The 288,358-nt window shown below is 38.4% G+C and overlaps 2 protein-coding genes across 3 annotated transcripts; one reads left to right on the top strand and one right to left on the bottom strand.

Annotated features, from left to right (window-relative positions):
• The first annotated feature begins 45,248 nt into the window (after positions 1 to 45,248).
• LOC129236168 (microfibril-associated glycoprotein 4-like) lies at positions 45,249 to 63,066 on the top strand. 2 transcript variants are annotated; one of them, XM_054870400.1, is made up of 6 exons: positions 45,249 to 45,507; positions 45,671 to 45,783; positions 45,853 to 45,932; positions 46,020 to 46,074; positions 62,288 to 62,824; positions 62,902 to 63,066. In XM_054870400.1, exons 1-6 carry the CDS (start codon positions 45,406 to 45,408, stop codon positions 63,035 to 63,037), a joined length of 1,023 nt encoding a protein of 340 aa, XP_054726375.1. In that variant the 5' UTR covers positions 45,249 to 45,405; the 3' UTR covers positions 63,038 to 63,066. The 2 variants fall into 2 exon arrangements, with proteins under 2 accessions (XP_054726375.1, XP_054726374.1); XM_054870399.1 differs by having other exon boundaries at positions 45,987 to 46,074.
• A 22,088-nt stretch (positions 63,067 to 85,154) lies between these two features.
• On the bottom strand, positions 85,155 to 197,647 carry LOC129237278 (uncharacterized). Its single transcript, XM_054871929.1, has 2 exons — positions 197,498 to 197,647; positions 85,155 to 85,574 (listed from the first exon to the last, which is right to left on the bottom strand). The coding sequence occupies exons 1-2, from the start codon at positions 197,645 to 197,647 to the stop codon at positions 85,155 to 85,157; spliced, it is 570 nt and encodes a 189-aa protein (XP_054727904.1).
• Positions 197,648 to 288,358: the final 90,711 nt, after the last annotated feature.

The following is a 288,358-nucleotide window of genomic DNA, read 5'->3' as shown; positions in this document are numbered from 1 at the left end:
CTACACAGAGGAGGCCTTCCTCTTCCTCTGTTACCACCAGCTGGTCCGGCATCGAACACTTTCAGAGCCGGAGTTTTTGCTTCCATTCGGACGGCATGACCCAGCATGTCTATGTTGTCGTAAAGCTCATACAGCTCATCGTTCCATCGCCTGTGATATTTGCCATTGACAACCTGCGAAGGGCCAAAAATCTTCCGCAGAATCTTTCTCTTAAGCAATTGAAGGGACGCCTAAACGTTATTATCGTCCACGCTTCTGCGCCACACGTGGTGATAACTACGCTTGGTAAGCCACCCTAGTGGCCTCTTATAGATCAATATCGACTGTTACCAGTAAAGTCGAAGCTTTTCGAAAAAATACTTTTAAAACGTCTACAGTCAGTCATTGAAAATAAACTTTTGATTCTCATTCATCAATTTGGTTTCAGAAACCATCATTCAACGCTTGTTCAAATACACAGAGTCGTAAGCACCATAGAGCGCTGTGGAAAACCAAAAGTGTGTTCAATCGTTTTTCTTGATAGATTTATTTATTACGTATTTTATTTTTGTAGATAGAAGGTAACAGATATTTGTTTTTGTTTACAGTATTTTTATGTTTTATGTCACGAGACGAGATAAATATAGCGCATCTCGCATCTGGCATCACTTTCGGCGTTCTCCAGCATTCAGGTCTGAATCCATACCTGATAATTCACATCTGATTTCAGCTATCACAATGCAGCGATCACTAACTCGGCTTTGTTAGCAAGTTGATGGCCTCTATAGCAGAGTGGGCCGATTTTCAAGACGATCATAGAACATTCCAAATTTGTTTCTGACAGCAGTTGCCCATGAGCTGATGGCCTAGCGCAATAGGTGCTCATTCAATTTTTTTTTAATTCAGTTATATTCCTTTATAACACGGACTTGTTTAGCTGTTGGCGAGATTTTTGTTCATTGAGAATGACGATGTCAGACGTCCTTCGCTCAAGTGCGCCATGTTTGGCTGTATTAGTATTAAGGAGTTATGTTAGATCATTGTAGTGGATGAGAAAGTTCGTAAAATATTTCTTTATTGGTTGTGTTATGTACTACAATACATAAAATAATTTTTTTATGTAAACAAAACGTCTGCTGGTGAGCTTTTCTTTGACCCAGCCTTTCTTAGAGGGCCCTGAACCAACTGCATCTGGAATTATTTCATTCCAGTGAACAAAAAATTTATTTTCGGTCATGCAGTCGATGTAGTTTGCTTGCTATGTTTCAAAATAATAAATAAAAAATAAATAAATAATAAAAAATTGTATTGAAATAAAACTTGTTAAAAAATTATTAATAAAAAACTATAAATAAAACATTTTCGTGTTGCAAATAAACAAGAAAAAAAGCACAAATAATGGAACTTCCAAAACGCACAATAGCTTAAAAATTATTGAGAAAATTTATATATATATTATAATATTTTCGTGCTGTAAGCCCCACAAAGAAAAGTTTAAATATAAAAAATTATGAATAAAAAAACTTTAATAAAACATGTTTGTATTTTTCAAAAACAAATTAAAACCAATAATTCAAATATTAAATATAATAATAAAATCTATTTTCGTGCTTGAAAACCCCCAAAAAAATTCTTTGTATTAAAAAAAAAACTTAAAAAAATATTAATAAAAACTATAAATAACATATTTTCGTATATCCCAAAAAAACAAATTTCAAAAATTGTTAATAAGATCTATAATAGTTATTCCGCCAAAAATCGCCTGAACTGGTGTCAAAGAAGTTGTCAGGCCAGTTTTAAGGACCTCTTTGTTATCGAAGGTAATGCCCTCGATATGGTTTGACAGGGAGCGGAAAAGCTGGTAATCGGTCGGTGAAAGGTCCGACAAATACTGAAAAACCACCAATTCGAGCTCTTTGCGGTTTTGATGACTTGTGCAACTGGGTCCTAGCGTTGTCGTGAAGAAGTATGGTTTGACCATGTCGATCAGGTCTTTTCAGTCGAATGGCCTCATTCATGCGATGTAGCTGGGCAATGTAGAGCTCCGTGTTGACCGTGACATTCTTTGCGAGCATTGCCCAGAGCACCATTCTCTCCCTGTCCCACCAAACATATATCATAATCTTCTTTGGATGAAGATCCGTGACGACTCGGTACAAAAAGCTCTGCTTATGACCGCGTATTGCACGACGGCGGGCGAAATGCTGATAAGCAATTTGAAGGCGACTTTCTTTATTGTTTTCCTTGAGCTCGTGAGACTTCAAGCAATAGCAACTTTTCGCTACTGTTCTCTTTCAAAAATGATTTGAGACGTTCTTCATCGAATTCAGAATGTCTTCCGCTGCGGGATGTGTCATCGAAGTCAAATTCGGCATTGTTGAATGCATTGCAAACCACTTCCGTGCTGTAGACTCGCCTATGATATCTTATCCATACACGTCGTAAATATCCCCGACTGCTTCGGCAGCTTTTTGACCTCGAGCGGGTGTCGTAAACGTTGATTTTTGCCTCCTGGGTATTCCACTTATAAGCCTCAAAAGTATTTATGTAATAAACAACTAAGTAACTCAAAGACACAATTAACATAGTTTAGCGGAGCAGAAAGAGTTCTCTTGAATGAATACTTACCCTTTGCCAAATAATAAATAATAAATAAATTTGCCAAAAAATAAAATAAAATAAAAGAAAATATAACCTAACCCAATATTTCGCCTCACAATCTCTCTTAATAACGAGGAAGCTTTCGAAATAACATGGAAATTTTTACTGTGGCCCAACCTATTAAACTTGCTGTATTTTCGTAACACAAATATTACCCATAAATGCCAATAAGTGTACAAATAGCAAAAGAGTGACTACAACTGGGTTTGCGGAAATTTCATGCACATATTTCTTTCTGATTTGTTCCTGGCTCTAAGAAAGCGTCGTATAAAGTTTCCTTCCTCTTCAATTATTCAATTAAACTTTATTGCATAAATTTCTTTAGTCTTAGCATAATTGAAGATATGCGCATATAAATTTCAAGAAATTACTATTTTTCACCACACTTAATTGCCACTTCGCATTTCAAATCAAATCCAAGCTGATAAAGTGCTTTTCATTTCCCATCAAATATGTGGAGATTCTGCCACATAAGAATACATTATGAACTCATTTTCTTATGCTCGCCGCCTTGGCATTTTGCATATCCACAAATAGCGCCATAAAAGCGCAGCTCAACGCCACCACAAATGAATGCAAATTTATCTGCAAAAGCCATTTAAATGTTTGCAAGCGATCGACCGCGCCAACGAAGAGGCGAGTGTATGTCTACTTTATAACGAAACTGCTGTGCAAACTGTGTGGCAAGCAAACATGCATAGAAAGTTTGCCATATTTATAGGCGTGAACGCACACTCTACTATAACAAGGAGCGCGCAAACAGAATTGTAAACACACACAAAAAAATAGAATTGAAATTAAAAACAAATCAATACATGTAACTTGCGCTCGCCAATGTATGCAGCGCATATGTTCGACTGAATTGCGGGGCATACTCGTATAATACGCGCCCTCGCCTTCTGTTAGCACTACCTGCTGCTGGAACCACAGCAGCCGCGGCGGCAATGCCTGCAAATGGAAAACCACTTGAGATTGCAGTGGTGCAATGAGCCGCGGCGGGAACGACAGTAACAGCTCCAGTAACTAGCATCCATACAATTGGGACTCCCTTGCTTGCAGGCGCATTGGCCAGGCACATAGATTCTGGCTATGGTTGCGGCGGCGTTAAATATGCGTTCGACTCTTTTTCAAAATCAAATTGCAAACGATTCGATTGCACAAATTCCAATTTGCAAGTTTGTTGATATGGAAAACGGAATTATGCTACTGGCAATAAAATGCACAAAAACTCAAGTACACACACACTCACATACATATGTACACATGGGCATGCGCGCCTACTGTGTAATGGGCTTACAAGCGTACAGGCGTACCCACGCGTGTGTTAGCAAGCTTTGCGTGCCCTTCAGTTATTCCTTCCTTGCTCTGCCTTTTAGACAACACTTAACTCAACCTAACAGAAAAAATCCGGCACACATACGTATGCACCAGGGAGGCCAATGGAAGTGGAAAATGTTGATCCCGGAATTTCCGGATATTTTTAAAATAGCTGCGGGATTTCGTGCTTCACCTTCAAGTATGTATAACTACAACAGAGGGGATTTTGCTACACTGTCAGAAGATCCGATGTTACCAGAAATATAGGGGACATCATTTGGGGCTCCTGCTCGCTGGAGATGGCTCCCGATTTCGCTGCTGGGACACCTCCGATCGGTACCAGCTTTACAATTATCCAGCCTTATGCTAGGCAACAACGGCTATGGTGTTCGTTGGCGATAACCGCTAGTAGCAGTTGTTCTTCATAGAGGATCTCCTCACTTTACTAACTTTGATGCTGAGTCTGTGCTGACTAACCCAATCTGTCTCTAAGCAGTTAGGGCTGGTTTGTGGTACCCCCACCGCTGATAGATGGTTCATCATCCTCAGGGGCGTGTTCCTCAAAGAACGACACTTCTGCCTCTGAGAGCCCTTCGAGGTGATCTTTGCCCAGCTTTTTACTGCTGCCCGTTTTGTTGTTGTTGTTTTTTATTATTTGTATTCATCTTTTTCTTACGACTGCCTGCTCGACAAAGCAAGATCGGCAGTCTTCAATTTTTATGGCAATGCCAATGGGTCTGCCGAGTCAGCGCCCCTTTTCGCGGTATCGCCACAGTTACTTCTCATTTCGGTCCGGTGTTGAGGAGGAGCCATTATACAGCAGAATTTACCTGCTGGCTGCAAGTCATCCAATGGGCACGGTGACGGTGAGCGGTACCAGATATCGTCTTAATAACAATACCTCCCGCTGCCTGGATCCGTTTTGAGATTCGATGAAACCCCTGCACCGCGTCAAGGTGTCTGCCGTAGCAGAGAGACGTGAAAGTATGTGTGGGACAAGATTTCGGCAGCAATCAGCAATGCCCAAGATACCCGACGATACTTCACAAAGAAACGGACTCTTAAGAGATGTATGTTGGGAGAAGGAGGACAGATTGAACTGGGGTGAAAACTGTGGGAGGATTAAAGTACATGCAAATTTTGGCGGACTACATGAAAAGACTAACTCAGGCAGAGCGTAGTGCTCTACCGCCTCCCGACGACTTAATTAATGGCACTATCGTTTAGGTTTAGTTTGGGTTAAAGTTCAACACCGACGGGTTAAAGGCTTTTTCTTCGTACAAAAAAAAAGAGCATTTTTAAGGTAATTCCTAAATAAATACAGTGGCGAGCACAACTGCGTGTCTAATGGGTTTTTTTTAATATTATTAAAATTTGCCGAATTTTAAACATTTTGTACAAAGTTTGAAACTTTGCTTTTAAGGGTTTTTATTGTAGTATAAGCTTTGTTTTTATAAAAGAATAATTGAATTTAAAATGTAAATAAATAGATTGTGAAAACTTGTCAGTATATGGTCAACACATTCTTTTGACGTTTACTGTATTTATATTTATATTAAATCAGGGACCCAACCGGTTATGACTCTTACAATTCAAAGAAACTTTGACTTTACTCGTTTTGAAAAAAAAAAAAAAAATACTGGTAAATGTTGACCTTAATTTTTTCAGTCAAATAATAAACGGTTGCAACGAGACTTAAATAAAACAAATAAATAATTGGCATATAAACTTTTGTTAGGTTTCACTTTAATTTAAGTGCATTTAGCTCTAAACGCTTCGTTTTGACTTCTAGATTTCATTCTAACGCAGCAAGCGAGACTAGGCTTGGCCGGATCAACTACTTGACCTCATTGAAAATCTTCCACAAATATCAGCCAGAAGACTGTAAGAAAGGCGTAGAAAACCGTTCCTATCGAGAAGTGTAAGTATTTGGTGGACTCTGTGCTTCGTGGATGTGCAGCAATATTAAAATTTTAGGCTTTTTTTCGTGCTATCTGTATAAAAAAAACAATAATTTTTTTAAGTTTTATTTTTGACAGCACTTTTGCAAGCCAAACGTTGCCGTGTTAGGGCGTATGCATACAGGATACAAGTAGGCAAGTTCGCTCTCTAAACTGGGAATATTCAGCTCATGCGGGAAGTCCGTATTGTTGTACGGAATTGAAACTTGGCTGGCCTCCAACACCGTTACACAGAAGCGCTGAGGAGATTAATGAAAAGTTTTTTGTTATTTTTGTTATTTTTTTTTCATTCTTTAACAAAAATCCTATTAGCAAAACTTTTAAACTTAATGCAAATTGAAGAAAAATTCAATAAATTTTCAATTAGATTTTAAACTTTTTTATCTGAGTCTACACATACATAAATCTCTAGTACTCAGTTTTACGAGTATAGCCTATGGACTTTTGGTACACAAAAGTGCAACTTTTAAGCGGCTAAAAAATTTTGTTGATTTAACCAGTTAACTGTGGCGCTCCCATTTAAAAGAGCGCACAGATTTGTGTCGCCAGAATTGAGCTATGACGAGTATATTCGTCAATCACAAAGTAAGTTGCGCTGGTAAGATATTTGATAAAAATTAAAAATTTTATTTTCTTTGCTTCTTTGGTTAACATAAGCATACCATATATTACATACATATTAAACTAAAAACGCAATAAATTCAATTAAATATTATACATATAAAAGTAAGAATTCAAATTCTTGCTGTGGAGTGATACTCAGTGAAACAGGGTATTATACATAATGGGGCTTTGCAAATCGAACACCAGTACCGGGATTCCTTCCTGATTTTTGACTTTTGCCTTTGCCCCTTTTAGGTTAACATCTAAAAAACGTTATCATCGCACATAAATAAATTCATTATGCGAACTGGTGAACTTTTTCAACCAGTGCATACGGGGAAGCATGACATCATCTCAAACTGTTTATATTTTCTATTTGTTGGTTTTATTCCGGCATAGCCTCAAAATATTCTAAACATCTTGAAATTTGAGAATATGTGCTGTTTTTCTCAAAAATTGTAATTTAAATAGCCAATGGTCACTAATTTATACGCATGACGAGTATACTCGTCAATACACAAAATTTTGCCACTTATCCATGACGAGTATACTCGTCAATCACAGTTAACTGGTTAAATTTTTTGTTCTTTTTTTTTGTAATTCAGACCACTATTTACTGCCATAAAAGAGGGACTTAAGGTAAAAAAAACGAGAGTATTATCCAGTCTTCTTATACTCAGACAGTCAAGCATCAATAAAAGCGGTAGAACCCAAACACACACTCGTCAAAAACAGTCTTAGAATGTTATAAACTTCTAAATAACGTATCAAAATACTACATACAAAGTACACCTTATTTGGATGCCAGGTCACAGGAATGTAGCAGGGTACTGCAAGGTAGATGAACTTGCTCGAACCGGTACAACACTCGACCTCCAAGTGGATAAGGCCTATGATACCTATGCCTATAGCCACTTGTAAACTATTTATAAATAAAGAATATGGAGAAACCATCATAAAGATAGATAGAGAAACCATCAATAAAATAAATACAAGTTGGCAAAACCTCACAACATGCGAACTAAGCAGACAGACATGGTGGAAATCGAACAGCGGTCGATCAAAAAGCTTGCTAAGATTAAACAGAGAAACTATAAGAAAAATGATAGGGATATTAACTGGTTATTGTCTGATAGGCAGCCACGCAAGAAGGTTAGGACTCCCACACTTTAATTTCTGCAGAAGTTGCCTTAATACAGAAGAAGGGGAAACAGTCAGTCACCTTTTATGTGAGTGTGAAAGCTTAGCGTCAAGGACGCTCCGCACTCTTGACATGGCATTTTTAATTGATATTAGCGGACATAGCTCATCTAAATCTAAGAAAGCTCTGCTCGTTTATTAAAGCAACCGGATGGTTTGAAAAGGAACCAATAGAGTAACGAAAAGTTCCAGTGGTATCACAATGAACCTATGAAAGGTCTACGGGTGTCATTGCGACAGCCACCCCACCTACCTACCTAAATTTGTTTTTTTTTTTTTTTGCTGACGGTTCTTGCAGTTGCTTTCACTAGCAAGTGCAATGTATAAAAATTAGAGTTGATTCTTGTTAATTTTTTTCTGCAGCTGTCTTTCGCATTTCACATTCATATTAATATGGATTTTTTTATTTTTATTTTTAATTTTTTAATTTTTTTTTTATTTTTTTCTATTTTTTTATTATTTATTTTTTATTTTTTGTTTTTTATTTTTTTATTTTTTTTTGTATATTTTTTATTTGTTATTATTTTTTTTTATTAACTATACTTCTCCATTCTTTAGATGCGTTCTAAAATGCATCTGGGCTTTATGGGAAAGAAGACAGAAAACAAAGTTACTAAAAATCCAAGCGATTTTTGAGTTGCTTAAAACTTGCACTTTATTGTAAAATACTAAAATAGAATGGGTTATGAAGCTGCATACTCGAAATTTTCTCAGAAAAATTCATTCAAATTCAGTCAAAATTTGGCTGAAAATTTGTTGAAATTTAGATAAAAGTTTAATTTTTATGAATTTTGTATAAGGTTGCAATCACACATTACAAGGTTTTAGTTAAATACTGAACAATGTTAAAAAAAAGAATCAAAACATTTTACTCAAAAAAATATTTTTTTAATTTATGCTCGCCACTGTACATATGATTCAACACACTGCTTATACATTAATAAATGCCTTTGTGATTGTGATGTGAAAAATTTATAAACAACAAAAGCTTACCTTCGACTCAATGAGATGATTTATTTGCACATCCCAATGACACATTGTTCAACTCAAATCATTTTACACCATTGAGTATAAATTCCAGTTTGTCAAGGATGAGTTTTGACATCTACTATTCTAACGAAATTCAGACATATATTTCATATATTTTTTTGGTTTTAATTTTCTAATAAAAATGATGCATATACCCATTTTAACAATAAAATCTTTAGCCTCGGGGCATTTTGTGCCATTCGTTGCAAATAATATCTTTGTGTACTGCTCGACTTTTTTAATGCATTTTTGCAGCTTTACCTTTAAGTAGGCCCACAAATTTTCTATTGCATTAAATTAAATTAAATTAAACTGAGGTTTGTTGTCAACAATGAATCAATATTTTGTTGCACTGTTTATCAAATGGCATTGCAGAATATTTAAATATTCTCGTGAATTCAACTTAATTTATATAAACACCAAATCACCTATTCCCTTGATGGAAATGCGTCCCCACACCATGACTGAATGTTTGCCAATTTTCACTGTCGGTATACTATTCCGCCTTTCCAGTGCTTTGAATGGGTGCCTCCACACTCTAGTGCGTTTATCGATGTAGTAGAGTATGATATTAATCTCATTATAGAATACCACGACATTTCAGTAGCTATGTATTTGGTTGAGCGATGTATGTTCTAGCGAAAGATAACCGTTTTTCAATGTGCTGTGCAGAGAGCAAATGCTTTTTTCGAGCAACTTGGGAAGTATAACTGTACTTTTGCAAAACTTGGAGGTCTATTTTATGAGAAGCCTCGACTCTGCACTCATTTTTATGCTCACTAGCAAGATTTCTTGGTGAAATCTGGGGGTTTGAGGCTACTTTGCTCAACAAAATACGTTCGGCGTGGTGAGATATTTTCCGTGGTCTTCCATTTGCAGATTTTGGCTCAAGTCTATTTTCGTTTTTTGCACGATTTATTATATTACAAGTCCTTGATAGTCTAGCGTAAGTGCACTAACCTGCCATCCCAGAGGTTGTGGGTTCGAACCCCACGTAAAGCACGGCCCTCGCACTTTTCCAAACTTTGTCGCTGCTAAAACAAGGAAAAAGATATAGCTACACATTGCATCAGTTGCGCCAGAAAAAGGAAGCGGGCAATCGCGGTAATAGCGCCGAAGACCTCAACCAACTGTGTGATCCTTCTGGCAGAAAAATGTGAAACACAGATGGAGCTCCAAGCAGTAAGAATTCGTTGTTTCTAAGCAACGACGGGTGGGTATTCCAAGTATAGCGTTTTTCAATAGGTGCGCTTCAACTTTTTTCCGATAGGCAGGGCGAACGACATAATATTTTTTATTTTTCGCTTGTCATTTGTAAACTTCATTAGTATACATTTCATCATGGAACGCTACACACTTGAGCAACGATTGCAAATCGTGCAAATTTTTTATGAAAATAATCGTTCTGTTGCTGCTACTTTAAATCCAAATAATTCCAAAAAATCATCTTCAGTGATGAAGCTCACTTTTGGCTCAATGGCTTTGTCAACAAGCAAAATATGCGTTACTGGGCAGAAAGCAATCCACACGTGATTCATGAGGCACCGCTGCATCCCGAAAAAATCACTGTTTGGTGCGATTTACATGCCGGCGACGTAATTGGCCAAATTTTTTCGTTGACGAGAACGATCGCCACGTTACTGTGAATGGAAATCGATACTGCGACATGATAAACGATTATTTTTGGCCGCAATTGAATGGTATGGACTTAGACGACATGTGGTTTCAACAGGACGGAGCCACAAGCCACACAGCACACGCTACAATTGATTTGTTGAAGAGTAAGTTCGATGAGCGCATTATTTCCAGAAATGGACCGGTCGAATGGCCGCCGCGCTCGTTTGATTTGACGCCTCTAGACTATTTTCTTTGGGGTTATGTGAAGTCATTGGTCTACAGTAACAAGCCGGCGACGATTTGTGAGCTCAGAGCCAATATTGAACGCGAAATTGCTGGAATTTCGGCCGATTTATGCAAAAGAGTGGTCGAAAATTGGGTTCAATGATTGGACTTCGTAAAACGTGCACGCGGTGGTCATGCAAAAGAAATCGAATTTCATACTTAAATGTATATGTGCGAACTCGATAATAAAAAAAATTAGTTAAAAAAGTCAAACTGTTTATGTTTTATTCAAAAAAAAAAGTTGAAGCGCTCTTACTGAAAAACGCTTTACTTGGGACTGGTAGCGGTAGTAGCCAGGCTAATCGCCTACCCTGTCAGAAATTAAATATATTAACGAAACCAACGTAAGACAACAGTCTTGTCGAGATCCTATGCTCCCGAGTGGAGTGAACAAAGAAAATAATAATAATAATAATAATATTATAATAGCTTGTCGGGCTAAATAAAACATTTCTGATAACTGTTGCATACTTTTTCACGTTGTATAATTTTAAAAGACCAGCTAAGTCACTTCGAACTATATCCGTTTTTCAGGCGTTTCCGCGTTCATTATAATTTATTTATTTGAATCAACAAGTCACTCTTACGATCACTTTACTGTATGTGAACAACTCAGTGAGATAACGGTATATCAAACCATCTTATCAAAGAATACCGAGAATAGATATGTAAAACTGCTTTCTTGACAGCTGAGATAAGCATTCGTTTTGTTTTTGTGTGCTTAGATGGGTTCCAAAACTTTATCATTACAAGGCACTGGTAACTATGAATGTTAAAAAGAAGCGCTGGTTTAACTAAAACCAAAAGTGAAAATGACTTGAATACTTTAGTATCTCAAAGCATTTTCTTGAAAAAATGTATGGAAGCAAATTAAAACAAAGTTTCTTCGAAATAGAAAAGTTTGACAGTTGTTAAAGGGGAACTGCACAACTTATTTCTCATGAAAGCGCAGAAAAGATGGAGCTTCATTTCTTCATGTGCTATTCCGAAAACCCTTTGGTCCCAGTGCAATATGCGAAGGACTCAGAAAGTCCTTTGGACTCTTCGCCATTCAATTTCCAAGCTCATGGCTGTGTGTACCGGTCACTGGACGATCGGCACACACGCGGAAAAGCTGGGGTTACCCTTTAACCCCCATTTGAGAAGCTGTGGGGATCTTTCAGAGAAGGACACTGTTGATCATTTTCTCTGTGTATGTCCGGGTTTGGCAGCTGGACGATTATGGTCATTGGTTGGACCTTTTTTCGACAGCCTGGGGCAGTGCGCCAACTTGAATCCCATCAATCTTCTCCGTTACTTCATCAGCAGCTCTGGCTGGCTATAGATATCTGCCGGTTGGAGATCTCATAATGGTATCAAAACGGCGCTTTAGTGCTACTTGAGGAGTACCAGACTGGCGCTTCAAACATTTCACCTACCTATTTACCTAGAAAAGCTTTTGTCATAATTAAACTTTATAAAAAAGGTTTTACCTTCTTCAATTCGATATTCAAAATCCTTCAGTATTCCGCTATTCCGGGATCGCAGCACTGGCATCTCTAATACACAACTACGTACGTGTCCACATATGCATGCATATATTTTAATACATACATATGCATATAAATACAGTACTTTGCTTCTGCCCTTTCGCCGTTATGCCAATATTCTCTTCTAGCCATGCTCCTTAACAAGTTTTGGTATCCTACGTCTCGGCATTCTACTGCGCCAGAGCCTGCTACTCGCATGTATTTGAAGAGTATTGTGCCAGCCTTCGAATACGAGCCGGCTCACATCCTTATAGGTTTATACATATAGATGAATACCTATGTATATGCTCACACACACACATACGTACGTACATGCCATTACAAACTGTTGATTTTCTTCGCTTAACTGTTGTTTTTATCGTTATTTGCATTTAATAGTTGTTTTTGCTGCTGTTGTTAGTGTAATGCTCGGCAACGCCTGCATTTGAAGCTTTTGTGTTGACTTGTAAAACTCAATCGAACGAATGTTTTATTTGGCTTTTGCATTTAAAAGCAAATAAATACAAAAGCGTCCCAAAGGAGCCATTCCACAATACGCTCACAGTAACGAATGCAAGCCACAATTGTGCATATATTAACCCAGTAAGCATCTGGAGTCGATCGGGTGTGTGAGATGAGAAAGATTTTTGCGAAGTGAAACTTATTGCGAAACTTTTTCTTCTTCTCCACATTTGCTATTTTATTTGCTTTGCTTTATTTATCAGTTATCAAACACCACAACAATTGGTTATATTTCTTGCGTTTGATGGTATGATTACGCATATAAATAGGTTAGGAATATAGAATCAAAATGAGAAGAAAAATATGAATGGGTATAAGCAACCAAAATTTAAAACGGATGGATAAGTGGTTTATTTCGTTTTTAGAACGAAACAGATGAATATATATTTAAATAAAATTTGAAAACAAAAAAGAAATAATTGGGGCATATACTTCAGTTCGGTGTTTGGCTGATCTCCTCTTCCTATTTGTGGCGCATGGCTTGATGTTGTTTCAATGGAGCGACCTACAGTTTTAAGCCGATTCCGAATGGCAAAGGGTTTTTTATGAAAAGCTTTTTCATGACAGAAGTACATTCGGAGTTTTGCCATTGCCTGCCGAGGGACGACCGCAATAAGAACAAAGTTTTGCTATCATTTTGCTGTTTCATGCACGGAGCTTCCAAACTACGCACTTCCGAATGGTATTCACGCACCTACCCCCATTCGGCTGCTGCTGCCGCGTTGTACCACTAGAAAAACTTAAAACAGTCAGTTCTGAGTGGTGGACAATCATCTCTTTGCCAGATTTTTTTTATGGAGGGTTAAAGAAAATTAACCGCCGATGACGAATAATCCTCCACCAACACAATACAAGCTCTGATCTATAGACTCATATAAGAGAGTTTTTGCGCATGCAAATGATAGAATTAAAGGGTTATCCGCCTTAAAGTTCTGATTTCGTTTTGATCTCGAACATCAAAAATCAAATGCGAGGTCAACGTTTTTCAACAGCTGAAGTAGCTGTTGAAGCCTTTCAGCGACTTGTTCTGAAATGTGATTCAAGTGAATGCAGAACTTTACGAATATTAACCGCAAACTAGAATATCTTAAAAAACAAAACACCTATTTTTATTATAATTTCGTGTTTTCGTTGTTGAGCGCCAAATATAAATGCCAACCTTCGTACATCATCATCGTCAGCATCATAGCGTTTGCAACTCGGGGTGATCCAGTGCTTTCTCTACGATCGCACTCCATACGACTCGGTTCATTGCGTCGCTTCTTTTAGCATTTGTAAAGGCTTAAATCTGTATCAACATCGTCTGCCCATTTTCTTGGTGGTCTTCCATTCCTTTTTTTGCCCATAATAAGAGGTCTTTGAGGTCTTCTTCGTCCTGCTGCTGTCGTCCATCCTGAGTAGGTGTCCAAACCATCTCAGCCGCTTTGTTTTAGCAAAACGCATAATCTTTTGATTTGACATCAGCTGTTCGATGTTTTCGTTGTACTTTATTCTGCAAGATCCATCAGGTTCTCTTAGTGGTCCAAATATCTTTCTTAGTTTTTTACGCTGAATTCGGAGAAGGTAGTTCTTTATGTTACATGCCGGTAGCCATGTTTCCCAGCATTTGCTGCTCCTGGTCTTAATAGCGTCCTGTAGCTTAGACGATCTCGATAGTAACTTATTTTTGAAGCGGAGGTGTATGCTATTCAAGAAGCCATGAAATTTGTTGTGTAAAACATGTGGAGGGTAAGTTCTGTATGTGTCTACAGCGACAGCTCTTCTATCACTTCAAGGGTGGTTGAGTCCTGTAAATCCAGGCAGAACTATGTCTTGTAGACATAATATCCTGATGTTAACACGTGAGTATCGCGAGTAACGAGACCTCCGACTCATTAGCTAGGATGGGCTTCCTTCTGTAGCTATCAAGGCCACGGTTAGCAAACGGGTTACTGGCTGAGAAAGGCTGCAGATGGACAAAACTGATGTTACCTGTCATGCCCGACCGACCGTCGCAGATTCTTCTGCCATTAAGCAGAAGGGACTGTAGGCACCTGGTTGGAATGATGACGGGCCACTTTCTAAGAGCAAAGCACATGGAAAAGTTGTTCATCTCAGACTGTGGACTCTGCGCACGATGTGGAGGGAAGGATGAGACGGCGTACCACATTCTATGCGTCTGCCTAGCCTTTGCTCGAATTAGGCTTGAGGTCTTTGGCACTGATGCAGCCACCTTGGCTCCTTTGCACCACAAGATCTGCTCAGATTTCTTCAGAGGTCGGATACATTTAAACAAACTTAAAGAGGGAAGCCGAGTGCAGTACAATGGACTTAATGTGGACTGAGTGCTGTGCTGCTAGTTGTCCCGACAAAAAAATATATATTTTTGAGAAGTTTCAGTTGAGCAAAATAACTTCTATTAGCAGCTTGTGATCTATCATTCACGCCAACTAGCCGGTTTACAGCACTGCTGGGGCTTACACCCAGGTATTTAAAACTCTACGTTTTGTAAAAGTATATGGGCCGAGTTCCAGGTTGCCACAGCGTGTAATGCTTAAGGCCTTTCGAGGTACAAAGTAGCTAAAAAGTTGAATGGAAGAATATTTGACTTCTTTGGTCGACGCGGAAATAATTCTTAATTAATTTACATTCTCTTTCAGCACCCTGTATATCTAACCAATCTCTTATTCACTACATACATACACACATACATACATATGTACATATGTATGCTTTTATAGCTTCCAAGCACTCTTAGCTATGGCGATGCAAGTACAAGCTGTTCGGTTGCTTCCCATTTGTCGTGGCACGCCTATGTTGCTTTCATTTCGATTGCGATTCAATTTACTTTTATTTCCATTTGTATGCGCCTACTTATATTTTATGTGCGCCTTTTATTCCGCACAAGTGCCTTTACAATGGAAAAATATGCGCACATCCACGGTACAGATATTTGCAAGCACCGGCATGCATTTGCGGTTCACAACACATGTATGTATGGACGCTTATCCATGAGAGCATGTGTATGGGTGTGTGTGTGTGTGCACGAGGATATGCGATTAAATATGCATGTCTGGTTGCTCGCTTACTTGCTTGCTCGCTTGCATGTTTGCAGAAGTCATATTTTAAGCGGCTGATAATGCTTGCTAGTGTGCATCCGCATATACACGCACACATGTGCACATACATACTTAGGAATTTATTTTTATTGCGCTGCTTTGTTTGTTGATGCGCGCTCTTTCGACAAGTTGAAAATAATATTTGTAAAAGAATTTAAAGTAAGTTTCTTATGGCAGAATTCGTAAGCAATTCTGAAGTAGATATCACTTAGCTAACAAAACAGCTGAGAAAGTTACAGTTGTGCGTCTGCGCTAGCTGAAATCTATTAAAAGGAATTGAAGTGTATTTTGCAATAAAGTGTCTAGATAACTATTCATAAGGAGATTGTGTTACATAGTTTCCACTGCAGCATTTAAGATATGTTTCTATTTTGTGTAGAATGACGGTTGACGGTTGAAGAATTTGAGATGATCTGATGTGAAAAATCAACCACTTGGACAGCAATCCTCATCACGTGCTTTCTGTATGAGGACGGGATCCCAGTCTATATAGAAGGCACAGAAATTGATATTGTAACAAAAGGTGTAGTCAGAATTAAACAAAAAAATTGGATTTTTTTTCATTTTTTTTTTAAGTATAATATCTTAAAAAAATTGTGTAAAAATTTGAAGCGAATCTGATAAATACTTTTCGAGTTATTAACAACAATTAACAAAGGCGCTCGGGCGCTCCGGAGCAGATAGCAAAACTTTAAATGCGTTTTTCTCAGAACAATGTTTTTTGAACAGGTGATCACTGTAACTTAAAAACCGTTTGGTACATTTCAATAAAATTTAGACTGCTTTTGAAAAAACAAAACTCATAAAAAACTCGTGCCTTATCAAAGGATTTTTTTTTAATTTCGACTTTTTTTAACAATTAATTGTCGGTTGTTTTCTCGAAAATCTGAGAAATATTTCCGGAGGCTGCCATATTGTAAATTTAAAAAGCTTCGATCAGGCACAAGATTATCTATTCATAAAACTAATTTCTCTTGTCCGATTGACTTATGATGAATCTCCAAGAACTTGTGATGATCACCACAAGGGATTTATGGAGAAACCGGCTCCTTACAAATAGCGATAACTTTTACAATCATAATTTTTTCGGGCCTAACCCCTTATAGCACCTTTAAACTGAAAATTTTTTTAAAAGTCTTTAGAGGTTGTAGGATGAGATGAGGTGCTACGAATGGGTACTACACTGCGCTAAATAACTACAACACAGGGACTTATTCACAATGCATTTGTGCCTCATTAAATTTTAATCATTTTTTACGAACAAATAGTTCACTTCACTTTGATAAATAAAAAAAAAAAAAAAAAAAATTTAACTAAAATATTTAAAAAAATTTCGATTAAAACAATTTTGTAATATTTTAGTAAAAAATATTTATTTACTTATTTTAAATATTTTTTTTTTCAATATTTGTAAATAATAATGAAAATTCAAAAAAAGGAAAACATTTTAATATTTTAATTTAAGTTAAGTTTTTATTAATTTTCATTTTTTTTTCCAAATATTTTCATTGAACAAATATTTAAATATTTTAATTTTGATTTAAGTTACAGATTTAAGTTGTAAATTTAAATTAAAATATTGTATATTTTTTTAATTTTTATAATTTTTTCCTAATATTTTAATTTAAAAAATATTTAAAAATTCTAATTAAAAAATATATTTTTAAATTTTCATAATTTTTCCCAAATATTTGAATTGAAAAAATATTTTAATTTGCCGCTTAAATTTATATGAAGATTTTAAATTTTTTCTTAGTTTTCATTATTTTTTTCAAGCACCGAACAAAACATTTTAAATTGAAGTATGCATTTTTTTTAATATTCATAATTTTTTTGCATAAAACGTAAATTTAAATTAAAACTTAAATTTAAATGAATATATAAAATTGTTTTTTAATTTTAATATTTTTTTCTATATTACATATTTTAACTTCAAAAATATTTAATAATTCTAATTTTTGTTAGGTTAGGTTAGGTTAGCCTGGTTGGCAATAAGCCACGCATAGACCTTTTGGTCCCTAGAGATACCAGATAAAGACCGACCTCTATGCATACTGAAAATAGACATCATGTAGGATGTCAGTGCTTTTGGCGAATCTAAGACGTCCTCCAGACCCTCAAACAGTGGGCGCCCAGGCATTTAAACGCACAGAAGGTCTTCTAAAGTTTCCTCAACATCGTCTCTGCATTTCCTGCATCTGTTCGTGTTAGCAATCCCTATCTTGTTCCCATGTGCAGCCAATAGATTATGACCTGTTAGCATACCTAGGATAGTTCTGCAGTCCTTTCGTAAGAGCGTAAGTACGAATTGGGTCAGTTTTTTGTCGTTAGTTCTACACATGACTTTTGCTGTTTTGCATGTGGTCAGATTAGTCCACCTAGCTTCCACTTGCCTCTTCATGTAGTTGTCCATTTCGTTGTACGCTGTATATAGCGGTTTTAGTATGTCGTTCTCTTGTTCAAATGGTAGTCTAACAGCACTTTTTGCAATCTCATCTACTATTTCGTTTCCCTTTGCGACCAAGTACCCAATAGATATGAAGCCTTCTGTTTGCTGCTAGACTTTCTATGGTCTCCCTGCTCCATCGAACATTTTTGGACTTAATACAATATGAGCTTATTCCTTTTATTGCTGCTTGACTGTCCACGTATATATTAATTGTTGAGTTCTTTCTTCTTCTGGTGTAAGCTAGCTCCGCGGCTTTCCCCACAGCAAAACCTTCCGCTTGGAAAATATTGCTGTGGTCTGGCAGCTTGATATGCTGCTTTATCCCTAGTTTTGAGCAGTAAATACCCGCTCCTATTCCGTCTAAAGTTTTAGAGCCGTCTGTATAGATGTGAAAAGTTCTATGGCCAGGCTTCATGCCTTCGTGCCATCCCTTCTCTTCAATTGTAGTGCGAAACCGTCTCTCCCAATTAAAGTACGGAGTCATGTAGTCTGTGCAACCTGAGCACCACTTTCCTATTGAGCTGTGACCTAAGGTTCTGCAGGTGAATACCCCAGCAGCCACTAGTCTCCTCGCGGATTTCGCTGCCAGCTTTTCCGCCATAAGGTCAATAGGTGGCATGCTGAATATCATACCCAGCGCCGTTGTTGGAGTGGTTTTCATCGCTCCTCTTATGCATTAAGTATATCAGTTTTCTTGTCGCAGTCCACCATACTAGGGCCCCATACAGCAATATCGGTTTAACTACTGCAGTGTGGCACCAATACATCAGAGAGGATGATATACCTCAAGTAATGCCCAGTATTTTTTTACATGCGTACAACGCGTTACTGGCCTTTTACACCCTTTCCTCAACATTGTGCTTCCACAGCAATTTACTGTCTAGTATTACTCCGAGGTGCCTTGCATGATCTTTGGGAAGTAGTTCGTTGTTGCCTAGCTTCGGGAAGTGCCTTGTCGCGAAGTTCCTTGTCGGGACCTTGTACTTCCAGGTAAAAAGTACCATGCCCGTTTTTTCGGCTCGTATGTGTCTAGAATCTTCTCTAACCTTTTCAGGAGAAATGAGGTCAGACTAATGGGCCTGTATTCCTTCGAGTAGAGAGGGTTGCTTTTTCCAGCTTTTGGAATAAACACAACTCTCGCTTTTCTCCACAATACAGGACCATAGCTGAACCTTAAGAATCCCCTGAATATCGTTCTTAACCATGGTACCAAAAGATGGCTTACTTTTTGGAGCATGGCTGGGAAGATTCCATCCAGTCCTGGCGATTTATATGGGTCGAAACTTTGTATAACCCATTCTATCTTGTTGGTGTAATTATGTTCGTCGGGATGTCGTGCACAATATCTCCTTTATAGTGTCCACACACCCTGGAAAATGTGTGCTGACTAGGTCTTCTAGAGAGTTCTCACATCTGTTAGTAGATCCTTATATTCCTTCCAACAGAACTCATTGTCAGCAACTTTGTCTAACCTATAGAATTCATGTTCCCTATGCTTTTGTGCTCCTAATTCCTTGTTCCACCAAGGAGGCTTCACCTTGCGTCTATTACGTGTTGGGGGGCATCATCTTTCGGAGGCTTTGACGAGAGTAATTGCAAACAATTCAACCCCTTTCTCAAGTGCGACGTGTGACCAGTATTTCCGGGGTATCATTGGTGTTTTTGATAGTATATCCCGATACAAGTCCCAGTTCGTATTCTCAGGATTTCTGTTAATGTTTTGTTAAATTCATACTCCTGCTCAAATATGAACGAGACGTTATCAATAAAACGGTCCGCGGGTGACATATGGCAAAAATAAATTTTTTGTTTTTTGGTAGGACTGTTATAAGCTTACATGGTAAATTTCAGCGTGATATGTCACATAGTTTGTTTTCTGTGCTACTCTAAACAAGTCAAGTCAAAATTGATTTTTGCCATATGTCATCCGCGGATCGTTTTATTGATAACGTCTCGTTCATATTTGAGTAGAAGGTATAATGTTTTCCAAATATTTGACTTAGGAAAACATTGTAATTTAAAACTTAAATGTAAATTAAAATATACATTTTTTTTTTTAATTTTCATCGTTTTTCCAAATATCGAAAAAAAATTTTATTAAGTATTGTTTTTTTCTTCAATATTCATAATTTTTTCCAAATATCAAATTTTTGCAAATATTTTAATTTAAAACTTAAATTTAAGCTTAAATCTAAATGAAAATTCATTTTCATCATTTTTTCCCAAGATTAAAAAAATATTTTAAATACTCTAATTTAAAATATGGTTTTTTTGATTTTATTTAATTAAAGAATATTTTAATTATAATATTTAAAAAATACAATAATTAAATATTCTGACATAACAATTTTTTCCAATAATCGAAAAAAAGTTTAATTAATGTATTAAATGTTTTTTGTTTTTTAAATTGTTATCACTTTTTCCAAGTATTAAAAATTCAATGGGCCATAGAACTGCATAACCGAACTCGTTCTAAAAATATACCCAATTCAAAATATAACCAATTTAAAAAATTAATTTATTTTTCATTTTTTTTATTGCATTTGATTTTATTATTTTATTTATAAAAAATCAAATTGGCTTAAATATTATAAGCTACTTTGTAAGATTTTTGTATAATTTTATTTGTTTCCATTACAATTAATTTAATTGATGAACCAAAAAACTCACTAGCAATTCTTGCGGTCAAACGAAAATACCATTAACCCATGTGAAAAGGCTGGAAAGTGTTAAACAAAAAAGATAACGGGGAAGGCCATTTGTTTGTTATTCAACAAAGTTTCTGCGGGCGAGTTCTTTCTTAGACGTTGTAAGTGCTGAATGCGGTTCGGACCGATTTTATTTTAAGTATATAAAAAGTTGACGATCTCAATAATATTTCTGCCAGATCTAAGTGAGTGGGAAGCAATCCGTTTACCAAGTTTAGATGGGGTTAATGAGTCCTTGTCGCAGAAAGAGTATGTGATGCCGTCCATTTTTCAAAACTTTACTTGCATCGTCTGAATTGCAATACTTTTTCTGCTTGATACTATTAAGTTAACAAGTTAACTTTTTCTTAAGTTTCTGATAGTAAAGTTAAGCTAACTACTCAGAAGGGTATAGAAACGCACTCGGTGGTTGTAAAAAAGTGTGACAAAAAATGTGAAAAATTAAAGGCTGAAAAAATAAATTGTTTTTAAAGGAAATGCAACAGAAACCGCAGATATGTAAAAAAGCCAAAAACAAAAAAAAAAAAAAAAACAACGACAACTACACGTCCCTTGCAGCAACAACATTCTGAGCAAAAATGCGAAAAAACCGATCGGACATTAAATTGAAAGCACAAAGAGCAACAAAACATTCACAAATGAACACGAAAACGCAGTTCATCTGGTAAAAGGACAAAAAATAGAGCAGCAACAAACACACACAAAAAAAAGGACAAAAAACACTAAAATCAATAGCAATGATGCGACAATATGTTGACCTATTGGTGTGAAAAAAACAAGCCACACGTTGCACGTACACACAAACACACATGCACATATACACATATGAAGGTTTATGCCCATATACGAAGGTGCCTGGCGGACAGCAAACATTGACCGCCATCACCTTGGGCAATGCGGTCAGATGCAATGAAAACTAAGGCTGTGTTTACACGACATACTCCATTTCGTTATTCGCTCTTTCAATTACGAGAGACAAAAATTATACTAAATTGTATTGATTTATGCTTTTTAACTTCCAGTGATTAGAAATAGTGGGAGCAGTTTAAAAAAGGGGCACTAAAACGCAATAGGGCTGGAGCTTTGGGCCGAGAAAATTGCGAACTTGCGTGGCTGCCACAAAAACACCCGCATTCTTATAGAAATGGTGCATAAATTGCTGAAGCAGAGATTCACTCAAATTTACTTTTTGGTAGAGCTGAAGACAAAAACCAATTATTCGAGTGCACGGAGCCGGTTAGTATTTATGGGCAGTGCTATTGTACAAGCTGTCAAATCCACAAAGGACAATGATTCGCCAGGTCCCGATGGAATTCCCGTGGATATTTTGAAACTTATTGATGAAAACAATTTGGAACTACTTTTACAGATCTTGAATTATACGAGTATTTATGATTCTGGACCGGTTAAAATTCACCTTCATTACATTACCAAAGAAAAGCTTCACAACAAATTTTCGTAAAAATAATTCATAGCAGAATTTATAAAAACTGTGAAGAAATCATGGAAAGTTTAGAATTCGGTTTCAAATATGGTAGCTCGTTAAGCTCTGCTTGCTTCAAATGGCCTTGTTCAGAATGGCAAAGAAGTGCAAAAAGATGTATTCATTTTATTTATTTCTTGGACAATGAAAAGGCTTTCGATAATGTGCGGCACTTGATCCAATGAGATTCCAATTTATGAACTCCACAATTATTATGACCTCATCATTTTATGAAAGACGCTTTCCACGCATGCATTTTTTTAGGTCTGGAAACAGGTGGGGCATGTCAAGATATCTACAACGGGACTAAGCTTGAGAGCAATGGACTACATTGTAAAATAACTCTTTCCAAGCCTCGAATTCAGAGAAGGCGTTGAGCGTCAAATAAACGTAATAGAAGATCCTTCAATATTCACCAGTGAGGAACTCCAGTAAGCTGCGAGTAGGCTCAAAAACAACCCGGCACCAGGACCGGATGCTGTACCCACAGAAGACCTCAAGGAGATCGCAAAAATGCGGCCACAAGTCTTATTAGATATGTACAACGCCTGTCTAAGAGCGGGAACTTTCCCAGTAATCTGGAAAAAGGAGTAGCTCGTACTAATTAGCAAGGGAAAAAGCAACCCGAACCTCCCATCAGCATTTCTGCTATTATGCATGCTCGACATAACAGGCAAGCTTCCTGAAAGATTGGCCAAGCCTCGACTGGCCGCAACTATAGATAACGCTGGAGAACTATTATCAAGACAACACAGCTTTAGACGCGGAACCCCTACAATAGGGGGCAATCGAAACGATCATAGATATTGTAGGAGCAGGACAACAGGGCAGTATACAATCTAGAAGCATAACCACCGTAGATGTATGTAAGGAACGCTTTCAATAGCGTAGAGGTAAGGTTGACAATTTCGGCTTACCTGCAGCGCATAATGAAGATTTACTTACGAGACTGCAAACTCGTCTATCGAACCCCAGCGGGTTCTCGTTGTATAGACGTGACATCCGGAGCGGCACAAGGATCAATTCTCGGTCCGGACGAGATATATTAGTAATAACAAGGTATTCCATATAGAAATGAGCGATAGTACCTTTCCAATCGGATACGCAGACGATATTGCAGCAGTCATCACAGCACGAAATCTTGAAGAAGCGAAAGAACACAAACGTGGCTAGATTCACGTGGCTCAAATTAGCCACAGAGAAAACGGAGCTAATACTTCTCAAATATGCTAACCACAAAAAAGTTCTAAAGTACCTAGGCATAGGAGTGGACTCAAAACTAACCTTCTGAACCCAAATAAAGCACTCAGCAGAGAAAGCCGCTAACATGACATCCCTACTCAGTAGACTGATGGAAAAGATACTGGGATACTTAATACAGAAGAAGAGGAAACAGTCAGACACCTTTTATGTGAGTGTGAAAGCCTAGCTATGAGAAGGCTGCGCACTCTTGATACAGCATTTCTTGATACCGATGTAGCGGACATAGCCCATCTAAAACTAACGAAGCTCTGCTCGTTTATTAAAGCTACCGGATGGTTTGAAAAGGAACACGTAGAGTAAGGATAAGCTTCAGTGGTATCACAATGGGCCTGCGAAAGGTCTAAGTGTGTCTTATGACAACCACTCTATCTACCTACCTACTGGGAACCGACCCAAATGAAATGAAATGAAATAATAATGACTACCACGCTCTCCCCTCTCTTAAACGGAGCTGAACTGTGGGCAAATACGCTAAAGATAAATCACCAATGCAAGCTCTTAGCATCGGTACATCGAACGGCAAACCTGAGAGTTGTATCCGCCTACTGCACAGTAACAGGGCCAGCTGTTGGAGTAATAAGCGATTCAATACCGATAGACTTTCCAGCTTATGATAGGAAAAAGTTATGGTCATTAAACAAAACGGAATGGAAGAAAGAGTTAGCAAACCTGCAGCGCGGAATAAAAAGCGCAACCTGCATATAAGGAATAAAACGCTAAGGCTATGGCAAAATCGCTGGATTAAGAAACACGCGACAAACGGACAGCTAGACTCATAAAACAGGAACAGCAGGAACTTCTCGTGAAATCAATTTTTATCCAACCCAAATGCTTTTGCAGAAATACCTGTTGAAAATAAGAAAATTCAAACACCCCATATGCATATACGGGGATGCCGCCGAAGATGATGCTGAACTCACGTTTTACTCATGCATTCGTTGGAAACAGGAACGTCGAACGCTGGAGAATGCATCCGGTCACATAACCGATGAAAATGTAATCGAAAATATAATCGTCTATACGCAGGCACACTGGCATAAACCTTGTATTGAGGAAGATGGAATGTCACTCTGAAGTAATGCGAAAGCGGTTCGTCTGTCTACTGGGCGACGGTTCCCAAAAAGGGCCATTTTTTTAGTCCCCGGACATATCAGTACTGCAACGGCAGCTTCAACGATGCAATAGGCATTTTGTCTGCAAAAAAAAAAAAAAAATATAAAACAAAGTTAGATTGTATTTAATAAATGGACTTTAAAAAAATGTTATACAATATTTTTACAAAAATTTTAATGAAAAGATTTGTATACAAATTTTTATTAAGAATTTATATTTTTATTATTAAATTTATATTTTTATTAAATATTTTGTATTAAAAAATCATTTATTAAATACAGTTTGTCATAAATTGCTCAATATCAATCATCAATTCTAAAAAGAAAGGTAGTCAAAACTTTTTTGTAAAAAGTTTTTTATAAAAGTATTAGAATTTTTTATTTTTATTAAAATATGAACAACGAGACACCCGCAAAGTTGGATCTCTAGGTAGGTAGGTAGGTAGGGTGGTTGTCATAAGACACACTTAGACCTTTCATAGGTCCATTGTGATACCACTGGAACTTTTCCTTACTCTATTGGTTCATTTTCAAACCATCCGGCAGCTTTAATAAACGAACAAAGCTTTGTTTGTTTTAGATGCGCTATGTCCGCTAATATCAATTAAAAATGCCATGTCAAGAGTGCGGAGCCTCCTTGACGCTAAGCTTTCACACTCACATAAAAGGTGTCTGACTGTTTCCTCTTCTTCTGTATTAAGACAGCTTCTACAGAAATCGAAGTATGGGAGTCCTAACCTTCTAGCGTGGCTGCCTATTAAACAATGACCAGTTAATACACCTATCATTTTTCTTATAGATTTTCTGTTGAATCTTAGCAAGATCTTCGATCGACCGCTGTTCCAGTTCGGCCACGTCTGTCTGCTTAGTTCGCATCTTGTGAGGTTTTGCCAGCTTGTATTTACCTTTTTGATGGTTTTCCTGTCTATAAGTAATTTACAAGTGGCTATGGGCATGGGTATCAGCGCCTTATCCGGTTCGAGATCGAGCGTTGTACCGGTTCGTGCAAGTTCATCCGCCTTACAGACTTCATTTGTGGATAATACTCTCGTTTTTATTTCTTTAAGTCCCTCTTTTATGGCAGTGACTTCCGCCTGAAATACACTGCAATGATTAGGTAAGCGAAATGATTGGCATACTCCGAGTTTATCGGAGTATACCCCTCCACCTACTTTGTTGTCCAGTTTTGAGCCATCTGTGTAGATGTTTAAGTCATTTTTCTTAACAGTAAGCCCGTTATCCCATTCCTCTTTGGAAGGAAATGCTGTGACAAAGCATTTATTAAAATTGATGCCCTTGGTCTTACAGAAATCCGTTGTGCTGGGAATGCAGGGGAATTGTTCTAAAATTGAAGAGTGTCCTCTTTGGTTCGTTCTGAGAGGCCGATTTCTCTTAGTCTGAGAGTTCCTTTGGCAGCTGTTTGCTTACCGTATTGCTCTATTGGTAAAATGTTAAGCATAATATTAAGTGCATCTGTGGGTATGATTCTGAGGGACCCGCAGATGCAAAGACTGGCCATTCTTTGTACGTGTGCCATGTTTCTTTTAATGCACAATTTATCTAGAGCTGGCCACCATACTAATATGCCATATGTTAAGATTGGTCTGACAATTGCCGTGTAACGCCAGTAAACGATAGATGGGGAGAGACCCCAACTTTATCTTTACTGGATGTTTACAAGGATATTGAAAATTTATTGTCGATGATCCCGAAGCCAGGAAAAATTCAAGTCAAGGTAGCTTCATACAGACCTCTAAGTCTGCTACCATCTCTCTCTAAACCATTTGAAAAGTTACTAAAACGAAAACTGATGCCGCATCTGCAGCAAAACAAGATTGTTTCAGCTCATCAGTTTGGTTTTCGTGGGAAACGCGGCACCATTGAGCAAGTCAATCGTATCAGCTCCGAAATAAGGAATGCTTTTGAATGACGGGAATATTGCTCAGCCATATTTCTTCATGTAGCTCAAGCGTTCGACAGAGTCTGGCACGAGGTATTTGTCCACAAAATCCAATGCATACTGCCACAAAGCTCACACAAAATATTAGAGTCTTATCCTACAAATCGGGTGCTTATGGTAGGATATAAAAACTACCTAACTCATGGAGTCGATATTAATGCCGGCGTACGACAAGGCAGTGTACTGGGTCCACTTTTATATGTAATATACACGGCAGACCTTTCAACAAACCCGCAAATATTTACATCCTCGTTTGCCTACGACACTGCAATTCTTTGTCGCTCGGAGTTTCCAATAAGAACGTCGGGTAAACTCATCAGTCATCTGAAACACATACTAAAGTGGTTGGCAGGCTGGCGCAACAAAGTGAATGAGGAAAAGTGTAAGTACATATTTGACTTTTACGCTAAATAGAAGCGTCGACCTGTATATCTATACTCCTCATACCTCATTCTAAAGAAGTTACATACCTTGGTGCTCGTATGGACAGGCGCCTGACATGGAAAAGGCACATTGAGGCCAAAAGTGAACAGATGAAGCTAAAGTCAAAAATTTTTAAATGGTTAATCAATTCCCGTTCCGGGCTTAGCCCTGATCTCAGAGCCTTTCTCTACAATACAATCATCAAGCCAATCTGGACATATGCGTCACAACTGTGGGGTTATGCAAGTGCGAACAATATTGCAATTATAAAGGGTGGTTAAGTCTCAAGGGCCGGTGTTGATTTTGAATAAAGTACAATTTTTTAGGAAATTTTTATCATTTCTCTTTATCATGATAATATTAGTAGGGCTCAATTACGTATGAAACAAAATGTCGGCCAAATGACAGCCGCGGCCTCGGCGGCACACCTCCATCCGATGGTCCAAATTTTCGATGACGCTGAGGCATAATTGAGGTTCTATGCCGTTAGTGTGACGAATTATCTCATCTTTTAGCTCTTGAATTGTTACTGGCTTATCGATGTACACCTTTTCTTTCAAATAATCTCAAAGAAAGAAGTCCAACGGTGTCAAATCACACGATCTTGGCGGCCAATTGACATCGCCGCGACGTGAGATTATTCTGCCATCAAATTTTTCGCGCAAACGAGCGATTGTTTTGTTAGCTATGTGACAACTGGCACCGTCCTGTTGAAACCACATATCGTCCACATCCATATCTTCCAATTCGGGCCATAAAAAGTTCGTTATCATCTCATGATAGCGAACACTATTCACAGTAACTGCCTGACCAGCCTCATTTTGGAAATAAACCGCACCATACAGTCACTCTTGGTGGGTGCTTTGGTGTTTCGGCAATCACTCTTCGATTACCATTCGCCCAAATGCGGCAATTCTGCTTATTGACAAATCCACTGAGGTGAAAATGTGTCTCATCACTGAAGATGATTTTCTTCACGAAGTGCGCGATATGCATTTTGATTTGAACGTCCGTTTTCATAATAAGCCTGAATAACTTTAACGCATTGCTCTATTATTTATCTTTCGATGGTTCAAATTGAGTTAGTCTTTAATTGAAAAATGTTAAACGAAATACAGAAAAAACTTGACGTTTAGGTGTGGTTTACATTCAATATCGGCCCTTGAAATTCAACCACCCCTTACAACGAGGCTAATCTAAAATATGTATTAGGAATGGTCACAGAAGCGCCGTGGTACATAACCAATGAAAATATCCATCGAGACCTAAATATTCCATTAGTGACACATTAGTGGGTGGCTGAGACACCACCCAATCGTTCCCATGACAGTCGGTTCTACCTAACCGGAACGACCCGGATTTATATCCGGCCAAGGACTTTCACTTCAGCAACATTCCTCGTATATGCACGGGGAATGTATATGCTGCTACAACAACAACAACAACAACACCCAAATTCATTGGTTCGGTCGCTGTTGCATACCGTCAATTCGTCACGTGTCAGATGAATTGACCCTCCAACCCTGTGACGGTTGAGGCCCCTATAACAACCTTAACCTTCTACAAGAAGCAGAAGGTACTATAATTCAGGGTGAGAGTCGAAACTATTGTTAGTATTAAGATTAATTAATAGATTCAATAAGTAACAATAACAGTACGAAACAGAAAAAAAAATTTTAAGAATAGAAAATGTATATATGTATATGTATGTAAAATAAAATGTCATCGCATTTGCCTTCAATAACAATTTGATGGGCAATGCCGCCGCACAGTGAATACGCAAGCTAATGCAATCCAATTTATCCATTTACAAAGTCGAAGTAATTCGCTCTAAAATTTGAATTACGAATGAGAGAGCGTACTGCGAACTAATTGCGAATAGAGCTGGCGTGTAAACTCGACATAAGACACTGGCACGCCCATACAAGCATGCAGTCAAATTTTCACTGCCTACAAATATGGGCAGTTGCTGAGCTGTCCAGTTGTTGTGACACACGCCACACAAATACACACGCACAGTCAGAGTGTGGCTGTTAACTGTACAGCCTGAGGAGGTTTGGTATAAAAAGCACAAAACGCACTCACACGTAAGGGAGACTGTGGTAATAGCCAGTGTCAATGTGCCAGTGAGAGGTCAAACATCAAAACATGAGTCGCATGTCAAGTGCAAAAGCATGTTATGTACGCTATGTGTGTGTGTGTATGTGCGTTTGCGCATGTGTCAGGCAGTGCGTGTAAATTCGTTGTTGCATACATAATTAATTGCAATTTAAAGGCCACAACAGTAGATAGGCCGACCGATTGTACCAAGGCAAGGTGCTGTAGAGCAGCAATAAATAGCTCGGCAGCAAAGCAGTTAGTGAATATTGCCAGTCGTGATCATATAACTGTGGTGCACACATACACAAGTATCTATGTATGCATGTAGGAATATTTTGTTATTTTGGCACATTGACCAAAATCGAATAGTGTTGCATGCAACTATGCCATCGATGCGTTGGCCAATCATTGCGAGTTGCGACTTAAGGATGCAATCATTTTTGTCGCAAGGAAATTCACAATTTCCAGCCGCTACAGGAGCAACAGCAGCAGTCAAGTGAAATGTGTCATAACGTCCGCATGCTGGTTTGTTGGTATGTTGGTTTGTGGCAATGCTTGCTACCAAATCAGAGATGACACAAATGCCATCCGGCAACTGTCGACGCAGAACTTACTATGCTGCAAGCGTTTGTCTGCCTATCAGCCTAGGTGCCACATTCATTGATTTGCTCACATGCGAGGGCGTGTGTGGTGTGTGTGTTTGCCTACGTTTGAGTGTGCTAGTTTATTTCGGTAGTAGTTGGTGTTTTTCTCCTTTTTTTGCAAATTGCTATTTTGTCACATACTCACTTACGTATCTAACACGTTGAGGTGTAAAGCTTTGTTGTAGTTTATCACTTACCTCCACGCCCATGAGTATTGCCGCATTGATTGTTAGCTGCCAACCGTACCATTGCTGCATCATTCGATTTGCCCGTTGCTTGTAGTTGTTCAAGCTCAGTTGAATTGCTTTTGGCGATAGTTGGCTCACTTTGATAGGGGAATATTAGCCTTTTAACTGATATGCGAGGATCTGTGATGATAAGAGAAACAAACTTTTAAGATGTGGAAGCGGAACATTTTTAGTTGCAGTTCTTAAAGTTACGAAAGGGTTTTCCAATAACATGTGTTATTTTGAATAGCCCGCCATTTCGGTAGATGCCACTTTTGAAGCTGTCATTTTTTGATATTTGACAAGTAGAAACTACGCCATTAATAAAAATGGAACGATACATGCTCAAGCAACGCATTGAAATGATTAAAATTCACTATAAAAATGGTGAAAATTTGGCAGAGACGGTTCGTAAAACTCGAACATCTTTGGGTCATCGTGAAGTACCTTGTCGGACTGCAATGGAGTCAAATTCGAGCTGACAAGTTAGTGATGTGAAGAATAAAACCCGTGCACGTCGCACAGTGCGGCCGATTCCCGAAAAGCTGGCCAAAACTCAAAAAATTAAGTAATTGATTCAAAATTTCTTACTCGGGGGTTGTCGGGGTCGCTATTGGCCACCCCCTCACGTGAAATAGCGTATATTCTAGAACATAATCAAGATGCATGTAAATTTATATGTTTTCGGGGTCGCAAGGTAGCAAGTGGTAGCAGCTGAATCTTGTTTTATTCAGTAACCATTACTTTTTTGAGTAACCTTTAATAGGTTTCAAAGCAGCATATGACGGCATTGTATTACTATACAGTTTGAAAACTCAAATTTTATAAAAAAAATTGCAAAAAATGTATCTACGTATTGCTGCAGCTAAAGATTTCTCGTATTTTACTAACCTTCCGAAGATGATTCCATTTGGTTTTGTTCAATTTACTCCATTACAAAATCTTTCAATTGTGTACAACTTTCACTATTCATCGACAGTAATACGATGCTCAAACGAAGACCACGTTGCGACTGAAAATACAGAGGATACTTAGGGTAAAGGACGTTGCTATGAACGGTTTTCACTACTCAAGGCATTACTGTAGCCGACCCAAAGACAAAAAAACTCTATCTAGAAACTTTTTTTTTCGACTTTTGGCCAGTCTTAAGGCTTATAACCAACCAACCAACCAAGGCTTATAAGGTCCAGTTAACACAAGAACTCAAGCAGGCCGATCATCAACAACGACGTGTCTTTGATTCTGATTGGGTCGTTGAAATGCATGAAAATGATCCGGAATTCAATCGAAAACTCATCTTGAGTGACGAGGCCCATTTCCACCTCGGTGGCCTCGTCAACAAGCAAAGTTGTCGGATCTGAGACTCAGCAAATCCAAGAGTTATTATTGAAAAGCCTCTCTATTTTCAACGTGTGACTGTTTGGTGCGGTTTATGGTCCGGCGGAGTCATTGAACCTTACTTTTTCGAAAATGAAGCTGGAGCAACAGTTACGGTGAATGGATTGCGCTATTGGGGGATGATTAATGATTTTTTATGGCCGGAATTGGATCGTATTGATCTGGACAACCTTTATTTTCAACAAGACGGCGCTACGAGCCAGACAAGAAACAAAACCATTAATTTTTTACGGGAAGAACACCTCTTATTGGAAAACCCTTTAGTTATTGTGTGGCATGAATGCGTAAAATTGCTTTTTCGTTTTCGAACAAAAGCCATCAACGATTTATCATAGTTAATAGCAAATTTTTTACATATATTGACAGACGAAACTGTTATTAATTGGAGTGAATGAATTCAAACCAGCTCCAGTGCAGTTATAAGCTTTATTGCGAAAGATCACATTTAGTACTCAGGTCTGAATTTTATCTTTATCTCAATAAATAACACTTATTTTTAGTTTTATTATTTAAGTAGTTAGAATGAGTTTTATTTTTCTTTCATCAAATAAGATTTCGAGCTGAGTAGATATGTTGTTTCATGCGCTGCAGTTATTGCTTATTTACTCAAATCTATCGCCTTTTTATTTTTATTTTTAGTGAATTCAGGTGCCTTTAAACACTCATTCAACTTTCTACTGCTGCAACCGAGTGAATATTAAGTTGGAGACCTCTTTAAGGGCCTCTTTGTCGTCGAAGATAATGCCCTTCATATGGTTTCACAGGAAGTGGAAAAAGGGTAATCGGTCGGTGCAAGGTCCGGAGAATACGACGGATGCTGAAGAACTTCCCATTCGAGCTCTTGGGGTGCGGCTTTGACGGCTTGTGCTACATAGTGTCTGGTGTTGTCCTGAAGGAGTATGGTTTGATCGGCTCTTTTCAGCCGAATTGTCTCGATCACGCGGTGTAGCTGGGCAATGTAGAGCTTCTTGTTGACCGTGGTATTTTTTCGAGCATTTCTCAGTGCCCCATGCCCTCCCAGTCCCACCAAACACATGATCTTTTATGGCTGAAGATCTGGCTTTGGCGTATCTCTTGGATCCATCCATTCCTTTCTTTGCTTCCATTTTAATAATAATTAATAATTATTATTTATATTAGGAAGGAGTTGCTATTGACAAAGTTATAAAATAAGGGTGGCGTTAAGATAGTAGCATACGCCGATGATTTGGTTCTAATGGTATCGGAACCGTTTACTTCAGTCATGGCTGAGATTTTGAAAAGATTGTACTCAGTCGTTGGGCTGCCAGATTTGGCCTCAGAGTCAACTCTGACAAAATGGAGCTGGTACTATTTACCGAAAAATGTAATCCTCCACACATTAGATTTCGCAAACTAAACACCCATGTTCTTCCGTTTTCATCGGAATTTAGCTATTTTGGAATGATACTTGACTCCAAACTCCATTGCAAGCTACACATTGAAAATCAGGTAAAGGAAGCCAGTACAGCTTTTTACTTCTGCAAATCTATGTTCTGCAAAAAATGGGGACTCAAGCCACGAGTCGTGCTGTGGATGTACAATTAGTGGTTCTGCCAATTGTAACATATGGATGCCTGGTTTCGTGGGAAGCACTTCGGAAGGGCTATAATATCATTAAACTGGGGAGGGCGCAAAGGACTGCATACATTGGCATCATCGGAATATGTAGAACTTGCCTCAGTGCTGCACTGAATGTCGTTTTGTAGTTATTTCCCAGCAACGTTTTTCCCATCCCTGCCCAGGTTAAAGGAGGTTGCCCTCTGGAGGGAATCTCTTGAGCGGCATGGTAGCATTTTTTGGCAGTTAACACCGTATATCTTGGAACTTCGAACAGATCTCTGTATTCGCAAACTGGAGTTTAAGGGTCGTACCAGGGTAATCATTCCAAGTAGGCAGGACTGGAATGAGGGGGAAATCTGCACCTTAACTGGTTGTTACAATAACAATTCGTTGAAATTGTCGAATATCAGTTGTACAGTATGACCGACGTATGCAACTATTCACAGAAATAGAAGATTCATCCGTGAATATTATTATACGTTTGCCCAAATCTTAGCCCATCCTAGTTTTATTTCAATGTGTGATAATTAGATAGCGATTTTTTCAATCTGCTCCGGAATTTGAGGTCTTCTCCCCATAAATGTGCTCGAATAGTGTCTTTGGATAATTTAAAATCACTTTTCCTTAAAACTGCTTCAGCTTCCTCCAACGGTAAGTTCGGCTTTGTCACAAACAAATCAATGATCTTCTGATCTTGATTTGGAGAGGTAATTTTTTGGGTCTCGTCTGGGAAAGTTGTCAACGTTTTTAACTTCGGAATAACTTTGAATCTTGGTGAAACACCAAAATTAAGAAAAACATTTTTCTAATAGCGGTCGCCCCTCGGCACTCAATGGCAAACCTCCGAGTGTATTTCTGCCATGAAAAATCTCCTCATAAAAAATATCTGCCGTTCGGAGTCGGCTTGAAACTGTAGGTCCCTCCATTTGTGGAACAACATCAAGACGCACACCACAAATAGGAGGAGGAGCTCGGCCAAATACCTAACAGAAGTGTACGCGCCAATTATTTATATATACCGTTGCACCCATTTATTTATGAACGTCTTATAATGTAGATCTTCAGGGGATGTTGTATGATTTCGAGAAAACTGCTTCTGCATTTAAAATGCAGAAATCGGTGGATAAAAAGTAAGAGCATGGCAATATCTAAACAGCCGTTCAGGTGTAAGCTCGCAGTATATGGAAAGAGTATCGAAGAGGTTATGGAATTCTGCTAGTTGGGTACCATAAATGCATCATTGCATAAAGTAAACAACCACATAAATAAAGTAGCACGAATCACTGGATGCTTCGTCATCATCGTTTGGCGCTACAGCTTCTTCTGAGCCTTGGCCTGCTGAACAGCACACCTCCATGCTGCTCTATGCGTTGCCGTTTCCTTCCACTGCTTTCGATTAAGCTTTTCCAAATCTTCTTTCACTTCATCTATCCACCTCGATCTTGGTCTTCCTTTTGCTTTATTTGAGTATGCGTTTGCTTCCACAATTTTCCTTTCTCTTGAACTGCCCATTCTCATAACGGAGACTAGCCATCGTATTCGTTGCGCTTTGATGTAACGTACTACGTTTTCGCCATTAATAAGTTCGTCCAGTTCGTCATTTCATCGTATGCGTCATTCGTCTTGTGCAATTCTGACTGCACCAAATATTTTTCTGAGAACTTTCCTTTTAAATGTTTCCAGTATTTTTTATATCTTTCACTCATCACCCATGTTTCAGCTCCATAGCACAGCACCGGTCGAATCACGGTTTTATATAGTGCCAGCTTGCAGGTTCTGTTAAGCTGTTTTGATTTAAAAAGTTTTGTAAGTGATGCGCCCGCTCTATTAGCTGCTTCAATTCGTTCTTCTATGATAAGACTCAACGAATTATCTGTCGTCAGTTTGCAGCTTAGATATGTGAACGTGCTTACTACTTGAAATTCGTGTTTTCTAATTTCAATCTCTTTTGATGGATGTTTGCTCTGCAGTTTGCAGAGCAGTTTGCATTTGGTTATTTCGTTGTTTATCTTTGTCCGATTTTTGCCCTAGCTGCTTCAATTTCGGAGAGGGTTGATACTAGTGCACCATTCGGACAACATGACCCAGCCAGCGTGGCCGCTGGATCCTTATTCGCTGCGCTATGTCTATGTCGTCGTAAAGCTCATACAGCTCATCGTTCCATAGTCTGCGATATTCGCCGTTGCCAACGTGCAAAGGTCCAAAAATCTTCCGCAGAATCTTTCTCTCAAACACTCCAAGCGATGCTTCATCGGATGTTGTGATCGTCCACGCTTCTACGCCATACTTTGGGACGGGCATGATGAGAGTCTTGTAGAGTGTTACTTTTGTTCGTCGAGAGAGGACTTTACTACTCAATTGCCTACTTAGTTCAAAGTAGCACTTGTTGGCAAGAGAGATTCTACGTTGGATTTCAAGGCTGACATTGTTATCGGTGTTAATGCTGGTTCCTAAATAAACGAAGTCTTTTACAACCTATCAACTATCAACAGTGACGTGGGTGCCGATACGCAAGTGCGCCGACTGTTTGTTTGAAGACAGGAGGTACTTCGTTTTGTCCTCGTTCACCACCAGACCTTTTTATTCAGTTTGGAGAAGGTAGAACTAACAGCGCGGTTATTAAGGCCGATGATGTCAATATGTCTATGGCTATTACACATCACAGGTTAAAAATTGTTGATGAAAGTGTGTCGCCCTGTCTTACACCACTCTGTATGTGAAAGGCTTCAGATTTATTATCCTGTATCATGATTTTGGATTCAGTGTTTCGTAGCTCATCATTATTAACCTGATTAGTTTTTCTGGGGTTTTGAATTTCTTGAAGATCAGTGGAATTGTCATTCGGTTGATGGTGCCAAATGCTTGTTTGAAGTCAATGAAAAGCATTTGAAGTATATTTTGGGAGAAAATTTAAAAGCGTACTTTATTTTTACAAAACGAGTTCCACGTTTGAACTGTGAAGATGTGTTCAAAAGGTGTGTTCAAAAAGTATCACAAATTTTGAATTTTCGCAGCTTACGAATACTCGAATTTCGATTTTTTTGTGGCGATATGTTGGTATCCGTGTCTCTCACTCATGCCGACGAGCTCGACCATTTTGAATGTTCGAATCATAACTGGTGACGAATCGTGGGTTTACGGTTATGACGTGAAAACCAAAAACTCAGTCATCTCAATGGCAGCTGCCGCACGAACCAAGACCGAAAAAAGCGCAACAAGTTCGGTCGAATGTAAAAGTTTTGCTTACCGTTTTCTTCGATTGCTGGGGCGTTGTGCAGCATGAGTTCTTGCCACCTGCAAGTTATGCGCAATTTGCGCGAAGTAGTACGCCAGAAACGCCCGAATTTGTGGAAGAACAAAAATTGGCTCTTGCATCAGGATAACGCCCCTGCTCACACATCGGAGCATGTGCGCGAAGTGCTTCGACGATTGGAAAGAATCTTGGCACAAGTGCATAATATCTCATGGGGATTACTTTGAAGGGGACAAAAGAGATATTAATGAATAAATAAATAATTTAAAAAAAAATATTTGAAATTCGCCATACTTTTTGAGCACACCTCTTATTTAGCAACACTTATATATTTTTGTAACGGAACTGTAAGTGTGAATTTTGCCGGTCACGCTTCCATTAGTTGGTTGGTTGGTTTAGAGGTGGAAGCTGCAACTAGAGGTGTACTCTTCTTAGTACTTTCCGGTGCTTTAGTTGTAGATAGGTTTGGTTTTGGGTTTGCTTACGATTCAGGCGTACTAATAGAGGTACTTTGACTGGAGGCGAAAAGTATATCTTCGTCCGTCTCGATGGAGATTCCCCCCAGAGTCCGATTTTAATCCAGCGTCCATTTTCGTAGCAATGCCGTCAACTGTTTTGGGTCGGTTTGTGTGTTTTTATTTGTTTGTTGTTTCTGGGTCGTTCATTTTTGGAACTACGAGTATGCTCGGAAGGGTTTGGGCACTCGTCCACAGAGCTGGCATACGGAGAGAAGGTACTTAGTACAACGGAGCTTGCCTGGGCGTTGCAGCGCACCGTAAGCGACTGATGTTTTAGGCACTACCAGACATAGAGCTCTCGGCACGGGTGCCTCAACACTTTAACTTAAAGTGCTGTGGTAATCTTAGTCTGGCAACTCAGAGTTAGGCTGTCCGATATGGGTGACCCTGCCTGAAGGAACGCTGTCCATTCCGTCGGCATAGCCCAACTCCTCATTGATGCACGCAAGTCCTTCTACCATGGTAACGTTTTTGGTACCCAGGAGGGCACGCTCCCATTAGACGTGTACGTATGCAGTAGATTTTTCTTAGTCACATCCACTTTCCACGTCATGAATATTTAAACGTTTGATTTTTTTCTAATCCAGAAGACCCACTTCTGCCTGCTTTAGGAGCGTAAAATTCCTCATATTGTCTTGTTGAATTTTTATTAATGCTAATGGGAATATTATAAAACATATACGCATTTGTGTTAATGTGCAAGTCAAAGCTAAAAAGTGCATATTAATGAAAACGTTAAGACTTGTCTAAGTTAGGTGCTGCTGTCGCAAGCTGGCACGGGTGGAAGGCAACGAGGAGTGAGCATTAGAAATGTTGCAGTGCATAGCCTAGAATCCAACGTTTATGGCTGAGAACGAGTAGTGGAGAGTGCTCGTAAAATACATAAAGGTAAAATGTATAGAGCCGCACACACACGCATACACACACACATACAACAAAGCGATTGCATTAGATGTAGTTGAATATTTATGCGATATCGCCTGTGTGCGGCTGCAAATGGCAAAGCGAAAAGCAAGAGCAGTCATATGTACGTATTGGTACATATGTAGCTGTGGAGCAGCTGAGCAGCTGTGGCGCAGCTGTGTGGTGCTTACTTCTTTGCAACCCAGAGTGCTTGTCTTTGTCGTTTCGACGACTCGTGCGCTGCGTGAGTGTTGTCTAAATCGAAAGTTGCAGCAAGGCCACATGCATACGAGCATCTCACACGACGTGTGCGTGTTGCCACAGATGATGCACCCTACTGTCGCCGTCGCTGCTGTTGCCGTTGTTATCTTTTGTAACATGTTGTTGGTGCTGCCGCTGCGCGTTGTCACACGCTTCTGTGCGCGCTTTGTGCTTTGCGAAGCAATTGCAATATCCTGACAAATTTCCAACGTTAAGCAGCGCCATAAATCACAGCAGTAATGCAAAGCTGTACGGCTACGGAGGGTCGTTGCTAGTATGCGGGGCAGCGGCGTGTTCAGCTGCGATAAGTGTGCAGCCACGCGTGACTCAAACACACTTGAAAACATTTGCAGCACTTTGCCTGCATGTGTATGTGTGTGTGTGTGTGTGTATATGTGCTGTTGCTATGCTTCGTCCTCATTTTCCTTTTTCTTCCTTCAGAGATGCGCATATCCTGCGCATTGTTAGTAGGTTCTCTACTTCCTTTGATTTTGCCTCGTCGTACTCTACATACGCAGCTGCAAGGCTCTTTTTCCATTTTTCTTCTTTTTTTCGTGTTTATGTGCAACACGTAATATGTTGCATGCCTCATGCTTTCTCATACATTCATGCTTCGATGCTTTACGCATCACTCTTCGGCTGCTATTATTCCTGTTATGCGACATCTGCATTTTCCATTGTTACAACATTTACCATTTAGATTTGAAACAAAAGAACTTACAAGGTTAGAAGTGAGATGCTTAGCCATCTACGAATATGGAACATTTTTTCGGGCATGCTCTGATATGGACGAAGGGACACAGCTTCCATGTGTTGAGTAAAACGTTTAGCACTTTTCTTTTAGTAAAGGACAGGATTAGTAGAGACTCCTCAATTGCGATAAAGTTTGTATCGTTCTAAAACCCGAATCCATTATGAAGGCAATTTAATTATTTTACGCCTAAAGTACTCACCGTCTTTTATGCGTCAGAAGCTTTTTCTAGAGATCTTCATTATCTTTTGGCATTACAGCTCTTTGTGAGCTTCGGTCTGTTGCACTTCCGACCTTTATACATCTCGATAGCTTGCAACTTTTTTCAAATTTCTTATGCCAAGTTTATTGATGTCCTCCTCCTGTTCGTCGACCCTTCTTGTTCTTGGTATTTCTCTTGCTTTAGTGGTGAGCGCTCAGCCTTCTACAATTTTCTTCTGCGCTCTCGTATCGCTCAAGCGTTTTATATGCCCTAGCCATCTTAACGGGCTGCGCTTTGATGAAACTTAAACATTTTCGGCATTTATAAGCAGGTCGAAGAACGAGCAGGTGGAATGCCAACCGCCGTGATCTTGAAATACTCCTAACAATTTTCTGAGTATTTTTCGTTCGAAGGTTTGCAGTTTTGCTTTACTCGTATCTGCTTCAATTTAGGTCCACGATTCAGTTCCATAGCATAAGACTGATCTAGTGATGATTTCGTACAGAATCAATTTGCGTTGTTTAGTAGCTTCAATTTGAAGAGCTTCGTTAGTGACGAGTACGATCTGTTTAGCTGCTTGAATATTGTTATCGATGATGAATCTTGTTGAATTGTCTGTACTTAGTTTGTAGCCTAAGCAGGTAAAGGATTCCACGATTTCAAAAGAAAAATCATCAATTTTCAGTTTGCCTGATGTTGACTTATTTTGGCTAGACATCATCATACCTTCTTTATCGTCTTATCTTCGTTGATTTTAAGGCCAATTCTACCAGCGGTAATTTCAATATCCGCAAAGGTTTCGGAATGGGGCATGGATATTTCTGCTGGCAGTTGCTATATCATCCGCGTATGCGAGTAATTGGGTAATTCAGATTAATATAAAGAAGGTCCAGCCCCTTTTGTGTCCGTTACTTCATCGAGGGTACAGTATAGTATAGAAAGTATCCCCTTGTTTTACTTCAGTTTTAATTCAGAAGGGTTCAGATTTATTGCCTTGTATCATCACTTTTGATGCAGTTTCTTTGAAAAGTCATCATCAGTATTCTGGTTAGTTTAGCTGGGATTTTATATTTATGAAAAATTGTGCTTGATGCTATCGAAAGTTTGCTTAAGATCAATAATCAGAATATGCAGCCCAATGTTGTGCTCAAAACATTTCTCCATGGACTTTTTGCGAGAAAAAAATTTGGTCTATTGTTGACCTTCCAGGTCGGAATCCACAATCCACAATCTCTTACTTCTGGAATCTCTTTCTACGTGGTCTATATCTAAGTCTTTTGTTAACAAAATTTGTCAAGATTGTATACTTTGTGTTAAGAAGGGAAGCCCCGCGAAAGTTTTGCAGTTTGTTGTATCGCCTTTATTGTGAATGGGGAGTATTATTGCTGTGTTCCAGTCGCCTAGCAGTGTTGTATTGTTCCAAATCAATGTTGTCAGATGATGCGTCCTTTCAATGTACCCGGTATTTGCGTTTTTTTTTAAAGCTCAGCTTTTATTATGTCCTCTTCCGCGATTTGAAGTTTTTTATATACGACGAGAAAGATACTCCTCGACTCTATGAACAATTTTTTTTTGTCAAAAAGTACTTCCGTTTTACTCTGTTAGGAGTAATCAACCACTACAACAACAACTCTGTTATCGTTTTTTGAAGATTACTCTCTCGCAATTCAATTCTGCTTTTTCACCCACTTGCACAAAAATGGGGTTATTTCGAAATGCTATGAAATCAAAGACATTGTTTTTTGAGTTTTATTATCGCAAAATATATATCTCATTGATTAAAATAGTTTGAATCGTTTTATAATATCGTACTTATTCCGTCTCGTTTAAGCTTTCGAAATATAGTAGTGCCTTTCAAGCAGACGTCTTCACGATCCTGCAGATATGCAAAATGCTTAGGGGATGCTGTTGAGAGGGAGTCAAACTGCGATCAAGGCCCTGGCGATGGCCAGGTTGCAGCTCTCATCTGGTCAACTTCTGTAAGGAGGTGATCAAACGTCTCGAACGTGCGAGACACATGTTTCTTATAAGGGTTCCTTGACATATGATTATAGAGCGATATGAAATATCCGATGAGCTTGTCAGAAAGGTGTAGACAGAACCGGTTTCAGATGCCCCCTTTTCAGACATCGTTCTCCCCTTAACCGTTGTTAAGCACAGTTCCTTTCGTAAAAAAGCGAAAGACAGATGGAGTTCCATCCTTTACGTGGGCTATCTTAAAAACACTTTGGCCTCAGTACGAAAAAAACAGAGTGCTTAAAGTGCTAGGAATCCCCCACCATTAAATTTCCAAACTCAAAGCGATGTGCACCGGTCACTGGGTGATCGGAACTCATGCAGAGAAGCTTGGATTTCCCTACAAACTCTATTGCAGAAGCTGTGGGGATCCTGCAGAGAAAGATGTTGAACACTTTCGCTCGACATATCCTGATTTAGTTGCTAGGCGCTTGAGATTCCTTAGTGCGCCTTTTGGGAATAGCCTGAGGCAGTTCTACAGCCTAGATCCCTCTTCTCTTCTCCTCTACATCAGAAGCTCTTGTATGATTTTTCTTCCTTTAAGTTTTGTAACTTTTCGCAGGCAGTGGTCTACAATATGGTGTCAAAACGGCACTTTATTGCTACTATTAGTGTAGCCGTGGTACTCTTGCCATCGAACCTACCTACCTGTTTCCGAAATAGGGTAATGCGGTAAAGGTTAAGGAGTCCTGGTGGTCTTGCATTTTTTCTGCAATAAAAAAATTTAAAACGATATTTAAATTTTCGAGGCCTTTTATTTAACTTCTTTTACATATAAAAATCAATTTTCTTTTTAATTTTAATAATTTTAAACATTGCGCTGAAGTTGACCCTCCCGAAAAATTGGACCTGGACGGTGTTGGCCATCTTGGTTCTTCTATTTATCTGAAACACAAAAAAAAAAAAAAAAAAATATTATTAAGTATGACTGCAGCTATGTCCCGTACTAGAATAAATAAAAAAAAAATGACAAAATGGCGCGGTTTTGAATTTGACACTATAAAAATCAGTTTCTTTTCAGTTGTTTAATCGAAAAAATACGAAATATATTATATATTTGAAAAAAAGAAAGTGTGTGGTAGTTCACGGAACCCGCACGATTGAAGTGAAACTTCTTTTATCAACAAATCAATAATTTAACTATTATTTCAATATAATGCATGCAGAAGTCATGGAAAGCATGGAATGGAATTTTATTAAACAGAATTATTTATTTATTTTAATATAAAAAGAAATGAATTTATTGTACTCAATTACATTTGGTTCTCGGCATTGTCATTATCATTATTGGATTCGTTTTCCAAAAATGAAACAAGGGCTTTATGGTAACTGAAATACGTAAAAAATGATCTACATTCTAATCTATCAAGGTATCGATGAAATACTGCATCAATGGTAGTTCCGCATCTTGTTCTTGGTATTTCACAATCATTAACCATATTTAAATTTAATTTTTCTTTGAGGAAACTTATTAGAGTCTTTGATCGCTCTTCTGCAAAATTGACATTAAAGTCGCCACTTAAAATCATCGGAATTTGATGATCATGTTGTCCTAGCAACTCAGACCCTGCCATAGTATATGGTAACAATATTTTATGAATAAAATATATTATATCGTCTATTTTCTTATTTACATGAATATAAAGAGAGACAAGTAAAATTACTTGTCCATTTTCAAGTTGGCACTCTGCAGCACATAGTTCTCCAATCGTTCCCAAATTGACGGATACATTCTGTACAGAATGCATGTCGATATCCATATGAGGAGTTAATATCCTTGAAGTGTCAGTGGAGTTGTGATATATCGCGACACCTCCCCCTCGAGAGCCTGGATTTTTATATTTCACGATACAGTTGAAATTAGGAATGCTTTGTTCTTGTTCGTTATCTATCCAAGTTTCACTTCACGACGACACGCCACGCCAGTCTTTTAACAGATGGCGCTGGCATAGCGTGAGTTTTACTTAGTTTAGCGTAGTTTTACTCCTCACAGCGTTTCATCCACGCCACGCTTTTAACAGATGGCGCTGGCGTAGCGTCACATGTCGATGAAACGCTATGGTTTTACTCCTCACAGCGTTTCATCCTTCGAGGCAAAAGAAGTTTCACTTCAATAATATAATAATATAATATATGATTCTAGTACAGGCGATAGCCATTGTGTCGCGAACAACATATTAATATATTTCAGGCAATTCGGTTGAATATTTTTTTTAGCTTTTTGACAACACCAGGTCGAAAAAAGTCATTTCGAGATAAATGAATTTAAATTTTGAGGTACAGGAGCGTGGGCACCGCTCTCTACCTAATTATTGGGCTGTAGAAGCTATAATATTGGGAGTTTCCGCATGAAAATTTCACAGTATATTCTTGAGATACTATACTTTCAACATATCGAAAAAAAAATCGATTTTTTTGTAATTTCTGGTTCGCCGGGTCTCCTTAGAAACTAATGAAAACCTAGAGCCTGTTAATAAGAAACTCTAAATCGTAACTTAGCTAGACAGATACTCGTGAACAGTGTGGAATTAAGGAATTTCGATAGAATGTGAGATAGACAATTTTAGTTAATATTTTTTGAGCGCCGAATATAAAAAAATTTATCCGAAAAGAATATTAATATTTTTCTATATATACAGATACAATTTTTGTGTAAAGTAAAATTGCAGTGTTGAAAGTCCTGCAAAATCACCGGACTTTGAGCTTCATCGAAAATTTATGGTCGGTTTTGAAGACAAATATGAGAAAACATGGCATCCATAACAAATCTGATTTTAAAAAGGCGATGCGTGCAGAGTGGAATCAACTAAGACCAGAATAGACATAGAAATTTGTTGACTCCATGCCACGTAGGCTTCAAGCAGTGATTGATAATAAAGGAAACTTAACAAATTACTTTTTCTTCTTCTTTCACAGCGTTACAACGCGGGATACGTCAAAGCTTCCTTCAAAATGTTCCCTCAAACCGGTCTATCTTGAGTTGTTGCTTTACGTATTCTCAACTTCTTAAGATCGTGTTCCACTGCGTCTATCCAACGCTTCCTCGGTCTGCTTCTGGCCTTCACGCCCATTAGCTTTCCTGTCAGGACTTTCTTCTTTTCACGGTACAGTCAGCAGGTATACGTATGACATAGCTTATCCGCTGCGCTTTAATAAAACGTACAGTTGTCTCGTTCTGAGTTAGATCCTTCAGGTCAACCGACTATTCCTTAAAGTTTTCCTTTCCATGCGAGCAATCAGCGCTCTGTCATCAACCTTAAGAGTCCATACCTCACAATCATACGTTAGGATTAGTCGAATAAGGGTCTTGTACATACTACTAAGTACCAAGAAAGTACTAAATACCTTAAATTTAAAAAAATTAGAAATAAAGAGTTGCTTTTTTTACTGTATCATTTAAGCTGCGGCGTGAATTCTCTGTATGTTGTTTATTTTTTTTTTTGCATTGCAATAAAATGAGTGGACACTATTTTGTATTTTGTGTTGAGAAATGAAATAGAACAAAAAAACTAAAATATCTGCATACTCTGTTTTTCCATTTTCGCATTATTATTATGAAATATAGGACACTTTACAAAGAAATCGTATCAAATAAGCTGTGCGTGACTGTATCTACACTTAATTTAACTATTTGAGCATATTTAAATATTCACTCGGATAACTTTTATTAAAACAATTAACGGATTCAATTAAATAAAACAGTTAAAACTGAAAAATTATAGGCGTCCATATCCCCATGAGCGCCACTGTAGGCATTTGTTGAGTAACATTGCAATTTCAGAACCAGTTTGAAAGCTTTCAGCTGATAATAACAAGAAAATCATAAGGTAAATAGGTGTGTACGTTTATAACTAGCAAATACCAGTTAGAAAGCTATCAACTTGCAATCAAGAGGAAAGCAATTACAAGCATTACGCAAAATGACGCTTGCACCCAAGTGCATATTTGTATATATTTTATATTTATATGTAGTGCATAGAGGTATGTGACGTATATTTCCATGTAATACACAATAAATTAAATTTGTTTAATCTACAGCGGGAGGAATTTCTTTGCAGTCATGGGGAATTTACATTGGACACTTTTTTTCCTAATATAACAAACGATTAAATGAAAATTTTTTCTGCAAAACAAGCTTGAATTTAATGAATTCCCGTCACTTCGGTGGCTGCTTGAGAATCTATAAAGCAGTGCTCAACTGCGCAGTGTTGTTCGACTGCTAAAGCGGAAAACAACGAGCCGGTCACCTACAAAAAACAAAAAAAAAAAAAAATACATTGCTTTATAAACGTTGTTGCATTTATTTATGCTGTGAAGTCTCGCTCAGAGTACCAGTGCGGAGCTTTGCAAATTACTTTTGTTTTTGTAATAAAATGAATCGCTGCTCTTTGTTACTTTGCTTATCAGCTTTGCTGCGTGTTGGGGTAGCAGTGAGCACAGCGGCGTCGGTGTGTTCGTGTGATGCTGATAATATGGTGAGAAGTAAAATTTATACAAATTAATGATAGGTATATCAAAGCAAGTGCAGCTAGTAAAAAAAATAAAAATTATTTTTAAAAAATTTATATATTTTTATATTTATATTTTTAAATTTATATATATTTTTTAATTCCATTTTGCTTCTACTTCTCTTTACAGACCGATGTTTACAATTTTTATGCAAATGTCGTACGCAAAGTGCAACATGATGTGGATTTGTTGAGTGCTGCCAATTCGGAGTTGCGCGTGCGCTTGGAAGATCTCAATGAGCGGTAAGTGCTTTCAAAGTTCAACCTTCAAACAGCTCTTCGCAAGCACAATTTCCATTATTTGTCTTAAAGTTTGAATGATCAGCGCGATGTGATGTCGGAGTTGCGTGCAAAAATTAACAACACGCCTTCGCGCGTCATCTATGAGAAAGGTGAGCGAGTATGTGTGCGTGAAGTATTGAATTATTACTGAAATTTAATAAAAGATGAAATTCATTTCCCCTCAACACCCAAAATAGATGTGCGTAACATTTTTAAAATACCTGAAACCACAGACGGAACAGTGGATACATGGTGAGTATTTCGCTTTTCTATAGTCGTAAAAATGACTCTAACCTCTAATTTCTAATTTTTCATTTCAAGTTATTCTTGATCGAACTTTCATCTAATTTTTAGTCTGTATTGGTACTAAAAATGATTTTCTTATAAAATTTTCTTGGCTATGAGATCAAGGATAACAAAACTAGAACATGAATTCTTATTTATTAATTATTTATAAATAAATTTATTTGTATTTCGTTTACATTTTTCGTTTAATTTTATTTGTGGGTTTTTTGTATTTATTAGTTTAAAACAATTTTATTTTAATTAAATTGTTTGTTCCATTTGATTTATTGTTTTTTTTTTATATTAGTTTAAAGTAATTTTGTTTTAATTCAATTAAGTTTTATTTAGTTATTATTTGTTTGATTACATTTCATTTTGTTTTGCACTTATTTTAATGTAATTTGTTTTATTTATTTTTAATTCATTTTTATTATTTATTGCATTAATTATTATTTTATAAATTAACTCTGTTTACTCTCTTTATCGTATTCGTTTTCTTTTATTTATATTTAGTTTATTCATTAACCATTTAATTTTACTCTATCTAATTTGATTTTATTTATTTTTCGTCTAATTTAACTGATTTTATTTGTTATGTTATTTCATTTTTTTATTTAATTTTGCTCTCTAATACTTTTTTATATTATTTTATTTTTTTATTTTATTTTATTTTATTTTATTTTATTTTATTTTATTTTATTTTATTTTATTTTATTTTATTTTATTTTATTTTATTTTATTTTATTTTATTTTATTTTATTTTATTTTATTTTATTTTATTTTATTTTATTTTATTTTATTTTATTTTATTTTATTTTATTTTTTTTTATTTGAGCTTAATCCATCTCGGCTATTGCCGGAGATTACACATCCCGGATAAAATTTTCAAGGGATTGTGCTCTGGTGGAGCGTAGTCCAAGTTCTACGCCCATGCGATTGCTATTGCTTAAATATTTAAAAATCTACGAACTATTGCACATGTGTCCAGTATGGTCGACTTCTGCATGTCTTCTAAAAGGTGTTGGCAGTAATACTTCTTCAAGTTTTTTATTAAATGCTTAGGCACTAGTCCAGTGAACGATATAATTATTAGAATTATATTCACCTTCCTCGCTTTGTACATCCGTTTCAGTTCTATGGCCAAAGCTGCATACTTCGATATTTTGGTGGATGTTGCGATTAAGGGGCACCGCTATATCGATTACTTCGATTGTTTTATTTATCTTGTCGAATAAGATGATGTCAAGTTTGTTGGCAGCTGCGGTTTGATCTGTGGAAATAAATCTGTCCCAGTACAGTTTAAAATTTGCATTTTCCAATATTGCCTTTGGTTCATATTTAAAATACAAGACTTTCACGGGGGGCAAGTACACTACATCCAGCAATTATATGGTCGATTGTTTCGCCGTAAATGCCGCACCTTCGGCATCTATCTTCTATTGCCTCGCCATGTATCGATCTTCGGAAATTCCTTGTTGGAATAACTCGGTCTTGGATAGCGATTGCGAAACCTTCTGTTTCATAGCTTTCCTTTTTTCAACCATAAATTGGATGATTATGCGTCTATCCATTCCATATTGAGATCATGTGGATGGACACCGTGTATTGTTTTTGCCTTCCATGCTGCGATCATTTCTGCTGGGGATTTAACACCCTCAGGTACTGGGAAATTCTGCTCCATCAAACTGAGCGGGGTAAAGCCATTGTCTGCCCTAGCGATAGCTTTAAATAGATGAGACTCGCTGCTTAGAAAATATGTACGTAGCTTTAAAGTTTGCGAAAAGTGTAGACGCGTTATATTGATGATTCCACTCCCAGCAGCGTTTTGAGGAAGCGATATTCTTTCCATAGCGCTTTGAGGGTAATGGCTTTGAAACTTTGTAGAAGTGGTGCGTATCAGCCTTTCAATCCGAAGGGTATCTGCCTGAGACCATTTTATTACTCCAAACGAGTATGTCAAAAGAGGTATGGCCCAGGTATTAGTTGCTTTGCTTTATTTCCACTGTTTAGATTAGTTTTTAATACAGCTTTCAGTTGCTGCTCAAATTTGTTAATGAGGTTTTGCTTTACTAGCGTGTGGTTGATTCCTTTAAGTTGCAGAAATCCTAAATATTTATAAGATTCGCTGCTATGCAAGTTGTCTAAGTTAACACCACAGTTAACTCGCTCACCTGCAGCAGAAGCACACCTGTGTATTGAAATATGCTGACAGTGCGTCTGCTTAATGCAACGTGATCCACACGCGCATCCGGCAGACAGCAACTTCACCCGAAATACACAACATCGTGGGAACCGCTGTGTCAGCAGAGTTAGGGTAGGAATAAGGCTAGTTTAGTATAAAAGGTTCTGAGTGTGCCGCCGCGCGGGCAGTCTTGAACCAGTGGGCATTAACCGGTAATCTTCAACCAGCTAATATACAATAAAGTAACTGTAAAACACTAAGAACAGACAATTAATTCCAGGATCCCGAAAGTAAGTATAACTTAACGGGCCAAGTGGTTGGCCCGCAACTTTAATTTTTTCAACGATGTCCTGCGGGACACGTTAACTGGCGCCCGAGCAGGGACCCCTCTTTTTTCAAAAAGATGGGGTACCTAACAAGGATCTCCACAAAGGAGTCCTTGTAAGTGTAAAGGATCCGCAAGGAGTCCTTGTAAGTGTAAAGGATCTCCCCCAAGGAATCCTTGTAAGTGTAAAGGATCCGCAAGGAGTCCTTGTAAGTGTAAAGGATCTCCCCCAAGGAATCCTTGTAGTGTAAAGGATCCGCAAAGGAATCCTTATGGTGTAGTGGAAAGGGAAAAAAAGTGAAAATAAAAAAGTGAGTGCGCCGTGTCATAAAAGAAAAAAATGTAAAATAAAATTTAACTTGATGAAATAAAATAAAGCAAATTGTAACTAAAATTAAAATAAAATTAGACAAGAAACCAAAATTGAAATCATAGCAAAATTTTTTAATATAAATTAACACAAAATAAATTAAGTTCAAATGAAATTAAATTTAATAAATATATTAAAAATCGGAGTTAACGAAATAAACTAAAATTAAAAGTGAATTTGAAATAAATTCAAACTAAATCAAATTAAGTGTTTGAAAAGATTCACGGCGCAAAACGAAAAATCACTTGAAAATTCCCTTCCACAATGTGAAGCCGCACTTGTGCAAAGTAACAGCCGCAGTGCGAGCTTCACAAAGGATTCCCTTGTTCAGTAAGGGAATACCCGGCAAAATGGAGCGGAGTGCGACGATAGTTTTGTGAGGTGCAGTGAAAAGTGAATGCTTAAATAAAAAATTAATTGTAAAACGAATATGAATCTCGAAGTAAATTGCTCAGCGATTCACCACCTACGGGGGGACCCTCGTGGCAATTTACTTACGATGATGAAAGGTTTGTGAGGTGCAGTGAAGGGTGAATGCCCAAATAAAAAATTTATTAATTATAAAATAAATATGAATCTCGAAGTAAATTGCTCAGCGATTCACCACCTACGGGGGGACCCTCCTGGCAATTTACTCACGAGGATGAAAGGATATTTCTAAAATTTGTGAACTAAATAAACTGCACTACTGCAATAAATAAATATGGAACTCGGGGTATATTGCTCAGCGATTCACTACCTACGGGGGGACCCTCCTGGCAATTCACTCACGAGGATAAAAGCAGATGGCTAAAATTTGTCAAAGAAATAAAACAAAATGTTACTTGTTACTGCACCACAGCAATTTTTCGTCCGCGCTCGGTGACATCAGAATTGCCACAGGAGGCCGTATGCCTACGCCTACGAGGACGGTCTCCTACGACTATAATGTCGGTCGGTTACAAGTCTTGTGTGCCCGCAATAGTAGTCACGCTACACCTTCCACATTGGAGATTGCATGGGACCAAGTACTTGTTAATTAACTAAATGCCTTATTTAATAAAAAAAGGCTGCAAAAATAAAAAAAAATTTTTAAAGATAATAACGCAGAAAATTGTATTAAAATCCCTGACAAATTGGTGGGCACTGTGAAACATTCATAGTGCAAGGTTCGACTCCTCGTCAGAAGGAAATAATATAAAAAGAATAAAAAAGAATACAAAAAAAAGATGCTCGAGAAATATTACATATTTTAAATCTGTGGCGAATTGGTGGGTGCCATTGGCACAAGGTTCGACTCCTTGCCCGGATTCGCAAATATCAAAAGAAAAACAAAAAAAAGAAGAAAAATGTTAATTGGCTAGTGTAATTACAGCCATGTTAGAATATAAAAAGAATAAAAAAGAATACAAAAAGATTCTTGAGAAAAATTACATATTTTAAATCTGTGGCGAATTGGTGGGTGCCATTGGCACAAGGTTCGACTCCTTGCCCGGATTCGCAAATATTAAAAGAAAAACAAAAAAAAAAGAGGAAAAATGTTAATTGGCTAGTGTAATTACAGCCATGTTTATAAGTAAATTGGGTAACGTCAACGATCTCGGCATGATAAAGCAGCTGCAGCCAGTGGACTAGATACGCCCTATCTGGGTGCACGTTGTCGTTCACATGGGAACACGCCAACTATTTCTGGCCTCTGGCAGCTAAATTAAAAGTTGTTTAGGCTTTCGAGAATCGTGTGAAGGAAGCGTCCTAAGTAGGTTGCCTACAATCTGATTGTAGGACGACTAAAAAGGGTTCCCGCGTCCCTTCCGTGACCTTAACCAATAAAATAAAATAAAAAATTAAAAAATATTTTACAAAATACTAATACTTTCGCATTTCTAGCTCAACATTTTGGATATCTCGATGCAATCAATCAGCCTGTGAGTTGAATTAAGTAAAACAACAAGTGCGATAAAAATAAGCAGAAGAGAATAAAGTGACAGAAGCAGCGAAGGAAGAGGAAAAGGTTTGAAAAGGAGTAAAAATAAAAGTCGGTGAGTCAATTTACTTAATTATGGATTCCTTAACCCAATCTGTTACTGAATTAAATGGCTCTGTGGGCGCGCTCATGGCTGAGCTGAAAAAAGCCGAATATCGCATTCGTCAGCTTGAGGCAGCGTCCGTGGGGGGACCCGTGGCAGCACCAATTGAAATTCCTCTACAGGGGCCGGTGAATGAGGACGACTTAAGGGAGATTGGTAGATTACCGGATTCAGTTAGGGATCTTCAGGTGTTCGAGGGAAACCCTTCCCAATACGTGTCCTGGGTGACATCAGTGGAGGGAATCCTTGATGATTATAAAATCATCAAGGCAAGACCTCTATATAGGGCCATCCTTAAAAGTATTAGGGGGAAAGTTAGGGGAAATGCTGACTCTGCTCTAATTTCACACAATATTTCCGAGGTCGACTGGCCAGGGATTAAAAACTGCCTGTCGCTACATTATGCAGATAAAAGGGACATACGCACCTTGGAGCACCAGTTGGGCCAGTTGACGCAAGGTGGTCTCAGGTTAGACGAATTTTATGCACGCGTAAACCATCAGTTTTCTCTAATAATTAACAAATTAAAAACCGAGAATTACTCTGCCGAAACTGTGGGTGCTTTAATGGAAACGTACCGGAATCGAGCGCTGGATGTCTTCATAAGAGGGTTAAATGGCGACCTTTCTCGTATGATAATAGTCCAAAAACCGCGATCGCTGCCTGAAGCGTACACGGCTTGTTTGGACATACAAAATCTGAATTTCAGGAATCAACCTGTGCATGGAGCGGTAATTAGAAATACGGTGACTGTTCCCATGAATACCATGACTGGGAATTCTAAGCCTCACCCATCTGTTTCGAAGTTTAGCGGTAACTTTCGACCCACAGGAAATAGTAATAAGTTCGGATTTAGGCCGCAGAGTGGTTCCTTCCAGAACCGCACATTTACCCGAAAACCGGAAATATATCGACCAGTGGAAAAAATGGAAGTGGATCCTTCTGCACAAACTCGTCGGAGTTTCCCGAATAAACCTCAGCAAGGATTCTCGTTAAAAAGGAAATTCGGCTCAGATAATTACCCCCAGAAGCAGCAGAGGATGTTCCATATGGAGGCAATTGATGAAGAGTATGCTCAAGTAGCAGAGGATAATGTGGAAGACCAGGTGAATTTTATGACAGGAGCCTATCCAGCTTACCTTACATAGAGTACGTGAGTAACGTCGGTACTCCCTTGAAATTTCTTGTAGACACTGGCGCAAATAAAAATTTCATTAATTCAACCCTTTCCCTAAATAGTAAGACACTTAGGAAGCCTTTTTTCGTATGTTCAGCCGGAGGGCGCATAAAAATCACTGAGGAAGTTACTGGCAGATTTTTCCAACGCGCGGGAAACGATACCTTTATAACATTTTACGTACTGCCGGGTCTCGTTTCCTTTGATGGTATTATTGGCGATGATACCCTAAAGGAACTGGAGGCTATAATAGACCGCAAGGAAAATGTGCTAATTTTGAAACCTAATACTAGAATTCCACTTTTAGAAAAACCTTCCGGACAAATTAACCAAATTTACGATAACAACATTTCAACTAGGGCGCAGGAAAAACTGCAACAGATCATTAAAAATCACGAAAAACTTTTTGATCCAATAAGTGACAGGGAAATTGTGGATACTACAGTGAGGGCGGAGATTAGAACGACAACGGCAGAGGCAATTTACACCAAGAGTTACCCATATCCTGCCTGCATGAGAGAGGAGGTTGAAAGGCAGGTCGAGGAATTGCTTGAGGAAGGCATTATTCGTCCTTCGAAAAGTCCATACAATTCCCCAATCTGGATTGTCCCCAAAAAGCCAAAACCTTCGGGAGAAAGGCAATACAGAATGGTGGTTGACTTCAAGCGCCTAAACGCCGTAACAATTGCCGACACATACCCCATACCGGATATAAATGCAACTCTTGCCAGCTTAGGTGCTGCAAAATACTTTACAACGATTGATCTAACTTCCGGGTTCCACCAGGTTCCGATGAAAGAGTGTGACGTACCAAAAACTGCGTTCTCAACGATGAATGGAAAATTTGAATTTCTTAGGCTTCCATTCGGACTAAAGAACGCCCCTGCCATTTTTCAACGCATGATAGACGATGTTCTCAAAGAATATATTGGGAAGATCTGCTACGTGTATATTGACGACATCATAGTTTTTGGAAAAAGTGAAGAGGAGCACCTAGAAAATGTTAGCACGATCTTTGCAAGGCTGCTGAGTGCAAACCTAAAAGTTAATCTGGAAAAAACCCATTTCATGAAGACTAGCGTAGAATTCCTTGGTTATGTCATCACTCCTGACGGGATTAAGCCCGATGCAAAAAAAGTAAGAGCCATTCAGGAATTGGATCCTCCCGAAACGCTTAAGGATCTGAAGCGTTTCCTAGGAATGACGTCGTACTACCGAAAATTCATTCGGGACTATGCAAAGGTGGCTAAGCCATTGACAAGTCTAACCCGAGGAGAAAACGCCCAAATAAAGGCTAACCAGTCGAGAAAGGTAAAAATCAAGCTCGAATCCGCTGCGTTGAAGGCGTTTGCTGATCTAAAGGAGCTACTCGTTTCGGCTGATATTTTGGTTTTCCCGGACTTTCAGAAACCTTTTAATTTGACTACGGATGCTTCTAACTTTGCAATAGGCGCTGTCTTGTCCCAAGGTGAGGTTGGAAAGGACAGGCCAATCGCGTACATCTCTCGCTCGCTAAGCAAGACAGAAGAAAACTATGCTACAAATGAGAAGGAAATGCTGGCCATTGTATGGGCACTGGACAACCTGCGTTCCTACTTATATGGCGCAAAGAACATTAAAATTTATACCGATCATCAGCCGCTGACCTTCGCTCTAGGAAACCGAAACCATAACGCGAAGTTAAAAAGATGGAAGGCCCGGATAGAGGAATACAACCACGAGTTAATTTACACACCCGGTAAATCAAACTATGTGGCAGATGCCCTATCCAGGATCAAAGGTCGGAAACAGGACACAACAGGACTTCACGTGTTGGCTAGTGGCTCCGATACAGAAACGGCTAGTGAAGGAGCAACAGATACATCCAGAACAATGACCGCCGCTAGGGGCTCTACCACCGCGACCGCAAGTGAAATAGAAACTGTCCACAGCGCTGAACAAGACGCCTCCGATCTAATAATTCACGTCGAGGCACCCTTGAATGTTTTTAAGAATCAGCTCGTGATAAGAGAGGGACGGGAACTCCTTAGTGTTGAGAACCCACACGAGGGTTACACTCGCCATTATGTGACTCTAGCCGATATTAATCGGGACACTTTAGTAAGGATATTGAAAGAAAGGCTACGTCCAAATATAATCAACGGTGTCAAAATTCCCGAGAACCGGCTACAGCTTCTCCAAGAGGTGTACCTCGAACACTTCCTTTATTACAAAATTAGGGTAACGCAAAGATTGGTAGAAGATGTGGCGAATGAGGAAAGAATTTGTAGAATAATAGAGGAAGAGCACAGGCGGGCTCATAGAAACCCGGTGGAAAATAAAGGACAAATTCTGGAAAGGTACTACTTCCCTAAAATGGCGAGCCTGATAAGAAACTTCACTAAAGCTTGCGAAATATGCCGGGTAAATAAATATGACAGACATCCTTTCGTCCCAAAATTAAAAGATACACCAATACCCAAACATCCGTGCGATATCCTGCACATTGATATTTTCGAAATTAGCGGGGAGAAATTTTTAAGTTGTCTAGATAAATTCTCCAAATTTGCGAAGTTTTTCCACATTAAGGACAGGTCAGCCGTACTTTTGCGAAAAAAATTTTGCAAAAGTAATTCACTATTTTACGGTCCCGCGGATGATAGTTACAGACAACGAACGAGGATTCGTCACCCCTCTAGTATCCAATTATGTAAGAAGTTTGGGAATCAGGCTCTACCAGACCCCCATTCAAAAAAGTGAAGTAAATGGACAGGTCGAGAGGCTTCATTCCACTATTATTGAAATATACCGCTGTTTGCAAAAGGAACTACCCAATACCAGCCCCAAGGAGTTACTATACATAGCCGCTGATCGGTACAACAATTCAATTCATTCCATTACAAAGCATAAACCGAGCGACATATTTTTTAACAGGGTGCAAAGAATAAACTACCAGGGGATAAGAAATTTTCAGGAAAAGGTTTTCAATGAGGTAAGGGGTCAAATAAGGAAAAATCAGGAATCAAGAAATTCGCGAATTAATAGAAAAAGGGACCACCCTAGGGAATATTCGCAGGGCGACGTGGTGTACGTAAGGAATAAGCAAATAAAAGCAAAACAACGGCCACTGTACAAAAAGGAAGTCGTAGGAAAAGATAATAGGGTCACGGTAACAACGAACAATGGGAAAAGGATCCATAAGACTCAGGTGAAAAATATATGAAACCGATCTTTCCTTTCCTTTTTTGACGTATTTTTTCCTTCGCTGGCTCGTACAAAAATGGGGTGATAATTAAAACCCTCTAGAAAAAAAAAAAAAACGAAAAACAAATATTTTTATATGAAACAATTTTTTATATTTAAGAAAAAAAAAAAAAAAAGAGAGGAAGAAACTGTTAATAAAAAAAAAAGACAGAAAAGAGAAAAAAAAAAAAAACGCCAAATATATTCAAATAATGTAAGGCGTTGTAAATTGTACAAAAAAAAATATTTTTTTGCCAATATTCAAATAATTTAAGGCGTTGTAAATTGTAAAAAAAAAAAAAAAAAAAAAAAAAAAAAAAAAAAACAAAAAAAAATATTTTTTTGCCAATATTCAAATAATTTAATGCGTTGTAAATTGTACAAAAAAAAATATTTTTTGCCATATATGTAACGCTCCTCTTTTCCCGAAAGCCACTTGTTTTAATATAAACGATGAAATGCTTTTTCTCCCTTTTCCTTTCAAAGGATATTCTGATTAGGAACAGGTTGCTTTCAAGAAAAGAACACGCGCAACTGGCAATATTAGCTTAAGGCTGAAACAAGAAGTTACCGATTTTTGTTATGTTATTTTATTGCCACACTAAGAAAAATTTGTAAATTCTTATTGAAAATTTTATCAAGCTAGATTACTCGTAATTCCCTGCGTTTGCGGATTCAACATCTTCGGCTACGATGCCCCATTGGTAGCGATAAATCAGGGTCAAGGCTGGATAGTAAATGGCCATTTTAAATTGATACATAAGATTGATTTGAATCTCTTCAGCGAAGCATTGGAGAAATTCGAAACGGCTGCAAAGGGCATGAGGAATGATGTCGCAAAATCCTTTGCGGCATACAACTTGAACCACATTAGCCAACGCCTCGCCGAACTTCGGGCCACTAAACCCCGTAAAATCCGGTCAATCAATTGGCTTGGATCGGCCTGGAAATGGGTTGCCGGCTCGCCTGACGCAACAGACTGGGACACAATCCTCAGAAGTCAGGATGATGTAATCGCAAACAGCAACCACCAATTTAAAATAAATGAGGAACTCTTCAATGCCACTCGGGAATCTATGAACCAGATCAATCAGATGACACGTTACGTGAACACCATTGGGAAAGAGGTTGGCACTACGGCTGCTGAAACCGTACTGCTTAACCGCATACAGATCCTCAAGGAAGAAATAAGTGAGGTAGTACGCGCATGTCAAATGGCAAAGTCGGGCATAGTCAACACCAACCTCTTAAACCCGGTTGAGTTACATCAGCTAATTTCTGAAGAAGAGGCTTTACCCTATCAAAATGCCATTGAGGCAATTGAATATGCGAAGCCTTCCTTATTTTCAAATGGCTCTCTGCTGCTTTATGTACTCGCAATCCCTAAGGTCAGAACAGATGAATTCCGCTTTCTGATGACAAGAGCTGCGGTTCATGCAGGTATGAGGGTAGTGGTAAACTACACTAAAATGTTGGTCAGCAAGGAAGAAACGTACGGCATAATAAGTGAATGTCCTTCGATCAAAAATTCAACGATCTGCGAGATGAGCCATCTGCAAAGATTACCCGAAGATGGATGCCTGGCACGTTTAATTAAGGGGGGTGATGCTGAATGCCACTTCGAACCTGAAAATGGAGAAACTATCGAATTAATTAGTGAAGGTACATTATTTCTAACCAACTTTCAGGGGACTGTTCGTAATGATAATCGCAAGAGCGTCCTTAACGGCACGTTCCTCATCCAGTTTAGCAATGAGACAATTTGGGTAAAGAACGAAACCTTTTCTAACAGAGCATCGCAGAGCTCGCAGGTATTGCCAGCAGCGGTTACCAACGTGAAAAGCCAAGGATTTAAACCAAGTCTAGAATACGTTCACGAGTTGAGCATGACGAATATCAACCATCTGGGCAAACTGGGCCAGAGATTCCATGTCTCTTTGGCTGTTGACGCTTTTTTTATTTGCATATTGGCCGTGGTCTCCTACTGGATTTGGAGAAAGATAACAGCAAGCCTTGACCTCCCTCCGATACGCCAACCTACCATTCCGATGCCTGTTGCTACCTACGCAAAGGAGACACCCGACGATTCCCGGAATACGCATGTCAATCTGCGGGACGCAGATATTTAGAGGGGGGGCAGTTAACACCACAGTTAACTCGCTCACCTGCAGCAGAAGCACACCTGTGTATTGAAATATGCTGACAGTGCGTCTGCTTAATGCAACGTGATCCACACGCGCATCCGGCAGACAGCAACTTCACCCGAAATACACAACATCGTGGGAACCGCTGTGTCAGCAGAGTTAGGGTAGGAATAAGGCTAGTTTAGTATAAAAGGTTCTGAGTGTGCCGCCGCGCGGGCAGTCTTGAACCAGTGGGCATTAACCGGTAATCTTCAACCAGCTAATATACAATAAAGTAACTGTAAAACACTAAGAACAGACAATTAATTCCAGGATCCCGAAAGTAAGTATAACTTAACGGGCCAAGTGGTTGGCCCGCAACTTTAATTTTTTCAACGATGTCCTGCGGGACACGTTAACTTCTATAATAATATTTTGATCTACTGCGTAGTTTTCTTCGGGTTCATCAAGCTGATCTCTAATCAAGTGTATTATTTTGCACTTATATGTTCCAAATTCCATTCCCACGTCATCGCTAAAAGCTTTAGTGGCATCTATCAGCTCATAAAGCTTATGCTTTTTGTTTGCGTACAGTTTCAAGTCGTCAACAAACAGAAGATGGTTGAACGTGTGCTCTTTTACTTCCGTTTTGAGTATAAAGCCATTTTGTTGAAGTGTGAGAAGCCTGCTAAGTGGATACCAATGCAGAACCGTAGGGGGCTTAAGGCATCCCCTTGGAATATACCACGTTTGATTGAGATTAGTTTTGAAACAGTTCCATTTAATACCAGTTTAGTATTCCACTTGCTCATTATGCGACCCAAGATGGCAACAGTGGCAGCATCGATTTTGTAAATTCTTAATATTTCTAATAGGTAATCATGCGGCATTGAATCAAAAGCTTTTTTGTAGTCAATAAAAGCAACGCTTAAGTTCCGCCTTTTTCTCAGAGCTACTCCTGTGATTACAGTGTCTATAATAAGCTGATCTTTACAGCCCATTGTGCGCTTCCTGCAACCTTTCTGTTCTTTACATAAAATGCCGTTAATTTCACAATGTTCGTATATTCGATTAGCAATAATTTTTGTCAAGAGTTTGTATGTGGTACTTAAGCAAGTAATTGGGCGATATTTTGCTGGATCAGCAGATGGTGTGTCCTTTGGGAGGAGATAGGTCACTCCGGCTGTAAGGAATTCTGGGATGACAGCTGTATTTTTCAACAGCTCGTTGTAGCATCTTGCGAGTGATTCATGCCTTACTGAAAGCTTTTTAAGCCAGATGTTGTGTAGCTGATCTAGGCCAGGGGATTTCCAGTTAGCTGAAGTACATATATTATTCTTTATTTCTTCTGCTGTAATGTCGCAGCAGTGCATTGGTGCTACGTTGTCCGATTTTTCTTTTTCATTGGCTAACCAATTCGCATCAGCATTGAAGTGTTCTGCTTGTGCCCATATTTTCTCCCAAAACTGCTCTATATCTTGTTGTTGTGGATACGATGTCTGAGACTCCGCATTGCTTTTTTGTTCCAGATTTCTATAAAAGCTCTTTTGATTTTTGTGAAAAAGCTGGTTTTCCCTCCGTCTCTGATTACTTTTGAGGTATCTTCTTAAACGTTTTGAGTAAGCGGCGAGTTGCTGCACTTTCCTATCAATTATCTCCGATAGTTGGTCAATTTCTAATATACAGTCTGAGATTTAAGCGGCGTGATGATTTTAGATATATGCCTACACAACCTTTTAGATCTAGCACCATTTTTAAATGAAGTAAGCCTTCCTAAAGATTCTCTTAGACCGGCAATTCGTGTTTCGAGTCTTCTTTGCCACTTGGGAACTACTAGTGTTTTTTGCGTTGTTGTATTTTTAAATGTCTGTACCTTTGGGTGCTTCCCCAGTAATCGTACAGTGGTGAGGGCAGAAACATAAATAAGAGTGTTAACATATTCCAAGTTGGTGCTATTGGCATATGCTGGCAGAATTTTCGAGTTAAGTATTTTTACCACTTCGTTTAATTTCTCCGATTCGCCTAATCGGGGTATCCTTGGTCTTAGCAAAGGATCCATACCTTCATAATTCGCCAGATAATTAAGGAAAATATCTTTCACCTCCCGTTCTTCATTAGTTTCTGGACCATCGCTTTCAATACTTTCATAGATCAAGTTAATTTCAGGTTGTACGTTGGTAAATTCCGCTAAATTTTTAGGCTGTGGGTTGCGTGCCTCGGTTATCTCTGGTGTTATTTCCTCTTCGCTTCCTTCCACTCCTCGTAGCTCGTTGCGTATTGCACTTTTAATTTCCTCTTGCTTTTCTTTTCTTACATATTCGTGTTGGAAGATTGCTTTTTTTCTTGTAGCAAGACTATTTTCCGTTAGCTTCCCATTCAAATGTCTGTATGTTCTTAGAAACAGGTCTAGCATTCTCTCACGATAGGTCGTCATGTGCTCCGGTTCTTCACAATTTGTGGAAATGTAGAAGCAGCGCAGGACATATTCATTCATTTCCGTTGTCCATTGAATACGCTGTCTAACACGGCCTGCTCTTGTGGTCCCAAGATTAACTTGAGAAACACTTGTCGAAGTGCTGGGGTTTTCGTGCTGTTGTTGTTGTACCACTGGCGACTCCGCTATCTGATGCCGATGAGCAGAGCCCTCGCCGGCAGCCGTGGTTTCTGCCGACACTTGAGCGAATATCCTCCCTCGGCTGCAATCATTAGATTCCTCTATAATGCGGCTCTCCGTTTTTCGAAACGGGTAATTGCATTTTAAACCTTCTGCCAGGTGGTTTACAGATTTCCTTCTGGGTTAACTGTGTCCTTCAGACATGCATTCACACAGCCGGCATGTTAGGCATTTTAGCGGACTGTTTTTTTCTTCGCTGAAACTTCGGAGCCGTGGAGTCGTTACTTCCAGAACCCCTCGGTGAGGGATGTCCGTGCGGGGTCGTGACTAGGGGCCGCGGGGTTGTCATGCCCGTCAACTCTCTAATGAGAGATGCCCTTGCGGGGCTTTTATTTTATTTTATTTATTTTTTATTTTATTTTATTTTGCTTTATTTGATTTTACTTTATTTATTTTTTTGTAATTTATTGTAATTTTTTATATGTTCTTTCTTTTACTTCATATACTTTTTATTTTGTTGTATTTCGCTTTAATTTATTTATTTAAAAATGTTTTTAATTAAAAATAATTTTATTTTATTATTGTATATTTTGTTATCGCTTGTTTAATTTTATCTATTATTTAATTATTTTAAATTAATTTATTTTTATGTTGTTTTAGTTAAATTTATTTACTTAAATTTATTACGTACTTCGATAAACTTTTATTCATGTTAAACTAATTTCACTTCCATTTTTGAATTTGAATTCAATTTAGTTTTCGATGAATTTTATTTTGATTTTTATTTTTTTTTTAATCTTATTTTTTTTTTTAATTTGCTTTACTTTATTTGATTTTTTCGTTTAGGTTCAATGTTATTTTATTTCTTTTTATTTACTTTACTTTATAATTATATAATTTGATTTTATATTTAATATAATTAATAATTTTAAATTAAATCTAATCTATAATATTTTCCTGTTTTATTCTTTTTTTTTTTTTAATTTTTTAATTAAATTTTGTTTAATAAGCTAATATACCTTCTATAGGGCTTTTTTCAATTTGAATTTATTTATTTATTATTTTTTGTTAATTTTTTTTAATTAAATAAAATCTTTTTATGTTTTCTTTGTTTTGATTTACTGAATTTAAATATTTTGTAATTTAACTTAAATTAATTTTTTTTGTGCGCAACTATGATCTCCCTGTTTTTTTGAAGAAAATACAATTTTATTCTGAAAAAATGGTTTCAAGTGAATCATTGAAAGTATTTCCCGTCGCTGGCTATTACTTTTTCCCATCTTTCTGGTAGATGTCTAATACCGTCGCTGTAAAACTGTTCATTTATTGACGCTATGCACGGATCAAGCCTTTTTTTGATGTCTTCATATGAAGGGAACTGCTGGTCAGTTAGACTATGTGCCATCGATCGGTGCAAGTAATAATCGGACGTCCCTATATTCCTTCACGCGGACGGTCGTCAACATTAACATCACCGTCTTTGAAGCGACGGAGCGAATCTCGGCACGTTGTTTCACTTAAAGCAGCATCTCCATAAACTTTTTGTAGCTCTCGATGCGCTTCAGCCGCTGTTTTTTTCGAATGAAAGAGGAAAATCAACACTTCCCGCAAATGACGATTATTCGGCACAAAATCAGACATTTTCACAAAACCAAAAGTTTGGAATATGACACAAAAACAAAATCGCTAATGTGTCGAAGCAGTTAGCTTACCATATGTCTAAGCTTGGTTTATGACGTTTAGGTTATATTAGAATCGATTAGCACACACTGCTGGCGGCATCTGTTTATCAATAGCGAGAACTTAGTTGCGCACCTAATAATATTAATTAGTTTTATTTAGCCGTATTTTTTATTTATTTATTTATTTTTTTGTTTTAGTTGAATCAAATAACTTAACACTTTATTTAATAGATAAGTTTGATTTAATTTATAATTTAATTAATTTAACTTTATTTTACTTTATTTTATTTTCCTATTTATTTATTTGATTTTTTGGTTTTTATTTAATTTAATCTGTTTTAACTATAATATATTTCATTTTATTTTATTTCATTCCATTTCCGCTATTATTTTCTAAAATCTTCTTCAATAACTTCCAGCTCCGGTGGTCAACGTTTGCCTCAAAGTTGTGCCGAGGCCACAGCCAATAGCCGTACAAGCGGTCGCTATACCATTCAAGATGATTTGGCAGGACCAACACCCTTCTGGGCATCTTGTGATGAGGAGCTTTACGGTGGCGCTTGGACTGTTATACAACGTCGCGTTGATGGCAAAATCGACTTCTACCGCAATTGGTCCGAGTATAAGGAGGGTTTTGGTAAAATCGATGGCGAGTTTTGGATTGGCCTCGATCGCCTCTATGCCATGACGACGCGTAATGCGCAAGAACTCCTTATTATTATGGAGGATTTTGACAATGTGCGGCGTCATGCCAGTTACGACGAATTCGCTATAGGCGATGAGAGCGAGGCGTATGTACTGAAGGTTTTGGGAAACTTTAGTGGTGATGCAGGTGATTCGCTGACTGCACACGTAGCCAACAAGTGGAGCACACCCGATCGAGATAATGATCGCGACAAGGATAATTGTGCGCAGCTGTACAAGGGCGGTTGGTGGTTTGAAAATTGCCACTTGAGGTGAGCTGCTGCGTGAAATATTCGTATCTGTGTATATGCGCATTGTTGTTGTTTACATTGATTTTTTTTTTTTTCAGTAACTTGAATGGTCTATACTTGCGTGGTGCTTATCCGCAAGAAAAATTTGCTCAAGGTATTGTTTGGCATGCATTTCGTGGTTACAATTACGCATTGAAATTTACGCAGATGATGATAAGACCGCGGAGAAAGTGAAAACTGGCATCATTGGTGTACTTAAACAAAAAAAAAAAATAAAAACTTTTCACTTTACTTTCCTTAAACTTGACAGTTGTTTTTCTTATATTGATAAATAAGCCTTACTTAGTACTTTTAGATGATTGTTAACCCGGTGTATGTGTGAGGGAAAGAGTTTGTTTATGTGGTGACCTCGAGTGTGAATAATAAAACTACTTATTATATATACAATTTTAATTTCTCGTACTATTTCGGGCATTTTTCTCTTGGAAAGCGAACGTTTCCGATCCTGAGTAATGAACGCTGAAAATAAACAAGTTACGTATGAGAAATATTGCCAAGTCAAGCTTTCCCAGTGAAATGTGACATTTCAGTGAACTTGGAAATATTGATATTTGAAATTTCAATTATCTTTTATGTAATGCTAAAGAAAGCTATTGGAAGCAATAAAATGATATCTGCATTACGTAATTATATATACGTAGAATACCCCACTGTGCCAGCACTGAGTTAATTAATAATTTAGGCTACTTTAAAGTAAGATTCACTTTCGAAAATTGATTATATTGTCATTGTTCAATAAATTAGTGCTAAATGTGTGACACCTGAGGAAGTTCGCGCAGAATATAACAGGGAATTCTTCGTTATTTGTATACAATCACTAAAAATTGCGGGTTCGTTTCCTGGAGCAGCATTCATTGGGCGAGCGAGAATTAATTAATTAAATTTGATTGCACCGTTTCGAAAAATTTTAGCTTTTACAGTTAACTCCAATAATCGTTCAGATATGTTTGCATATCTCTTAGTTGGCTAATTTTCGCCGAATCATCAGTTCGGGTATTAGGGAGGTATCTAATAGGGACGCAATTATTAGTGGACAATTTTGATCCTGGCAGTTAGTTTATGGCAAATTTTTTTTGTTTACGATGTTAGGTGCTTTCTTCAGTTTACAAAATAAAAAAAAAATTTTTTTTCATATTTGAAGAGGAAACTTGCACTTTATTCTATAAAAATTTAATGAGCTAAGAAACTATATACACGAATTTTATCTAAGGATTCTGTGCAAAATGTTTGAAATGAAAGTTTGCAAAATTTTTGTGAATTTTGTGCACAATTTTAAACATTGCGTTATATGGTTTTGTTTTAATATGAATTATAGGGTCCGGCCCTCGCAGTGCAACCAATTAAAAAGGCCATTAAATTAGTTTGGAAAAACACCTTTATTCAATTCAAAGCAAAAGTGACGTCAAGTTTGAAAATAATACAAAATTAAGTATGAATTTACTTTTGCTCGATATGACCACCTTTCGCCTCGACTATGGCCGTGAGGCGGCTCAGAAACGAATCGCAAGCTGCCCGAATATGACTTGCAGGTATTTTAGCCCACTCGCGGGCAATGCTTTTTTCAGGGTGAATATTTTAGCTCGGACTTTACTTTCCAAAATGGCCCAGAGAAAATAATCCATCGGACTCACGTCTGGTGAATTTCAAATTCATTGTGTGGATATTGTGAAGTTCGGAACGTTGTTTTTTAGCCATTTTTGGTTCACTCGTTCTTTTTTGAGACGGTGCCGAGTCCTGTTGAAACGTCCATGGTCTGCCACCGAAATGTTTGTGTGTGTGAACGGCTTCAAAGCAACCTCCAGAATACTTTCCCGATAATATTACGCATTTACAGCGCTCCAAACCATTAGCTGTGACGGCTGCTGCTTCATGGTGGCCAATCGATGACTCATATTCTCCTATGAATGGTCGGTCAAATAAGTCCTGTCGTTTTTGGGGATTTACGAATTGCTTAATTTGCTCAAAAATCAGAATGTTCGGAAATTGACCGCCTTTGGACAAGTGAAGCAACTTCTCGCTCTTTCAAGTCTGAATTCTTGCTGCTTTGGTGTGAGATCATGCGCCTTTTGGATCTTGTAAAGCTTGACTTTGTCATCATTTTTCAGTATGCAGCGGATCAGATATTTTCAGTTCTTTCGCCATTTGATTGACACTTCGCCGGGGATTTCGGGGATTTTTGGACCATTTCACGTGACGTTGCAGTCTTTTGATGACCACCTCCATGACATTTCGCGATGCTACCAGTATCATTGGAACGAGTATTGGTGCGAGAAACAAAACCTTCATTTACTATTACGTTTGAAATCCATTACTGACTTTCATTTTTCGCGTTTACTCTCGGCAAAGTGCTACTGCGCGCTTGTAAGCAATACTCTGGACTATCATTTAGCCTACTAACAGACAACTGATGCACGGGCGAGTGCCGGACCTTGCATATTTTACAGAAACTGTTGATGCCGTTTTTTTCGGAATTTATATTTAGTCATAAATTTAGGAAAACTTAATTAATAATTAATAAGCGGTATGACAAAAGTCTACATACAGTTCAGTAAGCTTAAAAAACAAATGTCTTTATTTTAAAATTAGGTTCTTTAAATACTAGTATTCAGCTCCAGCTCCACTACCGTTATCAGTCACTGCTTGAAGGTGTCGTGGCAGTGACGTCCAACTAGCTGGGTAAGCTATTCCTGCATTCCATGCCCCCATCAGCTATATCTTTAGTGATTTCACGTCAGTTACTATATTTTGTCGAAGTTTTCTCTTTAAAAGCTCCTAAGTATGCTCTATAGGATTTAAATCCGGACTCTGCGGCGGTGTATTTAGTTTTTTGGGTGCGTAATATAAGAGGCATTCCTATACAATTAATATCGAATGCCTTGTTAGAAACCCCAACCTTGCTCATGACCCAATCACTCTACTGAGGTCCTCAAATGTTGTTCCAATATGTTTTCATATTTATATCGGCCCATAGTACCTTGAATAAAGATCACCCTTCCAACGCCACATACAGCTATAGTTCCCAAAACCATTACGCTACCAATGCAGTAGTTGACAGTAGATATCCAATTTTTCATTTCCATATCCGTATTTCTTTAGTTCCCTATTTTAGCCCAGCCATCACTTTCAAATATATTGAGCTTGGATTCGTCAGTAAATAAAACTTTAGACCAGAAATCCATTCACTTGCCAATATGTGCCCGTGTAAATTCAAGCCGAAGGCGATGTTTTTTTCTGAAATTGGCAGCTTTTCGAGTGGTGACCTGCTGAAGTATCCTTTATTATTAATATAGCTTTTAATAGTTCTTGAATGAACACTTTTTTCGGATGTATCGATGATATGTTGGACCAATTTTGGTGCACTTATTCTCGAAGTGTTGGTCGATTTCCCTTAAAATGGAGCTTACATATCCTCTGGAGGCTGCGTTGGGTGCCCGGTTGGCTTTTTATTTTCATACAAATTCATATGAATTATCACATGCACAGCTGCGGTGAAAATAATAGCACCATAGTATGTTTAAAAAAGTTATTAAAGAACTAAATTTTTCGAACATAAATAATTTTACTTAATTAATTAATCTATCAACATATTTTTTATAAGAAGATACCTCATATTTCTTGCATAATTCAAAATATATTCACTTAATAAGTTATTTCATTCAAAATAAGGCGGACAGAAAATTAACTTAAACATGTAAAACAAATGTACTTTTAGCCCATAACTATGCTATATAGGTGCAAAGTCTTCTGCAACAACGACAATCGTTAACCACTCGGCTCAATTTGTTAAAACCTGATACAATCCATCTGGACTAACTTTCGCTCAAAGATTTAGAGCCAAGGCTAGCACTATTAGAGCGTGACTACAACGCCTTGGATGAACTGCAGCCGCAAATAGAATTTTTAGACGAGACTCTATTTGAAGGTGACATTCGCTCCGTGGTGGATGATACTTACTGTGAAGTCAAGGCGGCATATGCAAAGAGGCTCGCCTTATTGCGGACATGTGCCGACGAAGTACCGCTAAGCAGTACAGTTGCCCAATAGTCAGTGCCATCATCGCAGACGCAGTCAAATTTGCTTAAATTGCAGCTGCCATCCTTCAACGGATCACATCGAGAATGGAATCGAGCCATGTTATAGTATATTCTCCGTGATGGTGGACAAAAACCCAGCTCTGTCAGATGTCGAAAAGCTCCAATCGCTAGAAGTTACTAGCTTGAACTACAAAAGGGCAATGGAACTACTTCAAGCTCACTACGACCACAAAAGATACATTTACCAGTCTCATTTTCACCATATTTTTGAGATTTAGCGCATCACCACCCCTAGCATTAGAGCTCTTCGCGACTTCGTTGACGTCATTAATGCAAATATACGAGCATTACAGTCAATGGCAACACCAGAACAAATTGGAATTCTCTCCCAACTTTCATTTACAACCATCCAAAGGACTACATTACCAGTTGGATTGCAAGTGTAAACTGCTTTTTTAACATCAGTCCACAAATTCTCAATGGGTTTGAGATCTGGAGACTGTGGGAGCCATTCCATGACGTTGATGACAATACCACCATGTTTTAGACGTTTTTACTCGTGTGCTTGGGGTCATTGTGCTGCTGAAATACTCGTTTTAATGGCATTTCATCCTCTGCCTATGGTAGCATTACATTTTGCGGGGTATCGACGTAGACGTGCTGATCCATGATCGTTCTAATCTAATGAATGGGACCTACTCCATAATAGGAAAGGCGCGCTCATATCATAATGCTGGAAGCCCATTGTTTAATGGTTTTTTTCGTGTACATCTGTCTATATTCTTCATTTGGTGGTCTCCTAACGTACATAACTACGAAAACCAGTCCCTCTTTACAACACGATTTTGCTCTTATCTTGTCCCCTGGCGAATTGTAGTGTTGCTTAGCAAATTCCATGCATTTAGTTGCGTGTTGAATGATCAAAAGCGGAACTTTGATCAGACTTTAAGCGTTCAAATTATTTTCTCTCAGTCGAGTGAATGGTTTCAACAGGTGCAGCAATATTTAGGTCCTTTTAAGCTCCGTTGCTGGCTTGAATGGCTCTGTCTAACTAATCGTTTGACGAGTACTGGGGACATAATAAGTTTTCGGCCACGAGACTCTACTTTTTCGAAAAATTTCTTGGCACTAGATTAGATAAGATTAGATTTGTTGGGGGCTGGACCAGTCCAAGCACTCAGTCAGTAGACGATTGTACTACCCCCGGACAGATATCAGTAGAAAGAATAGAGGTAGGAAAGAGAAAAAGGTGGATGTTACAAACGGATAGATTAGTTTGAAGAATTTTAAGAGATCCGGAAGAGGGCGAGTATGTCCATACTCAGTGTATCGCAACCCAATATCCTGAGTCTGATTCTGGAAAATGCAGGACAGCTACAAAGAAAATGCTCTGCAGTGTCGTCATTCTCAAGACAGGATAGGCATATCGGGCTGTCCACGACCCCCATGGCAGCCATATGCTGACCACAGACGTTGTGCCCTGTAATAACACCCACCAGTACTCTCAGGTCCTCTCTGCTGAGTTTTAGGAGAAAGGTCGCTGCTTTCCTGTTTGGTTCTTTCACAAAGCACTTGGCTACTCTGCACGAGTTTAACCCAGACCAACGTTCTCTATGGGTCGACCTCATGAAGTCGTCAATCCGTAGATGCGAAATTAACACCTCGAAAGGGTTCGGGGCCTAGTGGCATATTTGGCGAGCCTTTATTAGCCAGTTTATCAGCTATCCCATTACCTGTAATACCACAATGTCCAGGTACCCAAATAAGACTAACTTTGTTGTGTTTTGTAATACTGTTCAGTTTTGTCTTACATTCACCGACTAACTTCGAAGAGCAGCGTGGATTAGCAAGGGCTTTTTCAGTGCAGCTTGAATATCACTACAAATTCCAATACTGTTTCTTGGCACTACAAATCATTTTGTTTGAGCAGCCCAGTAATCGACCGGCGAAAGTTTTGCTCTCCTCAAGCACTTTTTTTTAATTATCCTTTTTCTTCACTGCAGTGTTTTCCGCGGCCTATATTTGAAAAATAGATATTATATATACATATAAATACATAATTGGCGGTCCACTCATTTTGGGTGTTTGGCCGAGCTTCTCCTCCTAATTGTGGTGTGCGTTTTGATGTTGGTTCACAAATGGAAAATAGATATTAATTAGATATTTTATCTGCTTTGTCTTTTAAAAAATTACCTTTTCTAACAAAAACGTGTTTTTCCCCAATGATAATTTCCGCGCAAATGCTTCTTTTCGACAAAAACCTGTGCTTGGTGCTATTATTTTTACCGCGCTATTTTGCATTTTCCTTTCAATTTTGCATCTTTTGAGAAGAAGCGTTATCATTTGAGTTTGGTTTTTTGTTCTCCCAAATCAGAGAGGCAGAGGCAATAGCACAAGAGAAAAGTAACTGCAAACCAAATTCCTTTTAGTCAAGTTTTACTGTGAAATAAAGTGAGCTGCTTGTTTGGTGCTATTATTTTCATCGGCACTGTATGTATGTATGCAGTAGCAGCGACGACTTATCAATTGAAATTTTAGTTTTCGAATAACGGTACTTTACAGCTATTTTTTCAATGTTTGCTTTGCTTGAGGGAACTAAAGTAGATGTATTAGACCGCTTTTTTGCTGATTTGATAATTTTTTTGTTATAAAGCAAGTGAAATAATTTATGTTTTGTAAATTTATGAATAAATTTGAGTTCCGAAAAAAACTGCATTAATAGTTTTGTGTTTTTTTTCGTTATTGTGTACTTTCTGGGAAATCAAAAAATATGCTGTTGTATGTGGACTTAATCCCTTACTGTAATTCCGATTGCAAAATGTGTGGGAATTTTATTTGAAATGCCTGTATAAGTAAATCAATCGAATTACAAAAAAAAAAAAGAAAGAAGTGGTTAATTAAATTAATAAATTCAAATTAAACCCATTCAATTATTCAATTAAATATTACTTTTTCACCAAATTAATGCGGGAAAACCTTTTTTGACAAAAAATCATATTTAGGACTTTATTAAAGGTCGGATTACCAAAATGCGATGGAGTAACTTCTAATTAGCTGTGCATGAATATAAATGTGTCCTTTTTATCAAAAATTGAAATAATGGAACTAAAAATAATTGAAATGATTATAACTTTCCATATACATATGGGTATGCCCATATGTACACACACACACACACACACATGTATTTTCTTACAAAGTAATTTTATACTCCTAATTAAAATTGTGCTAATTATTGTTCTTCTACTTCCTATCATTACACTCAAGCCAGTGCATCCAAAAGTGAAAGCGGTAAAGGCAGATGAAAGATGGCAAAGGCGAGGAAATTGTGTGTCAGCACCAGAGCTCCTGAGAAAAACTGAGAAAAGGCTTACAGAAGATTTGGAGCGTGTTATATGATAATCACTAGGAAGTGGAGAAGTGTTTTGCGAGAAGTGGTGCGCTTGTTGCCTTATTGGAGTTTCAATAACGTAATCCATCAGAGCATGTATGAGTTAGCACGCATACATACGCACACTCGCGCACATACACACAGCTGGAAAAACTCTTTTCAATACTTTTACGTATACAAAACTTTTGCCCTTCTTCAAGTCTTTTGATCTGCTTGGAATTTTAATAACACACTGATTTAAAATTCTCAGAAAAGATGAAAAAGTTGTCACCACCCGAGGGATGGGGTGGGGTGTATGCGACATCAATGTGTGTGTGTGTGTGCGTGTGCGACAGTCATTGTCACTGGCTTAGGTTGAGCAAGGCTAGAGGGTATGAATTCAAAGCGGCGACCTGCTACACTTCTTGCTTGTTACAATGTATGCATCTGTTTCGCAACACACGTTAATTAATTAAATTCTGCTCGCACATTGTAGCACAGAGTTTGGTAAAAAACAAAAACCTTGTTGCGCATGCTGGCATAGACAACAAATATTAACTCTACTTAGCTGAGTGCCTATTCGTACACACACACACATAAATACTTATTTGTTTGGTGGCCACCAGATACTTGTCACTTAATTTAATCAACATTTGCAATTAAAAAGTTCGAGGCCACCTACAACTTTTTATGACAAAGTAGAAAAACATTTAGAAGAAATACACCAAAAAAGGGAATGCAAACAAATTAGGTTGCATAAAAATTGAAAATAAAAATTATCTCATATTCTACTCAAAACAAAAAAAAAAAAAAAACAACAGCTAATTAAATTTCAAAGTTCGCCAACAAAATTTATTACTTTTATGCATTTAAAAAAGTTGTCCTTCGATTGGCTTGCGGGCCTATTGTCTGGACTCAAATTATTTATGTTACATTTATTCTTTGCTGACATATTTTTATGCTTATTTGTTGTTGTTTGCCGTACAATTATTGATGTACAAAGTGTACAAAGCGTAGCTGTGCGACGTGTAAAACTCAAATGCAAAACCAAAACTATGTTTAATTGTAATTAATCAAATGTTACTCATACGCCTGGGAGCGCCATGAGCTGTAGCGCACCTGTGTGTGTGGCGATTTGTAGCAGTCAGTTGTAAGTGAAAATTAATGACTGTTTCAAATTACATACACAATCAAATCTTTTTTACATACATATCTATTTATATATGTATAATTGTGCAAAAATACAAAATGTAGCTAAATATGGGCATTTTATTATATGCCGTCAGACTCGGGTGGCACAAGTTTTCGCCACTAATTGGAAAGAAGATTGCACTAAAATAAATGTATTTTTATTACAATTTATTATAATCGTAACATAAAATATTAAGCTACCATTGTGCAGCATACTGGGTAATTTTTTTTTTTTTTTAATTATTTTCGGTATCAATAAAAAAATGAAATAACGACTGACTTATTTATTAATTTAAATAATCTGCAGTACAAATTACCTTACAGACTAGACACAAATGCAAAGAAAAGCAAGCCAAATTTGGCAACTATAATGTGAGCAATCGATATAAATCCAATAATGAGTAACTAAATTTAAGTTTTTTTCAAAATCAGACCTGGATAATGCAAAATCAAACAGACTGTCACATTTTTCCCATCTCTCAGGCAATTTGTGGATGCCGGGCCAAAAAAATTGGCCACCTTTGGACGCAAACCAATCATCGAGCCATTTTTTGGCTTCTTCGTGAGAATTGAAGCGCTGCTCGAAAAGTGCGTGGCCCATCGAGGCAAACAAATGATAATCGGAAGGCGCCAAGTCTGGTGAGTAAGCCACATGCACCAGCGGTTCCCAATCGTACGTCTCCGCCAATTCTCGGGTCGCTCTTGTTCGATGTGGCTGTGCGTAGTCATCAAGAAAAATTACTTCGTGGCGCCGATCGGCTTATTCAAGGCGTTTACGGTGTTTAGCGCTGGTAGCGTGCACCGTCAACTGTTTCTCCTGGTATTAATAGCTCGTACCAAATCATGCCACACTGATCCCAGAAAACACACAGCATTGTTTTGCGGCCCAAGCGATTTGGTTTGGCCGTTGTTTTTGGCTTGTAGCCGGGCTGATCGTTTACGCTTGGGATTGGAGAAGTACATCCATTTTTCATCACCCGTAACGATTCGATGCAAAAAATACTTGCTTTTGAACCGGGAGAGTAGCATTTCACAAGTGGTTGCATTGTTGTATGAAACGTAACAAACAATGAACTGAATATTGTTGATAGATGACAGGCGAAAAAACAAGACATTTGGGAAGGTTTAAAAAAATATTCCTAGCGGCATCTATGGACTAATAGATGAATATATGCAATGTTTGCATTACTCGCAAATTTAGTCTTAAAGTTTTCCCCTTAAAATGGGTAAAATTTCGAAGACTTTTTTTTGGGAAACAGTAACGCTTATACACTCAAGTAGATCTGTACAGTCGACGATGCCATTAACAACACTGAAAATAAACTGAAATGAAAGGACTGTCCTTGTCCCTCTCTTTTGAAGAGATTCTAGATTAATTAGCTTTAGCCGAGAATTGTAGCATGGTACAGGCGACTAAAATCGGAGGGAACGTTATGTTCGTTTAGGAAAATTTTTTGAACGCGTTCTATTCTATTAATCGAGAGTTGGTCGTAAGGTCTCCAAATGATAACAGTCTTAGTCTAGATGGCAACGGACAAGAAATGTAAACAGCAGTTTATAGGTATACGGATCAGAAAATTCAGTTATATTGCGACGGATGAAGCCTAGAACCGAATACGATTTTGAAAGAATAAAATTAATTTGGCCACTGAAGCAAAATTTTATTTATTAAATATTACTCCAAAATTTTTGAACTCTATCACACTTTGTAGTACATCATTTCAAATGGTATAGGATGTGCTAAAAATGCACTGACGCTTCGAAAATGTTAAATAAAAATACTTTTTAATATTTAAGGACAGACGCGATCTTATGCACCAACGATAAAGATTGTTCAAGTCGAGTTGAAGCTTCTGCACATCCACTGAGTCTTTAACAGATGAGAAGATTTTTAAATCATCAATGAAGAGCACGAAATTTGGAAAGGTAAAACATTTGCTTATGTCATTGATAACAATGACAAAAAGAAGTGGTCCTAAGATGCTCCCTTGGGGGACACCTGAAATAGCAACAGAGTGGTTCAATAAAGCTCCATGAAGTTTTACCACATACCGTCTGCCGTCAAATATGACTTAAGCTATTGTACAAAGCTGGAGTGAAAGCCCATGCAAGCCAACTTGTTTACTAGATTCTCGTGCAACACTTTATTGGACGCCTTAGAAAAGTCAGTGTAGACGCAACCAATTTGGAGTCCTTTAAAAAACGACGAAATAAAAAATTCGCTAAAAACAGCAAGATTAGTAGCAGTAGAACGGCTAGTTACAAAACCATGTTGGTTTGGGTTAATTAAAGGAAATTAAATTTTATCCTTTACAATGCATTCAAACAGTTTATAGTTCCTTGATAGCTTGGAAATTGGTCTATAATTACAAACATCATTTTTCTTTTACTTTAAAAAGCAGGTGCAATGATTGTAAACTTCCAATCATTTAAGAAAGTGCCTGTAGATACAGATTTTTTTAAAATAATCTCTAGAGGAATTGCCAAAGCTGGACAATTCTTAAGCAAAATATATTAGCTGAAAGACCATCAGCATCTGTATGTGACAATAGTTCGAGAGAAAGCCCCTCCTTGTAAATGTTAACAGATGAGAAGTGGAGATTGGCAAAATTTGAGATGAGGATACCTCGGATGAATATCGAAAAAATATTGAACTTTTCAACTACACAATGACAATTTTTCCCAAAAGTTTTATCTTGCTTCAATTATTAATCAAAAGGTTCATTATGCCGTTCATCAGAATCTATTAAAAAAAATTTTTCTGCGTTTAGAATTCTCACAATGATTCTACTTTCTATCTGAAGTTATCGTTTGGTGGCCAAGACGATGAATGGCGCAAAGACTTAGGTTCGAGAAGTAGCACCATCAATATACTTATATTTTCCGCTGGATAAAAAATAGAAGAGGGGTTTGGCCCTGGCGTATATTTTGCGGAATTATGCACCAAAAAGTCATTTAAACTCTCAAACTATTGCACTGTGTTTCAAGCTGGGATCTTTGTTGCCAAGAAAGCAGCAGAGCTTGTTTGTACAGACGCAAAAGTGATCAAATCATACCTTTTATCATCCAGAAATGGCCATGTATGCAAGGAAGCAGCCAACAAGCTCGCTCGTAATCGCAGGCTTTGTGTATGTTGGGTTATGGGGCATAAAGGTGCAGAGGGAAATGAGGGAGTGGACGAAATAGCTAAAGAAGAAGCGAGACTTGCAGCGGATCAAAGAAGTCAGGTGCGCACAATTCAAAAAGAGAAATTCAAATTGAGAAAGACAAAGGGCAGATGGCTTAGTTGAACCAATTGCAAAGTAGCTAGGATAATATGTAAACACATTCATTGTGACAGGTATACGAAATCGATTATATCGTTCGATAGAAATAACTGTGGGACTTTAGTTACAAACTAAATCTAACTCTTAATGAGGCTTTCAGGAACTATAAAGAACCGAGTACAAAAGAAACCATAGAGCTTCTTCTATTCTGCTGTTCACGTCTCTCGAAATCTGTACTATGCTATCTGGGTCGTCCTTTGACCTGAGAAGATTTGGATGCATTTCACAATTAGTTTAGTGGGGAATAAGTTCGTAGCGCGTTTACCGAAGGCTTATCAAATTATTAATCAATTATATATTCGCCATTGCTGTTTACAACCTTCTCAAACTTCTCGATCAATTTTCTTATGCCGTTCAGAAATATTAATGCCTTAATGCAAGCCAGAAATATTGGTGGAATGGATTTTTTTTTATTATCTGTTAAATAATTTTAGTCCAATTTTGAACTACTTTTTCCACTAATTCTGGTCGTATGGCGTTAATGGTGGCTTGAATATTGAACTAAATCGATTGTTAAGCGCGCTGTGTGGCAAGTTGTACCGACTTGTTGGAACCAAACGTCGACGATAGTTAGGTGCTAAATTTTACACCCGATTGTCACCCTCACTAGGTCCGAGCGGAACTTTTTCCATTCATTCCATTCATATTCCTTCAAGGGATGCAGGGCATGGAAAATATGTTTACGGATGGCTCGAAGTGGGACGGAAGAGTTGCTGGGGATGTATTCTGCGAGGAGCTGCCCTTCAAGCTTAAATTTAGGCTTCCGGACTACTGTAGTGTATTGCAAGCAGAAGTGGCTCCAACTAGGCAAGCCGTGAATTGGTTGCTCGCTTCTGTAATTACAGTAAATGAGGTAAATATCTACTCCGACAGCCAAGCGGCACTTAGGGCCTTGAGCTCGTTGCTTGTGCGTTCGAAAGTCGGGTAATGCCTCCTTCCCTCTCGATTGCATCTGAATACTTCAATATTAGGCTCATTTGGGTTCTCGCTCACTGCGACATAGAGAGAAATTGCTGCGCCGATGAGTTGGCTGGACAGGGAACTGTGAAGATGGCTTCATGGAAATATGATAGGAATCGACTTTCCTTAAAAACATGTGGTCTGCTCTTAGAGAAATGGACCTCGGGTGAACTCAGCAAGCGCTGGGCTAGAGCGCAAACGTGCAAAGTTACGAGATCTTTCTGGCCATGGGTAGATCAAGAAAACTTCTAAGGCTAACAAAGCAGGAGCTCTCGAAATTAGTAGGCATTCTCACCGGTCACTGGCTTTACTTCAAGACATTTCTGCAGAAGCTGTATGGAGAATGAGCTGGAATCATCTCAGCACCTTCTTCTTAGCTTCCCAACGCTCGTCGGGCTAAGGTTTAAGCATCTGGACTTTCACTATTTCGCTACACCAGCGGACAATGCGAGTTTAAATATCACACATCTGGTGAAATTCATCAGCAGCTTGAAGCGGTTAACACCTGTAAATCGCCACTGTTGGTCGTTATCCTGTCTGGTTCCTCTTCCTCTGCAGTTCCCCTCCCCTTCCTTCTGTATGGTACCACAACGGTAAAATTTAAAAATTTTTTTCCAAGTGGGGCCCTCGGAAGGGCAGCCATTTAACCTATCCTAGGTGATAAATTTTTGTAAAGAACAAATTAAGTCAGCATGGCGCGATACCGCTCGCCAATCACCGTAACGTCAGCTTCTTGCTCATTTGGAATGCAGTAAGGCCCGATAATGTCGCCTGTGCTCTATGAACTTCGAGAATAGATCAGTTTTTTTGTTCAAAGTAAATTTCCACTTTTGATTGTTGCGTTGTTCTGGCGCTAAACGATTCATGAAAACTAGACAAACCTTATTGAACAGAAATGTCAACACAGTTTACCATTCTCAGCTGTCAAAACATGATTATCGATATTGATAGTTGCCATGTAGCTGAAATACAGCCGATGCTTTACAGACCAACGAAAATCTCGCATATGACATTTGAATATTCAGACGCTGAGCTTATCACTCCTCTACAGGCACCACAATAAATCTAGCGGCTTTGTAATAATCACTAAGTGCCACCTTAAAATATTTCATTATTAGTCTTAAATTTAGCCAGTAACCTTCACATATGACCTTCTCTTCTTATTAACACCACTCGTACAAATTTTTATTTTTAGCTGACATTTATCTTAAGCAACGCAGTTGGTGACTTTATAATTTTCCAAAATACAACCTTGCTTTTTTTTATTTATTTTTATTTATTTATTTATTCGTCTGCAGAGGTTCTTACTACTAAATTAGTTTAACATTTTAAATAAACTTAATTTCAAGTTTTTTAAATTTAAAGTTTTTTAAGTTTAATTAAAACTTTATAACTACGTACTAATTGCTACATAGCCGGATGTATCTAGATATCAGCCCAATGGATTTATATACAGCGACTGTAATAATTCTAATCTATCGTTCACATTTAGGAAAATGGAGGTTTAACAAATCGTAAGATACATCGCAGTCTCTTATACCAGGCGGCCATCATATGAATGGAGGCAGGAATGCCTGGCAGCTCTAAACGATATTAGCACCGTCTTCAAGGTCAGTCTGATATGGGTTCCGGGACATAGAGGTCATGAAGAAAATTGCACGGCCGATGAGCTACACATAAATTGTACTAATCATCCACTGCTTGAAAACAAAAACAATATTGCAAATTAAGGATGAACAAATAATATTATCCAAGAAGCCAATAGGTCATGGAGAGAAGGAAATACGTGTGTTACAACCAGGCTAATTTGGCTACAAATAGATAAGCAAAGGTCAGAAGAATTCTTAACCTTTCAAGGACATATCGAACGTCGTGGCTTGTGTCACCGGTCATTGGATATTAGGTAGGCTAGGAGTATTTTTTCATGAATACTGCAGAAGTTGTAGACTAAAATTGTCCAACCTTAGCTAGAAAAATACTCCTTTGACTCACTTACAGAACCATCCGGTGCTGGAATGAAACCTATCCTACGCTTCATAAGAGAGTCTAAATATTTCCAAGAAAAATAAGTAGTAAGATTCCTCTGTTACGCAGTGGTACCAAAACGGATCTACGTGGTCTAAGTGGGTTGGCTATTCAAGGCCGACTGTCACAAAAAACTAACCTAACCTACTAAGCCGATTTTTATATTACTAAAAATAGGTGAGTATGGTTTCGAAGTAGTGAATGAGTAATCATTGATCATGACAACAAAATTTCTGCAAAAATCAGCCACAAAATCCTTATGGCCAACCGCTGCTATTTTTCGCTGTGTCAAGACCTAAAGAGTCACCTCCTGGACAGAAAAACAAAGATTTCACTCAGAGATGCAGATAAACAGAAGCTGCTGATTTTCGAGAGGAGAGTTCTGCGAAAAAATTTTTGCGCTATATGCGTTAAAGGCGAGTGGCGGAAACGCTACAATCATGAACTCGAAAAACTCGCACCCATCTGTGATAACCACAATCATGATCAACAGATTGAGATGGGCAGGTCACATATTGCGGGTTAACACAGATTACCCATCTCAACAAATACTCTTCGGTAAATGCCACAGACAGTGAAGAAGCGGCCGCCCGCCGCTCAGATGGATTGACGGTGTAGAAGAAGACGCAGGCTTATTGGGATTTTGGGCATAGATGAGATAGGCACGAAACCGTGACAATTAGAGGTATATGCGACAGCAGGCGAAGACCCGACCAGGGTTGTCCAGTCAATAACGATGATGATGAACCTACTAAACCTTTAAGGACATTGTATATAAACAGAGGTGAAAACTAATTTCTTCTACCAGATAAGCTCTGTAGGCGTAACAGTTTACGTCTACCTCAAATAATCGGGACCAATGCAGTTTGGATAATGCAAACTTAGTAAAAAATGCAGCTCTGCTTGTTCTTATGGTGGCCCTGTTCGCTTGGGATTATGCTAGGTGATATGAATGCAAAGAGGTGTTAGTTTTAGTGGAAGCTCTATTGATGCCGTCAAATTAAATGCAATTAAGAGGTGAACTTAAAAGTTTTAAATTTTTTCTGCTAGACGTCTTTAATGAGCTATACATCGAAAAAAGTAGTGACACTTCAGATAGAAAAAAATTGTCAAAAATCAACTGTATTCTGGTTACTTGAAACTGCACTTTTTATACCAAAACTAGCAAACCCGGCCCGCTTCGCTCGGCACACTAAAATAGAATAGATATGGTTTAGAACAGAAAAGATATGGTTTTCATATTATTTATTTCTTTATTCTTTATTCAAGCGCTTTGGCAATATTTTTTGCTTTTCTATTTGTTTTTGAGTAAATATACATATAATGTTGGTGGCTTCCCAACACGTGAACAGCCAACGTATAGTTGACCATGGGTGAATACTGGTTCTTCTAAATTCATCCCGCATATTTCTAAAGTTTGCCCTTGTGATTTATTGATAGTTATTGCAAATGCTAAACGAATGGGCAGTTGCAAACGCTTGAATTCAAATGGCAATTCAGGTGGAATCATTGGAATTCTTGGTATTAGAACGTCTTCATTCTTGAATTTGCCAATTAAAATAGTTGCTTGGATAACATTATTCATCAATCGTTTGACTACTTCATTTTGTTCTTGACGTTCTTGTGATATCGCGTTATTCCGGGCATTTCTCATGCGCCTATTATTATTTGTCGAACGACCAATATGATTACGTGGTTGTCCTGGCATTTATACTGTAATAAACATGATTGTAATTATGGTATTCTGAGATTTTAAAACATGTTTTTTTCAATTTTGTGGATTATATTTTCGATGCATATGTGTTTAAAAGCCCAAGTCCATATGGTCAGGATTATTTTATTTTGTTGTGATTTTCTTAAATCATCTCTTTTCTTCTGAAAATAGTTGGCAATTTGCATGATAAGACTATTAATTTTTTCATCAAAGTTACGCATTTTTCGTGCTCTTCTTTTGTATCCTTTAACAATTTCTTTTGTTTTTTCATTTTTTTACCATTTTTTTCACTCATGGTGTATCGTAGCTTATCCCATATGAACCGAAAAAATAAATCCACAAAACATATTTCATTTGAACATTCGGATTTCACATTAAATTCTCAAATTTCGTAGAAATTATTCATTGTTCCAAAATCCACTCCAAAAAAATTCACAAACAATTTTTACATGTTGCACTTACGTTTTTTCCTTATGGCATCCAAATCAGAAAGAAATATTGACACATTGTAACTCACACTGTCAATTTGACAGTTCAGTTCCGCCCCAAGCCTTAAAAAAGTAAACGACATTATGGCTGGTTCAAAAGAACGCTGTACGCGTTGCCGGTGTCCCGAATTACAACCAAACTTTACGAAACCCATTTTCAATACTTACTTAACAATGTGTGTAAGTTTGGTTTAATTCGGTACAAAGACACCACGGGTCCACATTTTGGCATATATTTCGAAACCCTAGTCATCAATAAGTATGAAAATTACCCCGTATTAAAGCACTTATCAGCTTTCATTTGATACCCATATTGTATATACACAACCAAAGGTTACCCTGGTCCACGTTTTGACCTATATCTCGAGACCCCAGTCACGGAGCGGCATGAAAAATACTCTGTACTAAGGCATTCACCAACAGCTTCCATTTGATATCCATATTGTACAAACACTTTCTAGGGTTACCCGGGTCCACGTTTTGACCTATATCTCGAGACCCTAGTCACGGAACGGTATAAAAAATACTCTATACTATAGAAATCATCCACAGTTTTCATTTGCTACCCATATTGTACAAACACATCCTAGGGTTACCCGGGTCCACGTTTTGGCCTATTTTTCGAGACCCTGGTTTCCTATTCTTAAAATTTCAAAACACAAACCTTTTCGACATGTGTCTCTTCAATGTGGCAAAGTTTGGTTAAAATCGGTTGAGCCATCCTCCGTAAAGTTCATCACAACGCGAAAAACGGCTGAATTTTTATTTATATAGATTAAATGGGCTACAATTCTGTATACCTAGAAAAGTTTTAAAAATACTGATAAAAAAGTTGAAAGTTCTGATGGAATTTTGAAATAGTACCAAGCTTAAAACATCGCATTATATGATTTTTGTTGTGGTATGAACTATATTTTTTATGAAAAAGTGGTGTGTTTACAGTGCCGCAAAGTAGTGTATATGAAAACTAATTGTAGGGGTACGATATCACAATGATAAGGTAAATTATAAGGTGAAGTCTAAAATAAACAAGACTGCATTTGTAAAAATGGTTTGGATGACGCCATCTTTTTAGTGAGTTAGTGCGTTGGAAGTTACATCCCTAGCAGTGAAAGCTTGGTGACATTTGGTTCAGTGGAAGCGAAGTTATTGCTTCTAAAGTGGCAGTATGTTTGTATAATATTATGGGTACAAAAACGAGTTCCAAACAAAGAGAAACGTGGTGTCTCCCATATGGACCTAAAACTAAGCGTCAAAGTGCCGAAATAAAGGACCCAGACGAGCCACCACCCAAAAAATCGCGTTTGGAGAAGTCAAAAATCAAGTCAATGCGCATTTGTTTTTACGATTCCGAGGCAATTGTCCATAAAGAGTTCGGCCAACGGTCCAAACCGTCAATGCAATTTTCTATCTTGGCGTTTAGAAGCGTTTGTTGCATCACATTCGTCGAATTCGCCCTGAATACCGCGAAGGAGGAAACTTGCGCTTATTGCATGATAATGCACCATCTCATCGATCCACTCTTGTGACTGATTTTTTGACTAGAAATCTCATTTTAACCATCAAACACTCACGGTGGCTCTCTGTGACTTCTACCTATTCGAAAAATTGGGTTTGATCATGAAAAGGAAACGTTTTGCATCCGTAGATGCCATCCGAAAGGTTTGTACCGACACCTCGATGGTCAATGACTTGAAACACTCTTTCGAAAAGCTTTTAGATCGCGCAAAACAGTGTATCGAGGGCAGATGGGACTATGTTGAATAAATAAACTCGAAGTTGTTAGAACAAAGCTTCCGTCCTTTCTATTTTGGCTCAGTGTTGTTTATTTTGGACTTCACCTTGTGTATGTACATCTTTACTACGCGTAATCGCCAAAAGGTGCAAACTCTTAACAAATTCGACGACTTTGAAAATCACAAACAAGTCACTCTCTATTCATTTGATATATTGTAACACATACATATGTAAGTATGTATTGGTAAGCACATCCACTCGTGCGTGCACATGTCTGTGTATGCATGTATTATTCCATTGCAATCAATTAATAGTCCAACACTTTATATATCATTAATGCAGACACATTATTTGCAAATAAATTACCACAAAATAACACTTACACCGTCTGCTGCCTCACGCTCTCTCTCTCTCTCTCTTTCACAGTCCCTTCGTTTCCCTTTCAACAAATCACCTTATTTGGCTTAATTTGTAATTTGTATTTGCCCTTGAGCACTTTTAACGCCATTAGAAGGCTTAAACCGCACTTTCACACACAGCCACACACATACACACATTCACACATGCCTGCCACTTTATTTATTTAATGCTAATGCGTTGGTGTTGATATAATCTCGCCCAAAGTCTCTTTGGAAATCTACACCAATTTTCCAATCGATAATTTGTTTTGCGTATTCTTCCATTCGTTTATTGCCAAAATTGTTTCCTTGGTCGGGTTGTGCTAATGTGCCCACAAATCAACACATGCACGCACACAAATAGACGTATCTCAAGTGAAAAAAATCCCCTCAATAAAAACACACTTGCCTTAAGGGCTTCGACAGAGCGGCGTAGGCATAGCAAAATAAATGGTTTTAATGCAGCGTCTGGCCAGCTGAGCTGTGAGTTGAATTGGATGATCGGTTGTCCGGCTCATCGATTGACCTTTGCAACGATTAATCAGCTTCAGTTACAGTCTCGCTAGAGCATTTCGACTGTTTTTTGTGGAGCATCAACGTTGCTTGCCATCCGTCAACACTTATCACTCATTGTCTGAATGCATGCACATCGGCACAAGGATTGCGGCAAAGCCTACGATAAAGTGGAGATTTTCGGCACGCAAGTACCCAATAGGAAAAGGGAAAACTTTACACTTCTCAATCAAATTGTTGAATAAGTTTGAAAATGCACAATAAATTAAAAAGGAAAGTGTGTCTTTTTATTAAGCTTGGGTTTTATAATTCATTTCAACCAGTTTTAAAAAAACAAAAGACACTATTTGTTAGCTGTTGTTCCTGTCACATTTGTCAGCATTAACATCGCTACTATTCCGGGCGTTTGAATTCTTTCACAGACCTTTAAAAATCCCCATAGGAAGATGGACTTTTACTTTGCAATCTCGCTGTTATTTCGGGTCTTCAAGCGCTTGAATGGTCCTCGCTTATTTTTTAAAAATCCCCACGGAAAATGGGCTCTGACTTTGCTGTCATTTCCAGCCTTCCAGCTCCTCGAAGGTTTGCTGCCTTCCTTTTTGTTTTTCAAAATTTACATTCACCAGACTGAGTTCATGTAGCTGAGCGATTTTTTGTCGCGTGATCTATGGTAAGTATGTTGGCCATTGGCGTAAGATTTTGTGAATAAAAAGTAAGCTGAAAAATTAAAAAAAAAAGCTATGTAATCTTCTTAAGATTTAGACCAATCAGTTTGACATTGTTCGTGTTGAAGAGTCTAGAACGAGTGGTGGAGAAATATATTCGAGTAGGGGTATTGCCGAGAAGTCAACTCAGTAGAAATCAACATGCTTACCAGAGTAGAAAATCACGTGAATCAGTCTTACACGATCTTGCTAGCAAGATTGAAGCCGGGCTGGAAGCTGACGCCTACACAATGGGCGTGCTTCAGGACATATGGGGGCTTTTGATAATGTCACTTTTGGCTCAATATGTTCCTCTACCGAACACCATGGAGTTAATCAAACCATTGTAAAGTGGATATATTCTATGCTCTTTGAGAGGTTGTTAACCGCTGGTGAGAACAGTGACGATCTAATCACCGTCAGGGCCAAGCAAGGATGTCTCCAAGGGCGTGTTCTTCCTCCGCTGTTGTGGTGCTTAGTCGTAGATTCTCTACTAACGGAGATGCATGAACTCGGTTTTCATGTCGAAGCATATGCGGACAATGTCTGTGCGCTAACATCGGATAAATCCTTAAGGAGGCTTTGCACGAAAGTGCAGGGCATTCTAGACAAAATCGATGACTGGTGCATGAGACAAGGTCTTTTCGTCAATCCGAACAAAAGCACCATTGTCTTGTTCACGAGAAAACGGAAATTGGATGGACCTCGTCTTTCATCACTAAAAGGTGTGCCACTTGGTCTTTCCAATAAAGTGAAATATCTAGGAGTAATCTTGGATAAGAAGCTGACTTGGGAAACACACGTTTCACTGAAGGTGAATCGCGCATTAAGGATTTTTCAGCAATGCCGAGAGGAGATGGAGCAGGAAACAGGTTGGAGTTTTCAGTGACAGTCAGGCTGCACTCAAGGCCTTGGACAACGCGAAGAAGACCTCAAAGATTGTTCAAGAATATTAGAAGAAGCTTAATTCTGTGGCAAAACAGAAAAAGCTCGTACTTATAAAAGGGGTTCCAGAGCACTGCGGGGTTCAAGGAAACGAAATTGCCGATGAATTGGCCAACTGTGGATCAGCGGTTCTTCCACAAGAACCAGAGCTAATAATCGGATTCAGTACGGCAGGAATCATAAATTGGTCTAGAACACTGCAAAGTATTTTGTGACAAGTCCGAACAGAAAACTGTTAAACTTTCTACTAAAACTTGGAAGGATGGTTGGTATTATTACAGGACACAACCTATGGGGTCAGCATATGACCACTATTGGGTTTATTGAGGACCCAGTGTGCCTGTCTTGCTTGAAAGAGCCGGATAGCACTGAGCACTTTCTCTGTGAGTGTCCTGCCTTTGCTAGAGCCAGACTACGAGTTTTTAATTCCGAAGTCGTGAGAATGAGTAATATTCATTCTATAATACTGAAGGACATTTACAGATTTACCAAAGAATCTGGGAAATTCTCACAGGACTAACTACCTAAGTCTCAGTCTCAGTCTCAGTCTCAGTCTCAGTCTCAGTCTCAGTCTCAGTCTCTGTCTCTGTCTCTGTCTCTGTCTCTGTCTCTGTCTCTGTCTCTGTCTCTGTCTCTGTCTCTGTCTCTGTCTCTGTCTCTGTCTCTGTCTCTGTCTCTGTCTCTGTCTCTGTCTCTGTCTCTGTCTCTGTCTCTGTCTCTGTCTCTGTCTCTGTCTCTGTCTCTGTCTCTGTCTCTGTCTCTGTCTCTGTCTCTGTCTCTGTCTCTGTCTCTGTCTCTGTCTCTGTCTCTGTCTCTGTCTCTGTCTCTGTCTCTGTCTCTGTCTCTGTCTCTGTCTCTGTCTCTGTCTCTGCCTCTGTCTCTGTCTCTATGTTTCCAACCCTTTTAATATAAGTTTCTCAGTCTCAGTCTCAGTCTCAGTTTCAGTCTCAGTCTCAGTCTCAGTCTCAGTCTCAGTCTCAGTCTCAGTCTCAGTCTCAGTCTCAGTCTCAGTCTCAGTCTGAGTCTCAGTCTCAGTCTCAGTCTCAGTCTCAGTCTCAGTCTCAGTCTCAGTCTCAGTCTCAGTCTCAGTCTCAGTCTCAGTCTCAGTCTCAGTCTCAGTCTCAGTCTCAGTCTCAGTCTCAGTCTCAGTCTCAGTCTCAGTCTCAGTCTCAGTCTCAGTCTCAGTCTCAGTCTCAGTCTCAGTCTCAGTCTCAGTCTCAGTCTCAGTCTCAGTCTCAGTCTCAGTCTCAGTCTCAGTCTCAGTCTCAGTCTCAGTCTCAGTCTCAGTCTCAGTCTCAGTCTCAGTCTAAGTCTCAGTCTCAGTCTCAGTCTCAGTCTCAGTCTCAGTCTCAGTCTCTGTCTCTGCCTCTGTCTCTGTCTCTATGTTTCCAACCCTTTTAATATAAGTTTCTCAGTCTCAGTCTCAGTCTCAGTCTCAGTCTCTGTCTCTGTCTCTGTCTCTATGTTTCCAACCCTTTTAATATAAGTTTTTTTTAGGTATTGTATATTCCATGATAAATACATATTTATAATTGGCGCTCACACGATTTGTTGGTTGATTGGATCAGCTCCTTCTCCAATTTGACCTACAATTTCACGCCTCTTTCGAATGGCAGATACTTTTTTATGAGGAGCCTCGCATGTTTGCTATTGCCTGCCGACTGCTGTCACAAAAAATTGTTCTCTCCATTGGCGTTCCATGCCCGGAGATTCAAGCCCGCGCACTACCAAATCATAATCACGCACCAAGTCATTAGGCTACGACAGGTGCTGTACATATTTTAAATATAATATAATATTTTGTAAAAATGTTAAAAGGAACCGAAGATATGAATCCTTATAAAACTCAAAATTTTTAGAATGGAATACATTTCAAAATTATAGAGTTTCTTCAAAGTTTTTCAGTTTTTTTCGTTTGATACACAATCCTGCAAATAAATGAATTTTCAAAAAAATGTACGACAATGTTCAAGTCGCTTGGCTCGCTTGCGGTCAAGGGATCGTTCGGCTACAGAAAATTTAACACAGAACGGAAAGGAAAAGTCAAGAAATGCGCCATAAAAAAATTATGATAATAAAATAAAATCTGAAAGATCCTCGTTGGCTCGTATCTTGCCATATTTAAATAATTCCCATTAATTGGTTTAGTTGGTTAGTGATTTATTTGAGTACAAAATTGTATACTTTTTTAAGTGGAAGACCTGAGAAATATTACTATTATTTATAAGACAGGTCAGAGATGCTTACTTACCTGATAAGTAGCCTCGAGATTCACTCTATTCTAAAATAAGTAATAGCTCCGTAACAGATGGAATAACATGAGCTCTAGTAGATATTGAGATGTTGTGCAAGATTAGCTAAAATGGAAAAAATTTAAAGTGGACGTGCGGGGTATTTAAAATGTCTCATTGGCATTCTCTTTGAGAAGTAAGTGTGAAAATTCTGTGCTCTTCATTCATTCCAAGGATGATAGATTTTCCAGGTTTGCCCCTCAACTATACTCGTATGAATACGAATATATATATATATATATATGTATGTTTTATAGTCCTATGGCTCCACGAAGGAGCAAAGAGCCGGGACAAGGTTCCATCACTTCTCCCTGCCATGCGCCGATCACTTGATTTCGCTCCAGGTTTTGCTGGCTTTGAATACGTCAGCTTCCAGATTTCTCCTCCAGGTTAGTGCTGATTTGCCTTTACAACGGCTAGCTTCAGGAGTCCAGTCGATTGCGCTGCGGGTGGTGTCAGTTTGGTCTCTTCTTAACAAGTGCCCGAACTAGCCCTTAGCATTGATGCCTAGTTACAATAATTTCACAGGTCAGTGCTTGAGGTCGTGCCAAGCTAGAAAATTCTCAATATTTTGCAGACACAACGGCTGCGAGAAACATGCAGCGTTTGGCGGAAAGAGGCAGCAAGGTTCCAGATTTCGCAATTGTATACAAGAGTGGACTTCACGGTGCAGTTAAATATTGTTATATTTGTGTTGTCGATGCATGCTCTTGAGCCACCATTAGTAGATAGCAAATAGCAAAAGGAGCCCATGCCCTCGTGCTCGGCGTTACCGATTTGGAATTTCTGTTTCAGTTGGTGTTACCAGCGTTAGTTTTTTTGACATGTCTGCAAAAGTGTGAGCCATCAGACAAACATCGTTAGCGTAATCAAGACCTTCGAGCAATCCATTTAGTCCTCATACTATTCCTTTAGTTTCACGTGCAGTGTTGCTCATCACGACACCCGTTCAAAATTATGTTAAAAAGTAGAGTTGATAGGATGCAGCCTTGTCGGACTCTAGAAGTGCTTGATGGGTCGTCTACCAGTTCCTTTTTAAGCAAGATGCCGGTAGCTGTTGCATCTGGTGTATAATGCTAGGGTTAACTCGAATAGGAGTGTTGATGCACCTTTACATGCCAGTGTATTCCTAATCGCTTGATGGACGAGGGTATCAAATGCTTTTTGAAAATCGATGAAGATAAGGTAGAGATGCGATCGCTATATCGCTGACTGCTCTTCTATTACTCTGAGTCGGTTGACGTGATCAGCTCGCAAGTTTGATTTGTCTTCAGAGCCCTCGATATGCGGATGTTAATTATTTGAGCAATTATTTTGTTCACCATCCTCAGAACCGTTATTCCCTGCCAGTTCTTACATTCTGATAGACCACCTTTCTTAGAAAGATTCATGATGGCACCTTCCTTCAACTCTACAGGCAGCTCCTCTTTATCCCAAAAGTCCTCATTTATCGGGATAATTAGGCGCACACTGGTTTCATAGACCGCCTGTAAGAGTTCAGATGCAATATTGGCAAGTCCTACTATAGGCAACTATAGTAAAAAAGACCGCCATAGTCGAATGGGTTGGTGCGTGACTACCATTCGAAATTCGGAGTCGAATCTCTGTGAAACACCAAAATGAAGAAAATGTTTTTTCTATGTGTATTTCTGTCATGAAAAATCTCCTCATAAAAAAATATCTGCTCTTTGGAGTCGGCATAAGACTGCCTCCTTTTGTGGAGCAACATCAAGACATATGCCACAAATAGGAGGAGGAGCACTATATATATAGTGAAAAAGGAAATTGTAGAGGGAACAGCGACTGACACGTCACTTGGGAGGTTCAACCGAATTCTGTACGATTATTTCACATGTATTCACACACTCGTTCAATCAGTCCTTCTGTAATTTTTTTCATATATTCCAAATACAATCTCAGTTTTTTGTAAACACATCCTAAGTGACGTCAGCCAATCAGCTGATTCTGCCGAATTTCCTCTGAGCCAAATAACGGTCTGTTAAATAGCACACCTCTAAGAATCTCTTGGTTATGCATTCATTGAGTGTTGACAAAAGAGAACGCGTTGCTCTTCAGGTGTGCAAATTAGTCCATCTGTTATTGGTGGCTGCTTTACACGACCGCCCGACTTGTGAAAACAGGAAGTCTAGTGGGCTAGCATGTTTGAACTCGCTTACCCCGGACCCTTCTCTGGATTTTGCCTCATGAACACTTCTACTCCTTATTTCGGTACTGATTTACGTTCTGCTGTTTAAGAAATTGCAGTGATCTTCTACATTCCGGAACAAAATTCTAGTTAGTGGCTACTGACCTAAGACTCATGAGTGTCTAGCATCTTGAATGACTCAAAGTTAGGCTGCATTCTCAAGAAATCTAATCCATGATATCGAACCCATGTTTGCCGTCATGCCTGCTTTGAGTTAAAACCGCTGCTGATTTTGCAAAATGTATGCACTTCTATCTTTTACAACAATTTTCCTTTCCTTCTTTTCCACTATCGATTCTCTTTTCCACTATCGACATTCTTAAGCCTACCTTCCACATCCATCGTCTGCTCAATCAAAACACCCATCGCTGCAGTTGCGTCAAATAAATTTATTTTTGGGCTATCCAATTCACAAATACATTGGCGCAGACAGCCTGACCAACATTTGCCTACTTCATGTCTTCCAACCAATGCTCGAGGGGTGGGCTTATGGTGTTGTGTTTCGTAAAGTAGACGCCGCCGCCGCCGCCGCTTCATCGCCTTCGCTCGAGAACCACTGAAGGATTAATGACCATCGATTCGACCACAAAATTAATCCAAGGCAAACAAGCGATTGCGGAATGTTGCCGAATGGAAGGCAATGAAAATAACAATTTTTATGGGCAGACCAAGTGAGCATTTGGATAGATGGATTGACGGAACACATATCGCAATGAAAGCTCATTCAATACAAACATACAAACACACATGGCGCTGAAATATATGGACGCACATATGTATGGTATATGTGCACGTGTGTGAGTTAAGCGTTTAAATGTCTGTATATTTACGCACACAATCGTTTATTTGACCAATTGACCGTTTATTTTTGTGGTATCGACGCTTTGTTTGGTATCCTCTGTAATCGCTTACTCGTTATCGTATCCTCTTCGGTTTTCACTTTTAACATTCGCGCCAGTTTGGGTAACCCCTTCGAGTGGCAGGCGCAAAAACTTCATAAGAAAAATAAGACAGCAAAAACAAACGTGGAAGGGAAATGCCAAAATAAAACACTGAATCTAGACATTTGATACCATTGATGTTTAGGAAGTGGATATCTATACATACATATATAAGTGCATACATACATACCCACACATTCATACATACAATTATATACATATACGTACTTTCCTCTATTTGCTTGCCTGGTGGGATTCTATTTGTCAAAATATATAAAATACTTGTAAATCCACATCATACAGCCAAGCACAGGGCTACTTAAGCTACCGCACATATTTGTGTATGTGTGTTTGTAGGTTTTAATACTAAATCGCTTTTATTTTGTGAAAAAGGATTCATTTCAGCTCATGCCGCTCAGTTTGTACGGAAGCTAAGGAATGTGGGGCAAATGTCATACCAGCAAATAGAAATCGCTGAGACAAGCCAAGCCAATGAATACACTCAAACTATTATACATCTACACACACGAAGACACAAACACATACACACTGGTGTGGATAGCCAGTTTGACATGCAATCGACTGGTGTAAGCGTTAGACAAGCAGCTCAATTCAAAGACTGACATTAGGCGTTCGACGGGCAGTCAAAGTAAATCCGTGATCATTGCGGAAATAATCTGCTCAGGCAATTGAGAAATTTCAACCAAATACTTGTTTTTGTATGTATGTATGTACATGCGAGGGGAGGGAAGATATGGAATCCGAACTATGACCATCAGAGGCGTTTTTGGGGGAACGACAAGAAACGTAAGGGTAGTAAGTTTGTCCGCGTGCTAGTTTATGTTGTGAAGTGTGGGTGAAGCTACATGTGTGTGAGTGCATAAATACAAGGGTTGCTTTTGATATTTTGCCCTCAATAATGAAAACGCAGTAAACTAATAAGGAAAATGGCTTTATTGTTTTTCAAAATATTCTTCTTGGAAGACATTTCTGCATTCGCTTAAAGAAATTTTCAAAGTACTTCTGGCACTCGAAAGTGGAAACCTGCTTAAAGGGTCAATAGCTTTTTCTAGCGTAGAAAAACGTCGACATCGCATTTTACAGTCTGTGTCAGAAAAAACGAACCGCGATTATTCATGAAGTATAAAAGATATATATATATAACATTTTTTTTACATGAAAGTATGCACAAAATTACCAGTCGTCATGACTCAATAGACCGTGTAGTCTCCATCGTTGTCGAGTATGGATTCATATCGGCATGCTTTGAACCAGCTTTTCTGCGTAGCTCGTCGACAAAGAGTACCAGATTTTACAAAATTGGCCACGAGTTGCTTTAAACCGTCGGCTGGCTTTCCAGTGAGATGCGTTCTTACAATTCTCCACACATTTTCAATGCGGTTAGCGTCTGGAGCCTGGGAAGGCCTGCCCATTATTGCGACGCTATTTTCTGGTTTCCAGACGTTACAGAGTCGATTTTGATGTTTTGCGTCATTATCCTCTTGCAATATCCAGTCATTGTTTCTTCCTGGATACACCTTTTATACCGATTCCAAAAGTCCTCGATTGTAAATTTTGACAATTTTTTAGACGTTCAAATTTTGGGTGAAGAGTTCCAAACATCCGAAACCGCGCTCGGAGAAGCAACCCCAAACATTCACTTTCACCGGGTGTTGAACAGTGCGCTGTACGATTTTAGTATGGCTCGTGGACCAAGCTCGCTTAAGTGGAAGCCAAGCCCAGAAGTTGCTTCATCCGAGAAAACAACCTTACTTCAATCGCGTTCCATGTTTTCGCTTGCGTAAGCCTTGCGTTTCTCAATGAGTTGATGATGTGGGACGGTAGGATATGTTCGTCTCCTTCAATCGTCGTTCGATGATGTTGATACTCACATTTATTCCCTTTTTAGCATGAATTGTGCGTGCTTGGCGTAGTCACAAAGAAGGGTCCCGCTTTAAGCTGCACTCGGAAAAGTTATCAACATTTTTCACACTTAATACCGCTGATTCCACATCACAGCAAACTTTTTTGATTTTTTGCAGTACCAAGAAGTTAGTTGATTTAAGTGGTGATTCGTCCAGAATCCAACATCGCTTCTCACTATTGTTGAAATCTAAGCCATACAGTTGTTCGAGAATCTCGAGTAGCGGTTTGTCCAGGGTTAACATTCTCTTCTTCCATAGGGTATGGCATTCGCAGAGGAAATGGAAGATTGTTTCCTTTTTCTCCGGTTGTTTGCAACTGTGACAGTATGTGTTGTGAGGGATGCCCATTTATGGTTTTCACTCAAGGTGTTAAGGCTATTCGTGCTTTGTTCTATCAGTTTAGAGATTGTTGTCGCCGAATCCAGTGCCTGGATAGCAGTACTTCCGCCTGAAGGACACTGCTGGTATTAGGGAGACGCATAGATTTTTCAATTTTAAGTCTATGAGAATATATACCAGCTCCAATACCACAATCCATTTTACTGCCATCTGTATAGACTGTAGTATCGAAGTTATTTAGTGAGAATCCCTTATTCCGTTCCTTCCTCGGTGGCAAGAGAGTGACAAAATTTCTATTGAATGTTATCGTGGGAACGATCTAGTTAGTCCTCGTCGAGCTATACTGAAATTTTTGCAGTAATAGACTTTCAAGGCCATTAGTTTTTTCCTTCCAGCGACCCGCTTCATTTAACCTAACCTCTGTATTCTGCCTTCCTTACCCTTTCTTCGGCATTTAATTTCCAGCTAAGTTTGGAGTCCAGAACTACCCCTAAGTATCGGTCAGTTCATATGTTCGCGCGTTTTTTAAAGGTTTTAAAATTAATAAAAAAGATGTTTAAAGTATTTATTAATCAATAATATATTTTCCTTCATTATTTGCAATGTCTTCCCAACGTTTAGGCAAATTTTTAATTCCCTGCCAAAAAAATTGTTTGTCTTTGGAGCCAAACTACGCTTCGACATCCCTTTTTATAGCTTCTTTTGAGGAGTAGTTCTCGTTGCTCATATGGGATTGAAGTCCGCGGAAAAGGTGATAATCACAAGGTGCAATAACTGGAGAGTATGGGGGATGCGGATTAGCTCCCATCCGAGGTCGTTCAGCTTGCCTAATGTTTGCCATGCGGGGCATTGTCGTGGTGAAACAAAACTTTGCGTCTATTCACTAAAAACGGTCGATTTCTGTTAAGTGCCTCATTCAGGTTTGATAGGTGATGGGAATAATAATCAGCAGTTATCGTCTGGTTTGGTACCAGAAGTTCATAATAAGGACTACCGGCCATATCCCAGCAAATAGACAGGGGAATCTTCTTGGGGTGAAGGCCATCTCTACGGGTCGGTTCTGGTGTTTCATCTTTATGTAACCATTGGCGTTTGCGAACAGAATTATTGTAAAGGACCCATTTTTCATCATCAATGACGATACGTCTCAAAAAACTTTCATTTTCAAGCCGTTGCACCAGCTGAGAACACACATTCACTCTCTGCTGAAGGTTGGCGACGGAAAATCTATGCGGAACCCATTTTTCCAGCTTTGAAACCTTTCCCAACTAAACCAGGTGCCTGTGAACTGTTCCATGCGATGAATTTAACCTCTGAGCTATTATATCGTCTGTGAAATTTGGCTCAGCTTCCACGAGTTCGAGCAAGGCGTCGGAGTTAGTCGGAGTTACCACTTCGGGGTTTTGAAAACCACTTGAGCGCAGTCCTTACACTCACGGTATCCTCTCCGTGAGCAGTGTTTATTTCTGCAGCAGCAATTGTTGCATTTTTACCACTTTTATAAAAAAAATACAAAATATGCCTCTTATACGCGTTCGAAGATTCCATTTTATTTTTTAACAACACGAGCTTCTATCAAAATCTATTAAAATCACTTGTTGAATGCACAAAGGAAATATAAATAGTTCCGAATTATTTTTTGTCTGCAAAAATCCTTCTAAAGTGAAATTATGGGTAAATATGCACGAGCTTATGGACTGACCTGATAATTTAATTTTTCTCTTTTATTTTATTGAATTAAATTTTTCTGTTATTTGGTTCAGGGGGTGATTCCCATTTCAAACGTCAAAAAATACGGTTTTTTACGAATGTTTATTGGGAAAACTATCAGTTGAATCTTTTGGAAAACTTACAGCCATATTTATTATGCATTATATAAAATCAACTTCAATTTTCGGTCGATTTTCTGGGAAATTGTGGCTTTGACAACGATCGAGGTGAAATTTCTATGAAAATTCTTGGTCGCTGGCCGCCACGATAACTCAGCTCCAGGTTGTCTGAAAGGAAAAATTCAAATGGTATTTTACTCCTTATGAATCCTATATGAGTTTCAGTGTGAGCTATTGAAAAAATTTTTTTTCGAAAATTAATATAACTGCGATGGTTGAAAGACAAAGTTTGTTTTTTCGCACATTTTTTCCTCGGATTTTTATTAATAAAAAAATCATGCATGTATCTTATTTTCCGTAATTTATGATAGAGACAGATATTATTTCGATATTCGTGTCAAATTTGACAGCAATCGACCGAATAGTTCTCGAGATATCATGGCGGTCGTATAGAAAAATGCTGTTTTGAGAAAAACGAATTCAAATATTTATGTGAAAAAAGGTATATATTTAAGACTCACAGCATTTTCGTGTTAATCAGCTGTTTCAGGACCATATAGTACTCCCTCTTCCTCTTCAAAAAATTGATTTTGTATCATTAGCTGACCCTGACGTAGAATTCGAGCTTCTTTCGTTGCATTAAGGCTCGGCTATTGCTCGCGCGCTTTCTCAGTATTATGGAACGCGCCGAGTTCATTGATCACACATAACTTCGTCAATTTAACGAATTTTGTCATGAAATTTTGCACATAGTTCTTTGAAAGTATAATAAACAAGAATCGGTCAAAAAAAAAAAATCAATTTTTTAAGCTGGGGAATAGGAACCCCCCCCTTAATTTAATTTAGTCTAATTTAATTATATTTTATGCTAAGATATTTTAATTTTTTTATTGTTTTAAATTTTGAGTAATTTATTTAAGCTAATTTTAGATTTAATTTAATTTAATTTTAAGTTATTCTTTTTTTATTAAATTAATTATTTTTTAATTTATTAATTTTAATTTTTTATTTTATTTACTGTAATTTAATTAAATTTGAAGTTATTTTATTTTTTTAATAAATTTAAATTTTTTTTAATTTGTTTAATCTATAATTATAATTTAAGTTTTAACGCTATGATTTTCAATTTTTTGTAATTTACATAATTCAATTTTTGATTTTTTTTGCCTTAATTTAATTAAATTTTATTTTATCTCAACTTATTTCCTTTAACTTTATTTTATTTATTTTTTTCTAAATTGTGTGCAACCAAGTCTGCTGAACTCAAAAGCAGTTAATGAACCAAAACAATTGATTTTACATCTGCTCTACATAAGCGATTATCAACTCCAGTCAAAATATGTAGTCGGAAACATATGTTTAGGCGCACAGACCAAATTTACATTTAAAAAGTAATAAATTACAGCCATTCTACAAGCTTTTGGCAACTGCCGACATATGTTGTAGGCCAAAGCTGAACAACTGTTACGAGCAACATTTCCTATGTATTTACATATTTATAAATGTATTTATGTGTGTCTACTTTTGCTTGTAGTTGGTCGAAATCCGTACTTCTGTTAGACTAAGCCCCTGCAATTATAGTTCAACTGCTATTTGTATATCAATAGGTTTTATCATTTTATCGTTTGTTGTTATGCATCTAACATCAAACGCTAAAATGAACAAACATGCGCACGCACACTTATGCGCTTATGTACTTAAAGGAATTACTAATATTTACATATATAAAAATTAGTTGTGTTAGTTGAGAGTAAAACTCGGATATATGGCCCTTATTATGAGCAACATTCGATCTTCGAACATAATCGAAAGTGCTGGTCGAACGAATTTTCATTTGGTATTATGAATTTCGATTGCTCGACGCATTTACAATAGATAATTTTTTCTCAGCTGATACAGCAAATCAAAATACAAGAAGAAGCGATTGTATTGAAATTCTTTGTCAACAACATTTTTAAAAGCTAAAACAAGTATTTTTTGTGAAAATGATTACAACGGAGTTGTGGTTCGACGGTTCATCGGACGATGAAAGATTAGTGGAACTAGCTAGTAGTAGACAACGGTTGAAGGACGCATCGAACACCCTAGAAATGGTTTCCACTGAGTAAGTTTAGAATTTTTAAAATGTGTTGACGTACTTAGTATTACAGAAATGTCCTTACAGATTTTTCAAAGAACTTTAGATTATCTAAAGAGGCGTTTATGAACCTACTGTCCAATACAGAAAACCATTTGCAGCAGTGCACTCGAGCCAAATCCATTCCAAATATTTTAAAGCTAGCAGTTAGGCGATTTTGTGCTCAGAGATCGTACAAATTGAGCATTGGCAATGAAGGTCTGTTGTGCTATCAGAAGTAATAGATGTCCTGGAAAATTATAAAGGGTGATTTTTTAAGAGCTATAGGAAAAAAACTAAGCAAAAAACACACGTAAAATTCAGAAAAATGCAGGAAATTTTTATTTAAATCGATAGTACAGTCCATATAATTTAATGTTTGCAGATTATTTCATGCAAATGTTGACCGCGACTGCGCTTCAAATGGTACATCCAATTTTGGCATACTCTTTCCAATGTTTCGGCCGGTATCTCACATATAAATGCTTTAATGTTGTCTTCCAATGCGTTAATTGAAGCAGGCTTGTCTGAATAGACATGAGCTTTAACATAGCCCCACAAAAAATAATCTAAGGGCGTTATATCGCACGATCTGGGTGGCCAATTGACAGTTCCCGAACGTGAAATAAAATGTTCACCGAACTCGCCTCTCAACAAGTCCATTGTGACGCGTGCTGTGTGGCATGTGGCACCGCCTTGCTGAAACCTGAAACCACATGTCATGCAAGTCAAACTATGGCATTTTGGGCAAAAAAAATTTGGATATTATTTCACGGTAGCGCTCACTATTCACAGTTACGTTACGATTCGCAGCATCTTTGAAGAAGTACGGTCCAATGATACCTCCAGCCCATAAGTCGCACCTGTGACATTTTCTAGATACATTGATACGTCTTGCAATTCTTCTGGCTGATCTTCAATCCAAAATCGACAATTCTGCTTATTTTCGTACCCATTGATCCAAAAATTAACTTCGTCGCTGAACACATGTTTTCGATAAAAAAGTGGATCTTAAACTTTCTTAACAGAACACGCATTTTTATAATAAAGTTCAATGATTTGCAGGCGTTGTTCGTTTGTAAGACAATTCATGGTTAAATTATAGACCAAACTGAAGATGTTTGACAGTGAAACAAAACGCAACGTGCTGATAGCAATTTCTTTTTGATCTGCAGTCTTTTTGTTTTTTCAGAACTTCTTTATATACGCGGAATTTCTCTCGTTTCAGTTGCAAGAGTTCATCGGTTGCATTTTTTTTAATTCGTAACTTTTTGTTGTACAGGGTGGCTGATGAATTTTGCTACATTAAGAAACTCAAATAACTTTTTTTTAGTGTATGGAATTCATTTATTCTTTTTCAAGTTGAAGGTCATTAAATTTTATTAAATGTAGCTTAACTAGTTTTAAAAATAATTGAATTTAAATGCCCCCCATGCTCGTTGACACAAGTGCGGCATCTTAGTAAAAAGTTGTTCATTGCTGCTTTGAGAGTTGCGACAGGAATAGCCGCAATTGTTGCCCGAATGGATTGTTTTAGTTCATCCAAATTTGTTGGCTTTGTTTTATAAACTTCTTGTTTACATAAACCCCACAAGAAAAAGTCAGGTGCAGTAAGGTCAGGCGACCTGGGGGGCCAACGAAATTCGGAGTTTCTTGAAATCAGTTTATTGGGAAATTTTCGTCGCAACTCTGTCATAACAGTCTGGGCTATGTGAGACGTTGCCCCATCTTGTTGAAACCACACAGAGTTGAAAGGAATTCTCTTTCGGCGTAGTTCTGGATAGAAAAATTCTTTCAGCATTTTCAAATAACGGTCTCCAGTAACCGTAACGGTGTGACCATTTTCTTCAAAAAAATAAGGCCCGACAATACAGCGTGAAGAAACCGCACACCACAGTGTCACGCGAAGAGGATGCAATTCCGTCTCGTGAAGTATCTGAGGGTTAGAAGTACTTCATATTCGACAATTTTGTTAGTTCACATTGCCGTTTAAATCGAAATGGGCCTCATCAGACATGAAAAGGCAGTTTAACATGTTTTGGTCTTCTTGCACCATTTGCAGGATCTTCTGGCAAAATTCCAAGCGAATCGGCAAGTCTGCTGCATTCAGTTTGTTAACCATTTGAATTTTGTAGGGAAATAAGTCTATATCTTTGTGCATTATTGTTTGCAAAGACTGTCGACTGACACCAAGTTGAGCAGATAAGCTTCTTGTTGAAACCCTTGGATTGCTTTGTATAGCTGCAGCTACAGCAGCGATCGTTTCCTCCGTCCGAACTGGTGAGTTTCGATGATAAGGCCTTCTTGCGACTGTTCCTTGCTCAGCAAAGTTATTCACCAGTCTCATTATGGTCCATCTGCTCGGGGGATCGCCGCCAAACATCCGCCTGTACTCTCTCTGTACCAAAACTGCAAATTAAAACAAAAATGGAACAGATAACTTAAAAAGAAAAAAAGTTATTCAATTTTTTTTTGGTAGCGGCTTTCATCAGCCACCCTGTATATTCCACTATTTCTGCAGCACATTGCTTTATTTCGTGCGAGGTAGAAATCATTTCTGCATAGAATCATTTTTGGCCATCAGTCTGCAACTCCAGTAATTTCAATCTCTCTGCTTTTTGAAACTTTTTATTTGTCTTCGTTTTTCCTGCTGGTTCCTCGTGAACCTTTAAATTTAATTCCGCTTCACTTTCCTCAGAGTTTTGAACCAGAAGTTCTGGGCTGGGATTTGACGGGGACAAAACTGTGAACTGGTCACTGGTCGTTGTATCCAGGCCAAATTCCACCCCAGGCGGATTTGTGCAGCTATCAAGTTGCCGTAAACCGATTATACTTTCTTCGGTATTTGAAAATTCCTGAAGTTTGTTAGGGCACCCAGCTGTTGCTCGGAGTGCAGCTTTGTTTTGCGACATTTTTTTTCGCTTTTGACTTCATGTCAGCCCATACCTGCCAAGCGCGAATTAAAATGTATTTCTACAAACATCACAAAAAAAACCATTATTAACCTTAATCCATTTTGCTGCCGTTTTAACTGGTGGTTCCAAGCAATTCAGCTCCGTTGTCAACTCCTCCCATTTTTTTGCTGCTTGAACTTTGGCGCAAATCCCTTTTGCGAATTGTGGATTCTCTTCCATTAATGCAACCAGCCTTTCTAATTGCTGTTTGGTACTCACGACGTTCGACCTGCATAAAATTAACAAAATTAGTAAATGTTTATTATTTGGTTACTATCATATAAAACAATAAATAATCGCTAACAACTTACATTTTAACAAATTTTCCCACAATATGCTACACAATCGAAAGTAAAATTGCATTCGACTCTAAATTCGGTATACAACGAAAATTTCGACAGGGTTGCACCGCTCATAATACTAAATTGACATTCGATTTTTGATCTTCGACAATCAGCGAATATCGAAGATCGAATCTAATTCATAATAGGGGCCTCTGTTACAAATTCGATTTCGATTTACATCTACTCGATATTTCAGTGTTGTTGCTTTCTCTGTTATTTTCCGTTCGCTTATCTATGCGTACATATATTCATTGAACATTTGTTGTTGAGTCTTGCATTGCTTTGTTGTTGCTTTACGCAGTTCAGTTGTCATTGCCATGCTATTACAAGGCCGGATTACAAATACTTATCATATCGCAATGTTCTACTAAATACTGCTTGTTTCTATTGTATTGTTATTTGTTAGGCGCATTTCATATGGATAATTGGGAATTTCTCACTGTGAGCCGCTGTTAATGACAATTTGTTTTTGGATTTAAGGAGATTTCACTAATTTATTTAGCGGCGGCGATTGTTGAACAAGTGGTGAAGGTTCTTTTGCGACTGGAGTGACTAATAACGGTATTTTGAAATGTTTTGTTCCCACAAATAAATAATTTAAAAAAATAGTAGCTAAATTTTGTCAATCTCATCATATAAATGCATCTTCGTAGCCCAAATCTGCAATAATCTCTATTATCTGCAGTTGTATTGCAACCGTACTTCAATACGAATTTTCCAAACCAATGAAAAGTAGCCAATGTTATTTCGTTTTCTAAAGGTAGTCATTATGGTTCTCCCATGGTACTTAAAGGCCTGCCAGCTTTTTACCAGCGTTAACAAAAGTTTCTGAATAAATTATTTGGATTTAAACTCTTGAGTGAGTGCCAGTTTGGATTAATATTTGGTCACAGTTATACGACAGCATTCTGCGTGCGTTATCAAAGTTTTAATCATTTGAATACCCCTAGACTTCTCTAAAGCTTTTGATACTGTAAAAATTAATATCTCACTTTTAATCTCGTAAAATTTCTTTGGTTTTACTAAAACACCCAAGTACCTTTAGAAAATACCGTAATATGTCATAAATAATTCCGTCGGGCGTACGTCAAAGATCTACATTGAGCGCAATTCTCTCTACTGCTTTCAATAATGACATTGGTTGGGTTAGGTTACCTAGTTTGCTTGTCTAAGGCAAGACACTCGGTGGCTTTAAGGCCCATTGCGATACCTGCAGTTGATTTCCATCCTTTACCTAAGTTGCTAAATCACTTGGATCTTTTTTGGAGAAGGTAGTTAATCCATGGCGGCCGCCGTAGCCGAATGGGTTGGTGCGTGACTACCATTCGGAATTCCCAGAGAGAAGGTAGGTTCGAATCTCGGTGAAACAACAAAATAAAGAAAAAGTTTTTTCTAATAGCGGTCGCCCCTCGGCAGGCAAAGGCAAACTTCCGAGTGTATTTCTGCAATGAAAAGGCTCCTTATAAAAAATATCTGCCTTTCGGAGTCGGCTTGAAACTGTAGGTCTCTCCATTTGTGGAACAACATTAAGACGCACACCACAAATAGGAGGAGGAGCTAGGCCAAACACCCAAAAAGGGTGTACGTGCCAATTATATATATATACTAGCTTATACCCGTGCGTTGCACCCCACATTTCTATCAAAAAGTATGCAATGTAAATAAAACAACTTTAACCTTTTTAAGACAGTTTAGGTATTATTTAAAACGATCGGATATACGACATTTTTTGTTATATTATTTTGAGTATAAATAAAAAGGTTTTTCGGTGCACCAACTCTGGAGCAGGCTACATATAATTGGCCATGGGTAAAACATGAGTTGGTTAGATTGCTGGACTGTTTACTTACCGATGAAGCTTTACCAATAAGAGAATGCATTGAATTCAGGAATACCTCTTTCGTTGATAATATAAATTCGTTTCTATATCAAATGGTCTAACCCCCATTTTTCTCTAGGAGTACTAAATACTAACTTCATTAAACTTTTTACCAATTTTTGGTATTCTACCATAAATACGTCCAGTAATATGCAGTATGAAAAATCCCATTTGTATAGGAGGTGTCACGTCAGATTTCTAGCTATCACCAGTTTTCATGCAGGTGTTAGGTATTAACCTTACATAATCTCTTACCAAATTTCAGTCGTCTAGCCCAAATACTTCCGGAGATATGGACAATGAAAAATTGCATTAATATGGGAGGTGCCAAGCCCCCTTTTTCGTTTTTCTCAGTTTTCTTTGAGGTGTTAGGAATTAACCTCATATCACCCCTTCCCAAATTTCATTGGTCTAGCCTAAATACTTCCAGAGATATGAACTATAAAAAATTCCAGTTGTATGGGAGGTGCCATGCCCCCTTTTTCGTTATACGCAGTTTTTCTGGATGTGGTAAGGATTAATGCCATATAACCCTTTACCAAATTTCAGTAGTCTAACGTAAATACTTCCAGAAATACGGACTGGTAAAAATTCCATTTGTATGGGAGGTGCCACGCCCCCTCTTTAGTTATACGCAGTTTTTGTGGATGTGGTAAGGATTAATGTCATATAACCCCTTACCAAATTTCAGTAGTCTAACGTAAATACTTCCAGAAATACGGACTGTTAAAAATTCCAGTTGTATGGGAGGTGCCACGCCCCCTTTTTCGTTATATACAGTTTTTCTGGATATAGTAAGGATTAATGTCATATAACCTCTTACCAAATTTCAGTAGTCTAACGTAAATACTTCCAGAAATACGGACTGTTAAAAATTCCAGTTGTATGGGAGGTGCCACGCCCCCTTTTTCGTTATACGCAGTTTTTGTGAATGTGGTAAGGATTAATGTCATATAGCCCCTTACCAAATTTCAGTGGTCTAACGTAAATACTTCCAGAAATACGGACTGTTAAAAACTCCATTTGTATGGGAGGTGCCACGCCCCCTATATATGTCAAAATATTTTTTAGCCTATGACCATCCCGGTAAGGTATCCAGTTCGTGTTTCAAATTTGGTTACGATTGGTTTATGAGTTTGGGACGCAAGTCGATCTATAGATACATACATAATTTGAATTTTATATATACAGATATATATATATATATATATAGAGACATGCTGCAAATTTACCAGGTCCTTCGAAGACATTCACAGAGGAGGTGTTGTACCACCTCAAGTTCTTCTTCATCGCCACAACTCGTGCAGAAGTCTTTGTGACCTCTGCTAGGATGGGCTTTAAGGCCAACTTCTTTGGCCCGGAGTCCGTTTTGCCACTCCTTTCTGCAGTCATCAAAGCCACGATCAGCAAACGGGTTACTCTAACCCACAAGCGAGCTTAGCAGGCTGAGACCCAAGCCGACAGGTCCAAAGTGGAAGGACGAGTTGCTGGATAGCGAAGCCCTAAAATATATGATCGAGCAACTTCAACCCGCTGCTGATTCTGCCGAGAATAGGACGAAGCTCCTAGTAGAAGGACTAAGAGAAGCTTGTGATACCTCCATGCCCAGGCGAGTAATGCGCCAACACATATACCTATGCTACTGGTGGAACGAAAACATCAAATCACTAAGATTTCAAGAAGAAGTAAACACTTGTACTTTTACCCAAAGACAATAACAAGCCTGGCGAACCTGAGTCTTACCGACCAATATGTTTACTAGACACAATGGGGGAAAATTCTGGAGAGAATTATTTGCGACAGGTTGTCGTCTTTCGCTGAAGACAAAGGTATTCTATCCACATACCAGTTTGGCTTCAGGAAATCCCGCTCAACAGTAGATGCTATCAAATGTGTAGTAGATTTAGCAACAGAAGGCGGGAAAAAAGAATACTGCGTTGTGGCAGCTCTGGACGTCAAAAATGCTTTTAACACAGCTATCTGGCAGCATATAGTAGAAACCCTCGAAAAAATAGGGTCGCCTGGTTATATAATCAAAATAATTGAGAGCTATTTCAGGGACCGTAAACTGAGGTTTAGAAGTGACAAAGGCGTTGAGGAGTATATCGTATCAGCAGGGGTTCCTCAAGGATCAGTTCTGGGCCCACTGCTATGGAACCTAATGTACGATGTGGTTCTAAGACTGGATATGCCCCCTAGAACTAAAGTCATTGGATTCGCGGATGACATCGCGGTGGTAATGTTAGCAAAACATATCCACGAAATTGAGAGGATCGCCAGCGAATCAGTAAGCAGAATCAAGACTTGGATAAGGTCTGCGAAGCTGGAATTAGCTGAGCATAAGACCGATGTAGTTCTAATAAGCAGCAGGAAGATAGTAGAAACTATAAATGTAAATGTTGGTTCTGTAACCATTAGTTCAAAACCCGCTATAAAATACCTTGGAGTGATAGTTGACAGCCATTTAAACTTCAAAACGCACCTGGAATACGCCGTGAAGAAAGCATCGAGTGTGCAGTCTTGCTTGTCGTGAATCATGCCAAACAATGGCGGACCTAGCCACAGCAGAAGAATGCTATATAGCAGGGTAGTCAGCTCAGTTCTTTTGTATGCCGCACCGATCTGGGCTGATGCACTGAACTTAAAAAGCTTCACAAAAAAACTGACAGCCGTCTATCGGCTAAGCGGTTTACGAACTATCTGCGGCTTCCGTACAATTTCGGACGATGCTTCCTTCGTTATGGCAGGGCTAGTCCCCGTAGACATTTTGGCGAAAGAAATGCAGAGAGTGTATATGAGACTATCTGAACACAACGGTAGAGCAAGTCGTAAAACTATTGTAGAAGAAGAAAGGCGTCGTTCGATCGCCCACTGGCCAGACCGGTGGAACAGTTCACCGAAAGGTAGATGGACGCATGGGCTAATACCCATTCTTACGACGTACTTAGAAAGGAACCATGGGGAAAAAAACTTCCACCTAGACCAATTTCTTTCAGGGCAGGGAGAAAATACCTCCATAGATTCGGCCATGGCAGTTCCTCAAACTGCCCAATCTGCACGGAGGGAAGAAGACTCTAACCACGTCCTGTTCCAATGTCCACGCTATGCTCCCGAAACTTGTGGTATATTAAACGAAGAAAAAATTCCAGATTTTATGCTAAAATCGAGCGATAACTGGAAGCGAATCTGCGCGCATGCACAATGTATCCGCAATGATCTAAGACGCGCGGAGGTTCGTAGACGAAATAACTAGAAGCCTATGAGCTAACCAGCCCCGTGAGGTAATTCCTTCCGCGGGGAGAGTGGTAGATAGTGGAGAGGTGTTTAGTACGTAAAGTGTAGCTGTGAGGCTACAAGTCGTGCATACTGCTATGCCGGTATAGCAGTACTCATGAGAGTTCCCTCTTCATGGGCGTCATCCCGGAACAAAAAAAAAAAAACAAAACCCACAAGCGAGCTTAGCAGGCTGAGAGTGGCTGCAAATGGACATAACTGATGTTGTTTGTCATGTCCCACCGACTGTCGCAGTTTCTCCTGTCAGTAAACGGAGGGGACTGTAGGAGGCTGGTTGGACTGATGATGGGCCACTTTCTATGGGTAAAATACATGAAATCCACCTTTTCCCTCTCAGACAGTGCACTCTACCCAGCATATACGGGGGAGTATGAGACGGCAGATCACTCTCTGTGCGTCTGCCCGGGCTTTGCTCGAATTAGGCTTGAAGTCTTTAGCACTGATGTGTTAAGAAGCTACCACCTTTGCCCCTTAGCACCACAATATCCGCTCAGATTTCAGATTTCTGGTAGATTTAAAGATACTTAAAAAGCGAACCCAAGCACAGTACAATGGACTTAATTGTGTCTGAGTACTGTACTTGCTAGTCTGCCCCGACAAAAAAAAAGGAAGAAAATGTGACATAAACTGGTCACCTAAACCATGCAATCAAACTCCACCAGACTACTAGGGGTGTTTTGAAAAGTAAAATCTATGTAAGTCAACACAACATTCGGACCGAGATTGCTCGACTCAATGCGATAATGTGTGAGCAAGCTTTTTAAAATTCTAATTCTCGTATGATAACCGGTAGACGCGCTCTTGGTAAACATTTAAATGATGTAATTTTAATATTATTAAGAAACGTATTTTGATTAAAAAATAGTGAGATCTGAAAGAATCTACATTTTTACATTTACTATTTTAAATATCTAAACACGTGTTTTGGCATACCCTTTATTTATTTCTAAGATTTATTATCACGCGTATTTCTGCATTTTTATGTGCGACCATGAATTATGATCAATTAATATGAGTAATATGAGTAAATTTATGTATGTATGTGTGTGCAGTTATGCGTAAGGTGGCGCTACGCGTACCAAAAGCCTCTCTAAAATAAATCTCAATCTCTCACACGCATATGTATCTATACCTATATACGTGCTAGTGGGTAAACAAGTATGTACCACTAAACCTGGCGTCATGCACGCGGAAGTATGTCTATGTGTATGTGTATATTTAAATGTGCAACCATCTTGCTGTCTGTTGACAGCGACAGAATCATTATTAATTATTCAATAAATTAATTAGCTATTTCTCGGTAATTGAGCGAAAATTAATTTAAATGTGCAATGGCATTAAGGTGCGATGTACACCTTGCCGTAAATCAAATACTTACGTACGAGCAAACATACATACATACTTACACTGTGTTACAAAAGGGAGGCGGTTATGACAACAAGCCACAAAAAATTTGAAGTATGAGAATCAGAGAGAGAATGGGAGAGCAAGCTATACGTTCTCAATACGCACTGAAATACCTAGACGTCATGATCGACTGCCAAAATTTTAGAGCTTATATTGACTACGCGATAAAGAAAACGGTGAACATCCAAGGATCTTACCATAATGCCATAAGGGAACCACATCGGATGATACGGCTTTTGTCATAGCTGGCAAGATAGCAGGGGATATACTCGCGAGCGAGATGAAACGAGTCTACGACAGATGTGCAGCTGATGCCGAAATAAATAAAAAAGCGGAGAAGCGGTGGTTTCACTAAGAAGGTGGCAAAACCGATGGAATACATCCAGTAAAAGGTGATGGGCCTATAAACTGGGTCATGGTTCAACCGTAGTTTTCGTGATGCAACTTATCACGTGAGACAACTCCTTCCTGGCCGCGGAGACTTTAGAAAATACCTGTATAGGTTTGGGCACGACGATAACCCTTTTTGCCCTGTGTAGACCAATGTTGAAAAAGACGCGGAACATGTCAGTTTCCACTGTCCACGGTTAATGGCAGAAAGTAGACTTCCAAATGCAACCGACAAAGTTGGCTGTATGATGAAGTCCGCAGAAATATGGGAGGAAGTGGCTACATTCATTACCAGAACTCGAAGGAAGCTAAGATATATTGTGTAGGCGGGAGGGCGTAGCGGATAGATATTGACGAAGCTATATAGCTAACCAGTCTTGCGAAGTAATACGTTGAAGCAGTACCGCAAGGAGTGTGATGGAGGAGACGGAGTTCAGGGTTTAGTACGTAGGCGTACTGTCCTGCAAGTCCAGCACAGTAAGATAATTACTGACTGAGATGTACCTTTAGCAAGCAGTATGATTCGTCTATCGGCAGATTCCCCCTTCGATACTAAAAAAAAACTGTACCATGTACGGTAGAACAGCGAGCTGTATGAGCTATATGGGGACATGGATATATGTAGTTAAGTGGCCATGCCGGCTTAGCTATATCACCCGTATGAACGAAGACGTTCTGGTAAGGAAGACCACATCTCTGTTGGAAGGACCAAGTGCCTGTCTTCACTTGAGATTTCCAACTGGCAACAACGAGCGCAGAACAGAAACAGCTGACTCGCTACTTTAGATTCGGCCAAAACCGAGGCGGTTGTAGCGCCATATACATAGAAGAAGATAATCGTAAATTTTTCCATATAACGAAAGCAGAATATTTTTCTTACATTGCGAAAATGCAAAAAACCGTCAAGAAAAAAAATTATAAAAAAGTAGCTGGAGGACCTCTTTGTTATCGAAGGAAATGCCCTTCATACGGTTCGACAGGAAGCGGAGGAGATGGTAATCGGTTGGTGCAAGGTCTGGAGAATGCGATAGATACAGAAGGACCTCCCATTCAAGCTTTTGGAATGCGGCTTTGACGACTTGTGCAACATGAGTCCTGGCATTGTCGTGCAGAAGTGTAGTTTGACCATGTTGATCAGGTCATTTTTTACACTTCCTGTTCTGTTGTTTCTTGTGCCTCTTTACCGAGCCTACAATAAACATTTCATATTCCAATGGTATTTTTTCCCATTCTTCTCTGATGAATCTTATTAATTCAGTTTTATTAGTTGGCGATCTTTTCCCACTTTTATTTTTAAATGAACCCACAAATTTTCCATTGGGTTAATATCGGTACTTTCGGCGGGAGTATCAATAACTTTGTTGCAGTTGTAGAGTAACCAGGACCTGCATAAATAAGATTTATGTTTGGGATCATTATCTTGATAGTATTTGTTTTTAAATTTGGTCGAATTTTCCGGGTCAAGAAAGCCGAATTTTCTAATACTGGAAGTCAATTCGTTTTTTAACATATCGAGATATTCTTCCTTGGTCATTATTTCGTCCAAAATTTTGATTTCACCCACTCCCATTGTTGATATACAAACCCAAACTATTACTAACAGTTTTCCAAACTTTACGGTAGGGATAATATTTTTGTTTTGTAGTGCTGTGAGAGGCTTACGCCAAACTCTCTGGAGTCCATCATGGTAGCAGAGCATCATTTTCGTCTCATCTGAGCAAATAACGTCATCCCAGTAATCTGTGGGAAGTGATATGTGCTCGGTGGCAAATCGCAATCTTTTATCAACGTTTTGTGCTGATAACAGGGGTTCTTTTCCTAACCACTCTTGAAGAATATTTGTGTTTTTGCAACACTTTTCGAACAGTTTGATGAGAAACTCTTAACTCGTAGTCTTTTTCTACTTGAACAGCTAATCCTCTTGTACTGCTTTGCGGGCTATTATAAATAGTTTTAATAATTTTACGTTCCAATCGCTGCGTCACTTGTTTGGTCTGCTTGTAGATCCTTTCAACTCGAGTCTTTCTTCATTTTCAGCACGGTTTATTATATTATACAGTACTGATTTTGAGGGAGAAATCGTCGATATATTTCTCTGGGTGATTTGCCTTTGTAGTGATAGAAAGACACTAATTGAATAATATTTTTTCAAACTCGTTTTCCTGGCATTTTTTTATTCAAATCTGTGACCACTTGTAGCCCTGAAGACAATCACTTTATAGCTAAATAATTTATTACCCCTTTCACATTCCACACCATTTGCAAAAAAACCCAAATGAATGAAATTTGCGGAAAACAACTGCATTTTTTTTTGCTTTCATCAGTTATGCAAAGATTTTTTTGACACTTTTTGAATAGAGTAAATATCTTTTTTGTTGTTGTTTTTGTAATGTGTGTGTTTATTTAATAACTGTTGGCGCCTAATAATCCAGTAATGGAATGTGTGTATAAATGTTTTGTTTGCTTTTTTATTTGTTGTTGGAATTCTCTATCAAAACTAAAATTTTAAATTTTTCTTCATTATGCAAAGGTATTCTTGACAAACTATATGTTGGACAAGATTGTTCTCCTTCGGATATTCATTAAAACCAGCACGAAGCGTTTGTGGTTCGGGCAGTGGGCATTGAAACAGAACATGCAACATACTTTCTTGTTCCTCTGGGCAGTATGAACAATCATTGCCGTTGCCATTCAGCAATCGTTGCTGCTCTTTCTTCCCGTTTTGTTGCATTCGAGGGCCTATGCGCGTTGTCGCTTTACAACCGTGCCATTTCAGCCGCTAGAAGATCAATAGGATTGCACCTTTCTCGCAATTACGCATATCGCGTCTTTTGATACAGTTCGGTAAGCAATGGAGTTTCATGCATTTTCTGATGAGATTTCGGATTGCCTCTTCCTTTATACATTTTCGATAAGTTAGTATTTTTAATTGCCGCATGTCCTGTTGCGCTCTCCAGTACTCGATTAAGCCTCGTTGTTTCCACTCACGTAAAAATACACTTTTGAAGCTGTAATTTATGCAGTAGAAAGCTTCAGAGGTTCACTAGTTTCATTCCCCTCATGTGCCGGTACCCAAATCGGAGTAACAAAGTTTCTTGCTGCTAGAGTTTCGAGAATTTTAAAACATTCCCAGGCCAACCTTGATTGGAATGAGAAGCTCCCTAGCGATTTTAGAGCTGCTTGGCTATCAGAGAGAATGTTGATCTTGGCAGCACGCCTGCCTCTACGAAGACTGTCTTTGGCACATGGCTCTAAGGTGTGGACCTCCGCTTGAAAAATGGAAGTATTTTTCCCATTGCAATTGCCTTCATGAAGTGTGGTCCGACAAGTGCAACCCCTGCACTGACGTCTTTCATTTTGGATTGATTTTCCTTTGATTAATACATTTCCAAGTTTGGGCTTGAGAAAATCAGCCATGTGAAAATTTAAAGCTACATTTGAAATTAATTTTTTTTTTATATGCGATACAAATTGTGCTTAAAAATAAAAATAAAACTAAAATAGACAAAAAATTCGAGAAAAAAAATTATTTCCATACATATTTACAGCGTTCGCTAAAGCAAACATCTAATCGCAGGCATATTTACAATACGCAGCCTCGGTAGTCTGGCGTAAGTGCACTAGCCTCCCAGAGGTTGTGGGTTCGAATTCCACGTAAAGCACGGTCCTCGCGCTTTTTCAAATTTACCTACTTTCCTAGTTTTTGAAACAAAACAAAACATATCTCATTCCTCAACCTAAAAAAAAAACTTTGTGCTTTCCAACCTAACTCCCGCATAATAGTCAGCGCATTATTTGCATTGTGGCTGCTAAAACAAGCAAACACAAAGAAAAACACACAGTTACATATTGCAACAGTGGCGGCAGCAAGAGGAAGCGGGCAGTCGCGGTAATTGTGCAGACACACCACTTTAGCGAAGTCCTCAACCATCTGTGCGATCCTTCTGCCAGAACAATGTGAAACACAGATGGCGCTCAAAGCAGTGAAAAGGCATTGTTCCTAAGCAACGACAGGTGAACATTCGCACTACTTAGGACTGGTAGCGAAGGATGGTTCTATGTGTAGAAGTCCACGCAAGTGGGGAAAGTTACTGATCACCATTCACTTGGGAGTGCCCAGGACGATTCCTCTGCATATGGCTTAAGCAGCTCACAACGTCCGGGATTAGCCCACGTATCCTCTGGGTAGCTAACGTGAGAAGGTGAATCATTTCGGGATAGCTGGTTGTGCGCTGGGATTGGGACCCACCACTTAAAAATCCCCCGCAATGAAAATAATTACAAAGCCTCGGATGAGGCTAATTACCTACCCTGTCAGAAATGAAAATAGATTAACGAAACCAACGCAAGACAAGTCTTGTCGAAGCCCAAAGCTCCCGAGAGGAGTGAACAAGGAAAAAGAAAAATGAAAAAAAGTATAATAATAAAAAATGTTCACTTCGATTTGTAATGCTCGGAGTTAGCTAATACGAGCCTTAAAAATCAGAACGTATGGCTTATTCCAATTAAAATAAACTTTGTCGGCTTGTAAATTTTATCTTCTAAACTAAAAAAAAAACTATTACGAAATTCCAATACTACCTTCACAGTAAGCTGCATTTGTTCTCGAATTTTTAACAATTTTTCTACCCCTTTAACATGAAAAAATTAACAAATAATCCTGAAATTCCCATCCAAAAATCCCAAAATTTTCGGTACCCCGAATATACCGAAAAATACTGAGATCCCGAAAATTGCGAGATTGATGACCCTAATTCACGCATAAGCAGGGAGCTATATAATATTTGGTTGACCTGTGGGTGACCTCTCCCAAATTGCCATCCTATTCGTGTGTGATTTCAGTACTCTCGACAAACTCAGCTGCTCAAATACACACACAATTGCATATGTTTTGTAATGTGAATAGTAAATACAGTTACGTGAACGCATTATAATGGGCTTCACAGCTAATTTACACTCAATTCACTCCACATATATTTTTGTGAATTTCTATTCGCTGCTTCAATGCTGAATTTCCAATGAATTGATTAGTAACAATAAAACAACAATTTAATCGCATTAAATCGAAAGCCTAACAATCCATAGAATTTACTTTCTATTAAAACTTCTATTGTGCTGCGGAAATGTAAATACCTGCTTTCAATTTAATCACTGGTAGTTTTAACTAATTTGCCCAGTTGCATTACAATAAAATTTCAAATACACTGCCTTAAAAATTTTTAGCAAATTTCAGTTTTTGGTAATTTATGTAAATATTGTTCATTCTCATACAGAAATTACGTAAATTCAAGTTCTAAGCCACGGGCAAATTTAAAAGGAACCCAACAAAATTCTATAAAAAATGCACAACTTTTAATAAGAATTTTTAGAAAAATTTAGTAATAGCAGTTTTACCATTCGATGACCTTTCTAGCATAGTAAGGTGCAAATTAAAAGTGGCTGGAAAATCGTGTCGATTACAGAACTTCAGCACTAGGAGAATTTTTCTTCTTTAGGGTCAATAATTACTGGCCTACGGTAAAAACTGCCATCAGATGCCTGTATCTAATTTCTAAGCAGAATTGATCGCTGTCTACAAAAATCGAGTTATTATAAAACAAAATCTGAAATGATTAATCATTTGCTCGGAGACAAGTGGGCCTATCGAAAAGTGATTCTTGAGTACAATATGTCCAAAAAATATCGGGAATTGTTCATTTCAAAAGGGCGCGTTACACATACACATATCTAAATTTTCCTGGAATTTAGTACAACTGTCCTCTATAGTGTCGCAGAGTTTGAGCGAGATCCGCCAATTAGTTTGATTTGGCATTTAATTATATCAGTTAACCGCAGGTATCCTTTGCAATTTTCACTATGCATAAAAATATAGAATAAAGAATTTGTCTTAAATTTTGTGTTTTGAACGGAATTTCGTGTTCCGAATCGTTGAAAATAGTGCAGAATGCCTATGGCAAGTCTGCTTTATCAAAACCCGGGTCTACGAGTGGTATAAGGCTGTTGCAGAGGGGCGAGAAGTCGCGGAAGATTTGTCCTGATCCGGTCGCCCATCAACGACTTCAACCTGACCTGAGCGTGTCTCACGAGTTAATTCGCAACATTTTACACCATCAATTGGACATGAGACGCCAAGACGCGTGGCTGCTTAACTCGTTCCAAGAGAGTTAATTTTCTTTCAAAAAATTCATCGGAAGAAGGTGGCTGAAGACATGCTTGAGCAAGTGAAATCGGGCCCAACGCCTATCCAGCTTTTATAACAGGTGATTAGACGTGGGTATATGAGTTTGACATGTAAACCAGTCAACCAGTCAACAGACGGCTGAATGGCGCTATCCGCATGAGCCGAAACCCAAAAAAACACGTCAAATTCGCGCAAAAGTGAAAGTCATGCTACTCGTTTTCTTTGATTGTCATGGTGTTGTGCTCTCGGAATTCGTTCCAAATGGTTATCCGGTGAATAAAGAATATTATTTGGAAGTTATGTGACGTTTGAGAGATAATGTGAGTAGAAAAGGCCCAATTTGTGGAAAGAAAATACGTGGATCTTGCACCATGACAACGTACCCCCTCACAAGGCTAATATTGTGAACACTTCTTTGACCAAAACTTCGACAAATATCATCGAACAACCACCGTATTCCCCGGATTTAGCCCCCTGTGACATTTTCCTTTTCCCAAAACTTAAATTGCCACTCTGCGGATGCCGCTTTGAGTCGATAGAGGCCATTAAGGAGAATTCGCTGAAGGAGCTGAAGGAAATCTCTTCAAACGCGTTTAAAAGGTGCTTTGATGACCGAACTAATCGTTGGAATATGAGTATTGCTTCTGATGGATCCTATTTTGAAGGCGAAGAAATAAATCTTGATGATTATACAACTATTTTGCGTTTTATTGAACAATTCCTGGTACTTTTTGACAGAATATATATTGACCTATTAAGACTTTCCAGCTGGTTCGTAAGATGTACTTGATTAAGAGGCCGGGGGAGGGCAGCTCCTCCAGCACTTTAAAATTTTCAATTTGGCTTTTTGCTTTAAGAATTCTATTACCATCTAAAGCATACATTTGCAATGCACTCAAGGTCAAATGACTACTTTTTCTGTGCAAAATTAATTACAGCTACAAAATCTTGATATTCAAACCAAAACTAGTCAGCAATTCACTAGTAGGAATAAATCTAAAAAAAAATGGAGTTTAACCCATTAACGACCACAAATTAAAATTAACCCTTATGCAACAATTAATGAAAAAGTGACAATTCATTTATTTTTTATAATTATAGAAAACATGATTAATTACTTAAATCTAATTCATTCTGTAGATTTAATTTAAATACAAAATCTTCATTTTCACTAATTTCATCGTTAAGATTAAATTCTTCGCAACATAATACATAGTTGAATTACTTCTGAAGGAAGTGTGGAAGGTTTGCGCTTTTGTAAGCTTCTATTTGAGAATAGTGTGGAAATTAATGGACTTGAAGTATCGACAACCCTATTAAATACGTCCAACAGACCGTGCCCTTTTCCTCCATTACTGCTTGAAAAACTACTTTTTGCATCTCAACAATTCTAGATTGCAACGAAACTTTTACAAGGGTATCATTTGCTTCTATATTCTGGCGTCGGCATTTGAATTTAGCGGCTGTAATTTTAGAATAGTGTGGATAAATGTCGCAGTTTCTTAACTTATTTTCGTAGCGAATTACGTTGTACTGCTCTTTTGAAAAATTATTTTCAAGAAGGAGAGCTAAAGCCTTATCTGCAGAAAGTTGAATTGGCGATTGGAGACCTTGTTGGGCCTTCCATACTTTCTTTCAGGATTTCAGCCAAACCGGTATTTCCTTGCTTAGCAGCCGATGTTGCTGTTGCACGAACAAGAAGATTAGTATCAGCTTTCTCAGTTCTGATTTTTTGCTGAATGGCACACGCGGACGACCAACAATGGTACTAGTTGCTTTTTTGGGAATGCTATTCACCACCAACTTTAACTCCGAATTTAGTCACTCATGGTTTTGATCTTTAAAGGCGTTTATCTTTCTGCGACATTTTTTCCACTTTTGCGTTAATTTTACTGTAAAATGTATTTTTTGCATAAAATCCTTCTTCATTTCATCAGAAATATTAATGTATTTGATTTTTCCAAGAACATGATAAAAAATGGAATATATTTTTGTTTTTTTTGGGAACGTTCTTTTCGCCATATTTCAAGCATATCGTTTTTTTTATACCGAGGATGCCTAAAGAACAGTGGAATTACACTAAAAAATGCCAAAAATCGCAATTTGAAATAAATTGTCAATAACTCATTAAATAACGTTCCATCTATTTTTTCTAATTTGAAAGAGGTCAAATGGGGTCAAAACTTTATAAGGCTTCCAGCAAGTCAATGTGGAAGAAAACTTGTATCACTTCAAGGTTATATAGGCTAATAAGTTATCTACAAATATTTCAACATAAATATGAAGCGTTTTAATTAAAAACATATACACTATATACTTACATGTCGCTTTATTTTCCATTTTACACCAGTGAATTATTTTCAACACAATTCGAGAAACGCGGACTCAAAGTTTACAAAGCACTGCTGAACTCGCAAACAAATTTGTATGAAAAATTAAGTCGATTGTTTTTGATGCGTACCTGTGTAACGGTGTTTTTTATTAAGTGAAAATAAAATCCACGCACCTTTGTTTTAAAGTATTTCTAACTAGAAAACAACAACAACAAAACTAAAACGGCACCTCCATTCTTATCACTTTTGCACAGCAAAAACGGTCATTTGACCTAATGTGCAATGTTTTACACTTAATAGAAAGTCTAAAACGTCCCCATAAAGTCAGCGAAACCAACGAAAACTTTGATCGCGTTTTTTTCGAAATCGCGCTATCGAATAAAACTCAAAAAGTAATCAAGATATCCACTTAAAACTTTACAAGGATACTCCTTACTATATTGACCTTTGCATGTACCACAAATTTCATATTAATTATCACTAAAAAGATTGTACTAAAAATTTATTTGTTCATGAAAACAAAGTGTAATGTTTTTATTTTTCACTTCAAATTTTCATTGCTTTTTTTTGTTTGTTGAAAATAGGTAAGTGCAAAGCGGAATAACTTATTTTGATGAACAATTTTTTGCCTGCTTGATTTCAATTGATTACCAGAGGTTATGCATTCCAGAGCGCAAATTAAAGGACCCACGTTTGAGCAGCTGTAGAACCGCCACTTTTTTTGATTTGAAAATATGTTTTGTATATTTATTTAAGAAAAATATAAATATGTAATTTATTTGAAGATAATAAAAACTCTCAGTTTTTCGCAAAACATGATTGAAAAAATCGTTGTCTGGAGAAGCTGCCCCCGTTAAACGGAGCCACTTTTGTTTTTTGGCTGAATAAACGATAAATTGCGGCTATCTCGAAAACTTTTGTATAAAAAAGTAATCCGATTTACGGAATCAGCGAGCGCTACTGGGATGCGAAGCACAAGAATATCCACATTTCTGGGTCAGTAACCTAGTAATCCTGCTTCGAAAGATTAGTTCCAGGCACCATTTAGCCTGCCCTGGCTAAATTCTCTAAGTTATTCTAAGTTAAGCTAATCAAAGTTGCATAACTCCCTCAGTTTTCGTCTGATTTGCTCGGAATTTTTACACAAATCTACAGAAGGGTGAACCTTTTTAAATGTGTAAAAAACACAAAAATCGGGTTGAAAACAAATATCGGTCAAATTAGAACCTTAGCCTCCTTGAACAAATATTTAAGTTCCTTAATAAGTGTTTTGCTTAACGTTGCCATTTGTCCACTGATATGCAGACTTCGAAATTTCTTTTGAAATATAGAAAGTGTGAAAAAAAAATATTTATTTACTTGCGAAAACTCATCTCGCGTAGTGTAAAAGTCCTGCACCCAAGTTGAACGCATTTTTTTTCTTCCTCTCCTCCTTTCTTTTCACGCACAAATAAATACCATACGTGGCAAGAACTTTTTTAGTGTTCTGTGTTCACAGCCGCCGCAGCCGAATGGGTTGGTGCGTCACAAGCACTCGGATTTCAAAGAGAACGTAAGTTCGAATCTCCGTGAAATACCGAAATGAAGAAAAACATTTTCCAAATACCGGTCGCCCCTCGGCAGGCAATGGCAAATATCCGAGTGTATTTCTGACATGAAAAAGCTCTCATAAAAAACATTTGCCGTTCGAAGTCGGCCAGAAACAACATCAAGAACCACGCCACAAATAGGAGGAGGAGGTTAGCCAAACACCCAAAAAAGGGGGTATGCACCAATTATATATTGGGTGGTTAAATTTTAAGGGCCAATGTTGAATGTAAGCCAGACCTAAACGTCAAGCTTTTTCTGCACTTCATTGAACATTTTTCAATCTCAGACTAATTCAATTTGAAGTATGGAAAGATACACAATCGAGCAACGCGTTAAAGTTATTCAGGCTTATTATGAAAACGGGCGTTCAAATCAAAATGCATATCGCGCATTTCGTGAAGAAAATCATATTCAGTGATGAGGCACGTTTTCACCTCAGTCGATTCGTCAATAAGCAGAATTGCCGCATTTGGGCGGATGATAATACAAGAGTGATTGCCGAAAAACCAATGCACCCTCAAAGAGTGACTGTTTGGTGCGGTTTATGGGCCGGCGGTATGATTGGGCCGTATTTTTTCCAAAATGAGGCCGGTCAGGCAGTTACTGTGAATAGTGTTCGCTATCGTGAGATCATAACGAACTTTTTATGGCCCGAATTAGAAGATATGGATGTGGACAATATGTGGTTTCAACAGGACGGTGCCACTTGTCACACAGCTAACGAAACAATGGCTCTTTTGCGCGAAAAATTTGATGGCCGAATAATCTCACGTCGCGGCGATGTCAATTGGCCGCGAAGATCATGTGATTTGATACCGTTGGACTTCTTTTTTTGGGGTTATTTGAAAGAAAAGATGTACGCCGATAAGCCAGCAACAATTCAAGAGCTAAAGGATGAGATAATTCGGCACATTAACGGCATAGAACCTCAATTATGCCTCAGCGTCATCGAAAATTTGGACCATCGGATAGAGGTGTGCCACCGAGGCCGCGGCGTCCATTTGACCGCTATTTTGCTCCATACGTTATTGAGCCATACCAGTATTATCATAATAAAGAGAAATGGCAATAATTTCTTTAAAAAATTGTATTTATTCAAAATCAACACCGGCCCTTGAAACTTAACCACCCTTTATATGCAATTACTATATGCTATCTTTTTTTCATTTTGCTTAAATTAATTACGGGCTCTGTGAAAAAAATTGGCTGAGCGATTTAGTTCTGCAGCTGGTAGAATCTTTTCCAGCATCATTTGGAAGAGGGCACACGACAGGAAGCTACCCTGTCCGATTCCTCAACTTGAAGAATGAGATTAGGCATTTTATTGCATGTAATCATGTTGAGATATCCTAAGTCTTCCTCTTGGCTGAATTTATGAGATCTAGATCTTCTAGAGGCTTATTCATTAAATTTTTAATTTATGGGGCGCCTAAGTTTACTCATTCTCTCATTTACGGCGACGCCTTATTCTTTGCTGTTTACGAACTCTGTTCACTTTTCCACCTGCCGTTTGATTGCCACTTAAGAGGCGCAACGATGTGGGGTAAGAATTTCTGTAGCAGTGAAGTGTGTCAGTCGCACGGTTCACTGACTACGGATAAACTCGAATGGGCCACAAGCCTTGAAAGTCATTGGCTTAGTTGTTGTGTTGCAACAGCAGATACCCACAACAACAAAAACAGCGACAGCACATAATCAAAACAACACCGATGGGGTATGCAAAAGGCCAAAGCAAACAAAGAAACGACGAAGCAACAAAGGTGGCAACGCCAAGCGAGTGAATGCGCACGGAGTCACTTGTGTTTGCTATTTATACTTGTATACTTGATGTGTGCACATACTAACATACATATACACACACGTATTGTCCTGAAGCGCAATGCAATGCTTAAGTAGCAGCCAGCCGTGCCAGTAATGCACAACAGCGGTGTTAATGAAAGTATCGCGAGTCATTCGCATGCGGGCTGGCTACAACGTTGCTATTGTTATTGCTCACATTGTTTGGGGTAAGTCTACTTCAGCTCATTTATTCATAAGTATGTATTTATGCTTGTGTATTTGCCTTTAATTGTAAACTGTAGTAAGTTTATTTGCATGTGGTAGTAAGGCAGCGGAAAATGCAAATAATCAGGTGACGGTGTGCAAGGCTTGGTGAGAAACAAGGGAATAAACCTAAAGGAAAGAGTTACAATAGACGAAGGCGGGCAGAGTGAAAAGCGTAGGGTTTGAGCAGAGATCGCGTGAGCACTAAAGGGATAAGCGATCGTTAAAATTTGCTTTATGTCATATGTACGAGGGTTACCTTTTATATTTTGCGCCCAATACTGAAAATAAACAGTGAAATAATAATGAAACTGGAGTTATTGTTTTTCGAAATATTCTCCTTGGAAGTCCATTTATTTCTGCCTTCGCTTGTACCAGTTGTTTAAAGATTTCAACAGTTTTTTCGAACGTTGACAGACAGATGTTCGGTAATAGAATTGAGTCACTAAGTACCAAAATAGGGTTGTAAGATGAATAACCCATTAATTAAGCCACGGGAGCCGACGGACTGTTGGCTGAGCTACTCAAAATGGCGGCGAGGAAGAGGTGAAGTGGGGTCCGCCCAATCCATAAGCAGGGTGTTTCTATAATCTGTGCCAATTATCGTGGGATTAGTCTTCTAAATATCGCCTATAAGTTTCTAGCGAGCGTATTGTGTGAAACGCTTAACCAACTGATTAAACCTTATCAGTGTGGATTTAGACTTGGAAAATTCACCACCGATCAGATATTCACAAGTCTTGGAAAATACCCTAGAAACGAGAATTGACATACACCATCTTTTTGTCGATTTTAAAGCTGTGAAAAGAAATTGTCTATATGACCTGCTGTCTGAACTTGGTATCCTCGCAAAACTAATACGGCTATGCAAGATGGCGTTGCTCAACACCACCAGTGCCATAAGAATTGGGAAGGACTTCTCCGAGCCGTTTGATACCAAACGAGGTTTCAGACAGGGTGACTCGCTGTCGTGTGACTTCTTTAACCTCGTACGAGCTGCAGAACTTAATCGCTCCGGTAAAGTTTTTTATAAGAGCATACAATTGTTGGCGTATGCCGATGATATTGACATCATCACCCATAACAACCGCACTGTTAGCTCTGCCTTCTCCAAACTGGATAAAGAGGCAAAGCGAATGGATCTGGTGGTGAGCGAGGAGAAAACGAAGTACTTCCTGTCGTCAAACAAACAGACGGCGCACTCGCGTATCGGCACCCACGTCACTGTGGACAGTTATGATTTCGAGATTGTAAAAGACTTCGTTTATTTAGGAACCAGCATTAACACTGATAACAATGTCAACCTTGAAATCCAACGTAGAATCTCTCTTGCCAAAAAGTGCTACTTTAGACTAAGTAGGTAGTTGAGTAGTGAAGTCTTCTCTCGATGAACAAAACTAACACTCTACAAGGCTCTCGTCATGCCCGTCCTAACGTATGGCGCAGAAGCTTAGACGATGACAACATCCGATGAAGCGAAGCTTGGAGCATTTGAGAGAAAGATCCTGTGTAAGATTTTTGGACATTTGCACGTTGGCAACGGCGAATATCGAAGGCGATGGAACTATGAGCTGTATGAGCTTTACGACGCCATAGACATAGTGCAGCGAATAGAGATCCAGCGGATACGTTGGCTGTGTCCAAATGAATGCAAACACTCTGCCTCGGAAAGGATTAGCTACGGTACTAGCTGGTGGTAGCAGGGGTGGAGAAGAAAAATTGCCATCTTGTATAATTCAAAATTTTTTTCGTTATATCAGTGAATTTTATGCACTTTTCCACCAGAAGTCATATAAAGTGTTTTCCGATAACAGGTGTTACAGGTGAATGGATTGCGCTATCGGGTGATGATTAGCGATTTTTTATGGCCGGAATTGGATGGTATTGATCTGGACAATTTATTTTCAACAAGACGGTGCTTCGTGCCACATAAGCAACGAAACCATTGGTCTTTTACGGGAAAAGTTTCCGGACCGTGTTATCTCTCGAAGAGGTGATCACAATGGGCCACCGAGATCTTGTGATTTAACACCTTGTGACATTTTTCTTTGGGGCGACGTGAAAGAAAAGGTCTAAGCCAACAGCCCAGGTTCGATTTATAACCTCAAAGATGGAATTCGTGAGGCTATCGAGGACATAGGGCAGCCACTTCTCAATTCGGTTATGGAAAATTTCATGAAAAGGATATTGCCCTGTAAGTGTGGTCGGGGTGGTCATTTGCCTGAAGTTATTCTCCACTATTATAATGAAATAAATATCCGATGATTTATATTAAAGAATAGCATTTTTCTTTGAATATCAAAATAACAACTCTAATTGGCAAACCCTTTATAAATGTGTGTGCATGTGTGTAAGTTCTGCGAACTCAATTGCATTTCGAGAGAACGAATAAAAATAATGTGAAATATAAGAAGCGGTTCGAGATAATTATACACACATAATCCCATACAGTAGAGGATAAAATTGTTCATAATAATTCAAAATATGTTTGCTATTATGCAAATATTGTATAAGTCACTATGCTTATGGGATATAAGAAAAATAATTTAAAAGTGTATCAGGTACTAATAAAACGAGGAAATAATTTTTAAGACTTAAACGGACTTCAAATATAAGAATAAGTTTTAAAAGCAGGCTAGTGTGCACACTTTTGCCTCTTGACTTAAGGACAGAACCACGCATACTTTCAACAAGATTTTCCAAAATGTTCGGAGTTATATTTGGTCATGTCAAGAGGATTCGCGCGCACAATTTTTCCTTTATTTTGTAACGAAAACCAAGTGGTTTTTTTGGTCTTGGTTCATTCCTTCCTGTCAACTCACTCGCCGGATGTCTAAATTGCTTGCCGCACTCATAAACTCACGTATCGTCTCCAGTAATGATGTGTTTGATTAATGTTTAGTCGGATACCGCCTTGGAAATCATGTCTTTGACAATATCAACGCGGTCTCCTTTTTCCGTGAAATTTAGGTCTTTTGGGACCAACTTGACAGCTACACGGCTCAAACTCAAATCATTTACTACAATGTCCTGAATGGATCCCCAAGCAATGCTCTAGTCCTCTGCCAGTTCTCTGATGGTTAATTTGCAGTTATTGATCCACTGTCATTTCACTTTATTGATGTTTTCAGCCGTTTTCGATGATGACGACTTGCCTATGTTCATCATCCTTCTCGGACTTACCATCTCCTCTGAAACGTTCGTGTCACTCGCAAGCGGCTGCCTTCTTTAGAATGTCTAATCTATCATTACCGGAATAGTTTCCTAACATTTCTAAGCTTTTCGCACCATTGAATCCATTTTTATCGAACAATTTAATTTAAACTCGTTGTTGCGAACTCAAATCCATTTTAAAAATACGTGCAGAGGTAGATTTACTCAAGACGGCGTAGCTTTTACAAATGTGAACCAAGGGCGGTGAAACGGAAAGGAATATTAATCACAGATGTGACGAAATAACAAAAAACAGAACTTTTTGATCAAGGTGGTATAATAAGCTGCATAATGGCAAGCCAATTTTATAGAATAATAATAAAAAAATAAAAAAGAAGTTATTCAACTAAAATTATTCTTCTATTTGGGGAGTGCCAATAATAAATAATAAAATAAATAAAACTCTTAAAAAAAAAAATTATATGATTACTCAAAAATTCATATTCGCGTTACTAGTACTATGTAAATACTATGTACAGTGATTAAACATTTTTAATTTTTGGTATTTTGTTCTATTGAAAAGTGTAAATTCTTAAATTTTTGAATATTCTCTCCTCACCCTTTGCTGATGGAAAATTCATTTGAAAATTTCATCACATTCTAATTATCTTTTCGTGTCATTTTTCCCCGATACATAATTTGCCTCAAATACTTAGGTAGCAATACCACCGCATATCGGTTTTGGGCGAATCTAAAACATTGCGCCATCTACCTCGGTTCGCTGCTTGTTGGAGACACATAATGCTGCCAGGTTATGCCGTACTTGATCTTCTCAGCGTAGTTTGAACTTCCTCTTCACTGTCGTCCACCAATGGGTTCCTTCTCGAAGGATTGCCGTGCTGGAGTACTTTCGTTCATTTTCAAGATATGGCCAAGCCAGCGCAGCCACTGTATTTTAATACGTTTTTCTTTGTCCAAAGCTCAGTATAGCTCATACAGCTCGCTGTTCCATCGGACATGGAATTTATTCTCGCCTACGCGAAGAGGACCAAAGATTTTTCGGAGAATTTTTCTCTTCACCACTCTCAGTGCTTTTTCATCAGTTGCCGTTGTCGCCTAAGCTTCTGCGCCATATACAAGGAGAGGGATGATTAGTCCTTTGTACAGCGTTGTTTTCATTTTGCGACAGAAAGCTCTACTTCTCAACTGCCTACTGAGCCCAAAGTAACCCATGTTGGCAAGAGTTATCCTTCATTTAATCTCTAGGCTGACGTCTTTCTGGCTGTTAACACTGGTACCCAAATGAACAAATTCCTTGACCACTTCAAATTCGCAGTTGCCAACATTGGCGTGTTGACCAAGACGCGAGAACTTTTTGTGTGTTGAGAGCAGGTACTTTGTCTTACTCCCGTTCATCGCAAGGTCCTCTTTTTCTGCTTTCGTCTCCCGACTGGAGTACGCTGAACATACGACGCGGTTGTTCAGGTGGACAATATCAATATCGTCAGCATACGCCAATATCATGACACTTTTGTAGTAGATAGTGTCAAAGCGGTTCAACTCAGCAGCACGAATAATTTCTTTCAGTAGCAGATGAAAGAAGTTGGATGAAAGGGATCGCCTTTTCTGAAACCTTGCTTACTTTCGAACGGCTCGGAGAGGTCCTTTCTAAACTTGACGGAGCTTACCGTAGCACTCTACTTTACACAGCCGTATAAGTTTTGCGGGGATACCAAATTCAGACAGATCAGCGTTGAGGTGCGTTTTCTCTAGGATTTGGCGTAGACCTGAAGCCGCACTGATAAGGTTCAATCAGTTTTTTGACTTCGATAGACTTCAGTCCTTCCCATAATACACTGGGTCTTGGATGACGGTACTTTGCTCAATTTTTAGGACCATCCGTCTCCCGAATCGGGCAGATCACGCATTACAACACTTGTCTTCCCCAAATAACAATCTTCAAGAACATCAGAGAGCACATCCGCATAATCATCTTTTAAGGAGTTATATCCTTCGTAATTCATTTCTAATGAATATTTACTAATACTATGCACCGAACTGCAATATGACGCTCCAAAAAGCTTTGCAAATGACTTTACAATAGCACCGCGTTGAGGACACCGCAAGTAGATGGCATCATAGTGATGCCACCGGAAAATAACAAGCGGTTTGCCGATGGTACGACGTTGGTGTCACCGCACGGGAAAGTGCTAGGAATTTTTATTCAGGAGGTGAATTTTTATTCATTTTTATTTTGGGAGAAAAGGGAATAGAGAAAATGCTCCCGGAGATTTCCAGAAACGGGGTGAGTTATTTGCTTACTTTGCTCGTAGTAAACTTAAAAGTAAAGTCAATTTCTATAAAATATCTTATGGCAAGCAATACTGTTGAACCGTGCTGTTCTCACTGTTTCGATCCCATAAAAGAGTAAAGTACCGCTAGTGTAAAAAAGGATTGGCACGTGTTAAAATATATTGTGCTAAATACCTTAGGTAGGCAGGTGAAATGGTTGAAGTGCAACTCTGGCACTCCTCACGTAGCACTAAAGCACGGTTTGGATACCATTATGAGACCTCCAACAGTTAGATATCTACAACCAGCCTGAGCTGTTGATGTAATGGAGGTGATTGATGGGATTTAGGTTGGCGCACTGCCACAGGCTGTCGTAGAAAGCGGCACCCAGTGACCTTAATCGTCTAGCTGCCAAACCCGGACATTTATAAAGAAAGTGCTCAACAGTCTCCTTCTATGAAAGGTCCCCACAGCTTCTGCAATGGGGATTAAATGGTAACTCTAGCTTTTCCGCGTGTGTGCCGATTGTCCAGTGACCGGTAAACACAGCTACGAGTTTGGAAATTGAATGGTGAGGAGTCCAAAAGACTTTCTGAGTCCTTCGTATATCGTATTGGCGCCAAAGGGTTTTCGAAATAGCACATGAAGAAATGGAGCTCCATCTTCTCTGCGCTTTACTAAGAAATAATTTGTTCAGTTCCTCTTTAACAACTGTCAGGGGGCAGCCGATGACCGGGTAGGAGGTCTCTGAGGCCAATTCATCTATGTTCCTATGTCCTAGAACCCAGATTAGAGAAATTTTACCTGCACACACAAGATATTTGATCTCATCCTTACAGAAGTTTTCTAATTTCGTTCTGCACCATGGCCTCGTCAGAGCCTTAATCGCGGCTTGACTATCGTAGAAAATGTTAATATCTCCTTCGTTCCCGCGTTCCCTAAGCATTTTGCATACCTGCAGGATCGCAAAGACTTCTGCTGGAAAAACATTAGCAGTGTTCGGCAGTTTAAAGCAGATATACAAATTAGCTGATTTAGAGAAAACCCTTGCTCCGACTCCCGATTCCATCTTGGAACCGTCAGTGAAAACAGGGGTGCAAGCTTCGGTGCAGATTTTCCCCCTCGATCCAATCCTGCCTATTTGGAAGGAATGAATAAATATCTTACAATAGAAAAATGTTCCGATGCAGTTGTTATGTGGATGAAACAAAAGGAGAATGTAAACTTCATATTATATAATCGGGAAAGGTTTTGTCCTTTACTGTATGTAGTATTTAGTGCATCTGTGTGGGTGTACATTTGAAACGATAATGCATATGCGCTGAATGTGAAATGCAAAAATCACAAAAAAAGTACGGATATGAAAACAAAACCCAGAATAAAAACTTCGAACATATACATATTTTGCCATACATTTATTTTTACATACATACTCGCCACAGTGACACGCGTGCCTGCAATCGTATTAAAAACGCGCGAGAAGGAAATGAGATTTTTCCCCATTGGATTATGATAAAATGAGGTAAAATAAATAATTTTAATGTAGTTCTCGTGTTGGAGCCAACGCTAAGTGTTACCACAATGACAACGCTCTCATCACTCTTAACATCGCTGTCCACAACAACTGCATACCTTCTTTATTAGCGTTTTACACGAATCGCTTATTTGGTAATACTCGCAGCCCCGACGTCCTCTTGTAGCCGGTGGTTGGCGGAGAAAACATGGCATGCGATACATAATGCATGCAAAGGTAATTGTATTTATGCACATAAAAAATATACACACATAAATATGCACGTGCACGATTGTACGAAGCGCAGGTGAATGCGCCAAGAGCCCAGCTATGGCTCACTTAATTTCTGTGCTGTGCTGTGATGCATTCGTGTGACGGACGTGCGAAATTTTCTGAAGTCCAGTATTTTAGCTTTGAGCCGTGTAAGCTTCGTATTTACAGTGTTTCAGAAAACAAAAAAAATTTTATTCCAAATGAGGCAAATATAATATAATATATTTTATTACAACTACAATTGCAATTATATTATTTGATCCAAATTTCGATATTCTTTATAATAAAACATACGACTACATGGAATTTTAATAAAATTGTCTGTGTGGATGAATGCAAGGCAAGAATATTTTAGACGTAGAATGGCAAGAATTTATGCTCATAACTTTGTATAATGGGCGATTTTAGAAAATCTATACCATATAATTTATAAGTCAGTATGAAGAGGAAAGGCTACGCAAAGATGCCTCCTTAGTAGTTACTTGGGGGCACTCCGACTAAACAACCAGCCAACTACTAAAAATTCGATTGTTGCTGCCAATTTTTAGCCACTGTCAGAGGTATAAATATTTTAAGGCTTTTACATATGTATTACATATGTGTGTAATATGTATACGTACATTAGGGCGGACCAATTTTTTTCGATATTTTTCCAAATTGATTTAGGGGCTACATAGAATTCTAATAAATTAAGTCGATCAGTGTATAGCTCTAAAGTATTTTTCGACTTCCTCAATTTTTAATTTTTCAAGTTAGTATAAACATCATAATCGACCAAAGTACAGTAACTTTTTTTTTGAAAATCAGGCAAATCGCTCAACAGAAAATTGGTACAGTGAACGCCACCATCGGGACCGTTTCCCTCAGTCATGGCTGAGATTTTGGAAAGGTTGACTGTACTCAGTCGCTGGGCTGGCACTTGCGGCCTCCGAGTCAACTTTGAAAAAACGGAGCTGGTGCCAGAAAATATAAACCTCCACCCTTTCGACTTCCCAAATTACACAACCACGTTCTCCCGCCCTCACCGGAAGTTAGGTATCTCGAAGTGATACTTGATTCCAGACTCCAAACTCCATTGGAAGCTACACATTGAAAATCGGGTAAAGGAGGCCAGTATAGCTTTCTACTCCCGCAAAAAATGGAGGCAATGTGGATATACAACGCAGTGGTTTTGCCATGTCTGGTTTGATGGGAAGCTCTTCGGAAGGGCTATAATATCACTAAACTGGGGAGAGTGCAAAGAACTGCATGCATTGGCATCAGCGGAACATGTAAAATTTGCCCCAGTGCTGCCCTGAATGTCCTTTTGCATCGACTTTTACGTTATTTCCATCGCAGCTCAAAGTGCAATCAGGCTAAAGGAGATTGGCCTCTGGAGGCAATCTCTCAAGGGATATGGTAGCATTTTCGGGTAGTTAACAGCATATTTCTCCGAACTTCGAACAAATCTCTCTATCCGAAAACTAGTGTTTGAGGGTCGTGCTAGGGCACGCCTCTGTCTCCAGTGACGGTTCCAAGATGGAATCGATAGTCGGAGCAAGGGTTTTCTCTAAATCAGCTAATTTGTATATCTCCTTCAAACTGCCGAATACTGCTGGTGTTTTTCAAGCAGCAGTCTTTGCGTCCTGCAGGTATGCAAAATGCTTAGGGAACGCGGGAGCGCGGGAGATATTAACATTTTCTGCGATAGTCAAGCCGCGATCAAGACTCTGATGACGCCATGGTGCAGTAGGAAATTAGGAAACTCGTGTAAGGAGAAGAACAAATCTCTTGGTTGTGCAGGTAACATTTCTCTAATCTGGATTCTAGGACATAGGAACATAAAGAGAAATGAAATTGCTGATGAGCTTGCCAGGAAGGGGACTGAATTGGCCTCAGAGACCTCCTACCCGGTCATCGGCATCCCCCAAATTATTTCTTAGTAAAGCGCTGAAAAGATGGAGCTTCATTTCCGCGTGTGCTATTTCGAAAACCCTTTGGCGCCAATACTATATACGCAGGACTCAGAAAGTGCTTTGGACTCCTCGCCATTCAATTTCCAAATTCGTAGCTGTGTTGACCGGTCACTGAACGATCGGCATAGACGCGGAAAAGCTAGTGTTACCATTTTACCGTTATTGCAGAAGTTGTGGGGACCTTTCAGGGAAGAAGACTGTTGAGCATTTTTCTCTATAAATGTCCGGATTCAGAGGCGGCGGAGCAAGTAAAGGAGTTGGCCGGAAACTATAGGAGAAAGCTTATTGAAGATCTTGCTAGCGATGCTGAAGCGGCAGCTGAAGCAAAAAATATGGGACGGATGTGCCGCAAACTAAAACTTGCAAAAAACGAAAAACAGTTACATTTCACAATATTTCGAAAATAATTTTTTTTTTAAGTTTTTCCTAATCATTAATTATTTGTTTTTAATTAGTAACATGTTTACAAGTATTTTGATTTTATGTGTACCTTTTTGCTTTCGCAGAAGGTGTCTTTTTTCTTCTTTCTATCTCTCCAAAGTTCCTCTAAACTTTTGTAGTAATTAATTTTTTTTGTTTCTTTTAAACTTTGAAGGGCTTTAAATTCACTTGAGTGGAGTTTTTCCTTATAATTTTCTGTACTATAAAATGCAAATCTTCTAGGAAGGTTGTCGAGAAAACTTTTTATATAAGTTAACAATTAAAATATTCATTTTAATAAAGTTCAATACCCCTTGTCGCAATTCAATTGCTGACACATCAATTGCTGATACAGTTCCGCTTGTACCAAATTTAATTATTTACCTTTCTTATAATATTAGCTCAAAGTGCTGACGACCTCAAATAAGCTCACGTTGCATTCAACGTGATGATTGCTGTTCGATAGTTAATATTAAGTAGCTAGTAAGAAAACAAAATATTAATAAACCAACAGTCCGATTAAGAAGACATAGTCTTCCGGCAATAATTTATAAATGTATATAATAAAAGATATAGAGCACATAGTCCTCTCTTTTTAAAATAAATAAAATAAAAAAGTATTTTATTAATTTATACAAAGCGGCCCACCCTAGCGTACAAACATATAAACAATATACGTATTCGGACGTATTCGCTTAATACCTGTTTACTTACGAATGACCCTGCGTTTGCGTGTGTGCGCTTGTGTGTAGGGAAGCGTAAATAAACTACATGCATTTACACTGAGTGTTGGATTAACATTTAAATCGACTTTTCTGGTTACTGATGGCTGCTCTTCTGCTTTGCCATTGCATTGCGTAAAATGCTTTTTTGCATTAATTCTTAACTCCTGCTCTTTACTTGCATACATATAACTAACTATACATACATACAGTACGTAGCGATGTATGGATGCATTAATGTATGAAAGTCTGATCATCAATATATTTACATTCATATTTACATACTTAGACGTGCTTGCATTCCTTTGTCCATGGAAATACGATTTTCTTCCATCCAATAGGATTGCTTGCAATTTTCAGGAAAATTCCTATCAGACCATTATTTCATTTATATTTAGAATATTATATAACGGTTTCATTGCATCAGTTACTGATTCCATATTTTTCGAATAGCCTCTGTGAAATTTTTACTATTTTTGAACTGGGCCATGCAGTTCTCAACAACACTCGTTAAAGCAAATATGCATACATATGAACTTATAAAACACAACATTTATGCCGTCGTGCCTCCTATTACGAATATTCATATTCTACATTTTATTCATTATTGCAGATTATGAGCGTGTAGGTGAGGCTGTGTGCATCGTTTGTTTGCGAAATAAATTTACAGCAATTTGCCTTTTTACGATATTTTTGTTTACATGTTGACTTATGAGCTATGCAACCTCAGGTCGCACTCACACAATTACATGTGTCAGCCTGTTGTATGGGCGTGTATGTATGAGTGCTCACTTATATCTGTTTGTTTGCATACAAATTAACATTTTAACATTTGCTATTGTATCGTTTGATGTATGCGCATATAAGTAACGGGTGATTTTTTAGCTATTATCTTTTTAAACAGTTCGCTTAAACAGCTGTCGCACGTTTCGTGTTTTGTTTCACTGTCAAACACCTTCAGTTTGGTCTATAATTTAACCATGAATCGTCTTAGAAACGAACAACGCTTGCAAATCATTGAATTTTATTATAAAAATGCGTGTTCTGTGGAGTGAAGATCAGCCAGAAGAATTGCAAGAGCTACCAATGTATCCAAAAAAGGTCACAGTTTGATGCGGTTTATGGGCTGGAGGTATCATTGGACCGTACTTCTTCAAAGGTGCTGAGAGGCGTAACGTAACTGTGAATGGTGAGCGGTACCGTGAAATGATATCCAACTTTTTTTTGCCCAAAATGCAAGAGCTTGACTTCCATGACATGGAAAGACGGTGCCAGATGTCATACAGCACGCATAACAATGGACTTGTTGAGGGGCGAGTTTGGTGAACATTTTATTTCACGTTCGGGACCTGTCAATTGTCCACCCAGATCGTGCGATATAACGCCTTTAGATTATCTTTTGTGGGGCTATGTTAAAGCTGCGGCCGCCGTAGCCGAATGGGTTGGCGCGTGCTTACCATTCGGAATTCACCGAGAGGTCGTTGGTTCGAATCTCGGTGAAAGCAAAATTAATAAAAACATTTTTCTAATAGCGGTCGCCCCTCGACAGGCAATGGCAAACTTCCGAGTGTATTTCTGCCATGAAAAAGCTCCTCATAAAAATATCTGCCGTTCGGAGTCGGTTTGAAACTGTCCCTCCATTTGAGGAACAACATCAAGACGCACACCACAAATAGGAGGAGGAGCTCGGCCAAACACCTAAAAGAAGTGTACGCGCCAATTATTTTTTTTTTTTATGTTAAAGCTCATGTCTATTCAGACAAGGAAAACATTGGAAGACAACATTAAAACATTTATATGTGAGATACCGGCCGAAACATTTTAAAGAGTATGCCAAAATTGGACTAAGCGGATGGACCATTTGAGGCGCAGTCGCGGTCAACATTTGCATGAAATAATCTTCAAACATTAAATTATGTGGACTGCACTACCGATTTTAATAAAAATTTTCTGCATTTTTCTGAATTTTGCGTGTGTTTTTTTGAAAAACATTCCTATAGCTCTTAAAAAATCACCCTTTACATAAGTACAAGTATGTGGGTTCATATGTGTATTTCGCTGACGATGCATTGTTGTTGTCAGAATTTATTTATGTCTGCTACACCTCATTGCACTCATTATACATCTAACCGTAATTGTTTGCATTTGTTCATGGGTAAATTGTTCGTATGCACACGTAAAATTGGCTGTGAGTGTAGTGGCGGGTTTTGTCTCAACAAATTTGAATGCGCGCTTTGAAAATTCGTTTGTATTTACATACAAGTATAAAGTTGTGTGGATGGTGGTGGTATTTAAAATCAATAACTTTTATGTCATTAAGTTTATTTCATTAATTTTCTTTATTTGATTTGTGCACTAAAAAAATAGCAGCCTCACTTACGGGAAATGGGCCATTTTTTAGACTTGGTTTACATGCCACGAACCGTTTCTCTACATTGATTTGAGAATATTGGGTTTCCTAATGGCGCTCATCATAGTCGATTTGTTTGGCTTTAATATTGTAGTAATCCTTATTCACTGTTGCGGTAACATTAGCATACCCACCATTTTTCGAAAGCATGTGAATTGGCAAGTTGGCTATGTTAGACTAGGATAAATAGCGGGGCACACTAGGATAAATAATCAAATTCGTTCATATGAAGCCACTAATTTCATATGAGCTCACTAATTATTTTGTATTAACCACTTAAATCTGCTGATGAAAGTCGACAGTTGCGTAATGTTTAAAATCTCTATATTTGTAGGTGAGCCCAGATATCTGTATCTTAGCCCGACGAGAGCGGGACAGCGAAGGAGAAGGTGCTGAGATGATTTCACCTTGTCCTCTAAATAACTTCTGCAGAAAGGACATCAGATAATCCCAGGCCTCACCACATTGACACGGACAATGCCCGGTAAGGACACCCACCAAATTTGAAAGCTCCGGCCTTTTCAGCAAAAGGGACGAAAACTATGCGACTTCAAAATTAAGTATTTGTCCTAAAATGCATAAAGGATACTTACTAAATTCGAGAGTTGCGACTTTGTTAGCCTTAGAAGTTCCCTCGAGCGCCCCCAATTTACTCGTGGCCAGAAGAATCTCGCGACTGTGCACTGTGGAACCAAACTAAGCTAGCGGCTAAGAACTGAACAATATGGAGTTGTTTTATAGAGGTCCTTAATTTCGTTCTGTCTATTTGTTCTTCCCATTACATATTGGTGCGCTTCACTGTTTCTATTTATTAGTGATTTTAACACACTCAAACTGTCCGAGAATATGACGGTCCATTTGTTGTTTTTGGAAGCGTGGTGAACGGCGAAATTAATTCTAGCAGCATCGGCGTTCAAAATACCAGCATTTGGTGGAAGAAGAGCTTGATGGATTGTTTGTAAGAGTCCGTCCTTCCGTTGCTCTACAACAGCATAAGATGGTGATTCTTTGAGTAAAGAGCCATCGGTATAATAAAAAATATCAGCTTTACAATTTGCTTTATATGTTAGGAATATTTTGTTGTAAGCTTCCCGCGAGGTATTCTTTTTGTGGGAAGTATTTAGTGAAATATCTATTGAAATGTTTTTGTTTGTCCTAAATATGTCTGGTGGTTTAGGTGGTATTGGCGTATGCATATCCAGTAGGCGTTTAGATATAGCCGCAATGCTGCAGGTGCTTCTATAGCTTTGATTGACCGGGTTTCGGCTAGTTATGCATTTCCAAAAGTCGTTATGTACTGGAGGTAACACCGTTGTGATTGATTTTACTGTCAGCTTTGCGGATCGACTTCGGAGTAGCCATTGAAAGTCGTTGTAGCGCGCTTCGACTCTTACAGCTTCGGTTGTTGTCGCCATTAGTAATCCAGCTGCTGTTCTAAAACAGTGATTAAACGCTGTATTTATTTTGTTTTCATTATTTTCAGAGGTGTATCCATAGAGACTAATAGAGTGTTGTGCTACTCATTCGGTTAGTGACCGGCAAATGTGTAGAACTGTTTCGATATGAGAACCCTTCTTCCTTGAACATATAACTTTGAGTAAATTCTGTACTTTACTGAGTTTTGTTGTGATTGTTTCTATGTGCTCGTTTCATAGAAGATTCCTTGTGAAAGTTATACCCAAGATTCTCATTTTGGTTTCCAATTCGACGCTTATGTTTCTCAGTGTGATAGATAATGAGTTACAGTTTATTTTTCGGCAAAGGTGCAAAGCCCTAGGTTTGTCAGTTGGAATTACTGCTCCCGTTTTTTCTCCAAAATATTTGTATTTTAAACGTTTCGGAAATGCATTGTAAATTTTAAATCGCAATCGTGGCTAACTACCGTCATGACTGAGGTGGTTCTTGCTTCCAACCACTAACGTACACAGACATATATTACATCGGCTGACATTCTTTAATACCGTCTGTTGCAAACTACTTGCAATTCTATTGTTCAGTTGAGTTGTGTTAATTTATGAATGTATGTGTTTTTGAGTATTGGGTGTGAGTAAAAGTTTGCGCTATATTTATATGGGTGTGTATGTATTTGTGTGAAGGCAAATAAAATAGTTGGCTGTGCAGGCGCTCTAACTAATTGCTAGACAAACAAGTCAAGGTAAAGTAAAACAGAATTGTGAACAAGGCTTTAACATGGATATACATACACACATACGTGTGCTCACATAATAGGGTGTGTATGTGCGCGGCGTTTCACTGAAATGGGCCACTCTGGTGCGACAGTAGAGAATGTCGTCGCCGGCAATGAAGTATGCGCCACAACACACACGGCCGTGTTTGTACTGAAGAGGATATACAACAGTGCTAACTTCCTTGGCGTACGTATGCGTGTGTATAAGTATACACACATATTTTCGGCAGCAGTTCCTATATACAATTTTTCACGTTCTACCATTTAGATAGATTTAATTCTCTTCCGCTCATTGTCACATTTAGATAAATACATACACACACGTATGCACATCCAAATACAGCAGTTCTAAATGATGTTATGTTGCGAGTACATTTTTAATTAAATAAAAAAGTGTACCGAAAAGACAGGTAAGTCTTAAGTGAATAATTAGATGAGCTGTGCACGAAACTCATTGTTGGCGTACCGTAGTTATTTAATTAAGATGCAGACGATTTAATATTTCGAAGGGCGCACATACCCTGCAGGAAACTCCACTCGTAAAAAATGGTTTACTTTTAGTGAATGCAAAGCCATACCTGGTTTAACGTTGGCAAATTTTATATGACGTGGTTCTAGAAAGCGTTAATTGTTGTTGGGTTAGCAGCATACATATTGCCATACATATACGGGGAATCTTGTTGAAGTGACAGTCCTTGGCCGGATATAAATCCGGTTCGTTACGGTTACGTAGAGCCGACTGTTATGAGTATGACAAAGTGACCGTTTAGTTGGGAATTAGTAGAAAAGTTGACTGTTGAGAAACAGTTATTTTTTAATATAGTCTAATAAGTGTGAAAATCGACAAATAATGCGGAGCTACAAGCAAAAAAAAAAAAAAAACAAGGTAGATGAAATACCTGAGAACTTATGATATTTTTCTTATATGTCTTGCTCAAAAAATTACTTTTATTCAATTCAAATTAAAAAATTAGTGAAAATAATACAAAATTAAGAATCAATTTACTTTTACTCGATATGACCCTCTTTTGCCTTGACTATGGTCTTGAGACGGTCCAGAAACGAATCGGAAGCTGCTCGAATGTGATTTGCAGGTATTTTGGCCCACTCGAGATCAATAGCTTTTTGCAGCGACTCGAGACTGGTGCATCTTTTAGTTCGGACCTGGCTCTCTAAAATGATCCAAAGAAAATAATCCATCGAATTTGCGTCTGGTGAATTTAAGAGCTATTGTGTGGATGTTATGAAGTTCGGAGCGTTGTTTTTTAGCCGTTCTTGGTTCACTCGTTCTTTTTTGAGACGGGACCGAGTCCTATTGAAACGTCCATGGTTCGACACCGAAATGTTTGTCTGCCCACTGCTTCAAAGCACTCTCCAGAATACTTTACCGAAAATATTTCGCATTTACCTTGACACCAGGCTCGATGAAAACAAATGAAGAGCGCCCATCTGCGATTACAGCGACCCAAACCATTGACTGTGGCGGATGATGTCTCCTGGTGGCCAATCGATTACTCAATTTCTCGTATGAGTGGTCGGACAAATAAACCCGATCATTTTTGGAATTTACGAATTGCTCAATTTCAAACATTTTGTTCGGAAATTGACGACGAAGCAACTCCTTGGCTCTCTCAAGTCTGACTTGTTGCTGCTTTGCTGTGAGATCATGCGCCACTTTTATCTTGCAAGGCTTGACTTTGAAATAATATTTCAGTTTGCGGCGGATGCTACGGTCAGATATAATATTTTCGTTTTTTTCGCCATTTGATTGACACTTCGTCGGGGATTTCGCTCATGTCGCTTCTACTTTTTGGACCATTTCACGTGACGTTGCAGTCTTTTGATGACCACCTCCATGACGTTTTGCGATGCTACCAGTATCATTAGAACGAATACTGGTGCGATAAGCAAACACTTTATTTACTTCAAGCTGTTCGAGTTCACGAACAATCGCTGGTTGTGATTTTCCTTCCAAATGTTATGCAATCACACTATTACGTTTGAAATCCATTACTGATTTTGTTTTTCGCTTTTACTCTGGGCAAAATGCTTTCACGCGCTTGTTAACAATATTCTGGTATGTCATTTAGCCATTTAGTAGACAGCTGATGTCCGTGATCAGCTGCGCAAGCGGTCTGAAGTTGGTTACTCTTCGAATACCGCCCCCTGTATAATATCTCATCCTATGAATTATTCTGTCTCTGCTGAAAATTATCAGTTGGATGGTGCATTGACGTGCCATTCTGAGATTCCAGACCTCAGTTTTTCAAGCAGGCCAACAAATACAGGTTTTCTGGGCTATCAATCGGGGCTACCCACTAAATTGTTTGTTTACTTTTGACTTTTACCCTGTGACAAGGTCGCTGGTCGAACTGCTTTTTGACAGAATCATATTAGTTGGGTCACTAATATAGTTAGGGCTTTTCACACTTTGGATGTGCGTAAATGTAGAAGGAATATAACAAAAAAGGTGGAAAAAGGAAAAAGCGGCTTTGGGTTAGAGAATGACGGCCAACAGTGGCTAATGACGTTGGTATTGACCGCTTCAGGATACTGATGAATTTCACCAGGTGGGTGATATTTAAATCCACACTATTCGCAGGTGTAGCAAAACAGTGAGAGCCCAGATGTCTAAATCTTTGCTGGACGAGAACAAGGCAGTTGAGAAGAATGTGCTGAAATGATTCCATTTCATCTTCCAGACAACTTCTGCAGAATGGATTTGAAGCAATCCCAAGTCTCACCGCATGTACAACTAACGGGCAATGTCTGGTAAGGATACCTACCAAATTCCAGAGCTGCAGTTTTATTAGCCTTAGAAGTTGCAATCCTCTTGTTTTGCGTCTTTCTCTTTGCGTCTTTCCTCTGTCTAGCCGGCTTATCAGCCTAGCAGTTTCCCTTTATACCGCTGTGATTGGGAACCCAGATCAACTTAATATCGCACTATCAGGAAGCAACCGAGAGAGAAGTTGGGCATTCCCCGACTAATTTCGAAAGATCTAAAAGAGCATTGTTGAGTTGTGCGTTGTTATAGGGGAATTGCACAATTTATTTCTCAGAATAGCGCAGTTTAGATGGAGTTTCATTTCTTTGTGCGCTATTTCGAAAACCCTTTGAAACCAGGCTCACACGCCGAAAAGCCAGGTTTACCATTTAACCGCCATTGTAGAAGCTATGGGGTCCTTTCACCTACCTACCTACCTACCTAGCTAGAGTAAATCTTCTCAAAGGTTAGCATTAATTAAGGTAGAAGCTCACCTGATTAAAATTCTCCAAAAACGCAATAAGACTTAGTTGTGGCCTTTTTTTGTTGTTTTTTTTTGTTATTTGTCGGGACAGACTAGAAAGTACAGCAATTAGATACAATTAAGTCCATTGGACTGCACGCGAATTTCCTTTTTAAATTTCTTTAAATCTACTCGACCTTCGAAGAAATCTGAGCAGATGTTGTGGTGCCAAGGAGGTCGTTTCTTAGTACATCAGTGCCAAAGACCTCAAGCCGGATTCGAACGAAAGCTGGGCAGACGCACAGAAAGTGGTCCACCGTCCCATCCTCTAGATGCCTACCTTTTCCTTCCTTAGAAAGTGGCGCGTCATCAGACCAACCAGCCCTCTACAGTCCCCTCTGTTTCGTGGCAGGAGGAACTGCGACAGTCGGTCGGACATGACAGGCAACATCAGTTTTGACCATCTGTAGTCTCTCCCAGCCTGCCAAGCTCGCTTGTGTGTTATAGTAACCCGTTCGCTAACCGTGTCTTTGATGGTTGCGATATTGCGATCACTCACTGAACTAGGTGAAATCGCTGAAGTGTCTGTCTGGCACTCCTCAAGTAGCACTAAAGCGCCGTTTTCATGCACTGGACATACTAGCAGAGATCTTATGCGAAACACGCAAGTCATTGTTTGTGGAGCCGAAGACGAAGAAGGGAATGGAAAAATCAGATAATACGCATACCAGATAATAGGTTGGCTAAGTCTACAATCACAGGAAAACCGAGGACTACGGAGCCACCTATATTGATTCATTTATTTTTTATTTATAACCAAACAAATTATAATTCTTGCATAAAATTGTTGATGAACAGGATTTTATCCTATAATAAAAAATAATTAGAAGGAGTAAAAGCTCGGAATATTATGTATATGTATTCTCTTTCATAGGTCCTAGAACTTACCTCGGTGAGAGTAAATTAAATAAATAAAAGTGGAATAAGAGCTTAAGAATCGTTGCGTGTTTTGGCATACTTTTTACAACTTTTTCTCTGTTCGTAGATCGCAAAATGTTTGGCTCTACGGCTACCGGCAACGATTTTTCCTAGCGACGCCATAGGCTAAGGCTTGCCTAAGTGTCCATACGTTACCTGCAACATGCGGCCGCCACACCACCATTCCATCTCATGGCTACATTCACGTATGTACCATATGTATGAATGTACAGATATTTATGCTATAAAATATGTAGCATTGTTATGCTGGCGGTTTCTGAATGTATACGCAAACAAAATTTCTTCGACAAATTAAAGTGTCACCGCCTAATAAGAAGTATACACATACATATATATGCTTTAGCGGGAAAGCCTGCCAAGACACAATCACATCCTCTATTCTACAGAAAAACCAAACGTTTTGTAAATAAAAAGTATTTAGGGCACCATTTATTGGAAATTTTTGAATTTTCGCTCTGGACTAGTCCACTATTGTGAGGAAGATATAATATTTAGATGTACATAGGTAAATAGTTTTAGTAATTGAGTCTTAGTTGCAAGTATGTTTTAAACTGAGGTCGAAAAATAATTATCCTGCAAAGAGCAGCGATTGACTTTTGTGCTAAATTTAGCAAAAGTTTTATCGAAATTCACGAAATTTTTCAAGCTCGATTGCTTTTGTGTGCACACTGTAACGATTTCCGAATGCGATTTGAAGCAGGTCAAGAAACGCCCAGTAACGGTTAAAGGCCAAGGTTGTTCATAAGATCGATTATCTCCTTAAGACACCGAAAAAGTGCGTCATTCCACTACAAAATAAGAGCAAGTCGTGTAAGAAATTAATTCAAATAGATGTATGAATTCTTCGGACAATAGTGTAATGCATTTTGAGCAATACTAATAATAACTTCGATTTCAATATGCTTGCAAAAATTTTGTTTGAAAGTACAGAATCATCTTCGCTAAAAATTTAAAATTTGTTTGGTCTTCATGATCACAATTCAAGATTTCCGACACACAAACTAGCAATTGAGAATTGAAAAAAATCTACATCGAAAAATGTGCTTTTAAGTACGCAATCTGATTTGGCACCCTATTACAGGGTGCGGCAATCGAAGTGTAACCAACTTCAGACAGCTCGCGCAGCTGATGTACAGCCACGGACACAGGCATCAGCTATCTGTTGGTTGGCTAAATGACGGTCCAGAGTATTGCTTACAAGCGCGCGGAAGCATTTTGCCGAGAGTTAATGCGAAAAAGCAAAATCAGTAATGGATTTCAAACGTGATAGTGTGATTGCATAACATTTGGAAGGAATATCACAACCAGCGATTGTTCGTGAGCTCGAGCACCCTAAAGTAAATAAAGGTTTTATTTATCGCACCAGTATTCGTTCTAATGATACTGGTAGCATCGCAAAACGTCATGGAGGTGGTCATCAAAAGACTGCAACGTCACGTGAAATGGTCCAAAAAGTAGAAGCGACTTGAGCGAAACCCTCGACTCCCGATGAAGTGCCATACGTCGCACACTGAAAAATTATCTCAAAGTCAATTCTTACAAGATCCAAAAGGGGCATGAACTTGCACCCAAGCAGAAACAAGTCTGACTTGAGAGAGCGAGTAGTTGCTTCACTCGGCCAAAGGCGGTCAATTTCCGAACATTGTGTTTTCTGAGGAGAAAAGTTTTGAAATGGAGCAATTCCTAAACTCCCAAAACGATTGGATTTATTTCACCGACCGTTCATACGAGAATTTGAGTCATCGATTGGCCACCAGGAGGTAGCACCCGCCATAGGTAATGGTTTGGACCGCTCATTTTCGTCGAGCCTGGCGTCAAGGTAAATGCGAAATATTATCGAAAAAGTATTCTGAAGGTTGCTTTGAAGCCGTGGGCAGACAAACATTTCGGTGGCAGACCATAGACGTTTCAACAGGACTCAGCATCGACTCAAAAAAGAACGAGTGAACCAAGAATGTCTAATCTCTTTAGGCCACTTTGGAGAGCAAGGTCCGAACTAAAAGAGTTACCAGTCGCGAGGTGCTGAAAAAAGCCATTGTCCGCGAGTGGGCCAAAATACCTGAAAGCCACATTCCGGCAGCTTGCAATTGGTTTCTGGACCGTCTCAAGGCCATAGTCGAGGCGAAAGGCGGTCATATCGAGCAAAAGTAAATTCACACTTTTTGCACTTTGAGTTGAATAAAAGTAGTTTTGCAAACTAAATTTATTTCCTTTTTAATGGGCTTACTTACCAGGCCGATTGTGTGAACTGTAAAACGGTAAAGGTAAGCTATGAACAGATTATTTTTTTTTTTTTTAAGTAAATTTGCACAATTTGGAAGCGTTGTTCTGGCGTTAAACGATTCATGATGACTTGCCAAACCTTACTGAACGGAAATGGCCACATAGTTTGCCAATTTCAGCTGTCAAACCGTTTATAGAAATCCATAGTTCTGATGCAGGTAAAAAAAACAGCCAATATTATCTTTGAGTCACATTCGCATCTAGTCTGTAAGGTTTTGGGACCACCACACTTTCTAAAAGGAATGATAAGAAAAAGCGTGCACTGTTATTTGTATATAACTTGGTTTTTGTTTTGATCTTTTTTTTAATAGAGGGTTTATTTCGTTTTATATCCAGCACTGCCTTTTTCGTGAAACATATGTGTTCTGTTGCCGTGAAATCTTCTCTCCTTGTACTATTAATATGCCATTCAATGCTGTCCTCCTTCATGTTTCCCTTTTTATTTACTCTTCAATGCGCTTGAAAGTATGCTATGTTTCGTACGATCTCCTGTTTTCTGTTCTCTATGGTACATTAAATAATTTGCAACAATTCTACTAATTTTTTGAAAGGGTAACCAACACAAAAAAAAGAAGAAAAAGACCAAAAAACACTTGCACTCACACATACATAAGAGTCACGTATATATGTATATTTCAGTATATCTCTTTATTAATTTCCTTCTCACCTTTAATGTTAGCTCGGAATGTGGGGGCACAATTTAATTGCATCCACACGCACATACCTTTAAGATTTTATCTATTCAATGTTACAATTCGTGCGCTTAATTAACATTGTTTTGAGTTGTTTTTGGCTTTCGCCATTGTATGTGCTTTTGTGGATGCTGCCGGTGCTGATTTTCATTGTCTTGCAAATAATACTTATTATGGTGGCGTATAATTTTTATTGTTGCTGTATTATTTTCCTCATTATTGCCTTGTAGATTGTAATGGTTACTTGTAAGTGTGGAGATCTGGTGATTGTGCATACCAATTGAATATTTTCTATTTCCATGCGTGCATGTGTATGTTTTCCTTTGTGTTGAGAATTTGTCGCCTACGGTAAGCTGGTTTCGTTTAAAAATTTATTATTTATTTATTTATTTAATTAATTAATAGTCTAAAAAATACAGTATTTCTTACAGACTATGAAAACAGATTAATGCTGAATAAATTAGTGAAAGTAAAATTAAATTTATAATTAACTAGTTTCAATTGTAATGAGTGAAAGAAAAATATATTGTAACATTTTTTATAATTTGCAGAGGAAGATTATTAGATAATACTAAGAATTTAGTCCAACAATTCATTTAGAACCAATTTGAAGTGATTATTTGCGGAAGAAAAATCCAGGCCAGTATGATTTGAAAGCGAATTAAAATCACCCAGAGTTCTAGGAATCGGAGCATTGAAAGCATAATTAGTTCTTACCATCCCTAACCAGAAAAAATCATGACTCCGTCAATTTCGCTGAGGAATATTGAAATTGCTTTTCTCGAGTAGCGATGGGGAGTCAATAATCCCATTTATCAAATCGAGAAGGAAAGTATTGGAGAGAATAGTCTTTCTACTAGCTAGTAATTTGAGATTTATGAGCAAGCACCGACTTTTATAGGATGGAATTGGGTTAGTGAAATTTAAAGAACGCAAAGCATAACGCACAAAAGCTTTCTGGACACGTTCAAGCCTACTAATATGACAAGCATAATATGGTCTCCAAATAAAGACGTCGTATTTCAACTTCGAACGCACCAGAGACGTATAAGACAACTTTAGAGTATATGGCTCAACAAAGTCCGAACTAAAACGTAGAATTAATGCAAGTACGGAACAAGACTTTGAAATGGTGTGATTTAAATCTTTTCGAAAAGAGAATTTAGAATCAAATACCACACCAAGAACAATAATTTCACTTCGATTGGATAAACTAGAACCACAAATGTGGTAGGAAGTGGGTATAAGAGAACAAGATTTAGAATAAGAAATATAAAAACATCTGCTTACATTTAAGTCTAACTTATTTCTTTTACACCAAGCAACAACGTTATCTAAATCAGATTGAAGGTTCAAAGAGTGCACTGTACTTGCAATCCCTGAGTTTATCTTTAAATCAGCAGTATACAAGAGAAAATTTGCGTTATTAAAACAACTAGAAATCTCATTAATAAAAAAGAGGTTGTCTGTAAAGTCGGTTTACTGACGATAGTTTAACGTGACAACGTCATAAGAAAATACTGATGGAATGGTGGCGTTTTTTCAAAAGAAAAATTAAATTTTATTTGTTTGATAGATATTTTGTATGGATATAGAGGAGGAAGTAAATGGAATTGCAATGAAATAGGTCAAGTTACATTTACACAAACGTGCAAAATGACGAAACATTTATCAAATTCATGAAAGATATCTTCAATTTCGATTGTGCATCAGACGTTAATAAGTCAACAACACTAAGAGGCACCATCATTGATTTGCCTTTTTCAAGACACATTACACTCGAAACACCCCCTTTCATTTCCTACTTTTCCTATCATCTGCTATTCTCAACAGAGAAATGGTGCATTACCATGCACACAAGAAGAAGGCATATGCAAATACAAAAATGTTAATTTATATACATATGCGCATATACATACATATATATGGTCACTCAAGTAGGAGACAGCCAGATGTCGAACGTTGCCGAATGCGGAGGCCGATTGTGCTCTTTGTCGTTCGTTCCGCGCTTTCGCTCATTTAATTAAATTATTAATTAGAAACTCAGGGAAAATATCTGCACTAAGACGGAGGAGGACTGGAAAATTCTCGCAAAGGTCACAGTTACATTCAGGACACAAACGGAGGGTAAGATTACATGATTATACAAGTAAACTTTGGATGTCCAAAAGTCTTTTAGATTTCCTAATCTCTGTAGCATATTTCAATCGGAGAACCTGAAGTAGCGTTGGAATTTATTCTACTGGACACTTTAACAAACATCTTCGTCGATAGTCAAGCTGCTATTGAAGCAATAACGACTGTAATGATTAACTCAGAATGCATGTAACATTGCAGATCTAAAATGGGCAAGATCTACGAGAATAGACAGGTCACAATTTGCTGGATACCAGGGCACAGAGGAATATACGGAAATAATAAAGTTGACGAGCTTTGCCTAGGTAAGCACCCTCTTGCGTAGAATGAGTGTGCCGAACATACTTATAAATCCCTCACTCTCAATTTTTAAGACGGAACTAGACGAGGAACTAACTCTGAAAGCACAGTCTATATAGAGAAAACTTCCATCTCCCACGGAATTGCCAAAATAATGCTAGGAACTTACAACATGAAAACTACAAACTTTGTATTTTGTTTTATCTCTACCAGAGAAGGAATATAAAATATTGGTTGGAGTACTGACGGGACATTATCTCACTCCATGTCACGCAGCTGAAATGGGATTGGTCCAGAACGACGCATGTAACTTATGCGAAGAAGGAAGAGGCACGTTGGAATAACTCCGTTACCACTGTGCTGCTCCAAACAGAACTCGTTACAACTGCCTGGGATCTGTATACTTTTCATATCTAAAAGATATTGCTTACAAAAGTTGAAAATGTTTATTGAAACTCGCCACAACATGTGTCACGAACTATGTTTCACACAACTCCAACAACACTGGTAGCATTACGGACCCTTGTGGTGTATGTGAGATCTGTTCATATCAGCTAGATATACCTAACCTAATCTTTTATATACCAAATAATATTAAAATAACATAAAAAAATACTCCTTAAGGGCTCTATCCTTTTGGGGACGGAGCCGCTCGACGAGCGAGCATCACTGACGACGAGAGGTATTGGAGTGCGCCGCAAAAAAAAAAAAAAAAAACTAAGGCTTTATTTAAGACAAGAAAAAATTTTCATGAAATCAAAAAATAATTATAAACAAACTGCTGTCACTGCTAATGTTGAAGTGCCTGAGTGGAATCCTTATTGCACGGATTTCACTTCCACTTGACGAAGTAATGCCATCATTTTTCGTCCTATCAGATTCAAAGTAATATTCGTCAGAACTTTCATATCTAACGTATCACATCTAGAAGGCTTAGGCATCGTGCGTAGGATAAATTATATATAAAAAGCTTGCTGGTTCCTCAGGCAGTGACACAGAGAGACTGAATCGAAGAACTAAAACTCGTTCTGACTTTACCGTCATCTCACATCGTAAGTTTACATTATAAGGAAGATAAAACTTCATCGCTATTGGCCGCTAATGCCTTTGAATGAAAATTTGGGCGGCTATATGCCGACACTCGTCCCACAGGGCTAGTCTTCGAATTCAGGAATTTTTTTACAACAAAAAAAATTAAAAACGATATTTAAATTCTTTAGGCTTTTTATTTAACTCCTTTTACATACAAAAATGAAAAAAAAAAATAAAATTGTAATTTAAAAAAAGGCGTTGAAGTTGGCCCTCCCAAAAAATTGGATTTGGGCGGTGTTGCCCATTTTGGCTCTGCTACATATTTATTTGAAACACAAAAACAAAAAAAAAGGCCAGCCGCACTATGTGCGGATATTTGAAGTGAAACTTCTTCATTTCTGGATTAAATTTAAATATTTTAATGAGGATTGAAATGATCTTTTATAAAATTACATACAATAATAGTGGATGATATTATTGTATTATTCATTTATTTCTGAAATTTGTACATTAGTCGGCGCTTCAATATCCTATACATTTTGTATTGATGGTGCAATAGCAGCAGTCGGTTTGTGGTAACTGACTCGGTCATTACCCATTTTTAAATTCAGTTGATGTTCTAAAAATTCTATTAATTTCATGGAAGTGTCTGATGCAAAATTTACATTGAAATCTCCAGTTAATATGAGAGGTTTCAGATCGTCGCGTTGAGAAAGAAGTTTACCACTATCACGAGTGTATCTTAATAACAAACCATGTAAAAATGCGATCATGTCGTTGATATGTGAATTCGGAGTTATGTAGACACCCACAATTACTATGTTTTGCCCATTTATCGCACGACACACAGAAATACAAATATCACTGACATCTTTTGCTATAGCTGCATTTGATGTTGACTGTACAGCGGTAAATCGTAAGGGTGGTGTGAGGACATTCACGGTATCATTTTTCTTGTGGTAGATAGCGATTCCTCCGGTTCAAACATTACTTCTTTTACACTGGATGATGCAGTTAAAATTCGGTAAACTAATTTCCTTGTCTTCACGCAACCAAGTCTCATGAAAAACTACCACATTGCATTTTTCCATAACTGGGTTCAATACGTCAGTAGCATGAGCACGTAGACTTTGACAATTAAAAGAGTGTATCGACAATCCTTCTCTTTGTTGTATAAATTGAATCATTTGTTGATCAAGAGTTTTCAAACAATTCATCGACAGTTTCAAAATTTTGCTTGCAATGAGTAACAGGAAAGCCAAGCCATACAGAACTCACTTCTCCAGCGTTGTCATAATCTATATGCACTAGTTTACCAATGGCGCCATACGAAGCACAGCACAAAGCGGAGAAAGAAAATGGCTTGTTTGCCGCAGGCTTATATCATACATTTTGTGACGGTTTTTTGTAACGCTAGCTCGTGTGTCGCAGCCTTGAAATTATTCTCTGGCGCGCGAAAGAAGTTTCACTTGATTGTATGACTGTAGCTATGCCCCGTTCTAGAATAAAAAAAATGACAAAATGGCGCGGTTTTCTATTTGACACTCTAATAATCGGTTTATTTTTAGTCTCTTAACCAAAAAAAAAAAAACGAAATAATTGAAGAAATAATATGATTCTAGTACGGTCAGTAGTCAGTGAAGTTGTGAATAATATAAAGGGTGGTTAAACTTCAAGGGCCGATGTTGAATCTGAACTACACCTAAACGTCAAAGTTTTTCTGCATTTGATTTAATGTTTTTCATTAATAGACCAACTCAATTTGAACCATAGAAAGATAAATAATCAACCAAGGTGTTAAAGTTATTCAGGCTTATTATGAAAACGGGCGTTCAAATCAAAATGCATATCGCGCACTTCGTGATTTCAGTGATGAGGCACATTTTCACCTCAGTGGAATCGTCAATAAGCAAAATTACCGCATTTGGGCGAATGATAATCCAAGAGTGATTGCTGAAAAACCAATGCATCCACAAAGAGCGACTGCTTGGTCCGGTTTATGGGCCGGCGGCATCATTGGGCCGTTTTTTTTCCAAAATGAGGCCGGTCAGGCAGTTACTGTGAATAGTGTTCGCTATCGTGAGATGATAACGAACTTTTTATGGCCCGAATTGGAAGATATGGATGTGGACGATATGTGGTTTCAACAGGACGGTGCCAGTTGTCACATAGCTAACGAAACAATGACTCTTTTGCGCGAAAAATTTGATCGCCGAATAATCTCACTTCGCGGCGCTGTCAATTGGCCACGAAGATCATCTGATTTGATACCGTTGGACTTCTTTCTTTGGGGTTGTATGAAAGAAAAGGTGTACGTCGATGAGCCAGCAATAATTCAAGAGCTGAAGGATGATATAATTCGGCACATTAACGGCATAGAACCTCAATTATGCCTCAGCGTCATCGAAAATTTGGACCATCGGATGGAGGTGTGCCGCCGAGGCCTTGGCGGCCATTTCGCCAATTTTTGTTTTCTATGCGTAATTGAGCTACACCAGTATTATCATAATGAAGAGAAGTGAAAATAATTTCCTAAAAAAATTATATTTTATTTTAAATCAACACCGGGCCTTAAAATTTAACCACCCTTTATTAAAATTTCAGACGATTCGGTTGAATAGTTTTCTTTTTTACAACACCAGGCCGAAAAAAGTCGTTTCGAGGTAGATGAGTTTGAAGTTTGAGGTACAGGAGCACTCGGACCACTCTCTCTAATTAATGGGCTGTAGAAGCTATAATATTGTGAATTTCCTCATGAAAAATTTTTGAAATGAAATTCTTAAGATCCTATACTTTCGAAATATCGAAAAGAAATCGATATTTTGAAATTTCTAGACCACCGGGTCCCCTTAAACCTCAAAGTCCAGACTTAGAAACCCACTGTGAGGCGTGAGAAGATATTTGGTATTTCAATGACCCAATAACCTACATATATTCTCTATGACCTACGCTTGTACTCTTTCCAATTTAGTGATTCTACGTACGCAGTTTCTACGATGGATTCAGTGCAGGTTGAATATCCCGGTTGCAATAGAAACTTTATAAATACAATAACTATGCACACCTTCAGATACTTAGTTTCACATACTTAGTGAATAGACACACTTATGGCGGAGTTTAACCAACAAAATGATGCTGCGAATTTGGCGTCTAACAAGTTTTATAACGGCATAATGTTAAGCATCAAAGTATTGCGCGCCAAAAATCTCAACTTGCATAAATTTGCACAAACTAAGCAATCAGCGCTGATTTTAGCAGACATCAACTGCAGACACGTTCACATCCCCGCCACGTGCAATAATTTACGCACATATGTATCATATATATGAGGCTGGGTGCATGGAGGCGAAGGTGTGACAAGCATGGCAACAGTTGTGCGCCCGTTTTCCCTTTACCGTTAAGTGAATGCAAGTGGTTAAATGCAAGCAAGAGTATTGGCATTAGAATGCAACACATTCTCGCAAACATTGCATGTTCATACATACATACGCGCACATATGTGTTTGTGATAACTGCGCTAGATATGTGCTAGTATGCAGTTGTCATTTAGCTTTCGCTCATTCGCAAACCGTCGTTGACTGGAAGTAGTTTTTTACATTTCGTGTGCTTATTCGAATTTTGCTGTTGCTGGCGTGACTGGTCTTGTTGTTATTTGAACAGTTGTCAGTATGATTTTATGTTGATAGCTGCTGTGGCAGCACACCCACCCATCCCTCTGCCATAGTTTCACGCTGCGATGCAGTCAGTTGCCTAACAAAATACGAGTATGCCAGTGCTTGTCATTCTAATGTTTGTGTGAGTGCAAATACATACACACATATATACATATGCATGTGTGTACGGGAGTATGTGAGTTTACAAATTTCAAGTACATGCCGTTATCGTGTTGATTTCTTGTTTCGCTTGCAATTGCGTCTTTTGTACTTTGCTGTTGTCAACGGCGTGTCTGGCGTGCCTAAATGTATGCTACTAGTTTGCACATATCCGCATTAGTATGGGTGTATGCTCGCACTCTCTTGGTAGGTGTTGAAGCAGCAACTGTAAAACAGCTGTTGCCTTTGTTGACTGCCACGACAGACGGAAGGCCGTACATACACATACGTGCCGCCGCTCACCACTTCACCTCCTCCAGAATGCTTAGTGCCTTTTATGTGTTGCGTTGCCAACTCGTCTCACCACGCACACTTGTTCGTTTATTTACTTATTAGTTTGTTTATTTGCTTGGTTGTTTTCTAAAACTTTAACAAGTTGTTAGTTTGATTGTTGTTTACACAGCGACAATATTTACGCGATTCTGCGCCGCACCAGTATTGAAAGGCAGCCTAAGCTAAAGAAGAATAGGCTTCCTGTGCAACCGTTCACTGATGAAAAGTTGCTTGCTTGAGGCTGCGGCATTTCTCTAAATTCTTTTGCGTACACAGATTTTGCCTTTTGCCTTTCACATCTTGAATTTCGCAATTGTTTAACATTTTGTGGAAATTTAAATTTCTTATTTGATATTCGGTTGCTTTTGGTAGCGAAACTTTTGCTAAACACACACGCTCGCAAACGAGTGGAAGCTCACATATGCAAATGCCTTGATTTTAGTCTCGTGCAGCAGGCAAATACGCGCCTGATTGTGAGCTTCCTGTAACGATGCACCTTGGCGCGTTAGTGTTGCATAATCTTGACGCTTAACATAGATGTAAGCAAAGCTGTATGTGTATATGTGCATGGGTGTTTGGGCGTGTGTATGTTGCTTTCTTTACTTTTGTTCTTTTGTTTTGGTAAATTTCTTGCTGTTGTCTTTGGTGTTGATAGAAGTTTGTAACTTCTCCAATAGTCTGCAAGTTGCTGCTTTTGTGACGTGCACAGATTTCGAGTATTTCATTGAAAAGCGCATCTGGTTTGGTATATAGAAAATATGTTGTTGAGAAGGAAACTTGCAGCATCCAAATTAGTACGAGAACTGTTTCGAGAAATCAGACTTGTAGCATAACGTACGGTAGCTATAAAATAATCGATGTAAAGCTGCAGTAAGTGGTGCCGCAACACCATAGCCGTAACCGCAACTATAGCCGCAACATTACAGCATTTGGCGATTAGTCATGCCGTAATGAATGACCCTTCGTTTCCCATAGCCACCAATGCCATAATGTCGTCTAGACATCATCGATCAAGCATTCGCTAAGATAGACCAAACCAGTGATGGAGTTATTACTTTGGACAACTTGAAGAATGTCTATTCGGTGAAGGAACATGCGAAATTTAAAAGTGGCGAATTGAGTGAAGGTGAAATATTGACGGAATTTTTAAATAATTTTGAACGGGGACGTGGAAATTTGGATGGCAAGTTGAGTTGTTGGTTGCATTGCACCGTCACATGCAGTGAGAATATAATAATTGTGGGATTTTAGATGATTTACGCATATGAAAATCAATATTAAAGCTTTAAGAGAATAACGGCTCAATATGGCTTTACGCGTGTGATAGTGAAAAAGCGCTAGAAGAGTGGAGATGTGCGTGTATTTTAGTATTTTGGTTGCGCAGCGCTGCAGTCAAACCTATTTGTTGCCTTCCAGCTGAAGAAGTTCGTTTTTTTGATATATTTTCAAAGCCTACCCACTGCTATTTCTAACATGGCGATGTCCTACGAAATGTTGATTGTTAGCCTCTGCATCAGCATTACACCAATTAACTCTCCGTTGGACACTTGGGTCTGGCCAGACTATTATACTTAAACACTAGAGCTTCCAGGTAGCTTCCTAAAAGTTAATTTTCTATCGATTTGTGAATATAACCTTTTGAGAAGGATCTCTTCACAAGACAAGAAAAAGGCCAGACCGGGGTACCCAACCGAAGATTTAAAAAAAAAAATGTGTCCAACGGAGGGCTAACGAAGTAGTTTATTATGGTAAAATATTTAGAAGCAAACAGCGTCTAATTCTAATTTTATTTATTTATGAACCATTTTGCAGCTGGTACCAAACTGGTCGCTCACAAACTAGTATGACTTCTTTCATCAAATTAGCCGTTTTTTCTTTTTTTGGAAGTGATTTAAGTCCATTTTCACAAAAAATTTTTAAATGATAAAAATCTATATAATTCACTATGCATTTTTTTTTATAAAATTTTTTCAAAAAAATATATCAAAATGTTTCACTGTTTTTATTACAAATAGTTTTAATTACAAATATCTCATGAAGTTAGAAATCTGAATATGAAAATTAGAAACTGGTGCAAGTCCACTTTCTTCAAAGGCGTACTAATATTAAGTTTAAAATTTTACGACATAATTTCTTTGCCGCATTTTTATAAGTGTGGCAACATTGTAAATAACAAACATTTTTATAGTTACCCATTTCTTATAGGATATAAAGTCATCCAGGGGTGCCCAAGAAATTGCTTCCTGTTGCTTCAAGCATTTAGAAGATGTAACCACGCAACAACAACTAATAGCGACATATAGTAAGCACTAGACAAAATGGAAATTTGCAATTTTGCATAATTAATTTGCATTAATGTGGCCTGAAGTGGTTCAGTCCCGCAAGAACGGCGTAGACTATAATCTTTTATTTTCTGGGCACTCTTATCTCTCAAATGATACCGATTTCGGAACTATCGAGAGACTATCATAAAAAATGCTGAAAATATAAAAAGTTTTTTTTGCATGAAATGAAACCAGCTGATTTTGTTTCCACGAAACCCTTAGAAGATGCCATTCTAAGTAGGCCAAAAAATATAAAAGGAGAAGAAGTAAAGTGGTTGAAGATATGTTGGATAAGTGTTTTAAAAAGCAAAATTTTATGATTCCAATGTTCTAAGAAACTTCATTTGGTGAGAAAGACGATTTTAAACCGCAAAATTTATTGCTCTCATAAAGAAGACCACAGAACCGTGGAAATACACCGCACGAAAAAATGATGAAACCAAGATTTTTACGATAATATGAAAATGTCTCGAAAATGTCGTTTCGATGATTGTATGTATGTTTAATGTATGTTTGTTTGCAAACGTTGACTGCTCTGATTTCTTTTCTCGAAACGAATGTATCGCAGGATCTGAATAAAATCTCGTCTACATATAGAGCTGGAGAAAAATGATGGCCCCCACTTGTTGTTCTACAAATATTGAAGAAACGTGCGAACAATATTGCAATAAACACCTTCAATTTTGCTTGCGTCCAGTTTTTCCCCAAAGCTCGAGAGGCTTCTAACTCGTTACAAATACTTATATGTTCCAAAATATGGTTATAATAGGAACACAATAGCAACGGCTCAATGCCGATAACGAAACGAACGAAGCCACTTGGCGATATATTCCTCATGATTGCTCCGAAATCACACGTTTCTTGATAGAAACTTGCACCAGCCAGTTTGACTGGTACTGGTATAAATGTCAATAGCAAAAAATATCTTTGTTATTAGTATATACAAAGTAACATTAGGTTCATAAAATGTATTATCCACTTATGGCTACAAAAGTCAAAGCATCATTTCGGAAAGCTGTAACATTTGCTTAGTAGGAATTTTGAATTGAAATCGCACAACCAGTCAAAATAACTGCTCTGGTAAATCTAGTGTTAATTTAGAAGTTACTACCCGTTGTGTGCAACAAAATTGTCAAGCGAATTCTAGTCTGAAATATGTAAAACGAGTACCTCAATCTAAGTGAAGCACACGACAAAACCTGCCCGATTGACATTTGCAGAAAAGTACAAATTTTGGGAAGTTTAATGTGAAAGTGTAATTTTTTTCCGATGCAATAACATTCAATCTGGACCGATCAAAAAGGAGGAGAGGGTGATTCGTTATTTCAGAGAAGGTTCTGTCATGGTTTGGGCAGCCATTAGTGTGAAAGGCAAAATGCGTTTATGAGTCATATCTACAAAAATGAATATTGTTAAGTATATGGAACTCTAGACGAAGAACCTATTACTTGTTTTGACGATAATTTCGATGAGGAGTAAGGACGACAACGCAGCCGTTCATGCTTCCAAAGTAAAAAAAGAATTTTTGGCTGCGAATAGACTGGCTGTAGAAATGAGCTGAGCTCAATTGAAAATGTGTTGGCAATACTTTCTCAATCGGATTTCAAAAGTGGAATACACTTTGATAGCGCTAAAGCCCTTAGAAGTGCTATTATTACCGGAAGGTGAAAAATTTATCAAAATATTTATTGAAAAAAATAATAAATTATAAGCTAACCGCACAACATCTATTTATTTGTTTATTTAAAATAAAAAACGATTGACCGTAAGCTTTTATCGTTCTGTAGATTTCGCTTTTCTTAATAATTAGTTGAAGTCTCACGAAATATGCGCTTATTCTTTGATATTTTTAAAACACCTTTAATTTAAATTTTAAAGATTAAAGCTTAAAATGTACGCAGTAAACTGACAATAAAAATATGCGAAATTTATTTGATCTTGTTTTTGTATGCTGTATAGCACATACACGTTTACATCATCGGTCCAAACCCATCGCCTGCGAAAAATTTGCAGATATGGTTGGTTTATTATCATATTCAATCCAATACATCATTACAATTTTCGCAAACTTTATTATTATAAGGTAAAGTGCAAAATAAATAAGACTGGCGTCAGAAAAATGTTTTTGATGACACAATTGCGTGAGAAGTTAAGTCCCTAGCTGACTTCCAGTGAAAGCTTCGTGACATTCGGTTCAGTGGAAGCAAAGTTATTGCGTCTAAAGTGCCAGTATGTTTGTGTCATCGGTACCAAAATGAGTTTCGAACAAAGAGCTAATATAAAATTTTGTTTCAAAACCTGTAAAACGTTTACCGAAACATTTGAAATGATGAAAAAAGTTGATAGCGATGATTGTCTATTTTGTGCCAGAGTTCCTGAGTGCTTTACACGTTTCAAAGATGGTTGTGAGGACAACAACGACAACGAATGCTGCACAGCCCGTCCAAGATCAGTAATCACCGAGAACTCCATCGAAATTGTTCGTAAATTTATCAAAAAAGAGGTTGTCTGTAAAGTCGGTTTACTGAAGGTAGTTGAACGTGACAATGTCATAAGAAAATACTGATGGAATGGTTGCAATTTTCAAAACAAAATTTTAATTTTATTTGTTTGATAGATATTTGGTATGGATATAGAGAAGGAGGTAAATGGGATCGGAATGGAATTGATCAAGTTACATTTACACAAACTTGAAAAATTACAAAGCATTTATCAAATTCATGAAAGATATCTTTAATTTCGATTCTGCGCAGGAAATTAATAAGTCAACAACACTAAGAGGCACCATCATCGATTTGACTTTTTCAAGACACATTGCACTCGAAACTCTCCCTTTCATTTCCTACTTTATCTATCATCGTCCTATTCTCAACAGAGAAATGGTGCATTACCATGCACACAGGAAGAAGGCATATGCAAATAAAAATATTTGAATTTATATACATATGCGCATATACATATATGCTCACTCAAGTAGGAGAGACCCAGCTGTCGACGGTGCCGAACGCGGGAGCCGATTGTGCCTCTTTGTCGTTCGTTCTGCGCTCTCGCTTGCAGTTCGAGCAAGGTAACGACGCATGAGCAAGATAACGATGAATGAGCAAGATAACGACGCCTTTTTTGGTGCGTACAGCCGGCTACATCGAATTATAAGACGTTATCACGTCAAAATGAACCGAAATCATTGTTGAAATTCATGGAATCGGAGTTGAACATCTCCAAAATATCGGTTTATTGGATTTGAACTAATCATTTGGGCTTACGAAAGGTCTGTGCACGTTTCATTCCGCACAAGCTAACTGAGCACCAAAAATTGCTCAGAATTCAACATTCGAAAGATCTCATTAAACAGGCGAGAAGAGACGAGAACTTCCTTTACAACATTGTAGATTGTGACGAAACGTAGTGTTCCTAACATGAACCTGAAACTAAGCGCCGAAGTGCCGCATGGAAGAGCATTGTACAATTGTACAATTGTGCTCAATAAGTTCATGCCAACGGGACAAACCGTCAATGCAATTTTCTATCTTAGCGTTCAAAAAGCGTGTGTTGCATCGCATTCGTCGAATTCGCCCTGAATACCGCGAAGGAGGAAACTTGAGCTTATTTCATGACAACGCACAATCTCATCGATCCATTCTTGTGATTAATTTTTTGACTAGAAATCGTATTTAACTATCAATCACTCCCCGTATTCGCCTGACATGGCTCACTGTGACCTCTACTTATCCGGAAAATAGGATTTGGTCATGGAAAGAAAATGTTTTGCGTCCATAGAGACCATCCAAAAGGCTTGTACCGACATCCTGACGGATGTTCCGGTCAATGATCTGAAACACTCTTTCTAAAAGCTTTTAGATCGCGCAAAATAGTTTGTCGAGAGGGGTCTATTTTCAATAAATAAACTCAAAGTTTTCAGATTCAGGATTCGGTCGTTTCCTTCCACCTTTTGACCGATTTGTTTATTTATTTACACCACTTTGAAAGAAGTGAGTGCTGCTCACAGTTCTTGAAAATTCCTCTTAAGCAAGCGATTTTTTTTCTCTCCAATCTTCCTTCATCTCGACACACTCTCAATCACTTTCAATATCTGCTGCAATTCATTTGTCAATCACCACATAATATTCGACGCCCTCTTTTCAAGTTTGTTTAGAAAGAAAAAAATAAATTATTCCGCCAGCCATGCACGTCATATTTGTTGTTGTTTGAACTCAAGTGGCGTAATGTTATGATTCCGCTTTTACTCGGGTGTTGCATTCAACTTTTTATGCATTTTCTTCATTACTTCCAACCTGTGCTGCTCCTATGCGCCGCCCTGTTGCAAACAAACTGTTGATTGTTGTTGTTGTTTCGCATTTTTAAAGTGGCCAATTCAACGATTATTGCGCTGCCGTTTTAAATGTCAAAGTGCCATAATGAATAAGTTTATTTATTCATTCATCTCGTACTCTATGCAGTAGAAGAGGTTTGCTGGTATGCTTTCATAAAAGTGTATGTGTGTGTGCATGTGAAAGAATCCATTCATTGAGTTAGTGAGTGTATGCGGCATGAGTTGAAAGAATGCCATGGAGTTACTTGACTTTGCGACCTCGTGGGAAATTCGCCAAAGCTTCTACATGCACACATACATACGCACGCACCCTCCTGCATACAATTTAGCATATGTGTGTGTTTGTGCCAGCTAACCTGCGCTTAGTAGTAGCAGCAAAAGCGCAGGAATTTTACACCTTTTGGCTTTTTAGCGGCGTGTCGCATGGCATTCGCCCTTTGCTTTTTTGGCCTAGATTTTATTTTGTGATTTTTTGTTTTTGTTTTTGCTTTCTGCTTTTCACATACATTGTGAAACCCTTCGCGCGTTTTTGCTGTTGCAGGTTGGCTTACACAAAGCAAACCCGCAACGAGGCGCACGGCGGGGCAATATGGGGTTGCTAATGGTGGACAAGTATCCACCCGCAAAATTTCCCGTACGCTCCGTTAGACTTCGTTGGCTTGACGTGAGTGGAATTCTAAACATCCGGATGGGCTTAAGTGGGTGGGGTTTGTTCAGCTTTTGCTTGTGATTTCACGTTTTTTGGTTTCACTTGGTGTTGCAGGTAATGTTGCCCATTGTTAGTGCTATTGTTGTAACTGTTTTGTCGCTATTTCTTCGCGTTCTTAACGATGCTGAAAATTAGTATTAGCACAGAACTTACGGTACACGCACTCTTGCTGACTGTAAATGAACTTGGAGTTGGAAAGTTGGCTTCACTGTTACTATTTTTTAATTTTGGTTTTGCACTCGTCGGCTGGTCCTATTACAGCCTTTAAAAATGCGGAAATAGAGTAGAGTGGGTGGTTTTCTATTCTGAATAGCTGGAAGTATAGTAGTCGCAACTTCATTTATTAGAGCAACAGGTTCTATGAAAAAAAATCGAATTACTTTAGCACTGCATTTCGATTGCCATACTTCGCCTGTTCATTGGTTGATCCTTCGGTTAAATTGTTCAAGTGGCTTTGAAGACGATAGGTCTAGTAGTGAATGAAGACTAAGTGAAAGAGTTCAGCCGAAATGTAACGCTTTGTAGTAGAAAGGGGCCTACAAGATGGATATTACTCGCTTTAATATTCTTTTCGTTATATAAAAAAAAATAAATAAAAATAAAAAAAAAAGGCTTTAATCCAACAAACATCAAAAACCAAAGATATCGGTTAAGAAGATAGACAAAAATCTCAAACCAAAAGTTATGCACCTAGCAACAAAATCACAACAATAATTATCGTTTTGCCGTGATAATCTAACTTTTGTAGAGCAAGATATTCAAATTAACTCACTGGTAAAGTATAATGAGGTTTCTACGGTTGCGCCAGAACCAAGTGTCTACGATCAGTTTTTCTACGGCAGAGATGGAACAAAGCGAGAGAAAGATGAGCCATCTGCGGGTTGTCGTATGAGACAACTCACCACTATGCGACTTCACTGCAGGCCAAATTCCGTTCCTATTGAGGTATTGGAAACAATTTTTACACCTAATATTTCATTCATTATCATTTCCGAAACAAACCGATATGCAAGTGAAGACATTCAAAAATATAATGAAGCACGTCCAGATGCAAAGCAAAGAGTTTGGATTGTTCTAACTAGCACTAAGCTTAATGCATTTATTGGGTCATGGCTGTAATACACAATAATATTCAGAAAACGGAAGTTTTGTGGCATTCGGACGCTTTACCCATTTTTCGAGCAGCAATGTCCCAACATCTAAATTTTGACACTATAATTCGTTTTAATAGCGATCGAATACGTTAAATCGTTCTGTTCGTGACATATGGAATTTCTTGAATGAAAACCTCAAGGATAATTATGATACGCATGAGAATATTCTATTGATGAATAACTATTCCATATCGAGGCTGACTTATTTATTTATTTATTTATTGAAAAGAGTAATAATTATAAATAATTATTCCACTTAAAAGGTAAGAAAATAGGAACAAGCACTGGCTGCCAAGGCCTTCAGCTATTGTTTTAAATGGTTAATAATATAAATAAAGAAGAAAAGCGAAATAATTATATTATACTAAGTTTACTAGATGCTAGCTTCAAGATAATATGTAATATTTTATACCTACACATATACTGGAGAAGATGAAGATAGTACAATCGAAGGTATGTGGATGTAACCACTACTATATATATCTGATAGCTTCGAAGCCTATGAAGTTAAATTTGTAATTTAAAGCAAGAAACGAATTGATTTATGATACTAATATTACAGTCCGTTGCCTGCTTAAGAAGTTCAGATGGTTTGATATTTTTAAACACCGATGATCTAATATTTTGGATTCCTGTACATATATCCATGAAGTGAGATACGGTGAAGTCGGTGAATCCACAAAACGGGCACGGGGGTTTCGGCAAACCATTTAGCAAATACGAGTGGGTTGAAATTGTATGGCCAATTCTCAGACGAACAACGGTCTTAATATTCCGGCATGATGAATTTGACGGGTATTGGGTTTTCGCACTCGAGAGATTAAAGGTTTTGTAGTGATGTTTGTACTGGTTCCATGTGTTCAGGGAACTTTCATAATTGGAACGCCTTACCAACTTTTTTATATCTTTTGGAAGAGTGCATTCGAACATGTACAATGGCTCTTTGGTTGCCTCCTTAGCTCTACTATCGGCCTGTTCGTTACCTTTGATGCCACTGTGACCTGGAATCCACATAAGTTTGATTGAACCTTTTTGTTGTGTGAGCATGTTGCGCAGTTTTGTGATTACTGGAAAGTTATTAGCTGGGTTCAGAATAGCCTCGATTGTTGATTTGCTGTCACTGCATATTATATATTGACAGTTTTTTTGGGAAGCGAACTGTACTACTTCCAGTAACGCAGTAGCTTCGGCTGTGAAAATTGAGCAGTAACTTGGTAAAAATGCAACGGTTATAAAGGTACCTATTTCGTATCGGTTTTAGATCCGTCAGTAAATAACAGGTCCCAGTCTGATTTCAAAGGAGAAACAGTTTCAAGATATAATTGCTTGAATTCATCGGGGCCTGTAGTATTTTTTTGATGATGCAGTAAATTAATTATGACTAAATAGCTTGGTAGGACCCATTCTGGATGAGACGGGTTTTATATGAGAACAGGTGATAAAAGTATGTTCAGTTCTTTGGCTTGATTTAAAATTTCTTAAATTGTTGATTTTCGGCCATTTTTACTTGCCTTGCGTTGACATGAAGAAACGCATTCAAACAAAAGCTTGTTTCTGCAATTTAAAACTCTAGGGATACACATCAGCGTGTTATTTGATACCCTTTCCACAAGGGTAGGTAGACCAGCTTCCGCTAATATGGCATAAATGGGAGAAGTAGGAAAGGCTCTAATTCTCCTTCTAGCTGTTGCGTGATAAGGCGCTTCTAGGCGTTTCAAATGAGTGTACGCGCAATATCCGTAAATAGCTAATCCGAAGTCTACCTTAGATAACATCAAAGCTCTAGTTATATTTACCAGCGTTTGGGTATGAACTAGACAGTGTTTTGAAGACAAGTACTTAATTATATTTAGTCTTGACGCTGAATTACATTTACACAATATATTCCAGGCTTTTGACTGTATATGGCATCACGGACTTTAGGCCAAATTAAAAAAAAAAAAAAAACTTCCAACTGACGATTATCTACTTCTGCGGAGTTACTTTGATGAAAGATTTTTTATGTTACATATCAGGACGAATCCTCTGATGTACTACGTATGGAAGCAGGTGTTCTACAAGGAAGCGTTTTGCGGCCACTCTTATACATTATCTATACACCTGATATACCCTACCCAAGTGACGATAGCATGATTACAACTTTTGCTGATGACCCCACTTTAATGACCTCCAACAAAAAACGTAAATGTTGCCACAAATAAACTACAACAGGTACTCAACTCAACGCTGGCCTGGTACAGTACATGAGGAATCGGAATTAACACAGATAAAACTAACCAAGTAATATACACAAACAGATAAACAGATAAATATTGACTATACAAAATAATAAGTGATAATACGCGGACTATTGTGCAGGAATATGGATGGAAAGGATGAGTTGTTGGGGTTGAGGAATGAGTTTTTTTTTTTAATATGGAAACGGGGAAAGTAGGTAAATTTGGAAAAGTACGAGAACCGTGTGAGGACTGTGCTTTACATGGAATTCGAACCCACAACCTCTGAGATGCTAGGCTAGTGCACTTACTTTGGACTACCGGAGACGCCAGGCGATCGTGCATATCACCAGCATAACTGCGCCCAACAGGGTGCTAGCGGTGCTTGTCAACCTGACCATGACTATGGCTATTATGACCGCGCAGCTTTCTTGTCTTCCTTTTAAAGCTCGACAGCTTGAAATAAAATAGTTTTACTCTCGTTTTGCGAAAAATTATGATCGTTATTTAGTAAGATTGAAATAATAGAAAATATTAATACAAATACAAATACAAAAATATACAAGGAGGTGGTACACTCCTCAATGCACTGTGTTCCCAAAAAAAAAAAAAAAAACAGCGTAACGCACATTCAAGTAAATTCGCATGTTCTCACGCACGTACCTACTCAAACGCCCCTTGGCACAAAGGCACTCAGTGGCATCTAGCAGTGGCAAACACTCACTGTTTCGCAAGAGTTTTGTTTTGTTGCACATATTTTTAGTATCGCTACTGGTATTTTCGCCCGGATTGCTCTAACCAACGCAGGTGCTATTTTAGTTTAAATTATGCAAATTGAATTTTTCTCTTGAAAAGATTGAACCAACTCTCACGTGTTCAGTTACATACCCCCGGACAAATCGAGATGCTGGTATGAACTTACAAAAATATATGGAGTTCTTCGCTTTGAAGTGAGTAAAATGCGAGTGCGAGTAGGAGTGCGAAATACACGTGCAGTGACACTTTCACTGTTCGTCTAACCAAAAAGAAAAAATAAAAGAAAAATGAAAAGAAATAATAAATAGAATGTGACAGTGAAACTTTTTGTTCTTGCTGTCTTTGCTCCTTTTCACAATTTTCGTATGATGCAAAGTGACTTTTGGGATATTACTCAAAAAGCACGAACTCGAATATCTACAAAAAGGTAAAGTGAAGGGTGGCTCTTACTGAAATGCAAAGGAATTTCACAGTAACAAAAGATAAGCTGAAAGCGTCTGAACCGAATATATTTGGAACCTTAAATCAGATTAGTTCAGTAGTTCGTTTTCCACTATCGGCGAATCTCTTAATCAGCGGAAAGAAAGCAGCGAGTTCCTACTTGGTTTTTATGCTTTTGCATTTTCTCATTTATTCAATGTCTCGCCGAACTGTAGGCGCGTACGCAAAAATAGTTGCGTATTAAGATATGCATCAGATTCGGTACATTTTTTATATTAAAATTAATATTTCAACAGACAAAATTTACTTGAGAGTCAGCAAATTATTTTTAGCGCAATTTAAAATGGCATGGGATGAAATTCATCATTTGTATGCAGATTTTTTGCCTGTCTTTCGGAATTTGTATTTTTGCAATGAAAGTTTTGATTTTTATCTAAAGTAAATGAATGGTGAAAACGAAATATGAAAATAATAGAAATAGAAAATATACCAGAAGCTACACAGTTTATTATAAGAATCTGCAAAAAAAAAAAACATGAGTTGTTTCGGTATAAAACCACTGAACAACGCAAAAGAGTTCCGACTATGGATGGATATTGGCAGAGAAAAAAAGGGAGTAGAAAATTTACGTCTGAATTTCATTTTAGAGGGGTCAACAATTTCAGCTTTTTTCCACATTATTATGGTGAATTCTCATATGACACAAAGCGATCGCTCGCGCAATGGATTCTGGGCAACCAAAACCAAAAAAAGGGCTTACTGGTGATTTAAAAGTTTCCATCGGAATTTTTTCACACTTTTTCAATTCTTCTAAATACTAAATCGGCCTCAGAAACTTTGTGATCCTCACAATTTAAATATTTGATATAATCAGCACTTCTACGTAAAAATTAACTGAGATCAGTTTTGTCGAATATTTTAACCCTTTAACTCCTCAAGAGTTGAGCGTTTGTGGGAACAGGTAAAACAGACTTTAAATAGAGGGCTACGGATTAAGGAGTTATATACAGTTAGAATTTACAAAAAATTGGTTTTTTTATTTTATTATCTTAATGCACATATATTTAGGAACACACACAGAAAATTTTATATCGTTCCGGTTAATATTTGCGAAGTTACACGCAAATTTGAAAAGGCGTTTCAGAGTGCTTGGAAGTATATAGAAGGCCGTTTTTCTCAAAGTGATGTTTTCAAAGCCGGCGACCAACATTACTCGAAAACGGCTAAACCGATTACTCTCAAATTTTAACACGAGCTTCTTAAATATATTCTTTAGAAATTAATCTAAAAATTTTCACCGATACATTTTTTTTTATAAACAATTTAAGGCAGAAATTTTGGTTGAATTTTGGTTTTTTAATTTCAGAGTAGCCAGTTCAGAGATATAGTGGTCACCGCAAAATGTTTTTGTTGAGAGGAACTCCCGGAGATCTGCTGTAGCTCGTTTCCAAATAAATGTGTGTAATTGGCGCTTACACCCTTTCTGGGTGTTTCGTCGAGCTCCTCCTCCTAATTGTGGTGTGCGTCTTGATGTTGTTCCGCAAATGGAGGGACCTACAGTTTCAAGCCGAACGGCAGATATTTTTTATGAGGACCTTTTTCATGGCGGAAATACACTCGGAGGTTTGCCATTGCCTGCCGAGGGGCGACCGCTATTAGAAAAAACTTTTTCTTAATTTTGGTGTTTCACCGAAATTCGAAGCAACGTTCTCTCTGTGAATGCCGAATGGTAGTCACACATCAACCCATTCGGCTACGGCGGCCGCCAAATAAATATCTTTCCAAATAAATATCTTTACTAATACTAAGTCTTCAAATACAGTTAAAAGATAACATAAATGCGTACAAATTTTTAGATCAATAAATTTAAAACTTTTCTCAGAAAAAATTCTGGAAAATTCGATTTTTTTCGGCCCTTTAAAACTTACCGCAAAAATGTTAAATATAAATTCTACTATGAGTCTCTTAATAAACATAGTACAAAGGTCAGAAAGTTACCTAAATTTAAGAAATTTTTGCCAGAAAAGAGTGAAAGAAATAAAAATATGTACATTTATATTTATATAGTTTTTTAAATTTAAGTGTAATTTCTTTAATTGGTCTAGAAATTTTAAAAAATTGATTTTTTGTTTTATCGATATTTCGAAAGTATAGCATGTAAAGAATATACTGTGAAATTTTAAACTGAAAATTCCCAATATTATATCTTCTATCGCTCATTAACTACGTAGAGAGCGGTCCGCACGCTCCTGTACCTCAAACTTTGAACTCATTTATCTCGAAACGATTTTTTTCGGACTGGTTTAGTCAAAAAAAAGAAGCTATTCAACCGAATCGTATGAAATTTTAATATGTTGTTCGCGACTTCAATGGCTATCGCCCGTACTAAAATCATATTATTATTTTAATTATTTCGATTTTTTTGTTTAAAAAACTGAAAAAGACCCAATTTTTAGAGTATCAAATTCGAAACTACGCCATTTAAAAAAATTTTTTTTGGTTATTCTAGTAACGGGAAGCCTTAATTTAAAAAATGGCAGTAGTACTGGGACAGTTATAAAAAGGATAAGCGCCAATTGCTTAAAGCATGTTTACAATTTTCTACTTAAAAAAAAAGTTTTTATTTTTATATTCAAATAGCTAAGGATAGTCGTTGAGGGGATTTCTTCTCTTGAAAAATGGTGGATAATTGAAAAAACTTTCTATTTTTACCCCAAGAAATATGTTGTCGGCGCGCAAGAATCGATCGAATAGCAAAAAAAAAAACAAAAAAAATTATGTGCGGTTCTCACGGCGGCGTGAAAGCCAAAATCGAAATGCTTTTATTTCACAACTTTGTTTTAAAGTAAGTAAGGCGAATCTATTAAAGGTGGTATCGGTAAATCAGCTGATTTGTTGTCAGCCCAGAATGAAACAAGGCGAATTCATTCTTCGAATTCTACTTTGTCAATACTTTGCTTTGACAATCAAACTTACGAAAATATTGTTGTTGGTCTAGTGCCACCACCTTACATGAATGCACGTTGTAATGGCGCGCTGAACAAAATATATAGGAAATCGTCTATAACTAATGAAATATATGTGAAAAATTATAAAACTTTTACAGCACTTTCTTGGGGAACTTTAATTCACTTGGTTTTACATTAAAATTTAATACCAAAAGTCTTCCTTAAAAATTTAATTAAATACTGTGGAACTGGGATGGAAGTATGCATAAGTATAATTTTTCTACTTTTTTGAACTATATGAACTATACTTTTATTCAAAAATAATCAAAATTACAAATAAAAAGGAAAAATTGTCATAGCTGGTCGAAACGTTGATGTAAGTGACTCTGGATGTAAGTGACTCTATTAAAATTTTTGCTCTCCGAAACGCGTTTCAAGAAAATGGATTAGGTGTGGTACTATGGTTAAGGAGCTCCTTTGGAGCGAATGACATATGAAACTTAAATTAATAATCGCAATTCAATATTAGAAAGTTAAGAGATGAATAGCTTGTGCCGTGCGGTTGTATGAGTTGGTATGGATTCTGAAAATGCAATAGCATTCAGGAGCAAATGTGAACGACTAGGTAAATATATCAGTCCGGAATCGGGCTTAGAGCTGGAGTATTTTGGGTTTCTATACAGAAAATAAAATGTTTTAATGGTATAATGACTCCGATGGGCTAGCAGGAATCAAAATACTTGATTCACCGTCGCAGTCCAGGGACCTCAACCCTTCGCAGCACCTTTAGAGTGAGCTGCAGATGTTCTTGAAAGCAATAATGTTCCTCGCTCGATCAATGAACTATGCAATTATTTATTGTATTTTTGAAGTGAAACTTCTTAGGCGTCGATGGACGGGCGAGAATGGAGAGTAAAATTTCAAGGCCATGCAACGTTTTGGGTATTTTCGTTCCGCGAGAGAGAAAAAAGATATAACGTAGAGGAAAAGGAGAGAGCTTTACCTTATATATATCTTAGATACACTTTAAGCTATTTTTCCTGAGTTTTTCTTGTGGTTGCTAATTTCTAGTGAGAAATAACACTGCCTACTTTTTTGCGCTTGTTTGTTGGTACTAACTTGTAGAAAATATATTTTTGGTGCCTACTTTCTGGCGTTATATTTCCTTGGTGTCTTTTTGTGGGCCGTTTTTTGGACCCAATTTTTTTGGAAATTTTTTTGGTGGCTACTTTTTGGCGCTTATTTCCGTTTCCTGACTAGAGCTTGTGGGTATTATAAAGTGCTATCCATTCCGGCGTCGGATTTATTGGTATTGCCTTGCGGTAATTTGTGCCGTTGCTGCGGTCCTGGAATCGCTGCGTTTGTGCGGGTGATAAACGCTCGGAGTAGTGCGCATCGTTGCCACGGTTTGTGTCCGGCGTTTACATACTGTACATACACCGGTTGACCCTTCTCCGTTTTTTGTAAATTTTGTCTATTTGTATTCTCTGCAAATGTTGTGAATTTATTTAGATATATATTCTTTCTCTCTCATTCTCTCTCGGGTCTCTCTCTCTCTTTCTTTGTCTACCTTGAAAGTTTCACTTCTGTTATGTGTACTACGCTACATGCAATTTTTGTAATAATAATTGACTGTAATCTAAATACTTTTAATTTTTTTTTTGGGTCTGTGAACAATATTTTTGCAGACTATTTGCATATTGTGGCCGCCGTAGCCGAATGGGTAGGTGTGTAACTACCATTTGGAATTCGGTAATCCGTAGATTCGAAGAAAAAGTTATTTGGCAGGCAGTGAGAAACCTCTGGGTGAAATGAAAAAAGCTCATCAAATATCTGCAGTTCGGAGTCGGCTTCAAACTGTAGGTCGCTCCAATTGTGAAACGAATTTCTAAAATCTAATTTTATTTTTTCGTTAGGTGGAAGATTTGTGAAAAATAATTTATTTCTGTTCTTAAAAATAAAAAAAATAAAAAAATTGTAAAAAGGAATTTATTTTTATTCTAAAAATAGCAGGGATTCTGTTTGAGAAAAAAATGGGTTTGAATTATTATTATTATTAGAAGAGAATTTAACCCACTTTCCTTCAATGTTTCAGAAGAGTATTTCTCTTAGATATAGTTCCTCAATAAATTTTAGTATTTGTCCTATTTTATTGTGTTGCATCTCTGCCAATTGCAAAATATGTTTACCCAAGGGGTTTTTGCTGTTTGTATCAGGCCTGGGTACGTTGCCACCCTGTGTCTGTCGGTCTCATCTTTCTTCCTGCAAGACCTGCAAGTTGCATTAGAGGATACTTCCAGGTTAGTAAGATGATGATTTAATCTACAATGTTCTGTTAGAACTCCTGTGATGATTATAAAATGATTCTTATTTAATTGCTTCCATTCTTTAATGGATTTAGGTTAAAGTTACCTTTTGATAATTTTTTCCGATAAACCTGATAAATTTTTCCTTCTATGATGAGCTGAAGTGGTCAGCATTTTTGATTACCGAGAATATGCTCTAGATAAGTAGTTTTCCTTTGCTTTATCGTCGTAAAGAGTCGTTTGACTTGATTCATTTGGCGAAGAACCTCACTTTTAGAAATTGGATCAGTCCATGAGAATTTCAGTATACGCCTGTATATCCACATTTCGAAGGCTTCTAACCAGTTCAGATGCATTACTTTAAGGATCCAAATTTCACGAAGCGTATTTTTAATTGCATATTAATTTTATGGCTGCAGAGCACGGCTGGGTATCGAAATTTGAATACCCTCCAACAGGCTCACCTTCCTCCTACTTACAGCTATAAATTTTAGTCCTGGTGACATTCACTTTGAGGCCGTATTTGTTGTTGTATTTGCTAATCTTATCTAGCAGGCTTCGAAGTTGCATTAACTAATAACTATTTTTAAGAATTCGCACTTTATGGCAATGAAATCTGGACAAAATAAAATTTTAACCCTTAACGGCCGAGAGCTTTTTTGTAATACTGGCCCATAAGACGACGGTAAACTTAAAACAACTTAAACTAAATACTTAAAGTGATTTAATTAGATACGAATTCGATATATTTACTTGATTTATAATTTTATAAATGAAATTAATTTTCATAATAAATGAAAAGTAAATCAAATGAAAACTGAATATTTTCATGTCCCCGTATTGGGGCCTTTCGTTTTCTATTGCATAAGTAACAGGTGGCGCAAACGTAACCTTGCGATGTCTTTTGGCTGTAATTAAAAAAAAAAATGAAAAACTTTGATTTTTCTTGTGGATTATTTTTATTTGGTCTTTTAATTTTTTTTACATCAAGTCGATAATATGATGTCATGTAAATGGCCGCCGCCACAGTTGATTGCCATTTGAGCCCTTTTTATGGCATTTTCCATCACTTTGGCCAAAACTTCCGGCGATAGGTCCTCACATTCTTGACGGATATTGTCTTTAAGAGCTGCAAGAGTCTGAGGCGTGTTAACATAAACCCGCGACTACAAAAAGCCCCACAAAAAGAAGTCTGGAGCGGTCAAATCAGGCAATCTTGCTGGCCAGTGCAAATCGTCAAAACGGGAGATTAGGCGCCCGGGAAATGCATCCTTCAGCATATCGGTTGTGGCACATGTAGTGTGTGCCGTTGCCCCGTCCTGTTTTCCAATCCCAATTCATCAAGTTGTGGCAAAAAGAACTCGTTGATCATTGCTCAGTAGCGCTCACCATTCACAGTAACCGTTTGGCCCGCGATGTTTTCGAAGAAAAAAGGTCCGATGACTCCTCCAGCGAAAACAGCACACCATACAGTGACTTTGAGCGGGTGTAATGGCTATTCGTGGGTCACACGCGGATTTTCAGTGCCCCAGAAGCGTAAGTTTTGCTTATTTACGTACCCGCTAAGATAGAAATGAGCCTCATCACTCATGATTACTTTTGATGAAAAATCATCTTCCTCTTGGTGGTGATTAAGGATGGCTTGAGCGTATGTTAGACGCGATTGGCGGTCAGCAGCTAACAGCTGATGCACCGTCTGGACTTTGTACGGAAACATCTTCAAATATTGTACCAAAATTCGCTGTAAAGACCGTCGACTGATACCCATTTGCGTGGCACGTCGTCTGGTCGATATCGACGGCGCTTCCATGACATCCTCGGTTACAGCAGCAATATTCTCTGCAGAACGGCTACTCCGGGGTCTGCCACGCCTGGCAACATCTCGTGTTGTGCCAGTCTCTTCAAGGCGAGCAGCTAAACGGCGCAGTGTTTCACCAGTAGGCGTTGGACGGCGAGGAAATCTGCGACGAAATTCACGTTGTGCCAAAGTCACCGACCGATTTTTGGTCAAATAAATAGTCAGCAATATTCCGCGTTCTGGAGCAGTGTAGCGTAACATTGTTTATTAACGTGTATTTCGCATGTGTTTACTACATAAATGTCGAAACAGAACTGACATTAGGGCCCAATCGCAAAATTTATAGCATTTTCTGATAGGAGCGCCACCTGTTACATACTATCTCTCCGTAGCGGGGCCTTTCGGCCGTTAATGGTTAAAGACTTGTCAAATAAAATTAATTCAATTACTATATTCCGTGCCCATGAATCTTTCCCAATGATGAATTATATGCATTTCTAAATTTTATACAGAAAGTGTGAAACAATGGAAAACTAGAAATAGCTAAAAAGGATATACAACATTAATCCTTTTAATTAAGTTCAACCGAATTTTCGGAACATCTATTTAGTTTACGGTTATGTTTTCCATATCAGTAATTCACCGGCCATGCGTGAGTTTGCTTCCACCCTTCTCAAGCATCAGTATGAGTGAAACAACTTTTTCTCAAAGCGGCCGCTTTGAACAAAACTAAATACAAATCAAAATTATGTGACATAAATCTCTAACTAAATATGAGCGCTTGTAGTAAATATTTTGTGAGCAAACGCAAACTTCAGATAGCCACTGAATTGTATTTACAGGTGAATGTTTCAGTCAATACTGCGGTTGCTGAGGTAACCCTCACTAACTGAAAGATGGCTTGATGTGTAAATGTAGATGTGTGCGCTGTGTGTGTTGCTGGCGTCAAGGTGTCACCACTATACATACATATATCCGTACACGTGTATGACTACGAATTCGTGTGGCTAGGAAAAGCTGCTTAAATATACCAATAATTTGCATAAATTCCCTTGACATGTTATCAGAATCACACTCCAAATGATTAAGGTATGATTTGGAGTGATTTTGTATGATTTTCGTACGTGAGGCGATTGCAGCAACCTGCTGCCATGGTGTGTACGCATTTGAATGATACCCCCAGCTTATTCTATTTCACCATTTCAGCCATAACGCGCTTGTTATGAGTGTTAAAATTTACATACACACTTATACGGACACACATGCATGCATACATACAAGGATATGCGAGTGCGTAACCCTGCAGTGAAAAGCCAAATTACTTGGTTTATGAACTGATATTTGATGGTATACCAAGTCGCAGTAGTTCCAGAGGGACTACATTGGTACTTGTTGCAATAGGACCAATTAGGCGGCTATGAAAAATAAATGCTTGTCGATTTATTACGATAAATAAGACTGCTTCAAAGCTCAAAAATGCATGAAATGATGACAAGGCGACTATATGTACTTATTGAGGAAGGCAACCATCTGCTTTTTGTTCATTTTGGACTGGTGCATTAACTTGTATGCTGCTGATGCGCAGAAGACGAACCAGCAAACAACTTGGTTTGTGAAATATGTTTAATGGTATAATAAATCGTAGCAGTTCGAAAGTGATTACATTGGTACTAGTTGCAAAAGGTCAAATTAGGGATATATGCAAAATATATGTGCGTCTATGTTTCACTATAAATAAGAATGCTTCAAACCCCAATGAGGTATGAAATGATGACAAGGCGAATATACCTACTTATTGAGGAGAGCAATCATCAGCTTTTTGTACATTTTTAACAGGTTCATTAAGTGGTATGTTGCTAATGCGCAGAATACGAACCAGCAAGCAACTTGGTTTATGAACTGATATTTCATGGTATAATATTTCGTACTAGTTTGAGAGTGACCACAATGGTACTAGTTACAAACGGACCAATTACGGGTACATGCAAAATAAAAGCACAGGAAACGAATTACTTTTGCTGCATAGCCAACTGGTTATAAAGTAATTCAGAGCCACTAGGTTAGACTGTAGTGTCTATTCACACGCGTTACTATCCACACGCCTCGCTTACTCACACCTATGCGCCACTGCAATAACTAATATTCTACGTACATAAATATGTAATCTGTCTGCTGGTTTGACAGCCTTCCTGTCATAATGCCTGCATGCCATTTCACGCACACAAACATACATATGTTATGCGCCTGTTTGTAGTTTCTACCCGAAATCTATCTGTCTAACGACCAACATATACCACACACACATGGCTTTTTATGCGTGCAAAGTGCGTGTGTGTTAAGCATGAATGTCCATATGTATGTGTGCATGTATGCATATTTGTGTATATAGGTTTGTGTTTGACGCACTTATATTTTCACATATCCGAATTTGTATATCTGTATTTGCATTTCAATTTAAATCTTTATTTGTCACAACAATGACAAATTATGTGTCAGCATTTTAGTGGGGAAACTAAGCTGTTAGTTGATATTTTGAATTTGTTGCCACAAGTTAATTTATATGTTAATATGTGCCACAGTTCTTCTGCCCTTTCGCTTCGCTTGTATCCTCTCGTATCACAATGCACACTGAACTAACTGTTTTGCATACAGCTGTGGGTGTTAAAATAGGAACAAATATACAAAGCGTTGAATAACTAAATCACGGGCTAATCCCCTCCATGTAGAAATATTGTCAAATATTTGCTATATAAGGAAGATGCAAAAGACCGCAGGAAAAAAAATTTCAAAAATCAAAGCAATTTTATTATAGCGAAAATCATTGGTTTATAAAGTTGCATACTAGAATTTTTTTTAGAACTCTGACTAAAGGGTTTGAAATTTTCGATGGAAATTTGTCGATTTTTTTTTAATTTGCACAAGATTTTTAAGATTGGATTTATACGATTTTTGCAGGAGAATGATTCACATCGTCTTCATCCAAAAGTACCTTGAATATATGTATACAGAAAATTCAAAATACAATTTTTTTGCTCAAAAGTGATATTGTCGCCTTCAAAGTGTTCCCCATCGACTGCAATGCGCTTATGCCAGCGTATGATCTAGCTCTGGAAATATTTCTGGAACCCTATTTTCGGTATAACCAGACGGCCCTGACGCCTTCGATTTTTTCATTACTACCTTTCGGCTGTGAAGACGCGTTTCCTGCAGTGGGTTTTGACGCAATTTATTTTCTATTTTATATATTTTATTTATTTAGTGATTCGATCCTAATACAGCAATGGCAAACCTTATAATTATTAGTGCTAGTCACAATAGCTTATAAGTTTCCTGATCAAATTTACTAAGATGTTTTAAGTTACGTAGAAAACCAAATCAAAATAACATTACTTATGAATTTCTCGTTACTGAAATTAAAATTATCTCTCTTAGTGTTAATATATCTCTGAAGGTCGCATCTAAATCTCTTCATGCTATTTGTACATACTAAATTTTGTGGTAGAGGACTCCAAAGTCGAGCCACATGCACTGTCTTTCTGACGTTAATGATTTGTGCCTAGCAGTGAGAAGTTTAGAGTTTTTCTCTGACTTCGTGGTGGTTATTCTGGGGACGACGTACTCAGGTACTTTCGAGTAGTACACTTCATGCAAAAGTAAGAGGGATCGGAACTGAAGAAGTTTATCTATGGATATGGGGTAGATTTTTCCAGAAAGATGAGAAATGTGGTCTTGCCATCATGCCAAAGATCAACGTTTAAACAGAAAAAAATGCAGCGAACCATATCAAGAGAATTCGATGGCATTTGTTGTTGTTGTTTCTTGGTAAAAAAATTCATGGGTAATGATGGCACTGCTCCACGGCGCTTTATTATGCTGCAAAATCTATGAGCTACTTTACAACAAATCCTTTCTTTTTTGGCGAATTGCAAATTACTTCACGTAAATGTTTCATAGCTCCCGAATAATAGTCCTTGTTAACTGTCTGACCTTCTGGCAAAAAATTATGGTGTACATTACCGTCACAATCCATAAAAACCGTGAGCATCACTTTCTTTTTGACTTAAAACGACATGGTTTTCTTGGTCTTGGTTCAGTCGGAGCTCCCCACTCACTCGCCTGATGTCTGGATTGTGTGTCGTACTCATAAACCCGCTTCTCGTATACAGTAATGATGCGTTTGATGAATGTTGACTCAGATTCAGTATTGGAAATTATCGCTTCGGTGATTTCATTCTGAGCTTTGTTCCCAACTTTGCAGCAACATAGCGCAAGCCCAAATCATTGACTACAATATCCTAAACGGATCCATAAGTAATATCAAGTCCTCTGGCAGCTCTCTGATGATTAAATTGTGGTTATTGATCAAATCCATAAAAGATCGAAATCACGTGCAGAGGTAGATTAAATCAAGACGGCGTAAATTCTACATGCATTTGTCAAGCAATGGGGACCAAATTTTTTCACTAAAAAAAAAAAAAACAGAACCCAAATCTGTTCGGGAAGCTTTGTAATTAAGGTGGTAAAAACCACTCCACATTGCGTCGAATGGTGTGGCCCCTCCTCCTTTTTTGCTGAGACTCCCTCCCTGAACTACTTTATGCATAACTTCGGGAGGACCCAGAACGGCGTTCACGTAAAAGACCTACATATAAAGGGTGGTTAAATTTCAAGGACCGATTTTGAATGTGAACCATACCTAAATGCCAACGACACCGTTGGACTTTTTTTTTGGGGTTATTTGAAAGAAAAGGTGTACGTCGATAAGCCAGCAACAATTCAAGAGCTAAAGGATGAGTTAATTCGGCACATTAACGGTATAGAACCTCAATTATGCCTCAGCGTCATCGAAAACTTGGACCATCGGATGGAGGTGTTTTATATGTAATTGAGCTATACCAATATTATCATAATAAAGAGAAATGACAATAATTTCTTAAAAAAATTGTATTTTATTCAAAATCAACACCGGCCCTTGAAACTTAACCACCCTTTACTACTCATCCACGTCTGGATCTAGGCTATAGACTCGTCTTCTAATCTCTCTGTGTCGCCATACCAGTAGTATATGGGGTTATACTCTACCGCTAGTTTCTTCCAAATTTGGCTTGTCACTATGACTCTTTATTTTAAAAATAATGCAAAATCTAAAAAAAATACCGCTTGCAAAATAAAAAAGGTATGCAGTTAGCACATTATGAGTAAGCAATACTTTCCTTTTGCCTTTTAAATACTTTAGGTACATAACAATTTTTTTTAATTTTTCCACTCAATCATTGCTTGATTCTCCACTCACAATAAAAACCTACGAATTGAGTTCACTAATTTCCATAACCTTTAAAAATGTTTTCCGTCACTGTTTTTTTTTATTTCCTGCATGTGAGGCATGCACACGGATACATTTAAGCGCATATATGTGTGTGCATATATCCGCGTAAATACAGTTGTTGGTAGTTTTTGTGTGGCCTGCGGCAATGCGGTACCACACTGCGTATGTGGTTTCTCTCAATCCATTTCATGCCATTCCATTCCATATAAATGTTCGTTTCGTTTGTGACGTGATTGCGGCGAGACGGCCCACGCGTTGTGGTTTCACAACAAATAAACACTCATTCATATGTATTTAGTATTTATGTATGCACACAAATCGCTGTGTGTGCGCCTATGTGTGGTTGCTCACATTTAATGAAATTATTTGCTATGCACGCAAAATTTATACAAATTTTAGTGTGGCAGGTCCCTAGTAAATGATTGGTGGGTAAAAATATTGTGGTGAATGAAATATGTGTGAATAACGCTTAATCTGCGGCAAGGATGACTATGGCATATGTAAGTATGTATGTGAGCGTGGCAACAAATGTGTGTGTATTAGTTGGCTAAAGTTATCTTTTGTCCTTCCTGGCATTTCAGTTATTTGAACTAGTCATTCCTGAAATAGTTGGCTCTGCATGCTAACAAATTTATGAGTTCAATTATTTTAGTTGATGGTTTCATACATATAAAAGTAGAGTATATTGAATGTATTTCCGCAATGATGATGTACAAATATTAGATATGGGATCCAAAAAAATTAAATGAGAAGTGGAAAAATTGGCAACTCAGTATTCAAAGCGCCGAATCTGGGTAAATATTGAGTTTGATGGAAAAATATTTTCTCCTTTTTCTGCTAGATGAGCAGGCCATAATGAAGACTCTTAGTTTTATAATGATGACGTATAGGCTTGTAAGATCGTGCAGAGGTACCGCGACGGCAACGTTGCATTTAGGATGACCAAACAGAAAGAAAGGTTACTGGGTGCCACATCAATTGAAGGAGGGGATATTGAGAGACGTTTGGTGACGTGTGGGATGCTTTTTGCTAAATCGCTCCAGAAAGGGCTTAGAGGGACTGAATTGGAAAATCTTGCCCCACCCGCCGTAGAAGACACGCTTCTAGTGTTTTAGATGTATGTACGATCCGAGGACCCAACATCGACTCGGATCATTGTTGCAGCCAAACTGCGCACTCGCCTCTGTGGTGCAAAAAAAGTACATCTACCTACGCAAAAATGTTCGACATCGAAAAGCTTCAACCATAATAGACAGGCAAAAAATTCGCAATTTGACTCTTACTCCTGCTCTCAGAGAGTACTGCCCAATGATCCGGCATGCAATGGAGCTACATTTCTCGCTCTCCGCCGAAGAAGAAATCGGATTCCGGCGCGCCCGAAAGAGCTGTTGGTACGACAAGGAATCAATAAGGGCGGGTAGATGTTGAAATGGAATAAAATGGCGTTTGCTGTGTGGCACGTAGCGCCGTCCTGCTGGCGTCTAGGCCCATATGGTTCAATATGGGCCATAAGAAATTGGAAGGGCCACCACGCCTACCGAAAAATGGGCGCAATGCGCACAACGTTTATGTTAATAACCACTCATTTTGATAATAAAGTTTTATCATTTGAACATGCTGTTCAATCGTGTAACTTGCCATGATGATTTGGCATAAACAACTGAATAATAAACAAAAGATTCGACAGATGTCACCAAAACAAAATGGCTGCCACAGGGCGCCAAAATCGACCCGCGCCAATTGAAAAACCCTTTAGATTCACGCTGCGATCAAGCGCATCGCGAGCCATATAGGATCGCTACCGCGAGCTAAAAAAAGAAGAGAGACGTACTATCAGACAGAAAAAACGAGAGGTCGAAATACGTGAGTGCGAGCAGCTTGAGATGTTGGTCAAGAGGAACAACGCCCGAAAATTCTACCAAAAAGGTTGGCGGCTTACAGATGGTTTTAAGATCGGGACAATTTCTTGTAGGAGCAAAGACGGCGATCTGGTGACTGACCTCCAGAGAATACTTAAATTATTAAGGGGGCACTCCTCGAACCTGTTTAATAGTGACGGCTGCGCGTGTCACAGAGAATGTGAAGATCCCGATACTCACTTAGGGCCTTGAGCTCGTTGTTTGTGCGTTCGAAGTTATTTGGGGAATGCCTGACTTTTCTCTCGACTGCATCTGATAACTTTGATGTTGGGCTCATCTAAGTTCCCGGTCACAGTGGCATAGAGAGAAACCACTGGGCTGATAGGCTGACTCGACAGGGGACCCTGGAGATGGTTTCAATGCAAAATGAGAGTATCCTGTGGCATGCTCCTGGAAAGATGGGCCTCGCGAGCGCTGGGTTAGTGCGCACACTTGCAAATTCGTAAGATTTTTATAGCCATGGCTAGATCGGCAACGCACGAGGAAACTTCTAAGGCTAACAAAGCCGCAGTTCTCGAATTCTGTAGAGATACCGGACATTATCCGTTAGGTCACCATGCGGCGAGTCTTGGGATCGCTTCAAATCCTTTCTGCAGTAGCTGTCTTGAGGACGAGGTGGAATCATCTCAGCTGCCCAACACTCGTCGAGCAATGAATTAGACATCTGGGCTTTCACTTGTTTGCTGCACCTGCGGGTTTAAATGTCACACACCTGGAGAAATTCATAAATATTTCGAAGCGGTTAGTGCAAACGTTAGTCGTCATCCTCTATTCCAAAGCGCCAACTTCCTTTTTCCTCCTAGTATGATATCACAACGGACGAGTTTTGATTATTTGTTCAAGTGGACCCCTTGCAAGGGCAACCGTTTATGCTATCCTATCCAACCACAATATTTATTGCTTTTTTGCTGTCATATGCATTTGATAAAATTATATGTGGAATATTATTTTAGATAAAGAGTTTTTGGGGTTTTGCTGTAGTGGTCCAGTTTTGAACGATACAAATTTACACTAAGCCCAGCTTCTTGGGCATCTTCAAAGAACTGAGGGCTGACCATACTACTCGATCAGCATCAGCACCAAATAGTGAGTTTCAAAATGTCGAGGTACCTGTTGGATTTCCCTTGTATTGCTTAAAATGCTTGGGAAAGCTTAACAATCGGCAAACTTTTAAAAGGATGAAATGTCTAAGAACACCCATCAGAGCTCATTACTTAAAGCCTACATTCCTAATTTTTACAACCTAAGTGGGCCCCATCATTGAATAAAATTTGCTTTTCATGGTTAAATGCCAAGGCTCGAGTGCTCCAATTGATAAATCCTTATATGGTTAATAAATTTAATGAAGGACCCCGATACCACTATGTTGTAGACTTCTATAGTCTTCGTATGCACTTAGATATATAACAATTTTTATTTTATAAATATTCCCAATAAGTTGAGTTGCGTTAGCTGAATAGCTGAGCATGTAGTTGTGAGTTAACTCGAGTATACTCGTACATTGTGATCCCTAGAATCAGAGTTACACAAAAAGTTATTTCCTTAAGTTTCAAAACAAATGCAAAACTGTGCAAATTAAATATTCTGTACAATACGATTTTTATCTAACTGCTTTCTGCATGCGGCGCAGTCATGTTGCCGAGCGCTTACCCTGACTTTTAATTAGTTATGACACAGAAAATCTTGTTGCCCAAAAGTTGTTACTTTTGTTGGTTTCCAAACAGCGACGCCAAATGAAAACTGTGTTGATTAAATTTGTGTGTGTGAGAAAGAGAGAGAGAGACAGAGATTCAGAAAGAAGGCATGCAAGAGAAAGAGAGAGAGGGACAATGAGAAAAAGAGCTCTCAAAACCGGAAACGACGAATGTAGTGAATCTACTGAAACTAAAATCAAGTGAAATGGGAGCGTCGTAAATCCCACTGCTGCCTTTGCTACCAAATAAAATAAGTTAAAATGAACTCAAACGAAGCTCCGGAAGTGCTGAATGACTTATAAAAGTTGCAATTTATTACAGTATACTGCATTATATATATATATATATATATACATTTTATAAAAATATATGTAAATGCACGTACTCTGTCAAAAAAGAACCGGGAGGCGATTACGTAAAAAGATCTATAAAAAAGATTGTTAAAAAAAGGATATGAAGAATGTTTCTGGATATTTAAAGCGATATTTGAGGATGAACATTTATTGAGGGACAGATGTGAGGAAAAAAACTCACTCAACTCTACCCTGGCTGCGACTGATTTTTTTCTTTCTTTTCAGAACTTAAATTACCGCTTCTTGGCATTCATTGCTTTCAGTTGTAGGACGACATGAAACAGAATGAGCGTCAAGCACTCAAGTCGATTGCGAAAAATGGATTACTCGTTGGTCGAAAGATGGCTACTTTGATGGTGATAACTAAAATAAATTAGTGAATTATAAATATAATAATGAATAAAAAATAATACGAAATACTGGGCTAAGAATAAACACAGTTAAAATCAAGATTATGATCCGATCCAGCTCCGGTTTAAGGCATGATAACCTATTGATCGAAGGCTATGCATTCGAGAGTGTACAAGGATTCACTTATCTGGGTATCAAAATATCAAGCCAAAAAGGATACGTCATAGACAATAAATGATGGAGTTTTAGCAGCAAATAAGTCTTAGTTTTCTAGTTTGAAGCTGGTTACGTCTAAATTACACTAGTCTACAAGGAAAAGTATCCGAAATAATTTAAACTTATATCTGCTTCTCTGTCCATGCAAAATTCGGATTGATAACTAAAATTAATTTATTAGTTTGAGTTTTTACGATAATCGTATCTTTCGTGTTTAATGGAACTAGGCCGACAAAATTTAACCAACATTCAGACCCAGAAACCAGACTATATATTTCCGAAGGTTTATGATACGCTGAATACAAATCTGGCCTCAGAATTGCTCTATCAGCTCTGGTTTTCGAGATATCCTAACCTAAAAGTGCAAAAAATACAAAAAAAACATGAAAATTTCAAAATGCGATATCTCTGCGAAAAAAAATGATATTTGAGCAAACAAAACGCCATTTGAAAAAAGAAGGATTGTATTTAAAGATACCATCCTTTAATTTTGGTCAAAGAAAACATCTGCAAGGCTACATAACCTCAAATATGGGCAAAAATGGGGTTTTTTGCACTTTTAGGTTAGGATATCTCGAAAACCAGAGCTGATAGAGCAATTCTGAGGCCAGATTTGGATTCAGCGCATCATAAACCTTTGGAAATATATAGTCTGGTTTCTGGGTCTGAATGTTGGTTAAATTTTGTCGGCCTGTGTTATTAGATAGGATATACAAAATCTTGATCAGCCCTGTGCTTACCTATGGTTGCGAAGTGTAGACGCGGCAAACGACTGATATTAAGAAGCACGGAAAATATAGCACAAAATATATGGACCTGTAAGACTGCAAGACAGTACCAATCGAATTAGAACTATTAGCAAACAAAGAAATTGTGATAAGATTTATAAAATCTGACAGGATAATATGGCTTGTGTTTAAGGGGTTAGGAGTAGTCAGAATTTTCAAACAAATGTTTTTTTTAGATTTTCTTAAAGTATGTATAATATCTTCAAAATATTGTGCGAGAATTTGAAGTGCATCCGACAAATACTTTTCGAGTTATTCAACAATTAACAAAGGCGCTCGGGCGCACAGGACTCTACATAAATCGATACCAAATTTTAAATGCGTTTTTCGCAAAACTATGTTTTTTTAACTGGTGAGCACTGAAACTTAAAAACCGCTTGGTGGATTTCAATAAAAGTTATACCTTCTACTCAAATATGAACGAGACGGTATCAATAAAACGGTCCGCGGATGACATATGGCAAAAATAAATTTTTTGTTCTTTGGTAGGACTGTTATAAGCTTACATGGCAAATTTCAGCGTGATATGTCACATAGTTTGTTTTCTGTGCTACTGTAAACAAGTCAAGCTCGAGTGTGTTCTTCGAATTCTCTTTTATGACTTCAATTGTCTCAAATGTTTTCCATATCAGGCGAATACGGTGCTTGCGGAACGATATTAACATTATTTTTGTTCAAATAATCGCGAACAAGACGTGATGTGTGAGCTGGTGCATTATCGTGATGCAAGAACCATGACTTGTTGTCCCACAATTCCTTCCTTTTAAGACGAATGTTCTCGCGCAAACGCTTTAAAACGTCTAAATAATATTCAGCGTTAACCGATCGGCCTTGCGGAAGGAACTCCGAGTGCACCACACCTTCGTAATCGAAAAAAACAGTCAGCATAACATTAATTTTTGAGCGACTTTGGCGTGGTTTTTTGGGTTGATGTACGGCCCTCTTTGAACGATTTGTACCACTGGAAAACACGTGCACGCGATAGACCAGAGTCCCCATAGGTTGTCTGCAACATTTTTAAGGCGTCTGAAGCCGAAATTTTTTCCATCGTTAAATTCAAAGAACACACTCGAGCTTGACTTGTTTACAGTAGCACAGAAAACAAACTATGTGACATATCACGCTGAAATTTGCCATGTAAGCTTATAACAGTCCTACCAAAAAACAAAAAATTTATTTTTGCCATATGTCATCCGCTAACCGTTTTATTGATACCGTCTCGTTCATATTTGAGTAGAAGGTAATGCTTTTGAAAAACATAAAAAACTTTTTCAAAAATTTCGATTTTTTTAACAATCAATTGCATGTTTTTTGCGCGAAAATTTGAAAAATATTTCTTGAGGCCGCCATATTGTTAATTTGGAAAACACAAAAAAAAAAAAGAGGGAGAGATAATATTGTCCCTCATCGAATAATAATAAAACTAATTTCTCTTGTTCGATTGATTTTAGATGAATCTCTGATCTCCAAGGACTTGTGATGATCACCACAAGAGACTTGTGGAGAAACGGGCTCCACACAAACAGCGGTAACTTTTACAATTATTAATTTTTTTTTTGAAATTTTGCTAAAGTCAAGTCGAAACATGACGTATTAATGCTTTGTTTTTATTTTTGTAAAATCAAGCAATTGACTAGCAAACAAAAATGATTGAAAATCATCATATTTTCGTGCCTCTGACTACTCCTAACTCCTTAAAATAGACAAGGGGAGAATAACTCGAAAGCCAGTTGAATTACGCCCTGTTGGAGGCCGAAGAAGAGGACGCCCCAGACAAAGATGGCTCGAAGATGAAAGGCTAAACGTGCGGCGGTAGAAAGACGTAGCCTTAGATAGAGATACGAGTTTGTGTATGAGGCAATGAACTGTGGTGCTAAGAAGAAGAAGAATAAGTATAATATTTTGTATTTCTTTGACAAGATCCCGGAACTTTTTTAACAGAATATACATATACATAAATATATGCAAAGGCGAGTGTTGTAATGCATTTGCTTGCTTCTGGAAAAAGTTTAGTTAAAGACAAGGAAAGTGTTGCAAAATGAAACATTACAAAAGTGAATGTTAGGCTAAGCTAAGGCAGCGCAGAAGTCAGCAAAAATTAACGAAACTCTTTTTGGCAAGAAATTTGCTGGCTGGAAAGCAAATTAGACCTTTGTATGCTCTGCTTAAGCTGTAGCTATAGTTTTGTGCTTAGCAAAGTTTTTTGAGATTTATTGTATAGGGTCGTTCAAAAGTTTAATTTCTGGACGGAGTATCTTTGGTTTGTCATCTGTTTGTATTTTTTCTGTCAATTAAAAAATTTAAATTATTGCAAATTTTATAAAATAGGTCGATCTTTTAAAGCAACATATTCGGGGAACAACATCAAGACGCACACCACAAATAGGAGGAGGAGCTTGGCCAAACACTTAGCCGAAGTGTTCGGCCCAATTTTTATTTATTTATTCTTAAATCATCCGAATAAGTAGACAATGCAAAGATTGGTAAAGAAATGCCGATGACCGGGTAGGAGGTCTCTGAGGTCAATTCAGTCCCCTTCCTGGCAAGCTCATCAGCAATTTCATTCTCCTCTATGTTCCTATGACCTGGAACCCAGATCAGAGAAATGTTACCTGCACACCCAAGTGATTTGATCTCCTCCTTACAGGAGTTTACTAATTTCGTTCTGCACCATGGCGTCGTCAGAGCCTTAATCGCGGCTTGACTATCAGAGAAAATGTTAATATGTCCCTCGCTCCCAAAGACTGCTGCTTGAAAAACACGAGAAGTATTCGGCAGCTTAAAAGAGATAGATAAATTGGCTGATGTAGAGAAACCCCCTGCTACGACTCCCGACTCCATCTTGAAACCGTCAGTGAAGACAGAGGTGCAAGCTTTGGTGCAGATTTTCCCTTCGATCCAATGCTGCCTATTTGGAAAGATTGCCCTAGTACGACCCTCAAACACTAGTTTACGGATAGAGAGATTTGTTCAAAGTTCGGAGAAACATGCTGTTAACTGCCCGAAAATGCTGTCATGTCCCTTGAGAGATTGCCTCCAGAGGCCAATCTCCTTTAGCCTGATTGCACTTTGAGCTGCGATGCAAATAACGTAAAAGTCGATGCAAAAGGACATTCAGGGCAGCACTGGGGCAAGTTTTACATGTTCCGCTGATGCCAATGCATGCAGTCCTTTGCACTCTCCCCAGTTTAGTGATATTATAGCCCTTCCGAAGAGCTTCCCACCAAATCAGGCATCCATACGTTAAAATTAGCGGAACCACTAAGTTGTCAATCAAGAGACGACTTGTTTCTTTTGTCCCCATATTTTCCGAACATAGATTAGTAGGATTAGAAAGCTATACTGGCCTCCTTTACCCGATTTCCAATGTATTGTTTCCAATGGGGTTCGGAGTCAAGTATCATATCGCTCCGAGATACTTAACTTCCGATGAAAGCGGGAGATCATGGTTGTTTAATTTGCGAAAGCTAAAGTGTGGAGGTTTTTATTTTCTGGTAAATAGCTCCAGCTCAATTTGATCTCAATTCAGATGCTGCAATAATATGACTTAAGAAGAATTTTTTGGGATCAATTTAGTAAGTCTTATAACGTTTTGATCCATGGTCCGTATTGTTTGACTTTTTTGGGATGGCAAGGATCATTACTCATAGCAGGAAATACTTGTTCCGGCAGATTTTGCGTCTGATGGAATTTTTATCTGTTTATTTAGACAATTTTTGATTCAAACAAAAATTTGACAAAAAATTAACATACAAAGGGAGCAAATCTTTAGTGAAACCATTCTTCAAATACAGCTAAGGTCATCAAAGCTCTTTTATTTCCCTTGTAGACACCCGGCATATCACCAAGTTTTCTTAATGAACGCGAATTCGCCGTTTTTCGAAATAACCATTATTTTTGCTTTAAGATTTCCAGCTGCATTTGTACCAGCAAGGAAATGAATTCTCTCCTTACTGATCTTATGCCCCGGAGGCGAGGTTTCATTTGAGCGCACAAGAGTTTTATCGCGTAAGAGCTTCCAAGATAAGCCAGACTGATCGGCTTTGTAAAAAGTGGGTTGCTGTAGCCACACTGATTTGATAACTGGGCTTTCTCTTTTAGCATGTCACTAGGAATTGGTAAAAAAAAAAAAAACAAAAAAAAAGAGGTTATCTGTAAAGTCGGTTTACTGACGATAGTTTAACGTGACAACGTCATAAGAAAATACTGATGGAATGGTTGCAATTTTCAAAACAAAATTTTAATTTTATTTCTTTGATAGATATTTTGTATGGATATAGAGGAGGAGGTAAATGGAATTGCAATGGAATAGGTCAAGTTACATTTACACAAACGTGAAAAATTACGAAAAATTTATCAAATTCATAAAAGATATGTTCAATTTCGATTGTGCATCAGACGTTAATAAGTCAACAACACTAAGAGGCACCATCATCGATTTGCCTTTTTCAAGACACTTTACACTCGAAACACTCCTTTTCATTTCCTACTTTTTCTATCATCGTCCTATTCTCAACAGAGAAATGGTTCATTACCATGCACACAGCAAGAAGGCATATGCAAATACAAGTAAGTGAATTTATATACAAATGCGCATATACATACACATACATACATATATACGCTCACTTAAGTAGGAGAGAGCAAGATGTCGAACGTTGCCGTTCGTTTGCTTTGTCGTTCGTTCCGCGCTTTCGCTTGCAGTTCATTCAATGCAATGAGCAAGGTAACGACAATGAGCAAATAAGCACGGTAACGACAATGAGCAAGGTAACGACAAATGAGCAAGGTAACGACACATTTTTTCGTGCGTGCAGCCGGCTAAATCGAATTGTAAGACGTTATCACGTCAAAAACAAGACATCATCACACGAGCACAGTGGTAGTAAAACGGTGCTGGTCACTAATTAGGATTATTTCAAGTACTCAACCACTTCAACAATAACAATAAACTTTCTCCAAAGCGCTGAAAAAATGGGATTGTCTGGAGGATTTTACTTCTAGTAGGGCAACGATCCCCAACACACCACGCCCATAGTGTAGATGTGGATAATACATAAGGTACCTCATTTGTTATCAACGCCTCTACAGAACACAGCTATGGATCTTATAGAACATTCATTGGATCATTTGCAGAAACGATTAACGAAATACCAAAAAATCAGCTTAAAACTTTGCTTCAAGTCGAATGCCAAAATATAAATTCGGATTATACAGAAAACTTGATTTGTTCAATGCCTGACCGTGATCCTACTAGATATTAAATGTATTTTTTCTCAAATTGTTATTAAACCTTTTCACGCATAAATACTTTTTTGCAAAAGTATCAACACCTCTGCTGTGCGAATTTTCACAGCTTCTATGGGTTTTCCCTTCTTATTTGATAATGAGATGGTTTATATTTTATAAAGGGTGGTTAAATTTTAAAGGCCGATCTAGAATGTAAACCACATCTAACTGTCAAGTTTTTTTCTCCATTTAATTCGACATTTTTCAATATTCGACTAATTCAATTTGAAGCAAACTAAATAAACAATCGGGAAACGCGTTAAAGTTATTCAGGCTTATTATGAAATCGGGCGTTCAAATCAAAACTGGCGTTCAAATCAAAATGCATATTGCGCACTTCCTGCCTCAGTGATAAGGCACGTTTTCACTTCAGTGGATTCGTCAATAAGCAGAATTGCCGCATTTGGGCGAATGATAATCCAAGAGTGATTGCCGAAAAACCAATCCACCCACAAAGAGCGACTGCTTGGTCCGGTTTATGGGCCGGCGGCATCATTGGGTCGTATTTTTTTCCAAAATGAGGCCGGTCAGCCAGTTATTTTAAATAGTGTTCGCTATCGTGAGATGATAACGAACTTTTTATGGCCCGAATTGGAAGATATGGATGTGGACGATATGTGGTTTCAACAGGACGGTTCCACTTGTCACCCAACTAACGAAACAATGGCTCTTATGAGCGAAAAATTGGAAGGCCAAATAATCTCACGTCGCGGCGATGTCAATTGGCCGCCAATATCATGTGATTTGACACCGTTGGACTTCTTTCTTAGGAGTTATTTGAAAGAAAAGGTGTACTTCGTTAACTCAGCAACAATTCATGAGCTAACGGATGAGATAAATCGGCACATTAACGACATAGAACCTCAATTATAGCTTAGCGTCATCGAAAATTTAGACCATCGGATGGACGTGTGCCGCCGAGGCGTTGGCGGCCATTTGGCCGATATTTTTTTCCATACGTAATTGAGCCATACCAATATTTTCATCATAATAAAGAGAAATCTTAAAAAAAGTGTATTTAATTCAAAATCAACACCGGCCCTTGAAATTTAACCACCCTTTATTTTCTTATATTTCCCACGGAAAAATTGAATTTACTTAATTTTTAATAATACAGAGTGGGCCATATAGCGTTTGCTTTTTGAACCACCTATTTTTTTGAGAATGGTAACACAAATGATATGTCAAATGTGTTCATAATTAATTTAAATGTTTGACATTTACGAAATGGGACGCTATATGCTTGAACAAAATTGGGAAATATTGAAAACCTATTTCCAAAGTGGTGAGTCTTCTTCTTCTTTTCTGATTTTCACATCGATGGCTACGTCAATATGCAAAATTGTCGGATTTGGGGCTCAGAAAATCCACACGTTACTGTAGAGAAGCAAATGCATCCACAACGAGTCACTGTTTGGTGCGGTTTTTGGTCTGGCGGCATTATCGGGCCATTTTTTTTCGAAAATGAGCGAGGAGCCGCGGTTACAGTAAATGGCGAGTGTTACGAGTTGTTTCCAAAAATTGAAGAGGATGACATGGACGACATTTGGTTTCAACAGGACGGTGCAACTTATCACACTGCCAAAGTTACACTCGAACTTTTGGCTATCGTTTTTGAAAACCGAATAATCAGCCGAAATTCTGATATAAATTGGCCGCCTCGGAGTAGTGATTTAAGCCCGTTTGACTATTTTTTGTGGGGAGCCGTTAAGGACAAATGCTATGTGAACCATCCAGAGACGATTGACGCTTTAAAACACGAAATCGAAGTTGCCATTCATGGAATTGGAGCCCAAACAATCGAAAATGTGCTTAAGAATTGGATTGATCGAATGGCTTACTGTAAAGCCAGCCGTGGCAGTCATTTCAACGATATTATTTTTCATTCATAAATGACAATGTTCAATCTTCAAAATAAAAAAAGTTGAAAAAATATTGATTAGTTTTTTTTATAGCCGATTCAAAAAGGAAATTTTACATGGCCCACCCTATATATTGTATTAAAATACTCAAAAACTGTAGTGGTATTTTTTATAAAACAGGTGGTAGGGTATCAAGACTTCTGCTGTTGACTATAAATATTATATATATCAGGGCCCATTCATGTTCCGCTTTTTATTGCTATCCAAGCATTGCGCGCACACTGCGGCACGTCAACGGAATGGCAAAGTTCAACTTGGATCGAGAATTAAATTTGTTTATGACTCTCCATTGTCTTGCCTATCTCTGGATTTGTAGAAGGTGGCATGGCGCTCACGTGTGTATGTATCTTGGCATAAATGAGATGCGCTGCATGTAGATATTGGTAATAGCTGCTAACCGTTGTCTTGCAAAGGCAATTTCATACACAAATCCAAATGCAAATGAGAAGTCAAAGTCAGTGGCGAGAAACCGGCCTAAGCTTCACCTCTTCCTCTATCCTCCTGTGCTCGTTCTCACCCACTACTACCGCACTTGGCTCACCTTAGTGCAGTGTTTGCCGTTTGTTGTTGCTCTGCTTTTTATTGCTGCAAGTTTGTCACTCTTGTTGCTGCTGTCAGCTCACCGCTCCCCATTCATCACTCACTGCCCGCTGCTTATCTGGCAAGTTGCACCATTTTCCACTGCTTGAAGATTATGCAAATTCAGTTTAGTCAAGCACGCGCTAAATGCAGCAGCGACAAGAACAACAAAAACAACGTGGATAAGCAGAGTGTAAGAATGTTGTGTTGTTGTAAACATCAACAACATGGCAAGTCACCATTCTAACTGCTCCAGCTGCTATTGCTGTTACTGTTGCTGCAACACTTGAAAGTGCCGCCAAGTTTTGCACAACTTTGCATAGCCTAACGAATGCAACGTGGAGTGGCATTGTCAGAGGGAGCGGCGGTGGTAGCGGCGGCGTGGCAGTAGTGGCAGCAATACGCGATTTGGAGTGTTGAAGCGGTTCTAGTTTTGCTGAATGAAATTTTGCTGAGTATTTTGGTTGGTGTAAATGCTGCATTTGCAATTTGCATTCACTTTGAAGAAATAAAACAACAACACTGGCATTGGGAGCAATGTAAATTTTGTAGCAAAATGAAAACAAAAACAATCAGAGCATACATAAATGCATAGAAACAGGCATAACAAGTGGGTTAACGAGTGGTGGAATCAGTAGAACTCGCAAAGAAAAGGTAAAGAAAAAATTAAGAAAAATCTGAGATGAAACGATAAAAATAAAGGAAAGAACACTTTTTGTTTTTTGTTACTGAATATTTAAGACAACATGTGAAATAATAGGCAAAATATGAATTGTACTTGAATCAAAGTTTTGGTTAACTTCACCTGTAACGCTCCATTGCGATTATTTATGTAACTATAGTACTCTTAAGGGGTAGTTCATAGTGTGGACATTTCTAAGCATCTCTTTCCAGTTATATTACAAAGCAAAACTACCGCATCTGGAAATAGGAAAATCCGCTTGTGATCTTCGAAAATCCAATGCATATACAGAGAGTAACAGTTTGATGCAGATTTTGGAGCCGTGGCATCATCGGTCCACTTTTTTTTCAAATTGCTGCTGATAACGTCTATTCTATCGAAGACTTTGACGATGGCGCGCCATCCCATACTCATGCCACAATTGGCCTTGACTATCTCACAATTTCGATAGTCGTATTACCGTATTAGCTACTTCGAGCTGCGATTTAGCGTCATTAGACTTTTCTGTGAGGTGCCGTAAACGATCGCTATTATAAGAACAATCCATTAATGCTCCAGCCGCTTAAGGTGAATATCGAGCAAGCCATTCATGAGTCAGAGCTAGAAACCTTCGCAAAGATTTTGAACAACTGGGTTAGCAGAATGCGCTACTGTGGTGGTAATGGTGGTGGTGGAGGTGTCGTGTGAGTGACACAGCCCAGACCCAATTAGCAACGAGGCCAGTGGTGTATCAAATTTGTAGAACAACTATTTTTTATTAGTCGAGCTGTCTTGATTTGACTATGCAGCTGCATACGAGGTGTGTTCAAAAAGTATAGCGAATTTTGTGTTTTTTCAAAATGTATTTATTTATTCATTAATATCTATTTTGCCCCCTTCAAAGTAGTCCCCATGAGATATTATGCACTTGTGGCAACGTTTTATCCAATCTTCGAAGCACTTCAAAAAATCATTTTTCTTCAATCATTTATTTTTTTTTGTTCAGCTCCTCTTTCGATGCCGTCTTCATCTCGTCAATCGTAGCGTAGCGTCGTCCTTTCATGGGCCTCTTCAGTTTCGGAAACAAGAAAAAGTCACTGGGGGTCACATCTGGAGAATACGGTGGCTGTGGCATCATTAGTGTGTTGTTTTTTGCCAAAATGCAAGGCGCACAAGCAACGATGTGTGAGCAGGGGCGTTATTGTGATGCAAGAGCCAATTTTTGTTCTTCCACAAATCCGGGCGTTTCTGGCTGATTGCTTTGCGCAATTCCTTATTGACCGTTTTACACTGTGGCAAAAGCTTATGATGCACAACGCCCCTGCAACCGAAGAAAACGGTAAGCAAAACTTTAACATTCGACCGAATTTGGCGCGCTTTTTTCGGTCTTGGTTCGTGCGGCAGCTGCCATTGAGATGATTGAGTTCTTGGTTTCCACGTCATAACCATAAATCCACTATTTGTCACCAGTTATGACCCTCTGGAACAAATTTGGGTCGTCGCGGACAGAGTCCAAGATCACATTAGCAACGTTCATACGATGCTGCTTTTGGTCGAAATTGAGCAGTTTTCGTACGAATTTTGCAGCGACCCGTCTCATGCCCAAATCACTGAAAAAAATCGAATGGCACGAAGCAATCGATATGTCTAGGTCCTCAAGAACTTTTCTAACGGTGATTTGACGATTGCCCAATACCATTTTCTTCTCTTCATAAATTGTTTCGTCTGTTGTTGAAGTCCGAGCACTTCCGTCCGGCACGCTTTTCGTAGTTCACATCTTCTGGGTCTTCTGAGAACATTTTGTACCAGGTGGGAACCCGCTTCCGAAGTGGTAGCGGATTTCCGCCTGATGCACGAGTATACTCTCCAGAGAGTCGTGTTAAGATCCTTATTCTGAACACGGATGCGTTTGAGGAGTTCTGCTGAATTACAGGAAGGACCCGGAATCCAGACACTCGCTCATACCAGTCTTTCTTTGCTACTCTCAACAAGAATAAACTTGCTGTTTTCGCAGACTGGAATCTTTGCTATCGCTTTTTCTAGCCATTCTCGGGAAAAACCATTGGAACAGTGCACCTTTACGATGCCGTCCACCACGCTTTTCCTCTCGAAAGTCGGCGCGTCTTTCGACTCACCGATAGCTTTCCAAAGATAGCTGTCAAGATAGTCTTCTTGCCCTTTGGACAGTAGACCATCTTGTTTGTCGGTATGTATCTCCACCGTCATTGCCTTTGCTGCCATTCTCGCGAATGATTCGCCAGACGTTGACGGAAGAGTGTCATTCGTTTGTCTGCCATGGATTGGGTTGAGGATGCAGGCATTTCCAAATTCCGTCTCTCGACTTTCCTTTTCTTTGCCTTTCTCCTCTTCCCGGTCGTTGGCACAGACCCCGTTTCGTTTCCGGAAGAACGCAGCGCTACAGGTGTCGAAGTTGACGGAGCTTAAGTCCTTGCCTTAGCTAGTGCTTCGGCTTGCCTCGCCTTCTGTCTTCTTCGTTTGATCTGCCTTCCGGTTAGACCAACACCTGCATTCGACTCTCCAATAACGTCAGTCTTTTTACCGGTACTTACCTGATTCACACCAGGTTTAACCGTTGTCAAAGACTTACTCGGTACCAGAGATCCGTCTGAGTCTACTGAGATATTGTCCGCCATCTCCACATCCTCCACAACTCGTTCAGTTGCTTCAGATCGTTTCGACGACGGTTTATCGCTCACACTCACTCGGCTCTCTATTGGCATATCCAATGTGCCATGTTTCACCTCTATCTCATCCTTTAGCTCTTGAATTGTTGCTGGCTTATCGACGTGCCCCTTTTCTTTCAAACAACCCTAAAGAAAGAAGTCCAACGGTGGCAAATAACATGATCTGGGCGGTCAATTGACATCGCCGCGACGTGAGATTATTCAGCCATCACATTTTTCGCGAGAAAGAGCCATTGTTTCGTTAGCTGTGTGACAAGTGGCACCGTCCTGTTGAAACCACATATCGTCCACATCCATATCTTTCCATTCGGGCCATAAAAAGTTCGTTATCATCTCACGACAGCCAGCACTATTCACAGTAATTGCCTGACCGGCCTCATTTTGGAAAAAATACGGCCCAATGATGTCGCCGGCCCATAAACCGCACCAAACAGTCACTCTTTGAGGGTGCATTGGTTTTTCGGCAATCACTCTTGGATTATCATCCGCCCAAATGAGGCAATTCTGCTTATTGACGAATCGACTGAGGTGAAAACGTGCCTCATCACTGAAGATGATTTTCTTCACGAAGTGCGCGATATGCATTTTGATTTGAACGTCCCTTTTCATAATAGCCTGAATAACTTTAACGCGTTGCTCGATTGTGTATCTTTCCATGGTTCGAATTGAGTTAATCTGAAATATAAAAATGTCAAATTAAGTGCAGAAAAAATTTGACGTTTAAGTGTGGTTCACACTCAATTGCGGCCCTGGAAATTTATCCACCCTTTAGAAGCTTATGGTGGGCATGCTCTAAGTAGAGCACAGTGCTTCAGGTGGGTTGAAAAATTCAGAAGCGGTGATTTTAGCATGGAGAACGAGGACCGTGGCCGGCTACCGAAAAAGTTTGAGGACGCCAAATTGCAAGCATTGTTTGATGAAGATGATGGACAAACGCAAGAAATTATAGCAGAGTGTTTGGGAGTGACTCAAAAAACCATTTCCAAACGTTTGAATGACATGGACATGATTTTAAAGGTCGGAAGATGGGTGCCGCATGACAGACTTACTGAAAGGCAGCAAGAGTACCGAAAAACCGCTTGTGAAATGCTGCTCTCCCGGTTCAAAAGGAAGTCTGTTTTGCATCGAATCGTTACGGTTGATGAAAAATGGGTGTATTTCTCCAATCCCAAGCGTAAACGATCGTATGGTCCGCCCAGCCACAAGCCAAAAACAAAGGCCAAACAAAATCACTTCGGCCGAAAGGCAATGCTGTGTGTTATCTGGGATTATAGTGGTATGATTTGGTACGAGCTATTAAAAACAGGTGAAACAGTTGACGGTGCCCGCTACCAACGACAGTTGGCCGATTTGAACAGCGCTATACACCGAAAGCGCTCAGAATATGCCGATTGGCGTCACAAATTAATTTTTCTTGATGACAATGCACCGCCACATCGAACAAGAGCGACCCGAGAATTGGTGGAGACGTACGATTGGGAACCGCTGGTGCAAGCGGCTTACTTACCAGACTTGGCGCCTTCCGATTACACAAAAAAAAACAAAATCGCACTTTTTGTCTGATGAATGACTTTTGATACTTGATGTTTACTAATTTGACAACGCTGATTCTAAATATACCCTAATTTTTTTGTAACAGCTCTTGTTTACGAGTTATAGCTATCACAAAAAAAATCACTATATTTCAGTGTTAATTGACGAATATTTAAACAAATATTAAGTTTTCTTAATACTATTTGTTATGGCATCGTCAAGACGAGTTTGTAATATATAAATTACCGGAATAGTTTTTGTTTTATTTGCGGAGAGTATATGTTTCAAGAAAACCGTTTGAATGTGACATCGTTCTTAAATGAGGCGTACAAAAATTACTTCGGTCACCCAATGGAAATGAAAAATAAGCCTTGGATTCCACAAAAGGTATGCAAAACGTGCGTTGAGTTTCTACGTTTGTGGACGAATAAGAAAAAGAATAAATTTAGATACGAAACTGCTATGATCTGGATTGAACCTGTGAACCACCACGACGACTGTTATTTTTGTATGGTAAAAATAACTGGCATTAACCGAAAAAATTGAGGCAAATGGGAATATCTCATGGGAATATATCATACGATTGGCATATAGACGTGTTTTGAGCCCTACGACAATTGGGTCATATGTGTCGATTTAAAAATGGTAAACTTTCTTTTAGGTGGTTACACAAAGTTTCCCTGTTTTCGTTGCTAATGGGATAGTAGAGCTAAAAATCAACATTGGATTAAAAAAAGATTGGCCTGCTGGGGAAGCGTTAGTACCAGGACAACAGAACATGATAAACCCACCTTTAGTATCAAGGGATCGTATAATTTTACCTCCGTTACATATAAAACTGGGGCTTATAAAATAATTTGTTAAAGCTCTTGACAAAAATGGAAATTGTTTCCTTTTTCTGTCTAAAAAGTTTCCAAAATTGAGTGCAGAAAGATAAAAGCGGGTATTTTTGACGGGCCACAGATAAGGTCGTTAATAAAAGACTCAAATTTCATAGACACTATAACAGTGATTGAGAAAATGGCATGGAATGAGTTTGTTTGGCTTGTTCAAAATTTCTTAGGAAATAAGAAAAGTTCTGACTATTCTCAGCACGTCGAACAACTAATGGGTCACTTCCAAAGGGTTGGATGTAATATGAGCATTAAGTTACACTTTCTTCACAACCATCTGGACTATTTTCCAGCCAATCTTGGGGATCTCAGCAAAGAACAGGGCGAGCGATTCCACCAGGACCTTCGTACGATGGAGGAACGCTATCAAGGTTACTCGAACACACACATGATGGCCGACTATTGTTGGAGCATTAACAACAGTTCTATACCTTCAACTTCAGCAAGAAAATCATATAAAAGAAAATTTTTTTAAACTTAAGAAGGCAATAAAATAAAATAATCTTTAAATCTATAGTGTTTTATTACAAAAAATCAAATGTGTCATATAGAGCTGATACAGGAATTTTAGTTACAGATTTGAAATTGTCATTAAAATTGGACTAAAAATATATATCATAACCCAATCATCAGAAATACTGTTGTGCAGTGTTATCATTTGTTTGCATAGATGGGTCACGCACTTTTCGAGCAGCGCTTCAATTCTCACGAAGAAGCCAAAAAATGGCTCGATGATCGGTTTGCGGCCAAAGTCGGCCAATTTTTTTGGCGCGGCATCCACAAATTGCCTGTGAGATGGGAAAAATGTGTCGCTAGCGATGGCTATTATTTTGAAGATTAAATTATTAACCGTTTTTTGTTAATAAACGTTTGAAATTGAAAAAAATGTTATTTCGTAGGTATATACCTGTATAAGGATTGTTTATGAAATTGGGTAGTCCATCAATTTGACTACATACAAATTTTAAAAATTGGAAGGCTTAAATAAAAAAAAAGATGAAATAATTAATTTACCGTACAAAATAGTGAAAATTAATGCTATGGTATTTCTTTTTGAAGTTTGAAATCCGTCAAAGTGCAGCATTACAAAGAGGCAACAACTTATCCTGGTAAAAGTATACGAAAGTGTTAACGCACCAAATTGGGGAGTGTAAAACTTTTATAAAAGCAACAATAGCAAAGCATAGTTACGCAAAAATACTGGCTACTAAAATAACAGCAACAATAAGCCATTACTGTAAACCAGAACTGAGAACAAGAATTTATAGCCGTAAGCGGATAGTGTTGTTGCCTAAATTGTTAACAACAATGCAGCAAAGCGGTAACTATCATAATCGAAGGTGCTAGAAGATAACAGCAAAAAAATAAAGTGAAACAAACAACAACAATAAAAAGTAAATTTTATCACCTCCAATGTGGCACTCAACACTTACCTACTAACAGATCAGCGAGCAACTTGCGTTTTACTGTCCGAATTTATGAGCAAGTGGCGTGTGCATAAAAAACAAAAACAAAACAAAAAAAAAAAGACTAAGAAAATGAAAAATAAAAAATAGAAAAATAAGAAAACGAAAAATATGATAGTTGTAATAGTAGCGTAAGTTGTCAGGGTGCAAGTAGCAGTGAGTGCTCGTGTCGCGTAATAAACGCCAGAACAAATGCAACGCGTAAAATAGTAACAAAAAGCGACGAGTATAATAATGGCGGAAACATAAAACTGTTGGACGGATTGTTCAAAAGTAGATTCGCACACGCACTTAATTTTGAAACGATGCATTAAATATTTAAAGTGTTGAGAAGCATAAAAAGAAGGCCCGTAAAGAGGATAATTTATATGCAAAAGCGAAGAAAACAAACACAAAACAGAGCAATTCAAAATGAAGATAGCATCGACGGCGACGACGACGACGGCCACGGCGACGAAGGCAAGTGATGTGCCATCAACACCAAAATCAGCAGCGGCTATAATGTGAGTGTGCGCCATCAGCAACGACAACGTCTGCGCTCGCCTTGCATACTTACTTTGATGGCACCGATAACGGCAAAATTACTTTGTGTGCGTATAAGTTATGTATGTCCGAAATGAAATATTTTTGTTGCTGTTACTGTTATTGCTATTGCTGTTGCTGTTGCTGTTATGTTATTGTTATCGTTTGGGGCCAACATCCTTAACTCGTTGGCAGCAAAAATATTGGCTTAAGGTCATAAAGTTTATAAAGTTTGCAAAAAGGATCTACTCACGTACGAGTGTATGCTTATATTCACACACACAAACACACACGCACACACATATGTACAGTACAACAAAACTTATGAGTTGCCTTATACGCGTACAGCCATGAATAGTAAAAAGGATAAAAAGCGTTCGTTGTATTTGCCTATTTTATTGTTTAGCTTTTTCAGCTGAAAAGTGAGTGTAAGCAAATGATGTGAGATGTGTTAAAGTGTACATACAAGTAGAAGCTGTGGATAATGAAAGCATTGGAGGAAAGCGGATTTATGAGGAGAAGAACTTTACAGAATAGTGTGAAAATATTTTAAGATTTCAACAACTGTCCTAAGGAACTTAGTATGAGGGTGTATGTGCTCCAATAGTCAATTATCGGGAATCGGATAAAATTTGTCCACGCAAATGCAACATCAACGATGGGTTGCAGATGGACCTGATTCAATTTATGATCCATTTTATTTTACTCGTATTTGTGTTGTTTTGCGGCATTAGTTTGGCAGCACATCCTTTCCAATTGGTAGCACCGCCAAGTAAACGCAAGCAGAGGATTGAAGTTATATGAAAGACAAAGAAAAAAATAAAAATAAAATGGTTAACAGAGGTAAGCTTTATGTTGAATGAAATATTTTTCAGGCAATTTAATACTATTGAAATGCGTGCAAGTTGAACACTTAGAGAGGTCGTATCAGATCACGTTTCAAGTGGCTTGTCTAATATCCACTGACAAAAAATGCTTTCTTCGCTGGTGGAACAAGAAGCTGACCGACTTGACAGAGAAGGTGAAGAGATTTTCAATGACTGCTATCAAATCAAAAACTTTCAAGCCTACCGCGTAATTTTGCGAGAATATAAGAAAGCACTTAGAGATGCGAAACGCAACTCCTCCATAGAATCCGTGAAAGACTCTGCAAGACTCAGCAAGATGCCCTCCAAGAACCATTCCTGTAAAACCCTTGTCAAAAAAAAATTTTGAAATGGGCTAAATCCGCCGAAGAGCCTATAAAAATTCTTAGTGATGCTCATTTTTTAGAAAAGTCTTTTTCTCCAGCTTGTAATGATTACACTAGTCGGCAGGAGGGGTTACCTGAGTTTTTCTTGACATCTATCCCGGCTGTCGACAGTATCAAGTGAGCAATCAAAAATTCCCCTTTCAAATCTGCAGGTAATGATGACATCATGCCAGTGATGCTTCAGAGGACTAAACCCTTGGAGGGTTGCGGCTCTTCATAAGAGCTTTATGACGTGCATCGCGTTAAATAATATTGCTGCTGGCTGGAAGATAATCAAGATGGTCTTCAGTCCGAAGGCAGGTAGAAGGAGCCATTTCTTGGCCAAGGACTTCCGACCTATAAGTTTTATAGGCTGCTCTACTCTGAAGGTGTTCGAGAGAGCACGCAAATTATCTACAGCTCAGCATGCCTACCTGAAAGGAACACGTTTAAATGGGGGTAGGGGTGAACTACTTCTTAACTCAGTTCCTCTCGGGCCACGGATACTTCCGAAGATACTTATAACGCATGGGCAAGGTAACCTATTCCAAGTGCATATACTGCGAAGCGCTGAGCGATGACGCTGAACACCGTTTTTTAGTTGTGACAGATGGTTCGCGGAAAAAAATCCTCGGAGTGATCAGATTGGCGACATCGCGCCGAGCAACATAATCAACAAAATGCTCGAACGCGAGGACAGCTAGAACGCGGTAAAGAAATAAATACATTGAGAATGTACTACGAAAGAAAAAGATTGACCTCGATACAGTGCAACAAAGCGAAGCCGCACAGATAGAGACACAAGAAGACGAGTCTATAACATGAAAGCTGGCTACAAATATGCTGGACCCAGATGTAGGTGAATAGAATTGGTCCTTTATGGATGCCATTCTGGGCCCTTCCGAAGTAATATAGAAAGCAGTTCCGGGAAGGGTGTCTCCCCAGAAGGAAAGGAGGGATCGTTTTAGTGGCTACACCACAGACGACGGTTGTTGTTCGTGCGAAGGCACCCACAAAAAAAAAAAGAAACAAAAAATGGGGGTGGGGTAAAGGCCGAGATTTTGAAAAGATCACTGGCTGTTCTAAGTCTAAGACGTATGGATGCTTGGTTTGGTGGGAAGTCTCCGGAAGTGCTATAATAACACTAAACTGGGGAGGGTGCAAAGGTCTGCATACATTGGCATCATCGCAACATGTAGAATTTGCCCCATTGCTGCACTTAATGTCGTTTTGAACTTACTCCCCATCGGATTTTACGTTATTTTGATCGTTGCTCTAAGGGCAATCAGGTTAAATGAGGTTGGTCTCTGGAGGCAATTTCTCAAGGGATATGGTAGTATTTTTGAGAAGTTAACACCGTATTTATCTGAATTTCAGACAGATCACTCCATCGACAAACTGCAGTTTGAGGGTCGTGCAGGGCAATCTTTCCTAGTAGTAACAATATTGGAACGAGAGGAAAATCTGTACCGAAGTTGATACCTCTGTTTTCACTGACGGTTCCAAGATGGAATCGGGAGCCGTGGCAGGGGTTTTCTCTAAATCAGCCAATTTGTCTAAATGCTAGAGTTTGTCAGGCAGAAGTCTTTGCTAAATGCTTAGGGAACGCGGGAGTGAGGGAGCTAGCTATTAAGAATTTTTCCGATAGTCAAGCCGCCTTTCAAGGCTCTGATGACGTTATGGTGCAGATCCAAACTGGCCAACTTTTGTCAGAAGGAGTTCAAATCCCTTGGCTGTGCAGGTAACATTTCGCTGATCTGGGTTACATGACATATGAACATTGAGGAAAATGAAATTCCTGATGAGCTCACCATGAAGCGGCCGACTGAATTGGTCTCAGACACCACCTAGCTGGTCATCGGCATCCTCCTGGTTGTTAGTATAGGGGAATTACCCAACTTGTTTCTCAGAAAAGCGCAGAAAAGTTGCTTAGAACAGGTATCCTGTGTTTCCTAGTGTACAAGAAAAGTTCTGTTTTGTCAAGATTTACCCCAAGCCCACACGATTACGCCCACCGGCTTACATCGTTCAAGGTATTTTGCTTTATGTTGCAGAGGGTTACATAAGCCGCCTCGCGGCAGGCAATGGCAATCCATCGAGTGCCATGAAAAGGTTCCTCATGCTATTAAACCTCCGCTTAAAACTTTAGGCCCCTCCATTTGTGGAACAACATCAAGACGCAATAAAGGGAGTAAGAGTTACTTCTATATATTTATATAAATAAGTAATAAGCAATCTCATTTTAATTTCATTGAAGAAACAAATGCATTGGATATTAAACGTTTTTTTCTATCCCATCAATGGAATTTTTACTTTGCGCGAAATTTAAAGGAATCTTACTTTTGTGCAGAATCATTGGAAAATGCTACTGTAGGTTTTTTTTTTGTTTGCTCTAGTAAATTGAACTGCGTACTCATCGTGCGCTCTTTTGGCCCACTCTACTATACTTTCCGCGCCCCCATCCATCAAATTTGTCTGCAACTTGAAAATCAGCAGGCAGTCCTTTACAACACATCACGTTTCTCTTCTCTGCTATCATCTGCTCAGTTTCCCCATTTTCCTTACAATAACTAAGCGTTTTTTGTTTACTTTAAAGCATGTGCAGCTAAAGCACTAAAGAACCTGAGTGAACACACACGCACACACATGCGATTCGAGGAAATTAAAGCGAGCAAAAAGTGAACTCACTACAATGGGATCTACATACGAGGCATTGCATACAAATCGACAAAATCATTTGAACTGCTCTTTTAAGGATATTGAATTGTCACAGTACTGCTGGCATTTCTGTGTGTGGCGTTGTGTGCCATCAGCAGTGGTTGTCGACTGCGCGTCTAAATTTTATTTAAACGCCGGTGGATTTACTGCCGCCATACGTGGTGTGCCACACCAAAGTGTGTGCCTATGTAGGTGTATATGCACACAGATGGGTTTATATGTGTGCGATATATTGCTTGCTCGTATCACGCGCTTGGGTGCCATTCAACATGAACTCACTTTGCTGCCATCACCCGCTCGCATTACCAGCACTGCTGTCTCATTTTTCCTCTTGCTCATTCGTTTGTCGCGTGTACGCGCGTCAGACACGAACCGCATAAATGAAATTGCGACATTTATGGGTAGTTTCTGTAAATGGAAACCGACCATTTTTGCGCATTTATTTAAATTGCTGCTTTTCGTTCGGCAAACCCAGCACTTTTGTGCGGCCTTGGCTTTCACGCTGACTACATTTTCATTTTAACCTTTTCAAATGATGGTTTGTAGCTTTGTTTGGTGCTCCTTTCACTATTCTTGCATTTGAATCTTTTATCTTATTTTGTTGTGTGGGCGTTTGTGTTTAACGAATTTTCAAATTTGTCTCCACCATTTAGTCGGCTCTTCAGCGCCAGTTATCTTGTCGTATGACGATGAAAAACACTACTATAGCTGAAAAGCTCTGGAAAGCCATTTAACTTGACATTTACATACTTCAAAAAGATAAAAAAACCACTCGACTCAAAGATTTTATACTTCTATGTATTTTACTTTGCTTTACTTCTATTTTCCTTTGTTGTGCGATTTTACTTCCTTTTTATTATTACGCAGTTTCTAGAAATTTTACTTGGGTATTCGAAAGCTAGTTTTTGTTTGAATGTTTGGAATATTCCCTCACACAATTGGTTTTAAATTTCTGGGGGTGGAGTATAGTTTTTTATGCCCTTTTATTTACGTACTTAAATGAGGGATCTGCTTTTGTTATACATAGTTTCAATTGAGCAAAGTTCCACGGAATCATAGTTTATGAAAGTTTACACCTTCCGTAACGCAATCCTAACAGAATTGAAAGCTTATAAATCTGGTGTTTTTTTATACGTATTAAACTTGGGGATTTTTAAGATTCACTATACGGGGTTACCGGTAAACTCGTCCTTGATACTTAATTATTATTATTATTAGGCTACTGTGCATTGCGGGGCGGCCAAAACAAATCTATTGTGCAAAGTCTGCTGAGGTATTCAATGAGTTTATGAAGACGGCGAGCAATAGGAGTATTGCAGGCAAAATTTGTTCTGCACCTATACAAATGGAATTTTATTTACTTATTACGTAAGGACCTGGTAGGTATCGAAAAGTTATTCATTTCAGAAGAGAGGAACGGTAAAAAATTCTCCCCTGATAATCTCAAGCAAAAAAGACAAGGACAAAATCGATCTTCTATGTAGTTTTTAGCTGTTGGAGATTAGACGTAAGCGGGACTTATGTGATGGAAGAATGAGCACATTTATGAAGAACTTTTTGAACTCGTTGAATTCTGTCGACAGAGAATTGGTGTGAGGTCTCCAAATAAACGCGGCATATTCTAATGTATCATAGATCGAACAAATGCAGTAAATAGCAACTTATGCCCTGGGTCTGCAAATTCCGACCAAGAGTAGAGTACGTTTTAGATAGGATAAAGACTATATGATTATGAAATGTAAAGCGTGCATCAAAAACAACCCCTAGATCTTTGATTTCTTCAACAGATTGGAGTATATCATCACCGATGTTATAACGAGTAGAAGTGATGTTATTTATTTTTGAATACGTTAGATTAAAACATTTTTAACACACTTTTATTAGCTCGGGTTGTATGTATGTAACGGAATCTTTGAGCTTAATTTTCACTGGCTTCTAAAAATCTGATCGACTTGGAATTTTGCACACCTATCAAGGACCGACGACAATGCAATAATTTGATAAAAGTTTTCCATTATCCTTATTAGGATTGCCAGGATTAATATTTTCTTTTTTTTACTGTGGGCAAAAAGTAAGGTGAATTTGGTTGTAAAATGAAAAATATTTATTTATTCTTGTAAATCAATTTCATCCCCTTCAAAATAATCTCCTCTCGATGAAATACACTTATGCCAACGATTTTTCCAATCCCCGAAACATGCCAAATAGTCCATTTCCGGTATAGCCATCATCACCTTCTTCGATTCAGCTTTTATCTCCTCAATCGACTCGAAACGCGTTCCCCGGAGTGGTCTCTTGAGTTTTGGTAATAGCCAGAAGTCACACGGAGCCAAATCAGGCGTGGAATTTTTGGCGAAATGGTCACAAAGAACGAGTGCAGTGTGAGACGGTGCATTATTGTGATGCAAAAACCAAGAGTTGTTGGCCCATAATTCTGGTCTTTTTAGACGAATCGCTACACGTAAATGACGCATAACGCTCAAATAATATTCCTTATTAACAGTTTGGTCAGGTGGAAGGAATTCATAGTGCACCACACCACGAAAATCGAAAAAAACTGTCATCATGACCTTTATTTTTGAACGACTTTGACGTGCTCTTTTCGGTCTGGCCTCGCCTTTAGCACGATATTCGCTTGATTGGTCGGTTGTTTCAGGGTCGTAAGCATAAATCCAAGTCTCATCTCCCGTAATGATGCATTTGAGCTTGCCCTGATAGTCTGAAAGCATTGTTTCACACACATCAACGCGACGACTTTTTTCCAAGAAATTGAGAGTTTTCGGTACCAACCGAGATTTGACTTTTCGTAGGCCCAAATGGTCTTTCAAAATGGTTTTCACAGATCCTTCTGATTTTCCGGTCATATCAGTAAGGTCTTTACCAGTCAACCGACGATTTTTGAGCACTAACTCTTCCACTTTATTGACGTCGATAGTCGTCCGGAGCGCTCCAAGTCATCAACACGTTCTCGACCCTCTTTGAAGTCTTTGTACCACTTATAAACATTTTTCTGCGACATGGTCGAATCACCAAATGCCTTCTGCAACATCCTAACCGTTTCCGCAGCCGAAATTTCATTCCGCAAACAAAATTTGATGGCACTTCTCTGCTCAATCAAATCAGACATTGTAAAAATCGAAAAATGCACTCTTGGTCATTTGGTAAACACAAGCGTAAAAGTTGGCCCAGATGTTATTAACAGTGCTGCCAACTCATGAAAAAAATAACTAGAGCGAAATTTTAAATTTACTTTTTAGTTCGATTAGCAATAAAAGCGTGCTTTTTAGTTTTTTTAAACTATTTTTTATTTTAATATCAAGAGCCACTACACCAATTAACTAAACTATTAGCAGTTTGCAAATAATAGAATATATTTTTAAATATATGTTAAAGGAAAACAACTCCAAATATTATTGATAAATAAAACAAAAGGCAAGAGAGCCAATATACTTCCTTGAGCTACACCAGAGGTCGCAGAAACAGGAGCCGATAAGGCACCGTCAATAGAAACTACGCAATGTTTATTACATAAGTAAGATCGCAGCCAAGCTAGGAACAATGAGTGAAAGCCCAGAAAAAGAAGTGTACTCGTATCTATTAAAATTGTGTACAATACTTTATCGCACGCATTTGCAAAATCAGTGTAGATGCAGTCGACTTGATGCCCTGCTGAGAAAGCCGCAATACAGTATTCAGTGGCGCCGGTACAAGGAAATCCGAAATGAAACCACTGCAATAATACGACAAGCGAAACGTTGGTACAGTTACTCAAAACTTGATCCGTCACTTCCAACAAGAGAACTGTGGCGCAACCTAAAAAAATGTAAAATTCATGGCAAGGAAAGTCCCGAATGTGAGATTGACCTTGATGAACTTACTTTATTAGTGTTGGTAAGAAAATAAATTGTGCTCCTATTTTAAAAGAGTCCTCATCTTGTGCTACTCTAAAAGAACAGTTTCAATTTATGACAGTTAGTGAGGTAGATGTCCTGAAAGCTTTATCCAAAATAAAGTCTAATGCTGTAGGCGATGATGGCATCTCGCTAAAATTCGTCCGTATAGTCATCCAATATATAATAGGACCCCTTACTCATATATTAAACCATTGCTTGACTAGTTCATGTTTCCCAGCAGTATGGAAAAAGGCTATAGTTTTCCCAGTCGCAAAAAGGACAAATGCTATTTATGCTGGTGACTATAGAGCTATCAGCATACTGCCCACATTTTCTAAAGTTTGCGAAAACTTGATGGCTACGCAAATTTCATCATTTGTACAGAACAATCGTCTACTCTCTCCACTACAATCTGGATTCAAACAAAGTCACAGTTGCTCGACTGCCATGGTTAAAATACTGGACGACATTCGAATTAGTTTTGACAACGGAGACTTAATTCTACTTTGTTTACTTGACTTTTCTAAAGCATTTGACTCAGTGAATCTCAAATTGTTATGTTTGAAGCTTAAACACTATTACGGCTTCAAAGACAGTGCGGTGAAGCTCATGGCCAGCTACCTTAGTTACAGAACGCAGAAGGTCAAGACCAGTAAATTAACATCTCAGTCTAGATACGTACACACTGGTGTTTCGCAAGGGTCTAACCTTGGTTCACTTTTATTCAGTCTTTTTGTCAAAGATGTTTTTACCGTTTGTCAGTATGTGAATGTCCTTGCGATGCTGGTGATACACAATTGTACTTGTCCAGTCGTATTGGTCTCGTTGAAGATTTATGTACAGTGATTTGTCTGCTATTTCTGTATGGGCTAATGAAAACTCTTTATGTCTGAACGCGTCAAAGTCATATGTCTTACCTATATGTAATAGTGTTGTGCATGTTGACAATATCCCTGAACTCTGGATAGGTACTAGTTCCCTTACCTTTACGGATAAGGTAAAAAATTTTGGGTTCATTCTTAACACAAAACTTACCTGTGTTGACCATATAAATAGGGTTGTGGGGAATATTTATGCTACATTGCGTAAGCTGAGAGTCTTTGCAACATTCACGCCACAGAAAACGAGGCGCAAATTAGTTCTCCAGCTAAGTATGCCCCACATTACCTACTCTGAGGTGGTATACAGCAAACTCGACTCCACATCTTGCCATACACTTAATGTGGCATTTAATAACACCACGCGGTATGTATATGGGATTGGCAGATATGACCATATCTCTGCATGGCGATCAAGGTTACTGGGCTGTGCCTTAATAGTTATTTGTCTGCTAGAAATTGCATATTTTTGTGCAAACTTACATTATCCAGGTCTCCTCCCTATCTGACAGAGAAGTTGATATCAGTAAGATCTCGCAGCCATACCAAATTCATCGTTCCAACATTTAATTACCTAGTATCATCTGGATTATTTTTCATTAACGCTGTTAAAGTGTGGATCTCATTACCCGACACTGTGAAGGCTGGACTTAACAGATTTAACTTCAGGGCACGAGTCTATAATTACTTTAAAAGTGTTTGATTGCATTAAATTTCTCTCTACATTTTCTAATTACTACTTAAAATATTCCAGTGGTTTATAATATTGTTGAAGTATATACTACTAAAAGACCTTAGTCTTACTATGTACTATATATATAAACAAATGAGTGATAACGGTCAATATTGGAAACTGTAGACCTACCTGCCACAAAACCATGCTGATATGGTGATGTGATACTTTTAGTTGCAAAATACATATTTTCTTTGACAATGCTCTCAAATAATTTAGAGACAAGCGAGGGCTTCGAGATTGGCCTGTGATTACGGTCATCATGTGCTTTTCCACTTTTAAAAAATGGAGTCACAACTGTTGTTTTCCAGTCGTCAATAAAGACACCAGAGGTTAACGATTTATTAACAATTAACTTGAGAGGCAAATCAAGAGCTGAACAATGTTTGAAAAGAGCAACTGAGAGGCCATTAGCATCCGTTTTTGTGGAGGGTTTTAGGGTTAAAATACCCTTCTCAACATCTTTCAAAGACAGGTTCAAACACGCAAAGTTAAGGGACGGGGTAGCATCCACAGGATAGACCCAGTGTGAACCAGGTTCATCACTTACAAAATTAAATTTAAAAAATCAGCAGACAGATGTACCACTTCAGAAGGTGTGGTCGCTAATTTATCATCCAGAAAAACAGCAAATGGATGCCAGATGTGAACTTCTTAGATTTGATGTATTGCCAAAAAAACTTCAGACTAGCTTGATGTTTTTTCCCACATATAAAATATAATTATTATTTAGAAATTTATTTAAGTAATTAAAGTTTTTTAAGTAATGTTGATATATTATATAAGCTTCTTCTTTTTTGATTATTTTCAACTTCTTAAAGACATTATTACGCTTATTCTTAAGTCTTTAAGCTCGCGTGTGAGCCAAGAAAGCTTGTACTGCCTTTTTTATTAGAGGGATATTTACGCGGCAGATCTGCAACCACTTAAGATTTGAAAATTGAAAATCAATGGGCAACGTCAGAATTTGCAAACAATGATTCCAAGTTAACTTCATAAAAATTTAATTTAAGCACAAAGTCTATAGGTCAAAATGGATTGAGACACACCGAAATATTGAAATCGATATTGTCACTGAAAAAATGAGATCTAATATTCTATTGAGTTTTTTTTGAAAACAATTAATTTGCACTAAATTGAGGCTTAAAATATTATCAACGTCATAAGAATCGACCTTCGAATTAACTTTCATTGGTAAAATACCCAGTTTAGATAAATTATTCGACCAGATAATATTTGGAAGATTAAAATCCCCTAGTACACACAAATGATTATTTGCTAGAAATAATATCCCTATGAGTTCTATAATATAAATATCAAAACTATTCCCTGGAGGGATGTACAGGGTTTGATTGAAAAGTGATGAGCCTTATTTTTTTTAAACAGTTTTATTAAACCTTTTGGCTTATACAACTAATATTCTTCAAAATAGGATTCTTGAGCGTCAATACACCGCTGGTAGCGGTCCTTCACTGCAGGAAACATTTTTTAAACTCATCCGCCGGAATCGCGTTCAATTCGGCTATCACAGTTTTTTGGATCGTCTCGATGGAGTCGAAACGCCTCCCCGGCGCGGGGACAAGAAGAAGTCCGGAGGGGACAGGTCTGGGCTGTAGGGAGGGTGGGAAGCACCGGAACCCCCATCTTCCCCAATGCAGAGGTCTTCGCCTGTTTGCGTCGTCGAAGACCTTCCAGATCGCTGTTCGTCTTCGACGTCCTCCCGGCCTTCTTTGAACGACTTGTGCCACCGTTTTACCTGGGCACTGGACAGAGATTGGTCCCCGTAAGCCTCCTTGAGTAGCCCAATGATTTCGGTACTCGTTTTGTTTAGCTTTACGCAAAATTTGATCGAGTAACGTTGCTCCAACGATCGCTGCATTTTCGCCACTGCAAAATCCTAACACACTTTTAAAACAGCTTTCACGCGCGGAGCGATGTTGACTGCGAACTGGGACCGGTTTCTAGTGGAAGGGGAAGGTCCAATGATCATTTTCCCCCACCAGCCGATTCGGTTGATCGCTTGGCAGACGCTCCGCGTGGGAAGGCTCATTACTTTTCAATCAAACCCTGTATGATGTTAGAAAATATAATGAACAATTACTTGAGATCATTGCTTAGCGAAACTTGGAAAGTACAAAAATACCGCCGAACTGCAAAAATAAATCCTCCACCACGAGAAAGATCCGTTCTGTTTAAATTACGCTCTTTCCGGAATGCGTTGAATAAATTGAGATAAAAAAATTCGTTTGAATTCAGCCATGTTTCCACAAAAATTATAATGTCAAACTCAAAGACTGCACTACGAAGACAAATGTTATCCGACTTGGTACTTACGTCACCCATATTTTGGAAGTACAATAAATCATTAGATTCCTCGAAGATGGCTTCAATTTAGACGGTACTAGTCTAAATTTGATTTTTTTGGCTTTTTGAAATTTTAGCACATTCTGAGGATGTTGTTCCATAATTTATATGGATGAACGACACTAGCACTAAAGGGTCGTTTTCAGTCGTTTTCAGCGTAGTGTAGGACATTTACAAAGGATGTGTTCTGAATTTTCAGTGACCATTTCACGGAATCGAGCGGATGATGACCACAAAGAGACCAATTTTGTTTAAGTGGTATTTCAGGCTACAGATGACTGTGACAAGTAACCAGTTAGAAGTCTTAAGTCTACTCTGCTGAGTGAAAGTGGATTACCAGGAATTCCTCTGTCCAGCGTTAGGAATTGTTTCGCTTGTTGCTGAACGATAGAATTTGACCAGTTTTCAACGAACTTCTTCTCCTCCCACCACCTCAGAAGTTCGTTGATGTTGCCCTTTGTAAGCCCACTGAAAGTTACAGGACCAATTGATACTTAAAGGCATTTTAATATTTTTTTTCCATTTCTTAATTTCATGGATATAGAAATACAAGGTTTCTTACAGACTACAATTTTAACTACATATTTCGCAACTATTGGAAAAACTTATTGAGTGATAATGTGAAATTATATTTACAGTTAGTAATAGAAGTAAGTATACACCGGATACGATTTCAATTTCCCCCAATCGATTCCTTCAAACAACCTAAGTTAGAGCAAAATTGTGTTGTATTTACATGAATGAAATACAAAAATCATATTTAATCCAAATAATGGCAAAATTTTAAAAAGCAACATATTTATGGCTTTTTATATTAAACTTTATAAAAATTCGTGTCTCAAAAGTAAGTATAAAATTCATCATATTATTAATTTGTGAAATCAAAAACATAATTAAAATCAAATCCTAGTATTTGGTAGGATAACCATTAGACTTTACAATCGCTTTAAGCAGTGATGGCATTGATTTCACCAAGTTTTCAGTTACAGCTGGTGGTATTTTATTCCATTCCTCTTGAAGGACGTTTTTCAGTTGTTCCTTATTTCTAGTCGGATGTTTACGTATTTGCCGCTTTAAGTGTTCCTATAAATGTTCGATTGGGTTGGTATCCGGGGACTGTGGCGGTGTTTTCTGCTGTTTTCGCACATTGTATAACAGCTACTCTCGTACATTGCTGAAGTGTGCTTCGGGTCATTATCCTGCTGGAAGATAAACGTTCCTCCAAGGCCCAATTTCGTAGCACTTTCTTTTAAAACATTTTTCAAAATATTTAAGTAACCATATCGGCCCATAATATTTTCTATAAATACCAAGTTTCCAACCCCGTTCACAGCCATACCACCCCAAACCACAGAGCCCCTCCATGCTTCACAGTGCCGGTCATATTGTTTGGATCCAATTCCGCGTTAACTTTTCTCCAAACTTTTTCACGGCCATCAGATCTACAAATACTGAACTTACACTCATCAGAAAATATCACTTTGTTCCAAAACGTGTGGTCATATTTTTCATGATCTTTTGCGAATGAAATACATACGTTTACTCCGATTGACACTACTCACGAAGGGCTTTTTCCTAACACTGCGCCCATGATAACCAGCACTATGCGAGTGGTCAGATTTCAATTTGGGGCCACTTATTTTGGGGTTTGTCTTGATTTTCCGTAGGACTAAGCTTTTTTCTCTGGGAGTTAAGAGCAGCGAACGCCCACAACGCTTTTTATTAGTGGGGCTTCTCGCACTTTTATATTTATTCAGAATCTTTTGAATTGTATTAAAACTCCTATCTATCAAACGATCGATTTCTCGCAATGATTTATGTTCCTTGTGATATTTTATAATCAGTTTTTTTAAATCATCAGAAAGCTCTTTTCCTCTTGGTGGCATTACTCAAAATGTCGCAAAAATGAATACAAAACGTACTTCCCTAAATTTGTATACTCACTTTAGTTTCATCCCATCACTTATAGTTTCATCCCATCTCACTGTGAAGGGTCTTGAGCAATTCTGTTGCCAAGACCTGGTAGCGGCTGAAGTGGGTTATAGAGATAGACGCGGATGGTCGAAGTTTGTGATTGCATCTGCTTACTTTCCTTACGATGCTCTGGAAGGGCCACCACCCGGGAAGGCCACTAGTCTCGTGAGGTGCAGTCTGGGCCTCATCCTATGTTGCGATGCTAATGCTCAGCACACAATCTGGGGCAGCAGTAAGTGCAATGGACGGGGCTCTCGACTATTCGAATTTATCGCCTCCTCCTGCCTAGACATACATAACGAGGGCTCACAGCCAACGTTTGTAATGGCTAGAAGGCAGGAGGTGATTGATCTAACCCTATCAAACTCAAAACTTGGGTGGTCAATCAAGAACTGGAGGGTCCTTGCCGAAGATTCGTGCTTGGACCACAGGTACATTGACTTTCAGTGTGGCGAGGAGGCACAAATGCCACTGCCCTCTAGAGACCCAAGAAAAACAGACTGGCAGAAGTTTAGGGAGGCGTTGCGGGACCTTGGCGTTGCGCCACCAAGACTTCGAAAAGAACAGGCCATTGAGGCGGCTGTTGAGAAACTCAATGCTGCCCTAACCGAATGTTTTGAGTCAGCCTGTCCAATTCGACCTCTCTCCAGCCGGACTCCCGTTCCTTGGTGGAATCGAGAGCTCCAGATGTTGAGGCGCGAGTCGAGAAAATTTCTAAACCGGGCCCTCAAGACTAACCTTGCAGAGGACTGGAAGCGATACCGTGACGTTCAGAAGAACTACAAGAGGCTTATTCGGGAATCGAAAAGAGCCTCATTTAGGGAATTCTGCAGCGGTATTGAATCTCTGAGTGACATGGCGAAATTGGTTAGGATCCTGAAAAGGGACCCAACGGCAAAGCTGGGGAAATCTGATGGCTCCTTCACGGAGCGGAAAAGTGAGACACTCAGCTTGCTGATGGAGTCTCACTTTCCTGGTAATCAGATAAGCATCAGCCGGCAACAGCCCTTATTGATAGAGGCAGTTGTCAGAGCTGCTACACCTTCTCGGCATGACTGGTTCGTTGCCAGATCTGTGGTGAATGAGGCCGCCATTCGATTTGCCATCAAATCTTTTGGCGACTACAAGTCGCCCGGACCAGATGGCATATATCCTGCCATGCTGAAGGAGGGTGCAGAGTTCGTGACAGCAGCCCTGAAGAAAATCTTCTCGGCATGCCTGGCACTGGCTTACATACCACGCTCTTGGAGGATGGTGAGGGTCGCTTTCATCCCAAAGGTTGGAAAAGACGACTACACCAGCCCCAAAAGCTTTAGACCCATCAGCATGACCTCTTTCATGCTGAAAAGTCTCGAACGACTGGTGGAACTGCGCATACGTCAGAAGTCGCTGAAGGCTCACCCTCTGTCTCTATTTCAGCATGCCTATCAGAGTGGAAAATCCTGCGAGTCGGCACTGCAAAACCTTGTTGCTAGGGTAGAGCTGGCTATCGACAGGAGGGACTACGCTATGGGTATCTTTTTAGACATAGAGGGGGCGTTTGATAATGCCACTTTTGATAGTATGTGTAACTCTGCTAGTAGGCACGGCGTAGACCGGGTGCTAGTAAATTGGAAGGTCTGCTGGTGTCATCTGGGGCTAACAGAGGCTGCCCCCAAGGCGGTGTGCTGTCTCCGTTGCTCTGGTGCATGGTAATCGATCCTCTACTCACCACCTTAAACGATTCGGGAGTCTACGCACAAGCATATGCGGACGATGTTGCTTGTTTGGTAACAGGCTCTTCGCTTATGAACATCTGCAGGAAAGTGCAGAAAACTCTGGATCGGATTGACACTTGGTGCTGTGCGAACGGGCTGTCGGCAAATCCCGCCAAGACTGGTATTGTCCTCTTTACCAGAAGGAGGAAGCTTGATGGACTCGTTCTGCCAAAGCTAAAAGGAGTCACAATCCAGCTATCCAAGGAAATCAAATATCTTGGAGTAATCCTCGATAGCAAGCTCCTATGGAAATCACACGTTGAAACAAAGGCATCAAAAGCGCTGACAGCTTTCTGGCAGTGCAAAGGTGTCTTTGGGAAAACGTGGGGTCTCTCTCCTCGCAAGGTCCTATGGCTCTACACGGCTATGATAAGACCCATTATCAACTATGCATCAGTGGTCTGGATGAGCAGACTCTCCCTAGTGGGAGTCAGGAGGACCTTATCGAGACTACAACGCACTGTGGCCATCTGTTGTACCGGAGCTTTTCCGACTACTTCAGGCCCGGCACTAGATGCTCTGATTGGTTTACCACCACTTGATGCTTTCATCCGAGGAGAGGCCCTGAAGGCCATCTGCAGGCTGAAACACAGTGGGAACTGGTACGGCCCTTGTCCGGCATTGGAACACAGAGAAGGCATGGACATTGATCCAACGATTCTCTCCATGCCCCTTGACTCCATTCCATCAAGGGTCGTACTTGAAAAGAGATACAGTGTAGTGCTACCAGAGGCTCAGTTGTGGGGAGACTCAGAAAATGAACCCGGCAAACACTGTTTTCGCATTTTTACGGATGGCTCCAGGACCGAGCATGTCTCCGGGTCTGGGGTCTACGTGGAATCCAGCGGGACAAAACTGCACTTTGCTCTTGGAATGCATGCATCTGTGTTTCAAGCGGAGGTGTATGCAGTTCAAGAAGCGATGAACTTTGTTGTGGAAAAACGATGGAGAGGCAGATCTATATGTGTCTGCAGCGACAGCCAAGCTGCGCTTATGGCCTTAGACAGTCCTCCAACCACATCAGGGGTAGTCAAGTCCTGTACATCCAGGCTGAACTATGTCGGTAGACATAATAGCCTGATGCTAACATGGGTCCCGGGACACGTGGGTATCGTGGGTAACGAGACCTCTGACTCCTTAGCTAAGATGGGCTCTGAGGCCAACTTCTTTGGCCCAGAGTCCGCTTTGCCACTCCCCTCTGCGGCCATCACGGCCAGGGTTAGCAAATGGGTAACTACCACCCACAAGCGAGCTTGGCAGGCTGAGAGAGGCTGCAGATGGACAAAACTGATGTTACCTGTCATGTCCGATCGACTGTCGCAAACCCTTCTGTCATTAAGCAGAGAGGAGTGCAGACGACTGGTTGGACTGATGACGGGCCACTTTCTGTGGGCAAAGCACATGGAAAGGTTGGGCATCTCAGACAGTGTACTCTGCCCAGCTTGTGAAGAGGAGGATGAGACGGCGGACCACTTCCTGTGTGTCTGCCCCGCCTTCGCTCGAATCAGGTTTGAGGTCTTTGGCACTGATGTGTTAAGAAGTGACCATCTTGGCTCCTTGGCACCACAAGATCTACTCAGATTTCTTCGGAGATCGGGTAGATTTAAAGAAAATTAAAAGGGAATCCAAGTGTAGTACAATGGACTCAATTAATGTCTGAGTGCTGCACGTGCTAGTTGTCCCGACAAAAAAAAAAAAAAAAAGGAAAGCGTTAGAGTCAAACAATGCCATACATCAGGCTCCTGTATACTTATTTATGTTGGAACAACATCAGGACGCACCTCATAAATAGGAGGAGGAGTTCGGCCAAACACTCAATGCCAAAAATTTGATTTGTCGCCATGAACGGCCTGCTTGAAGCGCTTCTGTTTCAACTAATCTTCTCCACGTGTTGGACTTCCTTGTGGGTATCAGTCTAAGGCTGCCTTCGCTATATCTCCATGAGGTTTCCGAAGTGTATACCCAATCCATTTCCATTTTTGTCGCCGAATATCAGGATAAAAAGCAACCTGCCTCGTCAAACTTCAGAAGCAATGATTGATGAATGCTTGTATGTACAGAGCTTGCACATCGCACATTGTTGTATTCCATATTTCGCAGCCATACAGAACGACAGACTTCTCCTTTGATTTGAAGATTCTTAATTTCGTACGCCTGGATATATACGAAGCTCTCCAAACTTTATTTAGCATTCCAAATAAAGCGCGACCTTTTTCTATTCGATTGCGTATGCCAGCTGCAGGCCTGCTTCTATTTTCAATAATTTTTTGAATTTTTCAAGGCTTATTTGCAATTTTTTTTGAAAAGAGTGTCTAAAAATAAGGAACGTAACGCTAGTAGCAAAATAGACAAAGTTATGGCTTGCTTGGCTGCGTTAACGGGAGATTTTCGAAGGATACTAACCTGGGTTAGCACTGGCGTCTTAGCCCTTGAGTGGGACTATGACGCAGCAAAAAGCAGAACGAAATATATCTTGAAGTTAGAAGAAAAAAACCGGTTCTTTTCTTCTAACACAGACTGTATTACTAGTTTGCCTTTTGATTGAAAAAAGTTGAATAATCTTCAAATCCAATCCGAGAATCAAAAATCGAGCAATCAGGCAAAAAGATGATATCAGTTAGCACCTAAAGGCAATGGTTTGTCCCATTAGACAATTTTTTTCATGAGCGGCGTTGAATGTAAATGTGCAGCCACACAGAGACTTTTCAAAGGTTGAAATATCAAACGATTTTAAGGCATATAAAAAAGAATAAACTAAAAGTATTCTCAGAGTCTGTCAATTTAATAATTTAAAGTCTTATAACTTTGTAGGTCGAACAAGTTTATATTTTTAATTGAGTTGCCCTAGAAGTTGCATTCGAAGTTAAATCTTTTTTTTCTATTTAAGTTCATAATTACAGCACCATAAACTAATTGAAGAGTAAAAAATGTCAGCAACAATCATTGCGGCATTTGACAAATTCAACAACAATATTTTTTTCTTTTTTACAACTCAGCAAATTCAATCACTTTGCATTTTAATTAAATTGATAACTACTTTCTAATTGACTCAAAACGATAACAAAAGTTCAGCGAAAAAGTTTTTCAATGTCTGCAGCAAATTATAGAATTAGAGAAAGTCCCGGAAGAAATAGCAGCGAAGAGAAAAAACTAAATACGAAAAAATCTGCATAAGAAATCTGTTGAAGAAGCAGAGAAAAGTAACATAAGTAAAAGTAAAATAAAATGAAATCAAAATAAAAAAAACTCAGCTACTGCACTGAGCAGAATTACACAAAAAGAAAAAACAAAAAACATGAAAAAATTTCCACTTAGAAAGAAATTTAAAACTAAAATACAGAGGACAAAATGAAATGACAACGAATTTGTGAAATAAGCTAAACTGAAATAAGAAAATGCGTGGCAAGAAAACGAGGATGGGGCGCGAAAAGACAGAAGGACATTAAAGTGCATTTGAAATTTGATTACTGCGCTGGACGCTGCTCTCAAACCTGCCTCGTATTTTAATGGGTATAAAACCAATTTTAGTAGTAGTTGTTGGGATGACGTTGCGTTTTGTACTTGTTTGCGAGTGCACTCAAATGTTATAAATGTATGCACTTAACGGGTATTTGTATCATCATAATGGAGCAGATGTGGATTGGGGTATAGAATACAAATATGAAAATACCTGAGATTTGTTAATGCAATTAAAATGATGCAATTACATTGGTGCGTAGCTTTCTATTGAACTGAAATTACTGAAAACAGTTAGCCTGAGTTTACTAGAGCTGCTCTTTAATGATTTTTTGCTATTCTAAGTACAGACTTTGTCGTGAAGTTTTTTAACAATTGAGGTGCATCTATTCAAGGAGGCATTATGGGGTTAGGGGTAGTTAGAATTAAAAAAAAAAACTGATTTTTTCCGCATTTTCTTAAACTATAATATCTTAAAAATATTGTGTGAAAATTTGAAGTGCATCCGACAAATACTTTTCGAGTTATTCAACAATTGCCAAAGGGCGCAAATTTTTTTCTCAAAACTATGTTTTTTGAACTGCTGTTCATTGTAACTTCAAAACAGCTTGATAGGTTTCAATAAAATTTATACTGCTTTTGAAAATCATAAGAAACGCATGCCTGACCGAAGGCTTTTTTTTTAAATTTCGATTTTTTCTCGAAAATCTGAAAAATATTTCCTGAGGCCGCCATATTGTTAATTTTGAAAAAAATTTCGATCAGGCACAAGACTATCAATTAATAAAACTTATTTCTCTTGTCCGATTGATTTTAGATGAATCTCCAAGGACTTGTGTTGATCACCGCCAGCGACTTCTGGAGAAACGGGCTCCACACAAACAGCGATAACTTTTACAATTATTAATTTGTTTTTTTTTTTTAGTTTCGCTAAAGTCCAGTTAAGACATGATGTATTAATAACATGCTTTTATTTTTGTAGTATAAAGCAATTGATTAGTAAAACAAAACAAAAAATGATTGAAAATCATCATTTTTCCGGCCTCTGTCTACCCTTTACCCCTTATAACTTTACAGCGACGGTCATAACAGCGTGAGATACTGAGGACGCCAGGAGGAAGCTGAACCAAATCACGTTATTCCACTCTAAACATGCAACGGGTATATAAAAATACGTTGCACCCGAGCTTAGACACTTAATTTTTTTTTTTTTTAACTAATTTTAAACCTTTCTTCACTTTTTGTACTTCATTACTCATTGCTTATGCTGCTACTCATTTCGTCTCTTTTTGGGTGCCAGGATAGTTTTGATTTAAATGCAGAATTGTTGGCAGAAAGCGAGAGTTGAGATTGGGAGGCACAATCGGCAAGAAATAAAAATGAAGCACAACTGCTTGAGGCATTACTACTTCCGCTTATTCCCAAGGGCCCTTTTAGTTGCATTTGTCTTATTTTGTTATTGTTGTATTTTTTGGTTTGCTATTTCCACTTTTATGACATCGCGTTTCTTTGGAGAATAAACTTAAATTGCGCAATGTAATGGGATCTTGTGTACAACGAATTGTTGAAATGCTGCTGCAATTCGCTGGGCGAAAAATAAATTGCTTATAATGCCAGTAGCTCGGAGAATACGCCGCACAAGGGAGTGCTGTTCAGCACGAGGGAGTTGCAGGGAGTGCTGATGTTGCAGTGTATGCCAGTCGAAAATCTGTTTGAATTTTTATTGAAAAGTTTATAAACAAAAGTTAAAACAACTTTCACCCACAAAGTAGCTGCAACGACTAGTAGCAGCGTTGCTCCTCTGCAATTCGCCCACTATTTTCCGGATTTGTTCACTTTACTATTTTGTAAATTTTTTTTACTTTAAGTTTTTGCTTTTAATTTTTTCTTTAGGTCATTTTAATGCAAATCTATCTGCTAAGACGCTTTAGGCATTTTTGACCGCCACTACTTTTCGGTAGGTATTAATGGTGCTGTGAATTGTGGAATGAGAAATAATGATGGACACAGTGCTAGTGTAGAAAATACCACACATAATTTAGTATTTGCTATAGCTTTTACTATTCGCCAAACTGCGAATAGCACTGAGCTCCAGATTGGCCCGATTTTCTGTGTTGGCCTAAAATACTTATTCCTGCCATAAATTCTGTTACAAGTTAAGGCCTTTATAGATATGTAATTATAATTCTCTTTTTAATAAAATTACTTTTATTTAATCATGCAAATATTAAAATAGATTTTTAATTTTCATTCGAAATGGTCGTCATTTGCTTTTACACGGGCCTTCGTACGATCAGGCCATTCAGCTGTTGCAGCACGCACGGGTTCCATGGATGTTGACGTACTGTGCAACGAACAACGGCTCTCAGAGGTGCCAATTTTTGTGATCAGCGGAGAGATACCTGTCAATCTCATGGTATGGGAAGGAATGGATGCGTGGGACTCCAAGAAGAAGCAGCGGATGGGCCACCGAACCGAGTGGCAGATAGACGGCGAAACTTATTGCATCAATTGAAAAATGGGTCCAAAGGAACTTCGGGGAAGTGAACTACTTCTTATCTCAGTTCCTCTCGGGCCACGGATACTTCCGGAGATACCTATACTGCATGGGCAATGTAACCGATTCCAAGTGCATATATTGCGAAGCGCTGAGCGATGACGCTGAACACCGCTTTTTAGTTGTGACAGATGGCTCGCGGAAAGAAATGCTCGAATGCGAGGACAGCTAAAACGCGGTAAAGAAATACATCGAGAACGTACTACGAAAAAAAGAAGATTGACCTCGACACAGTGCAATAAAGCAAAGCCGCACAGATAGAGACATAAGAAGATGAGCCTATAGCATTAAAGCTGGCTACAAATATGGTGGACCCATACGTGGGTGAATAGAGTTGGTCCTTTATGGATGCCGTTCTGGGCTCTTCCGAAGTAATATAGAAAGCAATTCCGGAAAGGGTGTCTCTCCAGAAGGAGAGGAGGGATCGACGGTCGTTGTAAGTGCTAAGGCATTTTGAACCCTTCCTCACCCATCAAAACAAAAATGGTTATTGATGTCGCTGCTCGAGCCAAAGATTGTTTGGGACTCTCCAAATCTCTGTGACGGCACATGTTCTCCAATTTCAACCACAAACTGTAGTCCAATGGATTCAGATCTGGACTCCCAGATGGCCAGTTCTCTGCGGCTTTTTAGCCACCGCTGGAAGGTTTTTTCTTTTTGGACTGGAGTGGAATCTTGCTAGATGATCAAAGGCAACTGCTTCAGCCCGCCTTCTAAGTCATCCTTTTGGTATAATTTTGCACCGGTCTTAATCTCTAATTCAGGAGATGTAATACCATTATGGAGGCTGGATGGTGGCCACGCTGAACCCTTGGAACAACATTTTTTGCGTCTTTACAAGTTTCAGCATAGATTTTCTTATTTTGCTTATTAAAAATATCTTCAACAGTGCAATTTTTCTCATCTGCGTAAAGAATATTTTCGAGGCCGTTGACCGCGTGCCGTTGACAGAAGCTGCTTGCATCTGTCGAGTCCAATTTTCTTCATACGCGTTGTCAAAAGATGACCAGTTAAGCAACGGAAGGCTTTCATGTCCAGAGAAATGAATGTCTCGACCAGATCCATGTCAAGATTACTTAGAGAGGACATACTCATGAAGGAGTTCGCAGAAATCCGCTTAGAGAGCAGAAAATCATGTCCAGGGAAATGAATGTCTCGACCAGCTTTTTCTGTCACTTCAGACGCTTGGGAAGAACGATTGATCGTGCGGTAAATAAACATTCTCGAAATATTAAGCTTCTTTCAGGAGTTCGTAAATCTCACTTGCACTTTTCCACACTTCGTAATGCAATCACTGCAATGAGATTTTCCTTTGCTCCCCACTCCATTGTTAACAAGCGAAATTTGCCACGAAGCTATGTATTATTTATGCAATGCATACGAACAGAAGCAAAAATAACGGAACTTTTTCGCCTTTGTCAAAATTTGTTGTAAAACTTGTCACAGAATTTATGGGAACATTAAGTATAGGTAAAATATAGAATGATATACAGGTGAAATGTGGCTATACAATCATTCGAAAACCTACCTGCAGTGAACATAGCAACTCACCAATTCATTACCTTACCGACTGAGTATCCACGAACGCAGAGACGAAAAACCCGGCGAAAAATTATTTCTAAATAGAAGGCAACATAAATAATTCTCGTATACTCTATTCTCATTCCTGCATTCCTACGATTTTCATTCGAGTAAAATTGACACTGATTGTGGAAAGCTGTGAGCTGCTCGCTGCCGGCTGCTTTCGTAGCTGATTAGTGTTTAGCTTCGTTCAATGGCAATTTCAGTTTTGTTTACTTGCTGACACGCGTTCTACTACAATTGCCACACACACACACACCTCCATCTACATAAGCCCACCAGCATTTTCTGATTGCCACGATTGACTTGCGCCACCACCTCTTTTATGCACCCCACCATCAACACTTTTACACACTTTTTGTTCTTTGTAATAAATACTTGTTGGTGATTTTGTTCTTGTTGCTGGTATTGCTTTCACCACGCTTTGTCTGCCTCAACACATTTCAACACTTTTGTTCTTGGAATGCAATTTTCTTGATGTTTTGCTTACTGTTTGGTAAAATTGGGGTTGTTGTTGTTGTAGCCGTGATGCTTGTTGCCACTGTTGTCGACAGTTGCATGCGTTTCAGGTGCAATAAAAGCGAGCACGCAGGTACATATCAGTTTGGAGAAGCGAGGCCAATGATTCGGAACGAATGTGAAAACAAAAAAAAAGCATGAAGTTTACCAGCTGGGTATGTAAGTTTGTTTGTGAATACATATTTTAAGCGTAGCAGTGAGTTTGTGGCGCAAGTGCTGGTTGTGCACTCAATCCAGTCCAGTGCAGTCCAGTGCCAACGCAGCCCACTTGCCGCCTGCTTTTGCCTTCTGCAGACAATGGCGCTGCCTTTAATTTTTAGCTTTTATCATTGGCCTTCTAGCAGTTGTGCTCTCAGTTATTGTTGTTGTTATTGCTATAGCTGTTGCTGTTCAAGTATTGCATTGCATTGCGTTGCATTGTTTGCAGCAACTGCCACAAATTTAGGCCAACAATAAGTGAACCTTTGCAAGGCAACAAAAAGTAGTGAACAAATACTTTCTTACAGCAGTGCAGGCAACTATTCGCCCATACAAATACACAGAAACCAAAAACAAAAAAAAACAGCAATCATGCGCACATACAGACACTAATCTGCATAGGTACGCACCAACTATTTTAGTCGCCATTCAAGTGCAACAATGAAAGTTTGCCCGCCGCTCATTGTGATTGCGGTGCTGTCCCTTTATTGTTATCGCCATCAGTATTGTTGCATGCAACCTGCTACTAGGCCTCGGTTAGCAATGCTACTTTTGTTGCGATTTTACCTGTTTGCCTTCTTTTTTAGTTGCAGCTGTAGTAGTTGCAGTCGACTTCAGTTGGATCAGTTAGCGGCTAAGTTTGTTGCAACTAACTCCACACAGCAGGCAAATGAAGGTGCACAAATGTGGCGGAAATGAAATTGTGCGCCCACTTCGACTCGTTAGCTCGACATTTATTAAGTTGCAGAAGAGAAAGTGTGAATTTTATTAATTCCAGCTACAAAATATTTTCAAGTAGTTTGTTTTATTTTGCATTTGAAGGCGACACAGTTAGAACTATAAGCAGATCTGTTGTTTGAGATTTAATTCCACAGGTTTTTGGCATCTTCTAGCTACTCATTACCGTCTTCTTCTTCATTGGCGCGATAACCGCTTACGCGATTTTTGCCGAGTTTTACTTTACTTTACTTTAAGAGCCTGAGCGTTTGTGTCCATTTGGACGACATCACCTATTCAAGGTAGCCGTTGGATCTTTATTCGCTGCGCTATGTCTATGTCATCGTAAAGCTCATACAGCTCATCGTTCCGTCTCGAATGTGCAAAGGCCCTAAAATCTTACGCAGAATCTTTCTCTCAAACTCTGAGCGACGTTTCATTGGATATTATCATCGTCCACGCTTCTGCGCCTTACGTTAGGACGGGCCTGAATAGATCCTTGTAGAGTGTTAGTTTTGTTCGTCGAGAGAGGACTTTTCTACTCAGTTGCATGCTTAGTCCAAAGTAGCACTTTTTGGCAAGAGAGATTCTACGTTGGATTTCAAGGCTGACATTATTTTCGGTGTTAATGCTGGTTCCTAAATAAACGAAGTATTTTACAGCCTCGAAATTATAACTGTCAACAGTGACGTGGGTGCCAAGACGCGAGTCCGCCGACGTCATCTTGCATAGCCGTATTAGTTTTGTGGGGATTCCAAATTCAGTTATCGCGGCATACAAATAACTGCTTAAAAGCAAATCCGAAAGAAAATCTAGCCTTTCTGGGAGGAGTCGCCCTAGCCGTCTGTGTGATTGCCACGCGATGGGTGCGAGTTCAACGTCCATTGTGCATACATTTTTTCTAAGGATAGTCGCCACTCGGTAGGCAATGATAAGCCTCGTGGGTATTTTTTTAAAGAAAGAGTTATTCTTAATTTTTATAAATTATAGATCTCTTAAATTGTGTTAGATAAAACTAAGATGCATTCCGCAAATTAGAGGAGAAGCTGGGCCAAACATTAAAAAAATGATGCACATTCCAATCTTTATTTTAGTACATAAAAAATTTACGACTATTTTGAACCACTTAAACTTTCACTTTATTACTACTAAATTTTAAAGGGCTACGAAACTTCGTACCATATTCCTTCGTACCTTCATGCTATCTGGATATGCTATTTTCGAAAATACCTGAACAAAATAGGTACAAGGAAACCACTGAATGCATCAATGGAAATTAGATTGTAAAGCTGTCGAAGGCAGTCTAGATCCCTTAAGAGCAAACAACATCATCAAAAAAATGGTAGAAAACGCAGAAAATTGGCAAATTTATTGACAGGTACATAGAACGAGGCTTGCACCTTGACATGGACAAAGACTCTTAACCGATATGCTAACCTTAACCTACCTAACTAATTAGAAGATGAGCCGACAGCATGATGCTGGCTCCAAAACTGGCCTCCCTGGTCTCAGGGAGAGTACAAGAGGCAGTCTTTATTAGAACGCCCACTTGGATCTTCTCTATCTTTGCTGAAATTCCACCGTACTCCCAGGGCAGAAGAAATATTCAGGAGAGGAAGAGGAGGTATTGTTTTAGTTCCACACCACTCGACGCAGCAGACGACGGTTGCTGTAAGTGTCCAAATGTTTTTTAGATATTTTTATGAAAATATTATAATTCGAGTTTTTATATATTTTTTTCAAAGGTAGGAACTTAGATTGATGTGATTTATCGTGGATAGATCTATAGTTTTATAAAATGTTATTGAAAATAAAAAAACGTGGTTAAAACTGGTCAAAACATCGCTGACAGCAGACATACCCGGCCGTTGCGAATGAGTTTAAATGTGTTGATATTGTTAAGTTATTTGCTTACGTCACAATTATTTCCTTCCAATGAAATTTTGCCCTCTTTTGGCGGACTGCATTGATCAGAATGTGCAATGTCTGGGGAATAGGGTGGGTGGGGCAAGATTTTCCAATAAAGTCCCTCTAAATACCTGTGGCCAGGCATTGTCATGCACCAAAATCAGTTTGCCATATCTACCGTCCCATTCCGGTCGTGCTGTGTGCAGTTTAACTTTTGGCAGTAGCACAATTGGTAGTAAATATAAACATAATGGAACGTTTTAAAAAAAAGTTGCTGCATCAATATATTATACTTCTAGTTCAGACGAAATAGCTCGACAAAATTAAAAAAAGAGGTTGTCTGTAAAGTCGGTTTACTGCCGATAGTTGAACGTGACAACGTCATAAGAAAATACTGATGGAATGGTTGCATTTTTCAAAAGAAAATTTAAATTTTTTTTATTTGATATATATTTTGTATGGATATAGAGAAGGAGGTAAATGGAATCGCAATGAAATAGGTCAAGTTACATTTACACAAACGTTAAAAATGACGAAACATTTATCAAATTCATGAAAGATATCTTCAATTTCGATTGTGCATCAGACGTTAATAAGTCAACAACACTAAGAGGCAACATCATTGATTTGCTTTTTTCAAGACACACTCCCTTTCATTTCCTACTTTTCCTATCATCTTCTTATTCTCAATAGAGAAATGGTTCATTATCATGCACACAGGAAGAAGGCGTATGCAAATACAAATATGTGAATTTATATACACATGCGCATATACATACATATACATACATATATATGCTCACTCAAGTAGGAGAGAGCCAGCTGTCGAACGTTTCCAAACGCGGAGGCCGATTGTTCCTCTTTGTCGTTCGTTCCGCGCTCTCGATTGCAGTTCAAGCAAGGTAACGCCGCATTTTTGGTGCGTGCAGCCGGCTACCTCGAATTATAAGACGTTACCTCGAATTATAAGACGCAAAAATTTAATAAAATAAAAAACTATTTTGTTCATCAAAAATTAGTACTTTTTTAGGCATAATTAAGTACTAATAATTAAAAATAGGAAATCATAAAACAAATTGAGGGGAATATGGTGGATAATTGGTATTTCTGTCTGGCGATTTTTTCTAATTAAAATCATTTCATAAGTGGCCAAAAAGCAGGGTAAACGTTGCCAATAATTTTGTGCCTCGCTGTATATGCTGATAAAACTTTATAGTATATCTCGGTGTGCTTGAACAAGTGAGCGCAAAATTTCCTATACTGGGGCGTAGCAGCTTTAAAAAATCAGTTTTGCTGCGTTTTGAGATATGTCATCCGGAAATAGTGACTTTGAACTTATTTTTATTATTATTATTGTTATTATTTCTTATGGTTCCAGGGACGAACAAAGGAGCAAAGGACCGAAGGGAGGAACTTGTGACCTCCAAAATAAAAAGTTTAAACAATTTAGTTATTAAGCTACACACAAATTTATAGTAGGCTTTACGCATTTTGGCGTATCTGGTTTCGAATTACTCTCACTCCACATACATACGCATATTTCATAAGCACAATAATAATAAAAGTCGAACCCGAGATGAATGGCATTTTCCAGCAATTGAAACATAAATAGAAACCTCAAATATTCTTGAACGAAAATTTTAAATTCAATTAAAATGCAAACCGACTTTATAAAGAATAGGCGATAGACTGACGAACAGACAATTGTGGCACTTGAGCGCAGATTAAATTACACACTTCAGTGATTCAAGGAATTATTACACATACACACGTGCATACCTAAATACCTAAATACGACATGCATTAAAACCAGCCGAGTAAAGTTTGCCATGCGTGTGTGTGTGTGTTAAAGCTCCATCATTCTGTATGCCATGTACAATACAATTATTTGCATGTATTTGTGTGTTTGCTATTGACAGACTTGGAAAGCGTGAATAAAAGGCGGTAAAGTCGAAAAATATTACTGAAGATGATTTAAGTCGAACAAAATCAAAGTTAGAAATTTGAAGGATAATGTAGATTTGTATGTGTGATGTATTTACGTTGAAATTCTAATAAAATATAATAAAGATATAATAAAGATAATAAATTTACATATATACAGGGTACATACGGCAGTTGGGGACATGCCCATATGTGGCTATAAGTCAACCGAAATCATTAATTCCCTCTTTGCTTTTTTTCAGATAAGTCATGGAAGGCCACAACTTAACTCCAGAAATGAAGAGACTGGCAGTTATCGTCGCAATAGTACAGCTATCGTGGAAATCACACCAATTTATCAACCTCTAATGTTCTTAAGTACGCCCGTTCATTCGTTCATGAAATTCGTCGTGAATTGGAAGCATCACGCGGTGATGCAGAATCTGTTGCAAAACGCAAAAAAAAAAAAAACCAAGTGAAATGTGCTCACACTGTCCGATCTGCAGAATTTATTCAACAAGTGCAAGCACTCATTGACGAAGGCCATTCAAAATTAATTTGGGCTCTTGCGAGGGAGCTTAGTGTTTCTGGGATCTTATCTGTCGGGTTGTCTATGAAGATCTCCAGTATAAGTCCTATGTTACGTGCACAAGGCAGTTTATGTCGGAGCGAATACGAGAACGGCTAGTTAAACGATCGAAATGCCAAATCAAATTAAACATCATAAAGCGCCTAAGTTGTTATGGTTTTTTGCTGGTGAAACAAATTTTGAAGAACAAGGAAAGACCAACCGCAGAATTGACCCGAATGGCAGAGGACTATGCTCCAGTCCTACAGAAGTTCTTGCTGTCATGCATTCGAAGCTTCCAGCCACTTTCACGGTTTTAATTATTGTTAGCAACAAAGGAACAAAGGACTTGCCATGCCACTTCTTTTCTTTACACAAGGGTTTCAAGTGATTTTGGCATATATATCGAGACCTCAGAGACAGTAGTGAAACCCTGGATTGATAGTGTATGCGGTGACCATAGATACATCTTTCAGCAAGACTCTGCTCCTCTACTCATTCACGCAAAGCGATGGTTGAAACCAGAAACCATTCAAGAACAGCCACTACATCTATTGAAAACAATCGTTTGGTGCAATCTATGGGTTGGAGGAATCATCGGCCCATATTTTTTCAAAGACGAAGCACCAATGCAACAGTGAACGGCGAACGCTATCGCGCCGTGGTAAACAACTTTTCGATGTTGGAAGTAGGTAAATTGAAGCTCGTGATCTCCAGAACATTTGGTTCCAACAAGGTTTTGCGCTACTTCCCACTTTTCGGTGAGGAATTTATCGCTCATCTCGGACCAGTGGATTGGCCGCAAAGATCGTGTGGTATCATTTTGAATTCTATTTGTGGGGGTATGTAAAGTCTATATGTTGAGTGGATAAATTCGCTTTGATTGAGGTATTAGAATCTAATATTACTAAAGTTATTCACGCGATACCGACGGAAGTCCTCCAGAAGGTCATTCAAAATTAGTGTTTACGGATGGCCGAATTACGGCACAATTGCGGCTAAGATTTAAAAGTGGTTATCTTTAAAAAATAAATGTCATGAATAGTTCTGTACAAAAACAATAAAGATTGCCCAATCAATTTGAATTACCGTTATTTTATTTCAATTTAAATTCCGATACCTCTAAATTGATCACTCTTAAGATATATAAAAAGTTTATATTGTTAAAAGTTTTCGTGAAGTTTAAATAAGTTTTGTTCAAAAACGCTAATTAGTTTTACTCTCAAATTGCCCTCAAATACCGTACGCACCCTGTATAGGTATGTACACTTGTGCACACGTAATTAAGTCACTTTACCTTTTTACGAAAATCGCAATATTTTTGTGGAAATTTTTTGGTCGTAAATTAAAAAAAAACCAAAGGAGTTAATTGCTTAAGGAAAACTGCTAAGAAATCCTGCACAAGGTGTAAAGAAGCAAGCCCTCGAAGGGGAGGCACAGGGCTCATGCAGAAGGGAGCGTCCAGCACACACCAACGGTGTCAAATCACATGATCTTGGTGGCCAATTGACATCGCCGCGACGTGAGATTATTCGGCCATCAAATTTTTCGCGCAGAAGAGCCATTGTTGTTAGCTGTGTGACAAGTGGCACCGTCCTGTTGAATGTGGTTTCGTCCACATCCATATCTTCCAACTCGGGGCATAAAAAGTTCGTTTTCATCTGACGATAGCGAACAACTATAGAACAACTATTCACAGTAACTGCCTGACCGGCCTCATTTTGGAAAAAATACGGCCCAATGATACCGCCGGCCCATAAACCGCACCAAACAGTCACTCTCTGTGGGTGCATTGTTTTTTCGGCAATCACTCTTAGATTATCATTCGCCCAAATGCGGCACTTCGTTTTTTGACGAATCCAATGAGGTGAAAATGTGCCTCATCACTGAAGATGATTTTCTACGAAAATTGGTCATTCACTGTTGGCATTTCCTGCCACCATTCTGACCACTGACGATGCTTGAAATGGTCAACAGGCTTTAGTTCTTGAGTCAGTTGCACCTTGTAAGCGTGTGAATGCAAGTCTTTATGCATAAAGTTCATCAACGACGAGCGTGAGAGGTGCAATTGTTGGGCACGACGACGAGTTGAGGTGGACGGCTCTTCAACCCACTATCGCGAACAGCAGCAATATTTTATGCAGTACGAGCTGTACGAATATGCACTGGTGTTTTCATATCTCCTACAGACCCGATTTCTTCAAACTTTTGCACAATTTTTACGATTGTATGCACATTTGGACGATTAAATTGACCGAAAAAGTCACGAAGTGCACGATATGCATTTTGATTTGAACGCCCGTTTTCATAATAAGCCTGAATAACTTTAACGTGTTGCTCGATTGTGTGTTTTTCCATGATTCGAATTGAGTTAGTCTGAAATTAAAAAATATCGAATGAAATGCAGAAACAATTTGACGTTTAGGTGTGGTTCACATTCGACATCGGCCCTTTAAATTTAACCACGCTTTATTAAGTTAATTGAATTGGAGCGAAATAAAAATAATGTCATTGGTTAGGGATAGATTGAACAGTCTTGTTGCTTCACAATGGAGCGGAAGGTATAAATATACTAGATATCAGAAGCATAACCTGATGTGTTTTTGTGCATTGTTCCAGGTTTCGTACAAAGTTCCAAAACGTGTAAAAAATTTTAAAAAATTCTAGCCCCTGTTGAGCGTTTTCTGTCATATAAAAGACTTTCAAACGTATGTGGAAGAAAATTCTTAACATTTTTTCCAAAAAAAAAAAGAAGACATTTTCAGAAATCTGTGCAATTTTTGAGCGATTTCAAACCTACACTTTATTATACCTAAATTGGATGGACTACAAACTGCATATTCAGAAGTTTTTTAGAGACTCTGTTTAAGAAATTAAAAATTTGTTAAACATTTTTTGCATAAGTAATCTGATTTATAAAGTTTTTATTGTATAATGAATTATGTTTTCATGAAAAATTAACTATACAAAATTCACATGCAAAATATTTCGATTTTTGTAGAAAGATTAAGTGCCCTAATTATGTGCGCACAAGTATTCATCATCAGCATTGATGTGCTTACCATAAATCCTACATTAAACAGATAATAGTAAGGACTTACAAAAGTATCCTTGCACTATGTTGCAACTCAAACATATGCACTTACGTATACATATGCAAATATATTAAAAGCATTTAAAATTTAGTAAGTGACATCAAATTTTTGCTAATTGTCATTGCTAACACTTGATTCACTTACACACAGACATAATAAATAAATTAGATGGGAAGCTCAAACAATGGCTGAATAGAGGATTTCTTGTGGTTGATATATACCAGGAGTTAAAGAAAATTAATTACTAAATTGGTCCGCTTTGCATTAATAGAATTTATCCCAAATATTTCGATGTAATTATATCAGTTTAGATTGTGTTAAATTCAATGGGATTCGCTTAGATTCGTTTACTTTTAATTAGAGTAGATTCGATTGGATTAGGTGCGCTTATACTTTCTCTCTTTCTTGATTGGCGCAATAACCCTTCAGCGATTTAAACCGAATTTAGCAAAGTGGGTCAATCGTCTGTTCCTCATGCTAACCAGTCACTAGGCGCCTGTTGGACACACCAAATGAAACCAATCGGATCTTTCCAACGCAAAGGAGGCCTTCCTCTTCCTCTGCTACCACTAGCTCATACTGCACCAAATACTTTCAGAGCAGAGACGTTTGTGTCCATTCGGACGACATGACTAAGCCCGCAGATTCGCTGGATCTTTTTTCTTTGTCTATGTCGTCGTAAGGCTCATAGAGCTCATGTTGCGACACTCGCCGGCATCAAAGTGCAAAGGTGCAAAAAACAAAGATCCAAGGTATCATCCAAACTCCACTTTCTCTCAAACACTCCAAGGGACACCGCATCGAATGCTGTTGGACGGCCATGATGAGAGCCTTTTAGAGTGTTAGTTTTGTTCGTCGAGAGAGGACTTTACTACTCAGTTGCCTACTTAGTCCAAAGTAGCACTTGTTGGCAAGAAAGATTCTACGTTGGATTTCCAGTCTGACATTGTTATGGGTGTTAATGCTGGCTCCTAAATAAATGAAGTCTTTTATTTCATCACAATCATAACTGGCAATAAAGAGATGGGAGTGGGGAGCTCGTCCCTATCTCTCCTAAAACCAGTGTGTGCTTTTTAAAAATTTTAAAATATCTCAGATTTCTGTACAACTGAGATCTTCCAACTCATTAAAAAATTGTCTACCCAGAATAGTAAACCTACGTCTGGATAGAGCAGGGCAGTGGCACAGTAGGTACGAGATTGTCTCTTCCTCGTCCTCATCTAGACAACTTCTACAGAAGTCATGTGTTTTCACGAAGCAGTGCCTCGTTATGACTGAGAACAATGTGCTAAGATTGTATTTATTTTGGCTTAGCAGAGATTGTGTGCATTTAGCATTTAGAGTCGGCCACAGGTGACGGGCGATTTTGCAGGTGGCTTCATTACGCCATCTTTCGTTTGCTTTCCTTACGATTTCTTCAAGGTTAAGTAGCTTACATGTTTGTAAGGGTATGTCTATGTACTCATCGGTCTCAGTGCCGAGTCTCGCTAGTTCATGGGCTCTACAGTTACCCTTAAAAACACTAAAATTTAACTTTAAGCTGCCACCTGCTAAAGACAACGAGTTTTTCATTTTCACCATTTTTGCGAAAACCTGAGAATATTTATTATCTTAAAATAAATTACATATTAATATCTATGTTTTAGTGAATATACAAATATTTCTTTGAATAAAACAAAAAACAAAAAAAGTGCGGCGCTAAATAAAGCTGCTTAAACGTGGCCCCCTTAATTTGTGCCGTGGAATGCACAGCCTCTTGGAATCAACTGAAATCAACCAGACACAAATTTTTCATTAAAATAAGTTCTTCCGCTTTGCACTGAGCTATTATTAAAATTATTAAAGAAAAAATAAATGAAAACTTGAAGTGGAAAAGAAAAAAATTACAATTTTTTTTTCATAAAAAATTATTAAAACTCGTATTAATATTTAAAAAAATTTATCAAAACAATATTTTTAGTGATAATTAATATAAAATTTTAGGTACATGCAAAGGCATGAAGTATATCCCTGTAACATTTTGAGCTGATATCTTGATAACTTTTTGAGCTATATTCGACAGCGCATAAAAAAACGTATTTCGTGAAAAACGCGAATTAAGTTTTCGTTCTTATTATTCTTTCGTTCGACGCCCATCACCTCACTGACTTTATAGGGACTTTTTTGACTTTCTTTTAAGTTTAAAGCATTGAAAAGATTTTCTTTAGATTGTAAATGAATTTTTAAAGCAAAAAAAAAAAACATGGAAAATTTAAAAGTGCTGGAGTATCTGCCTCCCTTAAAATATTAATTCTTAGGTTCACTCTTACATTCATGAACATTTTTTTCCTACCTAAGCACATTGTTCAAAATCAAAGTGACTGATCCGATACGGCCGAGGTTCAGCATCAAATTCGACTGACTTTACCACCTCAAGCATTTAGAAATCACAAGTAAATACTTCAATGAAAGCCAACTGATTTAAAAAAAAATCTTTTTGTATGCTAAAACTGAACTAAACTAAATTTGGAGTCTAATCTGGTTGGTTGCTGACTTACTTACATCGTAGTTCAGGCGTCTTTACTGGATCTCCACCTCAGCGCTACATCCTCACGGACAGTATATTAGTGAAAATCAAAATAAAAACATTGACGAAATCGTTCCTGAAACCAAGGTTCGATGGGCGGTTAAAAGTTTCAAACCTTATAAATCACCTGACCTGATCACCTGAGAGCTTCCCAAAGAAGGAAAAATTTCGTATCTTCTTCCGAAGGACTTTCAGACGAATCGGTTTGTTATTGCTCCTTCTAACAACTGTGGAACGTTTGATCAATCTTCACATAAAAGATTGCTGGAACAGTGCTAACTTCTCTGCAGCTCCACATGCTTACACTAAGGATAGGTCAACCAACATACTACTGTGGGCAAACAGTAAGGTGAATTTATTTGTCAAACTTCGCGGGATTAAAATTTCACTCTAGTTATTTTTTTCATGAGTTGGCAGCACTGTTAATAACATCTGCGCAACTTTCATGTGAATGTCATTATCAGTAATATATTTACGCTTGTGTTTACCTAACGACAAAGAGTGCATTTTTCGATTTTTACAATGTCTGATTTGATTGAGCAGAGAAGTGCCATCAAATTTTGTTTGCGGGATGAAATTTCGGCTTCGGAAACGTTTAGTATGTTGCAGAAGATTTGGTGATTCGACCATGTTGCAGAAAAATGTTTATAAGTAGTACAAAGACTTCAAAGAGGGTCGAGAACGTGTTGATGGCTTGGAGCGCTCCGGACGACCATCGACGTCAACAGATGACCAACACGTCAATAAAGTGAAGGAGTTAGTGCTCAAAAATCGTCGGTTGACTGTTAAAGACCTTACTGATATGATCGGAATATCAGAAGGATCTGTGAAAATCATTTTGAAAGACCATTTGGGCCTACGAAAAGTCAAATCTCGTTTGGTACCGAAAACTCTCAATTTCTTGGAAAAAAGTCGTCGCGTTGATGTGTGTGAAACAATGCTTTCACACTATCAGGACAAGCTCAAATGCATCATTACGGGAGATGAGACTTGGATTTATGCTTACGACCCTGAAACAACTGACCAATCAGGCGAATATCGTGCTAAAGGCGAGGTCAGACCGAAAAGAGCACGTCAAAGTCGTTCAAAAATAAAGGTCATGATGACAGTTTTTTTCGATTTTCGTGGTGTGGTGCACTATGAATTCCTTCCACCTGGCCAAACTGTTAATAAGGAAAACTATTTGAGCGTTATGCGTCGTTTACGTGAAGAAATTCGTCTAAAAAGACCAGAATTATGGGCCAACAACTCTTGGTTTTTGCATCACGATAATGCACCGTCTCACACTGCACTCGTTCTTCGTGACCATTTCGCCAAAAATTCCACGCATATCGTTCCGCAACCACCGTATTCGCCTGATTTGGCTCCGTGTGACTTCTGGCTATTCCCAAAACTCAAGAGACCACTCCGGGGAACGCGTTTCGAGTCGATTGAGGAGATAAAAGCTGAATCGAAGAAGGTGCTGATGGCTATACCGGAAATGGACTATTTCGTATGTTTCGGGGATTGGAAAAATCGTTGGCATAAGTGTATTTCATCGAGAGGGGATTATTTTGAAGGGGATGAAATTGATTTACAAGAATAAATAAAGATTTTTCATTTTACAACAAAATTCACCTTACTTTTTGCCCACAGTATAGTCTCCAATTTAGGTGCAACATGCCCCGCTTCCACAATTTCCATAGCAATTTCTGAGAGGATGTTTTCTCTCCCCACTTCTATGGAACTTGGCCGTCAATAATCTGATGTTGTTGCTCGATGGTCGGTGCTGCATAGTAATTGCTTACGCATATGATACATTTGGGAAATATCGCACAATTCTAATCGATCTAATGCAGATCGCTCTTAATAAGCTGGCCAGATTGGCTCTTAACAGCGATTTGGGTGTAAACTTCCAAAGAAATATATTATTCCACAATTTGTGAGGCCATCTCCTACGGCTAGAAGCAAGAGATAGCGCCAAATGTTTAGGTGTAATTCTCGACAAGAGACTAAGTTCGAACATGAATGCAGAGGACAGAGTAAGGAAAGCTACTGGTGCTCTATTTTCTTGCAAAAAGGCAATAGGACGGAGGTGGGATCTTTTCTCGAAGAACTCTCACTGGTTGTATAGAATCGTTACCAGACATATCCTCCTTTACGGGATTACAGTCTGGTGGACTCGGCAAAACTACGATTAGAAACAGGCTTCATAAAGTTCAACATATGGCGCTTATGTGCATCAACAGCGCTCTTAGAATCTCATTTTCTGTTGCTCTGAATACTCTTTTTAATAGATCTACTACTAGAATTCCAGCGAGTTGACAGTATAGCTGGTCTGAAAAACTACTTGCGGTTCTTTAGTGATGGCTTAAAGCTTCACTGTAAAGTTGGCTTTGATGCCTACTGTAAGAAAGCAAAAGTAAACCCTTTGGCTCGTCTTCCTGATTACTGTAGTGCTGTAGTGTACTTTTCAAGCTGAAATTCTTGACATTAATAAGGTAGCGGTCTGGTTAAGTAAAAATGTCTAATAGCCAAGGGGCTATTAAATCTCGTGGTGAGGTTATTACGCTGGCGAAATATTATCGTGTCCATTTGATATGGGTGCCAGGCCATGGTAGCGTACAAAAGAGATAGAGAGAGAGCACTACCACTCCTACTCCTCTTCGCATGGAGATTGCAAGTGTAGCCCTCACAACCTACAAACTGCTTGGTTTAAGTAGCATTGTCACTTCAGTCAACATGAGACAGGTTGATAGACTGACATGTAACGCTACAGAAATAATTGATCCAGAATGGGAGGTCAGGCGTTCAAAGGTGCTACTCAATCAGTCAAGTAAAAGGTCTCTTATTTTAGTTGCTTGAATCAGAGCTGAAATATTGAATGCACGTACCTCATTTCGACTGTTGCAGGAGCTGCGAGAAGGAGAGGGAGGAAAAGTCGGTCAGACATCTTCTTTGTCACTGTGCTGAGGAGCATGCCACCCGGTTTATATACTTTAGCTTATCATTCTTGAATGAAATAGATGACCTAAGGGATTTAAGTGTCAGTCAGGTGTGGACTTAAAATAAAATGGTTAAATGAGTAGTAGCAGGTAAGCTGCCACTTCCACCTAGCTGTCTACCTATCTACCGACCCCAAAGATAATAGATTGCGAGTTCAAGATTTTACTATCCAAAGTAAAATTTTGAGCGTAACTTCTGATGCCACTTCATAAGGAATTCTTCAACAGAATTGCGCCCACTCATTTTGCACGTATTCTTACGCTTTATCAATCACGAAGTATTATGGAGTTTTTCGTATATCAACAGAATCTCAGTTGAGTCGTAAACAAACTGTGTCACATAACCTGTTACGTCAGCAAATCAGCGTATTTTTTCAAATGCGCTGAGAGCCCGTAAACGATCTCTTTTGAATTCTCTCTACCGTCACTGACCCGACATATATAAATATGCATGAACTACAATCACAACATATATTTTTCAAGGCTAACTCGATTTGCGACGTATCACAAAATTACACCATCTTTGGGTGTTTGGACGAGCTCCTCCTCATATTTCCTATATAGTCGTACAATTTTGTCAATAATATAAAAGTAAACTGCATCATATATGATAACAGTTCACTAACTATTAGAGCAGACCTACTACGATTGTGCTATTAATAAATATATTTACAAATTTAATTTGGCGTTTTATTCCGCAAATTTTCGTTTACTGGGCACAGCTAAAGGCAAATGAAAACGCCCACTTGCTCGTTCAATTATAAATACATATACATTTTTCTTGTCTATCTCAAAACCTAAGTAGAAACCCTCGTATGACAGTTGTGCACGAGTGCATTACGTAGATATTTTGTGTGCTGCTTTGCTTTGGGTGTCACAACCGTCCCTTGCCACAGAATTGGTGCTATACTGGCAGAAAGAAAATTTGCTTTACTTTTGTCCTCGTACTCGTACATAGTTCGAGATAACAAAACCCAAATTCATTCGACTGTGCAATGATGGAAAGTTTTTAAACAAATTTTCTGTGTACTTTCTGCCTCCGAGGAGCAAACTACTTTTCGATATCTCTCAAGCACAAATTTCATGCAATCATGCAACAATGCGAGTACATCTGCACACACAAGTATTAGGTATAAGTGGGTACATACACACACGCACGTACCTATGTATGTGTAACTTTACTACATTTTATATTTTTCGATACTTTTGTTAATCATTTCATTTCAATCTGGTTTTGTGGCTATTTTGTCCTTAACTTCTTCCATTTCGCTCGCTCGCTTCGCTTTTACTTTAAATAGTTTCCTGGCTACTGGAACGTGCCAACAAAGTTCGCAACAACACTCCAAACAAACTGCTGCCCATATTATCTCTCGTGCTCCTAAGTGTTGGTGCGTGTTCGTGCGTGCATGTGTCTGCATGCGTGATGTAACATGCAATGTGAGCCAGATTTCCACATGAAATAATGTTTTCTAATGTTGCATATCCGTATGTATGTGTGTGTGTGTGCATGTACGCAGTGCTAGCTCCTCTTGAAACAAGCAAGCACAATAGCTAAATGGTACTCATTTCGTGACAGAGAAAGTTTGCTTCATTGAGTGGACTAATTCATTGGAGATTTGTAGCTCTTAAAGTTTCTGTGTTACTAATTTTTTGTAAAGTTTGGTGAAAATAAAAATGTGTATATGGACTCTAGTTCGACATTGATGGAGCAAAATCTCACGAGAGATATTTATTCTACTGAAACTTGTTTATATACATACATATACATATATGTAAATGTATGTGTTTTAATTGAGTGTTTGCACCACTACACACACATATGTAACTATAATGACACACAAAACTTTCTTTAGATGCGGAACATAGCCGCCTTTTTGTCCATATCCTTTTTACTGATGAGGCTGAGTTCACATGAAATGGAGTTATTAATTTTCAAAATACTTACACTCACTCACAACTTATTTGGTACAGATTCGATTATTGTGAAGTGTTCTACAAGTATATTTCATAATAAAGGGTGGTTAAATTTCAAGGGCCGATATTGAATGTGAACCACATCTAAACGTCAACGACACCGTTGGACTTCTTTCTTTGGGGTTACCTGAAAGAAAAGGTATACGGCGATAAGCCAGCAACAATTTAAGAGCTAAAGGATGAGATAATTCGGCACATTACGGGATAGAACCTCAATTATGCCTCAGCGTCATCGAAAATTTGTACCATCGGATGGAGGTGTGCCGCCGAGGTCACGGCAGCCTTTTGGCCAATATTTTGCTCCATACGTAATTAAGATATACCAATATTATCGTAATAAAGAGAAATGACAATAATTTCCTAAAAAAAATGTATTTTATTCAAAATCAACACCGGCCCTTGAAACTTAACCACCCTTTATTTTGCACAACGAAATTGTATGTTTGGTATGCGTGTGACATAAGGGGTTAGGGGTTGTCAGAATTTTCAATAAATTGGATTTTTTCTTGAATTTTCTTTAAGTACAATATCTTAAAAATATTGTGCGAAAATTTGAAGTAAACCCGACAAATACTTTTCGAGTTATTTTAACAAATATGTCACTCGGGAGACAAGTTGAAGTGCAAGTCGCGGCTTAAAAAAAAACACAAATTGCGTTTTTTGTCAACGGTATACAATACAATGAGTTTTATGAGTTCTTACAACTGACATTTATGAATCAACGAAATATTTCTTATTACCAATTTTACATTTCTACATTTGGTAAATGTCGTTGCACCTCTTTCATTCCGAGCTAATTGGCATATCACTTGTGAAATGAAGTGGTGCAATGACACTTATTTGGTTGGGTGTTGTGTTACGACGCCAAGTCAACTTCAATTTTTGGAGAGGAATGGCCGAGTGACGTAACTCGGGCGCTCCGGAGCGTTCGAGAGCAAGTAGCAGGATGCTGCACGTATGAAAGTGGCAGATAACACTCGATGAGGTAGAATGCTACATGGGCAACGGCAAATCGATATTTTGGAAACTGCTTTGATGGCTGAAGAACTATTATTAAAACTATAAATCGATAGAAAAACTTTAAATTCGTTTTCCTCAAAACTATGTTTTTTTCAAATTTTAATTTTATTTGCTTTTGTTTTTTTTAACCATAGGAGCGCATGCTTTGATAGAAAAGCGCGATTTAGTTTAGGGGCTTTTCAAAAAAAAATGTCATATAGTAAAATAGCTGAAATTGTACATTTAAGTTCATCAACAGTTCATCACATTATTGAACGTAAGGCGCGAAAATCGTGTGATAAATAGGGGATCACAGGCTCCAAATAAATCTTTCACAGAGAAGGAGTATCAGGCTAGTGCTCAAGTGAAGAAAAATCCAGCAAAAAGCGCTTCAAAGTTAACTGAAGTGGCCAAAAAGGATTTAGGTAAGACCTGCTAATTCATTAGGTTAGGTTAAGTTATGCTCGTAGTCGGTCTGCATGACCAACTCGACCAACTCACTTAGACCTTACAGGTCCGTTCTGATAGAACTGTTCTGCACGGGAACCCCATTTACCTTTCTTCGTGGCACCATTTTGTGGCTCTTATGAAACGTAGTATTGATCCCAATCTCACGCCAGACAGCTCTGTAAGAGAATTAAAAAAGTATTTACCTAGACAACCTGCTCTGATTTTAGCTAGGGCTGGACAATTGCAAAGGAAGTGCTCAACTGTTTCTTCCTCTTCCTCATCTCTTCAACTTCTGCAATATTCATGGGGGAAAACTCCTAGTCGCGAGGAATGCCTGCCAAATAGCCAATGACCGGTGACACAAGCCACGACCTTCGAGATATGATCTCTTGAGAGACTAAGCAATTCCTTTGTCCTTTTCTTGTTTATTTATCTTCATCTCTGAATGACTTATCGGCCCTCTTTGCACAAGATACGATTTCCTTTGAACACTTGTACCGGCATTATGGTCGGCAGGTTTCTAGGTGCTATTGTTTTGCTGGGCCGATCAATAGGCGCTGCTAACCTAAACTTTCAACACAACACAATGATTACTTTTTTGGACGATATTATTTTAGTCCAAAGGTAACAAAAACGGTTTCAATATCCCGATAGCTTATTGCTCGATTGCTTTTAGTTTGCATCTATGCCAATTTTTCCACGTAGATACCCAACAAACACAGTCTCTTATGTAAGAGAAACATTATAAGTACTTTAAATTACATTTTACATTAGGATTCTAATGCAGTTCTCTAATGTTTCTCGAACCGAAAATCAGGTTAGAGAACTATATTAGAAATCTTTTAGAGAATGATTAGAAAAACATTCGAATTACCTACACTATTGCGAGGAGTGTTAGAGCTGTCGACTAATTGTGCGACATACTGTATCACTCCTCCCTATCATCAAACAGAAGTAAAACGAGTTCGTGAAAAGTTGGGTGAGAATATCGTGAGTTAAAGTAAGTATTTTAAGCTTAGATCACTTAATTGAAATCATTGTTACTCAGTCACTAATTATTCGCTGCGCGGACTATAAATTAAAAACAAGTATATTTTTATAATTCTTTTTTTTATTTCAAACAAATGAATCTAAATTAGGAGAAGTATTTTATTATTTTTATTAACTATTTATGACAGTTTTGTTAGTGAGGTGACGGGAAGCTGCAGACGTTCTTAGTCTATAAATAATGTTTAGTTATCCAGAGTTAATTACCCAAAACTATATTTACTCAAATTAATAAAAGAAGTTAATAAGGGAAAGTAAGCAAATTGGGGAGCAATTGACGAAGAGCAGTGAATATAGTGAAGAGCGCTTAAGTAGCATCGAAAACTATAAACCTTATAGTGTGCCTGATGTTGAGGGTCCGAACTTGCGACAGCACTCAACTAAATGGACCACAGAGAACAGCGTAACCCTGCGACGGGCAGTGTACGAATTGACTGATAAGGTGTCAACTCTGCATCGATCCCACTATGGATTGACGACTTCATGATGTCTGCCCATGTGCTTTTTGAAACAACCTAACAAGAAACTAGCAAACCTTCTCTTAAAAGTCAGTGCAAAAGTCCTGAGAGTACTGGTGGGTGTAATCACAGGGCACAACGGCTACCATGGGAATCATTGACGACCCAATATGACTATCCTGCCGGGAAAACAAGGACACTGCAGATGATTTTCGCTGTAGCTGCGCAGCGTTTTCCAGAATCAGACTTAGGATATTAGGTTGCGATATACTGAGTATGAATAAAGTTCATACTCTTCCTCTTCCTGTTCTTCACCTCTAAGATTCACCAATGAATCCAAAATATTCGCCAAAGAGTGATCTCAAACCAATGTTTTCAGTCTTACCATCCATTCTGTATCCATCCTGTCTTTCTATTCCTTCAACGGTAATCTATCCGGGTTTAGTATAAAGGTCTTCCTGACTGAGTGCTTGGACATATTCGACAACCCACAAATCTATGATCTGCAATCTAATCCAAAGGAAACACCAAAAGTGAAAATGGCTTCGGCTCAAAATTCTCACAGATGTTGTTGCACAGCATCTCTGTTGGAAGGGCACAAAGGACAAAGTATAAAAACATACTGCTAATTTTGAAAAATCTGAAGATTTCGATACAAAGTCTATCGCTTTCTTACAGCATGCCAAAGGACGATATTCCAAGAAAAAATTGTAAGCAGAAAATATGTTTGCGAACTAAGTTCTGTACTGAAATGTTCATTTATCATTTATATTTTGTGACGATTTTTTTTAAGACTTAATTACACTTTGGGACATAAAGTTGTAGTACACATTAGAACCAACTAGAATTCTGCGTTAGAATACAATTCGATTTCTAACTTTCTCGCTATATCGGGAGCGTAGTCTCCTTTTTGTATAGAATAGTGTAGTTCTCGGCAGTTTTTATAATTGTATTCCAACCTTCCACCTTAGAGAAACACATTAGAATTCGACTAGTTTTCTAATCGTTCCCTAACCTAAATGTTTGTTGGATAGATTTAGAAGAGGCGGCCCTGTAATTAATTATGACTTGCAAGATGGCCTCATTTAAACCCTTTATATTTCTGTTTTGACATGTGTAGTAAACACATGCGAAATACACACGTTAATAAACAATGTTACGCTACACTGCTCCAGAACTGCTCCACCAAGAGGAAGATGATTTTTCATCAAAAATAATCATTAGTGATGAGGCCCATTTCCATCTTAGCGGATACGTAAATAAGCAAAATTTACGCTTCTGGGGCACTGAAAATCCGCGTGTAACCCACGAAGAGTCATTACGCCAGCTCAAAGTCACTGTATGGTGTGCTGTTTTCGCTGGAGGAGTCATCGGACCTTTTTTCTTCGAAGACGTCGCGGGCCAAACGGTTACTGTGAATGGTGAGCGCTACAGGGCAATGATCAACGAGTTCTTTTTGCCGCAACTTGATGAATTGGGATTGGAAAACATGTGGTTCCAACAGGACGGTGCAACGGCACACACTGCACGTGCCACAACCGATATGCTGAAGGATGCATTTCCCGGGCGCCTAATCTCCCGTTTTGGCGATTTGCACTGGCCAGCAAGATCGCCTGATTTGACCGCTCTAGACTTCTTTTTGTGGGGCTTTTCGAAGTCGCGGGTTTATGTTAACAAGCCTCAGACTCTTGCAGCTCTTAAAGACAATATCCGTCAAGAATGTGAGGACCTATCGCCGGAAGTTTTGGCCAAAGTGATGGAAAATGCCATAAAAAGGGTTCAAATGGCAATCAACTGTGGCGGCGGCCATTTACATGACATCATATTCTCGATTTGATGTAAAAAAAATTAAAAGACCAAATAAAAATAATCCACAAGAAGAATCAAAGTTTTTCTTTTTTTTTTTAATTACAGCCAAAAGACATCGCAAGGTTACTTTTGCGCCACCTGTTACAAATGTTAACAAATCCGAGCCATTGAGGAGATTTTAGAAATAAGTCGAATATGCCTTAAACGAAGATGTCCAGCCTGCTTGGAATTGAAGGGAAGGCACTTTCAGAATCTTACGTAGCTTTATTTTTAATTTTTTGCATTGCGTTTGTTGTACATAGTGCTATAGTCATTATGAGGTGACTTATCATCTTAACCTGACACATTTATTCTAGTTCAGTTATAGCTTCAGGGTATTTCTCTGAACACAATAATACTAACACGATGACTTCAACCTGTACAAAAAATTGAAAGAAACAAAAGGAATACGAGAAATATCATACGCGCTATTCAGCCCTTGTAAACTCACACAACGAAATTGTTTTGAAAACAGGTGAGAAAATATAAGGCAGTGGATGCATAAGGCAGTGGACCGGTATACAACGTGTAGGCCCTCTCTTGGAAGCAGCTAGAGACCACGAATTATATTCAAATATAGTTCGAAATTTGTATTAAAAAACGAAATAAAAACAAACAAAAATTGTAAAAAATTGTATTACTTTTAAATTGTATTTGTAATCGCTTATATTTGATTACGAATAGGCAAACAAAGAAGAAGAAGAATGAGTACTCATTACTCAATAAATTTCAGTACTAGGACAGCGGTGTTCCCTTCCTCACCGAACCGAATCTGTGCCCGTTTCTCTCACCCTATTACCCTTGAGCTAATTGTCATAATTCTAGCCCCTAACCCGCTGGTAATTTGTAGATAGTAAATTTAAAAAAATACCCAATATAAGGTTGTGCATAAACGCATATGAAGTCATATCGAAAATGAAAATAAAAATTACATTTCAGTCAGTAAACTACATCAAACTTGGTAAATTAGATTCATTACATATCAAATTGGGAACTTGTTGATTGACGTAAGTTTTTTTCTTGCAGATGGTTTTCCAATTTTTTTAACAACTCGAAGGCAGTAAAGTACATTTTGATGGAATAATCTCTTTATTTTTGACGATGAGCGTCTGTGTTTTTCCGATTTTGAACCTATTACGGAAAATCGGTCTTATTTCTTTTAAAATTTCATACAGAGATTCACAGATGGCACTATAGCAAATGTACTGAATTATAATAATTATTTTTTGCTTGGAAAATGAACTGGGTAATGAGCGGATAGAGCAATTATTTTTCTCTTAAACGTTAATAAAATCATGGCGCCAACCAAACTAAATTTGGGCATGAAAAAACATCAAATTTTATGCGAGAAGTCTCCCTTTTCCATGCACGGTAGATATCTATGAAATGAGACCTTTTTTCAATTTCAAACATTAATAAAAAATAAAAATTGTTACAAATTTAATCTTCAAAATAATAGCCATCGCTACCGACACAGTTTTTCCATCTCTCAAGCAATTTGGGGATGCCGCGCCAAAAAAATTGGCCGTCTTTGGCCGCAAACCAATCATCGAGCCATTTTTTGGCTTCTTCGTGAGAATTGAAGAGCTGCTTGGAAAGTGAGTGGCCCATGGATGCAAGCAAATGATAATCGGAAGGCGCCAAGTCTGGTGAGTAAGCCGCATGCACCAGCGGTTCTCAATCGTAGGCCTCCACCAATTCCCGGGTCGCTCTTTTCCGACCTTTGAAATCATATCCATGTCTTTCAAACGTTTAGAAATGGTTTTTTGGGTCACTCCCAACTGCTCTGCCATCGTTTCTTGCGTTTGACCATTATCTTTATCCAACAATGCTTGCAATTCGGCGTCCTCAAACTTTTTCGATGGCCGACCACGGTCCTCGTTCTCCACGCTAAAATCACCACTTGGGAATTTTTCAAACTACCTGAAGCACTGTGCTCTACTTAGAGCATTTCCACCATAAGCTTTTATAAGCATTTAATGAGCTTGAGAAGCGTTTTCCTTCAATTGATAACAGAAAATCAACGATGTCCGCAAATCGTAGTTTGAAGGCACGAAGTTCGACATTTTTAAGAGCGACAAAAATGCATTGTTGTATAAAACGTAACAAACAATGAACTGAAAATTGTTGACAGATGACAGACGAAAAAAACAAGACATTTGGGAAGGTTTAAAAATACTCCTAGCGACATCTATGGACTAATAGCTGAAAGTCTCATTTCATAGGTATCTACCTCTCATTTACTACACATTTTTTATATAATATTTTGACTGCCCTTGAGCTGTTTGCACTCAATAGAGGTTTTTGTGTAAATTTCGCAAAAAATAATTGTCCACGTCCGGCCAAGAGAGTGCTCATTTAAGAGAGAGTAATTTGTTCCAAAATTTATACTTAAAACTGGGTATAGGGAAAAATGTCCGCTCAAGGGAGATGAATGTCTAATAGAAGTGTCCATCACGTGAGGTTGCACTGTATTTGCTAGAGTTATGCAGAATTGGCTGGTTGTAGCAATAAATGGAAAAAGCCTTGACCTTACTTACAAGCGTGAGAAAGAAAAAACAGCGCACTTCCATTTTTTTGTTTTTGAACTTATTAATTAGCTCAAATGCCATAAAGTAGCAGAAGAATTCAAAGAAATTTAAAATCCCCAAGAAAAGTGCAAAAACCTACGTGAAAGCGCTCAGTTGCTGATTACCGACGGGTTCGTTGTCAATTCTCGAAAAATTAATCTCGCCTTCATAAACACAACCAGCCGTGCTAACCGTGCCCTTGCCTCGCCCCCCATTACTCTTGTCTCATTCACTCATTAACTTTATTTATTCATGTGCTTCCACTAAAAACCTTTGCTTGCGCAACATTAGCACTAATAAGCGTTTTTTTGTGTTTTATCTTACACCTTCAGCTCGTAAATGTCAGACATCAACAACAAGCTTATTTACCCTTTTCGGCCCACCAAAGTAGAGCTAAATGAATAGGGAAAAGAAAAATAATAATACTTGGTTCTAGAAGCGACCTGAATCTAGATTAGTTCCATCACATTTTTACCTGAAATTTCTTATTTGTAGCGCATCTTTCTTTAGGCTCATAAAGTCATTTCCAAATGTCACCTCATTCTGACCTGTTTTATTGTCTTGACCGAAATTAGCATAGCCATAAAAGTGCTTACCACGCTTGGCGTGAAGTTGGAATGCGAGGCGGCTGATTTTGTCTCCTTGACGACTAAAGCCACTTTCAGTGCAACCACGCAATTTTTTTGGTTTACATTTTATGTAAAGTCGGCGCTAAAGTAATTTTATGATATTCTTTTGTTTACTTTTTACCTTTTTTGTTTTTAGAATTTTTTTGCGTAATTCATTTTTAATTTTTAATGGCCAATAAAATTTCGTATTTATTTTGGTTCGCAATTGACTTTTGCTTAACTTTTTGGTTGAGTATGGCTCGTGTTTGTGCACGTGTGCTTGTGTATGTGCCTGCTGGTCGTTTAGGCAAACGGAAGTTGGCACTTTATGCCGGAACAAAATGTTTATGCAAGTGAAAGGGAAAGGTTTAATTGTTTTATTTTTTTGTTTTGCTTACTGCGGTCGGTTGATAATGGAAAATGAGCAATAAAATGTTTGTGCATTTGCATATCTGAATTTGTTGAGTTGTTGAGTTGCTGCAGCTTTTCGCTTTAAAAATTACCTAATTTTGTATTTGAGCTTTAGTGCAAAAATTTCATTTTCTCACGCACTTAGCATACAAGGGGACGGAGGCCTGTTATTGGGAGCGTGCGTAGAAGATAATGGTTGAGGTGGTAATATAATATTTTATAAGAAGAGAACAGTGAATTAATATATAATTTTTTAGAAGGATACCTTTTATGGCGGGCCCAGTAGACGAAGAGGTTTGGAAGTGACTACCATTCGGTAGAGCCCAGATTCGAAGCTCCAATCATTACGTTTCTTTCTAATAGGGGTCACAATGGCAGGCAGTAGCAAGTCTCCGTGTGTATTTCTGCCATGAAAAAAAGCTCCTCATAAAATGAAAAGGCGTTATAAAACTGCACGTCTCCTCATTTATGGGAAATTATCAAGGCGCATACTGGAAATTAGAGGAGAGGCTTGGTCAAACTCCTAACAGAGAATGTATTAAACGGTGGTTAAATTTCAAAGACCTATGTTGAATGTGAACCACACCTAAACGTTAAGTTTTTTTCTGCATTTGATTTGACACTTTTCAATTTCAGACTAATTCAATTTGACTGTGCAAATACACATAATCGAGCAATGCGTTAAAGTTATTCAGGCTTATTATGAAAACGGGCGTTCAAATCAAAATGCATATCGCGCACTTCGTGATTTTTTCGGTCAATTTAATCATCCAAACGGGCAAACCGGGTCTGTAGGAGATGTGAAAACACCAGTGTACGCTCGTACAGCGCCTACTGCAGAAAATATTGCTGCTGTTCGCGATAGTCTGGTTGAAGAGCCGTCCGCCTCAACTCGTCGTCGTGCCTAACAATGGCACCTCTCACGCTCGTCGTTGATGAACTTTATGCATAAAGACTTGCATTCACATGCTTACAAGGTGCAATTGACTCAAGAACTAAAGCATTTTGACCACTTCAAGCGTCGTCAATGGTCAGCATGGTGGCAGAAAATGGCAACAGTGAATGACCATTTTTCGAAAAAACTCATCTTCAGTGATGAGGCACATTTTCACCTCAGTGGATTCGTCAATAAGCAGAACTGCCGCATTTGGGCGAATGATAATCCAAGAATTATGGCCGAAAAACCAATGCACCCACAAAGAGTGACTGTTTGGTGCGGTTTATGGGCCGGCGGCATCATTGGGCCGTATTTTTTCCAAAAAGAGGCCGGTCAGGCAGTTACTGTGAATAGTGTTCGCTATCGTGAGATGATAACGAACTTTTGATGGCCCGAATGGAAAGATATGGATGTGGACGATATGTGGTTTCAACAGAACGGTGCCACTTGTCACACAGCTAACGAAACAATGGCTCTTTTGCGCGAAAAATTTGATGGCCGAATAATCTCACGTCGCGGCGATGTCAATTGATTTGACACCGTTGGACTTCTTTCTTTGGGGTTATTTGAAAGAAAAGGTGTACATCGATAAGCCAGCAACAATTCAAGAGCTAAAGGATGAAATAATTCGGCACGCTAACGGCATGGAACCTCAATTATGCCTCAGCGTCATCGAAAATTTGGACCATCGGATGGAGGTGTGCCGCCGAGGCCGCGGCGGCCATTTGGCCGATATTTTGCTCTACACGTAGTTGAGCTATACCAATATTATCATAATAAAGACAAATGATGATTGATAATAAGTTACTAACAAATTGTATTTATTCAAAATCAACACCGGCGCTTGAAACTTAAGCACCCTTTATATGTGCCCATTATGTATATTAATATATTTATAGAGATGTATATGTACTACCTTGATCAAAAAGCTCCCGGAGCTGCCGCCAAGTGACGCTCTAAGTATCTACTCATCGCAAAATAGGCATTCGCTAGGCGAGGCATGTAGAAAGATATGTTAAAGTAATGTGTCCGAGGCATAGATGCATGGATTGGATGGATTGGTATCGGAATAGTGATGTTTGTACGTTTTCCAAACGTCAATTAGCTGTCTGTGCCTCTTCCTTGCAATTTCGGCTAAGATATAGTTTTTTTATTGTGTAACTGAACATTACAGATGTAGTCATCGCAGCGCTTTTCTCGGAAGTGTCTGCATTTTCTTTGCATTTGATTCTCTCGTGGCCAGGAGACCACAGCAGTTTGGTTTTTCTAGGAGGAGCTATTTGGGTATTGCGCATGATATTTATTTTATTTTGGTCATTGAGTAGGAATTTAATAGCGCCAATGAATGCGATAAACGAAATGAAAGAATGACAAACTTGCCCTTTTCTAAAAATGTTGGCAGTTAGTGGCGGGTGCGGGTGCAATTGTCCGGCCGACGATCTCCGCTAGTAGGCCAGTTTATGCAAACAAAATTTTTAGTGGCGCAGTCGGAAATGCTCTTTAACTCCTCCTCATTGTAATATGATAAGGTGTAGAAATCTTTTTCTATTGTGGAGGCCAGACAGTGCCCATAAAAAGCTATTGTGTAAACAATCTGTGAAAGCAATAAGACTCGTGTGACTTCAATAAGCGTGGACGGATTAACGTGACTTTCCTTATAAGAAAGATAATTTATTACCTTTAATCTTGGTAAGAGACAGTGTCTGCCATAGTTATAATGCGGTTTATAACTAAACTTAGAATCTAATATAACATTCATCTGAGAACTTTGACCTTCTGGACCTGGAAAATTTTAGGTATTTTCAGGATTTTTTTACAAGAAGAAAAATGACGAACGGTATTTACATTTAGGTTTTTTATTTAACTTCTTTTACGTGCAAAAATGAAAAAAAATTTTTTTTTTAATTTTAATAATTGATCCTTCCGAAAAATTGGACCTGGACGGTGTTGCCCAGTTTAGCCCTTCTATTTATCTGAAACACAAAAACCAAATAAATAATTAATCAGTATGACTGTAGCTATGTCCCGTACTAGAACAAAAATAAACAAAAATTTGACTAAATGGCGCGTTTTCGAATTTGGCACTCTAAAAATCGGGGTTTTCTCAGTTTTTTAATAAAAAAAACACGAAATAACACTAGTTTACGAATTTTCACTTTCAAACATGGTCCTCGACCAAAAAGTGTTTTTTAGACAAATTTGAGGTCGCTGAAACCAAAAATGAATTTTATTTTTTTTTCAAAGAACGGTTTCCGAGATATTCCATGATATTTTTTGGGCAATAGTGCAGTTATTACCTGCAATCTCGAAAACAGTGCGCGCCATTTCTTTGAAGTGCATAAGTTTCGAAAGGCACACATATAATCTACATGGCAATATATAATTCGTGTCAATGGAAGTCGTAGTTTTCGCAAAACAGCTATTGAAAGTTAAAAAAATGATTTTTGGGAATATCTTGGAAACCGTTCTTTAAAAAAAAAAAACTCATTTTTGGTTTCAGCGACCTCAAGTTAGTTTAAAAAACGCCTTTTAGGTCGAGGACCATTTTTGGTGTAAACTAGTGTAATCGAAATAATTGAAATAATACGCTTCTAGTACAGGCGATGATAGCCTTTGATGTTGTGATCAACATATTAAAATTTCAGACGATTCGGTTGAATAAGTCTATTTTTTTTTGTCAACATCAGACCGAAAAAAGTAGTTTTGAGATAATTGAGTTTGAAGTTTTGAGAGCGGCCGTGTGACGAATCTGACTCTACCTGCTAAAGTGGTTGTAGAAGCGAAAATACTGGGAATATCCTTCCAAAAATTTTACAGTATATTTTCAAAAGCTTATAATTTAGAAATATCAAAAAACAAAATCAATTTTTTGACAATCCTAGATCACCGGGACCCCTTGATTCATTCGTTCTTAGCGTTTGCATTTCTAGTATCATTGTATTGGGATACTTTCGATGTCGATGCTGAATTGAAAAACTGCTCTTTTGGGTGCCAGCTACCATCCTACTTGGCGGGAGTGGTGAATAGGGTGTGGAGTATTTAGCATTATGCCAATCACGCTGTTCGAGTTCGCGTCCCATGTCCTCTACAATAATATACCTACACTAGAGCGACTATCAAGTCTTGGTTTTCCAAGGATCCCTATTTTCATATATTTGATGTGTATGTGTAAGTATCATATATTCTAAGTACGAACTATATTGGATGATAAATAAGACTTTTGAGAGTAACTCGACCGTAGCGCCATCTAATGAGCCCATTTTCATTTCGAGCACAAGAGTATCTCGATTTCGAAGCCACTTAGTGTATCTAGAAAAACTCAAAAGCCTTCACAAGAATGCTCAAAATAAAATTCAAAAATCTTATCGCAATCGGCTGATTGGCTTGGGAGTGTATTAATTACAAACAAACAAATACTAACAATATTTATGAGCAATATAATATGAAAGAACCTCGTTTTGCTCACAGACACGTGTATTAGGAGGCAGCCCTCTCTATAAGGAAGAACAATTCGTCGAAATAATAAAATTTATTATATTCTAAGGCTTTTGCCAAGAAATTGTTGTAATATTTAAATATTTTTTTTGCAGACCTAATGTATAGCAAGTCGTTAAATCGTTAAGTCACATGGCGCATGATTCCCCAAGTTATGGAAATTTACATTGAAAGAAATAAATTTTTTCGCGAAGTTCATAGAGCAAAGTGTTGAAGAAGACGCCGAAATGTAGATTCGTCGCCATCCTCGACTTATTGGCCTTTACCAGAGCTGTAGAGAGCCTATCCGGGCCCCGGGGAAAAATTGCAAATGAGGGCCCTTTCCAATTATGTCTAATTCATGTAATTCGAATTACTCTCGAGTCCGGGCCCCTCTGAGAACTCCGGGCCCGGGGCAAGAAGTCCCCGATCCCCTCCCTCTCGTCGGCTCTGTCCTTTACCCATCGATTACGTGGAAAAGTTTACGTAAGGATCTTGGCTTTAGTGCCCGCACTCACCGGCGTTATCGTAGTCGCTGTCTGTTGTCCGTAAGATACACAAAATTTAGCAGAGTTAGAGCCCGTAAAAAACAACTACTCTCGTTTGGTTGCATATTTACACAATCCATCGGTTTGTGTGGGCTTGTGTTTGGTTGTATCGACATAATGTTGCCATTAACTTTTTTGCATACACACTTTTACACACAACCACGTTATCAGTTAAAAGTTATCATTGTTTAATAAAGCAAAGCCAAAACCAACTATAATTAATATTATTCAACATTGTTTTTAAATTATTTTAATAAAAATTAAATTTTTTCTAAGTTTAGTTTGTTAATGATTTCGAAATGTATTGTTTGGCAAACCTGGGTGCTGAGAGAGCAATCAGCTGACAAGTTTCTACGGAACAATCCAGAATTTACGTGGATTACTACGTAACGTGATGATGAGTTTTCATTTCGTACTACTGATTTTGAAATTAAACTTCTTCAGCTTACTTCTCCTTTAATTTATTTTTAAATACTTATCATTTATTTATAATAAAATTTATAACTCTTCCGAAACACTTTAAGTTTTTGTGCTGCAAACTGGAAACTAAAAACAGAGAACAAAGAAACAAAAAAAAATAATTAAACTGAAAGATGGACAATTTTCGCAGTTTAGTTAAGTACAAATTTAAATATTGAAAAAAAAGATTGAAAAAAATGTAAACTGCAGGATGGACAATTTTCATAGTTAAATTAAGTTCAAATTTAAATATTGATTTATATAGAAATTCCATTTTGGAATCATTTGCACTAAATTTGTTATTGAATGGTGTTGGGGTGCGTATGAGTAACTTTTTAATCTTGAGCACTTAAATTTCACAGCAGTAAAGCTGGCCAAATACAATATAAAACAAATTTTATGTCCACATCATCAAACGCTCACCGAGCTCCGCTACAAATGCCAATGGCAAATAACGCCGACATGGAATCTGGTCCAAAGTCGCATGAAAGCGGTAGCTCTGCCAGTGTGGTGAGGGTGAGGAAGGCAGAAAAAAAAAAGGATTTTTCATTTCGCAATTGAATTCAATACTAAAACGAGTCAGTGGCAGGCATTTTTCGGCGCCGATATGATGGCTCATGCCGAGGACCTACTACACGTATTGGTATCAGCAAAAACAAAAGAAACGAAAACAAAAACAATATCAATAACAATGCAGCAACATTGCGACCTCATTGCCATGCCGAAGTGTTAGCGAATGCCGCCTTTTCGAGTATCATCGGGGCGTCAGGACTTGAAATCATGCAACCATGACACAAACATCAACGCGTAGCTAAAGTAAAAATAACAACAAGAACGCCAATAGCAGCAGCGCCGGCAGTAAATACTCGTATCTGTCGCTGCGCCAGTGTGTGTTAATAAAAACGTACAAAGACAACATTCACAATAACACAGCTAGGCATTCAACGCTTTCGTCGCACTATTATTACTTTTTTGCTGCTTAAATTGTTGCTGTTGCTGCTGCCACTACTGCTGTTACCGCCATTCGGGCGGTCAGCACAGACGCGTCAGCTCAATGCTCAGTTCACTGGCCGACACGATTTTGTTGCGGCATTTTCGTTGATATTACGCGGATGGAGAGTGGCTTTGGCGGACCTTGTTATTATTGTTGTAAGGCCTTGTGTTTATTTGCGTGGTTGTTGATTTGCTTGTGTGCATATATGTATGTAAGTAGTGTGCACGTGGCTGTGTTTGTGTTTATATGTAGGTTGGCTAGTTTACAGTAACTTGATGACAATGGCCTGTCTGCGCGCATAAATGAGAATGCGCCGTTTTTATTTAAAAGGATATTAAATTTCAAAAGTTTTTCGGCACCAACATGAAATTTTCATTTGTTTTCTCATCCCCTGTGAGGCTTTCTATGCTCACCCGAAATGGTGGATAGAAGCACACACACACACACACACACGCACGTACATGCATTCAAATGAAATTAAAATACTGGTAGCCGCTTTGTAAAATGTGTGTTTAGTGGCAAAGGTGCGGTCACAAGAGCAACCTGCCGTGGCTGACTTGATCAACCCACACTGCCTGGTATACGGCAGGCGTTCCTAGTTCAATGTCTGGCGTGCGCCTGAAAAAATGAGAAATTTTTTCCGGGGAAAAACTTTGTTCAATGCTTTTTAAATTGTGCCGACAATTTAAAATGATTTTCCGAAAATGGAGTAAAACCTCACATTAGCAATCCGCTTTATCACCAATGCTGCAGCCGCAACCACAGCACTTGGCGTCCATTCGCAGTGCTTTTACGCTGAATAGTAGTCAGAGTACGCGACCTGCTGCGGCGAATGCGCGAATTTTGTGGAAGTGGAAAGAGGATGCGCTATTCGGTGAACAGTGGATTTCGGTGGGCTATTATATTATTTCACTAATGATAAAATGTGTGGTTAATATTATTAGCAACTCATTATTTGATGCTGTCCTAATGTTGGTCAAGTAAAAATTATGAAATTTTTTTTATTTTTTGCTTTGTCCCGACGATTAAATTACGATTATCTGATTAGCATCAAATGTAAGACGAATTACTCGATTTGAGGAACTCCTCAGCCTCTTCTTCTTCGTCCTCACCATGGGCTCTTAGTTGGGGCCGGCCCTTCTCGTACGCAATCTCTAGGTTACTCGGTTCTGGATTGTCTCTTCGTTGACTTAGCTCCATTGCAAATCGTCTTTGATAGCGTTTAGCCAGGATTTAAAGGGTTGATGGTAGCTGCAGTGTTACCAATGTCTTTGTTGCACACTGTTCCGGTCTTCTCATAATGTGCCCATACCACCGCTCTCTCGATTTCTCAATTATTGAAGCCACATCGCAGCTACCTCTGATGTAACTACGCGCCCTACTGGCAAAAATATGTAAGAGTTTTTCTTAACAAGCCTCTATTGACAAGAGGGAATTATAGTAAAGCTAGCAAAAAAAAAAAAACAAGGCGACCTTAATAACGGCAACAACTGGAGGGGCATGTGCTTCCCGCAGTGGTTTAAGTTATTGCACGTATAATTCTTAACCCGGTGAAACATCACCTGAAAGCAACTATTAGTTCCAGCCAAGCTAGTTTTCGCAGTGGCTCCTCCTGTGCTGACTAAATAAATACCCTCAGAATTGTCATCGAGTGCTGAATTTAAGTCTAACCTACATCTACTGTTTATCGACTTGGAAAAGCCTTTGACAGGGTCAAGCGGCAGACTATCTGGGCGACTCTGAGGAGAAGAGGTATCGCTGAAAAATTTGTTGCACTTTTAAGGGAGAGCCAAAGTGACGTTACGACTTTCATAAAGGAAAACTGTCGGACGCTTTTTACGTGCTGAGTGGTGTACGACAAGGCTGCATCTTGCCGCCAATTCTCTTTCTTCTTGTCATCGAAGACGTTTTGAGCACTGCCTTTAGCAACGAAAATCAACAGAGGGGCATACAATGGAATGAATAACAACACATTCCTCAGATACCTGGCATACGCTGATGAGATCTATTTGCTCGCATAGAAGCTGTGTGACTTCAAATTGCTGACACAAGCCATGCAGGTGAAATTGAAACCAACCGGCTTCAAAGTCAATGTCGGAAAAACGAAAGCACTGCATCTCAATGACACCATAAAGTGCACCATGTGGGCGCACAACAGTTCAAAACCGTTGAAAAACTCTGCTTCATTGGCTGCATGGTCACCGCGGATGGCAGTTCTGAGGTGGATGTCGAATATAGAATTAGCAAAGCTAAATCATCTTTCGGCATCCTCGCTCCATTGTGGCAAAACAAAAGTATCTGCCTTCACACCAAGCTGGCATCTTCAAGTCGAACATTAAGTCCGTTCTATTATATAGTTGCGCCACCTGAAAAGTTACTGTGAAGATCAGGAAGCGTCTGCAAACGTTCATAAACCGCTACCTTCATCCGATTTCGCAAATTTTCTGGTCCCGGACAATAAAGAACCCCGAGTTGACGGCAATACCGCTAAGCAAGCGGTACGCTGGAATCCATTTCAACAAACTGGTAAAGTAATTGGCAAACTACGTACCACCTGACGGCGCTTAACAGAAGCTGAAATGAAGACTCTTGGATTATCGTGGAACGAACTAAGATCCCTAGCACAAAACCGTGTCCTTTGGTGAAGAGGAGTGGTTGACGCCCTATGCTTCAAATAAGACATTTTATAAAATGTCACTGTTAATTATTTTAAACGATACTGATAGGGATACTGATGCCTACTGGTATTTTAATAAGTGACATTTTTTGTCATTTCCTTATTTGGGATAAAGAAATACATAAATTAATAAACAAATGAATGCTATCAAAATTGAATTTTACTTGAAAAGTTTTGGAAATAAGTTGGCAGTGAAATTAAACGATGCTTTTGAAACTCTTTCTGCGCTAAAAGAAACTTAATACAGAGCTCATTACGAAGCATCCTTCATCTAACGAATCCATTAATGAGTGTGCAAGGAGAGGATCTGAGCTTGTCGTTCAGCAAGTAGTATAGCATACATAAGAGTTCCTCCAAACGAACTGTACACTGCGATTGCCTTGAGCGTAAACGCAGAAACCAATAGCAGCTGACTAACTGAAGGGGCTCCGAAGCACTCTGACCATAACTGAGTCTTAAAAGGACAAAATATCTGCTTGGATTCAACAGATTAACTACCAGCGTCCTCACTGTTGTAGGGTCACTGCACTATTGGCGGCCTAGCCAGTAGATTGGGAGTACCTCGCAATGACTTCTGCAGATGTTGTTTAGAAGCAGAAGAAATTGAATCGATACAACACCTGCTCTGTAAATGCCCTGCACTTCAAAGAAGCCGTACCATATAACTTGGCGATGATTATTGAAGATCTGGGAAATTTGCAAAATGCCTCACTGAAAGGACCATTTGCTTTCTTAAAGAGATCCAAATTCTGGAAATGGAAATCAAATGCAGGTATCACAGTGGGCTTTAATGACACTGAGTGTCTTGTCTTAGATAAGCAACTTGGTTAACCTAACCTGCATATCCATAAATAATATTACAAAATTAAAGCAGCGCTAATTTTCGCATCTAATCTGGTATTTCCAATCATGCCACTTGTTCACATTTGAGTTTAGAATTGAATACATGGCTTGGCAAGAGCAGATCATAGCAGCAATCACTTCTTGCTCATCAATTCGGTTAAGGCGAACATTCGAATCGCTCACCGCGATTTGAACGTGATTTTTTCGGCTGTTGTACTCGCCAGTCACTCATGTCTTATCACCACTTACCATCCATTTCAAAATTCAGTCAGTCGACTTTGCTACATGTCAGCAAAGATTCTCAGACGCAAATTCGTTCCGTTTAATTTTCGGGGCATTTCGAATATCGAGCTCATTCTGAAGGCAAGCCTTACGCAAATTGTTTCGAATAGTTTTCAGATGCCGGTCTAACTCCACGATTTCCATTATTTTATCGAAATTTTCGACCATTGTCCAGGCAAAGTGTACCTTGTCTTCGGTATCCATATTAATGCAAGAAATCAATGAAACCACCACTCTGCTAATGTGTTCGCTACTGCATTGGGTCCTTGAACAGCGCACATTTTCTTAGTCTCCAGCCCACAATAAAAATTCCAAGTCGTAACCATTCATCGACTCATTTGTTTGGGAATTAAATTAATTGCATTCGTGATTGAAATGAATTCAATGGCTTTCATTTGAAATGAATTCAACGGCTTTCATTTTAAATTGGCATCTTTGTGGTTTGTTTTTTTTCAGATGCCACGGCTTACCAACAGACGAGCCCGCCACAAACAAACTTGACACTACTTCCAACGCAAGCTAGCAATGCGATAATTCAGCGCCTAGCCTTGTGGTTTATTGAAGCCCATGACGTAGAACTTGCATAATATTCGAATGGTAATTCCATTTTAACAGTTTTTCTTGACAATCGTTTTCGTTGACGTTATTTATAAGTTCTTCTCAGAGTCAGTCTCGTTTGACTGCACAGTCGAAGCTAATGATATTTCGCAACGTCAGGATAACTGGGCCCACATTTAAACTTAATTTGACCCAGCGTATTAAATTTTTTGATAATTAGTTCAATTTTGAAGTGGCAAAAACTTCTTATTCTTCTTCTTAATTGGCGCGATAACCGCTCACGCGATTTTGGTCGAGCTTAACAAAGCGCGCCAGTCGTTTCTTTCTCGTGCTAACCGGCGCCAGTTGGACACATCAAGTGTCCACAAGTCCTTCTCCACCTCATCTTTCCAACGCAAAGGAGTCCTTCCTCTTCCTCTCCTCTTCCACCAGCTGGTACCGCATCGAATACTTTCAGAGCCAGAGCGTTTGTATCCATTTAGACGACATGACCGAAACTTAGTATCTATAATTTCCAAATATAAAACTGCGATGAAAACTGCGTATAAACTTATAGTAAAATTGCTCTCTAATTTTCCTTCTTGCACGAAAAATTTCCATTGCAGTTAATTCCACTGTGATCAGTGCGTCAGACTTGCGTGGAGTAATTTCTAAGGTTTGACGGTAATTGCTGCCAAAATGTGGCAAAAAATCAAATTGTGGCTAAGCTCAATGCATTCGCGTCCATAGTTCCCGATCTCACGATAACTCACAGCAGTTTGCATGGAAAGGAGGCTGTGATGTGTTCATTGCAAAACAAGGCGTGGTTTAGGCTTAAAGTCAGTAGTAATTACGTGAATGTGAGTGCAGGCGCTTGAATACAAAAAAATATGTTTATACCTATACTTCATTCCTGAAAGTAGTGGGTGATTTATTTAGAGGTACTTTTTCAAAAATAAGACCAAATGTGATTTGATTATCTTAAATAGTATCATACCCAACAATTATTTTTATATATACGATTCAAATATTTGTTTCATTTATTTGGCGCATATTCATTCAAATACTGACATGGTTCATTACGAAGTTTGATTTATAATTTTTTTATTTTTTATGGCGGTGGTATTTCACAGCGAATTTTATTCTTTTTGCCCTTAAGGGGTCTCCGTGGTCTAGAGCTCGAAAATTTAGCGTATTTTCAGGAATTTTTTTTACAATAATAAAAACGAAAAACGATATTTAATATTGTATAGGCATTTTATTTAACTTTTCTTACATATAAAAATGGAAATAAATTTTTTTTTTAATTTTAGTAATTTTAAAAATGGCGCTGAAGTTGACCCTTCCGAAAAATTGGACGTGGACGGTGTTGCGCATTTTCGCCCTTCTGTTTATCTGAAACACAAAACCCAAAAAACTCTTGACTGTAGCTATGACGCGTATGTATATATGTAAGTTTGTATGAAAAAAGGTGCGGTTTTGAATTTAACACTCTGAAAATCGGTTTTTTTCTGTTTTCTAAAAAAAAGACAAAATAATTGAATTAATAATATGATTTTGATGTTGTGAACAACATATTAAGATTTCAACCGATTTGGTTAAGCAGTTTTTGTTTTTTTTTTGTGTTTTTGACAACATCAGGCCGAAAAAAGTAGTTTCGAGATAAATGAGTTTAGAGTTTGAGATACTGAAGCGCGCAAATTTAGCCGCTATTGTCCATTTAAAATTCAAAGAAAAGAAGAAAGTGTACGCGTATTTTCTTGACTTTAAATTCCCTGCTGAAAAAATTTTTTGTCCTTGCAGCCAAAATACGGTGCGATATCCCTTTTTATATAGCTTCTTTTGAGGAGTAGTTCTTGTTACTCATATGGGGTAATCACAAGGTGCAATATCCGGAGAGTATGGTGGATGCGGCATTAGCTCCCATTCGAGCTCGTTCAGCTTGCCTAATGTTTGCCTTGCGGTATGAGGTCTGCGCTGTCATGGTGAAACAAAACTTTGAGCCTATTCACTAAAGATGGTCGATTTTTGTTAAGTGCCTTATTCAGGTTTGATAGCTGATGGGAACAATAATCAGCAGTTATTGTCTAGTTTGGTTCCAGAAGTTCATAATAAACACAACCGGCCATATCCCACCAAATAGACAAGAGAATCTTCTTGCGGTGAAGGCCATTTCTAGGGGTCGGTTCTGGTGTTTCATTTTTATCTAACCATTGGCGTTTGCGAACAAAATTATTATAAAGGACCCATTTTTCATCACCCCTAACGATACGGTTCAAAAAACTTTCATTTTCAATCCGGTACAGCAGCTGAGAACACACAGTCACTCTCTGCTGAAGGTTGGCGGCGGAAAGTCTATGCGGAACCCATTTTCCCAACTTTGAAACATTTCCCAACTGAACCAGGTGCATGTGAACTGTTCCATGCGATGAATTTAACCCCTGAGCTATCATATCGACTGTCAAATTTGGATTAGCTTCCACGAGTACGAGCAAGGCGTCGGAATTAAAGACTTCAGGACGACCAGCACGCGGGGCATCCTCCACGTCGCAGTTACCACTTTGTGATTTGGAAAACCACTTTAGCGCAGTCCCTACACTTACGGTATCCTCTCCGTGAATAGTGATTATTTCTGCAGCAGCAGTTGTTGCCTTTTTACCACTTTTATAAAAAAAATACCAAAAATGCCTCTTATACGCGATCGAAGATTCCATTTTATTTTTTAACAACACATGCTTCTATCCGCGATTAGAATCACAATATATCAAAGAAAATATGAATAGTTCCGTTATATTCCGTGAATAATTTTTGTATGCAAAAATCGTATGAAAGTGAAATTATGGGTAACATAAGCGCGAACTTATGTAGTGACCTGATACAAAATTCAAGTAGTTCAAAAATTGCGTTGATTTTTGATAATTTTTTCTGTTTAAGGTATAGGATATTTTTCCATATAAGAAAGTTGTGTCGAATAGAGAAAATGCGCAAGACCGCTTCCTAAAAAAATTATCATAGATCTGTGTAATTTTGAATGTTCTTAAAACTTGCACTTTATTATACCAAATTTTGTATATTCTCTTCCTAGTTGATGAACGAAAATTTCAATTTTGTATATTCTTCTTTTGCTTGCAATGAATACTACTACTTCTACCACTGGAGCGCGCGGACCGCTCTCTTCCTAGTTGATGAATGAAAATTTCGCAGTATATTCTTAAAATACTATACTTTCAAAATATCGAAAAAAACTGATTTTTTGAAATTTCTAGACCACCAGGTCCACTTAAAACACAAAGTTGTTAAATTTTATTACTCACGCTCACACGGATTCAAGCTTAGTTAAAAACAAGATCTCGGCAGGGCCAAATCCAAATCAAGGTTAACGAAAATTTTATTGTCATACAAAAATATATTATTATAATAAAATAAATGTAATTGTAAAATGAACGATCGAGTTTGAGAGTGTTTTAATACAATTTTTATACAAAAGTCCAGGTGCACATATTTCAGACGAAACTGCACAAATGTCACGCTATTCATGAAAATTCTAAAGACATTTTTCGGTGTCCGCATTTGTATTTACGAGAAGCATAAAATAATTCAGGAAATTGATTTTTGATTTGTATACTTGAAATGCTTGCATTAATTTGCTAAAGTGAGCTTAACAGCAAGGTGTAAGAGCGCCATGAGAGCGCGAATCGTGTAAATTGCCATACATCGAAAAATTAAACCGTTTGTGTAAGTTCAGTGAGGTAAGCTGCTTCGAACTGCTTTTACTTTGCTGTTGTTTTTTATTTCTTTCCAATCTGCTTTTAATTTTTTCGCTTATAAGCAGCTTTTGCGTTGCGCTGCTACACCAACCACAAATTCCGATTTTTTTGTGCACAATTTTCTTTGTTGGCATTTACATGAAATTACGCGAAATTATGATGACATTAAAAATTAATTAAACAGGTTTTTATTACCTGCAGGCTACAACATGTGGCAAGTGCCTGTTGGGCATTAACATAAATTTAATTGTACATATTAGATATGGAAATTTTTTTTCTGAGGAATATTTTGGGTTCAAAAGCAGAAATGTTGGCTGTCAGCGAGGGTATTAATATATTCAGTTAAACATATTTGACTGAGTATCTTTTTTTTTATTTGTGGTGTGTTGCTGTTGTCCTTCAAATAGAAGGAGGTGAGTTTAATTAGGCTTTTGTATTGGCGGTGGTCAATTAGGCAGTTAGACACTACCTGAGCAAAGATCAGACATTCAATCAGTCACTCGCAAAAGGTACTTGCAAAATGTATATCGATCAGCACTCCGGAAATTTGAAATGCAAATCCCGTGGTGCCTTTTGAAGGCTACGCATACCGCACATACAATACATGGTCCCCTATACAGTGTTTTTTTAAACATATATTATTTGAGCAGGGACAACTCTTTCTCGCTCGAAATCTTGACAGAAAGTCAGGTCAGAATTTATTGAAAGGAAGTCGAAACAAACAAATTTTAATCTCGGCTGCTCTTTTAAAAAGGAAAACATGCATCTGAGAATCGGAAAACCTGCACGTGATCGTTGCGAATCCAATATATGATCAGCAATAGTGGGAGCAATAGTGTGGTACGAACATTTTTCTTTGAAAATTCTGTTGAAAACGCCATAAATTATTTTATGGCCATAAATTATTTTATGGGCGAACATTTAAGACATGGATTTGGACAATCTTTGGTTCCAGCAGGACGGCTTCAGCCATACCATATTTGATACTTTGCACTCCAAATTCGGTAATGTTATAATCAGCCACCTCGACGATGCCCATTGGCCCCTTCGCTGCTGGAAATTGGTGCCATTAGACTTCTTCTGTGGAGTGCCGTGAAGAACTGATGTAACTCGAGCAACAACGATTCAAGGACCAAACGCGAGCATCGAGCAAGGCACTCGTGTGAAAGCCAGAAACTATCCCTAATCTCTTGGAAAACTGGTTTAACAGGATGTACTACTGCCCAAGTAGCAAGTACTTTTGGCCTGGACAGATCAGTTGGAATTGAGGTAGGTAAAGCTCATAAAGATCATTGTTCTGTCGCTCATAAGAGCTCATAATTGTTGCCAAGGGGAGAATGCAAAGTTTATTAAAATCCATTTCTACCGGTTCAGCGATTTTGGCCGATTTTAACGAAGCACACCAATAGTTTTTTTCTCGTGCTAACCGTTATCAATAGGATTTGAATTTGAATTTGAATTTATTTATTACTAGTATAATAATACATTATAATTTACAATAAACTGTAAGTCCTACAGAGACTATTAAAAGTCTGTTCGTAGGCTAGTAGCATTTATAATGACAATCTTACAAACTAAATATAACATTTAACAAAATAAATTTTGTATGCAACATACGTAACATACATTTGACTTACTAACTAACTAACAACAAACTTACTTATATCTAGCGGTTCTATGAAGAACATAAAATAAAATAATTTTCCTTTTTTTTTATTTTTTTATTTTACAATGAAATAGCGCGATATTAACAAATATCATAGGTGTAAATTAGTTTTTGTTAACCAGATTTTTATATCTTTTTTACACCAAGAGAAGCTATATACCTCTGCCTTTTCGATCTTTCCAACACACAGAAATCCTTCCTTTTCCAAGCTACCACCAGAAGGTATACCATAGAGTACTTTCGATGTTTGGGGGGATGTGTATCTATTCAAGGGACAGCGTTGCAGCTAGATGTTTACTCGCTGCACTGTTTTAATACTGCTATATAGCTCATTCATCATTCATAGAAGATCATAATTGTAGCCAAAAGGCGGAAATGCAAAGCTTAATAAAATCCTATTCTTACTCCAGAATAACCGTTCCATGGCAACCCGCCCCTCTATCGCCATAGGTTGTTGATCTCGCGGCACACAAGTAGTCGAAGATATCCAAAGACATCCACTGTGTGTAAAATCTTAATGTATCGAGCTACTAGTATTGTATATTCAATACTGTCAGAAGAGGCTGCTGAAGCCCGCAACAAGCACTTTAGGCTCTACATGCAGAAATTCTCTCGTAAATTTCACAGAGTGAAATTCAATAGGGATATAATAAGTAGGCGTTTATCAACGTCTTATCCATTGTTAGGCAGGAATAGACAACACCTACGTAAGAAAGGCAAGCCGTTCTATTCAATTCGTTTTTATATTTTCATTTATTTTACAACGATTTGTTTGCTGTTTGGCAAAGGACAATAATTCATTCAATAAAACTCTTTCTGCTCTACAAAACAAGGTTAATTTTATTTTTAAGTTATTTAATTTTTTATTAGTTTTGTGGCTTAGAAATGTACTACCCAGGAGGCAAAAATCAATATTTCCGACACCTGTGACACTCACGAGCTCAGCGAAAAAAACAATGAAAGTTGCCTTCAAATTACTACTCAGTATCTCGCCCGCCATCGAGCAACACACGGCCATAATCAGCGCTTTTTGTACCGAATCGTCACGGAAAATAAGAAATGGTACCTATACATAAATATGAAACAGAGTTCAGAGTGGATGGCTCCAGGAGATACGCCAAAGCCGGGAGTCAAGTCGGATCTTCATCCAAAGAAAATCGTGATATGTGTTTGGTGGGATTGGGAGGTCATGGTGCATAGGGAAATACTCGAAAATAATGCCACGGTCAACAAGAAGCTCTACATTGCTACACCACGTGAATTAGGCTATTCGATTGAAAAGACCTAATCAAAATGGTCAAAGACCTGATCGACAATCGTCAAATACGCACTCCAAGAGCTCGAATGGGAGGTCTTTCTGCACCTGGCGTATTTTCCAGACCTTGTACCAATCGATTATCATATGTTCCACTTCCTGCTGAACCATATGAAGGGCGTTACCTTTTATAACAAAGAGGTCTTTAAAAACTTGCTCAACTACTTATTTGACACCAGACCAGGCGATTTTTGGCGGAACTAATTTTGGCAACTAAATAATTGGTCGAGTGGTGGGAAGAGGTTGTAAACAGCAACGGCGAACATATAATTGATTAACTTATTGATATAGTTTTTGTTTTTTGTTTAAATAAAAGTCTTTGGTAAAAACGCTGTGAACAATTTTTAACGGGCCTTTTCTTAGTCTTACTATTAGCTTGAGTTGTTTTCTATGTAGCAATTCCAGCTTTCACAACAAAAAAATTACTTTACTTCAACAACTCCCACCAATTACTCTAATTAAATTAACCAAAATTATGAATACTGTCTTCAGATTGAAACACATCCCTATATACTGTAAAAACTGCTGAGGTGATCATGGTCAACAAGCCAGGAAAGCCAGCACTCGACGTCTCATCATATCGGTCTATATCCCTCCTACCCATTTTGTCAAAACTACTTGAAAAACTACTTGCCAAGCGCCTTAACAATATTATTGAGCAGAGGAATTTGGCTTTCGCCCAAAACATTCGACAATCGATCAAGTTCACAGGCTAACTCAAGTTATAGAAAATGCCTTCGAAAAGAAAAAAGTGCGCTCGGCTGTCTTCCTAGATGTATCCAAGGCTTTCGATAAGGTATGTCACGATGGCCTTCTCAACAAAATAAAAGAGCTATTACCAATTCAATATTATAACATTCTAAAATCCTATCTATCCGATCGTTTCTTTCGAATTAAATACGACGACATGTATTCTGACCAGAAAGATATTAAAGCTGGTTCCCACAGGGTAGCGTTCTGGGGCCCATCCTTTATCCAGTTTTCACATCCGATTTGCCTACCAATCAGAACTGCGTTATAGGAACGTTTGCAGACGGCATCGCTAGCTTGCCAGTTGGAAATACACAACTTGAGTCAATTGCAAATCTTCAAAAATATTTAAACAGAATCTATGAGTGGACAGTTACTTGGCGTATAAAACTAAATGAAACCAAATCCGTTCATATTGATTTCCAGTACAATAAAATAAGATATCTTCCACTATATATAAATGGAGTGCAAGTCCCGTATCATAACACGGCTAAATACCTGGGTATGACTCTTGACACCAAACTCAGATGGAGTTCTCACGTAAAGAAGAAAAGAGAAGAACTCGATATTAAATTCAGAAACATGTATTGGCTTATGGGTAAAAGATCCGCTTTATCCATGTAGAATAAAGTACTTCTCTACAAGCAAATACTAAAACCAATTTGGACGTATGGGATACAACTATGGGGATGCTTCAAATCCAAAGCTTCCAGAATAAAATTTTGCGATGCGCCACTAACGCGCCCTGGTATGTACGCATCAGCGATCTCGAACGCGATCTCGACATAGAACTAGTTTCCATCGTAATTAAAAAAATGCCCTATCTCATATAAATAGGCTATCTCATCATGTCAACAGCGAGGCCTCAGCCCTCACCGACCAACATAAATGGTTTGTAAGGCTGAAACGCAAAAAGCCGCACCATCTCGTGCAGTAAACAACTCCTTTGCAAGTTTATCGTATTTATTGTATTATACAAAAACCGAAGAAAATTGTTCTTTAGTTTATTTTTGTTAACTAGTTACAATAAAAATGAATACAAAAAACAAAAAAAAAAAACAAAAACTTCAATTTTCATTGTGCGATTTATCTTGAATTTCATTTCTCATTTCGGAATTTAATAGGGCCACGTGAAAGACGGCAATAACTTTAATCCCACAACCTCAGCCGCTTTAGCCTTATCCGCTTTTACTGCTACTCTCACGCGCCATTCTGCTAGGCATTAATGCTGGTGACATTCGTAATAGTTTTATGAACACCTTGTTGCCATACTTACATTACATTTTTATTCTTCCTTTATATATTTATTGCATTAATGTTGCAATGGAGCTTTGCCTGCTGCGGGAGCAAATCTTACAGTTTATTATATTTTTATCGTCATTTACGTTGACATTTATTATGTTTTCGCTTATGGCTTACGGCGCGCACAGCACAATCGGCAATTGTTGCTTTCACTTGGTATTACTTATGGTCACACACTAATAATTCTTGTCTATTGCTGTAAAGTAGTGCGATATGTAGCGAATGGAATGTGAGTGACGTTGATAGCTGTCCATTTGTGGTCATTACCGCTATGCGGACTTAAGCAAGTCAACTCGGTATGTATGCATGTATGGGTGTGTGTATGTATGCATGTTTGTATGGTTAAGTGGGTGTGTATGTATGTTTGTATTGGCGAAGTGTGTGGCGTCATTGTGTGAATAGCAGAAGATTGACCCACAAGAAGTCGAATGAGAAAAATATGCCATATAATAGTTAGAGACAATAAAGCCGCGTTATATTACACCGAGTGTGCTGCGCTAACTGCTGTTTAATGAATAATGTTGATAAGGTTTAATGCTTTTATAAGCGCGCCGATTATGTGGGAAGAATATGCAATTTGATGAGTAGGAAAAAAGCTGTAAGCAAAACAACAAAAATAGTAAAAAGAAATAATAAAAATAAAATAAAAAATAAAAATAAAATAAAATACAAAAATAAAGAATAAAAATAAAAAATTAAATATTGCCACTAATAAAAAAATGTATTTGTACGCGTTTGTGGGTGTCCGTACCGGCCAGTTTAAATGTGGCTGTTTTATGTGGAATCATAAGTAATATAAAAGGCTAACAGCTACTTGGGTACCCCACTTTTCGGAAAACAGCGCTATATTTGTACCTGCACACAAATGTATCGGGTGTATCTTTTCGCTGCATGAGAATCATCGATATCAATAACTTTGGTATGACAGCTGAGAATGGCAAACTGTGTTGACATTTCTGTTCAGTAAGGTTTGTGAAGTCATCATGAATCGTTTAACGACAGAACAAGGCTTCCAAGGCTTGGAAATTAATTATCATATATTACATACTGCATTAGAAGCTTAAGCATTTAACAAAAGTTTTCCAAACATTTTTATTTCTAGTCATGGGTCTCAGTTCATTAAACGATTTTCCAGTTGCATTGCGAATAGTCCTTTGACAAGTCATGAGTGGTCTGCCGAGAAGAGTTCCTTGCATGTTTCAAGTTAAGGCAGCATGCGGCAAGGTTTTCGCAGCGTATGCCCTATCCATCCATATTTTTTCTTCTGATACTTTTTAATTGTTAATTTAAAACTTTGAAAAAATTAATTTGTTCGAGAAGTTCATAGACCGAAGTATTCAAGAAGACGCCGAAATATCGATTTGTCGTTATTCTCAACTTGTTGGCCTTTGCCCATCGATTTCTTGGAAAATTTTATGTAAGAATCTTGGCTAGTGTGCCTCTAGGTAGATAGGTAAGACGACAAGAGTACCACGGGTGCACTATAAGTAGCACTGAGATGCAGTTCAGATGCCGTAATGCAGACCACTACCAGCAAAACTTAAAGGAAAAAAAATCATCTGCACCCATCCGCACCATCAGTGCTGTTGCTGTAGTGGAGAAGAGAAAAGGTATCTAAGCTGGAGAACTGCTTCAGTTGTATATCCAGAGTACGACACGTGGCTTGAATCGGTTTGGGGTCAATCACTACAGCTATATAGAGCCTATGGTTCTTTTTTTTTGGCAGTTATAAAGTACAGCACTCAGACAACATTAAGCGCATTGTATTGGGTTCCCTTTTTAATTCTCTTTACATCTTCACAACCTCCAATCTGAGTTGATTTTGTGGTGCCAAGGTGGTCGCTTTTTAAGACATTAGTGCCACAGACCACAAGCCTAATTCGAGCAAAGGCCAACCAGATGCCCAGAAAGTGGTCCGTCATCAGTCCAACCAGCAGCCGTGTCCATCTGCAGCCTTTCTCAACCTTCCAGGCTTGCTTACAGATTAAAGTAACCCGTTTGTCGACCGAGACTTTGACGGCTGCAGAAGGGAGTGACAGCATGGGCTCCGGGCCAAAGAAGTTGGCCTCAGAGCCTATTCTGGCTAAAGAGTCAGAGATCTCGCTGCCCGCGATACCCACATATTCTGATACCCACGCTAGCATCAGGATATTATGTCTACCGACATATGTCAGAATGGATTTCCAGGCTACAAAACACAGATGGTGCATGAAGGAAAGCCAAATGACCATCAGGATTGGGCTTATTTACAATTTTTATTCAGATCTATGTGAAAAAGTTGTCAAAAAGTTGGACTGTTGCTGGCCGATTTATGGCGGATATCATCATCTATCAGACTCTAACAAAAAAAAAAAATTAATTTCCCCAATATTTCCATTTTGTAATATCATTTTAAGGTTCGAAACTCTTACACCTGATACATACATATGTATGCACACAGCTTCCCAATTGCCATTCATGCGCGCTTATCCCACGTAATTTTTTTTGTGATTAGAGTGAGTGTTTCAGCATTTAAATAGATTAAAAGTGAACGAATATCGTTGTGCGCGGCCCATAAGTGGAAAAAAAGAGCAACTCAAAAAATAAACAAGTATGTATGTGTGTAGGTACAATATAATATTATATGTGTATTTCATATATATTTGTATACACACACGCATGCACATAAAAACTTTTATATTTCCCATGATATGAAGCAGATCAGGGCACTCACATTTCTACGAAGCATAACCGCACGTACACCCAAATGTTCCACACTGCGTATGAGTAACACGCGCGCGTGTGTTTCTGTGTATGTGCGTGTCTAGTGTGATTCGCAAAAACTAAATCCTTTTATGGTGTTGGCTTTTAGGGTTGAGCTGCGGCTTAACTTTCCTGCTGAAACCTTAAAATTTATGTGCATTCATATGTGTGGGTGTGTGCGCGCGTGCTTGTCTGCTTTATTATTTACACTTCTCCTCTACAACCATTTCGCATGTGTATGAATGCTGCTTACGAGTAAGTCTTTATGTTGTAGCCAACAATTTTCTACCAAAAAAGTGTGAACTGGAATTTGGACATTTGTAGTGTCCACTCGTTCGGATGCTAAAAGTTAGCATAGCAGCTTTTTGGTCGCTTTAAAGCGATCAAGTTGTGTGGCATTAAGATAAAGAGGCTGTTGCCTTTTGTGTAAAGTTCTTAATTGGCCACCTTGTTAAGCTTCATTTGATGCTGCGCATTAGTTGCACATGTAAAGAGGATGCCCGATTATAGATCCTGTGGTATGTGCGAATTGGCACTAGTCTCAGTTTTGCTTGGTCCACTTTTTCTAGACGCGTTTACACAAGTTTTGTGTAGCTTAAGGTTGACTTTTGCAATTTTGTTCTCCTCCATCATTTCACATTCAAGCTCTCATCCTTCTATTTTAGGTAAGGGCGTTTGTGTGGGTAAGCAGTAAATTGTTTATGCTTCTGCTAGCCAATTTACTTCCGCCTTTTATTGCTTTGTATATCCGTTGGCATTGTGGCACATTTTGTGTGCTGCTGTATACTGAAGTGATTGTTGTTGTGATAGCAAAACAAAGCTGCTTATACAATTTTCAGTTCCTCACAATTTTACGCCACGTTAAACTGCACTTATTATATTTTATTTTTTATTGGTACGAAGCAGAGAGACAGTTGCTAGTGGGCATATTCGAAGTAGAGAAAAACATATACATACATGTTAATATGTGCAGTGGTTTGCATATAGAAATAACCATTTATGCAAATGCGTTAACGAAGTGGTAAGTAAAGTACTTAAGAGTACGTTTTTACCACCTGCCTGTTAAAATTGAAATTCATCCATAATCAGTATTTTTCGAATTATTTCGAGGCATCTTCTGTATCTAACAAAATTTAAGAACCTTTATCTAATTACTAAATAGTTCGCCGATTTAGCGCGTTTTCCATTTACTTTCATTGTTTTTACCTACAACCTCTTTAGTATTCCAAGTTACTCGTTTTCTATTCACTGGCTAGTTGTTATCATCATCGTCGTTTATGTTGTTATGCAGTCGTTGCGCATCGTTATCGTTCTTCGTTTTACTGTTTGCGCCACTTCGTCTGGCGTGTATCTGAACTGTAAAACTTTTCGGGGCGCGCCTTTATGTGTTACAAACCTCGCAAGAGGTAGCTGAAAAAGCCATGCAGTTCGGTGTGCCATTCGTAAAATGTAGTCTTTTCTCTTGCGGCGTCATCTCAGTTTCAGTGTACTCATTTTTTTAATAAATTTGTTTTATATTCAAAGTATGGCTGTATGCTTGCAATTTTGTAGTTTTGTCGCTCTTCATTTAGCAGTAAGGTGAATTCAGTAAAAATAACATTCGCAATGTCTACTGTATAACAAGTACTGGAATGTCATTAACTGCAGGTATTGTAATAACAGAATTATGCCATATGTGTTCTATGTACCAATGGACTGTTAGTATATTACAGAGTAGCAGCGTTATGGTATACGAGCGGTCTGCCTCTATGCACTGTTAGTACATTACAGAAACTGGAGTAGCGGCTTTGTGGTATACGAGCGGTCTGCACGGAGCACTGTTAACAAATACTGAAACTGGAGTAACAGAATATAATACATTAACAGTACTTTGCTCATATATATGAACCGTTACTAGCTAAAATACATGCATTTCAATAGCATAATGTTATAATAGCAGAAGTGTATGAGTGATATTAGCTGCTATTGAAGAATTATGTATAAAAAATGAATGAAAGTATTGGATTTTAGCACAACAAATAAAAAATATTAGATTGTTTGTTGGTTTAGGCAAGCACTTGTATCTGTGTTTTATCGAATGTCAGTGTGAATCTGCTAATCGTCGACAATTTCAAGAATTAGTTTATATTACCATCGAACAGGTTGGGTTAGGTTGTAGCAGTTATCCATTTGGGCATCGAATGACTTGTACTTAAGTTTTAAAAGTATTGCCTAACACTGGGATCGGAATAAAGTGATTAATGCCATATGATGAAGCAAGTGTAAGCTTCTGGAATTCGTATTAAAATAATAGGGATTCCTAAATTTAATGTAAACAGTAGCATTATAATCAAGAAGGATATTTAATAATGCATGACAAAGTAATGTGTACTTTTTAACAAAATTGTATCACATTCTTACATTGGACATTATTCAGTAATATACATAGTAAATGTAACATACAGTCTGTGTAATAGAAGCGTGACCGCCATAACTTGGAAACGAGATATTTGGCCAATTCGATTCTAACAAACTACATTGTACGGGCTTATAATATTTATTTTACGCAATATATTTATTCATATCATTGAGTCATACTTTGTCTCAATTTCTGCGAAAATTGTGGAGGTCATCGGCTTCATACCAACCGAATATTTGTTTTCGTTTGAGTTTTTGTTGAACTATTGCCCAAACATTTTCAATAGGGTTGGTATCAGGCGACTGTGACTCGATCTCATTTTGCTGTCTCTACACACTACACACCTTCGGCTTTGATGTTGTTGTTGTTGTTGTAGCAGTAAATTTGCCCTGTCAGTGTAGCGTAATCACCGGTCGTCTTCGTTTAGCTCAGGAAACTAGCTGTTTCGACAGGTTGGGTGCAGAGGGAGAGGGGTGTTAGGTGAGTGGCTTTGATAGGGCATGTGAAGAGGTGCTTAGTGTCGTGCGGGGTGCCTTCACATGCCGGACATATGTTTAGTATGTCAGGGTTAATTCTGGATGAGTAGGAGTTTAACCTGCTACAGTATCCAGCACGTAGTTGTGTTAAGGTTACTCGGGACTCTCGGGGAAGTTGGAGTTCTTCGTCTGCGATGGGTGGTTGTTGGACTCCGATGACTTCGGCTTTGATGCTGGGGTTCGCCGTCCTCTTCCGAGGTTGGCTAGTTCTTCCAAACCTTTTCGCAGCTGACGGTAATCATGCTTTTTGGTAAATTTTACTCGTTCAAACTACATTCAAATTGGTGATAAACACAAATAAATTGTCAAATCTTTTTACGGAGAAGCAGCTCCAAACATCAACCTTAACTGGATGCTTAACTGTTCTTTGAAGTTGTTGATTATCAGCAGTACACCAGTACCGAGAATTTGCCTTGAAAGAATTGATTAATGTATGATAATGAGATCAGCGGTTTTATCAATGTGCTCCGAAATTTTAGGTCTTCTACCCGTAAACATCCTCGAATTTTGTTTTCGATACATTAATATCACTTTTTCTTAAAACTGCTTGAGCTCCACGCAACGATAAACTCGGCTTTGTCACAAATAAATCAATCAGAGGATCGTTGGAGGATCTTGCTTTGGATTGGTACTTATGTTTTTATTTTTTAATCACGTGGGGGAAGTCGTTAACGTTTTTGACTTCGGTGTATCTTTGCACTCATTTATTTATGAACGTCTTCGACTTCTTGAAATATTTTGCGGTAGATTTGCTGATCACGCTTCTAATAGACAGACTTTATGTGGCTTAAAGTTAACTAAGCAAATAAATAAATTGAGATAGTACCGTAAAAAGCGAAAAGCAAACAAATCGAGAATTATAAGAGTGATATTTTAAGTATATTTACAAAACCCAGTCGCGAATTCCATATTATGAAGACACTCAAAAACACTCTAGAGGAAATAAAGTAATTGTGTTTTGGTACAAAGAAGTTACAGGCTCTAATTTATTGCACAAAGATTAATAATTTAAAAAGGTATTCCGAGTAGCCGCCGTAGCCGAATGGATTGGTGCGGGACTACTATTCTCTAGACGTAGATTCGAAACTGCGTGAAACCGCGTAGGTTCTTCTTCTTCTTATTTTTTCTAATAGCAGTCGGCCCTCGGCAGGCAATCGGCGCTTACACGATTTTTTGAGTCTTTGGCGGAGCTCTACCTCCTACTTGTGGTATGAGTCTTAGTGCTGTTCCACAAATGAAGGGACCTACCGTTTTAAGCCGACTAAGAACGGCAAATGATTTTTTTGAGAGCTTTTTCATGGCAAAAATACACACCAGTAGGTTGTCATTGCCTGTCGGGGGCGACCGCTACCTTTTCCATTATTTGGTGTTTTATGCCTGTAGTCACGCACCAATTAGCTATGGTAGTCGCTTTAACTTTATGTGTCGTCCGTCACTGGTTACAATTGAAACAATTTTTTGACTGATTTGAAATTTGTCGAGTACTAAAATAAATGCTCATATGATAAACCAATTTAAAGATTTTTATGATTTTATCTACATTGTTAATGACTGATTAACCAAAGCGCGCTTTATCGTCGACACCAATATTACCAGAACAGAGTCGTTAGAATTAGCCCTATGCCATTACATTCAATAGTGCATTGGTTCTGCAAATAGCGCACTATTGTTTTGGCCGACTGCTCTTACTTTTTGACATTAAAGCATTGTAGCCAGCTTCACCATGGAGCGGAAGGAACAAATATATATATTATATACTTCATATACAGTATGACCCACACGCATTTCATTTCTTCTAATATGTGCCCATAATTGTGAAAGTGGTTAAGTCATATATTTCTTGTTTCGAGATATTTAATAAATTGCGTTTGAACGAGTTAAAAAATATTTTTATATTATGCGACATTTTAATTTATAATTTTCTTAGTCTTAATTAATAGAAATTTATTATCAATATGAAATTTTGTTTGCATTTCAACGAAAATGTTGTATTTAATTGACTTTAATTGACATAGACCATTTTCAAAATTAATTGAATGTCCTATAGATAACTTAATGGAATAAGGAACTATGAGTTTTTTATATGAAATGATAACTTAAATGAAATAATTTGTGAACATGTATTATACTATTTTTTTTAAGTAATCCATTTTTATAATTTTTTTCTAGTTTTTCTTACAAATATTCATGAAAAACTGGTGGGATATGTGGTAATAAACACATAATCTTCTTCTCAATTGGCGCGATAACCGCTTACGCGATTTTGACCGAGCTTAACAAAGCGCGCCAGTCGTTTCTTTCTCGTGCTAACCGGCGCCAATTGGACGCACCAAGTGAAGTCAACGCAGAGGAGGCCTTACTTTTCCTCTGCTACCACCAGCTGGTACCGCATCGAATACTTTCAGAGCCGGAGCGGTTGTGTCTATTCGGACGACATGACCCAGCCAACGAAGCCGCTGGATCTTTATTCGCTGCGCTATGTCTATGTCGTCGTAAAGACATAATATCTTTATGTTTTTCTTCCGTTACTGCGTTAGGGGTGTATAATGGAAGTAATTTAATATTTTCGTATATTTTTGGTATTCCTCTTTTAGATGAGAGATCCAAAACGTGAAATATAGAATCGTCTAAAGAAGTTTTGTAAAACATTTTATAAGGTTCGTTTTTCAAAAAACGCATCCATTGAATTTTCAGCTAAGAAACAAAATCTCCCGAGTTATTTTTTACTCTTTTTGTTATTAATTCTTCTAGTGACTTCGTCGAAATAAAATCAGGCTGCTTCATTCGTTTTACCGAAAATGGCTTTTTCCTTCCACACTTCTCTATCAATTCATAATAATGCTCAGGGCTGTACGAGTATAAGTAAGTTTCTTTCTTTATTTTCACTTCTATTAAACCGAAATCACGGTCGTTCGGTAGAAAGGAATGATCCGACACTGAATATTTGTGGTCTACCGTTTTAATATCATTATTATTTCACTGAGCAATTCGCATCTATGTTAATGCTACTTTAGTGTTACGATTTTGGCCTGCACAGGCATCACTGTAAGCTCTATTACGTGTTCTTGAGTAGTTATAATATCCTCCACATGCGCTAAAATACATGATGCTACTTCCTGTGCAGCTCTACATCCTGCAGTTTCATCCCATACATACATCTTGGCATTGTCGTTATGGATGCTCAAAATATAAGCGCACATATTTCACTTATAATAGGGCTCGAAAATGCTTTTTGCCAATCAAACGATGATCCATAGTATTCGCTAGAATTTCCTTTGACTTTCCTCTGCTCCTCTGCGAGACAGTTCCTAGCACTTTCAGCATTTTGTAAATGTAATTTCATAATTATGGGCACATATGTTCCGATATAAAATCTCATTGAAATTGCTTCTGCTCTTCTAGTTTTAAAATTTAATGGGATACACGGTGAATTTACATTTATTGAGAGGATTACGGGGAGCAATGCATCTACATAACATACAATACAATATATATCTGTGCGAATAAACACATACATACAAGGACATACATGCATAAATATTTACATATAATTGCAGGTAATGTAAAAGTAAAATTAACAAAGAAAGGGTCGTTCAAAAGGCGCGTCTAGATGTTGCTTTAAAATAAAACAAATACAAATTTGAAGTCTTTCAGCTTTCGCTATTTGTATTCAAAATATGGCTTCTAAAAATTATATGTGAAAAATTACTTGACTTAAATGTCTACCCGACGTGGAACCTCCCGAAGCTAGGCAACAACGAACTACTTCTCAAGATCATGCAAGGTACCTCGGAGTAATACTATGCAGTAAATTGCTGTGAAAGCACAATGTTGAGGAAAGGGTGAAAAGGCCAGTAATGCGTTGTACGCATGTAGTTAGACCGATATTGCTGTATGGGGCTTAGTATGGTGGACTGCGGCAAGAAAACTGGCATACTTAATGCCACTAGAAAGGATTCAACGACTCTCTGCTGAGGGATGGCACAAATGCATGAAGCCTTGCCATAGGACTTTTCACATCTTAAACAAACGACCCACAGCAGTATTTTCCAAGCGGAAGTTTTTGCTGTGGGAAAAGCCGCAGAGCTAGACTACACTAGAACAAGAAAAAACTCAAAAATTAATGTATCATGGACACTCAAGCAGCAATAAAAGCTCATATTGTATTAAGTTCTAAAATGTTCGACGGAGCAGGGAGGTCATAGAAAGGCTAGCCGCAAACAGTAGACAAAAAACTGACTCAATTCCTCTTACGTTCTCGCGAAAGGACTGCAGAACTATCGTAGGTATGCTAACAGGTCATAATCTATTGGCTGTACATGCGTACAAGATAGGGATTGCTAACACGGACAAATGCAGGAAATGCAGAGGGGATGTTGAGGAAACTTTAGAACACCTTCGGTGCGTTGTCTGGCATTATTAAAACGCGTTTAAAATGCCTGGGAGCCCCCTTGTTTGAGGGACTGTAGAAGGTGTCAAAAGCGGATCTCCCAGCCCTGCTTAAATTCGCCAAAAGCGTTGACATCCTACATGATGTCTACTTTCGGTATTCATAGAGGTCGGTCTCCATCTGGTATCGCTAGGGACCAAAAGGTCTATGCATAGCTTATTGCCAATCAGGCTAACCTAACCTAACCTAAATGTCTACCATGAACACGTCTACAGGTAAAATCTTGCAAACAAATAATTCGCCGTTTTCTTTGAAAGTGGTGTCCATTTTCACAAAAAAATTAGTCAATGATAAAAGTGAATGCAATTTGTTATGCACATTTTTTTTGTACTATAAACTTTTTCCAAATTTCTTAAATTTTTCATGGTTTTTATGATTATAAATTTTTGCATTTAATTTTTATTTCTATTTTATTTTTTATCTTAATTTTGCATTGCGCCAAAAAAGAAATTTTAACTAACGGGCAATTTGTTTAGAATTTATAATATGAGGTACATACAACACTTATAGAGTGATTCTGTTTAGTCCTATAAGTCTTTGGGTTTTTTGCGTTTTAATCTTCTTCTCCAATTAGTTGGATTGACAAGAATTGAGGCCTTCGTATAGCCGATGGTTTTTTTAATATTTCATCGTGAGCAGTTTGCTTTGCAGGAAGTGAAACCAGCTGATATTGTTCCACGAAACCCCTAGATGATGCGACACTAAGAAGAAGTGAACTGGTTGAAGATAAGGATTTTAAAAAGCAAACCAAATCCAATTCCCTATAAAACTTAATCCAGTGAGAATGAGGATTTTAAGTGACTAAATTTATTCCTCTCTCGGGGAAGCCAACAGAACTTTCCAAATATAGTACTGATCCTTTATATCATCATTCCCGACCCATCACATTCGAAACATTTTCAGATACGATTGATTTATTACCATATCTTCCTCCCATAAATCATGACTATTTTCGAAAACTTGAGCATAATGAATGAAGTGAAAATATATTAAGAGTAAAAGTACAAATAATTTCGATTGACAGCCGATGGCCTCTGCTCCTTCACCTTTTCCTGGCTGTGAAAATGGTGTAAATATTTAAGGGTATACATTTTTGTTAATCACATTAAAAAAAACAACAACAAAAATTACAAAACTTGTGTAATAACATGTGGTCCATATTTTTCAAATAATTCAAATGCAACCATTTGCAAAGAAAACGGTTCAGTTCAGGAAAGCCTAATTAGTGGGAACGTCGAGATATCGATGCTGAAGGTCGTGCAGCAATATTTCGGGTTACAGCAGCAATATTCTCAACAGGACGTCCAGTATTTGGTGCGCTTTTTAGTTTGCCAGTCCTTTTTCTATACTCGACAGGAGCAATTTCTTGAAATTTGTTCATCAAACTTTGAATGTTCGGCTCATTCGGATAATTATTTCCACCATGAAAATTACGAGTTTATTTATTTTAAAAAATTATCCTACAGACTACAAAAAAATGTAAAAAAAAGAAGCAAAATTTGGCAAATAAAATATAAGCAATGAATACAAATTTGATATTAAGTACCTAGTTTTTAAAACTTTTCAAAATTAGATCTATAATATAATAGATAAGAAAGGTAATAGAGATAATCTCGAAGTGCGCGAGCAATCGGTGCATTACACCTAAATCTAGTCTCAAAGTTTTCCCCATAAAAAGGGTAAACATTGCAATTATTTCTTTGTGGAACATTAAAGTTTATCGGCTCAAGAGAACTGTACGGACAGTTGAAGATGCCATTAACCACAATGAAAATAAACGAAAGTGAAAGGTCTGTTTCTCTCTTTTCTAGAGATTCTAAATTAACTAACTTTAGTCGACAATTAAAGGATGGAGCAGAGGGCACAAAATCGTAGGGAACGTAATGACTGCTTAAGAAATATTTTTCAAACGCTCTCTCTATTCTATTTATCGAAAGTTGGTCTCCAAATGATAACGCCTACTCTAAGTGAGAACAAACAAGAGCTATAAACAGCAGTTTATAGGTATACGGATCAGAAAATTCAGTTGAATTGCGACGGATGGTGCGATACGATTTTGAAAGAATAAAATTAATGTGACCACTAAAAGAAAATTTCATATCGAAAAGAACTCCGAGACTCTAAAACTCGGTTACACTTTGTAGTACATCATTTGAAATGGTCTAGGAGGTGCTAAAAATGCATTGACGCCTTGAAAATGTTAAATGAAAAAAATGTTTAATATTCACAGACGCGACCTCATGCGCTAACGATTAAAATTGTGCAAGTTGAGTTAAAGCTTCTGAGCATCCACTGAGTCCTTACCAACAGAAAAAATATGAATCATTTGCAAGGAACAAGAAATTTGAAAAGGTAAAATACTTGCTTATGCTATTGATAAAAATGTCAAAAAGAAGTGACCCCAAATTTCTCCCTTTGAGGACACCCGACTTAGCAACAAAGTGGTTCGATAAAACTCCATCGGTTTTTACCACGTACCGTCTGTCTGACAAATACGACTCAAGCCGTTGCAAAAGGGTGGCGTGAAAGCCCAAGTAAGCTAACTGGTTTAATAGAATCTCATGCGGCACTTTGTTAAATACCTTAGAGAAGTCAGTGCGATTGAATTAACTTTGAGTCCTTTGGAAAACGATGACATACAGAATTCGCTAAACACATCAAAATGAGTAGGTGTAGAGCGGGCAGTAGTTATAAAACCATGTTGGACAAGACTTAATCACAAAATAAATTTTGTTTTTTAGAATGCATTCAAACAGTTTCGAGATGCTTGATAACTTGGAAATCGGCTTATAATTAGGGGCATTATTTTTTCTTTCGTTTTTAAAAGAAAGTGTGTGAGAATGGTAAATTTTGCGTTGTGTTGTTCTTAAAGATCGGCAACTTTCATAGTAAATTTTAATAATTTCAAGGCGTTGGTCTACAGAATTGTACATCTGTTTACTTGACAAATATGATATTAACCCTCCATTGGGCACCCAGGTGTGGCCTTTGCGACTTTGAACGTAAATCTAACATATTTCGATTATGGCTAACGACTTGAGCTTCCAGCTTGCTTCTTAAAATTTAATATTCTATTGATTTCTGGATATATTCTTTTAAAAATTATCCGCGAAGAGGACAAAAAATAAAAAAGATTTAAAAAGCAAAGCCTTCGGTTGGACACCCTGCTTTCTTTGGTGGGTCAAGAGAAAATGCTGGTAAACAAAATTTTTTGATGACTTTATCGAGCACATTGATCCTTGAAAGCATAGAAAATCTAATGAATAACCTAGCTTTTATTTCTCAATTAACTTTTCGTTTGGCTATGGAATCATTTTTCAACCAACCGATTACTCTCCCTGTAAATGTTGTAGTCAACCAATCAACCGCAGCCGATAAACTCGCAGCGAAGACAGATTGTCGTCTTTGCCTACAAGGAAGCGAAAAGCTTCGTCAAAAATTCGTTTCTATTGTATCAGGTCAGTCCATAAGTTCGTTTAAAGGTGGTTTCAAAATTAATAAAAAAAGATGTTTAAAGTATTTATTAATCAATAATATATTTCCTTTCATTATTTACAATGTCTTCCTAACGTTTGGGCAAATTTTTAATTCCCTGCTCAAAAAAATATTTGTCCTTAGAGCCACAATACGCTTCGATATCCCTTTTTATAGCTTCTTTTGAGGAGTAGTTCTTGTTGCTCATATGGGATTGAAGTCCGCGGAAAAGGTGATAATCACAAGGTGCAATATCCGGAGAGTATGGGGGATGCGGCATTAGCTCCCATCCGAGCTCGTTCAGCTTGCCTAATGTTTGCCTTGCGATATGCGGTCTTGCGTTGTCGTGGTGAAACAAAACCCTGCGTCTATTCACTAAAGACGGTCGATTTTTGTTAAGTGCCTCATTCAGGTTTGATAGCTGATGGGAACAATAATCATCAGTGATCGTCTGGTTTGGTGCCAGAAGTTCATAATAAACAATACCGGCCATATCCCACCAAATAGACAGGAGAATCTTCTTGGGGTGAAGGCCATCTCTAGGGGTCGGTTCTGGTGTTTCATCTGGGGAATCCATTTTCCCAGCTTTGAAACATTTCCCAACTGAACCAGGTGCCTGTGAACTGTTCGATGCGATGAATTTAACCTCTGAGCTATCATATCGTCTGTCAAATTTGGATCAGCTTCCACGAGTTCGAGCAAGGCGTCGGAGTTAAAAACTTCAGGACGACTACGTCGCAGTTACCACTTCGTGATTTTGAAAATTACTTTAGCGCAGTCCTTACACTTACGGTATCCTCTCCGTGAACAGTGTTTATTTCTGCAGCAGCAGTTGTTGCATTTTTACCATTTTTATAAAAAAATGGTAGAAGATTCCATTTTATTTTCTAATCTTTTTAATTTTCTATCCGTGATTAAAATCACTTGTTGAATGCACAATATATCAAAGAAAATATAAATACTTCCTTTATATTCCGCGAATAATTTTTTGTATGCAGAAATCGTACAAAAGTGAAATTATGGGTAAAATTCGCACGAACTTATGGACTGACCTGATATTTTATGGACGATTTTAGTATGCCAACAGCTCTCAAAATCTCTTTTACATGTTTTAATTGCCTTCCAACGAATCCATAAATAAATATCATTTCATATTTTATCATAAATCTCATTGTAATCAACTCTTTTCTGCTTCGAAATGAGTCAGAAAAAAAGAACAGAACAAGAGTATTTCTTTTTTTCGCAAATCAATATAATTTCAGCTTAGCGCCAGCCAAAACCAGTGGAAAAGGTAAGGAAATAAAACTATATTCCTGCGATATTTAAAAATGAATTATAAATGCGCCGTCTTTTCCGCATATTCCCATACAAATGCACGTAAATACATATATAGTGGTCTGACCAGACCCGGCTGCCCAACCGAAGGTTAAAATAAAGGTCTCCAAAGGAGAGTTAAGGATGACATAGCGATTGTACCATACCAATGGCAACTAGGCGTTACTTTTGTGAGACCCTTTATAATCATTAAGCAAATTTTATACACCTTTGAAATGTAATAAATTATAAAAAAAAATAAAATAAAATTAAAAGTTAGTTAAAAGCGCAAAACAAAAGCTCTTATTTGCATATCTACTTAACCGTTTGGCGGGCTTGTTTGCTGATTCAGCTGGAAAAATTACATTGAAGTTGAAAAACGGCAATTGAGCGCGAATCATTTAACTACATAATTATTTTATGTAAATGTAAATAACAATGACAGTAAGTTCTGTGAGAAATCAAGCAGAGGCATAAAATAACGAAGTAGGAATTGGGTAAAGCGAGATGGACGGCTTTGATTGCTATTTTGGTTGTAAGGATATGCAGTGCAAGCGCAGCCAAGCAACCGAGTCAATGAACCGACGAATTTACGAAACATTCAAATGCACACGCCATTAAATATCCGTGTGTGTGTGTGTGTGTACGTAAGAGTGTAATGGAAGTCATTAATAAATAAGTGCGTTTAAAATGAATTGATTTTAAAACAGGCGGTCCACAGCAGGTACCAGCTGCCCACTGCGCCGAAGGAGGAAGTTGAAAGTTACGCAAACAATATTATGTTGTTGTACAATTGGGTATACGTATGCGTGCATAAACCCAGCGATAAAAATTCGCTGATATTAAATATTGATGATGAAGTGGCATATTATCGAATAGATTGGTCTGATTGCTATGCTGCAAGTTATTACAGTTATAGTGAGCTCTAAATTATTATGCAACATGCGTATATAGTGTGACAAATTTTAGTGTCTTTAGTGCGTTTGACATAATTATGACTTGTTATGTGCGGACTAGTACCACACCGATTTGGACCAGTCTTGCATTACTTTTGGTTTCATTTTCAAACATTATATAGGGTGCAATTCATTGTACTATTAACACAGTCGTACACATAATAACAACTACAACATTAACCGACGCCATACCGTTTCGGTGTTGGCGTTAATCATTTCCTTTAAAATTCTGATTATTTGCGGTAAATCGCTGCGTAAAGCAAATTAAATGTGAAATGATACGCCTAAGTGCTTTCGAAGCCGCCATGGATTATTTACGCCGCCAATTGAAAATGTTATTATGATTTCTTATGAAAATTAATTAATTGACAGCTATACAAATTGTTGTAAATTACCGTGAAATTGTATGAATGTGCAAATACGCACAGGATTCGTAAGTTTTCAACTGAAGTAATTGAATGCAAAGATTTGCTGTTAATGATTTTGCGCGATAACTGATGTTAAATAATGTAACATTGCAGTAAAATAAATATTCGTTGTTACGGCAACAGTTTTTTGATCTTTTCTGTTTTTGTTTTTTGTTTGGTTGACGTTCAATCTACCTGAGGGAGGCAACAGAGATGCCTTATGGTAATGGTAATGGTCATGGTAATTGTTGTACGCGTTAGGCTAAGGTCTTTATGCACTGCGACCAGATTGATCTATTGTGCGCCCTTAATTACTTAATTATAACTATTTAGTATACCGAGGAATCGAACCAGCTCCTTAGGAGGGAGCAATTGTAGGTCTTCCTCCTCTACTAGGTATGAGCCCAGGATTCTGTGTCTCCTGTGGCCTAATGCCTCACAGTTGGTGATTAAGTGTTCCATAGACTCCTCTTCATCACAACAGAGCCTGCATTATCTTGTGCTAGATAAATCTTTTGTGTTAAAGTGGTTATTACAAGCAAAGTGACCTGTAAATGCTCCACAGAGTAATCTGAGTAATAATAAAAAGGGTCTTTATCGATGGTTAGAGCAGAGTTTGCTCTGTTGGCATTGAAGCTTAAAAACTTTTTGGAGTGATTAAAGGCGCTTGTGCCATTCCAGTGTTCCCTGTTTTATATTATTTTTGTTAAAGCCGAAAAATTGGGTTGGTCCAATAAATAGCCCTTCTGTCCCTTTTTGGGCATACAAGTTTGCCTTCTCGTTTCCTTAGTGCCCCTCATGTCCTGGTACCCAAATCAGTGAGACTTGATTATGAGTGGCCAATTTGTTGAGTGCATTGTTGCACTCTATTAAGACTTTTTTCTTACATGTGAAGCTATTCAAGGCTTTGAGAACCGATTGTCAGTCCGAAAGTATTTTAATTTTTACTTTCTCGAACCCTCTTTGGGATATGATTTCCACTGTTTCCATTATGGCGAAGAGCTCCGCAAGGTGAATTGTGGTACCTGTATTTAGTGTTAGGGATTTGTGTGCTCTAGGCTCCACTATTCCTGCCCCTACTGCTTGGAGCGTTTTGGAACCATCTGTGTAACATTTTTGTGAGTCATCATTTAGCCATGTTGGGTTAGTGTTCCACTCTTCAAGCAAGATAGCCTTGTAGTACCTCTTAATAAAATTGAGTACGGGTTCCCTGTAGTCATTCGCCTGGGTCATGCATAATGTTGAATGTTATAAAACTAGTGCCATCTATGTGTTATGCCCGGGACTTTTCTGCCCATGTGTTATACTGGCGAGCATGTTCAAATATTTTTACGATTGTACAAAGATTCCAAGTTGATGAAAAAATTTATAAAAAAGGTCAAATGTTTGCCTCTAAGTTTAAAATATTTTATCTGAGTTATAGTCAGATTTTAGCCAAATTGACTGACTCATTCAAAATATTATATATCGGCGGTTTTTTAGCTGCATGGGAATCGATATCGATAACTATGATTTGGTAGCTGAGAATTGCAAACTGTGTTAACATTTCTGTTCAGTAGTTCAGACAAGTCATTTTAAATCGCCTAACGGCAGAACAACACTTCCAAATTGTGGAAATTTACTTTGAAAAAAAAAAAAAAACAAATCTGATAGCGAAGCTCACAGAGCAACACCGGCATCATTAATCCTTATTTCTTTCGAAATGAGAAACGAGCCGCAGTCATGGCGAATGGAGAGCGCTATCGAGCCTTGTTAACTGAATTTTTGTTTTCAAAAATTAATGAGCTAAATATCGATGATATTTGGGTGCAAACAAGGAGGCGCATCTTGGCCATAGAACGCATTTAACAATTGAATAATTGCAATATTCAAGCCACCATTGACGCCACACGACCAGGTTTAGTGAAAAAAGTAGTCAAATGTTGGATCAGATTGTAACGAAAAACAAATTCATTCCATCAATATTTCTGTATTATGTATAATTTAAACTCCTCAAACACTTAAAAAACATCAGATAGAAGGTGGCGCAAAATTAATCACTGCATCATGGCATTGGGCGTTATTCATATTTGATACTTGTCCGTTGCAGAAAGGCAATGGTGCGTGAAGGTGAAGATCAGTTTTCCTCCACTAAAAATAATATATATATTTGATATTTATTTATTTGTTTACTTAAGGTGCGTTTCATATTCATAAGACACCTTTGGTATACAATTTTTGAATTACCATAAGCTCGCTTTTACTTCCGGGAGTAGCTTTTATTTGGCGTCATTTTAACAGTTATAGACGTAAGACTTCCATCGAATTTTTCTAGTGCGAAAGCTCACTCTATTTTGTAGAACCGTTATCTTTTTTGCTAGTCTTTTCGGCGTTTCATAATGATAAGAATCGAAAATAAGCTTCTGAAGAGATAAAAGATGCTGATTGTTGTTTTGGATGACTTTAATTATAATTTCATTCAATTTAACCTAAAATGCTGAGGGCTTCAATATTATCACAAGAGGAACGTGAAAATATTTTGGCCTACAAGCATTCAAGCTTGTCAATCAAATTAATTGCAAAACAAAAAAACAGGCAGAAGTCGTTGTGTTATCCGCAATTTTTTACGGAATCCTGAGAATTACAACATTTTGAAGCCCGTTGGAAGAAAATTATCATTATCAAGTCGAGAACAGCGAGCAGTCATAAGAAAAACTTCTAACTGGACTAAGTCTCGCGCGGCTGTTGTTCAAAATAGCGTTTCAATAACAACAGTTTGGCGCACATTACAGAGGTGCAATCATTTCAAATTATTAAAAATAAGAAAAGGACTCCATCTTTTGCCACGGCACAAGCTGGCGCGTCTTCGGCTTGCAGAAAAACTCCTAGACACCAACTGGGACGTAGCAAGAAATTTGGAATACTTTTAATGTTGCCCAATTTCATATTATTTTTTAATAAGGTTATATTTTCGGATGAAAAAAAAAAATGAAACCTTGATGGACCCTTTCTTAATAATTTTAGAGATTTGCGCAAGAGCTCCCTCTTATTTTCCAAGCGCAACTTCGGTGGTGGTTCTGTTATGGTTGGGGTACATTTACATCGAAAGCAACTTTTGATAAACAGTTTACATCATCACAAGGGAATAGTGGTGACTCCTTCCGTCAGGATAGTCGGGAAGTGCCCTTCATTTTTCATCCGCGTAAGCAGGGAGACAAGACAATCGGTCAAATGATTGTTCCATAGAAACTATAGACTGGCCGGCGTGTTCTCTGGAGCTATACCCAATAGAAAACATTTGGGGTATATCAGTCAGAAAACTTTACGCCAACAATCAAAAGTGGTATTTAAGGCAGAGTGGGCTTCGATGAAAAAAAGGTTATTTTTTGTCGCTAAAGCAAATGGTGCTTCCACAGAATACTAAAATATTCTAGACGACGGAAACAAAAATTCCAAAAAAGTTGACTTTTGTTAAACGATCACTTTAATTAAACAGTGTCTTATCATTTTGAAACGCCTGGAAATACGTTTTTGCTAAAATTTTTCTTTATGTATTAAAGAAGTTCGAAATTCTGTAATGAAACAGATAACTTTTGTAACTTTAATCGATGTGTAAAATTTTTATTTTCCCCTGAAATCTATAAATTAAAATACTTTGAGAAATTAGGGGTTTCTTGTGATTATGAAACGCGCCTTATATATTTAGGTCAATCATAACAGACTATGATACAAAAGTAACTTAGATTAAACTATTGATATATTACAACATATATTTAAAAACAACTATAATACAGAATTCAAATATAAGAAGACAACTATGGAACGGGAAAAATCAAGAACAAAGTCATTGATAACGAAGTTTAATTCACGTACAGCGCGAGTAATGGGATCATTACTGACATACTTAGTTTTAAAGTTTTTCCCATAAAAAGGGTAGAGATTCCTAAGAGATCTCTGAGGAGCATTTAGTTATATCAGTCAAACACAGGGGTGCTCTGCGATTTTTAGTATGAATAAAAATATCGAGCAAAGAATTTGTCTGCAATTTGGAGTTTTCAACGGGATTTCGTATGCCGAATCATTGAAAATGCCGCAGAAAGCCTATGGTGAGTGTGCTTCATCAAAAACACGGGTCTAAGAGAAGAGGGACCGAGAAGTCGTGGAAAACGTGGAAGATTTGCACGATTTACTCCCCCATCAACGTCTTCAACGGATGAAAAGTCAAAGTCGACAAAGAAATGGTGCTGAAAAACCATCATTTAAGTTTGAAGGAGGTAGCTCGTGACCTCAGCGTGTCTCTCGAATCAATTCGCAACATTTTACACCATTAATTGGGCATGAGAGGCGTGGCTGCTCGACTTCTTCCAAGAGAGTTAAGTTTGTTTTAAAAAATTCATCGGAAGAAGGTGGCTGAAGACATGCTTGAGCAAGTGAATTCGGACCCAACGTTTATTCAGCGCATCAAAACAGATGACGAGACGTCGCAAACTAGTCAACAGGCGGCTGAATGAGCCACGTCAATGTCGATCAAAAGTGAAAGTCATGCTACTCGTTTTGTTTGATTGTCATGGTGTTGTGCACTCGGAATTCGTTCCAAATGATTCTACGGTAAATTCAGAATATTATTTGGAAGTTATGCGATGTTTGAGAGAGAATGTGAGTAGGAAACGGCCCAATATGTAGAAAGAAAACTCATGGATCTTGCACCAGGATAACGCATCGTCCCACAAGGCTCATTTTGTGAAAACTTTTTTGACCAAAAACTCAACAAATATTGTCAAGCAACCAGCGTATTCATTGGATTTAGCCCCCTGTGACTTTTTTCTTTCTCCAAAACTTAAATTGCCACTCCGCGGACGCCGCTTAGAGTCGATAGAGGCCATTAAGGAGAATTCGCTGAAGAAACTCAAGAAGAACGCGTACCGTTTAAAAGTGGCTTTGATGACTGGAAAGCTGTTTTCAAGGGGATAAATTAAATTTTGATGATTAAGCAATTATTTTGCATTTTATTGAACAATCGAAATGATACCTAACAAATAACAAAATTTGCTATCAAAGACAACGCCAACGTCCTTAATCTCACTGACACACTCAAGGATACAAGTAGAGATACAATTTTGGATACTTTCGAGTAAGTCAGTTGAAGACACTTGGACAAGTTCAGCGAAATATGTAATTTCTAGCACCACAAGTAAAACCTATCAATATCGGTATGAAGATTAATGGTATCCTCTTCAGTCTTGATCACTGAGAAGATCTTAAGGCCATCAGCTAAAGCAAAATTTTAGCGAATGAGAAACAACTTGTTATATAAAGGGGACAGATGAGATACTATCAATTGTTACGCACTACGTCTAGTTTATCGATTGCAGGAAAGCTGAATGAATGCCAAACCAAGCAATTTTTTTAATTAAGACTCTAAGAGAATTTTTTTTCGAAGGCTCTCGAAAATCAGTGACAATATAGTCGACCTGGAAACCAGGCACGAAGAAATCATTGCAGTATTCAATAAAAATGACCAGCTTTTTACGCGGTGGGTCTCCCTGCTCTGCTTAGATTCGCCGAAAAGCATTGATCCTACATGTTTACTTGCAGTTTTCATAGAGGTCGCTCTGCATTTGATATTGCTAGGGACCAAAAGATGTATACGTGGCTTAATGCCAACCAGGCTAACATTCCGTGGTGGGTCTCAAATCCATTGCACAACCAGATATCATACCTTGCTTCGCCTTCTCATATAACTCGCTCTCGAACGGATGTTTGGAAGCTACACAGAGGACACTTGGTCGAGCTTGTATGGGAACTGCTTGCACCGTATGCAGAAGAATCGTCCTGTCTACTTCAAAGTGAACCGCAATCAGGGACTTTTACATACGGAACCATCCGCCAAGCTCGTATTCTGTTTTGGAGCGAAAACACCAGTACAGGAACAAAGTTATCGTTTACATCACTCACTATATATAAATGTTTAATACACCACCGCAATAGAGACATAATTCTACCTCAGATGCATGCAAAATAGAAAATAAGCGCTCTCGTTAAACTCCTAGTGTAATGATTTCAATATTAAAAACATTCAAAGTACCCATACTTTAGTTCTAAGAAGCTGCATTATTACTTTTCTTTCTTGCAGTGCTCACATACGGGTGTTTTCATATTTTACTCAACTATAAAAAAAACAAATTAGGCGGCTATGCTTCGTACATATTTCTTATTTAGCAACTTGCCTCGTATATAAATTTACTTGGCCTGTGGTTAAGCGGTGTTGCTTTTGGCTCAAGGTTTGCCGCGATGTTTAACCGCATTTAAACACAAACATTCACTCACTCACTCACTCAGTTACCCGCGCATTCATTTACTTATTGCCAGCGCTTGCCAACTGAACAACATCAGAGGAAAAAAGTAAAGTGAAAAAAACGGTTTTTATTTACTTTGGCGCATCCGAACATTTGCCTAATGAATCCTAAGTATTTCAAGCACCGCGAGTGCTCCAAAATATTCAGCTGCACTCTCGACGCACACACACACACACACGCGAACACTCACTCTTGAGCAGAAAGAGGGGCAAAGAATTTGTTTCAGGCCGCCGCGTTAAAAACGAGCTGCAAAAATAAAATTCATTGTGTGTTGCGAAAAAGGCCAAAAAGTGCGCAAAACATGGCAATACAAATGTTGCAAGCGATTTTTAATAAACTCAGTGCTGTTTGCTGACCTGCTGCCCGCTGCCCGCATCCCTTTCGCTGCGTCGCGCTGTGCCGCCTCTCATAAGCTGTTGCCGTGCCAACTATGCGGACAGCTGTTGCAACAATGTACTCTCTGCTGCATACTTCACGGCGTATTTGCGCCTCGGCCGCATTTAAGGTTTGCGGTACGCGTTGGAATTTGTAAAGTATGCGGCAGCAGCAGCAAGCGAAAAGCGCAGAAAGCTCTCAGCGAGGGCAAATTTGGTGTTTTGCATAGCTGTTGTTGAAGGAAAGTTGTGTTTTTTTTTGTTTTGCTTTTGTTGTCGGTTTTGGCAACACCGACTAGAATGTGTTGCTGTTTTTGCTTTTGTCGTTTGTTGGAGTTGAATATTTAGTGAGTTTTATGTTTCGGCTTTTTTTTTTTCTTACGCTACTATGAGTTGGCAGGAGTTGGGAAGACGCTCAGAAATAAAACAGAAAGAGAAAAAAAACAATAAACTTTTATGCGACTAGCCCGCAATATTTGCAATGCGCTCCAACAAAGTTATTTATTTTATGTATTATTTTGGTTTCTTGTGTTATTTGTGAAAAATAATACCACTAATGCATGAATATGTATGTGTGTGTGGGTACTTTGGTGCCCAGTCGCGCATACGAGGCTGGGTCAATAAGTTCTGGAAAATGATAATTTATCTTCAAGTAGTAGGCAAAAATGCGTTTTATTTCTCACCTAGTCTTCTTTCAACTCGATGCACTTCTTCCTACTTAAAGGGTGATCATTAGGCCGGGTCGATTTGTGTGGAGGCAAAAAAATCGCCCATTGCTCTGTGAAAATCATATTCTAGGGATCAAAATAAGAAACTTTGCCGAAGGAATCATACCTCTAAAACGAATTCTGATGTCCCCCAATTTGGTTCGAACTTTTTAGTTTCTTTTCTCATGTAAAGGTCAAAAATGGTGACATTTTGAAATAATTGTATGGGGAACCCCCCAGGGGAGTTCCAGGGGGTGTGCCACTGGAATGGGTGGATCGGCCGTCCAAAGCTAGTGGGGGTCGGTCATACATTTGGACTCGATAGGAGCACTCTAAATGGGTCAAAGTGGGAGTTTTCGTTCGACTCAAATTGGGGGACATCAGAAATCGTTTTAGAGGTATGGTTCCTTCGGCAAAGTTTCTTATTTTGATCCCTAGAATACGATTTTCACAGAGCAATAAGCTATTTTTAAATCGACCCGCCCTAGTGATCATATACGAGTTACTTTTTCTAATAGGGGTTTTTGCCAGTCTAGCACTCCTCAAGTAGCACTAAAGCGGAGTTTCGATACCATTATGAGGCAGATATCTACAGCCAGCAAGAGCTGTTGGTATAATGGAGAATATTGATGGGATTTAGGTTGGCTCAGTGCCCCAGGCTGTCGAAGAAAGAGCACCTATTGACCTTAATCGTCTAGCTGCCAAACCCCGACACTTACAGAGAAAGTGCTCAATACTTTCCTTTTCTGAAAGGTCCCCACAGCTTCACGCATAGTAGCATACATTTTTTCAGTATGCATTGACATTTCATCATGGAAAGACTTACACGCCAACAAAGTTTGCAAATCGTACAATTGCATTACGAAAATCGACGCTCTGTGAAAAGTGTTCATCGCGCGCTCAAGCCAACTTATGGTGTTCAGCAACGAGGCCCATTTTTGGCTTAACGGCTATGTTGATAAGCAAAATTTCCATATTTGGGCTGAAGAGCAACCCGTAGCACCGGTGCTGCCCTGAATGTTGTTTTGCACTTACCTTCCATCGATTTTTAACGTTATTTCTATGGGTGCCCAAAGTGAAATCAGATTAAAAGAGGTTGGCTTCTGGAAATAACCTCTTAAGGGACATGGCAGCAAACTGTAGTTTGAGGGTCGTGCCAAGGCAATCTTTCCAAGTAAGTAGGATCGGAATGAGGGGAAAGTCCGAAAACCGAAGCTGGTACCTCTGTTTTTACTGGCGCGTCCAAGATGGAATCGGGAGATGGAGCTGGAGTTTTCTCTCTCTCAGCCAATTGATCTATTTCCTTAAAATTACTGAATGCTAATATTGCTAATATTTTTCAGGGCATCCATAATAATATAATATAATAATATTTTTCAGGGCAGAAGTCTTCGCAATCCTGCAGGCATATAAAATGCAAGCAACGAAGAAATAAGGGAGGTACCAGCATTTTATTCGATAGTCAAGCCGGTACTCACGGCTCTGACGACGCCATGGAGCAGATCCAAAATTGTCAAATCCTGTGAGGAGAAGATCAAACCTCTCCCAGGCAACATCTTTCTGATCTGGGTTCGAAAACATAGGAACATATAGAAAATGAAATTGCTAATGCGCTTGCCAGGAAGGGGCCGCCTGAATTGGACTCAAAGATTTTTTACCCGGTCATCGGCACCCCACTGACTGTTGTTAGAAAGGAATTGCACAACACATTTTTTCAGGAAAGCGCAGAAAAGATGGAGATCTATTTCTTCATTTGCTACTTCGAAAACCCTGTGGCCCCTGTACAATATACGGATGACTCCTGGTGACTCCACGTCATTCAATTTCCAAACTCGTAGCTATGTTTACCGGTCATTGTACGATCGGCTCTCACGCAGAAAAGCTAGGTTTACCATTTAACCCCCATTGCAGAAGCTGTGGGGTCCTTTCAGAGAACGAGACTTTTGAGTAGTTTCTCTGTAAATGTCCGGGTGAGGCAGCTAGACGCTTGAGATCACTGGGAGCTCTTTTCTTCGAAAGCCTGAGCAAAGCGCCAATCTAAGTCTCACCAATTTTCCTTATCACATCAACAAGTCAGGTTGGCTGTAGATATATGCCCGTTGGAGGTCTCATAATGGTATCAAAACGGCGCTTTAGTGCTACTTGGGGAGTGTCGGAGTGGTACTTCAATCATTTAACCTCCCTACTTCGAAACTATTTTATATGTTTAGTCAGAAAATTAGGTTAGACTTTTTGAGCCGCCACTGTAAAGATCATTTCAGCGCAAACCGCTTTTGCTTCTTCTGCTTTACAAAAATTTACAACGACATGAGCAGCAATTTTTGGCTTTGCTTGCAACAACAATAGCAGTGAAACATGAAATGAAATGAGAAAAAATAGGGTATGTAAGAAAACTGTGTGCACAAAAAAAAAACAAATTGTAAAACAAAGTGTTGTAAAAAAGTAAGCAACAACAACATCAACTACATGAAATGAAGCAAATGAAATTTTTATGAACTTTCGTAGATTATTAAATGATAAGCAGCCAGCCAACGACGAAAGTTGCAGCCAAAATTGAAATGATGCAGCCACAGCAGTGGTGGCAGGAGGACCAGTCGAAATAGATGAAAAAAACAATAACAACGTACATGATCGTAAATTGGGTTCGGGTAGTTTGTCGTTTGGCGAGACAATAAAGTAAGAGTAAAAATTTTGGAGCAGGGCACAAATAAATGAAAAGAGAAAAGTAGCCAAAGTAGAACTAAAGCAGAAAGTTTCTGGAGTCGAGTTCCTTTGTTTGTTGACTTTGGCAGATTTCTGATGGTTCTTATGCCCGTTTATTTGTTTGCGTACTGCACGAGCTGTTCGGCTTGTTTCTTTTCTAGTAAACGTATGAGTTGTTTATGTTGTTATAGACTTACAGTGTTGGCTAAAACTTGAGTACTGCTTTAATACATTTTTTTATTTAAATATTTTGTACGAAAACGATCCTGTATAAGTAAATTATGTTTTGTATTTGTTATGTTGGAGAATGACTCCGTGTGTAGAAGTGCACACAAGTGCGGAAAACACCTGGTTAGCATTCAGGAGTGGTCAGGAGGATTCTTCTGCATACGGTTCCAGCAGCTCACAACTTCCAGGCTTCGACCAAGTATCCTCTGGATGGCTCCCGCACATCCGTTTGAGAGCGAGCTAATGTGAGAAAATGAATCACCCCAGGATATCTGTGCGTTTGTGCTGCGTTTGAGATCTTCCACGTAAAAATTCTCCCTCAATGAAAAGAACACAACGACAACAAAATTCTGATGACGAACCCAGCAAACAAACCAAAGGATATGATTTGAGGGTATACACCTAGAATGTCCGGTCCCTTAATGGGGAAGCTGCCTCTGCCCTGCTGAGTGATGAGTTAGTGAGAGCAAAAGCTGACATCACTGCCATTCAAGAGATGCGATGGACGGGTCAAGGCAAGAAAACCATAGAACCTTGCGACATCTACTCCAGCTACCATGCAAAGGAGCGCGAATTCGGTGTTGGATTTACAGCAGGTGAAAGACTTTTTTCGCCAGGTACTGTCGTTCACTTTGGTGGACGAGCTTCGCGTAATAATCCGCATCAAAGCGAGATGTTGAAGAATCATTTGTGATCATTACCTTGTTGCAGCCAAACTAAGCACATGCGTCTGTGCAGTAAAAACCGTACATCTAACTACCCAAAGAATGTTCCACATCGGGAATCTACAATCCCAATAGGAGAGTATTACTCACCAAACCGGCAAGCACGAGCAATGGAAACACATTTCTCGTATTTTACGTACCACCACCAACGAGTAAACTGGATTTCGGCGAGCCCGAGGTAACAATTGATACGACGAGGAATGC

This window comes from Anastrepha obliqua, chromosome 1 (genome assembly GCF_027943255.1).
Source record: "Anastrepha obliqua isolate idAnaObli1 chromosome 1, idAnaObli1_1.0, whole genome shotgun sequence".
Lineage (NCBI taxonomy): Eukaryota > Metazoa > Arthropoda > Insecta > Diptera > Tephritidae > Anastrepha > Anastrepha obliqua.
Note: the sequence above shows the minus strand (reverse complement) of the source record. Positions and strands in the feature narration are given on the sequence as shown.

What these genes read in the sequence shown, in the direction of transcription:
- LOC129236168 (XM_054870399.1), top strand. Translation starts at nt 45,406, where the DNA reads ATGAATCGCTGCTCTTTGTTACTTTGCTTATCAGCTTTGCTGCGTGTT. An exon ending in TTGGAAGATCTCAATGAGCG is followed by an intron (nt 45,784 to 45,852) that starts GTAAGTGCTTTC and finishes TTTGTCTTAAAG; the next exon opens with TTTGAATGATCAGCGCGATG. An exon ending in TTTGAAAATTGCCACTTGAG is followed by an intron (nt 62,825 to 62,901) that starts GTGAGCTGCTGC and finishes TTTTTTTTTCAG; the next exon opens with TAACTTGAATGGTCTATACT.
- LOC129237278 (XM_054871929.1), bottom strand. Translation starts at nt 197,647, where the DNA reads ATGGTCGGTTTCCATTTACAGAAACTACCCATAAATGTCGCAATTTCA. An exon ending in GAGCGGGTGATGGCAGCAAA is followed by an intron (nt 85,575 to 197,497) that starts GTGAGTTCATGT and finishes ACTGAGACTTAG; the next exon opens with ACTGAGACTGAGACTGAGAC.